Source organism: Talpa europaea, assembly GCF_964194135.1.
Source record: "Talpa europaea genome assembly, chromosome: 6".
NCBI lineage: Eukaryota > Metazoa > Chordata > Mammalia > Eulipotyphla > Talpidae > Talpa > Talpa europaea.
In genome coordinates this window covers 67,470,399-67,758,756 of record NC_140072.1, presented here as the reverse complement: position 1 = coordinate 67,758,756, position 288,358 = coordinate 67,470,399, and the positions used below count along the sequence as shown (strand labels likewise).

Below are 288,358 nucleotides of genomic sequence, written 5' to 3'. Positions count from 1 at the left end.
ACTGCCACAGACATTTAACATGAAGGCTTGCTATCTGTCTTTCAAATTGAGCATTAAACTCAGTCTTTTCTAACCCAGAATTATAGTGGCTCACTGACAACACAATCTTACTTAGGCAAACATAGTACTAAACACAGTAAAAGTCAAAAATGTCTAATTCCTCTTAGAACACACTGTTCTTCTAATTGATGGCAATTGAAAATCCCAAGTAAGATAGCATTAGAATTAGATTGTGCTAAACAATGAGTTGTTCTTCAAATCACTAAATCTTTAGAAAAAGTAAAGGGGGAAGGAGCGATGGAGGAAGGGAAGAGAAAGGGGAGGGAGAAAGTGAGGAAGAGAAGAAAGGAGGGAAGGAGAGAGGGAGAGAAAGGATTTTAGGTCAAGTTACTACTTGACCTGAAAATCCATGTCAGAAATTATTTATTTTTTTTTATTTTTTTTTTAATAGAGGCATGTTATTTATTTATTTATTTGTCTGTTTGTTTGTTTTGTTTTATACATGCACTGGGTACAGTCAGAAGCGCGGGAGGGTGAGAGAATTCACCAGAGCCAGAGCGGGGAGCAGAACAGGCAGAAGGACCGAAGTACACTGCTGAGGGGAGCAGCGGGCGGCAGGAGAGGTCTGCGCGCCATGTGGGACCCTCCTCTGGTGGCCGGGGAGCAGCCGGGGATCGAACTGGCGCTGCAGAGGCCGCGGGCAGCTTCGCAACCCAGCGCTCAACCGTTGCGCCACCGGGGAGGCCCGTCAGAAATTATTTAAACATTCTAAAAACTTATTTCTAGAAATCACATTGCACATTGGCCATTGGTTTTGCTTGTTGTCTTGGACCAGAGTCAATCAAAGAAGTAGCTGAAATATTAATTTGATCTGTGATTTGGAAAAATGTTTCTCAATAAAAATATTCAAAAGCCTGAGTGCTTCTCAGCTCTCAGATGAATTAAGATTTCACTCTGACATGTATTGAACCTCTCTCTGGGGATGCTTCTCTTTGCGGGGCTGAGATCACAGAGTTCATCCTTCTGGCACTGGTAGCTCTTTGATTTTGTCAGGGAGGCCTGCCACCAGAGCGCAATGCACAGCTATGTGAGGGTATGTCTCCCATGTTGCCTAATGAAAAGCTAGCCTAGAGAGGGGCTAGGTTGGAGGGTAAATTTCAAAGAGGGGAAAGGTCAGTTCTTGGTCTAAGTATGAAGAGCTTATGGAAGAAAGAAAACTTCGAAAATAAAGCATTAACATAAATTACTGAAAACAGACTTTCAAGTCACATAGAAAGAGATGAAGCAATTTACTGTGATAGAGGCTCCCCTTTTTCGAAGATGTATCCATCTTTGTCCTGTTTTTATTACTTCAGAAAGTTATCAGAAATGCAGATAGAGGATCCAATTTGAATTTCTTAAAGAAAAATTTATGGTATTGAAATTTAAAGAGATTCCACCTCTTTAAATCAGAAAGGTCATGGTTAGCTTTCTGGGAAGAAAATTAAATCTGTAACTTTCCCAGGAGAATAGCTTTTACTAATTTAGGGGGGGAAATAGTTAAGCTGATATAACATTATAACTGCATCAAAGAGATAAGGAATTGAGACAGTGTAATAACCTGTTAATTTAATAATCTGTAAGTAAATTAGTTTAAAATTATTTCCCAAAGTTTTTGGGGTGTCCAAAATATATTCATCTATATATGTCAAAGGAATAAAATAACTGGCCAGTTTCCATTTCTCATTGTAGACCCCCTGGAATACGTGATTGAAGGACATGTGTACTCACACAAACCCAGAAACAGAGACTCAGCTAAGAAGAAAATTAGTTCAGATCTTTACAGAGAAGAAATCAAGAGCAGTTGTTATCAAATATTTTGATCTCTAAACCTTTTGAACTTGTAAAAGTTACTGAAGACAACACAGACCTTTTGTTTATATGAATGACATATTTTAATATTCTCTATTTTAGAAATTAAACCTGAAAAAATTTCAATGTGCATTTATTACTTCATAACATAAATTACATAATACAATGTTAGTAACAATAATAAACTAATTGTATGTTAACATAAATAACATTTTTACCAAAATTCCCAATATTTTCCCAAACAGAAAAAATTGTGTGAAGAATGACATTATGTTACCCTTTTGTGAATCTCTTTTAGTATCTGACTTAATAAAGATTACTGAATACTCTGCGTCTGTATTCCATCTGTTGTGATATCTTAATTTTGATTAAAAATGTCAAGAAAATCTGGCCTCACACAGAAGTATAGAAAAGAGTAGACACATTTTTAATAACCTTTTCAGATAAATTTGGGTATTCTCTGTTGATATTGCAGTAAGATCTGACAGTAGTTTTTTGGTTTTTTTTTTTAAGATTTATTTATTCATTTATTCATTCAGACAAGCACTGGGTACAGTCAGAAGCGTGGGAGGGTGAGAGGATTCACCAGAGCCAGAGCGGGGAACAGAACAGTAAGATGGGCCGAGCTACACTGCTGAGGGGAGCAGTGGGCGGCAGGAGAGGTCTGCGCACCATGTAGGACCCTCACCCGGGAGCCAGGGCAGAGGTTGCGGCAGCTTCACAGCCCAGCGCTCAACCCTTGCGCCACCGGGGAAGCCCGATCTGACAGTAGTTTTGGAAGGGTTAGCTGCTATGTGGAATCTGAGACCATATAACTAACTTACTATACTCAGATACACTGAAATCCATTGCTCAATAAGAAACTGAAGGATTTCTGACACATAGATCATGCATTTGTCATAATAGCTTATGAGTCATGTAGATCTTCCATTTCAAAATACATTTTAAAAATCACATTCATTATTATCACCACAAATCTCAGTAAGAAATACTTATTGAGAAGCTATCAAGCTCATGGTAGTGGATAGTTTTCAGTTTTCATACACGTCTTTTGCTTGATTACTTAAATTTTATCTTTGGCAACAAATACCGTAAGTTATTTCCTTGAAGTGATAGTTTCACTCCATTTTTTATCAAGAAAATATTACCAAATATCCAAGTCTACATAATCATGGTTTGTCAGTAGTTCCTTCAAATAAAAGGATCTTCAAAAAAAAAAAGTCTAATTCCGCTTACCCCCAAATAACCACAAGACAGCAACTGCTTCTGCTTCTGCTCAAGACAGCAACTGTGTTGCAGTATGCTGCAAAATTGTGTTTTGAAAACTTCCTGTCTTGTCATGCAATAAGAAAAAGTTTCAAGCTTTGAGATTTAATAAAGTTATATGTTTCTTTTTCATCAAGAGTATACTATATGAAATTAACTTCTTTTTTCAAAAAAAAAAAAGTGAGTCCAGTTTTGTACTAATGCCTGGATTCAGTCTAAGGTGCCCACAGTTTTAACCCATAGTTTCTTTTGACCAGCAGTACAAATGCTAATGCAGAGAAAAAAAGCAAAGCTGTGCCATTACAAAATACTTTTACCTCAAAACCATGTGAAAGGAACTTGTGGACTCCTAGAAGTCCACAAAACTGATGACATAGAGAAAAGTTGGTCAAAGTTCAATGAACAAGCAAGTACCATGGGATGCTGAACTAAAGAATAGTGGCAAAAGCTTCTAAATTTCTAAACTGATAAGCATTTTACACTGATCATTTAAGAAGTGAATCTTTGGAACTATACATATCGATTAAATCCTGAAGGAAGTCAAACATGTGCAGCCAAACTTTTTTAAAGCTGTGTCTTGAGTTGAAATAACTGTAACCACAAATCTAAAACGAATTTAAGCCCAAAATACATACATAAAATCTCTGGACACTAGGAAAACTGACTTACCCTAAAAAGAGAGATTCTAAGCATTAGACAGAATGGGAAACAAACAAGTGATATGATTAAGATGACTAGGATGTCACCTGTTTCAACAAGAAAAGAAAGATAACTCCAAGTTTAAAAGAAAATAAATATAGACAAGAAAATCTAATCCAAATAAGAAGCATACTAAGTGAGGAAAGATTGAGTAGTGGATGGAAGAAGAGAGATTCCATTTTATAAAGGCAGAATATTTCTCTATTGAGATGCTCCAGGATTTTGACCTTGAATTTGTAGAGAAGGAAATATTTGCATAGTTACAATGATATCACTACTGCTACTGTTGATTCATTCTTACTATATATATGTATTCTTTCAGTTAATTATATATATAGTTTTTATGTATAATATGATTATAAATAGCTCATCCATCATGGTCCTTTTCTTGTTACTTTAGAAAACTCTCAGTTATATATATATTGCATATAATTTCTATTATACATACCATTTAATTATATATATGTCAGTTATAGATTATAATTAATTATCATTCATATAAAATAATTATGCATAATTAACTGAAAAACAAAATATACATTTCAATATGACTGCAGAACATGTAAATGTCGTTATAGGACATGGAGGGCAGAAGAGAAGAAGAGAAAATAGCAGAAACTCTAAGAATATCCTTAGCAATGAGGAGCCAGGAATACAGTTGAAAGTTAGTGGAATAAGAAACACAAGGATAGGGCCTCCCTAGTGGAGCAAGGGGTTAATTCTCAGCACTATGAAACTATCAGCAGCCACTGCAGCACAATTTCGATCCTCGGCCAGGGAGCTAACCTCACATGGCACAGCAGACCTCTCCTGTCTTGCCCTCTGCTCCCCTCAGCAGTGTGTTTCAGTCAGTCCACCTGTTCTGCTCCCCACTTTGTCTCTGGTGAATCCTCTCACCTCGCCACACCTCTGGCCTACACCCCAGGTCTTGCATGCATAAATAAATAAATCTTAAAAATAAATAAAATAAAAAGAAATACAAAGATACCATTAAGTATTTATGCAAAGTATTATTCAGCATCATAAAGTTAAAAATAAGATGATATTTAGACAATCATGCAATTATCACAAATTTGGTAAGGTAGGAGTAAGAGATGTTATGAATAAGCTAAATTTTCTTTGATAGTGTTATCAATATATAGAAGTTAGGGATATAAATTATATGATTTAAAACAACAATAAAATATTTTATAACTATTGTAGCAAAGAAACACAATGGTCAGACCAGAGGTCTGCATATTCAGAATGAAAGCTGACTGGAATACAGACTACATAGCAACACTTTTAAAAAAGAATTAAGGAAATAACAACTAGAAGAAATAAAGATAGAAGCAAGCAAAAAAGTGGATGGGATTGAGATGGGTGTCTGTTGCTTTTTATTAAAGTTTTTTGTGCTATTTTAATTTTTCTGTATGTATTTATTTGATGAAAAATAATATTAATATATAAAAGAGTATTTTCACCCTATTAGTAATTAGGACCATTAAAAATTGTGCTGTCATTTCTTTCTCTTTAACATTTATAAGAAATTGATGCTCAGTAGAAATAAATTCAATTAAATATGATTGTAACATTTCCTTGGTTTAGTAGCCGATTTTTAAAAAATGTTCTAATGTACCCTCATATATATCCTCAATAATGTGTAAAGGAATTACTTTGAGTTTTAATTTGGAAGATAATTCATAATTTTACTTATTTCTCATGATGACAGGGAGGTAATGGAAAACAACCTAAAACATATAGCTTATCTCTAGGGTGCATTCCTTTAAAAGTTATCAATGCTTTTAAACAGTAGGAGATTCTCCTTACCAAAATTAAAGATGATGTTGGGAATTTTATTTTACTTTTATGAATGGGCCCTGACGAACCATAACTTATATCTATGTGGCACAATTAACTGTCCTTCCTGTTCTTTAGATCACCACAGAGAACAGGAGGCTAACAATAATTACTAGAAGATGTATTTTGAGAACATTGCTTTACTTGAATTTATGACTAGTACAGTGAATCGCAGATATTGTTGGCTGTAAGAAATAAGTCTGTGAAAAATAGTCTCCCAAACAACAGAGATGCCCAGGCGAAGAATTATTTGATTGCTATACTAATTCATTCTGATAATATATGAAATCAGTAAGGGAAATTATGTAAGAAAAGTAATCAAAATGTAAAATTCGGGCCTCCCCTTGTGGCACAGATGGTTGAACACCGCACTGTGAAGCTGTCCACAGCCTCTGCAGCACAGGTTGATCCTGCTGGCCAGCAAGATAACCACATGGCGCAGCAGACCTCTCCTGTCTCACCGCTGCTCTCCTCAGCAGTGTATTTCAGTCAGCCTGCCTGTTCTGTTCCTTGCTCTGTCTCTGGTGAATCTTCTCATCCACCCGCACATTTGGCCTGTACCCCAGTTCTTGTATAAATAAATAAATCTTTTTTAAAAAAACATAAAATTCACTTGGAATTTTCATATATTTCAAGACCTAGAATTTAGTAGAATTGTGTATGTACACCTACAAATATGAGAACTTTAATTTTTTTTTAAAGATTTATTTATTTTAAACAAGCACTGGGTACAGTCAGAAGCGCAGGAGGGTGAGAGAATTCACCAGAGCCAGAACAGGGAACATAACAGGCAGACTGACGAAATACACTGCTGAGGGGAGCAGTGGGTGCGGCAGGAGAGGTCTGCGCGCCATGTGGGACCCTCGCAGGCAGCCAGGGATCGAATCTGGACTGCAGAGACTGTGGGCAGCTTTGCAGCCCAGCACTCAACTGCTGTACCACCAGGGGAGGCCCAATATGAGAACTTTTTAATATTATTGGACAGTTATGTTTCAGGCGTAGAGGTGTGGGAGATAAATTAATCAGGGTCCCAGAACATTTGGTTTAGTTTGAGGTAAGCCTGACCCAGCAGTTACAGCCCATTTAGCCAGCTCCTCCATCCTAAGTCAACTCCCTCACTCTACTTGATATATCATTATCTTTAGGTGGCATTTTGGATCTCCGGAGTGAAATACAATATTTGATCCCTATGGTGTTGTTTTTTGAGTATTTCAAATATTCATGTTGTAGTTTCTGCTTATGTTTATAATTTATGTTCAAAGGTCCTAAAGAAAGTAAATATACAAAGTATTTATACATAGTTTGGTCATACCCATCAGAAAATAGTGGGATTTTGACATGGATGCACACAAAGTAACTGTTACAAATGGAAAAAATGTCTTATTAAGTTGAGCAATATTAAATTATTCAAATCAAATAGCTCTGTGGTTATATACATGTCTACAATGGTCTAATAAATAGCAAAGACAGAAAGTTAATAATTCAAAACTTTGATTATGTTTAATGAGATGGGTGGACTTTTGAGGCTATAAAAATCATATTTTATACAAATATGTAAAGTATATAAATATGTAAAAAGTCTTAAAAAATAGTACCAGAGAGCCCTGTGTGTTATTTAGAATAATTTAAATCTTGTGTCATATTTTAAAACCATGAGTTGTAACAAACATCTGTAGGAAGATGCCAAAATTAGTCTTTAGAGTTAGTATAAGTTTATTCATTAAAACTACAAGGCTATATATGTCATTGATACTTACACATATTTTTTGTACCCATAATAAAAGCCATTATAAGCAGACTCCTTAAAGGTCTTAAGACATAATCAGATGAACCTGTAGTAAAACAATTTTAAATCACATTATTTCTACCTAAGATAGCAAATTTAATGCATTAGCTTTTATCCCATTCATTCAATTATCTATTCATCATTCATCTTATAAATATTTATTGAGCTCCCTGCTCTTACACAACTGTAGGGAAAGAAGAGACATTAAAGCATAGGGCCATAACACTGTGCGATAAGTGCTCTGGGTTATTTCCCAAGTTAGGCCACTCACAGAAACAAATAAGTTAATTACAAAAATTCCTTCAATAGTGTTAGTTCTGAAGTAACTAGGTTTAACAATAAAAAGTTGCCTACTGTAGGTTTCATTATACTATAAAAGAACTGGCAAGTGGAAAACTCAAGAATTATTATATTTACATTAAGGAAAATTAAGCAAAATGCCTATCTTCTTAACTTTATATTCATCTAATGGATCCCCATTTTTCATCTTTTCTCTTCAGTTAGTTATAGAAATTCTTGGAAGGCATTCTAATAGGTTCATTTTAATAGGAGAGGACAATCATACAGAAAATGACTAAATTATTCTCAGTTTAGGATTTCATATGTTTATTTATTTATTTATTTATTTATGCCTCAGGCTTTGGGGACATTAAAGCCATGTTATAAATCCTGGTCACTGCTTTTTCTAAAGAGCAAAAGCGAGAGTTTATTAGTATCTCAGTGGTTGCCTCAATAATGACAAAACAGTTGTTCATTACTGCTCATTAGTTTCATATTAGATTCATTTGCAATAGCAATACATCTTCTATTCATATTCAATTGCAAAACAACCAATATGATTTGACACCTGCTGTACCATAGAATTCATTAGATAGTAATAATATATACAGAAATTCAGAAGCTGGACTTCTATTTGCTTCTATGATGACTGTATAGCAAAAGGCCTCTGAAATAATCAGGCCAGAGTAAGATAAATATGCATAATAGTAGGTGATCAAGGTTTTCAAATACTGAATTCTGTTTCTCTATCTACAACAATGTTCTATATACAAAATGTAATATTTTATTGAGTGTCATCATTTCCACAGTAATGATGTGCTTCCCACCACAGATAAAATATTGAAGAACCACACTAAATTTTATAAAAAAGAAATCTAAGATAATTTTTAAACTCCAAGACAACTACATTATTTTTATGTATTTTATATGTTTGATACATCTATGCTTGAATCCATGGGGCAGAATCAGTTTTCAAAATGTACCTAATTATTACTTCTGATATGCAATTATATTTGATTACTTGAATTCCTTGTGGATATTGACAGGTTGTTACATGTAATAAAAAAGAGACCTTAAACTTATTCTTTTGTTTAGATCATATCACCTAGATCACCTAAATTCAATACACAAATTCAAATTGAAATGACTGCTCCTGCTTTCAGTAATATTTTAGAAGGAAAATATAATGTGTTTTTTTTTCAGATAGAATACATTGTTAACCTGTCATATTTCCATAGAAAATAAAGAAAAACTCTATTAACCAAGCCCTAAAAATAGGAGTCACAAGGAACTTTGCTTTGATTCAGTCCACAACCCTATTTGAGGTATCAACAATATTCTAGGAGTTGTGATGTCATCATCCCCCTACCTTTTAACAAAAATTTAGCATTTTATCACTTCCATCAGATTGAAAACTCAAAAGAATAACAATAATGGTTGAATTCCTAGCACACTGCACAACCTAGAACTGATGGAAACTCAATAAATATTTGTTGAATAAATTGATAAATGAGTTCTGGGAGAAATATAACAGAGAACAATAATGCCTGCCCCTTGATTGCACATAACTCTGGTGAAATCATCCTCAAGAATATTTATTTTAAAAAATAAAATCAGTAGCTATAATGTGTGAGAATAAGGTATGAAGACCACATTCGTTTTAAGAATAGAGATACGCAGATCAACCCAGATTAAAATTACATGGGAATATTTTTTGGTTGGATGGTTATACCTTTTTCCAGATTCTGAAATATTAACTGAATTTGAGCAGGTGGAAATTGGGGAGCAAATATTTTATACCAGGGAAAGGAACTGGACTAAGTGTAGAGTTAGAAATGAGCATAGACTAGAGACTATGTTGACGATTCACTGGCGTCTTGGTGGTAATTTTATGGGGTTACGCCTGAGAGGGGAATGAACGATGATGTAAAAAGTATATAAATGAAAAAAGTAATAATAAACAAAGAAGATAATTCTGTTTATTTGGTGGTGGGGGAGAAATGAGCATAGGAAATATTGATGGTTTCTACAATATAAAGTCTGGAACTAAAGTAATTTCACATACTCACTGACTCTTTTCAGACGTCAGATGCTGCTGCTTCAATTGTTGAAGCTTGCTTCATTTTTTAATCCCCAAATATACCTACTAGACTGACAAAATAGACTGTTTTCAAGCTGACCCATAGGAAGAGAACCTAGTCAGTCATGACGCTCTCTGCTCAGCAAGCAAACTCAATGCCATTAAATAAAATAGTGTTAGAAATTAAGTAATTTAGAGTTAAAAAATGGATTCTAATCATGGTATTTATATGTACAATACAATTTAGGTAAGTGAACTTAAATTCCCCAAGTATATTCTCCAAGAATAAAAGTTTATGTAGTCTTATAATTTTATTATAAATATATAAATACATATATGCACATTATAAAACAAGCTTCACAATAATCAAAGCCTTGAATAAATGTTACATCCTATAAGAGATAACATAATTGTTTTATAATAAAAAACAGGAAAACTTCCTGCCCTTATCAGTACAAAACTGCTTGGAAATTCAATTCTATGACAAAATACAGACTGTGTATAAATACAAGTTATATAACCTCTTGGACTAATGCTGTTTACTCTTTGGGTCTTTAGAGTAACATATTTGAAATCATACTTCAAAATATTTCTTATTTTTAAAATGTCTGTCTTCCCAACACCAGGATAATTCTTTTTATTTTTTTAAATGCATGCATATCTTTCAATATTCTCTGTTATTATCTACAGTATCAGTTCATTTCTAATATAGTTTCCACATTTAGAAAATAAAAAATTAAGATGCCCAGTTAAATTTGAATTTCAAACAAAAAGTAAATTTTAGTTTAAGTATAATTTACCAAAAACATAATAATGATCTTATGTTATAAATAATTCCCAGGTGTTACATGGGACATTCACTCTTACACTGAAAATTATTTGTTGTTTTTTGAAATTCAAAATGAATTAAGGGCCTCCCTGGTGGCACAAGGGGTTAAGCACTGCACCATGAAATAATTTGCAGCCTCTGCAGCATGAGTTCGATCATTGGCGGCCAGTGAGCAATCCACATGGTGCAACAGACCTCTCCTTTCCCACCCGCTGCTCCCCTCAACAGTGTATTTCAGTAGACCTGCCTGTTCTGCTCCCTGCTTTGTCTCTGGTGAATCCTCTCAACCCCACATCTCTGGCCTGCACCCCAGCTCTTTTATGCATAAATAAATAAATCTTTAAAAATGAACAAACAAAAAAAATAAATTGAATATCTTGTGTTCTGTCTGGCAATATGAGTCTGAAGCAGTGCATCATATTCTCAAAAGCAGTTGTTTCAGCAAGTTTCTTTTCTTCTCATCAAATACCAGAGTGTCTTGTTAGTCTATGATTTCAGCTATGGTTCTAATCCTGGCTGAATCAAGCAATTGGGATATGTGTATTTTTATTTATTCAAAATTGTTACATAATAAATTGTTCACTTTAATGTTTAGGTCATGTTACTGTGCCCTTTTTGTTGACTGGATTCTTATGGTTATTTATCTTTGCCCTGCTTAAACCAAATATAAAACATTTCTAATTCTAGACCTCCATTTTTCATGTGTGGGAAAATATTCTCTATTACTTCAAAGATGATAATTATACACATTTCTATGTTTAATAGTAAAATAATCAGCTCTGCTTTTTCTTCCTGTTGATGTTCAATCTCTCTTTTTCTTTGCTTTGCTCTCCTTTTCTTTTTCTGTTTCAGGCACAAACACACTCACACCCACAAATGCTTGTACATGTATACACATAAACAAACACATACTTCCTGACCCATGACATACCTGTGATATTATAAGTTTGTCACAGTTCCAGTCATGCTAGTTATTGAAGTCATAGAAGTATGAAGTTGCTATATATTATCTGAACATATTTTATGCATTGCATATTTTTTAATTTATTATTGTTTCAATTAAATATAGTGAATATATTTCATATAGGTTTTCCAATTGAACTCATTGCCAAAGGCTTTTTATTGGAATAGTAATTGACTATTTTCTAGCTTGCAAGTATAATGATTTTAACCCGGAAAACAAATCCAGGAATGGCCCGAAATGTGAGTGATATTTGAAATAAGAAAGATTGAACTTGAGTTTCACAAATATATCTTTGTCACTAAATGGCAACAAAATAGATCCTTGATTCATTCCTGAGAAGAATATCTAACAATTAACAACAGGGACCCTAAACCCAGAGATTCCCAAGTCTTGGAGCAAAATTGGACATCAGAGACCAACACAAACTGCATAGAGGAAATTCACACAATGAACAGTAAGTACGTGGAGGATATGCCTAGAAGCTGCAGTTTGATATGGGGTACACAACACAGACAGACTTCAAGGCGAGAAAATTTTCCTGGAATCCAACATAGACATGGATATTATATCTCCCTATAGAGAGTTCAGAACTGTTATAAAGAATTCAAAGAGATAGAAGAAAGCATACAAAGGCAAGTAAAAAAGATATAAGAGAACTCAGGAGAGATAATCAGAGATACAACAAAATTCAGAAAAGCATATGAATGAGCTCAAAGATAAAAATAATGGGCCTCCCCTGGTGGTGCAGGTAGTTGAGCGCAGCGCTGTGAAGCTGTCCGCGGCCTCTGCAGCACTGGTTCAATCCCGGCCGGCTGGCGAGGGTGCCCTCATGGCATAGCAGACCTCTCCTGTCTCGCCCACTGCTCCCCTCTGAGGCAGTGTATTTCGTCAGTCTGCCTATTCTGCTCCCCTTTCTGTTTCTGGTGAATCCTCTCACCCTCCCGTGCATCTGGCCTGTAGCCTGGTTTTTGTATAAATAAATAAATAAATTTTTAAAATAAAAATAAAAATAATGACCAAAAAATAGAAATAAAGCTTTAAATAAGAAAATAATAGAGATTCAGGACATAAAATGCTCAACAGATCAGATTTAAAAATCTTAGAAAGGGCCTCCCCTGGTGGCACAGCGGTTGAGCACCTGGCTGCTAAGTTGCCTGCAGCCTCCGCAGCGCCTTGTCGATCCCTGGCAGATGGTGAAGGTCCCACAAGGTGCGCAGACCTCTCCTGCCACGCCTGCTGCTCCCCTCAGCAATGTATTTCTTCAGTCTGCCTGTTCTGTTCCCTGGTCTGGCTCTGGTGAATTCTCTCACCCTCCCGTGCTTCTGACTGTTCCCAGTGCGTGTATAAATAAATGAATAAATCTTAAAAAAAAATTTTAAATCCATAAAAAAATTAAAATATTAGAGAAATACATAGAAGCAGAATAGATCAAATGGAAGATCAAGTCAGTGACTTCAAAATAGTAATGAACTGATAACCCAAGTGGAAGAAGAGAAATAAAATGTAAAAAGGAAAAAATAAATAAAGCAGCACACGGAGGACAATCCAACTACATTAGGAAAGGCACCTTCAGTAATGAGAATTCCATAAGGGGAAAATAAGAGGGGGGAACAGAAAGTTTATCCAAAGAAATAATACAAGAAAAGTATTATTTTCAACCAGAAAAAAAAAAAAACCCATTATGATAGAAATGTTCCCATATGTTTATTTTCAACATCTTTTCCTATTGTTGAGAGAGATTTCTTTCTACTCCTCTCAGTTCTTCTCAAGTTGGCCAAGCAATGGAATTAACATCGAATAGATGAGTTCGCAACAAGAACAATGTCAATAACATGCATATGGAGAATCTCCGTGAATGTAGATTCTAAAGTAATGTGGCAAAATGAGGGCACATATCCTGATCTAAGAAATGAGATAGGGATCTCAGACTTCAAACAGAAAAGAGGGAGACTCACATGATGAGAAAGTGTCTCATATGATAAAGACAAGATGCTCTAATTATGTTTGTCCTGCCATATGGATTGGGTTCTCAAATGATTATTTCCGGTAAAAATACTAGTTCTGAGTAATTCTCCTAATTTTCATTCATCTGGGTTGTGAAGGCAGTGGCAGAAGTTTCTCCTGTACCTGCAGGACCTCAATTGACCTTAGCTCAAAGCAATTCACATGCCAATATGACACTGGAAGACCTGTTCTACACATCTTGGGAAAGCCTGTTCATTACCATAAATTAATTCTAAAAGCCGTTAATTTCTCAGTTAATAAAAATCTCTTTCTTTCATGAAAGGTTTTTATTTTTTCTCTAATATATGCTAACTAGTAATACACTGACAGTCATTTTGTAACAGGTTGGTTCCCCAGGGAAAGGGGACCAACCATTTCCAGGTTCCCTGCCCCATCCTATAAAGGGTGGAGCTGAACAGGGAGGAGTAGAAGCTAGAAAGGAGCCTGGAGGAAGAAAAGAAGGATGGAGAGCCAGAAGAAGGTCTGGAGGAGGCACATGGAGCAGAGAGACATGTGAAAAAGTTACACTTGCTTCTTGGTCAGACTGGGTGGAACAGATGTGGGTGAGAGACACATGGGGAGGTTAACAATGGCAGCTTTTATCTTAATTTTTATTTTGCTCCTTTTGTCACAGACATGCTGTGCCCCTTCTGCCCCTTTCCTGTGAGTGACCACCAGGAGATGCCTTAGACTTGTGGCAGATTTTCAAGTCTCAGTGGGCCTGCTTCAGACCAACCCCATTTGGCTAGGCATTTACCTAAGGGGACGATGAGCAACTTTAGGTACTTGATTTGAAAACTATAGTCTTTGTCTTTGTTGCACACTAATTGTATTAAAGGTTGTAGGGGCAGGAACGGGCACTGAGCAGGTTTTCTGATCCAGCAGACCAGGTAAAGGAGGAGTCAGAGTCCTCAGTGGCTTTTGCAGGTCTTTTATTGGGATTTACCAGGCATATAGCAGTTAGGGGTGCTGGGGGGCCGGGAGGCTGGCAGTACGCCCAGCCCCCAGCAAATCCTCACTCTATCTGGGCTCTCTGGTGTTCTCTATGCTTCTCTTCTTCTCTCAGCTTCCGTTCTTTCTTGGCTTCTGCTGGCGTCCCCATGATGCCGCCTTTATAAACTCAGTTTCTCAGCCCAGGTGTACCCACTTCAGGTGCCCGCCATCAGGCGTGCATTCAGGACTTCAGGGTTCCCTCATCTATCCTGATGGCGGGAGGACAGAAAAGCCTGATACTTTTTCCTTACCCTACAGTCCACCCCCTCAGGGTTTTCTGCCACACAATCTACACAAGTCACATGCGTTTCTCTTGGCAATAGAACACTGTAGCCATGACCCACAAAAACAATATATATCACAATAGAACACTATACCAAAATACAACAGAACAAAATAATTCCAGGCAGGGCACCAACCTAGTGGCAAAAGACAATTATTGGCACCAGCAAATAACCCACCAAATCTGCTGCTGAAGGCACTGCTCATACAAGGGAGGGGAACCACTCACGGCATCTACTGTAACACACCAGGAGCCATCAGGCTTCCTGGCCTTCTCTGGCTATAGTCTCGGCTACAAGCCACACATCACATCCACCCCCAGGATGCACTCATTCTGGGATTGGCAATTCTATACTGTTGGGGGTAATCGCCAACCCTCAGGGTTTCTGTCTGCAGTCGCTCCAACACTTGGCTTTCATAGCCACCAATGCGACACGACGCAGACCCCTGCATTCAGGCCAACCCACTGCACAAGCACATGGGTCGGGGATCCTTGGATACAAACTCTACATTTGGCTTGGGCTCCACCCCAAGCCATATTCCCCACCCGTCCCCTAAGGATGGGTTTCTCAGCTCCTCACCCTCACTCGACAACAAGCAGGGCGTCACCCACAGGTGATTTTACGAGACTCACTGGCCCTCCTCAGCTTACTTAGTGCTTAGCAGCCACTCAGGGCTTCCCAAACTTAGCATTAATACCAATGTTTGCCTTCTCAGTTGGCTTTTCTCCTCTGCCTAGCTGCTGGGCATACACAGGCTGCATTTGGCCATCAAGGCCCACTGGCCACCCCCAGATTCCCATCTCCTGGGGTGTACAAACAATAGCATCCACCCCCAGGGTCCCAAAAATGTAGCAACCTGCCAAGTTTCCTCCACCTTCTGGCAGGATTGTCAGTCCAAGTTCATCAGTCCAAGTCCATTAGGCCTCTCCCTGCCATCAGCACTGGCGAGCTCCGAATCATGGTCCTCTCTTCCCTGACGATGCTTGCTGCCTCGGGGGTCATTGGCTGGTCCTCTCGGGCGTCTCCTCCTCCAAGCGTGGTCTTATCCCATAGCTCCTGGACCTTGTGCACCTTCTGTGCCACCATGGCGCCTCCAGCGCTGTGAGACTCAGTCTGCTACTCCTGAGGTCTTCGGAGGGCTCCATATCTGTCCGCATGGATCATCTTGCCAACTTACGCCAATTGTAGGGGCAGGAATGGCAACAGAGCAGGTTTTCTGATCCAGCAGACCAGGTAAAGGAGGAGTCAGAGTCCTCAATGGCTTTTGCAGGTCTTTTATTTATATTTACCAGGCATATGGCAGGCAGGGGTGCTGGGGGGTGGGGAGGCTGGCAGTCCTCACTCTATCTGGGCTCTCTGGTGTTCTCTCTGCTTCTCTTCTTCTCTCAGTTTCCATTCGTTCTTGGCTTCTGCTGGTGTCCCTGTGATGCCGCCTTTATAAACTCAGTCTCTCAGCCCAGGTGTACCCACTTCAGGTGCCCGCCATCAGGCATGCATTCAGGACCACAGGGTTCCCTCATCTATCCTGATGGCAGGAGGGCAGAAAAATCTGATTCTTTTTCCTTACCCTACAAATGTCCTTTCCATTAATGTTCTTACATACTAGAAGTATATCTGATGCGGCAGATGGTAGAACCTATTTAGAATGGGCAGGTTTGGGGGTCCTGGGGTGCCCTTCACCCTGCCCTGTAACATTTGTCTCCACAGACTATCTAGAACATTTGTCTTTTTTTTTTTTCTTTTAGTTCATTGTGCTTCTCTTCCCCACTTTGTTCTTTCCCTTCTACTCCGGTAGCCTACTTTGAGATTTCTGGGGTTTGTGATTGCTTTGACTTTATCTGACCCTTTATTTAGTTTCTCTATATGCCACATATAAGTTACACCATCTGGTATTTGTCTATCTCCTTCTCACTTATTTTGCTAAATATAATCTCCAGTTCCATACATGTTACTGCAAATGCCAAGCTGTAAAGGCAGAAATGGCACTGAGCAGGTTTTCTGATCCAGCAGACCAGGTAAAGGAGGAGTCCTAGAGCCCTCGGTGGGTTTTCAGGCTTTTATTTGGATTTACCAGGTACACGGCAGGCAGGGGTGCTTGGGGGCCAGGAGGCGGGCAGGCCTCCCAGCCCCCAGTAAGTCTTCACTCTATCTGGCTCTCCGGACTTCGCTGGTGGTCTCTGCTTCTCTTCTCCTCTCTTCCATTCGTTCTGCTTCTGCTTCTCTGCTTCTCTGTTTGTTCTTGTGACTCTGCCCTTAAAAGCCCAGTCTTAGCCCAGGTAAGGCCTATCTACATATGCCCACACCCTATTCCAGGTGCCCGCCATCAGGCATGCATTCAGGACCACAGTGTTCTGTCATCCATTCTAGTAGCAGGAGGGCAGAAAAGTCTGATTCTTTTTACCTTACCCTATACAATCATTTATCTTTTTTGATCATTGAGTAGTAATGTCTTGTATATCTATACCACATCCTTCTGATTCACTCATCTGTTCTGGGACACTTAGGTTGTTTCCATGTCTTAGCTATTGTAATTAGTGCTGCAGTGACCACAGGAGTGCATATATTCCTTTGAATTAGTGGTTTTGCATTCTACAGATAGATACCTAGAATGGTCATATTTTTAATATTTTGAGAAATTCCCATACATTTTTTTTTTCCATAAGGGCTAGACCAGTCTACATTCCCACCAATAGTGCAAGAGATTTCCTTTTTCTTCATTCCTTCATTTTGGAATGTTTGTCTTATACAAGAAAAACCTGCAGCCCATATTCGCCATTCTCATAAGTACTTTGTTGTGAGGTAAGCACTAATTTTTCACAGTTATTTCTCATCTCATGTAATGAAAATAAAATTCATGGTTTAGAAAAATGTAATCTGTGAATCAATCTGTTTACCTAATCCATGGTATAGGCACAAACACATAGTGAAGAAGCAAAACCTCCATTTAATAATCTCTGCAAGGGAAATCTATGTAGATTATGAGGATTTCCTCTGCAGTTGGGGAAGGAATAGGATAGGAACAAGGAAAGGGGGCTTCATATGACAAAAGTGGGGTGACTCATATTTGCTCTGCAAATACAGTTAGATTTATTCGATATTTCTATATCTGGGTAATACCCCCAATCTTCATTCTTTCTGGTACTTAAAGGAGTGACTAGTTTCTTTGATTAGAGGAAGGATAAGAGCTTCTCGTTAGTCCCCAGGCCCTTGATGATCCTCTGCTCAAAGCAACCCACATGACCCGGGTGGAATGAATAGGTCAGCTCTGGAAGTGTTGGGAAGGCCTCTTGTGAGCACCTTCTCTGGCAACCATAACAGCAAGGAGGTCAGCACATTGTGTTAAAAGCCAGCCATTAATATGATTGAACTTTCTCCAATGCATATCAATTTTTAAAAAATATATATTTCACAGCCCAGGGCTTTTGTTTTTGTTTTTGTTTTTTTTTTTTGGAGGGGAAAGTCAGAAAATACATTTAATCCACTCAATTTGCATTAATAGCAGCAACTTTCTGCTCACACAATTTCTGCCCTAGGGCAAGGGCAAAACTTCAACACTGTGGTTACTTCGGAATGAAAACCTGATTGGTCACAGACCCTGTTTTACATATATCATCCGATAAAACTGCTTTTATTTAGTAATATTAATGGCATTTTTGGAGAGTGGGGGTTCCTCCAATTCTTTCGAAATCTAAAATTCTACCTCCATTAATGAGGATTTCAACTGCCAGTCAAAAAGTATATCTAAGGCTGTTAGTTGAAATGATTCTTGAACTAGAATTTCTAGTAATGAGGTTTGTAAGCAATACCATTTCTATAGGGCCTCCCCTGGTGGCGCAGTGGTTGAGCACTGGGCTGCAAAGCTGCCTGCAGCCTCTGCAGTGCCGGTTCGATCCCAGGCTGCCAGCGAGGGTCCCACATGGCACGCAGACCTCTCCTGCCACACCCGCTGCTCCCCTTAGCAGTGTATTTCGTCAGTCTGCCTGTTGTGTTACCCGCTCTGGCTCTGGTGAATTCTCTCACCCTCCCACGCTTCTGACTGTACCCAGTGCTTATATAAATAAATAAATCTTTTTTAAAGATATCATTTCTATAATAAATCATATGAAGTCACAAAGAAATGCACACATTGCTTTTCCTCTTGATATATTTTTTTCCTTTCTTCTAATGGCACTTAAATTGCTAAAATGGTAAGAGATGTTTTCATGGTATTTACTGCTGACATTTATTTTTGGGGTCTTGTTAATAGACTGGGAGATCAAGACCAGTTCACTGAAATGAAATTGTAATAGTTGAAATCCAGGAATTCTAACTGTTATGCTGCAGATTTAAATTTGCAGTGTCCTTTACTATTACATAAGTTCTATAATTTGACTCTCGATATCATGATATGGAGAACAATATCTGGGTCTATCATTTTCCAACAATTCTCTGATACTAAGTATTCTGCAATTCAAATCTATTTTGACACTAACAACCTAGAGTTAGCTTCAGACTCCATAGGTATAAGGGCTCAATCCCACAAGACAAACCTTATTTAAGACACCTGTCACAACTCCTGGATCCCTGGGATACCTACACTTTTGCCCAACTTGTCTAAAAAGCAGGGGTTTTCTCCATAGGTTCAATAGTTCCTTGAATTGTTAGGGAGAAAAGAATGTCCTGAACAAGCTCCACAAATAGGTTCTATGGACTCCACCCCCACTCCAGACCAAAGAGATCCAAGACACCAAGAACTACAAATCCCATAATGCCATCATCACCGAAGGGAGGATTGCTGGGACTTGAGGGTAGAATTAAGCAGCCAGGTTTTATATAAAACCAGACATGTGGGCCCTGTGGATCTCTTGGTTTTCACCAGCTCTCAGTGTGCTATTGGGATTCTAGCTCAGCAGAAATGGTAGTACACATTCATGGATTTATCTCCCTCTCTTTCTCCCTGAGTTACTCATTTCTTCATTTCCCCTTATTTTGTAAGTAAACCCTTTATTAACCTTTTTGTGTGTTTCTGCAGTTGAGTATTAAGCCCCTTTAAGCACACGGGTGAGGACCCACAGTCAGGCAACCCATTTCATATGGGGGTTGCCCTGTAATGGAATGATTTATATAGATCAAGAAATCACTCTACTTAAGATTACCAGTTTATTATAAAGGACATGACTCAGAAATAAGCAAATGGATAAAATACAAAGGGCAAGGTATTATTGTAAGAGGGTGGTCCCCAGGAAAAGGGAGGTTCCAGGTTCCCTGCCCCACCCGGAGCAGGGAAGAAAAGAAACTGAAGAGGAGACTTGAGAAGGAAGGAAGAAGATTGGAGAGCTAGGAGAGCTGAAGGAGTCACATGGAGCAGAGAGAAATGTGAAGAAACTATGCTTGCTTCTTGGTCCTGGACTGGTTGAAAGAGATGTGGGTGAGAGACCCATGGGGAAGTTAACAATGGCAGTTTTCATCTTGATTTTGATTTTGCTTTTTTCTCCCAGACTTGTCTGGCTGTTTCTAACCCTTTTCTAAGGAGACAACCCTCTTACATTAGGAAAAAGGGGCAGAGGTCCATCCCCTCTCCAGGGGTGCTACCTTCCCACCCCAAACTCCCTGTATCTTTTTGTTCACAAGTTTTTTAAGGCTTCATCCCATGGACATGCTTAATTAAACATTAGTCTTTGATGATTAAAATAGATTTCCAGCCAGCCTCCTATTTCCAGAGGTTAAGGGATGGCACTAAATATTACTGTACAATGTTCTAGCATGCATGGCTATTACATATTCTGAAGGATCTTGTCTGGCTTCCACCAACGAACCCCCACACAATCTTTGAAAGAGCCAATAATAAGTTTTAAGAATTATGGATTGCACAATAGGAGAGGGGCAGCAACTGCCCTAAGCTACACTCATGACCTGAGAGTGCCCTGGTTTTATGGGGTTGGTTAACCCCCCAGGAGGTGGGGGGCAGCAGGGAGCACCATCATAGCATGCCTTAGTCTGGGCTACATGAGGACATGTGCACATGGGTTACATTTTTCTTCATATGTCACGTGTCTCATTAGCATCTTAACCACCATCTTAATCCACTCATGTACATGTTAGGGTGCTTATGAATTCTCCATCACTTTCTCCAGGTCCTCAGCCATCTGCATCTGTGTGGCCATCAAGTTTCAGCTGGCCCTGGAACCGTTCTCACTAATGATTCATTGGCTGGGGCTTTTTTGGAATTCTCAGTAACCTGGAGGTTCAGTAGGTCAGGCAACAATGTCTAGGTCCAAGGGGTCCTGTAACAAATAAAAACTCTCCAACATGTGTGGCCAGTCTTTCTCTTGAAACTATCTAAGGGAAATATTGACTCACCTACTAAGCATAATCTCATGGTTGGAAAGGGGTTTGTTGTTACAAATAACAAAATACACTCCAATGACTGCAGAAATCCCAAGGGTTTTAGGAATTTTGTGCCAGAATCCACGGACAAAATAAGTTTTCTTTTTTGAAAATTTATTTACTTATACAAGAACTGGGGTGCAGGCCAGATGCGTGGGAAGGTGAGAGGATTCACCAGAGCCAGAGCAGGGAACAGAAAAGGCAGACTGATGAAATACACTGCTGAGGGGAGCCGCGGGAGGGACAGGAGAGGTCTGCCAAACCATATGGGACCCTCGCCGGCCGACCAGGATCAAACGGCACTGCAGAGGCTGTGGACAGCTTCACAGCACTGCACTCAACTGCCTGCGCCACAAGGGGAGGCCCACAAAATAAATTTTTACTGTAAAGCACTGGGTAAATCATACTCACTAGACAAAGGCATTTAGTATATTATTTCTAAACAGTATGAAATATTTTAGCTACCATTATGTAGCCAGATATTTTTAGTGAGGAAAAAAATGCATTTCTTCCAGTGTGTTCTGAAGTTGCAAAAATGTTAAACATTCTAGCATGTGAAAATTCAAACAATGCAAAGTTTTGTGAATCATACCTAAGAGAAAGTAGGCTTATAGAGAAGAGTAATCTATCAGAAAAAAATCAAAATTTAATTTTAGCTGTATTCTATTATCTACTTCTAGACCAGACTCCATAATTACAATCTTTCAAACATGAGGGCATATATTAAATAAAAATATTTCAATGAAACCAGCAATTCATTAGTTTCAGTGTAAGGCAGACTGATCATTGCTACCAGTTAAGCTCAGATGTGCTCTTTACCCTCATTCTACATCAACAACTAAGGTCCACATTTATGTGAGCTGAACAATCAACTATTTTCAGACCAATTCTACTGGAATTCTATGCAGTATTACATTTCATTTTAATAGCACCTACTGGATGCTTATTATAAGCAAGGTAAAGTATTTTGGCTCTGGGAATTTAAAAAATGAATGTGGTCATGAGCTTTGCCTTCAAAAAACTTAACATTTAGATGGGAAATCTGATATTAACATGATATCAGATTAACATGATATCAGGAAGCAATGGAACACAAATGGTAACTCTGCTGCTTTCTTAGGGGGTCCTGCTGACATCTTGATTTTCATTCACTGAAACCCATTTCAGATTTCAAACCCACATCAAAGATGCATTTGTGCTGTTTTAAGTCACTAAATGTGTGGTAGTTTGTTACAGTAGCAATAGGACTTTAATATGGAAATGATATATGTATCTTTAATACTAATAATTACTATATTCAAAATTTGTAAATGTTGGCTTTTATTTCTATTCTAACATGAAGAGTAAAAAAAGGAAATTAATGAGTCTGTCTTGTAACATGAAAGACAGGACATATTTAATTTCTGCCATCATTTTTCAAACTCAAGTTTGTTTATTTGCCTTTGGTGAAATAACTCAACTCTTTAAATTCAACTAATTATCAACTAACTTTTTGTTGTTGTTGTCATCAGGCTGTGTAATGCTTATGATGGAGTCAAACGGACTTTGTTGTTATGCCTGTATTTCACCATTCCCTGACCATGTGACCGTGGACAAATTATATAGACTTACTGGTGTATTGTACTTACGTGTTGAATCAGGAGAGAATTCTAATGCTTGCATCATAATTATATATGAAATAAAATGATGTGTGGAAGATATTTGGTACTTAGTGATCACGCATTAAGTGTGAAACATTATCTTCCCTTTCAATAATTCTTTTTAGGGCCTCCCCTGGTGGCGCAAACTGTTGAGCACCACACTATGAAACTGTCCGCAGCCTCTGCAGCGCCGGTTCGATCCCGGCCAACCGGTGAGGGTCCCACATGGCGAGGCAGACCTCTCCTGTCTCGCCCACTGCTCCCCTCAGCAGTATATTTCGTCAGTCTACCTGTTCTGTTCCCCGCTCTGTCTCTGTGAATCCTCTCACCCTCCCGTGCATCTGGCCTGTACCCTGGTTCTTGTATAAATAAATAAATCTTTAAAAAAAATCTTTTTAACCTTTGCTTTAGGTATTTAAATCATATTATCATACATACTTAGGTATATGCAATATAAAATCCCTTCAAGCAGAATTTAGTGCTCGCTTTAACACTTTAGTTATTTATTTAATTTTTCTTGTCTGACAAAAATACTTCTGGGTAAAATTTTGAGAAAGAATATGGGGTGGTAAATAGTTTTGAGTCCTTACATAGCATGAGAAAGCATGTTGCTTTCAAATGTAGACCTTAGTAGCTTGGCTAGGTATAGAATTCTGGAATATTTTTCTGTTTGATGCTCTCAATCTCTGCTTCTGACATTCAGTTTTTAGAGAGAGCATTTTTCTATGAAAAACTTAATTATATTTTCCTTATTGCTAACTTTAAAAAATTAAGATTTTTTTATTCATTTAGATATAATTTTTCCAATATTTTCTTTGGTTTTTGTTTTTTTGTCTACTGTTTTTTCCTTTCCGTCCTCCCTTTTCTTCCCTTTGATTTCTTCATTAACTCAATAGTTGTTCAGTAATGTGTTCTTCAGTCTCCACTATGAGGAGAGGTTTTTTCCTGCTTTATTTTTGTAGTTGATTTCTGGTTTTATACCATTGTGGTAAGAAAAGATTCTAGCTGTGATTTCAGTCTTCATGAAGTTGGGATTAGAGATATGGTCCATCTACCTGGCTCACCTGAACACTATTATGCAAATCTCCTCATGGTTAGATCCACAACAAGCAGTTCTTCCCTTCATGGGTACAGATATCAACCCAAATTTCTACCTCAGCTAATGTCTCTCCCTACTCACCTTTTTTAAAAAAATATTTTATTTTATACAATTCTTACATCATTTTTCATTTTTACACAATGTATGCATTTTTATTTTGGTTATATTCCCCACACAATTGCACGCCCCCCCCTTATTTTGACCCTAGTCCTACCTCTCCCCACCCTTCCCCCCACCCCCATAGTGTGTCTCTGGTTTATAGTTTTTTGTTGATTTTGATTTTTACTTTCTATTGATTAGTCTTTTTCCTGGACCCTTATTTAGTTTTTCTAAATTCCTGCTATGAGTGAGACCATCTGGTATTTTTCTTTTTCTTTCTGGCTTATTTCGCTGAGCATGATCCCTTCCAGCTCCATCCATATTGCTGCAAATGGCATGAGTTTATCTTTTTTGATTGCTGAGTAATATTCCATTGTGTATATGTACCACATCTTCTTGATCCAGTCATCTATTTTTGGACATTTGGGTTGTTTCCATAGCTTAGCTATTGTAAATAGTGCTGCTATAAACATAGGGGTGCAGGTGCCCTTTGGAATTAATGTTTCTGTGTCATTTGGGTAAATAATTAGGAGTGGAATTGCTGGATCATATGGAAGCTCAATCTTTAGTAGGCCCAGAAATCTCCACACAGCTCTCCATAGTGGTTGGACCAGTTTGCACTCCCACTAGCAATGCAGGAGAGTTCCTTTTTCTCCACAACCTCACTAATATTTGTTGTTGCTAGGTTTTTTAAATATATGCTATTCTCACTGGCGTAAGATGGTATCTCATTGTAGTTTTGATTTGCATTTCCCTGATTACAAGTGATGTTGAACATTTTTTCATATGCCTGTTAGCCATTTGCATTTCCTCTTTGAAGAAGTTTCTTTTTAGCTCTTCTGCCCATTTTTTGACTGGATTATTTTCTTTGTTGAGTCTCATCAGCTCTTTGCAGATTTTTGTGATCAGCCCTTTATCATTAGTGTTGTATGCAAAAATTTTCTCCCAATCTGTGGGGTTTCTCTTTGTTTTTGTTATTGTCTCTTTTGCTGCACTGGAGCAAGGAAAGTTTGTTCAATAAATGGTGCTGGGAAAACTGGGTCACTACATGCAAAAGAATGAAGCTTCACTACTACCTCACACCATGCACAAAACCAACTCAAAATGAATTAAAAAACTAGTCATAAGACCTGAAACCATAAAATATATAGAAGGAAATATAGGCAAAACACTACATGACATGCACCTCAAAGAAATCTTTACAGACTGTTGGAGGACACCCCGCGTAGTGAGCAGAAGGGCCTTGACCCGAGTCCCTAAGGCATGTGAAAACACATGCGTCTCAGAGGAAAATCTCTGAGTGACAGGACTTGGTGTTAAAAGCCTGGAAGTGACCTGCGTGGAGTCAGGCTTCTACATGTCCACAGTCTGAGAATAACAAAATGGAGAGACCCTGCGCAGTGAGCAGAAGGGTCTTGACCAGAGTCCCTAAGGCATGTGAAAACATATGCGTCTCAGAGGAAAACCTCTGGGTGACAGGACTTGGTGTTGAGAGACTGGAAGTGACCTGCATTCATCTCCACAGTTTGAGAATAACAAAAATAATGAGCGAACTTCCCAGGCTCTGGCTAGGGGCAATAAGATTATGTGCATGAGAACTAATCACCTGGTACCCTACTGTCTGAAGTAAATAGATTATAGTAGGAAAATAGACTAATCACTCATACATGTTATCATTATATGGTATGCTTTGATGTTACACCTGCTGCAATTAAAATAGCATATAATGAGCACTAAGACAATAAAAGCTTTATTGCATGCTAGGCATGACAGTCCCCCATATCTGATTTCCTTCACCATCGTGTCCCAGGTCTCGGACTCACTAGAAGTCCACGATAGACACATCACCCAAAGCAGTTACAGTGAAGGCAAAGATAAACAGCTGGGCCTACTCACCTTTGTTGCCCATAGTTAAATTTTCTTAATGTCTCTTTTACTATGCAAAAGAACATGGTCTCCCATTTTCAGGAGATGTTCCAATTTCACCTTAAGTCACCAGATCTCCACTTCCAGACCTGCCTGGATTACCCTAGTTTATTCCCCAGAAATGAAGCAGGGAACTGCCTCTGATGCCATCTTCCCAAGCAGTCTCTCCTCTTTCCTTTTCTAGAAATAATTTTTTGGGTTTGTGAGTGATACTATCTCTACCACCTACAAATCTTTGATACATGGGAAACTCAGTTTCCTTACCTGTGAAACAGAGAGCATAACGATATTCATCTTACGGTATTCTTGTGAGTATAAAATCTGTTATTTAATGTAAAGAATTAAATCTCTGGCACATAATAAGTGGTCAACAAACATTTATTATGTTCAATATCATGTTGATCATCATGTTCTTATGATACTTCTAATTACAGATTATCATTGTGTTTAAATTTGGAACAGAGTTTTGCATCTACATGCAATTTTTTTTTTAATTTCTAAATTCCTGCATTTGTACAGATGCCATGTGTTCTAGACTCTTGTGGGAAATACGCACTAGGGAATTTTTTTAATTTTTCTCCTGTTTCTTGGAATAAGTCTGTTATGCTTTTCCCCAGAGGACATTTGCTTTAATTTCTCGTACTTACCCTCCCCTGAAATATTAAATATTTCTATTCAGGGCCTCCCTGGTGGCACAAGGGGTAAAGCACAGCCCTGTGAAGCTATCCGCAGCTTCTGCAGCACAAGTTCGATCCCTAGCCGTCCAAGGAGCTACACACATGGCACAGCAGACCTCTCCTGTCTTACCCACTGCTCCCCTCAGCAGTGTATTTCAGTCAGTCTGCCTGTTCTGCACCCCAATCTGTCTCTGGTGAATCCTCTCACCACGATACCTCTGGTCTATACCCCAGTTCTTGTATGCATAAATAAATAAATCTCTAAGGGTCCACCTGGTGGGGCAAGGGGTTAAGATTCAACCTATGAAGCTGCCCACAGCCACTGCAGCTCATTCGATCTCCGGCCAGGGAGCTACCCACAAGGTGCAGCAGACCTCTCCTGTCTGCCCTGTTGCTCCCCTAGGCAGTGTATTTCAGTCGATCCTCCTGTTCTGTTCCCCACTCTGTCTCTGGTGAATCCTCTGACCCCCCACACCTCTGGCCTGTACCCAGTTCTTGTATGCATAAATAAATAAATCTTAAATAAATAAATAAATCTTTAAAGTTAGAAATGAAACATGTAGAAGAACTGCAGACTGATCCTATATTAACTCTCCCTACTCTTAAAGTGTTTCACTTAGTACAGTTGAACAAACAGAAAAATTATCAGGTGAATAGAAATCTAATCAAAAGGAAAAAGAATAATTCTAAAAACTCTAATCAAAAGGAAAAAGAATAATTTCCATTTTCTATAACTTTATTTTGCTAGATTTATGGGTCCCATAAGGCTCTTAGTGAACTGAGCAAGAAATTCTGGGGAGGCAATCACATAACAGAAAATACTCTGCTTTGATAGGAGATTTTCTTTTCCAACTTTATAGAATAACCCAGTTAGCTAAGTACCTGTCTTCACCTTTTCTACCTGACTTGACTAATCTCACAGGTGGCCTGTGTGACATTGCCACTCAGTCATCTGTTCTGTGGTATCCTCTATTACTTGCCTTCCACTAACTACCCAGGAGACTCAATCCCCAGCTTCTTTTAGTATCTTGGATTTTGTTGGTTTTTTAAGTTTTATTTATTTATTTATACAAGCACTGGGTACAGTCAGAAGCTGAGGAGGGTGAGATAATTCACCAGAGCCAGAGCGGGAAACCCAACAGGCAGATTGACGAAATACACTGCTGAGGGGAGCAGTGGGCGCCGCAGGAGAGGTCTGCACGCCATGTGGGACCCACACCGGCGGCCAGGGTCGACTGGCACTGCACAGGCTGCGGGCAGCTTCGCATCCCAGAGCTCAACCGCTGCTACCAGGGAAGGCCCAGTATCTTCTGGATTTTGGAGAAGAGGGGTTAAGTTATCCTAGCCTCGGATTTCACAGATGGAATTTCTTTTTCACAAGAGCCTAATCAAAGACTCATTTTTATGACCAGTGATTTGATCCCATCTGCACTAGATTTTTGTATAGACCATTCTTTTTTTTTTAATAATAAATTTTATTTTTATATTCCCCATACAATTGCAACCCCCTTGTTTTGACCCCAATACCTCCCCTCCCACCCCCTACCCCCAATAGAGTGTCTCTGGTTCATAGTTTTTTGTTGATTTTGATTTTCACTTTCTTATAGTTATTCATTTTCCTGGTCCCTTATTTAAGTTTTCTAGATTCCTGCTATGAGTGAGACCATCCGATATTTTTCTTTTCCTTTCTGGCTTATTTCGCTGAGCATGATCCCTTCCAGCACCATCCATGTTGCTGCAAATTGCATGTGTTTATCTTTTTTGAATGCTGAGAAATATTCCATGGTATTTATGTACCACATCTTCTTGATCCAGTCATCTATCTTTGGACCTTTGGGTTGTATCCAAAGCTTAGCTATTGTAAATAGTGCTGCTATAAACATAGGGGTGCAGGTGCTCTTTGAAATTGATGTTTCTGTGTCCTTTGGGTAAATACCTAGGAGTGGAATTGCTGGATCATATGGAAGCTCAATCTTTAGTAGGTCCAGAAATCTCCACACAGCTCTCCATAGTGGTTGAACCAGTTTGCACTCCCACCAACAGTGCAGAAGAGTTCCTTTTTCTCCACACCCTCGCCAACATTTGTTGTTGCTAGTTTATTTAATATGTGCCATTCTCACTGGTGTAAGATGGTATCTCATGGTAGTTTTGATTTGCATTTCCCTGATTACAAGTGATGCTGAACATTTTTTCATATGCCTGTTGGCCATTTGCATTTTCTCTTCAGAGAAGTTTCTCTTTAGCTCTTCTGTCCATTTTTTGACTGTATTATTTTATTTGTTGTTGTTGAGTCTCATCAGCTCTTTGAAGATTTTTGTGATCAGTCCTTTATCATTAGTGTTGGGTGCAAAAATTATCTCCCAGTCGGTGGGGTTTCTCTTTGCTTTGGTTGTTGTCTCTTTTGCTGTGCAGAAGCTCTTTAATTTGATGTAGTCCCAGCTGTTTATCTTTGCCTTCACTATCACTGCTTTGGGTGATGTGTCTGTAAAGATATCTTTGATGTGCATATCACGTGGTGTTTCGCCTATATTTCCTTCTATGTATTTTATGGTTTCAGGTCTTATGTCTAGTTCTTTAATCCATTTTGAGTTGATTTTTGTGTATGGTGTGAGGTAGTGGTCAAGCTTCATTCTTTTGCATGTAGCGACCCAGTTTTCCCAGCACCGTTTATTGAACAAACTTTCTTTGCTCCAATGTATAGTCTTTGCTCCTTTGTCAAAGATTAGTTGACCATAAATCTGTGGGTTTATTTCTGCATTTTCTATTTGATTCCATTGGTCTGTATGTCTGTTCTTGTTCCAATACCATGCAGTTTTGATGATTATGGCTTTTGAAGTCTGGGAGTGTGATGCCTCCATTCCCTTCTTCTTTTTTCAGAAGAGCTTTGGCTATTCGGGGTTTTTGGTGATTCCATATGAATTCCATCAATAACTGTTCTATTTCTTTGAAGAATGACATTGAAATTTTGATTGGAATAGCATTGAATCTGTATATTGCTTTTGGTAGGATGGCCATTTTAATAATGTTTATTCTGCCAATCCATGAGCAGGGGATATCTTTTCATTTCTTTGTGTCTTCCTCTATTTCTTTTAACAGTGTTTTATAGTTTTCTTTGTGTAGGTCCTTTACCTCTTTTGTGAGATTTATTCCCAAATATTTGATTTTTTTTGTTTTGATAATAAAAGGGATGTTTTTTTTTATTTCTTCTTCTTCAGATTTATTGTTTGTGTATAGGAAGGCTACTGACTTTTGTGTGTTGATTTTGTATCCTGCCACTTTACTGAATTGATTGATGAGTTGAATTAGTTTTTCTGTGGAGTTTTTGGGGTTCTCTATGTATATTATCATATCATCTGCAAATAGTGATAGTTTGACTTCTTCTTTTCCTATTTGGATTCCTTGTATGTCTTTCTCTTGTCTTATTGATCTGCCTAGGACTTCCACTATTATATTGAAAAGCAGTGGTGAGAATGGATATCCTTGTCTTGTCCAGATCTTAATGGAATTGCTTTCAGCTTTTCACCATTGAGTATGATACTGGCTGTTCGTTTGTCATATATGGCCTTTATGATGTTGAGGTATGTTCCTTGTATCCCAAGAACTTCAAGGCTTTTATCACGAATGGGTGTTGCACTTTGTCGAAAGCTTTCTCAGCATCTATTGATATTATCATATGGTTTTTATATTTCTTTTTGTTGATGTGTTGGATAACATTGATTGATTTTCTGATGTTGAACCATCCTTGTGTCCCTGGCATGAATCCTACTTGGTTGTGGTGAATTATCTTATGGATACATTGTTGGATTCTGATAGCTAAAATTTTATTGAGGATTTTTGCGTCAGTGTTCATTAGGGAGATGGGCCTGTAGTTTTCCTTTTTTGTATTGTCCTTGTTCGGTTTTGGTATTAGCGTAATTTTGGCTTCATAGAACGTGTTTGGTATTGTCCCTTCCTTCTCTTTTTTTTTGAAGAGTTTGTGAAGGATAGGCACTAATTCGTCTCTGAATGTTTAGTAGAATTCATTTGTAAATCCATCAGGTCCTGGGTTTTTGTTTTTGGGGAGGTTTTTGATTACCATTTCAATTTCTCTGCTTGTAATTGGTCTGTTTAGGTGTTCTATTTCTTCTTAATCTAGCTTTGGGTGACTGTAGAGTTGTAGGAATTTGTCCATCTCCTCTAGATTGTTAAACTTGTTTACATATAACTGTTCATAGTAGTTACTGATTATTCTTTTGATTTCTGCTGTGTCCGTTGTGATTTCTCCTCTTTCATTTATGATCCTGTTTATTTGTACTTTCTCCCTTTTTTCCTTTGTGAGCCTGTCTAGGGGTTTGTCTATTTTATTGATTTTTTCGAAGAACCAGCTCTTGGTTTCATTGATCTTTTGGATTGTTTATTTAGTTTCAATTTCATTTATTTCTGCTTTGGTTTTCATTATTTCTTTTCTTTTACTGGTTTGGGGTTTTTTTGTTGTTCTTTTTCTAGATCTTTGAGCTTTGAGATTAGGTTGTTTCTTTGAGTTCTTTCTTGTTTCTTGATGTGAGCTTCTATTGCTATATATTTTCCTCTTATTACTGCTTTTGCTGCATCCCATGCATTTAGGATATTGGTGTCCTTCTTGTCATTCAATTCAAAGAATTTTTTAATTTCTTCTTTGATCTCCTCATTAGTCCAGTGGTCTTCCAGTAGTCTGGTTTTTAATCTCCATGAGGTAGGATAGTTCCTTGCCTTCTTTTTATGGTTTATTTCTAGTTTGATGCCTTCATGGTCAGAAAGGATGGTTGGTATGATTTCAATCTTGGTGTATCTGTTGATGTGTGTCTTGTGCCCCAGTATGTGATCGTTCCTGGAGAATGATCCATGTGCGCTTGAGAAATGTGTACTCTGTTTATTTGGGGTTTAGTGTTCTATAGATGTCTGTTAAGCCCAAATGCTCTAGGTCCTTATTTAGAGCTTTACTTTCTTTATTTATTTTTTTGTCTTTGATCTATCCATTGTTGATAGTGGTGTGTTGAAGTCTCCCACTACGTATGTGTTTTCTCTGATGTCTGTTTTCAGAGATGACAACAGTTGTCTGATATATTTTGGTGCTCCTTCGTTTGGTGAGTATATGTTAGTGAGTGTTATTTCTTCTTGAAGTATTGTCCCCTTGATCATAATGTAGTGACCGTTGGGGTCTCTTTTTATCTTTTTGAGTTTCAAATCTGTTTTATCTGATATAAGTATAGCTGTTCCTGCTTTCTTTTTTGGTCCATTTGCTTGTAGGATTGTTTTCCATCCTTTAACTTTGAGTCTATTTTTATCTTTTGTAGCTAAATGTGTTTCCTGGAGACAGCAAAAGGTTGGGTTTTGTTTCTTAATCCAGACTGCAACTCTGTGTCTTTTTATTGAAGAGTTTAGTCCATTTACATTTAGTGTTAATATTGATATGTTAGCATCTGTATTTGCCATTGTGCTTGTCTTTCCTTTGATTTTATTTATTTATTCTTTAAATAACATTTTTTTTGGCCTTCTTTCATTGTTATTCGTCCCTCTGAGGTTTTGGCTTTGGGATTCCTTGTAGTATTTTTTGGTGTAGGGGTTTAGTTGTAATGAAATTCCAGAGTTTCTGTTTGTCTGGGAATGTCCTTATTCTTTCTTCAGAGAGGAAGGAGAGCTTTGTGGGATAGAGTATTCTTGGTTGGCATCTGTTTTCTTGGAGTCTGTTGACTATGTCCCTCCACTCTCTCCTTGCCCGTAGTGTTTCTTTGGAGAAGTCTGATGTCAGCCTGATTGGTTTTCCTTTGAATGTTATCTATTTCTTCCCTCTTGTCAGCTTCATTATTTTTTCCTTTTCTTTTATTCGGGAGCTTTAATATTATGTGTCTTGCTGTACTTTTCCTTTCGTTGTGGAAGTTTGGTGTCCTTCTTGCTTCTTGTATATCAATTTTCAGCTCCTTCTTCACATTTGGGAAGTTCTCTTCAATTATCTCTTTGAATATTTTCTCTGTTCCTACGTCTCTCTCCTCTCCTTCTGGTGTTCCTATAACTCTTATATTTCCTTTCCCCATGGAGTCAGATAGTTCCCGGTGTCTTTTTTGCTCTTTTTCCTTTGTAATTCTCTTTCCTTTTCTGTTTTGGTTCTTTTTATTTCTGTGTCTTCAAGAGTACTTATTCGTTCTTCCATTTCATCTATTCTGCTTTCATTGCTTTTCCCAGAGTTCTTTAGTTCCTCCATTAATTCTGTGATATCCTGCATTTCTTTTGCTTCCCCCTTTAGGGACTCAATTTCATTCTTCTGATCATTGATTATTTTTCTCCTATCATTGTTTTCCTTTATGAGTTCTGTCACTTTTTTAATCATGGCAATTTTAAATTCTCTTTCTGGAAGTCTCAGAATTTCTTCCAAGTTATTGTTGTTGCAATCTGGGGGTGGTTTTCTTTTTTGTGGTGTGCTTTTTTCCTGAGGAGTTGTTAGTTTGCGTGTGGTTCTTCTACTCCCTGCTGTCTGTTTTCTAATTTGTCGTATGCATTGGGACACTGTGTTGCTGGGACTGGCCGGCATCTTGGGTGAACTTCTCCACTCCCCTCTGGCTCCTCTGGGAGCCATCTGTCGGTTTCAAGCAGTCTTTACTGAATAAAGTTCCCTGTTCCCTGTTCAAAAATGCTGATGTGGGGGCACACTCCCCTGTGCACCTGGTCTGCCCCAGCGGTGGGTTCCTGTTTTAGTTTGTTTTTTTCCTCCTCTCTGTTGGTCGGAGAGTGCCGACTTTGTGGGTGAGGGAGGGTAGCAGGGTTCTCAGCTTTCCTCCCTTCTGGTCCTCTTTTATGCCAACTTTCTTCTTCGGGTAGTTTGCTGGAGTTATCCATTTATATTCTGTGTCCCAGTTCTCACTGGGACCTGCCGCTTTTCCTCCCTATTAACTTTTTTTTAATGGGAGATCTTACTCTCAGCGTCTGTTCACCTCCATGTTGATCCGCCTCCCCTCTTTTTTTTTTTTTAAAGATTTATTTTTATTTATTTATACAAGCACTGGGTACAGTCAGAAGCGCGGGAGGGTGAGAGAATTCACCAGAGCCAGAGTGGGGAGCAGAGCAGGCAGAAGGATCGAAGTACACTGCTGAGGGGAGCAGCGGGAGGCAGGAGAGGTCTATGCGCCCTGTGGGACACGCCTCCAGTGGCCGGGGAGCAGCCAGGGATCGAACCAGCGCTGCAGAGGCTGCTGGCAGCTTCACAACCCAGCGCTCAACCGCTGCACCACCAGGGAGGCTCCTGACCATTCTTTAAGTAGGGACTGCTTAATAATCTTTTTTACTGCTATCCAGCACCGTTAACAATATTATTTTCATTCATCTTACCACTTTAATTGATTCTTTACAACTTGGGGAAAGAGTGCTAAATATATGCTCACACATTCTATCCTGAAATTCAAATCTTCTATTTTTCTTTTTCTTTTTTTTAATCGGAGATCCTTACTTCCCCGAAGCACTGACATTAGTAGGTAATAAACCCAGATTTGAAATATATGTTTATGTAATCATATCCTTGTAAGAGAACTTAGTTACCATATTTCTTGCTATTTGTAATGAAGTAATTCTATTGGATTTGTTTTTGAATTTCTGTTAGACAAATAAGCCAAATAATATGAATTTTAAGCTGCTGCTGTATGAAAATATTTATAGTGCATGTTGTATTGTAATAGATGTAAACAATAATAATTAAATAATAATCTTACTTGAATTTTAGAAAAATATATTTTTAAAAACAAGATCTTAAAAAAAAATTAAATTATGCCCAGTTCTTCAATAACAGCACATTTTTATTTGATCCTATTACCTCATTAATAATTCTAAAAGATTTCTATCTAACAAATAATATGTGTTTTGGTGTTTTTTCATTTATTTATTTTTTCCATTTATAAATATAACATAATATCATAATATTGAAATTATTCTTTTTAAAAATTGTAACACCCCTGCAGATATTCTAATATGTCTTCCAGACCACTTAAATATACAGTCTACTCCTCTTTAATTCCTCTGTATAAAATACTGAAGATTATGCATCTATTAAGACTTTGTGTTGTTTATTTTTATGGGGAGAGTACAGCCTGGCTATGAACCAAACTCTGTCTTTTCTCTTTAACTCTGCTCTGTATGATTTAGGAATAACTGACCACTTCCAAATATCAACACTGACATTTGGAACAACAGGTTCTGTGTGTGGTTTTCCCAATTATGTCTTTTAAGATATGCCCAAAACAGGTTAGTCGGAGATATTAAGACAATTTTGTTTGAATCTACAGTCATGTACCACTTAACAAAGAGGATACATTCTCAGAAATACTTTGGAGAGCTCCATGTCACATAAATGTCTTGGAGATGTGGCTCACAGCACTACAACTTTATGCTGGCTTCAGCATCACTAGGCAGTAGCAATTTTGGAACCACTGTCATAATAAGTGGTTGCTCTTGACTAAAATATCAGCACATGACTATATACTAAAGTATGAAATGAAAAATATATCAATTATTCAGTCAATCTCTTCCATTTGTACATCTGTTAATATTGATGCCAGTGGCCTTTTGTAATTAAACTTCCCCTCTTTTCTCCACCCCATCCAAAAATCACTGAATTACAATTATTAACTATATTTTTACTTTTCTGCTATGCACAGGACACAGCCAGCAACATTTTCCATACCTCTCTGTGATTTGATAGATGGCCACTGAAATCTACATCTTCATTTGATTTTATATCATTTTTCATCCTGGGCTATGTAATTGAAATAAATTCTTCAAATTCCAATGTTTATGACTTTTAAACAAATTTACTTCTTCTTTTTGTCTTAACCATCAAAACTGTTAATTCTTTGAACCCTCTTTAAGTTGCAAAATGTCCACTTGAAAACCTTAATCAGTCAAAAAGTTGGTAAATTATACCTTCATGCTATCCATATTGAGTACCCATTACTTCTGGACATAGCACATTAACTGACTCATTAGCTATTTCAAACCATATGGACTTGGGTTTGGGTGGGTCATTTTGATAATATCCTGAGGTGAGTTTCCTAATTATTGCAATTATGTGATCTCAATCATGAGGCCAGGCTCACAAAATAGTGTCAGTGCCTTTAGAATGAGTGTCAATGCACCCAGACAATGACTGAGATGAGCAACATGCTCTTTGGTTGTTATAAGTCCCTTGATACCCAAAAAGTAATTACTTGCAAAGTTCTGAGAAAATGCCAGAAACAGTCTGAGAACTGAGTGAGCATGGAATGTTACAGTGCTTAACAATCATGAATAGATTGCCCAGAGTTGAAAGTGGGAAAAATTGAATGTCTAAATGTCGAAACTATTTAGACATTTTTTTGTTAGGTAAATCTTGTGGACAATTAAAGCAGATTAAAAAAAAAAAAGAGTGAGAAAACTGCAAATGTAAAAATCCTGAGAAATTCTGTGGTGGCATTTCAAAATCAAATATGAAAGATTACACTTTCATATACCAGAGACGGGAGATAATTATATATTTTCCTTTAAATAACTGCAAGTTATTTGATGTGGTGATATATACATAAGACTTACCATTTTGACCATTTTAAAACTTTAAGTCTTTTCATACTGTTCTGCAACCCTCACCATAGTCCATATCCAGAACTTTTTCATTTTCAAACTGAAGCTCTGGGCCCATTAAGCAATAAATAACCATTCCCCCTCCTCTCTGCTTATGGCAATTACCATTCTACTTTGTGTCTCTATGAATGTGACTATGTCCCTTCTATAAGTAGAATCATACATTCTGTATCATTTTGTGACTAACCTATGTCACTTAGCATAGTATCTGCAAGCTTTATCTATGTTACAGCATGTGTACGACTTTCCCTTTTAAAATTGAATGACATACATATGTATGTATATTACCTATAATATATACTGGAATGTATATAATTTTGCTTCTCCATTCACCTGTCATTGGACACCTGGCTTGCCTTTTGGCTATTGTGAATAATGTTGGTGTAAACATGGACATACAAATAACTGTTCAAGTAAATCCCTGCTTTTAATTATGAAAGGTTTTTCTATAATAAATGTGCATTTTCAAAACCTACCCTCACATAGGTACTTATGAGTTGCCAACTAAATTTAAAATAAAAATGTTTGCATTAGAAAGACAAATTTATAATGAAACACAAGATATTCCCAAAGCTCACCACATTTGTTCACTTTTCTGGTTTCTTTGTGTAATAACCAAAGATATAGATTAGAAGTTAAACATTTCTGCCTCTAGGACTCCAGCATAGATATAAAAAGACTAGCACAGAGTTGCCAATGTGAGTCAGTTGGGGATAACATCTCAACACCTAACACAATAACAAAATCAGCACAGAAGCTCTGGTGAGGAGTAGCCATGCTCCGGTTGATATAAAAAATCAAATTATTGAAACATGGAGGTTTGTTGGAAAAAAGAAAGTCTATAATCCCAAAATCAATGCCAATGGCAGACAGATAACTAGCTGGTAAGAAATGCTTTCATCTCTTAAGAGACTGGAGATGAGGAGCAAGAAAAACAGTTTCTGAAATAAACATACACATAGACTGACATTGCAGCTGATGTAATGGATCTCAAGTTTGCCAGGCACCATTCCCTGGTGTGAATAGCTTGGCAGTGCAGGACAGATATTTCCAATTTAGACACTGAAATGACAAACTTAGAAAGCAGGATGACTCCAGGTTATCAAAAGCATGTGTGTGTGTGTGTGTGTGTGTGAGTGATTTTTGATAGAATAATTAAGTTAATGCCTTTGATAGAGTGAAATCTCAATTGGTAGTGGGAGTCTAAATTCAGTGGTTTTATAATGTTCAACAACCAGTCCATTGAGACGACACTTTCATTGACTTTAACACTTTTAAGTTTATTTTTGGTGGGAGACTCATGGCTGCCTTGATATTTTATTTTGGTATCTATTATCCTTTTTAATTTTTTTAAAGATTTATTTTATTTATTTATGCATACAAGTACTGGAGTGTAGGCAAGAGGTGTGTAGCGGGGGAGAGGATTCACCAGAGACAGAATGGGGAGCAGAACAAGAGGAGCTACTGAGATACACTGCTGAGGGGAGAATGGGCAAGCCAGAAGAGGTCTATTGTGCCACGTGGGTGAACTCCCTGGCAGAGGATAGGAACTCATGCTACATTGGCTGGAATAGCTTGGTAGCACTGAGACTTTAACCCCTGCACCACCAAGGAGTCCCTATTTATTCTCCTTCTAAAAGTGGACATGTGCAAATTTATTCTTAGCCAGCCTATCCACAGATCCCACCAACGCAAATCTATTACCTCTGGTATGAAGACCAAATGCCCTGAAGACTTTTTTCCCCCAAGGTTTTAATGTTCTCATAAAAATTAGCTCAAAATATTAAGCTTTTTATTATTATTAATTTAGGTTTCTATTTTTCATTGAGATAAAATTAGGATACTCCCTTCAGGTATTGCCACTGTAGTGTGCCCCCCAACAAAATCACCCATAGTTCACCACCATAGTCCATTGCGCTTCCTTCTTTCTTTCTTATTACCCTTCCACCACCCTCTCCCTTCTCCTCCTCTCTCTGGATGCTTCAGTTCTGTAGTCAGCTTTCAAGGGCTATTTTTTAAGCTTGTCTTTATACGACCCTTAGTTTGGTTTCTCTGTATTCCACATATTAATGACACCATCCAATAAATACTAAGCTCTTAAGGTGTCACCTAGTGTTCAATTAATGATGTATGCTAAGGAGGTTGCATTTTGTTAGTTAATGTGACAGATTTTATGAAAAGTACAATAACTTTTTGAACTAAGAATTATCTATAGAAATTCAATATGAAAGGAAACCAAATGCAAATGTGGGTGTTGGACTTTGCATTACCTGTTGGGGGTTGTCTTGTAGATAAATGCAGGAAGGCTGGTGGAAAGGCTTCTTCTGTCTGGGCAGAGAACACCTCAGATGGCTGCTCTTTAGTCAAGTCATCCTTGTCTTAATCACATGTTATATTGAAGATGGTGTAGAGTACAGTCAAACAGAGTACAACTGTAAATTTTGAAACTGCTGTTTCAAAACTGTGTGACTTTAGGCAAATTACTGGATTGCTTAGAGCCTCAGTTCCCTCCTTTGTAAAAAAGGGGCAATAATACACATTTCACAGTTTTGTATTTTTTAGTTATTATAATTTACCTATAAAACAATTAGAGTGAGTTCCAGAGGCATATTAATAGATCAGTATGTGGTGAGCCATTACTATTGCTATTGCTGGTTTCCTTGTTAACGCTTGTCCTCTTAACAAGAGTTTTAGAGAAAGCCCGAATTGAAGAACTGACACAGGAAGAAAATCATAGTTAATTTTTTTTTTTTTTTTGTGGGACCATGGCCGGCAGCCGGGGAACGAACCAGCACAGAGGCTGCGGGCAGCCTGGCAGCCCAGCGCTCAACCACTGTGCCACCAGGGAAGGCCCTAGTTAAATTTTTTAAATTAAAATACTTACCATATTTCAACCATTTCTGAGGTAAATGTCTTATGTATAACTTTATGTTCATTTCTCAGAGCTGCTCTGTGAATTTTGCTCATGTTTATCTTATTGCTTCACTTCAATCTGATGGACGGCCAAAACCAGTGGCATGAACCTCTTTTCCAGGGACACAATGAATCCTCTAGCTGGATTAAAGATGCCCTTCTATTTTGGAATGCTTTATTCTGTTGTGTATCTAGACTGGTTTGCTTGAGAGACATGCCAGTTGGACGGCTTTTATAGAAAAGGTGAGCTTCTGCTAGAGAAACTCAGAAACCTTTCCCTTGACCTTTGCAGATCACTGATTTCTGTATAGCTTTTCCAAGTAGTGCCTCCTCTATCTAAATTTTGCTCCCATATTCCTAATCCATCTTCTTCTAATTTATAAGTTGTTCAAAGCATTCATAAGTTTGTAATGGTTCCTGTGATTGCAGTATAGAGGAATACTCTTCATGCATTAAATAGAGTTCTATAAAACTAAGTATAAATTAAATAAAATGTGACTCTACTGGGGGATTTTAATACTTCAACTATTGCAAGCCTTTCCTCCTTTAATGTACTCTGTCTCACTTGTTCCATTACTTCATGGAAGTGTGCAAAGTGAAAGTTGCTTTGTACATTTTCCCTTCTGAGAGTATAATGGAAAATCCTTGAATTGCCGAGATTATTGGAATGTCTATTACTTAAGGTCACGTGTCACCAGTGAAACCAATGATGTTTATATGAAAGAGAAATAGGGCAATTTAATATCTATTTTATGCAAATAATTTCTGTAGTATGAAAACATTTTATCCATTTATCTGAGGAGAGCTGCTATGACTCCTGAAGACTACATTCCCACAATGCCCTTACATGAATATGAAACCATGAAAAATAGGCAGGTTCCCAAATAAATTGGAGCGAATGGATGGAGCTCATGAGCATTGGCATGTGCAGCATTTTAGACAAGTGGATGGTTCTATTTATTTTTTAGAATGTATTGACCTTGACTGTATGTAGTAAAAGACCATTTAATAGTTTTTCTTATCTGTTGATGGGCGAGAGGAATTCTTTGTTGACTGCTGAAAGGACATGAATCTACAAATTTGAATAAGATTAAGCTAATCTGTGGCTATATAGTTTTACCCTTTTATTTAAATAAAGTAATTATAAGTTAAATAATTGTGTCATTTTATGTGAACTAATGCTTCCCCTGCTTAATTGTCTAGCAGTTACATTCATTATATTCCAAACAGAAGGGCACTGATTCAGTGACTCAACAGATTAAGAAAACTTTCTTGGAGGTCAGCAAAATTCCAGTGTATGATCGAAAGGCAAACTGCTTCTCCATCCAACCCAAATTGCCTCTAAGGAAAAGCACCAGAAATGAGCACTGGTGAAGTCTTCTATCATGTGAGAACAGCTATGACTGATCACATAACCTCTAAAATGACTGAATATAAATCCAAAGGAGTAGAAATCTCTGAGACAGGAGACTGGGTCTCCCCCACTTTAAAAACTTATGAATTTATTTGGGTCACATATTAGTGGTAATGATGCAGGGAGGTGGTAGGAAAGATTGGAAAGGGGATGGTAGATTTATTAGCCATCTCTGGAAACAGGGGTTGCAGAGTTAAAGAAAATAGTCAATTATAGAGTTAGTCAACTATATAAATAAAAATTACTTTTTTGTACCTCTCAGTCAATGTATATAAATATTGACCCAAATACAGATAGAAATATTGACAGAACTTTCTTACAAGTGTTTCAACTAGAAAAATAATCCTGGCTCCATCTATAAGATTTATAGAAGTTTAAGTATCAACATGGGAAGGGGAGCAAAGGAAAGATAATAGGAATAGCTGCCTTAGTAAAGGGGGGAAAGTCTGTTCTGAACAGAAAGGTGCCTATATTTCTCTGTATTAGGCCAGTATTTTTTAAGAGAAATATTAAGAAAAATGGAGTATAACTTTGACAATTTTGGTAAAATGTGACCAATACAATATTCATCTAACTTGTAGTTAAAGAAGACATCATGGCTAGGACTTTTGAATGAAGAACTAGATAGTGCCTATCTATTATATACATAGTTTCTTTATACATATTTTTCTTTCTTTTTATATGTCTGTGCGTATATATACATATATATACATATATATACACTATTTTCTTTAACTCTGCAACCCCTATTTCCACAGATGGCTAATAAATCTACCATCCCCTTTGTGTGTGTGTGTGTGTGTGTATACACACACACACACACACACAAAGGGGCATAGTTTCTTGCAAATAGTAATCCAATAAAATAGTTTCTGGTTTCTTGAAACCCTTGACAGTTGCATTAGAACATTTGGCAATTTGATCTCTCTTGAAAAATACCCATAGACCTTTTGGAATATGAGCAATCTAATTGCAGTTTAGTTATCCAAAAATTCAAAAAAAGCCAGTTGAGAAGTCTATTCAATAAATTCCTTTAAAAGTCTAAAAACTGGGCCTCCATGTGGGGCAGCGGTTGAACGCTGGGCTGCAAAGCTGCCCGCAGCCTCCACAGCGCGGGTTAGATCCCCAGCCGCCAGCGAGGCATGACAGAACTCTCCCGCCACGTCCACTAATCCCCTCAGCAATGTATTTTGTTAGTATTGTATTTTGTTAGTCTGTTCTTCTCCCCGCTCTGGCTCTGGTGAATTCTCTCACCCTCCTGTGCTTCTGACTGTATCCAGTGCTTGTATAAATAAATAAATAAATAAATCTTTAAAAAAAAAGTCTAAAAACTGTTTGGAAACTGAATAGTTAGTAAACCAAATAGATTGAAAAAATAAAAGGCAAACCTTTAAGCAGGAAGTGATTATCATAATTTACATCTTCAATCTTCTTCCCCCTTCAGTATATTTTACCTATCTGGCCCATTTCCACTATTTTTCTCAATTTTAGATTAGTTTACTCCCAGCCTCCATTGTACTTAATCTCTCAGAAGTCTGTAATTTCCTCTCTGACTTGCATCAATTCTAGTAGAAACAAGGTTTGACTTTTTACAAAAGAAAATTTTGACTAACATGTAAGGAGAAAGCTAAATGATTCTATATTGACCAAATGTACATTTAATGAAAAGCTTGTCCTAAGGTTTTCATAGCTTGCAAGATCTTGTCTTATTTTCTTTTCTTGGCCACAATCTCTTATCATGATTACATAAAATTACACAGACTAATATATTAAAGTAGACATAGACTTCTCCTTAGGGGGTTTTGTTTATTTCTTGTTTATATATTTTTTTTATTTTTGCATAGAAGAACTGAGGTGTAGGCCAGAGCTATCTGTGGGTGGTGGTGAGAGGATTCACTAGATAGAGTGGGGAGCAGAATAGGCAGATTTACTGAAATACACTGCTGAGGGGAGCAGTGTGCAAGACAGGAGAGGTCTGCTATGCCATATGTGGGTTAGTTCCCTGACTGGGGATCAAATTCAGGCCTTCGTGGTGACAGCATTGAGACTTAACCCCTAAGCCACCAGGGAGGCCACCTATTTCTTTTTTTAATTTTGTATCAGATTTTGTATCCAAACTTCTGTGGTTCTGGGCCAAGATGAGCTCTTTATATACAGTTATGTTTGATTTAATTGCTATTTCCTTGAGTATCTAAATAAACAAGGAACATCCCTATCTGGCCTTTTTTAACAAACAAAAAAAAAAAAAGATTTATTTACTTATACAAGAGCCAGAGGTGCAGGAGGGTGAGAGGATTCACCAGAGACAGAGTGGGAAACAAAACAGGCAGACGACCAAAACCACTACTGAGGGGAGCAGTGGGTGAGACAGGAGAGGTCTTCCGTGCCATGTGGGTATCTCCCTGGCCAGCCCGGAACTGAACCCGGTCTGCAGAGGCTGCGGACAGCTTCACAGCATTGTGCTCAACCTGCTGCACCACTGGGGATGGCCCCTATCTGGCTTTTAACAATGCTTTCTGAGTTTCTGAAAGAAACATTCTATCCAGCACTTACATGATTGTCTGCCCTCTCTGAATATTATTTAAGCTCTAAAGACATTGGAGTTGAATGTTTTCCTGGATTCTGAATTTCTGTACTGTCTACTCTGCTGGAAGAATCTTCAGACAACAGTTATTCAGATAATTTCTACTAGTAAAATTTTAGTTTAGCCTCATAGTCAGGTTTTTAGCAGCTGGTCTTAGATATGATGCCAATTTCTTTTCCTGCTATGCCGAAGAACTCTTCTTCTTATAAAACTATTGCTGCATTTGAGATTGTTTGATGACTTCTTTACTTCTTATTAGCTTGTTATTTATATCAAGGTTTTGCTCAATGAACACACACAAGATATTACTTTCCTTGTATCTAATAACCTTAAGTTTATTACCTTAAGTTTATTAACTTCTTACATTCTTGCTGTAATTCTATGTTTTGGTATGGAGTAAAGTGAATCATGTTTTTATTTGGTCAGATTATATGTGAAATGTCAGTTAGATCCCTGCAGAATTATCAAGTTGAAAAATCATTATACAAGTTTGAAATTCATTGAATTTATCAAAGTTTGTGTGACAGATGGTGCATTTCAAAGGTGGCAGCAACAACCTCTTCCATCCCACATACTCTTACCTATTGTAATCTTGATAGCACATCCATCAAGAGTTCTTCTCTCCTTAAATATGGGCAGGTTTGAGACTAGCTTACAATCAATAAAATGGGGTAAACATAATGCACATAACTTTTGAGACTGGACAAGAAAAGGCAGTCCAATCCTGTCTTATTCCTCAGAATATACGTACTAATGCCTTAGAAATCACATTAGAAATCTCAGTGTCCTGAGGTTGATGTGCTATGAAGAAGCCAAGACATGGCCATTGACCTTGGTTTTCTAGTCCAAACATGTGCACAAGAAAACCTTCAGATGATTCCAGCCCTCAGGCTACAAATTACGCCCAATTTGCATATCTTCCAAGAAGCTATCCTCTCTGTGTCCTTTCCAAGCTCTTGACAGAGAATATGTGAGCATAAGATAGTTGTTCTATGCCACTAAGTTTGGAATATTTATTACTTCAAAGGCTAACTGAAACAACTTAGCATATGAATTTTGGATATTGCATTTAAAGCCTTGGAATGAGATAGAATGTAAGACATTCATTGTCTGCACCCTGAGTAGAGACTGAGAAGAGACAGATTAAGCAAATTAAATTATAGAGCTATAAGGAGCATCATCGAAATTAAGGAAGAGAATTTAAGTTGGAAATGCTATGCAGTTTTTGGCGACAAGAAAAATATATTTTTTAAAGGTTTATTTATTTATGCATACAAGAAAAGGGTACAGGCCAGAGGTGTGGGGGGCTGAGAGGATTCACCAGAGACAGAGTGGGGAACAGAAGAGGCAGATTGAAACACACTGCCGAGGGGAGCAGCGGGCGAGTCAGGAGAGGTCTGCTGTGCCATGTGGGTGTCTCCCTGGCCGGGGATTGAACTTGTGCTGCAGTGGCTGCAGATAGCTTCTTATGTTGCGTCTTAACCCCTTGCACCACCAGGAAGGCCCACAATAATATTGTTGTGAATTTTCTCCCTCTATCAGATTGGCCGACTTCAGAAGCAATAAAAATAAATAAATAAATAAATAAACCTTTGAAGCATGGAGGACTAATTAAAAAAAAAAAAACTATTAAAATTTTCAATTATATATAAAATAATTATTTACATTTGTGATCATTAATGTTGACCACCATGATTTACAGCTATAAATTCCATTTATGACAGTCCGAATGACAGTCTTTGCTTTTCAGCCTTTCAAGATCTAAGTAAAATGAAATGAATGTTCTTTCCTAAAATTTAAAGGATTTTCTGGGGCTTATATTCTCATGGATACATCTGGAATGCTGCTTCTTTATGTGCCATTTCTGATTTGAGCCACATCTGCTCAGATATAGAAGATAGCCTACAATTTCTTTAAATTGAAAAGAACAAAAGGATAACACAAGAGAAAATTAAATCATAGCAGCCAAACAACTTTGAATGAAATAGTAGGCATCATCATTCTTATTTTTTCTTTTTATCTTTAACCCCCTTCATCTCTTTCTCCTATCCCCCACCATGAATGACATTTTAGTTCTTGAACAGTCCTTTGCTGCCCCCACAACCATTACCTCCACTGTGACCTTTCCATTCAGCCTCCTGCTTCACACCATCTCCCTGGTTGATCTCTCTTCTACTTTGTATCTTGCTTCCTTCCCTCTTACCCTCAACTCTACAGAGCTCTTTCCCCTTCAAGGACCAGCAAATGAAATTCCCTTCCACAGGAAGTGGTGTGGTGATGAATAAAGAGAAAGAAACCCTGACTCATTTTAGTGTTCCCCCACCCCCAGCATTTTAGTTACTTCACTTAGGAAGGTTTCCTAGTATATGTTCTGACTTTTACATATTTTAATATATCTATATTTTTTAAATTTATTTATTTATGCATACAAGGTAAGCTGGGGTACAGGCCAGAGATGCAGGGTGTGAGAGGATCCACCAGAGATAGAGCAGGGAACAGAACAGGCAAACTGACAAAACACACAGCTGAGGGGAGCAACCGGCAAGACAGGAGAGGTCTGCTGTGCCATGTGGGTTTCTCCCTGGCCAGCCGGGGATAGAACTTGTGCTGCAGAGGCTGTGGATTGCTTCCTAGTGCGGTGCTTAACCCCTTGCGCCACTAGGGAGGCCCCAGTATATCTGTATTTTTGCCATCATGCCTCAGGCTACCTTTACTATGTTTAGCATTTTATTTACAACAGCATGGTTAACACTCATTTCCTTCTTTTAGAGAAGATCTTTGTGATACAGCTAGTGTTGTAGGTAAATAGATTCTCCCTGGTATTTTATTGATGTGTTCCCTTATTTTTAAGTTTACTACCTATCCTTTCTTTTGTATTCCAAAAAAAGTTATAAATTTATCTTCTTCATAACTAATTTTGCTTCTTCAGATGTAGCAAGTTAGATTGCTTGCAGATTTGAATTAAAATTTAAATTAAGTTATTTATCTCTTTGTTTTCAGTCCAGGATAATTTAATATTCTGGAATGTTTTGTGGTAGTCAAAATAATGACCTCCCACACCTAGTCCTTAGAAACTGTGAATATGTTACCTTTTGTGACAAAATGTACTTTGCAGATGTGATAATAAAAGATCTTGGGATTGGAAGACCATCCTGGATTATCTAAATAAGCACAATATAGTATTAGTTAAGGGGTATTATAAGCGGGATCAGGAGAGTCAGAGAGAAATAGTCAATGACTGCTGCCTTTGAAGACAGAGCATGGGACGCCAAGCCAAGGAATGCAGATAGCCTAGAGAAATTAGAAAAGTCAAGGATGGATTTTTCTCCACAACTTCCAGAACAAACACAACCCTACTGAAACTTTGATTTCAGGATTTCTAACCTCCAGACCTATAAGGAAACAATTTTTTATTATTTAAATCATAATTTTGTATAACTTGTTTAACAGCAGTAGGAAATTTAAAATGTTATCTTTAGTTTCATGGATTAAAAATGTGTTTAATTTCATTGTACATCTGAATCAAAAAATTTAGAATGTTTTTCTGTTTACTGTATTTTTACTGTATCTTTATTTATTTATTTATTTATTTTAAAGATTTATTTATTTATTTTACACAAGAATCGGGGTACAGGCCAGATGTGCGGGAGGGTGAGAGGATTCACCAGAGACAGAGCGGGGAGCAGAACAGGCAGTCCGATGAAATACACTGCTGAAAAAAGCAGCAGGCGAGACAGGAGAGGACCGCCGCGACATGTGGGACCCTCGCCTGCTGGCCGGGATCTAACAGGCGCTGCAGGGGCTGCAGCAGCTCCACAGCGGCGCTCAATCACGTGCACCACCAGAAGAGGCCCTGTATCTTTATTTTAGAAAGAATCAAGTTTTTGTTTTTCAAAGAAGCTGCTGTAGTGTAAATTGTGAGATTTTTCCTTAAGTGTGATAATTTTTCTTAGGTTGATCACCCATGGAGGGTTCTCTGTTCTTTTTGAATCTTGTTTTATTCCATAGAAGTGGACATGGCTGCTGTTAACCCAAAATGAGTTCCTACTACATCTCTCCCATATAGATCAAGTGATAAATGGAGAAAGTTACAATATAACAGTGTAACACTGATGTCTTCCCAAATCTGAAAATTTCTGCAATAACTCTTTCCTCTATCATAGAAATAAAATAACTCGAGCTCCCATCAAATTTAAGTGCAGAAAATGTAGTTGATTCTCAAATAATTTCTGAGGATTCCTAGTAAGTGTACACACATACACACACACGTACATATATGTGTGTATATATATATGTGCGTGTATATATGTTTATGAAGTACCTTTTTTTAGATCTGTGTTAACTTTTGACCCTCATCTGTGGTCACGGTAACTCTCCCACCACCAGAGCACCCATAGTCCTCCACTAGAGTTGCTTGCAAATTTTAAAACCACTTACCAATCTCTCATTATTAGAGAGAACGATTATTACTCAATAGCAATACATGTAGATAGTAGCATGTCATACCCTTGCTTGAATTCTTCAGTGGCTCATCATTTCACTTAGGAAAAAAGACAAAGTCCTTAAACTCTTAAACTCAGAGACTCCAGCATTTTTCTATCCTCTGCCTACTTCTCTAGGATCATCTGTTGCTACCATCTCTCACCATTTTCATATTGGAGCCTTAAACACACCAAGTTCCTTCCTACTGCAAGACCTTTGCATGTCATTTCTTCCATGAAATGTTCTTCATTGTCTCCTTCCACCTCCTTACAACTCTTTATGCTTCAGATCTGATTGCATCACTTCCTCAGAAGTCCCCCATGACTTTCCTGCCAGTTGAATAGCTCTTCCTGTTACATCTTTCAGTAGAATCCTACAAATTTTTTCAGTAATTTTTCAATGTCTGTCCCTTTCAAAAGTCTATGTATTTTAAGAAGGCCAAGACTATATCTTTTGTTGTATTCTATCTCTAGAATCAAGGTCAAGTAATATTTGAGAACGTGAATAAATTGGAATTGTTTCTGACTACTTTTTGGTGATTTCTTGCCATTAATTTCACCCTGTGTGGTGTTTTTTTTATAAAGATATATTTATTTATGCATACAAGAACTTGGGTACAGGCCTGCGGTATAGAGCGGTGAGAGGATTCACCAGAGACACAGTGGGAAATTGAACAGGCAGTTTGACTGAAATACAGGCAGATTGAAATACAGGCAGACTGACTGCTAAGGGGAGCAGCAGGTGAGTCAGGAGAGGTCTGCTGTGCCGTGTGGTTCACCTCCCTGGCCAGGGATCAAACTCGTGTTGCAGTGGCTGCAGATAGCTTCATAGGTTGCATCTTAACCCCTTGCCCTACCAGGGAGGCCCTCACCCTATGTTTTATTCCATCATTTTGCCTTAGCCTCATAGCATGAATACCACCTCTCAGTTTTGCTTTTCATTCCCCAAGTCAGTGTACAAGAAGGCTGACACAAGGTTGTAGAGTTTTATTTTTCTAATTTCATTTCTTCATTCATAATATTTATTGAGCAACTGTACTTTAGGTATTATTATAAATGCTTGCTGGTTCTCTCCTTGGTAGGGGACCAAGCTGCAATGTTGCCAACTCATTGTTCCATCAGGACTTGCAGTGCAGTTATTTGGTCCAAAATTTTTGTTCCATGTAGATGAGAATGTGCTTATAACAAAGGAATAGCTGGATGTCATCATTAACCCCACTACCTTAAAATTTCAGAATGTGGTGTTATTAAATGGTCAGTGTTTTCTCTGGTATTATGAGTATCATGATCTTTTAAAAGAGGATGTTTGATCTTGGTAGCCCATGCCTACCATCACTACAAGTCTATTTTTAGTACTTTTAACATAAATAACTCAAAGTTTCTTGTATATGGCCAGTATTTAGCTTTATTTTCTATTGCTAATGCAGAATTTTCCTTTTAAAAATCTTATATAGTACATCGCCATTGGAATTTGAGAGCAGTAAAGTCTGCTTATGTCATTATTTTGCCCAGAAGCATCCAGTGATTTCTTTACCAAACTATGGTCTTCTTTTTTTCTATCTTGTGAGTTGTCTACTTATTAGCTTATTTTTGTCATGGATAGGAACTTCATTCCAGGAAATTATTATGTATGTTAAAAACTCAACAGTGTCCATAAAGTATGAAATATCCTTTAATAGATTGTCCATATACCTTCACAGGAAGATTTCATGACTCTAGTAACATTTGTATTTCATAGTTGATTGAGTATCCTTGTGAAATGAGCAAGTACTGTTATGACTACTTCACACTGTTGATTCACTCCAATATATTGGCATTTGAATGCTCATCACCCCTATCAAATCAATTCAGCATTACTAACTTGACTTGTAGGGATAAGAATTTTCTAGCCTTCTCCTCCATAAGAAGAGAGGAAACTCCACGAGGTATGAAAGAATGCTAGAATTCCTCTATTTTGTAAGTGAATTCAAGTGGCATCAGATGAAAACCCAAGCGCATAATATGAAACACTAGGGTGAGGATAACACATAAAAATAAGTTTGCTGTGTAAAAACGCTATACTCAAAATAGAGCTGTTCTTTTGAACTGTATTATTGAAGAATAATCTGGAAGGAAGAACTTTTAACATTAGTTATAGCTGTTATCCATTAGAATGACTTCATAAGAGTGGCTTATAAATATTCTTTTAAACATTCTTGAACAGAGTAATTTTTCTCTTATATGTTTGAGATAGCTAAACAAAGTAGTCCTTTCCAAATTCACACCAGCACAATATATCATTAATTTTATCCAAGTGCTTCCTTAAGTGGTCCCAATTATATGATTTGTTTCATACTTTATATAGTTTGTAAACAGAAAATAGAATATAAGCAGCATCATATTTCATTTTCCACAAATAAAAGGGAATATATTTGATGTAGTAATATTTTAAATTCTCTATATTGAAACTTTAAACTCCAAAGTACCTATATACTACTGGGTATCTAATTATCTTCCCACAGGACTTTTATTTTTTAAACAAAGTTATTGAAATAGAGGGCATATAATTAATTTCATTTTCTAGAGATAACATACCTGGGTTTTTCTTTGTTTTCTGTAGTAAGTGAAACATTTCAGAGATCTAAAATAAAATATTAAATCTACCTTCACCTTTTTGGAATTTGAATGTTCATCACCCCTATCAAATCAATTCAGCATTACTAACTTGACTTCTAGGGGATAATAATTTTGTAGCTTTCTCCTCCATAAGAAGAGAGGAAACTCCACGAGGTATGAAAGAATGCTAGAATTCTTCTATTTTGTAAGTGAATTCAAGTGGCATCAGATGAAAACCCAGGCACATAATATGAAACACTAGGGTGTGGATAATACTCAGATGAAAATACTCCATATCTGAGCCAACCCATTTCAATCAGTATTAGATTGGTGTCTATCTTCCGCATCCTTTTCTATGATTATATCAATAAAATTAATATACAATTATGTATTTAGAAAGAATATGTGAAAATTATCCAAAACACTATATAATGAACTTAATCTATTATGAAATTATTAGACTCAAAAGAATATGGTATTGAGTGAAGAAATATACACCACTCTATATTCTACTATTTCTAGTAGCCAGTATTGGATCTTTCCACATAAGATATTTAACATCTAATTGATGACTATGAAAAGTGGTGGCTTTAGGGTTAGTTGAATGAGATGCCCAACAATGGACTGAAAAACTCAGGTTCTTCTCATCTTTCTCCTCAATTGTTCTTTTAAGTCAGTTTTATTTAGGCATAATTTACATATAATAACACTCTTACATTTTAGGTATGTAATGAGTTTTGACCAATGTATAACTTGTAATTATGATCGTATTCAAGAAATTAATATTTCTAGCACTCTAGAAAATTCTGCCAACCCCGTTATAATTAATCCCATTCCTACTCCCAACCCAGTCACTGGCAATTTCAATGGGATTATATAGTATGTACTCTTTTGTCACACACGAGCAAGTCCTGTTCAAGTTTCCAGAGTTCTCCATTGTCTATAATAATGTTATCAAATAGAGTTTTCTGTGATGATGTAAGTATTCTACAACCTGTTCTGTCCAGTAGTGTATGGATCGCTATGGCTATTGGGCAGTTGAAACATGACTCCTGAAACAAGTACTGAAGTTTCTAATTATGCTTAATTTTAATTAAATGAAATGTAAATGATTATAAGTGGTTTGTGGCTTCTGTACTGGACAGCACACCTCTACAACAAGTCTAAACTCCTTATCAAACCAAGTCCAAACTCCCTGTCAAGCATTTAATATCCATTCTAATTTTATCTCAGGCAACCTGAACTAAAATCTTGTAGAATATAAGAAGAAGAAGAAAAAAAAACCTGGAAGAGTGTGCTGCTACAGTCTCGCCCAATAGCATGGATTCCATGACACATGGGAACACTCTTTTTACCTTTCCTTGAATACATCATCAGATCTGTTCTATGACAGCATAGCTTCTGCTTAAAAATCATTCAACCAGTTCTTCTCCCTCCTTTTCCAGCTCATGTTCTTGACGATTGCAGGCAAGTTAGATGGGGAGAAAGAGGATGTAAAGTGTAAATATAGTCTTATGGTTAATTAACCTGTTTGATGCTTGTATTAGAATGGATGGGGAGGACTAACTCCTCTTTCTAGTAGCCCGTATTAGATCTTCCCACATTTAGGTGCTTTAGAGATCATTTGATACATACTTATTGCCAATTGTCTGGCAACAGGGCTCTACTAACTAATATCTCTGGAAAAAAAATTATGGAGCTTGTTGGCACACTGACAGATGACATTTTAATCTTTTGTATCCTTGTCTTTCATTTCTATGGACAATCAAGAATTATGTTCTTTGAACAAATAAATTCATACTTTGTAATGGTCTTATATGTAAAAATAGCAAAGGACATAGATAATTGGCTTGATTTTTATATCCTATAGGTTTGTGATTTCATTTATCTCACTATTATTCATTTCAAAATTTCTCTGTTAGTAACTGGTTACCTCTTTGGGGATTACACTTTTATGAGTGCAAATGACCTCCTGATTTTTATAAGACAAAAACTAGCCTTTCTTTGGCAGGTGAAATTTTTCCAGTGAATTGATCTCCTTTTTTCACATTAAATAACAAAGATTGGATTTTTCTAAATGTTTTGTCTATGCAACATCTTTAACACTTTAATTGATTTGAAATGATCTTGGCCTTGTAAAGTATGCTTACTAAATGGTTAGTTTTTTTGTTTTTTTCTATGAAACAGTGTAAGCATTTTATAGCACCTGGCTCTTTGAAAAGCAGAATTCATGCCATACCTACAAGTTGGCATACTGCCAAGAAAGTCTGTGTGTGTGTGTGTGTGTGTGTGTGTGTGTGTGTGTGTGCGCGCGCGCGCGCACACGGGAGCTCGCGTGTGTTTTGAATCATTCATAGCCTGTGAGATTTATCAAAATAGTGTTGTTTGAAAACCTTGTTTTTATTATTTTTTTCTTTCGATGACTTATATTTCAGTGCTTTCATGTCTAGATTCTCTCTTTTCTTTCATTTCTCATCATGTTCATTCAGAAGATGTTCTTTCACTAGTTCCAAAATTTGTATTTCTATATTCTGCCAGTTTTCATTTTGAAACATACACACAGCAATATGCTGTGAATCATAAAATTCTACATCAATTTCAACACAAAAAATCCTGCATATTCTCAATACAGGTTTACCTGCACTTCTATTCCTATTTTTATTTAGTATAAACTTATTAACATTTAAAATTCATTGGTGCTTGAAAAATTCCTATTTTTAGGAAAATTTTAGCTGCAAGAAATACAAAAAATTGTGCTAAGTAACTAAAAATAAGATATTTAGCATCCAATTGATGACTATGAAAAGTGGTGGCTTTAGGGTTAGTTGAATGAGATGCCCAACAATGGACTGAAAAACTCAGGTTCTTCTCATCTTTCTCCTCAATTGTTCTTTTAAGTCAGTTTTATTTAGGCATAATTTACATATAATAACACTCTTACATTTTAGGTATGTAATGAGTTTTGACCAATGTATAACTTGTAATTATGATCATATTCAAGAAATTAATATTTCTAGCACTCTAGAAAATTCTGCCAACCCCCTTATAATTAATCCCATTCCCACTCCCAACCCAGTCACTGGCAATTTCAATGGGATTATATAGTATGTACTCTTTTGTGTTTTTCCTTATACAGCATTATGCTTTTGAGGTGATTGCTTGTGTCAACATTCTGTTCCTTTTCACTGCTGAGTGATATTCAATTGTATAGGAGATATATTATTCACAACAATTTGTTTAACCATTCACTAGCTGACGGGAATCAGAGCTGTTTCTAATTTTTGATTTATGTAGGAAGATGTTATAAACATTGACATATAAGCCTCTGTGTAGATGCAGGTTTATATTTCTTTTGGGTAAATATCTAGGAATATGAATGCTAGGCCATATATAATTATATGTTTAACATTTTAAGAGCTTCGCTGTTTTTCAAAATGTCTGTAATATTTTGGATCCCCACCAGTAACAATAAGAGTTCTTATTGTTATGGAAAATTATTTTGCCAGGCTAGGAAGGACCAAATGGCACTCCAAGGACAACTGGGTACAGGTTTTATTATTATTACACTAGTGGGCACCAGAGATGAGAGAGTTCTCTCCTTCTAAGATCTGAGCCCTGAGCATACATGCTTCCTTTTATATTCAGTTATTTTAACATAGGTAAGTGGGTAGATTACATTTTGTCCTTCAGGTGGAGGAAGAGCAAAAGGGTAATAACACAATGGGGGGGAGGGGCACCAGAAGATAAAGAGTTGGCTTACTCTGCCATGCCCCCTCCTCCTGGAATGCAGCCTTGTTAGTGTAAAGACCAGCAATAAATCCATCAGACAAAAGGAGAACTTGCAAGTGATAAGGGAACACAAACTTGCTCATTGCACTTGGGTTGGAATGTTTATCTAATGGGACTTTTACTGTATTCATTTGTTTACTGGCTTTCCTTTTCATTATTACTCACATACTTTCCAAAACTTCCTATCTTAACAGCACCTTCTGAAGAGAAAAAGTTTTTAATTTTGATTAAGTCAATGTATTGATTTCTTCTTCTTTTAGATTTGTTTTATTTTTTGTACATTCTAATACACAAACTTGATGATCACAGAGATATACCAAATCAGAGATCATAAGAACTTTCTCCTGGTTTTTTTTTTTTTTTTCAAAACTTATGTTTTGAGCCTCCCTAGTGGCACAGGGGTTAAACACCGCACTATGAAGCAATCTGAAGCTTCTGCAGCAGGAGTTTGATCCCTGGACGGCCAGAGAGAAACCCACATGACCAGCAGGCCTCTCCTGTCTCACCCACTGCTCCCTTTAGCAATGTATTTCAGTAGATCTGCCTGTTCTGTTTCCCACTCTGTCTCTGGTGAATCCTCTCACCCACTGCATCTCTGGCCTGTACCCCAGCTCTTGTATGCATAAATAAATAAATCTTTTAAAAAATTTATGTTTTTTAGCTCTTGTATTTAAATTTGTCTGTGATCCATTTGTTTTCTCTCTCTCTCCCCCTCTCTCTCTTGCCTTCCTTTCTTTCTTTCTCTTTCTCTTACTTTCCTTTCTTATACATATGGATATGTAAAACAAGCCTCATTTGTTGAATGTTGTGTCATATTTGATGTATTAGATTGTACCTTGTCCCATCTTTATGGTCACAAACTGACTGCAGAAATTCTAGGCATCATACCCAGAATGATATCCAGAAGAGACCATCTCTTTATACAAGTGCCCCCAAAAAATCTGTATTTTTTTTAACCTCTTATGTACTTCATATGTAAATTAATCACTGGAAAGGGGGATGGGACCATCAAGATTTATTTATACATTTTACAAGAAATGTGTTTTCTCTATATATAACCCTAGCAGTTGGGAATATAGTAGATACCTAAGTGTCAATAGCACACGGTTGAAAAATGCTATTTTAGGTCAAAGTGAGGGCCAGTTGATATTTGGTGAAGTAGAATTAGACAAATATGTTTTGAGGAGAGAAATGATCTAGTTTAAGCATTTAAAAGATCACACAACAGTTGTGAATAGACTGGAGGAACAGAAGGGTGGAAAATAGGATAGTGTTTATTCAGGACAGACTTGATGGTCTGGACTAGGATGGTAGCAGTAGTGGAGTTGAGAAATAATAGATTCTGCATGTTTTCAAGGTTGAGCTAATATGACTTAAAAACTGCCAGAAACTCAATGCGTATGTCCCCTAAAATGTGGATATTGAAACTAGTCCTCAGTGTAATGGTATTTGAAGTTGGGGCCTTTAAGGAGTGATTTGTTCATGAACTTCCTAACCTTCAAAACTGTGAGCATAACATTATTGTTGTTTATACGGCACCTGGTCCTTGGTATTCTGACAATGACTAAGGCACTAAAAGTCTGGGTATATCGATCTAAAAGAGACTAGCCTTGTATGTTCCCTCACATACAAATAACTATGCTTTTGTGGCTGGTCCTGGAGTGGAATCTTCCCAAAGAAAGTAACTGGGGCAGTGGGTAGGAAATTGAACAAGTTTGGAATTGGAGAAAGAATGCCCATATGGATATTTGGATCGAAAACCAATAACAGCTGTTACATTATATCTTATGGAAATAAGAATGGACATTACCCCATTAGTGAATGGCTTTCTCAAGAGCACGATTATTCTACATTACAGACTGCTGAATTTCTTTTAAAATACTTTTATATCCACAGCACCGAGTGCTCTTTACTAAATGTCTTCTCATGCCATCCTTCATTCGGTAAGTTTGATAGATGTAGGAAGTCCTACGTCAGTCACTAGAGGGCTTTACTTATCCTTTCAGTATTTGTATCCCAAGGAATTACTGACTTCTTAGAAAGGATGCTGATGTATATTGTTTAATAACTGCTTTCTGAGCAATCGTTTTGTCTACTATAAAATATTATAAGCTCTTTATTATGTGTTAGAAAACTTAAGTATATTTCTCTTACTTAATTATCATAACTAATAACCAGAAAAAGATCCTTTCCTTGAGTAAACTCTACTCAGGCGCTCCCAGAAGCCTTGATTTTTGTACTTCCATAACCTCTCTATATATTGTCCTGTCTTTTTTTTTTTTTTTTTTAAGATTTATTTATTTATTTATTTATACAAGAACCAGGGTACAGACCAGATGCACGGTGGGGGGGGGTGGGGGGGTGGTGAGAGGATTCACCAGAGACAGAGCGGGGAGCAGAACAGGCAGACTGACAGAAATAGACTGCTGAGGGGAGCAGTGGGCGGGACAAGAGAGGTCTGCTCGCCATGTGGGACCCTCGCTAGCTGGCCAGGATTGAACTGGTGCTGCAGAGGCTGCAGACAGCTTCACAGCGCGGTGCTCAACCGCCGGCTCCACCAGGAGAGGCCCATATTGTCCTGTCTTAGTAAGAATTCTAAGTCAGTTTGGTCAGAACCCTCCATTCTTCATAACCGAAAATGGAGTTCCTCATACTCCAATGAGCGTTCTGATCACCCTAGAGTACCTTCAGCCAGACTGTTAGCTCTGTTTATCCGCCTTGTCCCTAGTGCTTCTTCTTAGTAATTCTGTATCCACTGCTTCTTTGCTATACTTTCCTGTCTTTCTTTGTATACAGAATTGAACTCAGCCTTTTCTCCTTTTGCAATAGTCTTTAATGAAGTCTTCCTTACCATCTTATAAGCGTCGGGATATTGTTTTTCTTTTCAAACCTTGTAGCTAGGATTATTTCCAGTTCACAGGCAAAAATAAAACGAAATTTTGTAAAGTACTTTAAGTCATGATAGGTATCCCTGACTTATTAGAAATCAGTTCATGCCAAAAACGCCCATGAAAACTTAAAAGCTGTGTTCCAAGCCTTCCTACTTCCAGCTTCCTACTCCAAGAGCCGGCCTAGCATAGCTGTAGGAGCCAACCGGGGTTGGTGTGTGAACCAAACTGATCTGAGGGTTCATCATCCAACTCTGTGGCCGAGGGGCTGGAGTAATGCAGTTCTCTGTTCCGAGTTAGCCCTCCTTTTCCCTCCGGCCCACCGCACCCCCAGCGCACCGCCTGGCAGTGGGAAGGAGACGCGCGAGGGCGGCCCGAGCCAGGCTCCACCCGGGCGGCGGCTCCACCCGGCTGCTTCTCCGCCCCGGGAGCGGCTCAGGGCGCGCCCGCCCCGCCCAGGTGCGGAGAAGTTAGTTGGCCCCGGGAGCGCGCCGGGGCGCCAGGCCCGCCTCCCCGCGGGACGGATTGGAGGCTCCGCCCGGCCCGAAACTGCTGGCGGGAGGCGTCGCGCGCGGCCTCGGCAGCTGGAGACGCGGAGGCCCGGCCCCCTCCCGCGTTCCGCGCCCGGGGGTCAGCACCGGCCCGCGCCTCAGCCCGCGTCTCCGCCTGGCCGGCCGGCCGGGGAAGGAGCTGCCGTCGGAGGGAGACGCCGGGGCCTCCAGGCCGCTTCCCGGCGCCCGGCGCGGGCGCGGCCCCCGCTTCCCGGGTTGGTGCTTCACTTTCCCCCAATCCCTGCTTCCATGCTGCTTCTATACTTTCCCCACCTCGGAGGGAGAAGCCGACACCCCTTCAGCTTGCGTTGGCCTGAAGCGCGGGGCCCAGCGGCTGCGCGGGGCGGGCGGGGTTTCGCTTCCTGCCGGCGGGCGAGCGCTGGGCGGGAAGTTGGTGGCCCCAGTTGGCGGGTAGCTCTGGCCGGCGCTTGCCGGGCGGCGGATGGGCGGCGAGGCCAGCACTCCCGCCGCGAGCCCGTTCTTGCTGCTGGTCAGACCCCAGGATACCGGTTTGTCCCGGGAAGCTTTTGTGGGGGCTTTTCATCGTAGTGCTGGGAAGGAAGGAGCCCAGAGGCAGAAGGGACGCCGCGTCAGGGACTGGCCTTGTGAGGAGGCTGAGCCTCCTTCTGGGAAACTGGACTCGGACTCTGCTCCCGGGGGTGAATTTCACAGCCAAGAGTTATCTTTCAAGTCTGAGGTTCTTTCAAGTCTGAAGTTCTATCAAGGACTTTACCCCCAAATTGTGTTTGTCCCCTTTATACTTATTTAGGGTGTGTGTCTTGCTGAAAAGTGGTCTTCGAAGATAATTAGGTTTTAAATCAGCAAATATGTGTTGGGCACCTGTATAAAACACTGGTCAAGGGAACCCACCCTTTTCCAGCTGTAGGTGGGGTTCACCATCTTCAATTCCTGGCTTCTCAACTGTGTTGGTCTCAGGCGAACAGGTTTCTTTCTGCTGTGTTCCTAGCCCCACCTGGGATGTTGCTGCTGTGTAAAAGAGAGCAGGGCACTGTGTTAAAGTGAATTGAAAACCAATAAAAGGAACAGAAACTTTCTCATTTGGAAGATGGGAAGATCATGCATTGAAAATTTAGCTGTGATTTCAAAAACGGTCATTGGTTTTAAAAAAGCTTTGTCATTATTTACAGGATCACATTACCTTCATCTTTAGTTTCAGGCATATATACTGCCATTTTACATAAGATTTTCTCTTTCAACTCGAAATCTCATTGTGAAATTCACTAATTTTATATAATTATTGTTAATTGATTAAACTTGTCTAAGCATGCTTTTGTTTGACAGCCCTGGAACTGCCCCATGGCTCAGTGCTCCAAGTTCTATATCCATGAAAATCCTGGACTCATTTAACAAATAATTACTGAGTGCCTGTTCTGTCAGTTGCTGTGCTTTATGGTGATGGTCCTAGTCACTGCCCATGTCTTCCCAATCCAAAGCTGTATTCTTGCCAGTGACTGAATACCCTCTCAGCTTTGACACTTAGCATTCCAATGAAAGAAGTATTTGTACATGAAATTTATTTTGTTTTTGGCCTTGGAAATTGTTAATTCCTTATTTCTTAAGATGTATTTTCCACAGTTTATAGGCATTTATAGACTCCCAGATGAATCTTGGAAATATTCAAAAACTTATACAGATTTGTTTTTGCTTTAAGCACTACCTCTTAGATTTCAGTCTTGTAATGTCTATGAATCTCAAATAGGGTATAATGTGTGGACTTTCCCAAACTGAATTGACTTTTTTTTTTTTTAATATTTATTTTATTTATACAAGAACCAGGGTACAGGCCAGATATGCGAGAGGGTGAGAGGATTCACCAAAGACAGAACGGGGAACAGAACAGGCAGACTGACTGAAATATACTGCTGAGGGGAACAGCGGGTGAGATAGGAGAGGTCTGCCGCACCATGTGGGTTGTTCCACGGGGATTGAACCTGCACTGCAGAGGCTGCGGACAGCTTCACAGTGCGGCGCTCAACTGTCTGCGCCACCAGGCAAGGCTTGAATTGACTTTATTTTTTTAATTAGACTTCATCAACATTTTATTTTTTATTTTTTTTAAAGATTTATTTATTGATGCAGCCAAGAACTGGGGTACAGGCCAGAAGTGCGGGTGGGTGAGAGGATTCACCAGAGACAGAGTGGGGAACAGAACAGGCAGACTGACTGAAATATACTGCTGAGGGGTGCAGCAGGCGAGACAAGAGAGGTCTACCGCATGTGAGTGAGTATCTCCTGGCCAGCCGGGATCAAAACCTGCACTGCAGAGGCTGGGAACAGCTTCACAATGCTGCGCTCAATTCTCTACACCACCAGGGAGGCCCCAAACTGAATTGACTTTTAAACCCTAAATTCTAGGAACCTCAGAAGACAGTTTGAGGAATGTGTTTAACTCAAAAACATTTTTGTTTTTTGATTACTTATCTCACTCTTTCTACCAACAGTAGTGATGCCACCAAGAAGGAATGGGAAATACAAGCTTCCTGTTCCACTTCCAGAAGGCAAGATTTTGGATGATATGGAAGGAAAACAGTGGATGCTGGGAAAGATGATTGGCTCTGGGGGATTTGGATTGGTATATCTAGGTAAAGTATAACTATAAATTACCAAATGTTTTTAACATATATGTGATTACTAATAATACTATGATTACTAATAATACTTTGAAAATGAAAGCTTTGAAATAAAATAGACTTTACAAATGTTCTTTATTAAATATGAAAATAGTTAATGTTTAAAGAAGGTTCAGGATATTACTGATCCTACTCCTTTTTTTTCTTAATAACTAAATAGTTTTTCTAAATAACTCTTAGAAGTCTTTTCAGAGGATAATTATACAGTTTGCCAGACAAAATATTAATGTCCCTTTTTGATAGTTTTCTGGAAGTATTCTTTCAGTAGCTCAGAAACTACAGCTTCTCATTTATGAATTTTAGTCATCAAGACATTAGGTTCTGATCATTTCTTAACTGGGCTTCACAGAGGAATTGAGCCTTAATACCACATGGCATCTACTGCATTACTCCAGTAATTCAAGAGTATATGTAGTTATGTGCCATTCTTGTGATAATTCAGAAAATAGACACTCAGACTTATTTTTTGTGGTCTTTGGTACAGGTGGGGAGCTCTGGTCCACTGTCCTGTAACACTACATCTAAAATTTAAAAATTACATTGACTTTCAAAGGATCGTCCAAGGCCACTGCAAGCCTGTAGTGGAATGATCAGACGGTGTCCATTATAAGACTAGATTTAATGAGTGACAAAAGATAAATATAAGATTAAAAAAAAAGTCCCCTGAAGGATTAGTACTCCTAAATGTATTGGCTGTTTTTGTAGGAGTAACAATGTGGTAAAAGACCAACAAAAACAATTATAAACCAGAGACATCTGCAGAGGAGGAAGAGGGAGAGGGATCAGAGGGAGCAAGGGAGGAAGGAGCACAGGGGACTGAAGTCATGATGCACAGGTGCTTTGGTGAAGGAACTTCCATGGGGACTACTCCTGAAGGAGGGGGAGGAAGCAAACATTGTTTAAAAATGAACAATGATGTAAAAAATATCTAAATGAAAAGAAAATTTAAAACAAAAAAACCTCCATTGGGGAAATCTTGGGTTCCTCATTAAACTTTTTGAACTGTAGCAGAGGAAAGACTTTCCCTCTACTCTTTTAGGTTAGATAGTTCAGTTATTAAAAAAACTGACAACAGGAATATTAATAGGAGAAAAGATATACACATTAATTTTTAATATGTGCATGGGATCATCACATGGAAAAAAGTGAATGCCCCAAAAAGTAGTGAGATTTGCGAGCTTATATATCTTCTTAATAAAGGAATAGGGATGAGAAAGTATAGGCTACTTAAATGAATTAAATGAATTTTAGAGAGAGGAAATGAATTTTAGGAAAGATAAATGATGTACCCTTAAAGAACAGATGGGGAATGTACTAGTTTGTGAGTAAGTTTGTCTGGGAGTGGTGTTCAACTTCTCATCTCTTCTGTCATAAAAGTCAGTCTTTCCTGGTTAATAACACTCCCCTAGAGGAGATTTATAAAAATTGAGGTTTTGCTAGCAGCAACAAATGTTGGCGAGGATGTGGAGAAAAAGGAATTCTCCTGCACTGCTGGTGGGAGTGCAAACTGGTCCAACCACTATGGAGAGCTGTGTGGAGATTTCTGGACCTGCTAAACATAGAGCTTCCATATGATCCAGCAATTCCTCTCCTAGGTATTTACCCAGAGGACACAGAAACATTAATTCCAAAGGGCACCTACACCCTTATGTTTATAGCAACACTATTTACGATAGCTAAGCTATGGAAACAACCCAAATGCCCCAAAATAGATGACTGGATTAAGACGATGTGGTATATATACACAGTGGAATATTACTCAACAATCAAAAAAGATAAACTCATGCCATTTGCAGCAATATGGATGGAGCTGGAAGGGATCATGCTCAGCAAAATAAGCCAGAAAGAAAAAGAAAAATACCGGATGGTCTCACTCATAGTAGGAATTTAGAAAACCTAAAAAAGGGACCAGGAAATAGACAATTTATAATAAAGTAAAAATCAAAATCAACAAGCAATTATAAACTATAGACACACTACACACTGTGGGGGGCCGGAGGAGGGAGTAGGATCAAAACACGGGGGTAGTAATTGTGTGGGGACTATAACCAAGATGAAAATGCATACATTATACAAAAATGAAAAATGATGTAAAAACATATAGAATTAAAAAAAAAAGAAGTATGTAGAAACAATTTAGGGCATTAAAGCATTTAAAACTCAAAAAAAAAAATAAATTGAGGTTTTGGGGGAGTATCTCTTTAGGCAAAAAAAAAAAAAAAAAAGTTCAGAGAAAACCTGTCCTTGCATTTATTGTTTTTCAAGTGCCTTCAACTCAAAATAATCTTTATGCCAAAGAGGCATATTTGAAGATGGCATATTCTGACTTTTCTGATAAAAGTAAGATTGTAGTTTTGAAGGAATGAATGAAATTTCAGACATATAGTAACTACTCATTAATCACCTCAGTGTCTAATGTAGTTGGAAAGATAACACACAGACATCATATTGGCTAAATAAAGAATACTTTTCCCATTTAAGAGGTTTGAACTTGCTTGGAAAATACTATGATTCTGTGTATGCTAGGTTGAGTAACAGCACAATTCAATGGAAATGCAGTAAGTTAATAATAAAAAGAAAAATCTGCCATATATATAATTTTAAAGTTTTTTTAGGTGCCACACCTAAAAAGTGTAAAATCAAATGGGTGAAAACCTTTCTCAATGATCTATACTATTTAATTCAACATATCTAAAATATCATTTCAATATTACCAATAATCTTAAAAATGAAATATTTTTAAAATCCAGGATGCATCTGGTCATATTCTAAGGGCTCAATACCTTCATATGGCTAGTGGCTATTGTGTTGTATGATGCAAATGAAGGCTCTCCGTGTACTTACAGAGAGTACAGATAATAGAATTAACTGTAGAATAAATGTTGGTTGATACTTGAGTTCCTGAGTTAATGAATCTCCATTATAGCAAAGAGTTGCAATCTGTAGTAAATAGTCATTACTCAGTCATAAAAGGAGTTGAATAGATTATTTTTGATGTGACTAAAATAGCCTTAGATATCACAACTTATTACACTTTTCATTTTTTAATGTTTGAATTATTTGAGCAGTTTCAAAGAGCTAGGGAGAAAATGCGATTACAATCTTACTCCTTTTTTTTTTTTTTTAAAGATTTATTTTATTTATATAAGAGCCAGGGTACAGGCCTGACACGTGGGAGTATGAGAGGATTCACCAGAGACAGTGGGGAGAGCAGGCAGATCTACTGAAATACACTGCTGAGGGGAGCAGCGGGCGAGACAGGAGAGGTCTGCTTCGCCATGTGGGTTGCTCCGAGGCCGGTGGGGTTCAAACGGGCACTGCAGAGGCTGCGAACAGCTTCACAGCGCTGCACTCAACCGCCTGCGCCACCAGGGAGGTCCACAATCTTACTCCTTTTTAAAGTATAGTTTAAGTGCATGTTTAAAATTAAGTATGTCTATATACATATACACAGATGTATATTTACATATAAGTTTACACATACTCACTACTTGTGTGGCTCCTGTTGTGAAAAGGAATTTACTTACTCAGGGATATGATTTTTTTTTTGTCTCTATTCAAATGCAGAAAAATCCTTGCCTCTTTCCCTCTAAGTGTGTGCCACATTTTTACTCTTTTTTTCATTGCCAAAACAATATTTGTTTTACAACAGCTTTCAAGGTTCCATATGTTAGGCAGTATCCCCTGCTATCTGAATTTCAGAACCTGGATACTGGGAGTATTAGCAAGTGCACATCATTGGTGAAAGACTTAAGGAAATGTTTAGCTATTTTGAGGAAAAGTCCCCATATTTCAGAATATGTAATAAAGCTGTGTGTTCCAAATGCCATGGTTCCACCAGAAGTAGAATTAATAAATAATAGAATCAGCTCTTTAGTGAAATTCCATCAGCAATGGCTTCATTTAATTTTGTTTTTGCTGATTATTTTCAAAGCTAGCTAAGCAAATCTGTGAATCTCATCATGATTTTGTGATTTGCCATGGTTCTCATCACTTTCTGTATATAATTGAAGAAGCAGGTCAATTCAAATTTTCTTTGTTACTTTTATTTCCAGTTACATTCTTTCCAGGTAGACTTTCTAGATGCACTATTTTAGTAGACACTGTGTCAGCATTTGTTGTCTAAGGCTGAGTAGAAACTAACCACTGTGTTTAACTCATTGTATACTACAGCAGTCCTCTAGCTTTGAGATCAATGGCCAAGGCCTTTCAATAATCAGTCACTTATAGTAAAGGGGATGGTGAGAGAAGTTTGGTGTTTGCTCTTGACTTGGAGAAATAATGTGCCTGTAGCATTAATAGAAATAGTTACGAGGGAAAAGAAAAGTCTGACTACAAGAACAAAGCCTAGGTTCTTTCTTTGTGTATGAAAAGGGAAGGGAAAAAGGAAGAAAGGAAGCTGGTTTGTGGATGGGGAAAACTGCTGTCTTTTTTAGTTTCAAGTAGGTGAAAAAGTTTTTAAAACTCAGGGAAGGAGAGAGAGCGCCAAGTGTTTGATTTCTACTCTAGGGCTACATGTAATACAGAGCCACGCAGACCACAGGAGAATCACGTGAATATGCATGTGAGCTTTGGTGTTAGGCAAATCTGGGTTCATTTCTGGCCTGACTGAGGCACTTAAAAATGGACTAACTTTCACCTACTCATAAGTCTTTGTTTCTGTCCTATATAATAGGAATAACAATAATTGTGAGAATTGAATGAGATAATGTATTTAAAGAACTTGGTAAGCACTTAAATTTTATTTATTTAAAATTTTCCTTTCTCAGTGATCATTGGCCTCTAGGCTTAGAGTCTGGTGTGACAGTGGATCAAGATAGAGACATAGATGTCTGCTGGAGGGATTTTCCACTTGATCCTGCCATGGGTCACAATAGACTGAGCTGCTAAAGGGGTAAAATAAGAACATAGAGAATGTCTGTGGAGACCATGACATTTTGCTCACTGACCTATATTGGTTTTTTCCTCTAAAATTGACAATAGTAGCCATGATGACATAGTGATAAGTTCCCATCTGAGCTGTGTCTTATCTGCTTCAGATGGGAGAGACTTTAGGCTTCAGAAGTTAGCCATATCCAGAAAAATAAAATTATAGGTAATAAACTTCAACCAAAGTCCATTAGAGGTTTATCAGATGAGTAAAATAGAAATGATTTATCTCTGGAAATTTAGGTTTTTGAGGTTGGACACAGTGATGACCATTTAGCATCATTGGAACATCAAGGCCAGAATAGATATTTAACAGCTACTTGCCTGAGAGAGATTCAGACTGAGGTTGGGATACTTAACCCAAGTAAGTTAGTTTTAGTCTTTTCCATAATTATAGATTATATAATTAAATTAGCTTTAATCCAGTCTGTAATCTTACAGATGGACCTTAATTATAAAGACAAGTTAACTATTGTAACATTATTTACAAGAATATTATTATATTGACAGTAAGTTGATAGCATTATGTTTTATAAAGAGAAACACATTACTATAAATAAAATTAACTGTGGTGAAGCCTTAAGATCCAACCATTTATCCAGGAATAAATGTTTAGATTCCATCCAGGTGACTGGCATACATTTTTTGGCTTACCCTTTCAAAGTCTCAAGTTTTTTGTTTTTTGTTTTCTTCTCTTTTTAGAAACAGAGAAGTTGGTTGGTGGGGGGAGGTGTAGAATGACTAAGAGTTCTAGAATTTATTAAAGTTTAACTTGTTCTACTGATGAGGAAATAAACATCTATTTATGAAGAAATACAAAAGATTATGAAGGGCCTCTCTGGTGGACTAGGGGTTAAGTCTCAGGGATATCAGTGGCCTGAGTTCCATCCCCAGCCAGCGAGCTAACCCACATATGACGCAGCAGACCTCTCCTGTCTCACCCGCTGCTCTCCTCAGCAGTGTATTTCAGTAAAATCCACATATTCTGCTCCCCATTCTGTCTCTGCTGAATCTTCTCACACCCCCGCACCTCTGACCTACACCCCGGTTCTTTGATGCAAAAATAAAAAGCAGATTATATAATCTGATGCATGTGTAACTTTTACTTTTTAGTCAGGTGTCATGGATTGATTTTTAAGGTATGAGCAGAGTGTTCAGAAGAGCCTAAAAAGAATGCTAACAACAAAGTGGAATTCTTGGAACTCATCTTGCTTCATTACATTGCTGTATTAAATGTTATTTTGGCAGTGTTTTATGGAGAAGACCTGTTATTATGCGACATTATGGTGTCATGACATTTGTCACTATGAAATTTTATAAATGATACTTTGGAGGCGAAGAGAATAAATATGAAAATAAGGATAACATACTAGAAACTATAGTATATATGATACATTAATTTCCAGATGTAGATGTAGATAGATAATAGGTGATTTAATCTGAAAGGGAGATGGGATCACTTGGAATTTTGTGAATTCATCTGTTGGACCCACAAATAAAACTCCGTAGAAGATGCACTTTAATGTTGTATGTGTCATTGTAGACTATTAATTTTGAATTTTTTTTTAAAGATTTATTTATTTTTACAAGCACTGGGTACAGTCAGAAGTGCGGGAGGGTGAGAGAATTCATCAGAGACAAAGCGGGGAGCAGAACAGGCAGACTGATGAAACACACTGCTGAAGGAAGCAGCGGGCGGCAGGAGAGGTCTGCGTGCCATGTGGGACCCTCGCCTCGCGGCCGGGGATCGAACTGGCACTTCAGGGGCTGCAGGCAGCTTCACAACCCAGCGCTCAACTGCTGCACCACCGGGGAGGCCCCATTAATTTTGAATTTTTAAAGAATGAGCAGTGTTCATTTATCTAGCATTTGAAAAATCTAAGTATTTACGAAAGCTTGGAGATCGTCTGTGACTTTGCCTTTGGTTGTCTTTTTCATTTTTTCCCCCAGTAGTCTGTCTTTAAAAATACATTATGTTGTGGTTCTTCATTTTCTACGTTTTATTCTCCAATTGTTTAGCTTAAATGGGGATTTACAAAAACTCTGATTTTCAGTGCACTTATTGCTGTCTTGTAACTATTTACAGTAGTCAAGGTGTTTTAATTTGAAACCTATTGCTATAAGGAAATTTATGAAATGAATTTACCTCTATAGCGACATAATAAAAGAATTCTCAGCTTTGAGAGCTTCTGGTTCCCTTATGAATTGGGGGTTTACTTTTGCTTCTGAAGTATTTTAGGGTTTTTTCCTTCAGATAAGAAGAGGAATAATTGGAGACCTTATGGCCCTTCTTCTAGGACACAGGAAAAAATATAAATAATATATATAAAATAATAAATATAAATATGTGTTATATAATAAATACATAAAATAAATGAGAAGAAAATGGAAAATGAGGACACTTTAAAGCTCTAAATGAGATGATTCACTAGAAATTAGCTATATTGGTAATGAAAATGTTTCCATGACTCACTCTTAATTATACAAAAATACCAATGGATTTTATAGTGCTTAGTACCTGGTTTTACAATTAGTACTTCTATAGAATGTGCCCTATAACTCCATTCCATGGACTAAGTGCATTATACAGTATTTTACGTGAAAGGTTATTTTAGGAAAAAAGTCAGAACACTCAGCAATTTTTCAAGATATTTGTGAAGATTTCCTGTTGCTTTTAAAATGAAGGCCTTAGTTAAGTGGACTTCTTTAACATGTCCAACATTAAACTTTAGGAAAGTGTACTTTGTTATACAAAGTATACTTGAAGAAAAATATTCTGTAGAAAGATATCCATTGAAGGCCAGAAACATCTACAGATGCAATGTGATCCTAAGCAATGAAGCATGTGGCCCTTCATTGGCATTATATGATAACAGGAGGGTCTTCTGGCAGAAGGACTGACTTTTGCTGCGTTCTGCATGCTGCCCCTCCAAACCCATCTTTGATTGGCACCTATGCCCTATTGAAACTGGCATCACACCTTCTAAACGGGCATAGTGCCAGGATAGCAGATGGGTATGGGCACAAGCATGCCAGAAACCCAGTATGTGCATCAAGTTTAAGTATCAGGGGCCCAAACTTACATCCAGGGATATAAAAACTGCAGTCTGTTGAGAGCTTTTTGTGCTTAAGGTTAAAGGACATGCCATTTCTACTCCAGCTTAGTGGCTGATTAATTTTGAAAGTCAAACAGGAGCTCCTGTGGCTGTGTCAGGCAAAATTCTATCTTTGGTGAATGAGAATTACTACTTCATGTAGGGAAGGGAGAGTATTGTAATGAAGTTTCCAGTGAGAGTTCCTATCCTGCAAGAGCCTCCAGCACTTAAGCAGCATGCATTCAGTGGAGATGAATATTTCTATTCTCCAGCAGTGCCAGGTGCAATCAAAGCCAGATCTTCAACCTGCTGCAATGAAGAACCCTAAATTTAGAAAGGGCAGGCAAAGTTTGGAAGAACTCCTTGGTGGCAGCTCTCACCATGCGCTGATGAGGCTTCACAAAAGTGTATAAAGGAGACGACGGAAAAATTCCAAGTTAAAAACCTTCAGAATACTTCAGCCTGAAAAAGAAAGATCTTTCCAAACCAAAGCAAAAAGTTTAGTCCTTTCTCCTCAGTGCAGAAACCCTTCTGAATTTTATATCAATAAAAACTTAGTTTACCAAAATGTTAGAACCATCTTAATGCCTAAGTTGGTAACAAAGCCTCCTATTCTAACATTTATTTCATTGCATGTCTATCATGTATATACACTTCACTTCTTGAATAATGGATATGGCATAAAATTGAGTTCTAAATATCATATTCCTTATGATCGTCTCACACCAACTACAGACTGGGCAAAAAAAAGGGGGGGGCATCAGTTTTGTGATCACTTTAATCGTATCCCCTAAATGCCCTTAAATTTATAGGAATGCCTCTAAGACCAGCTGTGGCCAAGAGGAGCTTTTCCTAATCACGTTATAGCCATTGCTTTTTCTTTTCCACTGTGTAAACTTTATCTATGGAACAGATTCCATGAGACCATTGTGAATACTTCAACGTATTCAAAACATATAACTGCCACAAATTAAACTACTAAAACTAAAGCTGGTGCATTGTAACTGCCAAGTAAAACTGGCACGTCCCTCTGTCAGACTGCAGGAGAGTATGCCATACAGTCCTCGGAAAACACAATTCATCCAGAAGCACTCTTGTCACTTGCTCTGATATTAAACCAGAGAAAGTGACATTAATTAAAGAAGTGACATGAGCCAACAAAGGCAATGAAATTCTAAGCTTGGCTCATATGCAGACCTTAAACCAACTTGCTGTGCTTAGGTATTGTGACCATTTAGAAGAGTAGTGTGGCTATTTCCTACCCTACCTTCCCATTCTGAGACATTTTCAGGCAACTAAAATTTCATATCCAGGGTGGAACTAGCCAGTTGGTACACTGGTAGGCATTGCAGAGTTTCCCAAAATAGTGTGATGGCATGTGATGCATTTACTGCACTTGGTAACTATATGAGATGAACAAAAACTAGAGGAAGAAGAGAGTTGGTTTGACAAAAAAGAAGCAAAAGCCAAACCAGGCTGAGTACCTAGATTTGGTAGACTAGAAGCTCGGCTTGTCTGTTGCTGGGATCATTTGCAAAAACAAATGGTGTCTCGTAGTCCTTATGAAAATTCTGACATGCTAAAGAGGAAAGCAGGAAGTATGCACAATTTTCCTCTCTTTGTTCCCATAATGTACTCTCTCCCAGTGCTTCTCTTATTTCGTGTGATTACTGTTTATATATAATACTATCACAATCATATACACTTTCCCAACTAGATATACACTCCTTGCAGATATTCTTTCAGAGTGCCTAAACAAGCTCTTTCATATGATAGTTTTAAAACAATGATTTGTTAAAAATAAAATTTCCCAGCAAGTAGGTTGTCAGAGATGGAAGTTCATGCTCTTGTACATTATAAGTGGGTGACTCATTACATGCTTTGATTTAGAGATGCTATTTTGTACATTTGGGAAACTTTCCGGGTAGAGTGGTATCTGTTCCTTCTCTTTTCAAGCATATTTTTGAAGTACAAGAAGTTATGTACTTACCATAGTTTGTAGGATTTATTGGGAATCTACTTTGCTAATGCATTGTTAAGGAGAGTATAAAAATGGACATTGTACTGATAAACAGTTTTATGTGTAGAATAAAGCAGTCTACTAAATAGCAGTTAACTAAAGTTAACCTAATAGCTAGTGTAAACTCCTGTGGAGAAATGGGTGGTTTCCCTGTTAAATAGATTAACTTTTAGGCATATAACATGCATCAGTCTACTTTTCAAAGACTATAAATACAACTGTAACAGCAAGTAGATTATTGGAATGTTTTTTAATCTAGATGAATGAACTCTGGTTAAGAGTTTTGTACAGAGTCAGAAGCTTTTGTCATGGTTTCCCGGTATAGGTATTTTATATTTGAAATAAGAAATTTTCTGTGTGTAATTAGTCATGAGGTTTAATGTACATTTTTCTGTCAGGCAGACAATGGCTTTAAAGAGACAGCAGTACTGTAAAGAAGGCCAAAGTTGACACACATACAGGCAAAACAGTGTAGGAAAAATCAACACATTTTGCAGAATCAATCCCTGAAAATGTGTCAGTGTTCAGGAGACAGTCTTTAATTTGCAATCCAAGTGAAAGAGTATTTAAATATGAGAGGCAGTATTATTGAACCCAGCATGCCTGCTACCACTTGTTTGACTAGCTCAGAATAGAACACTGAGAGGCAAGGGCTCAAAGTTAAATGAACATTTATACATTTTAAAATCAAATGAAAGATTCAGAGTATATTCATGAATTAAATTTTTTTCCAGAACCCTAAATTTAATCAGCTGGAATTACTTTTATAGTGTCATTCTATTTAACTTTTGGAAATGATGAATTTGCCTTTTAATAGGGATGCTGTATTTTATCATGAAGATGAAACAAACTGTCTTTTGTTAATTATTCCCCAGAGACACTGGCCATTTTTCTTTCCCGTGCTTAGTGTGGAGTAAAGGCAGCTTCCCGCAAATTTATTTCAAGCAAGAGCAATCTGAAGCTGCAACTTGTGAAAGAGGCATAGTTTCCATTGTAGGTGTTCTGAGTGACACCTAATGAAATTCTTAGAGGTAATGTTACCAAAACCTCACTGAAGAGGCCATGAACATAGAGCACAAAAAATTAAAAGAGAGTGAGTCTCCAGTAAAGAGTATTAGGGTGTGTGTGTGTGTGTGTGTGTGTGTGTGTGTGTGTGTGTGTGGCATGTGCTACCTGCTAGGGATAGTTCTTGAAATCTTTTTTAAGGAAATCCATTATCATCATCATCACATCATTTACTAAAATCTTTCAGGGACTGTGTGCCAAGCCATGTGCTAAATGCATTATATGCATTATTTAATCTTCCCAACAACTTCATACAGAAGATGTAGAGACCCAGGGAGGTTAAGTAATTTGCCTTCATGCCATAGTTTGAGCAATTGTCTCTGTCTACATTTGAATCCTGGTCTCTGCTCTATGGGTTGATGTCCTCCAACAAATGATACTATGAACTTATTGCTAGCCAGAAAAAATAGTGACAAATGATTATGATAAGCTCATTTATAAAATTACAGTGAAATATCTAATTGATAATAGTGATAACTAATTTAAGAAGTTGGTTAGTGATGATGCTGATAATGGTGTCATTTTCATTCAGACTGACAACTCAAGATGTAGAGTACTAGTTATATGTTTTTGAGTTCTAAAAATCTGTGAAAGAATATCTGATTTATATTACATATATGTAATGTTAAGAAACTAGAAAATATGTTAAAACATTCTATACCTTAGGTCAAACAATATTTTTATGGGAATAAGTGAGAAGAATCAACCAATGATACATACCAACTGATGAGAAAAATTTATATTTTTCTGCTTTTTAAAAAATTATTCTAGTTTATAGGGGGTTTATAAATTTGTTTGAATCTAGTAAACAGCAGGAAAATCAGAAGAGTTCTCTTTAAAAACCTGTGATCAATTTCAATAAACATCATGTAAAAATAGAAATTTTTACAAATGCTGAATTATTCTTGACCAGCAGTGTGTTTTGTCAGTCTGCCTGTTCTGTTCCCTGCTCTGGCTCTGGTGAATTCTCTCACCTTCCTGCGCTTCTGACTGTACCCAGTGCTTTTATAAATAAATAAATCTTAAAAAAAAAAAAAGAAAAATATTAAAAAAAAATAAATAAATTCCCTCAGAATACTATTGCATAGTAGTGGTGATTTATTTCATATCTATAGATGAGTTTATGAAAAAAATATTTTGTGAAAAAATTATGAGAGCAAAAGGGAGAGGAGGCTCTAATGGAGGATTACCGGGGCTTTGGTGGTGGGTGTGGTGAGGTAACATACAATTGTAGAGGTATAAACCTATACCCCTAAGATACATACTGTGATGTAAATCAAAATTACTTCAATAACTACAACTTTAAAAAATGTATTTTATGTAGATGCAAATCTTTAAGTATTAATGGAAAATAGCTTAGATATTGCAATGCTAGTTGTTATGCTAGAATACTTTTTTCTTTTGAGTACGTATATACATAATAAGAAAGTATGAACATACTACATTCAAATACATGTTTTGAGCACCTATGGTGATATGGGGTTACTTCATTTTCTGGAGAATGTGAAGAAAAGCTATTCATTATATACTTGATTTTCTTTCCGTTAAAAGATCACTATGTGTTACAACTGCATCTGCAGTGTCAAATGTGAGTATTACATTGGAGAATGGAGTATTAGTACAAATTATTGGAAGGATGGTAGAAGGAAAGGTAGTAAAAAACATTAAAAAATCCCAACACAAACACTTCAAGAAAAGTGAGATGACACCTGAGTGGAAAAATTCTATATTGTGGAGAAACAAACAAGGGCATAAAATAATGATACATTATTAATTTAAAAAAAAAGTGAGAAGAAAGGTAAATGTTGCTACGATGGAAAGGAGAAGAAAATTTGTATTGACTTCTCTAACATCAGAATTCCTATTCCAGCAGAAAGCCTTTGAACAAGTGTGAGTGAAATTAGTTTTATGCAGAAAGATGGCATTATGAAATTTCTATTTGGTAAAGAACTTTTTAATTCCTTCTGACCCTGAAAGTGTATGAGGAAATGGTGGTGAGAGATACTGAAACATGGATAGAAATTTTAAAGAAAGAATGGACTAAGTGTAGCGAAGAATTATTTGTACTATTAATGAGTAAGCAAAGCACATCTAAGTCATAGAAAAATGGCATAAAGACCATCTAGAAGAAAAAAACAGTTCAAATATCTTTTTATGTAATACATCTTTTTTTTTTAAAGATGTATCTATTTATTTATTTATACAAGCACTGGGTACAGTCAGAAGCGCGGGAGGGTGAGAGAATTCACCAGAGCCAGAGCAGGGAGCAGAGCAGGCAAAAGGACCGAAATACACTGCTGAGGGGAGCAGCGGGCGGCAGGAGGGGTCTGCGCGCTATGTGGGACCCACCTCTGGTGGCCGGGGAGCAGCTGGGGATCGAACCAGCGCTGCAGAGGCCGTGGGCAGCTTTGCAACCCAGTGCTCAACCGCTGCGCCACCGGGGAGGCCCATGTAATACATCTTTAGATAATAAGAACATGTGAAAATGTAGAGGCCTGCAAAATGGAGAGGGTACAAGAAATATTTAAATATTTACTCAATCTGAACCTCATTTAAGTGTGAATATAGCAAATTGTTTCAGCAAGTTAGGGTGGGGCTACCGTGGTTACATAATGGATTTTTCAACTTAGAATTGACAGTATCATTTCAGGAAGTGAGGTAAAGAACTACATCAGCTGTTAATTCACTGACTGAAAATAGATAGCTAAGAAAAATATGACTATCATTCTAGTATACAATCTAGTCAAATTGAATATCTTTTAAGTGACAGAAGGAAACACTTGAAGGTTTAGGAAATCTGAAGTTGTTTCATAATAGAGTACCACAAGAATGAAATAGACTTGAAGGTAAATAATTGAAAGAGACAAGATATAAATAATAATAAGATTTGATGATAGAGAGTAAGAACTGTTGAATAATACTGGGTTGTCAGAAAAGTCATAACCCATTTTTGCATTTTTGTTCATTTTTAGAAAGTACTGGAGTCATTCATAGCTTTGTTACTGCTAGTCATTTGACAACTGACAGTTCTATCTTCATTCTAAAAAAAAAAAGGCAACATGGTTGAGATTTGAAGATTTTGCAACAAGTTGAAGAATGAAAACCAACTGCATTTTTGCCATATTTTACTGTTTTACTTCCGTAAAGGGAAGAACATTTGTCAAGCTTGTGAAAAGTGGCATAAAGTTTGCGGTTACGATGCTCTATAGGAATATCTGTGCCAGTGATGGTTCACAAAATTCTGTGCTGGTGATTTTGATCTCAATAATGCTCCTTGGTCAAGGAGGTACACTAAGGTTGATGATGACAAAATAAAGGCATTGACTGAGTCAAACCCATGTTAAATGACATGAGCGATTGCAGAAACATTGAACATACATCATCAAAGAATTAACAACTACCTGAAAAAGCTGGGATACATAAGCAAACTTGATATTTGGTTTCCTCATGAACACAAAGAAGTTCATTTGACAGTGCATATAAACATCTACAATGTGCTCACTGAACATGAGGAAAATGGTCCTTTTTTGAAATGACCGATAGCTGCTGATGAAAAGGGGACTGTTTACAACAATGTGGTGCGCAAAAGGTCTTGTTCCCAGGGCCTCCCCTGGTGGCTCAGCGGTTGAGCGCTGGGCTGCGAGGCTGCCCACAGCCTCTGCAGTGCCGGTTGGTTCCCCTGCTGCCCGCGAGGGTCCCACCAAAAAAAAAAAAGGTCTTGTTCCCAATGTGATGGTTCGCCTCAAACTACATCGAAAGCAGACAGTCATCAGAAGAAGTCTATGCTCTCAGTGTGGTGGGATTTTAAAGGTATTGTGTTTTTCGACCTCCTACCAAGTAACCAAGCAATCCATTCAAAATGTGTATTGTTAGCAATTGGACAGTTTGAATGAACCCATCAACCAGACATGTCCAGAGCAGGTTAATCATAAAGGAGTTGTGTTTCATCATGACAGCACGAGACCACACACAAGTATGATCACCTGTCAAAAATTATTGGAGCTTGGATGGGATGTGTTGCCACATCCACCTTACTCAAGCCAGACCTTGGCCATCAGACTTCCACTTGTTTCACTCTTTTCAAAATCCCTTGTGTGCTAGAATGTTCACTTGAAATGGAGCTGTAAATCAGCACCTTGTTCAGTTTTGCATTGATAAAGACAGGTCCTTCTATGAACGAGGAATGATAAATATAACTCAAAGATGGCAATTCATCTTTATTCTTTTTTTTTTAAGATTTATTTATTTATTTATACAAGCACTGGGTACAGTCAGAAGCATGGGAGGGTGAGAGGATTCACCAGAGCCAGAGCAGGGAACAGAGCAGGCAGACTGACGAAATACACTGCTGAGGGGAGCAGCGGGTGGCAGGAGAGGTCTGCACGCCATGTGGGACCCTTACCTGGCAGCCGGGGATCGAACAGCTTCACAACCCAGTGCTCAACCGTTGCGCCACCAGGGAGGCCCCATCTTTATTCTTTATATAAAGAAATTACCTTTGGAAAACAGAAAAAATACATCATGACTTCAATAATTAGGGATCTTTGAAGTTAAGTTTGTAGAATTTTATAATGCATTTTATATTCCATTGTAGATTAATGAACTATGGTTAAGAATTAGAAGGTTAAAAGTTGAAAAAGTTGTTACATATCAACCCTCAAGCAAGCTTAGAAAACTTAGAATGAAGGTAGTAATAATAATGAAAACATCTGAATTAAGATATGTAAATGTTAATACTATTTGAGAAATAGAAAAATGAATTGAAAGCAATAACTTGTTTTAAAATATATACTGTGTATCACAGCTTATTGGTGTTTTTTTTTTTTTTTTGCATTTTCTGTCCCAGTTGTACTTTGTGTTTTAGTTTTCAGAAATAATTTTGTCACTAAGCATATTCTTTGCATTATTATGTACTTATATTTTTTGCTAGTAATATTACAACCTTAATATAGAGAAAAAGTGGACTTTATATGTTTATTTACATTTCTGTGACAGTAAGGAAGTTGTGAAAGAAGTGCAGGAGAATAACAATATTATAAGTTTACAGTGTTACACTACAGTTCCCGGTTACATTAGATAAAAATGGTCTGAAATCCTCTCAAAGGATACTACTGACAAAAAAATCTCATAATCATTTGCAGAAAGAGATAAAATTAAAATGATGAAACAGAAAGACTTAAAAAGAGTAAGATTTTTATGCACATGTAAACAAAGAGTGAAACATTAAGCAGAGTTTTTATTTGTGGTTAATATTTTCCATTCCATAGTGAAAATCATTGAGAGCTAAACAAGGGCGTTAATACAATGGTAAATATAATGCTAGAATTTAATATGGCCAGAATGCCACTTAAAAAGAAAGAAGAGAATATCTAGCAGACATGCAATAAGACATTATTATAAATTCTTAGTGGAGATACTATAACCAAACTCCAAAATGACAAATCATTAGTAATAGGTTTTCAAACTGGTCCCTTAAGGATTCCAGGTGTACAGGTGAAAAGGATAAGGATTCATTCCATGTTTCAGCCTGAATATTCCTATGTTAATCTATTCTACATATCTAGCTTCCAAGAAAGTGTTTGAAGATAATTGATTGTGCTACAATCATTAATCAGCTACAAAGTTAAATATGTAATTAGAAAGAAATAGCTTATTTTTGGAAGGGACTTGCCAGTCTTATAGAATAAGCTTTTTCTACCTAGCTATACATGAAATCATTTTAAAAATTAAAATGATGATTTGGTAAAAGTATAAATTTTATATGTAGTGGTCTTGGAATTCATTACTGGAAAGAAATACCAAAGTCAAGTTGCTTATTCTGTTTTACTTTTTATTACCTGCATTCTATTTCTAGTTCCTATACAAGTTATATTTGAAATTCACCTTCCTCTTGAAGCATGTTTTTTTTTTTTTTTTTTTGCATTTTCTGCCCGAGTTGTACTTTGTGTTTTAGTTTTCAGAAATAATTTTGTCACTAAGCATATTCTTTGCATTATTATGTACTTATATTTTTTGCTAGTAATATTACAACCTTAATATCGAGAAAAAGTTGACTTTATATGTTTATTTACATTTCTATGAATTTTCACACACCACCACAACCAAAACTGATTCACCATCCCTAAAATCTTCCTCATTTTATACCTTTGTAGTTTCATCCTTACTGGTGACTACTGATCTTTTCTCCATCACTACAGCTTTGTCTTTTTAAGAATTTACAGAATTCCTGTTAATGGAACCATGCAGTATGTAATCTTCTGAGATTGGATATTTTCACTTAGCATAAAATCTTTGATATTTAACTGAGTTCTGCATATCCTTGGTTCTTTTCTTCTGATTGTCAGATTTTATTAAATGGGTATGCCTGCTATTGAATGATATTTGGGTAGTGTGATTACTTCAACTTTGTTCTTTCCTGCCTTTCTGTATACATTTTATAATCAATTTATATAGAAAAAAATCTTGTTGATTTTAATTAATATTGAGGTAAATCTGTAGATTAATTTGAGGGAAATTGGCATTCTTACATGTTGACTATTTTACTTCATGTTTCTCTCCATTTCTTCAGTTCTTTACTTTCATAAGCATTTCATAGTTTTTAGCATATTTGTCTTGTATCATATTGTTAGGTGTGTGTGTATATATATATATATATATATATGCAGGTTTTTTTCCCATTTTTTAAATTTTTGGTGCTATTAAAAATACTGCTTTTGTAATTTTAGTTATCAGAATACAAAAATATATATTCTCTCTATATAGGAATCAGCATTTAGAAATAAATTTTTTTTGTGTGTTGCCCTAACATTCCATAATCTTGGTAAAATCACTTATGCTAAGATTTTTTTGGGGGGCGCAGATTCTTTGGGATTTTCTCTGTAGATAGTCATATCATTGGTAAATAAAGGGCACTTTATTTCTTCTTTCCAATCTGTATATATCTTTCATTTATTTTGTTATGACTCATTGCATTGGCTAGGACTTCCAGTACTTTGTTAAATAGGAATAGTGCAAATGGACACATTTGAGTTACCTCAGTTTTAAGGAGAAAGCATTTAGCCTCTCATCACATAGGATGATGTTAGCTATAGGTTTCTGATTGATTCTCTTTACTAAGTTGGGGAACTTCTCCCGTAGTAACTTTTAGAGTTCATACTGGGAATGAATATTGAATTTTAACAGTGCTTTTCTGCATCAGTTGATATGATTATGCACTTTTCTCTATATTCTTGCCGGTATTTATCTCCTATCCTTTTGATAATAGTCTTGCTAATAGTGTAGGGTGCTATCTCATTATAGTGATGATTTGTATTTTCCTGGTGAGCACCTTTTTGTGTACTTGTACCTATTGGTCTTTAGAAAAAGGTCTATTCTAAAGTCTTTTGTCCATTTTTAAATTGTGTTATTGAGTTGTGTCATTTCCCTGTATGTTTAGGATATTGGTGCTTATTAAATTAAGCACATTAACAGCTTCACAAAAATTGTTTTGGAAAGATTTTCTTCCGTTCCATAGATTGCCTCATTTTGTTGATGGTTTCCTTTGCTCTGCAGAGAAGTCTGTATGTTTGACAAGTCCCACTTAGTAGTTTTGCTTTTAATTGTCTTTGCTGTTTGGTATCACATTCAGAAATTTTCCTGGGCTTGATTTACATATTTTGACATTACATTACCAGATGTTTCAAGTTTATGTTTTGTCTTTCATAAAATCATTACTTTTATGATTCAGTTGGACAAAATTTAATATAATAAATTTATTTAATTTTGAAAATGGTTTTCCCACCTTCTTTCAACTAGTTTTGGCTAGTTTATTTCCTGCCATTTTAATTTGTTTCTCTGCATCGCTGGGTTTAAATTGTGTTTCACAAAGAGTGTACATTTATGTACTTGTTTACTTAAGAAGCTTATAGTTTTTCTTTAACTGGTGACCTTATTCTATTCAAATTTATTATAATTTTTAGCACAGTGTTTTTTTTTTTTTAAATTTATTAAGTATACTTTTTTTTTTTTTTAAAGATTTATTTATTTATTTATACAAGCACGGGGTACAGTCAGAAGCGCGGGAGGGTGAGAGAATTCACCAGAGCCAGAGTAGGGAGCAGAGCAGGCAGAAGGACGGAAGTGCACTGCTGAGGGGAGCAGCGGGCGGCAGGAGAGGTCTGCACGCCATGTGGGACCCTCCTCCAGTGGCCGGGGAGCAGCCGGGGATCGAACCGGCGCCGCAGAGGCCGCGGGCAACTTCACAACCCAGCGCTCAACCGCTGCGCCATCCGGGAGGCCCCAATTTTTAGCGCAGTGTTTTTTCCAAATGTCATTGATTATAATATCATTATATTAAGTATGTTGAGCCTCCATTATCTTCTTAAAACTTAATAATCTTCCTCTTGAATCTTTTTTGTGTTAATAAGGGCCTACTTTATGGCTAATACTTAAAACTCATAGAACACTCATTTGTCGCATTACATCTTTATAAACTTTTTTTTTTCACTAATAACAATTTATGGCCCTTGGTTAATTCATTTTTTTATTGATATGGCAAATTTTCTTTTCATTACCAAAATAGTGTAAATGACATACTTAGAGTGTAATAATAGCAGCTATATACATACTCATGAAGTGAAAACGAATGGACAGGTAGGACTGGCCTTGTGCCTGTGCAGGCAGTCATTGCATCCTACACGTTTGTGGTCGACAGCAGCTTTAGGCTCTCAAGAATTATGAGATGCAGTCCGATTTCAGAGATTTTAAAATATGAAAAAGTTTGCAGCTAAAAATTGATATATTCAATATTTACTGTTGTCTTTTTTCTATCTGCTGTCTTTTTGATCTTTTAAAACTTTCCTATGTTTTAGTAGGTTGTTTCCATTTTCTTTATTCTGATTTTGATTATGAATTTATTTTTTTTACTTTAGTGGTTACCCATTAACTTTCTTGATTTAACAAACTATAAGATAATCAATGTCTCAACTGTGGTGCAGCAGTTGAGCGCTGGGCTGCAAAGCTGCCTGCAACCTCTGCAGCGCCGGTTCGATCCCCGGCTGCCTGCGAGGGTCCCACATGGCGCACAGACCTCTCCTGCCACCCGCTGCTCCCCTCAGCAGTGTATTTCATCACTCTGCCTACACTGTTCCCCGCTCTGGCTCTGGTGAATTCTCTCACCCTCCCGTGCTTCTGACTGTACCTAGTGCTTGTATAAATAAAAAATAAATCTTTAAAAAAAAATAGACTTTATAGAATTTAAACTCTGGTCACTATAGTCCTGTCTTGCACATTATTTTTGTCTGTTTTCAGTGTAACTTTTCTAGACTTATAATTATTTTCTCTCAGCGTATGAAAGTGATATAATTCAGTTGTTTTTATTCCCTTGTTGCTATTGAGTAGTCTGTCATCACTTCCATCTTTTTATGTAATTTTCCATCACCTTGATTGGTAGTACTTTATCTTTAATCTGTGGTTTGACTATGGTAGACTGAACTACAGATTTACAAACTTTCTTACTGGAGACTTGTGATTTTTAAGTGAAACATTTATTTTTAAAGTGCCTGTTCTCCATTGTCTCATTTGCAAATTTTTGTTTGAAACTTGTTTCTCTGTCACATAGTACCTTGGTGTTTTATAGTCTCCTTGCCATACCTTACGTCTCTGTTGCTCTATGATGAATTCTGTATTTTCTCAGTGCTAATGTGATTCATTCATTCATTCTCTTTTTTAGCCTATTTCATCTACCACTTTGTCCATTCATTAAGTTTTAAGTAGCAATTATTATATATGTATTGCATATTTTACTATATAGGAAAGTGCATAACATAAAGTTTACCAGAAAATATAAGTCAAGAACTCAAAATCCCCATCCAGGTCAAGCCGTGTAATTATATAGCCCATTCTCCAGAGCTCCAGCACCTCTTCCCTTCTATGTAGCAGAAACCATACTGTTTGGGTTATTTATGGTTTTTTACTGTTTTTATTTCACTGTTTTTCATTACAGAATGTATATATGCAATCTAAACAAATAATTATGGATTCTGATTTATGTGCCAACTTTCAACGTTTTGTCTTTAAGATGTATGTATAGTGCTACAGTATCTATATTTCATTTATTTTCTTTGCTGTAATATATTTCATACTATAGCTATAATATACTTTGTTAAATATTCTATTGAGAAAATAGATGTTTGGGTGGTTAGCAATATTTGTCTTCTCCAAATTCAACTTAACTTCCTTTTTTGTGGTCACTAGCTCATAGATCTGATTCTTTTTTAGTTGCAGCCAGTTTATTCAGTTATTTTCATGGAACATTTCTCCTCATTTCTTATGTTGTTAACTTTGTGTCTGTTATTTTAAGCAGACATTTTATTTTTACAGTAGGTCTGAGTGTCTTGGGTTTATTTTTCCTTCTGGTTGTTGTCTTGCCCTGTTTTGCAATTTTGGATTGCTACCTCATTTTTAGCTCTACTTTATCACTAGGAATTCTAAACTTTCAGTGTGTCCCTTAAAGGAGATTTATTTCTTGCTTTTGCCAAGAACTATGAATTATTGCATTAGGACTTCCTGATAAAGTAAGTCTTGTAATACTTAAATATCAGAGGAAACTGTGTATTTCCTCATACTCAGGCTCAGGACAAGATTGCTTTTTTTCCCTCCATCTTCTTTTCTTTCTTTGGTGACGCTGGTTCCTGTCTGTCTATAGTCTCCCTCTCATTTGTTCTTCAATACTTCTTCCCCTCTCTCCTTGTTTCCCTGACTTCCTCCCTTTCTTCCCTTCTCCTTGCTCCCTATTTCTTTCTGTCTTTTTAAATACCCCACAATACTGAGGATGTAGCACTTTGTTTGCCATTTGTCTTTATCTGGTGATCTTCAAAGTTCTGAGTCTTGCAGGCCTGAGAACTATCCCTTTTCCCAGGAGAGCCTTGATTCTCTTTCCTTGGTTACCTGGACTGGGCAGCCTCTTTCAGGACTGCAGAATGCTCATGTACAGTTTCTGAATTTTAGATTTCTCTTTGTTTTTGACTCCCCCCACCTTTTTTTTAACCAGATGAACTTTGTATTTTTAAGAGGTTGCATTTATTTTGTTGAGTATCCTTGTTATTTTATAGAGGAAACATATTTTGGCTTCTCTGCTATACCAGTCTATTGACATTCTGTACCAGATTACATCATATTTCAGGTTTTTATTTTATTTTTTTTAAGATTTATTTATTTATTTATACAAGCACTGGGTACAGTCAGAGCACGGGAGGGTGAGAGAATTCACCAGAGCCAGAGCAGGGAACAGAACAGGCAAACGGATGAAGTACACTGTTGAGGGGAGCAGCGGGTGCGGCAGGAGAGGTCTGCGCGCCATGTGGGACCCTCGTCGGGGGCTGGGGATCGAACTGGCACTGCAGAGGCTGTGGGCGGCTTCACAGCCAATGGCTCAACTGCTGCACCACCAGGGAAGGCCCATATTTCAGGGTTTTAGAGTTGTTTCTGTTTGTTTTTTGGTGCCAGAATCAGAAACTCAAATGAATGAAAGCAAAAGGGGGATTTGTTGACTCTGTTCCTGAGAAATAGATGACTTTTCGGGATCAGTTATAGGTAGATTCAGTTCTTGAACAATATCACTTGAGCTTGCTCTCTCCCTGCATTAACCCTACTTTCCTCAGTGATGGGTATGTTTTTCTGACTTTATTTGCCATTTAACTAGGGAAAGCCATCACTGCAATTTCTAGGATTTAAGTATCCTTACAGTTTATGATCTGTCTTGTGTTATGTAGCATTTTAACATCAAATTCTAAGGAAAACTATTTTACATAATTATACCACTTTGCCCTTTTTGAACCTGTTATGTAGCCCGTGGGCTTATTTTTCCAGTTAGCCTGACTTGGTCCTGTGGTCAGCTCCGTCATAAAAGAGGATAGATATGATAGACAGCTGTACTGGCTCATGTAGATAGATAGTGGGAGGATTGGTTCCTTAGAGAGAATACTAGTTCCATTTCCCAATGAATAGAGAAGTGCTAGGAAGACAACTATTTTATGGGTTCACAATGCATTACTTAACAAGTCATCAGACCTCTTGTCAGAAATCTAACTGAAGATTTGAGACTAATAACTTTCAACGCTATCACTCTTTATGATTGGTTATTCTTTTCAGCCTCCCAATAGATTAATTACCTATTGCCTAACAAACTAGATCCATTTTCTTCCATCTTTAAGTTTTATCAGTTTCATTTTGTGAAATCTCTGGGATCTGCTCATTTTTCTTATATCTAACATTTATACTGTAATTCAAGATCTAGTTCACTCTTTTCTGATCTGTCAAAATGAAATCCTTACTATTCTGTCCTTATCTATTCTGGTTCCCCTTTACTCTCATCTCCATACTGTAGTGTAATGATCTATTCAGAATGCAAATCTAGTTATGTGTTTCCAATCCTACCTCAAACTTTTAAAGCCTTTCATTAGACAGATCACTATTAACCACATTTGCATCTAGCCCATTACTGTCTTTCCAGCTATTCTAGGTCAATCATCCCCTCTTGTATAGATTATACATTTTTACAGTGCCACCTACCTCTCCTTTTAACATTTATTATTAATTTGACATTAGCATGAGTAAATTTGATGAATGTCTGATTTTTCTACTAGATTATAAAAGCAGACACCATATATAGAGTACACATATAGCCATCAAATGATAAGTGTGGGATGTTTCAAGTTATATGCAAATATGTTATGTTCATGTGCTAATATAAGTAGGGAATAATTTGATGGGAAATTTTGGATTATAAAGTGGTATAGATATACTGATTGAAGGCAGCAAGGAGTAGGCCTTGGACTGGTTGGGTATCTTTTTTTTCCAGTGGCAACATAATGTTATTTACATCGTTGAAAACTCCTGTCTTCCTTCTATATCCTCCAACTTTTTATATTCTATTATGTTAAAGATTTGTATGCTGCCAGAACCACTTGCTTTTAGACAAGAAGTGGGGAGTTTATACCAACTTCTGTATCAAAAAAGACTGTTGCTGTCCCTAGTGGAGCCAGAGGTAGAGCCGGGCTACTAATCCCCAGGTTTGAACACCATACTTCTAAAGATTGTTTGACAAAAGGCAGGAGGAATGGCTTTCGTTACCTCTTCTTCTGTATACTAGCCCTTCTGTTTATACTTTTAGTTTTAGTCTTCCTTAGATATGTATAACCCATCTCTCCTGCAGTTCCTTTGGGACTACTGCATGTCTGGGTAAAATAAAATGACTTACATGAATAAAGATGAAAAATTTTTAATTGATATAAATAGATACAGTTTCTTTGATACTGTACAAAGGTTTGAGTTCACAATTTATACTACATATGAACTAAATGTAATAACTCTTGAACTTTCTAATAGCATTGCTGGTATCAAAATTTATGAAGAGTTGTGTATTAATTTATTCAACTGTGAAACTAGAATTTATACACTTTAGTATATTTTTTACAACTATAATGTGAATAGAGAAAAGTTGATAAAATTAGAAGATAAAAAAGAAAATGTTAGGAGTTGTGATAGAGAACAACACATTTGATAAATACAGGGACATTATTTATACCCAAGGAATTTAATCTTGTTCTCAATCTGGTAACTACTAATTTTCTATCACATGTAATACTAGTTCTGTAATTTTTCCCTTTTATATTCCTTTAAGCATCATCTTAACACAGCACAGTTACTAGCCTGTGGCTAAATAAATATTGATTAGGTGAATGAATGAAGAAAAGTGGGTGAAGAGTAAATAGATGAATGACAAAATTCTATACTTCACATTGTAGATATTTTACATATCAACTGCTCATCAAAATTAAAGAGTAATCTTAATGATTTACATAATGTAGAGGACAGGATTGATTTGAACATGAATTTTTAGAAGTTAGGTTTACTATATGTGAAATATAGTTTGCAAATAATATGAACTAACATAACTTGTAATTGAAATGAGATTATGAGATACATATTTTTAAATGTAGGAATCATTGTTAGAGTCAACAAAAGATGATTTTTAAACTTTTACTACCATTATAGCCTGATTCTGGAATTATGGCAAGTAAAAATTTTGAACTTTCTACTTAAAATGAATCAGTTTTCATTTCTGAATCTTTGTAGATTTTAATTAAGTAAGATTGAACCCCAGTGTATTTTACAATATATCTCTTGTTGGATTTAATGCTTTTGATATATATCTAGGGAATATTTCTCTTACCTTTGAATCAATGTATTTAATATCTGTTGTTTTGCATGTTTGAATACTTGAATATGATTCATGATAAAGAATGTGGATTATGGTGTCAGACAAATTTGAGTTCCTGAATCTAATCTGCTGCATCTCAGCAAATTATTCAATTTAGTGAGCAAATTATTTAAATCTTAGGAGGATCTTTTGTAAAATGCAAAAGATATCTATTATAAAATTTTCTTGCAAGGTTATAATAAACTAATATATGTAAAGTGCTTAGCACAGTGTCTGGGATTTGATAGTTATTTAGTAATTGGGAACTATTTTTTCTCCACTTGTTTTGTTCTGCAGCTTTCCCCACAAATAAACCAGACAAAGATGCAAGACATGTAATAAAAGTGGTAAGTATTGTTCTTTACTAAATATGTATTTCATAAATGTTTGACTTTTTTCTTTGATGCTTTGTTCTTTTTTATTTTTGTAAACTTAGTTTTCATAATTTTACTTATCAGTAGACCTAATGTTATATTTGTATATATTAAAGTGTAAATACTAGGAAACTTTATTTTTGATTGACATTTATATTTTGCATCATATCTAGCTAGCTGTCTTTTTCCCTTCCTTTCCTCCTCCTCCCCTGCTTTACATGGTAAGTTCCTTAAATACAGGAGTGGGGTTTTCTTTTTCTTATCCTGTGTCTAGTAAAATGAATGAAGTATAGTGGACACCTAGTTAAAGTTATCATGTATGAACCACCGGAGTGGTTTGCAGCATATCCTGCTTGATGTACATGTTGGCACACATTGAGTGTCTGCGTATGTGTGTCTACAAATCTCAGTGCTATTATGCACATCTTTCCATTAGAAGACATCTTTCATGTGTAAGTCAGTATGGTGATCATATTATATTATGTGAAAATTTAAAATGAGATTCTTTAAGTCTGTTTAATGCTTTGCAGAGAATTCTAGTGGAAATATAGTGCATGTGTTTTGTAAGAAATGATTCAACTACAATTATGTGTTATATATGTATACTCAGATTTTCAGTTGAAACACTACCTGCATTTTTTAAAGATTCTTTACTAGTAACATTATTCTTTTATAGGAATATCAAGAAAATGGCCCATTATTTTCAGAACTTAAATTTTATCAAAGAGCTGCAAAAAAAGACTGTGGTAAGTAAAATTAGCATACTTCCATATGTATGCCTGTTAAGGTGACTGTTAATATATTTGTCTTTCTGGCCTTCTGGAATATCCTTCTGTTAGAAATTTTATTGTAAAATGATAGTGTTTATAAGTTTAAAAAGCAAGATGAATGGTTTACAAATCTTTATATTACGTACATGACAGGTTGTATGTTTTAACTCAAAATTGTTTCTGCTTCACTTTACATAAAATATTTGGTTGTTGACATAAAAACTCTTTAAGAGTTTTCCAAGTGTAAAAGATACAGTGTAACTGTTTCTTTTACAAAACCCATTTGGATAGGAAGGATAAAAAGAAGATATTAAAACTGTGTATTGACATATCAACAAAATGAATGCTCAGAAAATGGATTGAGGTCAGGTGTATGGAAATGATTAAATGCTAAGATGATTTAGAGATAAGCTTAAAAAGTTAGAAATCTGAATGTTGGGATATTATTTGGAGCTGAATGTCAGATGTAAGAACTACCTGTTAAAGAATTTTACTGTGAAATGAATATGAGTAGAACTGAAGAATAAATGTTTTATAAATACTGTATGTGTAGATGAACTAAGTAAAACATTAAGGAATTAGGTGTGAGTAATGACTAATATAGTTAAGATTTTTACATTATGTTTAGGAAAAAGAATGATGAGTCTGGCCCCGATAATTAACTTTGCTTTTCTTATTAAAACCTCTTCACCATTAAAACTATAGTCTTTACTAACTGTTTAAACTATGTCACAGTGACAAATAGAATCCATTAAACTTGATTGTTTATCAGTAGAGCTGTCTTAAACATTAAGCATATGGTAGAAAAGTGAAAAATTAAATAAGCTGCCTGATGAATTAAGTGGATTTGTTTTTTTAATGCTAAATTTAATCAAAACAAGTTTTGTATAATATAATTCAGAGCAAAATTATTTTTCTGCCCATTTTTATTTTTTTATTTTTGCTACTATGGCTTTAGATTTTTAATTACTAGGTAAGAAAAAATCATCTTTCTACTGATCCTTTAGTAGTTAGTATATTATCTTTAGAAATTTAACTAACATCTGAAATAATTTTTTCCTGTGTAGAAACATTTGTGTATATATAAAGACTGACTACTTTTATTTTAGTAATAATTGACTGAATTTTAAATTTTTGTTTGTTTTTGTGTAAATTGTTGTGATAATAAATAAAGTGAACTTTTTAAAAAATCATTTAATTAAAATTTTTTTTTTTCTGGAGAGATCTAATTTCTTTTCTTTTTTTTTTTTTAAGATTTATATATTTAAGCATACAAGAGCTGGGGTACAGGCCAGAGATGTGGGGGGGTGAGAGGATCCATCAGAGACAGAGTGGGGAACAGAACAGGCAGATTGGCCAAAATACACTGCTGAGGGGAGCAGTGGGCAAGACAGGAGAGGTCTGCCTCGCCATGTGGGTTTCTCCCTGGCTGGCCGGGGATTGAACTTGTGCTGCAGAGGCTTCGTATTGCTTCATAGTGTGGTGCTTAACCCCTTGCGCTACCAGGGAGGCCTGAAAGATCTAATTTCTATTGAGGGTATTAGTGAAATAAATCTTAGCATCTGTGGAAAATACGAACTACTTTTCTAAAAAGCTTGCATCTTTTTCCTGTTAAATTTTCTTTGTAGTTAGAAGATGGATAGAACATAAACAACTTGATTATTTGGGAGTTCCGCTGTTTTATGGATCTGGTCTTACTGAATTTAAGGGAAGAAGGTAAATGGAATTATTATAATCAAATATTGTCTTGTAACTATTCCTTTTGTGGTCTATAAGCTATCAGTTGCTATATAAAAAATTACCCAAAGCATAGTGACTTAATAATAACAAATTAATGTTTTCTTAGTTTTTGTGAATCATGACTCTGTGGCAAGGTTTCCTGACTATTTCTAGCTTGGAACTTCTCACGAAGATGGAGTCAGGGTCTGCTGGGCTGAAGTTATTTCAAGACTCAACTGGGAAAGATGTGTTTTCACAGTCACTGATGGGGCTATAGGCAGGTTGAAGATAGGTTTCAAAATTCACTGATATAATTGTTAGAGGTCTCACTTCCTTATCACATGGGTCTCTCCCATCACATGCCTGAGTGTTATAAAGACATGGCAGCTTACTTTCCCTAGAGGGGAGGCAGGGTGAGAGGAAGGAGAGAAAGCGATTGAGGGTAGAACAAGATCTTACAAACAAGAACATGCATCCAAAAAGAAAATCAGTTGTTTATTTATAGTCTAATCATAGAAGTGATATCCCATCATTTTACTGTATTATCTTTGCTAGTAGCAAGTCACTACTTGAGAGGAAAATTAAGTTCTGTTTCTTAAGGAGAGGCACAATAATGAAATGGTAGAAGTGTCTTTAAAATATAAGGGACATTATTTTTATTTCTTAGATCATAAAATAGATTCTAAGGTTGGTGCTTTTGCTCAAACATTCTTAAGAGTGTTATAAATCAAAATAAAATGAACATTAATGGAATACTATTGCAAAAACTATGGTGCATAAAAGTGCACATACAATCAGGCTTTTGTAAGACAAAGTAAAAAATCCTTTGTTTGTGTGTGTACAAAAAATAAGGATTAATGTGGGTAAGTGAAAGGAAGAAAAGAAGGGGTGCAGAAGGGCCCATTAGAGAAGGAAGAATCGCTTTTTAAAAAGGCATGTTTATGAACAAAGTAAAAGATTTTATAAGGTCAAGAAACAAACGTGATCATTTCACAATGTATAGATAGTCATTACATTTACACCTGAAACCAATATAAGTTTACATATCAATTATTACACAATTTAAAAATACATGGAGCCAAAATGAAGAACTAAATTAAAAAAAAAAAGACCTTCTGTATAGACCAAAAATTTCTTCAGTACTATATAAGAAGGTGATGTAGTAAATTTAAACTCAGTACTATTTAATTGGAAAAACTATTCTCTTTTCATAATCTAAGACAGTGTGTGAATGATTTGGCACAGCATTCTTTTCTACTAGAAAACTTCCTGCAAACTAAGTGTAGTGTCTTTTTGCAAAGATAAAAGCAGTAAGATTATTAGTGCACATTCATTCTGTAGTGGTTCAGACTGCATCATACTTCATTGTTAGGTTGTGGATATTTTTCATTGTTTCAAATGTGTTAATAGTCTCAAGCATTACTATCTAAGATCTCTCAACATCTCCTTCTTATAGTTACAGATTTATGGTAATGGAAAGACTGGGAATAGATTTACAGAAGATCTCAGACCAGAATGGACCCTTTAAGAAGTCAACTGTCCTGCAGCTAGGTATCCGAATGGTAAGAATGAATGACTTATTTTACATACTCTGTTTTCAGATTATTTGCTTGCTGCAGTATACAAATCTTTGCCCTTTGTGAAATTATCAGAGAATGAAGAATTATTGCCCTAGAAATATCAGTTCTTGTAAATAGAGGCCACTTTGGTGAAATTGATAGCAGTGGGCTTTGTAAGTGACAGAATATGCTGTGTTTGGCAGTACAAACTCAATTAGGCATTGGTTCTAGGTTTGATTTTTTTCCCCTCACAGCTTTTTACATACCAGAATAAACTTGCTGTAAGAAAAACCTTTCTTTTATCAGTTGTATTTATAACAATGCAAACAATATCAAAATGTATTATTTTCCATTCTAGACATATGATGGTATGTTAGTGCTGTAAAGTTTTTATTACAAGTTTGGGGTGGTGGCAGTAATTAGTGTGCAATGAATAATGCATACTTTGCCAAATAAGAAGCAATGAAATCTTAATAGCACCCATGAAAACATTTAGTTTATACCACATATATCTCTTATCTTGTTTGTGTTTGATTTGCCTAAGTTCCATTTTGTTTTATCCATTTTAAATAGAATGAAACTTCATGCCAGGGATATGGCAGGTAGAACTCATTGCTGTTTCCAGTCTCCCATTTATCTACCTAGGAAGCCTGCAAATGTTTGTTAAGCTCCAGATATATGCAACATGTAAGCTTCAAGGACTTCAAAATGTAGCTAAGGAGTTTTCCATTACTATACAGAGGGAGAATGCCTTTCTTCGTGCTCATTGACATGGTGTTTTGGTTTGGTATCCCCCAAACTTGTTTTATAATAATCGCTTGGGTGAAGACTTGTTGAGTAGGCCTCTTGGTTATCTCACCATAGATCTCTGTTTTTTTTGGGTTTTTCCTCTTGCATAGCGTGATTTGGCCACGACACTCTCAAGAGCATAGGCACTAGGCATAGGCATTGTTGAATCTTGTTTTCTTTCCATCAGAGCTTCAATTAAAAGTACTTGATATTTGAGGATCAATTTATTCAACTTTTCCCCAGGATGAGCAATGAGTACATATGATATTTAGAATAAATAATGACATAATTGTGAAAAGCATCCCTTTGTCATTGATAATATGAAAAAAGTCCGCACTATGCTGTATTCAAAATGTTCGTGTTGATCATGATTTCCAAATAAATAGCAGTATAACCTTATCTGTTTCTTTTCACAGTTGGATGTATTGGAATTCATTCATGAAAATGAATATGTTCATGGTGATATAAAAGCAGCAAATCTACTTTTGGGTTACAAAAATCCAGATCAGGTAAATACAGTATTAAGCTCTTGTCTTCAGTAAATGTCCTCAAAGTATCATACTGAAACATTAAAAAACAAACTCCTAACACAAAAGAGCTTACAAATGAGACTTATCATGAATATTAAATTTGCCCTACCTTGTATATCTAATTTAAGTTTTACAATAAACTTACAAATAATTTGAATAAGGAAACAGAGACTCAGAGGGTTTAAATAATTTGTTAATGGAGATGTTGTTATGAAGTGGCTAAGCAAGAATTTGAACTTCTGAGCAGAGAGATAAAGAACCGTCAAAAGTCCAATGGTAAAAGTGATATATTTATGCACAGAAAAAATAAAAACCTGTCACATTAGTTCCTCTTCTAATGCATAAACCATTAAGTTGTAAACAGAGTAGAAATTTCTCTGTTGTTGGAAATATTTTCTGTTATTGTCCATTATGGTACCCATTTGCCACTTATTGGCTAATGAACATTGGAAATGTGGGTGGTATCACACTAAATGCTTGTGGGCCTGTGGAGCAACAGGAATGCTCATTCATTGCTGGTAAAAATGCAAAATGGTACAGTCATTGTGGAAGATAGTTTGGTTGTTTCTTGTAAAGCTATATATATATTTTTCCCAAGGAAATGTCTTATCTTTTTTTTTTCCCAAGGAAATGTTTTATCTTTTTTTTTTGAAATTAATTAATTTATTTATACAAGCACTGGGTACAGTCAGAAGCATGGGAGGGTGAGAGAATTCACCGGAGCCAGAGAGGGGAACAGAACAGGCAGACCGACGAAATACACTCCTGAGGGGAGCAGTGGGTGCGGCAGGAGAGGTCTGTGTGCCATGTGGGACCCTTGCTGGCAGCCGGGGATCGAACCAGCGCTGCAGAGGCTGCAGGCAGCTTCGCAGCCCAACTCTCAACCCCTGCGCCACCAGGGGAGGCCTCTAAAACTATATTCTTAAGATAACGATCTGGCATTCACATTCCTTGGTATTTACCCAAAGGAACTGAAAATACATATCCACACAAAAATCTACACAGAGGTGTTTATAGCAATTAAGATGCTTTTCAGTTAGTGAAAGGGTGAATAAACTGTAGTACACCCAGACTGCAGTATTACTCTGTGTTAAAGAGCCATCAACCCATGAAAAGATATGAAAGGATCTTAAATGCATAATACTGAGTGAAAAAAACCAATCTGGAGTGACTACACGTTGTATAATTAAAGATAGCTATATAACATTTTGGAAAAGGCAAAACCATGGAGATACTCAAAAGCTCAGTGATTACCAAGGGTAAAGCAGAGGCAGGAATAAATAGGTGGAACACAGAGGATTTTGAGGGAAAGTAGAACTGTTCAATGTGGTATTGCAGTAGTGGGTACATGTCACTATAAATTTGTCAAAACCCATAAAATGTGGAACACCAAAAGGGAACTCTAATGTAAATTACAGACTTTTGGTGATAATGATGTGTCAGTATAGGTTCATCCATTGAAACAAATACATTGTGGTGTGGGTTGCTGATAGTGGAGGGTGCTGTAGTTTTAGAGGGGGAAAATGAGCTTATGAAAATACACTATAATTTATACTCACTTATTCTCACTCCCGCCCCCCCCCCCCAGATTAATTAAAGTATAGTTGACAAATATTGCATTTATTTAGGTTGTATAGTGTGTTATTTTTTTAAGTGTACAAGTTGCTGATTTAATGTACATGTGCTTGGAGCAGTGATTACTATAATCAAATTCATCTGTCACCTCACATAGTTAACTTTTGTTTAGTGGTGAGAACACTTAAGATTTAGCAAATTTGAGGTATATAGCTTTACTGACTGTATTTATGTTGTAAATTAGATCCCCAGACACAGACCAGTCTTCCAACTAAAAGTTAAAAAGTTGACCAACATTACCCATTTCTGCCACCACCATCCCTTAGCCTGTGGCAACAACTGTTCCTTTCTCTGGATCTGTGTGTTCAACTTGTTTAAATTCTAAATATAAGTAAAATGATACAGTATTTTTATTTCTGTGTCTGGCTTATTTCTGTTAGTGTAATGTCCTCTGGGATCATTCATGTTGTCATATATGTCAGTATCTCTTTTTCATGACTGAATAGTAATTCCATTGCAGATGTTTTCCACATTTCTTTATCCACATTCTTTATCCATCGATGTAAACTGAGATTGTTAGTCCTTGTCTTGACTATTACGGACAAAACTAGTAAATGTGGAAGTGCAGATACCACTCTTCTGGATAATGATTTATTTTTCTTAGGATATATACACAAATGTGGGATTGTTGGATCACATGGTAGTTCTATTTTTAAGTTTTTTGAGGATCCTCCATACTATTTTCTAAAATGACTGTGCCAAATTACTTGCATCCTTGTTCAGCAGTGAACAAGGATTCCCTCTTCTGTAAACCCATATAAAAATTACTTTTTTTATAGTAGACATCCTAACAGGTATAAGTAAGGTGGCTTAGATTTTCATTCCCTGATGCTGAGTACCTTTCATATATACCTCTTGACCATTTGTTTGTGTTTAGAAAAAGACAGGCTTTTTGCCCACTTTTCAATTGGATTATTTGTTTTGTTGCTATTTTTAAAAAAGATTTTTTTATGGACCTCCCCCAGTGGTGCAGCGGTTGAGTGCTGGGCTGCGAAGCTGCCCGCAGCCTCTTCAGCGCTGGTTCGATCCCTGGCCGCTGGGTGAGGGTCCTACATGGCGCGCAGATCTCTCCTGCCATGCCCACTGCTCCCCTCAGCAGTGTATTTCGTCGGTCTGCCTGTTCTGTTCCCCGCTCTGCTCTGGTGAATTCTCTCACCCTCCCGCACTTCTGACTGTACCCAGTGCTTGTATAAATAAATCAATAAATAAATCTTTAAAAAAATATTTATTTATGCATACAAGAACTAGGGTACAGGCCAGAGGTGTGGGGGATGAGAGGATTCACCAGAGACAAAGTGGGGAACAGAACAGGCAGATTGACAAAATACACTACTGAGGGGACCAGTGGGTGAGTCAGGAGAGGTCTGCTGTGCCATGTGGGTAGCTCCCTGGCTGGGGATCAAACTCATGCTGCAGTGGCTGTGGATAGCTTCATAGGTTGCGTCTTAACCCCTTGCACCACAACGGAGGTCCTATTCTATTGCTATTGAATTGTGTGAGTTCTTAAATACTTTGGGTTTTAATCCATTATCAGTTACAAGACTTGCATTTTTTTTCTCCTATTTTATTGGTTGCCTTTTCATTTTGTTGATTCCTTTGTTGTTCAGAATTGTTTTAGTCTGGTATAATTTCGTATGTTTTGGTTTTGTTGCTTGTGTTTTTAGTGTCAGTTCCAAAAGGACTTTGCCAAGACCTGTGTCCTTACATTGGAAGAATTAGACTGTCCATACTACTGGAAGTAATCTAAAGATTCAGTATAATCCCTATAAAAATTTCAGTGGCATATTTCATAGAAATAGAGCAACTATCTTAAAATTTGTATGGAACCACAAAAGTCTTTGAATAACCAAAGGAGCTTCAAGAAAGAACTAAGCTGGAAGAGGCTACAAGCTTCCTGATTTCAAACTATATTTAAAGTAGTGAAAATAGTATGCTATTAGTATAAAAAGAGATCCATAGATATGTAGGAGACTGTAATAGACAGCAAGAAATAAATTTATGCCTGTATTACCAACTAATCTTTAAAAAGGCTGCTAAGAATATACTGTGTAAAAAGATAGTCTCTTTAATAAAAGGTGTTGGGAAATCGGATACCCATTTGAAAAGAATGACATTTCTTATTTTACACCAAACACAAAAATTAACTCAAAATCAATATGACTTATATGTAACTACAAAAAAAGGGGGAAAATCTTAATTTAGATTTAAATAACCACATGTGACTTGTAGCTACTGTATCAGGAGAGATTAAAAAAATTTAAATATCCTAAAACTGCCAGTTTGGTGATTCACGCCCCCAAGTTTGAGTGAAGAAATGGAAATGTTATCCCATTAGAAGACATTTTAAAAGCCTATTAAAATTTTGAAAAATATAATTAATATTTAACTAAACTCAGCGTGATGAAAGAGATTTTTAACTAAAAATGCAAGAGAAAATAATCTAAAAACACTGAGAAATTTCAAATTGCAAAATGTGTATTTAAAAAAAGTTTAAGTGAAAGGCAAATGAGAAGCTGGGAATATATTAATGACTAACTTTTGAGGATATATTGCAGGCTTTAAAAAATTTGGTAAAAAAGGTACCACTTTCTTAAAACGATGAATTAAAAGAATGGACAAAAGACAAAAGAAATGTAACTGTCAGAGATATGGACAAAAAAATATTCATCACTAAAAACTAAGATATGCAAATCATAATAGGGAGGGGCTATTTTTAAAGAACTTATCAAATTATAAAAGTCTAAAATAATCTCATTAAGGCTGATGAGGGAGAAGGCATTTGTAGAATGTCAGTGGGAATATAAATAAAATGGGAGTAGGAGAATAAATTAAGTTAATGGAAGGGCAATTTGACAATATACATTTAAAAACCTTTAAAAGTCTGCATACTTCTTTTTAAGGTTAGGTTTATTGAAGTGTAATTGACAAACAGTTAAATTCACCCTTTTAAATATACAATTTGATGTGTTTTGACATAAGCACATCATATAGGCATCACTACAGTGAACATACAGAGAATTTCTGTCATCTCCAAAGTTATTTTTCCTGTCTTCAGTCAGGCTGAAACTTCTCATGCCCCCAACCCCTGGTGGTGATTTCTTCCCCATAGTTTTTCCATATTTAGGACTGTCACAGAGACAGAATTATAGCATATACTCTCTTTGGTGTCTGACTCCCTTCACTTAACATAATGTTTTTTTTGTTGTTGTTGTTTATTTGTTTTTAAGATTTATTTAATTAATTTATTTATTTATACAAGCACTGGGTACAGAAGCGCAGGAGGGTGAGAGAATTCACCAGAGCCAGAGCGGGGAGCAGAGCAGGCAGAAGGACCGAAGTACACTGCTGAGGGGAGCAGCGGGTGGCAGGAGAGTCTGCATGCCATGTGGGACCCTCCTCCGGTGGCCAAGGAGCAGCCGGGGATCGAACCGGCGCTGCAGAGGCTGCGGGCAGCTTCACAACCCAGCGCTCAACTGCTGCGCCACCGGGGAGGCCCTTTACATAATGTTTTGAGACTTGTAGTTAGTAGGCCATTCCTCTTTAATGAGAAGTATTCCATTGAAAACATAATTTCCTTTTCTGTTAACCTGTTTTTGGATATTTGTGTTGATTGCCATAATTGCCAATTTATTGGCAATGTGAGTAAAGTTGCTACAAGCATTTATGTACAGATCTTTGTATAAATAAGTTTTATTTACTACTTCTGGGTAAATAGCTGTAAGTAGAATATCCAGATCATGTGAAGGTATATGTTTAATTTTAAAAAAAACAGCCAAACTGTTTTCAGAATAATTATACTGTTCCCACCAGCGATGTGTGATAATTGCATTTGCTCCATATATTGCCACCCACTTGGTTCCATTAATTTTTAGTTTTTTTTTTTTTTTCATTTAAATTTTAACCATGGGGCCTCCCTGGTGGCACAAGGTGCTAATAAGCACAGTACTGTGAAGCTCTCTGCAACCTCTGAGGCATGCGTTCAATCCCCAGCAGGCCAGGGAGCTACCCCCATGGTGCAGCAGACCTCTCCTGTCTCACCTGCTGCCCCCCACAGCAGTGTATTTCATTCAGTCTGCCTGTTCTATTCCCCACTTTGTCTCTGGTGATTCTTCTCACCCCCTGTACCTCTGGCCTATACCCCAGTTCTGTATGCATAAATCTTAAAAAAAATAAATTTTAACCATTGCGTTAGATATCAAGTCCTATCTGATAGTTTTCATGTGTATCCACCGCCTCTGATGACTAATGATGATGAGCACCTTTTACCTGTTTGCCACTCACTTTCTTTGGTGAATGTGCCCATTCTAATGTGGGGTTCTCTTCCTGAGTTGTAAGAGCTTTACATTTTGAGGATAGGTGCCTCCTGTCAGATACTCGTTTGCAGATATTATCAACCCTGTGGCTTATCTTTTCATTCTCTTTAGTAGCATCTATCCCCCCCAAAAAAGCAGAAAAAGCAGACCTTTTGGTCAGGTCTAATTTACATTTTTTTCTTTTATCATTTGCTTATTTTTTTTAAATAAAGCTTATTTGCTTTGTCATTTGTTTCTTATATTCCTGAGACTAAATTACTAATGTCTTCTCGGTTTCCTTCAGGAAGTTTTATGGAACTCTTACAGTCAGATTCCTGATCTCTTTTAAGTTAGTATTTGTATTGGTGATGAGTGTTAAGGTTTTTTGGTTTTCTGTTTATATGTGTATGTTCAGTTATTCCAGCACTATGTGTTGAAGTATATATATATATATCTATTTCCTGGTGAATTGCCTTGGTACCTTTTGTTAAAGTGGTTCACCATCTATGAATGGGTCTATTTCAGGATTCTCTTTGTTGCAGTATCATAGTCAGTGTCACACTCTCTTCAGAGTCTTGAAATTAAATTGTGAGTTCTTCAACTTTGTTCTTTTATGCAAAATTATTTTAGCTATTCTTACTGCTTTGTAATTCAGTGTATATTTTAGAATCTGCTTGTAAGTTTTATAATAATTTATAGATCTGCTAAGATTTTATGGGGATTATGTTGAATTATAGGTTAATATAAGAGAGTTGCTTTCTTAGCAGTGGTGAGTCTTCTGACTATGGTTCAATCTAATTACTGGGGAAAAAAATGACCTTTTCAACACTCATTTTTAATAACCCCAAAATTTTCAAATTTCCATTGTGATTGTTTTTTGTCCCTTCATTATTTTAAAGTATGTTGCTTAATTTCCAAATATTTAGAGGTTTTCAAATTTCTTTTGTTGATTCCAAACAATTTTGTTGAAGTCAAAAATTACTGTATATGATTTCAGTACTTTAAAATTTTTTGGAAATTAATTAATGCCCTAGTATGTGGACTAATTCGCTAAATATTTTATGAACCCTTGCATTCTGTTGTTTGTCTTGGGGTAAGAACATTTAAAAGTCTATAGGGTTGAGTTTTTTAAATTTTCTATATCCCTGGTGAGAGGAGTATGGAAACTTCAAATTGGTATTATAGATTTTCCCTCTGTCAGTTTTTGTTTCATGTGTATTGGAATTCTGTTATTGGTATATATGCTTAAGATTTTTATGTTTTATTTATGAATTATGTCTTACTATAAAATGTGAATTTTTTTCTGGTAATGTTTCTTGCTTGGAAATCTACTTTGTCTGATATTAAAATAGTCACACCATCTTTCTTCAGGTCAATGTATGCATTGAGCATCATTTCCATTCCTTACTTTAAATCTATTTTTGTCTGTACATTTAAGTTAAATTTCTTAGAGATATTATATTCATTTTGAAGTTTGTTTTAAAGCTTTGTTAAGACCTGTAGTTGCCCATACTCTATGGATAGTTTATTCCTATTTCTGTGCTGTGATTTCTGCTGAATTCCCTGAATTCCCTGTAAGGACTTTCTACTCTACCTGGTGAGAAATCAAATATTCCCTAACTCTCTGTGAAGAACCCTGGGAATTTTTCTTCTCCCCCTCCATTGGGCCTTTCCATAGCCCGCAGCCTTTATCCTTCGGATAAGATTCAAGGAGATTGCTATACAGATTTCTGGAGCTCTGCCCTCTCCCCTCTCCACTTGTAGCTCTTTCCTTTTCTGAACTCCTCTTTTGGAGCCTCTCTGAACTCATTCACCATCTCCTCAGCTAATTGCTTTCTGTAATTAGGATTTTCCTTCCTCCCCTTGTGTTTAGAGTTGTTAACAGCAAATTGCTGGAGCATCTGTATCTTTTTCCATTTTCTCAAGGATTAGTCTTGTGCTGCCTGTTTTTGGATATTTCCAAAAAACATCCGTATCTTTCATTTTTCCCAGTTGTCCTCTTGCAGCAATAGTGTAAATCCAACCTTTGTATTCCCTCATTGCCTAAAGCACAAAAGCCCCATTAAATTTTTTTTTCATGAATATTCTGCTCACCTCTTCTGCACATTTTCCTATCATTTTTGTGTTTTTTATTCCCTCCATTTGAATAGATCCTTAGCTAGGAATAATATTAAACCTTCATCAACTACACGTTTTGTAAACATTTTCTCCCAGTTCGCCTTTTGGCCTTTCATTATGCTTATGACGTTGTATTGCAATGTAGTAGAAGGTGATTCTTTTTATTTTTCATGTGGTCACACATCATGTTTTATAATTTATTAGCTGTTGAGTTATGTTTTATATGAAATATTGTATGGTTTCATTTTTTGTATATTTAATCTTATTCATTTAGTTTATTTTTTACATGACAAGAGGTGCAAACCCAATTTTGTATTTTTCTAAATGATTTTCCAACACTACTAAAAGTTTTTGCTTCATTGATATTAGATGCTATCTAAATTTCCATGGATACTTGAATTTACATCTATAGTTTTTATTGATTCCCACTGGTTTGTCTGAGTAATTATGCTTCAGTGGCGTATTATTGCAATCATTTTTGAGCCATTGTAATATATTTTAATATCTGGTAAGGTTGGTTGTGCCTCTTAACATTGGATTTTCAATTTTAGTCTAGTATTATTCAGTATATTCCTATTTAAGCATAATTTATATTTAAGCATAGAATATACATTCTATATACTTTTGTAGCTTCGTTTTTAAAAAATGCTTGGCATTTTCACTAGAATTTTGTTACATTTTTAAATTAATTTGGAAACACCTGACATCTTCATTATGTACACATATTCTGATCAACAGCAAGGAATGTTTTTGTGTTTTATCAGTTTTACATTTTTATCCTGTGGTGAATTTTGAACCTTCACTCACATTAGTTTTGCACCTTTATTGCTATGCTTTTTTATAAATAGTAAACCATCTTTGTTGGTATTCTAAGTGAAGTTTTACTCTGCCATTTTGTAACTGATAATTGTGTATATGAAAGTTGTTGATTCTGTGCATTCATTTTATATCCTAACTTATGAGTTTGTTGTTTGAGGTAGTTTTAGTAATGATTTTCTCGTGTTTTCTTAGGAAATTGTCATATATCTTATATATAGACATACAGTTTTTCTATTGATATTTTGTTCTAATGGTACCATACAGTATGTCCAGTGCGTGGTAAACAGTAGGTGAAGGCGTAGTCATCATTATTGCCTCTTCTTCAACTTAGTGGAAATGCCAGAGTATTTATTACCCCTTTAGAAGATATGCTGGCTGAAAGGACGCAGCAAGCGGGACTGTGAGTGGAAAGGAACTATTTCAGCCACCAGACCGAGTGAACGGGAGCTGTGGAAAACCCTGCAGGATCCGCCGCGGAGGTGAGCTCCAGGCACCATTAAAGAGAGCCCCGCCCCCCAGGAGAAGACCAGCACCAGCACACAGCCCCGGGCCGCCCGGTAAGCTTGTGCGAAAAGCAGCGCGCTGGAAAAGCAGACGCGGATTGGGATTGCGCGGAAAAGCAGCGCGGATCCCGCTGAAAAGCAGTGCAGTTGAAAAGCAAACGCGGATCCGGATCGGATCGCAGCTGCCCAGGTCCCCGCGCCTGCGACCTAGGCTTGCGGGGAGACGAGCGGAGGCCCTCCCTGAGTGAGCAGGAACCAGGCGCCCAGGCAGGGGAGCGGGATTCAAAAGGCGCCATTCCCGCGCCACTGATCTGGGCTACAGCCCGCGTCCTGGAACTGAGGGCTTTGGAACTGAGACCCGGGGCACGAAATTAGCGGCGTGGGTTCCCCACGACGGTGGGGCACAAGGCAGACACAGCACCCCAAAGCCGTTGAGGTGTACCCTACCATCCCCGCTCTGCTCCCTGTCCCACAGGGTGGAAAATCAGCTCCCCAAGGGCTCTAGGAGAGATCTCTGGCGCCACCTAGCAACTTGAAGCCAGAACAGGCTCCTGAAGGAGCTAGTGGCCAGCTGGGGAGTTAGCCCACACCGGGGCCCTTCCAAACAAGTAGTCTGAGCCCACAGGGAGAGCGAGCACCCACAGCCTGGGCAGACCAGGCGCGCAGAAGAGTGTGCCTGAGACCAGACGCGCAGGGAGTGTGTCCCACATCACCATTTTAGAACAGGGACATTTCTTCAGTAAAGACTACCTGCAGAAGGCTTCCTCAGGAGCCAGAGGTGAGCGGGGGAAGTTCGCCCATGCCAGACCCCCTCTGGCCTGCAGTCCAAGCCCAGAGGGGGAGCAGGAGCCCACCGCCGGGGCAGACCAGGCGCACAGGGGAGTGTGTCCCCACATCGGCATTTTAGAACAGGGACATTTCTCCAGTAAAGACTGCTTGAAACTGACAGATGACTCCTGGAGGAACCAGAGGGGAGCAGAGAAGCCCACCCAAGATGCCGGCCAGTCCCAACAACACAGTGTCCCAACGCATACGGCAAATTAGAAAACAGACAATAGGGAGGAGAAGAACCACACGCAACCTCGCAACTCTCCAGAGAAAAAGCACACCACAAAAAGAAAACCAGCCCCCAGATTGCAACGACAGTAACTTGGAAGAACTTCTGAGCCTTCCAGAAAGAGAATTTAAAATTGCCGTGATTAAAAAACTGACAGAAGTCATAAAGGAAAACAATGATAAGGGAAAAATAATCAACGATCAGAAGAATGAAATTGAGTCCCTAAAGAGGGAAGTAAAAGAAATGCAGGAGATCAAAGAATTAATGGAAGAACTAAAGAATTCTGGGAAAAGCAATGAAAGCAGAATTGATGAAATGGAAGAACGAATAAGTACTCTTGAAGACACAGAAATAAAAAGAACCAAAACAGAAAAGGAAAGAGAAGTACGAAGGAAAAAGAATGAAGAAAGACTTCGGGAACTATCTGACTCCATGAGGAAAGGAAATATAAGAGTTATAGGAATACCAGAAGGAGAGGAGAGAGAAGTAGGAACAGAGAAAATATTCAAAGAGATAATTGAAGAGAACTTCCCAAATGTGAAGAAGGAGCTGAAAATTGATATACAAGAAGCAAGAAGAACACCAAACTTCCACGACGAAAGGAAAAATACAGCAAGACACAGAATAGTAAAGCTCCCAAGAATCCAGGACAAGGAAAAAATAATGAAGCTGGCAAGAGGGAAAAAACAGATAACATTCAAAGGAAAGCCAATCAGGCTGACATCAGACTTCTCCGAAGAAACACTACGGGCAAGGAGAGAGTGGAGGGACATAGTCAACAGACTCCAAGAAAACAGATGCCAACCAAGAATACTCTATCCCGCAAAGCTCTCCTTCCTCTTTGAAGAAAGAATATGGACGTTCCCAGACAAACAGAAACTCCGGAATTTCATTGCAACTAAACCCCCACTCCAAAAAATAGTACAAGGAGTCCTAAAGCCAGAACCTCAGAGGGACGAATAACAATGAAAGAAGGCCAAAAAAAAAAAGTTATTAAAAGAATAAATAAATAAAATCAAAGGAAAGACAAACACAATGGCAAATACAGATGTTAACATATCAATATTAACTCTAAATGTAAATGGACTAAACACTTCAATAAAAAGACACAGAGTTACAGCCTGGATTAAGAAACAAAACCCAACCTTTTGCTGTCTCCAGGAAACACATTTAGCTACGAAAGATAAAAATAGGCTCAAAGTTAAAGGATGGAAAACAATCCTACAAGCAAATGGACCAAAAAAGAAAGCAGGAACAGCTATACTTATATCAGATAAAACAGATTTCAAACTCAAAAAGATAAAAAGAGACCCCTGCTCATGGATTGGAAGAATAAACATTATTAAAATGGCCATGCTTCCAAAAGCAATATACAGATTCAATGCTATTCCAATCAAAATTTCAATGTCATTCTTCAAAGAAATAGAGCAATTATTGATGAAATTCATATGGAATCACAAAAAACCCCGAATAGCCAAAGCTCTCCTGAAAAAAAAAGAAGGGAATGGAGGCATCACACTCCCAGAATTCAAACTATACTACAAAGCCATAATCATCAAAACTGCATGGTATTGGAACAAGAACAGACATACAGACCAATGGAATCGAATAGAAAATCCAGAAATAAACCCACAGATTTATGGTCAACTAATCTTTGACAAAGGAGCAAAGACTATGCATTGGAGCAAAGAAAGTTTGTTCAATAAATGGTGCTGGGAAAACTGGGTCGCTACATGCAAAAGAATGAAGCTTGACCACTACCTCACACCATACACAAAAATCAACTCAAAATGGATTAAAGAACTAGACAAAAGACCTGAAACCATAAAATATATAGAAGGAAATATAGGCGAAACACTCCGTGATATGCACATCAAAGACATCTTTACAGACACATCACCCAAAGTAGTGATAGTGAAGGCAAAGATAAACAGCTGGGACTACATCAAATTAAAGAGCTTCTGCACAGCAAAAGAGACAATAACAAAAACAAAGAGAAACCCCACCTACTGGGAGAACATTTTTGCACACAACACTAATGATAAAGGACTGATCACAAAAATCTGCAAAGAGCTGATGAGACTCAACAACAACAAAGAAAATAATCCAGTCAAAAAATGGGCAGAAGAGCTAAAAAGAAACTTCTCTGAAGAGGAAATGCAAATGGCCAACAGGCATATGAAAAAATGTTCAACATCACTTGTCATCAGGGAAATGCAAATCAAAACTACCATGAGATACCATCTTACACCAGTGAGAATGGCACATATTAAAAAAACTAGCAACAACAAATGTTGGCGAGGGTGTGGAGAAAAAGGAACTCTTCTGCACTGTTGGTGGGAGTGCAAACTGGTCCAACCACTATGGAGAGCTGTGTGGAGATTTCTGGACCCACTAAACACAGAGCTTCCATATGATCCAGCAATTCCACTCCTAGGTATTTACCCAAAGGCCACAGAAACATCAATTTCAAAGAGCACCTGCACCCCTATGTTTATAGCAGCACTATTTACAATAGCTAAGCTTTGGATACAACCCAAAGGTCCAAAGATAGATGACTGGATCAAGAAGATGTGGTACATATATACCATGGAATATTTCTCAGCATTCAAAAAAGATAAACACATGCAATTTGCAGCAACATGGATGGCGCTGGAAGGGATCATGCTCAGCGAAATAAGCCAGAAAGGAAAAGAAAAATACCGGATGGTCTCACTCATAGCAGGAATCTAGAAAACTTAAATAAGGGACCAGGAAAATGAATAACTATAAGAAAGTGAAAATCAAAATCAACAAAAAACTATGAACCAGAGACACTTTTAGGGGAGCGGGGGCGGGAGGGGAGGGATTGGGGTCAGAATGGGGGGTCTGCAATTGTATGGGGAATATAACAATAAAATTTATTATCTAATAAAAAAAAAAGAAGATATGCTGGCTGTAGGAGTATGGAGTGTCTTTGTATGTGTATATGTATGTGAGTGTATGTGTTTATAGTCATTTATGGAAGTAACCGTCAATTTCTGTGTTCTTGAATTTTGGGGTGCTGAATTTTGTCAACGATTTGCTTAGCATGTGTGGAAACATGTTTTTCTTAGATATTGCTATGCCTCCAACCTTACTTTTCAGGAAAAAATTTCCACTCTGTTATGGTGATGAATTATGTTTACTGCATTTTATGTAGCATGTTGACATTATTTTTAAGTGATTTTGTCAATTATTTTCTGGCTTTGTACTATTTTTGTCAGATTGAAATATCAACATTCTACTTTCTTCATTAAAATAATTTACTTCACTTTCTTTTTCAGAACTATTTCTCATTCATTGAGACCATAGTTTTTATGTGAAACAATGATTCTGTTGTTTTTCTGTGAGGTGGTGCCTTATGACTATTTTTTTGCTATAGAGATTAATTATTGAAGCTCTTTCATCTCTGGTTGGGTCAGTTTTTCATCTAGTTATCCATATGTCTAGGTTTTCAAATTTATGTCTTTTCTGTGTTATAATGTCTTAGATTTTCAGTGGTTGTTTCCTTCTAGATATTTTTTCCTTTGTTTTGATGAAGGTAGGTAGTGGTTTATCCACTTTTGTTAATTTGTCAGCAAACTTAGATTTTGATTTATTAATGAGATAAGTACTTTTCTATTTTCTCTAATTTTCTTTGATTTCTTTTCTTGTGCTTCTTTTAATTTTACCCTTTTTGCCCCTTGGCCTTCAACTTGGTATCTACTTCATTTATTTTCATATACATATATGTGTATATATTTTCTTTTATAAATGTTTAAGATTAAGTTTTGATATGTGGTGTCTTTATTATCTTTATTTTTTAGAAATTTGCATTTCTCCTTTACCAAAGAGTATTGCAGTTGAAGGTTTTAAAATTTTCATCTAGAAAAACATCTTTTACAAAAAAAGTTTGTTATTAAAGTCTAGAGTTATTGCAACTTAGGGTGTTTATTTTACTCTTTGGAAGGCATTGAACCTTTTATTGTGAATTAGAGTATCATTTTTGTCAGTCTCCCCTATTAGCTTGAGAAAAAGGTAGTCTCTGTTTTCAGACTGTAAAGGTTAATATTTGCACAAAAGACCTACCATGTTTGCTGTATTACTTACGTTATAGGTGTTAGTTTTTTTCTACTTGATCTGTTTTGTACCAAGAGCGGTATTTACGTTTATATTGGTATTTCTTCCCATCTCCTTGATTCTCTAGTAGATTCTATTTTATAAAGATCATTGTTATTGCTGTGCTCTTTGGTTAATATACATTGTTTATATTTGCTGTGTTTGTTTCTTAGGTGTTTTCTCCAGTCTTGTATTTGGGGGTACTTACTTATGAAGGTTATATTTTTGTAGTAGTGATTCCTTTATATTTATACCTTTTAAAGTGGCTGTTAGCTTACTGTTTTCATATTTAACCTTTTACCACTACTATGAAAATCTTTTGTGGTATTTTTTGACTTCCACATACCACTTTTTCACTATTAACGAGCTTATTTTATTTTACTGTTTCCCTTACCATTGTCATTTCAATTTTTTTTTAGCTGTACTCTTTTTCGGTGTCAGAGTACATGTCATTTGTGTATTTTTTTTATCCCCATCCTTGTTTAAGACTTAGTTATCCAGGGGCCTCCCTGGTGGCACAGGGGATCAAGACACAGCACTGCGAAACTATCCTCAGCCACTGCAGCATGAGTTCGATCCCTGGCCAGGGAGGTGACCCACATGGCATAGCAGACCTCTCCTGTGGTGCTCACTGCTAACCTCAGCAGTGTATTTCAGTAAATCTGCCTGTTCTGCTCTCCATTCTGTCTCTGGTGAATTCTCTTACCCCTTACATCTCTGGCCTGTACCCCAGCTCTTGTATGCATAAATAAATTAATCTTTAAAAAAAGTCTTAGTTATCCAGTTATCTTTTGACTGGATCAAAACTAATCTTCTAGTAGATTGCTCAAAAAGCACCCTACATACAGTATTCTCTTGCATCTGTAGAACATTTCCAGTGGCAGTGATGCTTGAGGGATATAGCTTGGATGGATTTAAAATATTTAGTTCAAGCTTTCTCTTATATTTCTTGAAAATGTTCATCTATTGTTGCCTCAGACAGCATGTTGCTTTTAAGAAGTCTGCTACCAGTTTAATACCCTCACATTGCATGTTTTTTGTTCTTTTTCCCTTGCTATCTGCAGGAATTTTTCTTTATTAAAAAAAAAGCTGATTGTTTTACCAAGGTACATTTTAGAGAAGATCCTTGTATATTGGGTTTTCCAGTAGCTGGAGGGCCTGTTCTGTATGTAGACTAGGCATTTTATGTTCAGAAAGTTTTCTTGGAATATATTTTTAAGTATTAGTCCCTTCATGTATGTTTTCATTTAGAACTAATGATGGGAACTTCAACAATGACTATTTAATGAAGAGGAAAAAGTAAGTGCAAAAAAAAAAAAACTATTAGAAATAGAAGAAATTGTCGAGTGATTTGACAAGAAACACAGATGAGTAAAGTTGACATTGTACAGCTTTTGTTAAAGCAGTAGTTAACAAGAATTGAAGTAAAAATGTGGTATAGTCAGAGGTACTGGATCAGAACAGCAGCCATCTTGGTTAAGGTGGAATGGAAAGGCCTTTGATAAAGGGATAATAGTCAATGTGATGTCCTAGATATCCTGTTGGGGGCACAATTGATGTTTTTGGCTATTTTAATTTTTTTTTGTTAAGATTTATTTATTTATTTATACAAGAACCTGGGTATAGACCAGATGTGCGGGAGGGTGAGAGGATTCACCAGAGACAGAGCGGGGAACAGAACAGGCAGACTGACTGAAATACACTGCTGAGGGGAGCCGCGGGCGCGGTAGGAGAGGTCTGCCACACCATGTGGGACCCTCGCCGGCTGGCCGGGGATCAAAGCAGCACTGCAGAGGCTGTGGACAGCTTCACAGAGCAGTGCTCAACTGCCTGCGCCACCAGGGGAGGCCCTTGGCTATTTTAATTTTTAGTCATTTTTATTTTTGGAAAAATTTTGTAAAATATTCTTCATAGTGGGACCCAGCAGTGTTTTTCTTAAAAATCAATCAGTCAGCCTCGTTGAGAGCCCCAATAGCTCATTGTAAATTACCTTGATTTTTATGTTAACCCTATTACCTTAATTGTACTTTTGCCATTTCTTGTTAACTCACTTGATGTTCTCATAATTTGGAATTTTGATGAATCTCAAAGTCTATACCCCTTACTTCTTTCTCTTGTCTTCAATGTTTTTATTGAAAGTTAAAAAATAAAAAATCCCAGCTCCATCTGTGGAAAAATCTCACTTTAAAAAAAAGCTAGAATTTCTTTTGTAGTTCTTTAATCATCTCTATTGATTAGCTTAGATCCCTAATCTTACATCCCTAATTTTTATTAATAATTCTGGTCTGTACTGCTATTCTCCTTTTCTGAATTCCTTTAACTTAATAATGTTTATTTTTAGCATATGGACACTCAAGTGTCACTTGTCTTAGTTTTCTTGAGTTCTGAACTACAATGAACTCATTGAGCCTTGTAGAGAGGTGTTCTTCTCTCTTCCTTCTTTTGTACTCCTCACAGCACATAGGTTATTGTTGCTCTGTAGTAACCCCTCAAGAAATATTTTATTGACCTTCCAGGAAGTGAGGCCAGCCTTGATAGCATATTTGGCACCTTATTTAGTGCTTAGCTCCTTCATCCCACCATGTTCCTGTGATTCTACCCCAAAGCTGCTTGCTAAGTTGAAGAGGCTGGCCCTCTCAGATCGAGAAAAATAGGTCTTCACATCAGTATCCAGAGTGATAAGTATGGTGTAGGAAACTGCGATGTTCTTGACTACTGGGTGTGGTCCTGGACGCAGTCATGAGACCAGGTTACAGTCTGGGCTGTAACACTGAGCAGAGTTGTAGCCTTCAGCATATCAGTTAATCTGTGTGGATTTTAACTTCTAGTCTATAAAATGTGGGACTTTGATGATCTCAAAAGTTCCTTCTAACTTAAAATTTCTGTCTCTATAAGCCTGTTTCGAAACACTTAATGCTTCCTGCAGAAAGTAATATTTCTTACAATGTGTCCAAAGTATCTTACTATTGTTGCATAGCTAAGGCATTAAGAACTTTACACTTAGAAAAAAAAAGTATTGATATAGGAGTAGGTTATTCACTATGCTTTCAGATTCCCTAGGATATCCGTAGGGTAGGGTCATAAGCCTCATTAAAGCTGCTTGTTCACTGTTTGCTACAGGGAATTTTAACAATCCATTTATCAATCAGAGTTACTTGTAAGGGAGAGTGTGAATATATGTTTGTAAGAATTTTATATGGTATGTGCACATAATGTAGATACCAATTAGAGATAGCATTTCCTTTGTTGAATGTATATAAAGTTTAGTTCCATTAACATACCTCTGTATTTCATGGTATCTCCAGAGTAGTGCTGCATGTCTTAGCTTGATGAAACCATACATAATATCACCGATGGTACAGCTTATAAGGCTAAAATATTTTGATGGCATGTGCTATATAATCAAATAACATGGTCATCTTATAGTCACTTTTAACATTCAATAATATGCAAGTTTTTTTCCCTCCCTTCCTAGTGAGGTTCTGCTGTATATTTTTACTTGAACAGTTCTTATGATTTTAGTATTTTAACTTCTGAAATTAATGTTATTAATATTAATAATTAATTTTAGAATTTAATTTTATTAATTTTAGAATTTAATATAAATTTAGAATTTAATTTAATATTAAATTTAGAATTAATGAGTTTGTAGTAACAGAATTGTTATTTCAATATATACTTTCACTGAACTTTTTGGCTCAATTTGTCATAGGATTTTTTTGAGGTTAAATAGCTTCTGTATTATGTTAAATAGCTTCTTTTGCAATTAAATAGCTTATGTTAAATAGACTAATCTAGTATTCATAGATTAGTCCTACAAACTTACTGTTTGGGGATTCTTTCACTATGATTTGTTATAAAAATAAAGTAAGCTGCAAATGTCATTTCCATATAACATTCTGTAATGTGTTAATACCACTCTATTTTACTACACTCCAATTTACTAAATTCTTTTAAAATTGTTAAGTAATCAAATGTGGCTTTGGTTCTTTTATCTTATTCTTATGTTCCTATTATCAAAATTTATTCTTAATATGGGTATAGTATGTCTGATTTTAAATCAGATTATGTCCATATAAGAAAAAAATTTTGTTTCAAAATACTATGCAAATGAAAGTTATATGACTATGAAATATTAGAATCTTATTGGAAGGTGGTGATGGATGGAAAATATTGAACAATATAATAATTATAATTTAGAAGTTATGGCCTCCATGTTTAAAATTATTTTGTGAAGCTTATTTTCCGGTGTGAGGCTAAGAGACAAGTTAGACCCTGTTAAGTATATAGTTGTACATCTAGGATGATACCCTGTTTTTAACTGTTAATTTAATTCCATTTAACCATGACTTAGTTTTAATATTAACATTTTAGAAATTGTTTTTTCTATATTGGGGCTGAAATTTTTTTAAGTAAATTATAGATATTATGACATTTTACTTCCAATTACTAAGTGTATATGCATTTCCAAAAAATAAAAATTCACCATATTATCACAAACCTGTTACCACACTGAACATAGTTAATAATTATCCCTTTATATCAGTTACAGGGTTCTGACAGTTTCCTCCTTCATTATCTTAAAATTCAGGGGGTGGAATGGGAATGCAGATAATTTCTATTCTACTTAAGTTCTCTTTTCCTTTTGCCTAAGTAGACAGCTCCTCTTTCTGTACATTGAGTAGCCTTGATCATGTGATCTTTTTGGTTCCTTTTAGCTCTCATAGCCTCTAACTTCCTGGGTAGACTTGCTGTTAACTACAAATAGGACTTAGGAAATTCCTGGTATAGAACTCCGTGAGCATGATTTTTTTTTTTTTTTTTTTTGTTAAACTTCCTTTAGGAGAGCAAGTTTCTAGCCTTATAACTAGGAAAACAGGGGTAGTGTCTGATCATTGGTGGGTATCCAGCACTGGCCAGAAAATGGGTGTTTTCAGCTGGCCCAGAAAATGGCATGTAATGCGCTATCAGTAAATAAATGATGAGTGAATAAGGAGTAATTGAATAGGTTAATGCACCAATTAATTGATTAATTAGTCATTCAGTGTTCAAGAAAACAGGGAAAGCCAACCAGTAGAATTGGATATAGTGTGGCAATTAAAACCATTTTACATCTTTAAATTCTTATTAGGAAATTTTGTCCACTGTGATAGGAGATTTTTACTACTTAATATAGCCATTTGGTATGTTTTCTTATAGACAGGGATTTGTGAGCATATTGACAAAGAAACTGAGAGTGAACACTATTATGGGTTGACTTGTTTCCTCTCAAAAGATGTTAAAATCCCAAAAGATGTTAAAATCCTAATCCCAGTACCTGTGAATTGACCTGATTTGGAAATAGGCTCCTTATATATGATCAAGTTCAAATGAGATTAGAGAAGGCCTGAATTCATATGATTGGTATTCTTATAAAGGAGAAAATTGGACATAGACATGCATAAAGAGAGGACAATGTGAAAAGACAGGGAAAATGCCTTCTGCAAGCCTAGAACACTTGACACTATCACATGCTGCGAGATAGGCATGGAACAGACTGTCTTTCAGCCTTCAGAAGGAACAAATCCCACCATCTTGATTCAGACTTCTAATCTCCAGAACTGTGAGACAATGCATTTCTTTTGTGATACCTTGTTATAGTAGCCCTGTGAAAATTAGTAGAGGTACCTAAACCTAATTCTTTGGGTGGAGGTTGAGACAGTAAATAGTCCAAATGATTTTATTTTTTTTTTTTCCAATTTTTTTTCTAAGATTTATTTATTAATTTATACAAGAACAGGGGTACAGGCCAGATGCGCGGGAGGGTGAGAGGATTCACCAGAGACAGAGTAGGGAACAGAACAGGCAGACTGACGAAATACACTGCTGAGGGGAGCAGCGGGTGAGACAGGAGAGGTCTGCCTTGCCATGTGGGACCTTTGCTGGCCGGCTGGGATCGAACCGGCACTGCAGAGGCTGCGGACAGCTTCACAGCACTGCGCTAAACTGCCTGCGCCACCAGGGGAGGCCCTCCAAATAATTTTAATAAAAATGTCAGCATAATATTCTATTCTGTGTAGGTTGCTAATACCTTGCCATGAATACCAGTTTATTTTGGTGATATGTGTGCCTTAAACACCAGGATAGGTGAAGGAAAAAAGAAAGGGAGGAAAGAAAGAAATATTCTCTTCTATTTTGCTTAGGCCACTCCAGACAGGCCAAATTGGTTAATGTTTCCAGCATGGCTTGTTCTTGCACAGACCTTTCAAGCAGTTAGTTCTTGAACATATTGGTGGGATGTCCATGCCCTTTGTTAATTTTGGAGTTAAATGTCCAAGTTGAAGATCTGTAAGAAACATACAAGGAAGAAGTTTACCTTCTATTATGGGCAAAAAGGTTTTGATAGAGGAAGTCTTTGATTACTTGCATGTATATGTTGAGGATTCAGTAGAATAATTTGAGTTTGATATCTGAAACTAGACTCCCTGAGTTTGAGTTCTTGCTCTGCCTCTTGTTAGCTCTATGTTCTTGACTCATTATTTTAGCTCTCTGTGCTTCCATTTCTGCATCTAAAAGTAAGGATAACAGTACCTCCTTCAAAGAGTTATGATAAGGAACAGTGGTTTTAAACATGTTAAAGGTTTATATCAAGACAGGCATATAGTCAGCTCAGTAAATAATGTAGAGAATAATATTATGTTTATATCAAAAGAACACCTTATATTGTTCTGCAAGAATTATTTAGATTTATGGAAAAAAAGAACATACTAGTTTTGGTTAGATGTTAAAATATTGTGTTAGATTTAATAAGTGTAGTTCTCAGGTATGTAGTTTGATGACAGCCATCTCTCAAGTTGTAAGAATAGAACATTCTGGCTCTGTTTTCACATTTTAGGAAAATATATGCACTGTAAATATAGATGGTCCATTGAACAAATCTGTTCTCCCCAAGAATACAGTTATACCTTTCCAAGAATCTGCCTCATACATTGCCCCAAGAATATATATACCTTTTACTACTCTTGAAATATCCGTGTTTGACTATCATGTAATCCATACATGTTTGTTGGTGTGTATTGAGGCCATTGGTTATATTATTTCTATTTCTGAAGGTCAGATGCCCACATGACCAAAGAATTGTTTATGTCCAAAGTATTTGTGCTTCCTGAATCACAAAGGACAATACATAGAATTTTTTTAAGTCAGCATGAGAAAATAAAATTTCTGAATCAACTTAATGACTTGTATAAATTGGGTAGATGAAGAGAAACCCCTGCTAAGGACTATTTAAAAACCTGGAATCCCACGGGACTATGCATGGAATCCCAAGGGACTAGACATTATTGTTTGCAATGTCAAAAAATTGTTTTTCAAATGAATAGAATTTGCAGTTGACATAGAATAGTCTTCTCAATTTTGGATAACTATATTTTATACAAATACAGCTTATACATGGTGAACTTTTTTATGTAATAGCAGTGAGAATCAAAATATATATCAAGTAACATTTTGTGAATATCTGCTGTTTACAGATTTATCAAATTGTGATAGTACTTGCTAACATATTGACAAGTTTTAATTTCAGTTTTGATGTAGACAAAGAGGAAAACCATAAACTGCATGCAATTCTTATTATTCTTTTCCACTGACACAAATTTAACTTATTTTGTTATATTTGTGTGCTTAGGTATCATATTGGAAATTAGAAAGAATGGCATTTATAGGTTCTTTTGAATTCTTGAGAACTTGTGTCAAGAGGACATATTAGAACTAGGCTGTAATTAGAATGGTTTTCTTTTGTATGATGAAGGCATTTTTAATAAAGAAGCAACAGCTTAGCCAATGTTTGAGAGAATTTCCCCCTAGAGTCTAGAGAGCATTTTGTGTTGTAGTACTATTTGATCAAATAGTCATTCACATTTGCTGAAAGAACCAGGTTGGAATAGAAAAGCAGGTCACTGTGTTAAATGCTAGTACCATTTAGAATATAGTTAAATATTTGTCAGTATTCATCAGTATTTTGTTGTGACACTTGCTATGGCAACATTTAAGGGAGTTATATAAACTTTGGATTGATGGAGCAGTAGATGGATTAAAGAGATATTAAGAGGGGCAATGTTTCTACTGTTTCTCCTGTGATGATATGGGTGTGTCTTTCATTTTTTTTAAAGATTTATTTATTTATTTATTTATACAATCACTGGGGTACAGTCAGAAGCGTGGGAGGGTAAGAGGACTCACCAGAGCCAGAGCAGGGAGCAGAACAGGCAGACTGACGAAGTACACTACTAAGGGGAGCAGTGGGCAGCAGGAGAGGCCTGTGCACCATGTGGGACCCTCGCCCGGCGGCGGGGGATCGAACTGGCGCTCCAGAGGCCGCGGGCAGCCTCACAACCCAGTGCTCAACGGCTGCGCTGCCAGGGAGGCCCTGTTTTTCAGTTTTAATGAATATTAAATATTTGAAGGATCAAATATCAGATTTGAATGAATCGGTAATAATAAGGGAAAATAAACACGATGTATAAAGCATTAAAAAAAGAAAAACACAGTTTGTATCCATCAGAAAATAGAAACTGTATCCTTTTACAGCTCACAAAAGATAAGGTCAAACTATAATTTTGAAAACCTTATCTTTATTATTGATATCATGTTAGAAAAGTAAACTGGTATTTTTTTTTTTTTTTGTAAGTTGCATTATTTTGTCCAGGCTGAATAGTGGCAATGCACATGTATTATTCGGAGCATTTTATTATTGGCAAAAGCTAGGTAAGGAAGTTGAAGAGAAGTAACAAAACCTACTATATCACAAAGAAATTAAAAAGCACAGATTCATAGTGGTTGGACACCCCACCGTTTGGGAGAAAATTTTTGCACACAAACTAATGATAAAGGACTGATCACAAAAATCTACAAAGAACTGATGAGACTCAACAAAAACAAAATAAATAATCCAGTTAAAAAATGGGCAGAAGAGCTAAAAAGAAACTTCTATAAAGAGGAAATGCAAATGGCCAACAGGCATATGAAAAAAATGTTCAACATCACTTGTAATCAGGGAAATCAAAACTACAATGAGATACCATCTTACACCAGTGAGAATGGCACATATTAAAAAAAACTAGCAACAAACAAATGTTGGCAAGGATGTGGAGACTAATTATAATAAAGTAAAAATCAAAATCAACAAGCAGCTATAAACCAGAGACACACTACGAGTGGGGAGAGGAGGGAGTAGGATCAAAAGGGGGGGTGGGAATAGTATGGGACTATAAACCAAGATGAAAATGCATACATTGTACAAAAATGAAAAATGATGTAAAAAAATATATAAAATTAAAAAAAAAGAAAATACAAGCACAGATTCATACCAAAAGAGTAGTGTCTGTGAGGCTATGTATAGTTTTTTTAATAGATATGAATGGGTTTTGTGAATATAAATATGCTGCTTATTCACTCCATGCTTCATTCCGCTTTTGGCATATGATGATTCTCATTTGTTTTAAGATTTATTTATTTATTTGTTTGTTTGTTCGTTTGTTTGTTTATTTATTTATATAAGCACTGGGTACAGTCAAAAGCTTGGGAGGGTGAGAGAATTCACCAGAGCCAGAGCAGGTAGAGCAGAGCAGAGCAGACAGACTGACGAAGTACACTGTTAAGGGGAGCAGCTGGTGGCAGGAGAGGTCTGCATGCCTTGTGGGACCCTCACCCAGCGGCTGGGGAGTGAACCGGCACTGCAGAGGCTGCGGGCAGCTTCGCAACCCAGCGCTCAACCTCTGCACCACCAGGGAAGCCCTGGTGATTCTCATTTGTCAGTAAGCATTTAGTTTTTGTGGAGATTTTCATATTACAGTATCTTGTTGATAGAATAGGAAAATATTATGTCCTATTCAAATCAGAGAAATGTTGGCTTTATAAGAGCCTTTAAAGTCACTGATTATGTTAATGTGATCTTCCTAGAATTTAAAAGTGTCTTCTAAATTGCCCTTTTAAAAAAATCAGGAATAAGGACTGTCTCCTTCTGTAGTATTACTTTCATCTCTCTGATTATGAGAGCAGAGCCTAACAAACAACTCTACTTTCTACAACAAGGTGTGCTAATTAAAAGGATTTAATTGTTTATAATAGTCTAAATTACAATGGGGATTTAGATTGTACAAAAGGAAAAATTTCAGTTCTTGAAAAGTGAATCCCATTTTGGGGGCTGTTATACATCTTTAATGTGAATCTGCAAAGCAAAGGAAACTAGTATTGTAATTTAATCAGTGGTAACATCTCTTAAGCCAATAACAGTTGTTCACATTAGCATCTTCTTTCTTTTCCAGCTCCAGCATTTCTTGTACCCCTTTTCCAGCTGACATTTTTCTTTTGATCATAGCTACATCATATTAAGTATTGAGAAATACTTCCATTAGAACCAGTGTGGCTACTTGGTACTAAGATTTACTGGTTGACAGGGAAGCAGAAAGCCACCAGATTTGACTCTTGATGGGACAGCCCTTCACTTCCTCCATCTACTGTAAGACTGTCATCCCTGCATAAACTGAGAGAAGCAGGAACAGGTTGGATAAGGTTGGTAAGCCACCAGTTTGCTTTCACTACAAAAAATGAATGTATCGTTTTCTTTCCAAATCTTTCTCCTGTTTTCCTTTTCTCTACTTATTGGAGACTCACTTAGCCAGCCGGTCACACACCATTCTGTAAAATCATGTTCATCCATTTTCTTGGCTTATGTGTTTCCGAGAACGTCTCTACTCCCAGCACATTCTAACCTAGACCCTGGTTTTCCTTCTGTGTTATTTCTTCCAAACTGTGTCCACTTGTGGAACTTGTAGATATTTTATAAAGCTCAATTCAAATGTTTGTTTTTCTGAGGCCCCCTGTTAGAAATAGCCCACCCCTGCTCTAAAATATCACTAAATTTAAATCTATTATATTTTGGTCACAGTGCCTGTTACTTTCGTACCTGTAGGTATGCTTTTGTAATCTTCCTTCCCTATATGCAGGACACAAAGAAAAATTTCAACCTTCTGGGCAGAGTGATTTAGGTTCAAGTCTTAACTTTGCCTGCTACTTTAAGTTTATGTGTTTTGCATAGAGCAGCCAACCTTAGTCATTCTCAAGATATCTTAAAATAAATTCCTCTTAGACACATAAAGGTTAAACAGTTTGACTTCTTTAAAGCACTTAATGTTTTCACATAGCAAATATTTAATAAATAGACATTCATTTATCTTTTTTTCAAATGTATGATTATCAGTACTTTATTATGGTTGACATTCAGGTATCTGTTGTAAAGAATTTATTTCAATTTGCCCCGTTATTTATTTTTTTTAAGGTCATTTCCCTCCTAGTGTTCTTTTTTTTAAAAAAGATTTATTTATTTATTATTTATACAAGCACTGGGTACAGTCAGAAGCGTGGGAGGGTGAGAGAATTCACCAGAGCCAGATCGGGGAGCAGAGCAGGCAGAAAGACCAAAGTACATTGCTGAGGGGAGCACTGGGCTGCAGGAGAGGTCTGCACACCATGTAGGACCCTCCTCCGGTGGCCGGGGTGCAGCCAGGGATCGAACCGGCGCTGCAGAGGCTGCGGGCAGCTTCGCAACCCAGCGCTCAACCGCTGCGTCCCCGGGGAGGCCCAATTTGCCCAGTTATTACTATCAAATTTATTTGATATTTATTTATGTGCAGAAGGTCTTAGAGTAGTTGGTATCATGGATGCAAGTATATATATCTATATCTATATCTATCTCTATCTATCTATCTATCTATCTATCTATCTATCTATCTATCTATCTACTATCTATATATATATATATAACATTATCCCTTCTCACCATGCTCTAAAAACTTATACCCTTTAAATATAAACCAAAGAACAAATTAATGAAAAACCAGTTAAATTTGTACATTTAAAATAGTAAATTTATATGGACAAAAGTGAAAATCCAGTAAGTTGTGATTAAAGTATATATATCAGAATTGGTTTCTCAGAATAGTAATCCTGAGAGTATAGAAGTATGAATTACAGAAGCCTGGTAGGAATAAAGAAGAGCACTTGGGGTGGGATATCCCTGGAGGGATGCAGATTGAAGACAGTGGCGCCTGCTAAACAATTCACTGTGAAGAAGAGTTATCCTGTGGTCCTCTTTAGTTGTTAATTCCACCAATCCCTTTGGAAAAATGAAGCTGTAGAAGACCCTACAAGTATCAGGAGCAAAATTTTAGAATTGGCATATTTGGGGGCAAATCTGGTGAGGTAAAATAGAAAGGTGATTTTTTTTTTAAATAAATTTTATTTTTATATTCCCCATACAATTGCAATCCCCTTATTTTGACCCCAATCCCTCCCCTCCCCGCCCTCCACCGTCCATAGAGTGTCTCTGGTTCATAGTTTTTTGTTGATTTAGATTTTCACTTTCTTATAGTTACTCATTTTCCTGGTCCCTTATTTAAGTTTTCTAGATACCTGCTATGAGTGAGACCATCTGGTATTTTTCTCTTTCTTTCTGGCTTATTTCGCTGAGCATGATCCCTTCCAGTGCCATCCATGTTGCTGCAAATTGCATGTGTTTATCTTTTTTGAATGCTGAGTAATATTCCATGGTATATATGTACCACATCTTCTTGATACAGTCATCTATTTTTGGGCATTTGGGCTGTTTCCAAAGCTTAGCTATTGTAAACAGTGCTGCTATAAACATAGGGGTGCAGGTATTCTTTGGAATTAATGTTTCTGTGTCCTTTGGGTAAATACCTAGGAGTGGAATTGCTGGATCATATGGAAGCTCTATATTTAGCAGGTCCAGAAATCTCCACACTGCTCTCCATAGTGGTTGGACCAGTTTGCACTCCCACCAACAGTGCAGGAGAGTTCGTTTTTCTCCACACCCTCGCAACATTTGTTGTTGCTACCTGTTTTAAAATGTGCCATTCTCACTGGTGTAAGATGGTATCTCATGGTAGTTTTGATTTGCATTTCCCTGATTACAAGTGATGTTGAACATTTTTTCATATGCCTGTTGGCCATTAGCATTTCCTCTTCAGAGAAGTTTCTTTTTAGCTCTTCTGCCCATTTTTTGACTGGATTATTTTCTTTGTTGTTGTTGAGTCTCACCAGCTCTTTGCAGATTTTTGTGATCAGTCCTTTATCATTAGTGTTGTGTGCAAAAATGTTCTCCCAGTTGGTGGGGTTTCTCTTTGTTTTTGTTATTGTCTCTTTTGCTGTGCAGAAGTTCTTTAAATTGATGTAGTCCCAGCTGTTTATCTTTGCCTTCACTATCACTGCTTTGTGTGATGTGTCTGTAAAGATGTCTTTGATGTGCATATCACGTAGTGTTTCGCCTATATTACCTTCTATGTATTTTATGGTTTCAGGTCTTATGTCTAGTTCTTTAATCCATTTTGAGTTGATTTTTGTGTATGGTGTGAGGTAGTGGTCAAGCTTCATTCTTTTGCATGTAGCAACCCAGTTTTCCCAGCACCGTTTATTGAACAAACTTTCTTTGCTCCAATGCAGTCTTTGTTCCTTTGTCAAAGATTAGTTGACCATAAATCTGTGGGTTTATTTCTGCATTTTCTATTCAATTCCATAGGTCTGTATGTCTGTTCTTGTTCCAATACCATGCAGTTTTGATGATTATGGCTTTGTAGTATAGTTTGAGGTCTGGGAGTGTGATGCCTCCATTCCCTTCTTTTTCTTTCAGGAGCGCTTTGGCTATTCGGAGGTTTTGGTGATTCCATATGAATTTCATCAATAATTGATTTCTATTTCTTTGAAGAATGACATTGAAATTTTTATCACAATAGCATTGAATCTGTATATTGCTTTTGGTAGGATGGCCATTTTAATAATGTTTATTCTTCCAATCCATGAGCAGGGGATGTCTTTCCATTTCTTTGTGTCTTCTTCTATTTCTTTTAACAGTGTTTTAGAGTTTTCTTTGTATAGGACCTTTACCTCTTTTGTTAGATTTATTCCCAAGTATTTGATTTTTTTAGTTTTGATAATAAAAGGGTTGTTTTTTTTTTTTATTTCTACTTCTTCAGATTTATTGTTTGTGTATAGGAAGACTACGGACTTTTGCGTGTTGATTTTGTATCCTGCCACTTTACTGAACTGATTGATGAGTTGAATTAGTTTTTCTGTGGAGTTTTTGGGGTTCTCTGTGTATATTATCAAATCATCTGCAAATAGTGACAATTTGACTTCTTCTTTTCCTATTTGGATTCCTTGTATGTCTTTCTCTTGTCTTATTGATCTGCCTAGGATGTCCAGTGTTATATTGAAAAGCAGTGGGGAGAGTGGACATCCTTGTCTTGTTCCAGATCTTGATGCAAATGCTTTCAGCTTTTCACCACTGAGGATGATACTGGCTGTTGGCTTGTCATAGATGGCCTTTATGATGTTGAGGTATGTTCCTTGTATCCCAAGAATTTCAAGGGCTTTTATCATGAATGGGTGTTGCACTTTGTCGAAAGCTTTCTCAGCATCTATAGATATTATCATATGGTTTTTATATTTCTTTTTGTTGATGTGTTGGATAACGTTGATTGATTTTCGGATGTTGAACCATCCTTGTGTCCCTGGCATGAATCCTACTTGGTCGTGGTGAATTATCTTATGGATACATTGTTGGATTCTGATAGCTAAAATTTTATTGAGGATATTTGCATCAGTGTTCTTTAGGGAGATTGGCCTGTAGTTTTCCTTTTTTTTCTTGTCCTTTTTTGGTTTTGGTATTAGTGTAATGTTGGCTTCATAGAACATGTTTGGTATTGTCCCTTCCTTCTCAGTTTTTTGGAAGAGTTTGTGAAGGATAGGCACTAATTCGTCTCTGAATGTTTGGTAGAATTCATTTGTAAATCCATCAGTTCCTGGGCTTTTGTTTTTGGGGAAGTTTTTGGTTACCATTTCAATTTCGCTGCTTGTAATTGGTCTGTTTAGGTGTTCTTTTTCTTCTTTCTCTAGCTTTGGGTGACTGTGAGTTGTAGGAATTTGTCCGTCTCCTCTAGATTGTTGAACTTGTTTCCATGTAACTGTTCATAGTAGTTACTGATTATTCTTTTGATTTCTGCTGTGTCCGTTGTGATTTCTCCTCTTTCATTGATGATCCTGTTTATTTGTGCTTTCTCCCTTTTTTCCTTTGTAAGCCTGACTAGGGGTTTGTCTATTTTATTGATTTTTTCGAAGAACCACCTCTTGGTTTCATTGATATTTTGGATTGTTTATTTAGTTTCAATTTCATTTATTTCTACTTTGGTTTATTATTTCTTTTCTTCTACTTGTTTTGGGTTTTTTTGTTGTTCTTTGTCTAGATATTTGAGCTTCGAGATTAGGTTGTTTCTTTGAGTTCTTCCTTGTTTCTTGATGTGAGCCTGTATTGCTATATGTTTTCCTCTTATTACTGCTTTTGCTGCATCCCATACATTTAGGAAATTGGTGTCCTCCTTGTCATTCAATTCAAAGAATTTTTTAATTTCTTTTTTAATCTCCTCATTAGTCCAGTGGTCTTCCAGTAGTGTGGTTTTCAATCTCCATGAGGTAGGAGAGTTCCTTGTCTTCTTTTTATGGTTTATTTCTAGTTTTATGCCTTCATGGTCAGAAAAGATGGTTGGTATGATTTCAATCTTGGTATCTGTTGATGTTTGTCTTGTGTCCCAGTATGTGATCGTTCCTGGAGAATGATGCATGTGTGCTTGAGAAAAATGTGTATTCCGTTTTTTTGGGGTTTAGTGTTCTATAGATGTCTGTTAAGCCCCAGCGCTCTAGGTCCTTATTTAGAGCTTTAGTGGCTTTACTTATTTTTTGTCTCATTGATCTATCCATTGTTGATAGTGTTGAAGTCTCCCACTATGTATGTGTTTTCTTTGATGTCTGTTTTCAGAGATGACAATAATTGTGTGATATATTTTGGTGCTCCTTCATTTGGTGAGTATATGTTAATGAGTGTTATTTCTTCTTGAAGTATTGTCCCCTTGATCATAATGTAGTGACCATTGGGGTCTCTTTTTATCTTTTTGAGTTTCAAATCTGTTTTATCTGATATAAGTATAGCTGTTCCTGCTTTCTTTTTTGGTCCATTTGCTTGTAGGATTGTTTTCCATCCTTTAACTTTGAGCCTATTTTTATCTTTTGTAGCTAAATGTGTTTCCTGGAGACAGCAAAAGGTTTGGTTTTGTTTCTTAATCCAGCCTACGACTCTGTGTCTTTTTATTGAAGAGTTTAGTTCATTTACATTTAGAGTTAATATTGATATGTTAGCATCTGTATTTGCCATTGTGTTTGTCTTTCCTTTGATTTTATTTATTTATTCTTTTAATGACTTTTTTTTTCCCTTCTTTCGTTATTATTCATCCCTCTAGGTTCTGGCTTTAGGACTCCTTGTAGTATTTTTTGCAGTGGGGGTTTAGTTGTAATGAAATTCCAGAGTTTCTGTTTGTCTGGGAAGGTCCTTATTCCTTCTTCATAGAGGAAGGAGAGCTTTGTGGGATAGGGTATTCTTGTTTGGCATCTGTTTTCTTGGAGTCTGTTGTCTATGTCCCTCCACTCTCTCCTTGCCCGTAGTGTTTCTTCGGAGAAGTTTGATTTCAGCCTGATTGGTTTTCCTTTGAATGTTATCTGTTTCTTCCCTCTTGCCAGCTTCATTATTTTTTCCTTGTCCTGGATTCTTGGGAGCTTTAAAATTATGTGTCTTGCTGTATTTTTCCTTTCGTCGTGGAAATTTGGTTTTCTTCTTGCTTCTTGTATATCAATTTTCAGCTCCTTCTTTGCATTTGGGAAGTTCTCTTCAATTATCTCCTGGAATATTTTCTCTGTTCCTACATCTCTCTCCTCTCCTTCTGGAATTCCTATAACTCTTATATTTCCTTTCCTCATGGAGTCAGATAGTTCCCGAAGTCTTTCTTCGTTCTTTTTCCTTCGTACTTCTCTTTCGTTTTCTGTTTTGGTTCTTTTTATTTCTGTGTCTTCAAGAGTGCTTATTCGTTCTTCAATTTCATCTATTCTGCTTTCCTTGCTTTTCCCAGAGTTCTGTAGTGCCTCCATTAATTCTTTGCTCTTCTGCATTTCTCTTACTTCCCTCTTTAGGGACTCAATTTCATTCTTCTGATCGTTGATTATTTTTCCCTTATCGTTGTTTTCCTTTATGACTTCTCTTATTTTTTTAATCACGGCAATTTTAAATTCTCTTTCTGGAAGGCTCAGAAGTTCTTCCAAGTTACTGTCGTTGCTTTCTGGGGGGTGGTTTTCTTTTTGTGGTGTGCTTTTTTCCTGAGGAGTTGCTAGGTTGTTGTGGTTCTTCTACTCCCTACTGCTATTTTCTAATTTGCCATATGCATTGGGAGACTGTGTTGCTGGGACTGGCCGGCATCTTGGGTGAACTTATCCACTCCCCTCTGGCTCCTCCAGGAGCCATCTGCTGGTTTCAGACAGTCTTTACTGAAGAAATGTCCCTGTTCTAAAATGGCGATATGGTACGCACTCCCTGTGCCCCTGGTCTGTCCTGGCGGTGGGTTCCTGCTCCCCCTCTGGACTGGGACTGCAGGCCAGAAGGGGCCTGGCATGGGCGAACTTCCCCGCTCACCTCTGGCTCCTCAGTGAGCCTTCTGCTGGTTTCTGGCAGTCTTTCCTGAAGAAATGTCCCTGTTCTAAAATGGCGATGCGGGATGCACTCCCTGCGTGCCCGGTCTCGGGCACACTCTTCTGTGCACCCGATCTGCCCCAGCCCTGGGTGCCCACTCCCCCTCTGGGCTCGGACTTCTGGTCAGAAGGGGCCTGGTGTGGGCGAACTTCCCAGCTCACCACTGGCTCCTTTGGGAGCCTTCTGCTGGTTTCACGCAGTCTTTTCTGAAGAAAGGTCCTTGTTTATGGGGTGTTGGTGATTTTTTTTTCTGGTCGCTAGGTGGTGCCAGAGATCTCTCCTAGTGTCCTCGGGGAGCTTTTTTTTTTTCACCTCGTGAGATGGGGACAGAGTGGGAGTGGTGGGGAAAGCCTCAACGGCTTTGAGGTACAGTGTGTGCCTTGTGCCCCACCGTCGTGGGGAACCCACGCCCCGAATTTCATGCCCCGGGTCTCATTTCCAAAGCCCTTTGGTCCAGGACGCGGGCTGTAGCCCAGTTCTGTGTCCACAGAAATGGTGCCTTTTGCACCCCGCTCCTGTGTCTGGGCATCTGGTTTCTGATTACTCAGTGAGGGACATTCACCTCAGTGAGGGCCCCTGCACGTCTCCCCGCAAGCCTAGGTCGCAGGCTTTTGGGACCTGGGTAGCCGAGATCTGCATTTGCCTCAAGTGCGCAGCTTTTTTGCACAAGCTTACTTGCTGGCATAAGCTTACTGGCTGGCCTGGGGCTGTGTGTAGGTCTTTGGGAGCCTTTGTTTTTCTCTAATGGCGCCTGGAGCAGTTCACTTATCTCCGCAGGGAATCCTGCAGGGTTCTCCACAGCTCCAGTTCACAGGGTATGGTGGCTGAAATAGTTCCTTTCCACTCACAGTCCTGCTTGATGAGTAGTTTGTTCTTGTTGGTTGTTTTAGTTTATTTTTTGTTTGTTATTTCCTCCTTCTTGTTGGTTGGAGGGTGCCGACTTTGTGGGTGGGGGAGGGTAGCAAGGTTCTGAGCTTTCCGCCCTTCTAGTCCTCTTTTATGGCAACTTTCTTCTTCGGGTAGTTTGCTGGAGTCATCGGTTTATCTTCCGTGTTAACTTCTTTTTTAATGGGAGATCTTACTCGCAGCGTTTCCTCGCTGCCATGTTGATCCGCCGAGCTCAAGAAGGTGATTTTGATAAAGGGCTGCTTAGTATAAGAAAGTTATATTTTTTATGGTCATCAGAGGCTAATTTGTTTTTCATCTTCAGTGGTTTACCACTTTTAATCAAGACTGTGATTTACTGAAGACTGTACCAAATCCACTTCTCACAGACAGATGATGACTAGGTCAGGAGTGCAAGGAATTTTATGGCAGAAGAGAGTATGATACCTCTGAGGGAATAATAGAAGCTGGATTGGGCTAGTTTCTAGAGTGATATTAATTTGTGACCCCTTAGGAAAGGAATGGAGACAAGAAAGATTGGGCATAAAAAGCTCAGACTCTGATACAGTTATGAAAAACATCTCAACCAAATCATCAGGGACTACCAGAGTAAAGAGTGCCCGTTAGGTGCATTTCTCATTGGGTAAATGGCCCATATAACATCCCCACCATGATCATTCATTGGCAGGGTTTGCCCAAGAACAATGTGGCCTTGACTCCCATGCTGTGGTGGTTCCTAATAGCCCTGACACTGGAGATTGTCAACCTAATGCACTCCTTACAAGTGAAGGGCAGTTCTTGCTTCATGAGATTACATTTCAGTGGCTGCCACACTACTTTTTTTTTTTTTAAGATTTATTTGTTTATTTATACAAGCATTGGGTACAGTCAGAAGTGCGGGACGGTGAGAGAATTCACCAGAGCCAGAGTGGGGAACAGAACAGGCAGACTGATGAAATACACTGCTGAGGGGAGCAGCGGGCACTGCAGGAGAGATCTGTTGCGCCATGTGGGACCCTCGCTGGCGGCTGGGGATTGAACCTGGGCTGCAGAGGCTGCCAGCACTCAACTGCTGCATCACCAGGGGAGGCCCAGCCACACTACTTTTTCAGTAAAATATTAAAATTGAAAATCATGAAATAATTACTTTACTAGGTGTTTTGGGGGTACTGAGAAAGTTACTGAAAAAAGAAAATCCTTTATAGAGTCTGAATTTAGTGTTGGGTGACTTACATTATTTGAGTGTGAGATTTATCACTTTTTTCACAGTTAAATATGGATAATGACACCTATTTTTCCTATCTACCTCACAAAGGTGTAAAAAAAAAAAAAGTACCACATGTCCAAGAAAGGTGAGAAGAAAATGAGTATCATGTGGAAATGTGAGTGGCAATACCCTGTGTCTGGGATTAAAGTGAATGAAAATAGGCAAGGCTGTTCTTTACAGATGGAGAAATGAAATGGTGACTAAATTCAGAAAAGTTACATAAAAATAAAGTCATTTAAAATGCATTAGGGAGCTAGATATTTAAATATTCCTATGGCTTGTCTCATTACAATGAAGATAATCACCCACTACCTGATCTTGGTGAGCATGTGTTTCCTTCTCTAGTCTAAAACCAGGGATATTATCCATAGTTACACTTACAGGGAAATTTTAATAATATTAAAAAAAAAAAACTGGAGCCAAGTTTTACTTTATATTAGGGGAAGGCAAGTTTTTCTGTAAGGATTCCAATAGTAAGTATCTTTGGCTTTTCGAACTTCTGCAGGGCTCATGTGGGTCTCTATTATACATTCTTTTTCTTCCACCCCCCTGCCTTTTTTTAACAGTCCTGTAAGAAACATAAAAAAAATCTTAGCTTGAGGACATACAAAATGAGAAACTATATTGCAAACCCTTCTCTAGATTGAATTCTATTTAAATTTGTTTTTTGACTTGAACAAAATTTCAAAAGTGGATGGAACCTAAATTCTAAATTGTGTTTTTTTAAAAAAGAAAGTGAACTTTGACATCCTATTGGAATGGTTTGAGTACTCCTTCCATCCTTTACACACAGCTCTGTGACTTGGGCAAATTATTTAAGTAGTGGGATACTCAACTTCCTCATATGTAAAATGAGACCAATGATGCCAGGCTGGGTGATTGCCTGGATTTAAAGAAAAAATTATGAAAAATACTTTGCCTAGAGATTATCACATAATAAAATCTCAAGAAATATTACTTCTGTTCCTCCCTTCTTTTATAACACTTCTCAGTCCTTTTTCTCTTTGAATTGTTCTAGCAAAATTCTGAACAAAATAATGTATTTGTACTACATTATCTTGGTAGAAAATCTCATTTGAACTAATTTGAGTCAATTTATCCACATTTTGATTGCTTGGGAAATTATTGACTTCCTCTTATGTCAAGTCACTTCCTATCAAGTGTACTTACTCCAAAATTTCTTCAATAGTGTACCACAATTTATATTTATATTGTAAAGACATAATGATAGATGCCAGTGGGAAAAGTTTTATGAGAATAAATTTTAGAAGATTTATTCAAATTTCATAGAATAGACATACATATTACATATATAGTAGTATTTTTTAGTAGCCTTCATGATAATTTGAATTCTATGCACAACTTTCATTAAGACCACCCATTTTGCACCCATTATCAGAGCACCTAATATGTAAAGCTTATAAACAGATCTGAAGGGAGAAATAGACAGCAATATAATAATAGTAGGGGACTTCAGTACCACTTTCAATAATGGGTAGAACAATCAGAGAAAATTAATGAGGAAACACTGGACTTTTAGTATACCAGATAAACCTTACAGATATATATATATAAAACATTCCATCTAATACACATAATACACATTCTTCTCATGCACACATATAAAATTCTTAAGATCATATGTTACACCATAGAACAAGTCTAAAATTTAAGAAGATTGAAATCATATCTGCAGTCTTTTCCAGCTACCATGACATGAAATTATAAATAAATTACATGAGGGGTGCTGAAAAATTCATAAATGGTGGCGATTAATATGAACAATGGGTAAAAGAAAATACCAAAAAAAATTAAAAATCTAATAAAAAAGTACCTTGAGACAACTAAAACTGAAGCACATTGTATTTATGGTTATAAATACCTACATTAAGAAATAAGAAAGCCATTAGCAACCTAACTGTATAACTCAAATAACAACAAAAAAAAAATCACTGTAAGTGCAAATTCAGTAGTAGGAAACTTGATATTATATATTCTTTCTCTGCCCATTTGAGAGGCAAATATTGCCAGTTTTAAAATCCTGGATTATCTTTTTCAAGGACCTTGGAAATGTTCATGGACTGACATGGGAGTCATTCTTTCAAAATGCAATTATTAAGAAAGATTGTGTTCCCCTCCCCTTCCCTCCCTCTGCCATCCCCAGTCTCTGAGAATGGGAAGGAACCTAGATGACTGTAGTCACAATCACAAGCCTTCCCATAACATCCTCCAGTATTTTTTCATTAGCTCAATTCCAGCACTTAAAAACTTACCTACCTTTTCTTTCAATGGTGTTGAATTCAGTCTTTTTATCCTATAATAATAATTTCTGTACCCTAGTGCAATATACCCTTGAATAAAGTCTTCCTTCTCAAGTTTAATTTGTGTAAGTTTAACTTGTCCAGTGCAGTTTCCCTTTGACAGTGACCAAGAGTGAAAACCCTAAAGTCAGAACTACAGAATCCGGGCTCCATTTTACTCTACAAGTATATAACCTCACTAAGCTTCCTTTTACTTATGAGTAAAATGGAGAAAAGATACCTATCTACAGGATATCTGTGAGCATGGCATGAGTTACTGTCTGGTGCATATTAAGTACACTGTGAATTTCAATTCTTATTTTTTGGCTAGAAAAGCTTCTTATTAGCTAGCTTATTAAAAAATGAAAATAGTAAGCTTATATTTAAAATACATTTGTTTGCTGAGTTACCAATTTGTACATAGTGAGGTTACCTATTTTGCAAAATGAAGCCTATTTAATTTTTGAAATGAAGACAAAAGGCATCATAAATAGACATAGCAGGCAACCGGTTCAGTGTCAGATGTATATTTGATCCTGGGGCAGAGATACCAGTTACTTATGAGACCATGTTGAGAAATAGCATGTGGGTAAGAGAGACAAACGGAAATATCATGTTTTCAGACATTTTAGCAAACTATGTTCTCCAACAAATGAAGAAAACTCTTAAGAAAGCTCTTAATATCTCCTATTTAAATTATATAAAAAATACTTATATTAAAAGTTTACCAATTTTAGGGCCTCCCCTGGTGGCGTGGGCAATTGAGTGCAGCGCTGTGAAGCTGTCCGCAGCCTCTGCAGCGCTGATCCTGGCCGGCCGGCTGGCAAGTATCCCACATAGTGCGATAGATGCTCCCCTCAGCAGTGTATTTCAGTCAGTCTGCCTGTTCTGTTCCCTGCTCTGTCTCTGGTGAATCTCTCACCCTCCTGCGCATCTGGCCTGTACCCCGGTTCCTATGTAAATGAATAAATAAATCTTTAAAAAAAAAAATTTAACCAATTTTCTTTTAATAGACACTATGCTTTAAAATATAAATTGTAATATAACACTTATCAAAGCTACATCCTAAAATGTCTCATATCCTAAATTTTAAAGAAATACATGTGAAACAATACATTTTAAAATATGAAACAGCTTTTGTAGGGGGAGCATGCTAACATATAGTTTGGAATGGCTGTATTCTGACTACATGTCAGAACAAATGTCTACACATAATAAATCCCTGTTCGGTGTATGCTACATCTGTGAAACTACTTCTCCCCACTTCTTTCTCTCTCCAAAAGCAATCTGAGAAAAATTCATGTGAATTGCTATCTGACTTTTCACAATATATATTCTGTTTAAAGACCCTGCTTACAATTCTGACTGACTTATAAAGATGACAGTGATATGGATCAGGTCTGAAAGTCCAAAAGTACCTCTTTTTGTTCCATTCTTAAATGTAGACAAAATAATATTTAAGAGTCATTACCTCTTACAATCTGTTCACTGTTTTTATACTTCCTATTAATGGAGACTCCTAAAGCCTGAGGTTTATATTTTTAGGTTGTTTGCTCTTACCTCCCCTTTCTCCTTGCAGCATTTTTTTTTTTAAGATTTATTTATTTTCGGGCCTCCCCAATGGCGCAGCGGTTGAGCGCTGGGTTGCGAAGCTGCCCGCGGCCTCTGCGGCGCCGTTTCGATCCCCGGCTGCTCCCCGGTCACCGGAGGAGGATCCCACATGGTGCGCAGACCTCTCCTGCCACCCGCTGCTCCCCTCAGCAGTGTACTTCGCTCCTTCTGCCTGCTCTGCTCCCCACTCTGGCTCTGGTGAATTCTCTCACCCTCCCGCGCTTCTGACTGTACCCAGTGCATGTATAAACAAAACAAACAAACAAATAAAATAAATAAATAAATAAATAAATAAAAACATGCCTCTATAAAAAAAACTATTAAAAAAATAAATAAATAAAATTAAAAAAAAGATTTATTTATTTTCATACAAGAACCAGGGTACAGGCCAGATGCACGGGAGGGTGAGAGGATTCACCGGAGACAGAGCTGGGAACAGAACAGGCAGACTGATGAATTATGCTGCTGAGAAGAGCAGCAGGCGAGACAGGAGACAGGATTCTCACTGGTCGGACGGGATCGAACCCGCGCTGCAGAGGCTATGGCTAGCTACACAGTGTGGTGCTCAACCGCCTGCGCCACCAGGGAGGCCCTCTGCTTGCAATAGTTTTAAGTTCAAGGGAGGGGTTTTACAGGAAAAGACAGTGTCATAAGCTGTTTAAATACAGATAAAAAAGACCACGTATTGTGGTTTATGATGTCTAGATGCCCACCTGGAGGGAAGGGAATTTTGAAGCAAGAATTCTGCTGTAAAAAGAGTAAAAAAATCTTTGTCAACTCCAAAAGAATATATGCATATGATGAGGTAAGGATTTAAGTTGGAGAAACTTAGTTGTTATGGTCCCCAGTTGTGTATGTTTTATCCTAAGGCACCATTTGGTTTAATGAAATGTAGATCGGAGGCTGTTCTTAACCTATCAGTTTCTTAAGACTTAATTATAAAGGTTATGTTTTTAGAGGACACAAGCATTATTCATTTGTCTGTTCATGTCTTCTAGGTTTTTCTTGCAGATTATGGGCTTTCCTACAGATATTGTCCCAATGGGAACCACAAACAGTATCAAGAAAATCCTAGGAAAGGCCATAATGGGACATTAGAGTTTACCAGCTTGGATGCCCACAGGGGAGTAGGTAGGTTTCTCTATTCTTATTTTTATTTCAGAAAAATTGATTAAAGAGTAACTAGGCTTCATGAAATGACCTCTGCATAGTCAGTTTGAAAGTGAGAATTTTGGTGAGGTTTTTACCAGACGAAATGGATAACAGTACACCAGTGAATATCTTCTCTAGCAGGGGAAGGAGATGTAGACTGTGTCAAATAAAAAAAGGAGCAAAAGGGCATCAACTAAGTATAACTTGATGCTCATTTTGAGCAGTTAATTATTACTCTGTGTAGGTTAAACTTGGAGGTCAGCAACTGAATTTTTATGCTGTAGTGAATATCACTAATTTGATAAAGGTACACATGTGAACAATTATTCTTGTTTTTAATTGTGCCCTTCTCAGAGCTTTTGAAGATACCATCTCTCAACAAAAAAGGAAATATTTTTTGAAACTATAAAGTGTTAACTTGTGGAAATCTCTCCTAGTTGCCTTTCATATATCTTACTTACTTAAACTCACTTTGATGGTATTGGAAACACATTTGCAGGTAAATTACATACATAGTCCTTTTATTGGATATTGATTGTACTGCCTTGCATTCCAAGGCAGACTTAATTCAACAATTCCCTAATTAGTTAAAGTCATAACCTATGTCTTGTATTCATTTACCATTAATTAAACCTTAGCTGTTTATTACACTGCAGTCCAAATCCAATAGCCAACCCAGAAAGCCATGGAAAAGGAAGTGGGAGGTCAATATTGAAAATATATGGTGCAGAGTCCCACTGATGGTTGCTTTGTTCACAATCAATATGGTCAATGCAACTGTACTTTCTTAGTTGCTCTGTCAGCAAGACAAAAAGTCAATTCTAATGTTATGCTAGTGAAAAAATGGCGATTATTGAAAAAGTTTGGCTTTCAAAATAATATTCTTTGTAAACTTTGTTTATAAAAGTATGTTCAAATATGTTAAATCATGCAAATAATTTTAAACAGCTTTTAAAGGACCACATTTTTATTAAAAGACAATTAGACGTTTGCACTTGTTAATAACTGTTGAACTGTTACCCTAAACTGATACTTTCTAACAGGTTTTAGTTGGTGCAAACAAGTGTATATTATTGCCTTTTCTATTAAAAGGACCATTGACCATGTAATGTAGGAGATCGTGATCATTTTCCAGAGCAATTAAAACCCACACTAGTTTAAGGTAGGCCAGTGCAAAAGGGAAACAAAGTCTGTCGGTTGAGTGTCTTCTCTCAGGAAGAATCATGGGTTAAATTTGGTGTGATAGGAATTAAAAGAAAATTATACATTATACATTATACATTACTTTTGAAGGATAGTTTGGTAAGAAAAGTAATGATCATTTAGAAACTTAGTAATATTGTATAATTTTTTACCATTTACATTGTTGATAAATCAGTGATCATTTAAAGATATAAATGGGAAACAACTTTAACTAAGAAATGTTAAGAGTCAGATGTTCAGGTAATGGTTTTCTTTTTTCAATTTAAAGTTCTTTCACTCTCAGTAAGTTTTGTTCTTCACTTTCTACAGATTTATTAGTGTAAAGAACTTTTAGAAACCCCACATTACTTTTTTGATAGTGGTATGACTGGAAATTCATATTATAGATTCTTAAGCAGTGCTCCAGTTATCTTAATAATGATATTAACTTATGGTTCCACACTTCAAATATTAACTCTAATACTGATCTGCTCTAGTTTTGATTATTAAAATAGCTAAGTAATCTTTGTGGTTCTGGAATGGGAAGTAGAGATCGTTATATGTTGGTCTGGTGAGTGTTTGTTTGGACTTGGATAATTCTGAAGGTTTAATTCCCCAAAGGTTAAAGCTGTGTTTTCATTGTCCTAACTTTATGGAAATGCTGAACACACACCTTTTTTCTATAGAACATCTAAGTTTTTTTTCTCCGTGAATACTTGTGGATCAGTTGGGTAGATTTTTCAATGCTAGGTCTTTGAGGAGAAGATTGAATTAAGTAATGATTTGGTAGAAAGATTATACCTACCTGGGAGTATTATTCAATGGAAAACCTAACTACTTGATTTTGGTACTTGAAGGAAAGTTATATACTGTCATGAATATTCATTTTTATCATAGGTTTCACAGGATTCCTACAAACTGTAGATTCCATTACTGCACTTAAAATAGCACTTAAACAAATACCTATGCATATTTATATCTACATATAGATATACATACATCCATGTACATAAACATGCACACATGCATTTGTGTTCACATGCATACATATACAGATACATGTACACATAAATATTTTTGCCAAAATGTTAATATACAGTTTTAGTGTGGTATATAAAATGAAAGACTTGATATCTTCAAATGATTGTGTACTATTCATTTCTAATGTTTTGCATTTGATCTTCCAAAATAAAACATTTTATTTTAGGATATTAGAAGTGAAATAATCATTTAGTCATATCTAGAAACCAAAATAAACAGGGTCATAAATCCTGTGAGTAAATGTAGGTCAGTTTCATAGATATTCATGTGTTTACTTTCCGTACAGTCACTAGTTAATCTCAGAAAAATCTTTTCTATGGTAGTCCAGCTATGAGATCAAATACATACTGGGAAAGATAATGCAAAGGAAAACATAAAGAGCAAAGCAAGTTATCACTGTGAAATAGAACCTCTAGTTGTCAGTACATTTGCTCTATGACAGGTATATCTGTGTTTGGTCAGGCACCAGGAAACGTTCAGGACTCAATGTAAAACGGACTTATAAATTAGCCACTTAACAGAGGCTGTTAACCTGATCAGACTGTCTGGTTTCTGCTATTTGTTGTAGTGGTTTTTCAGAAACCAAAGCTAATGTTTATTTTCTGTGGTTTTTTATAATTAAGGAACTTGGGTAAGGTGCCACAAACATTTTCTAGTTCAACGTCATATGAAAGGATAGTAACTTGTATTGTTACAAACTAAAAAGCGTGAGTAAAGATATATAGATATGGATGGACAGATGCACAGATGGATGAATGAATAACTATTCCTGGAACTATCATACATCTTTATATCTGTATGTTTTTTAAAAATTGCAGTTATTCTTCCAAACTCAATTCTCTTGTGTGACCTAAAGGTATTTTCTGAGTAGCTGAAGTGTTTCATTAGTGTAAAACTAGAGTAATATATGTTGGGCTTATTTCTTCGATATTAATTTTTTGTTCTTCATAAAAGCTAGCATGTATAAACATTGACATCTTTTGGGCTTGTTGCCTGATAATTACAGAGAATTATATCTGTGTCAAATATGCTATTTTAAAATTTGTTACATTCTTAGTAATGTTAAAAAGCAATATTTGGATCAATGTGTGGTATGGATTTTTGTAGATTTTTCTACTCACTGAGGCATGCAGTCAATACCTAATTTCTCTGGAGATATACAGCATTTAACATATTGAGCTTTTTTAAATACTTCAGACCTATGCATTGAGTGTATAATACCTGTTTTAATTTGACATCATTGATGACCATAAAATATATCTGAATTGCATTTTAAATGTCCATTTGTTTATGTAATATATTCAGTATAAGGGAGAGGGATACATTACATACTTTTCTTATTTTTGCCAATTGCTTTGGCATATGAAATCCAAATTGTGTTATTTCTTGCATGGTTTCATTTCACTGTAATCTAGCACTCCAACTTTCAGACTATGTGAAATAAACTGAAAACATGTTTTTATGTTACCAAACTTGTGGAAATGACATGGCTTACACATTAATAATTTTCTTAAACATTATTTTAAAAAAGGATATCCGTTTTTTCAGTTATAATATTAAGGTAAACCAAGTTATTGACAAGCTCTGTATACTCTTGATTTCTATTTTTAAGTAAATTTGACTTCTATAAATAGTCTTTGGTTGTTGTAATAATAAACAATAATGAAGACCGTATTTCTCCATATTATATAAACCAGTTTTGACATTTAGTTATAAATTTTAATGACTTGATGTAAGTCTTGAACTATTTGGTTGCTTAAAAATACGATGCCTTCTTTGTTGACTAACTTTTCCCAAGCCTCATACAATAGTGTTTCACAAAAATTTAAAACTTTGAATTTAAGAAATAGGGAGACCTAAGTTTAATATTTTATTTAAAATGCATTCTACTTTCCCAGTATCATTTTGGAAAATGCAGTGGCCACCATAAAATTTTCTAGGTTTTTTATACATTTGAATTGACAGAAAAACTGAATAACGCATATAATAAAGATTAAAAAGTAAGAATGTTACCAAACAATACAAATAAACTTTAAATTTGTTCTGCACATAGTCACCATTTCTTTCATTTGATGAGCATTTTGTCATTCCTGAGCATATAAACTAATATTTTGGACTTTTAAATGAACCCTGTCTGCAAAAGTTTTCAAGTTCATTATTTCCTGTGTTGTGAGAAATAAAATAAACAAAACCACTTTAGGTAGATAGGTATCTATTTTTGATTAGCTTTTTTTAAAAGATTTATTTATGCATACAAGAACTGGGGTACAAGCCATAGGTGCGGTGGCGGGGGGTGGGGGTGAGAGGATTCACCAGACACGGAGTAGGGGGGCTGGCCAGGGATCAAACTCATGCTGCAGAGGCTGTGGATAGCTTCATAGTGCTGTGTTTAGCCCCTTTGGCCACCAGGAAGGCTCTATTTTTGATTAGCATTTACACTTTTTTCTCCTTATTCCTCTTTCATTCCATTTGGTGTTTTGCACCCAGGTAAATTTACCCTCATTTGTCTTTAGAATAAGCAGTTCTTGAAGCTAACTTCTCTATTGTTCTCATATCAGTTTGATTTACATCTGTCACTTTATGAATTAAATGTTTTAGCTAGATCCCTTTTTCATCACAATGAAGAAGTTTGAAAGAAAGTCTCTTGAAAGTATAGTTGCTTGAAAAGAGTCTTAGTACATTGGCTAAGTAATTATGAGACTGAGCATGTCTTTGGATTCTGAAAGACTTGAATTTCAACTAAGAGTGACAGTTTTTGCTCTGTGATAATGAAGAAGTTATTTAACCTTTCTGAGCCTCTACTTGCTTATTTTTAACAGATTAATAATATTTGTAGTATTATTAGGATGATTAAATGAGATTATATAAAAGCAGCTAGAGTGCCTGGCATAATAGCAGCTCTATAAATTACATCAATTGCTTTTATTTTAACTAAGCTTTCTAGTGTCAGCTGTTTCTGGAATCTGTTTTCTAGTGGAATAGAATTCAAATCTCTACCTATGCCTTTTTGTAATTGCTGCTGAGCAGTTGAGAGACTTGCAACAAAATCATTTATATGCTCCAATTAATAAACATAAAAATTAGGTGCTAAGTTACCAATATATTTGCCAGTGTATTTTAAACATCTCTCTGTATTAATTACATACACATATATAGATACCAATATTGTCGCATAGAATATTTAATGAATTTAATAGTTCAAAATTACTTTTGTTTATCCAGTAGATGGAAACAACAGTCATCAGTAGTGTCTGAGATTTTAAAGTCATTAAATCACATCAAATTTTTCAATTTGTTTCTCTGGAAGGGACTTTCAAACAGAAGTGTGTACTTTACTTTCATTTCACTCTTCAGTGGTAGGAAAGAGGGATAATAAGATTTTTTTCTTAACATTATAGGCATTTTTGTAGAACTTAGTAAATACAGTGGTAAAGAAGCTCACCTAACTATAGTTATTAATGTATATGTGTAGTAAAAGAAACTAAGTAAAAGACTGAAAAATGTGGTAATGTATTTTAATTAGTTAACAAACTGTAACAGTGAGGTATAAAGTTAATTCCCCAAGGGCTATTTCAAATGAAGACCAGTTTATGAAAGATTGACTTCTGAAGTCTAACTGACTTATCGTTGCTTACAGCTTCTTGTCAATTAATCAGTTGGGGTGGGAGGGTGGTACGGCTAGGAAGGTGCATTCCATTTTAATCCTGATTGTTTTTCATCAAAAGGCCTCTTGTGTGTGTGTAGCCTATGTCTTCCAAATAGGTGCCAGAATGTCATTTTTTGAAAATTAGAGGTGGTGAGTTTTTTTTAAGTGGTGGTAATAAGGAATTGCCATAATGGACAAGGGACTTGGGAACGCATCTGTACAAATGGAACCATTCCATTATTAATGGGAGATTTATTATTGAAGAAATCACTACAAAACAGCGTGTAGAGATTGTGTTTTTATTTTAATAGGAGAGCCAAGTCTTGCATTAGGACACTGTTGAAGCTTGTGCAGAAAGTAAACGACACCCATGGGACTGTAGCATTCTGCTAGATTGAAGAGCTTTAATAATCCAATACTTTAATAGCAGTTAAGACAGAATATGTGTAAGAGTTTATATTGTCTTTTGCTTTTATAATAACATATATGGCAATCAAAAGTAGTTATGATGTGCTAGGAGCATTGTTCTTAGATGACTTTTTAAATGATTAAACTAAGTTTACTGAGTAACTTTTCAGATTTTAATGAAAGGTAATGAAGCAGGATACCTGTTTATAGCAGGTTTAACAGTCATGCATTACACATAAGAGATAATACATCCCTTCAGAGGCGAACATTCAAGGAAAGCTAAAATTATAAATATCCACCTATTTTATAACAGGAATGGCATAAAAATGACTTTTGGTTTTTTTTAATATTTTAATCACTTCAGTTATTTGCTAATTAGTTATATTTGTGTTTCTTGGATTTTATTACCCATCTTTTGAAATGAGGCACTTTATTTATAAAATTATAATGAAATTAGTTACAGCATTTAATAGTTGGTATGAATGATTTAAATGGTCTAAAAATGTTGTTCTACTGTATTTTTATTTTTTAACAAAAAGGCATTTTGTATTAAATTCTAAAAGCCTTTGGCTTCAAAAATCTACTCCTTACCATATCCGCCTCACCGCAATGCATATGATTCCCGTACCTTTATCTTTCCTCTTCAGGATATAGGACTAGAATTTAAGCTTCTAAAAATAACATTGGTAAAATTTTAAAACCATGTACCCTAAACAGACATTTTATCCTATACTTTCATGCAATTGAAAAATGTTGAGGCAGACCGTGTTTTAATACTGCACACTAGATGGCAGTTTTGTCATATTCTTCCAACTTCAAATTCTGCTGGTGTGAGTAGAACAGGAAAGGCCATCAATGTTTAGTCTGCACTCAAAGGGTCTCTGCATGACCAATGCAGACCCCATGGACTTCCTGGAACATATGTTAGCAATTTAACTGCAGACATTTATTTCTTTGTTTTACTGCTTGGCTCTTTGAGAAAGTGTTGGTGCCAGGTTATGGGTTGTCTGGATCATGTCAGAGGCCATGGAGATCAAGTTCATGTGACAGGCCAGACTAAGGAAGGATGAAGTTGGAGGAGGTAAGGAAACTGACCCTTACTTTCAACAGCAACAAGTCACTGCATGTCTGTGGACTGGAGCCAAGTCCTGGGGGTTTAAGTTTTACTCCAGCTGAACAAACAAAACACGTTGCCCATTTGGCTTTTTCATATTTCATCAATAGCAGTTCATTCAACAATTTCTGTTTCTCGAAACTTGCTTATCCATCATCTTTTTCTCTTAATATTTACTCCTATAGCCCTGTCCAGACGAAGTGACCTTGAAATCCTTGGCTACTGCATGCTGCGGTGGTTATGTGGGAAGCTACCCTGGGAACGGAACCTGGACGACCCTGTGGCTGTGCAGACTGCTAAAACAAAGTACAGATTTTCATGTATTCCATCATGTACTGCAACAGGTCTGAAGGGATACATTAAAGGGAGCTAGTCCCAGAGAGGATTTCCATTCACCCAAACATGATAACCAAAGTGAATTTCTTTAATTTGAAAAATATTTTTTAAAAACCCTCAAACAGCTAACAGACATAAAAATCAATTAAGGTAGCACCTATGAAATCTCTCCTGCATGAGTGGTAATGCAAAATGTAAAGTGAAATATTTGTTCCCTTACATAGTGTTTTCCAGAGGCTTAGGTTCTAAGTGGTGATATTTTCAAGGAATAGTATTTCTAAAGTAGCATTGTAAAAGTATTGGGAGGTAGCCTGAGCTTGGTGTGATTTATTCTGTGTAAAGCAACAATGTGAAATAGGAATAGGACTTATATTTTTCCAGTAAGAGCAGCATACCTCGTTCTTAATCCTATGTCATGAAGGGAGTATGGTTTGTTTCTTAAGGAAAAGAAGAATTTATATGAGATATTATATAAGAGATAATCTTTCAGCCACATAAACATTTTTAATATTTCACTTTCATTTCTTAGCAACTAGATTCTGTTGCTGAAAATTAGGTCAGACTAAGAACAGAGTGTGCTACTATTTTACTATTTTCTCATTGATCAAACTTAAAAAAATTCTGTTGCATGTAGCACAGAATAGTCAGTTTTTCATTATATACCAAGACAAACTCAGAATTAGTTATCCACAGATTTAATATCACAATTGGAAAAAGCAACTATGTTTTAAGTAGGGCAAGTCACAACAGAAGTTCACTAAAGAGGAAGCTGATCCATAGAAATCAATCTTCGAATTAAGTGTGGCATCAGTTCTTAACAGAAAAGCTAGCCTACAAACTCCGAATAATAAAAATTACATTTGTAAATACTGATGTATATTTCTGCATTTGGAGTCTTTATCATCCTAACCTCTTACCAACAACTAACACATTTAAGTCAGTAACAGTACTATTTAATCAGTTACTTATTGCAGTGATTGATGTGTCCATATTAACCCTCATATAACTGACATTTTTCAAATTATGGGTCAAGTCAAAGCTCAGTAATGGACATACATATGCAGTATCCAATTCCAGCTCAGATTACCTAATTTTAATTATGTAGTTTATTTATTTAAAAGATTGGCACCTTAATGTATGTGTATGTTTTCTTTTAATAAGATGTGATTTGTTTTTGTGTTTTACTGATATGCATATACAGGTACTTTCACTGTGTGTGTCTACAATGAATATGCTACCTAAGTACATTTAAGTATTATAAGAGTAGCATGTAAAAATAATAAAATATAATGGCATAAACATAACCTCCACTAACATTTTGTGAACGCTTATATATGTTAGTATCTTCATTTTGATTAGATTCCTAATATAAACATATAGACCGGTAAAGCTGATATTATAATATCTAATTTATAATTCAGAGACATTTTAAAACTTCTTATAGTATAAATACATAATCATAATTTATTCAACTTGCTGAGAAGGCATAACACTGAATTTCCCCATGAGGGCATGCTTACATATTCAACCATAATACTATATCTCCCTTATGCCCTTTATTTTCCTGACACAGGGTGATATTAGATCTGTGCATTTGTTATTACAGTTTTGCCTGTGTCTTAGTTGTGAGTCAAGCACTCATATCGGTAATTTTAGTTGAATGTTTATGCATTTGTGGCTGAAGCTACTTAAAAGAGATGTACTTAATCAGTCTGAAACACTGGAAAGAAGAAGAAAAATTATTTTTTTAATTTTTATTCTTGGTTACTTCTTGTTAACTTATTTAGTCATGGGACCTAAAACACTGGCCAGTGAAGAATATGTTCACACAAATAATTACATAATTTACCCCACCCCAGTGGTAAATGCTTGATGAAAAAATACCCTAACAATCAAGATACAACTATTTTAATGAAATTTTTCTTATTTTTTTAAGAGAAAAATGAGATATTCTTGCTATTGCAGTTCTGCATGTACAAACTTTGAATTAGAGCATCTATATTGTAATTCTGCATTGTTTAGTTTCTAGATGATTGATAGGATCTTCCCCAACCTCCATTTAACCCTCTTTTTTTCCCCTCCATTTAACCTTCTTACCCATTACATTCAGGTGAGTGAAGAAAGTATTGAAAGTCACAATATTTACGATCCACCAACATGGAATTCAAGTTTTGTTTTCTTCTCATCAGAATAATCACAGACTTTAAAACAAATTGATTGTGTATTACTCTATTTTGTTTTAGTTTATTGGATGAACTTCCCGAGTCAGTTCTTAAATGGGCTCCTTCTGGAAGCAGTTGCTGTAAGTTTTAAATGATAACTTCAACGTTCTCCTGTTCTCCTGTTCTGATTAAAAGGTCGCCACATTTGTCACTTTTGTTTTACAGATTTTGCTTAATGTACCCACTCCCATTGCCAGGGGTGGGAGGAAATTCCTTAGGGCCACAGATGGGCTGCTAGGGAGGAGAATGTTTCAATCTTCTTTGACATTAGAATACACCATCACCACAAGGAATTATTTAGGCAGTTCTGGCCTCTACTGACAGTTTTAAAAAAACTGTATCTCATATTTCTACAGTTGACCTTTACTGTTTTTGTTTCCTTTTATATTAGTGAAAGACTACTTTCAATCAGTGATTGAAAAATCTCAATCATTATATACTTGAAAGCTATTTAGACCAGGGTTACATATCATCTGACTGAATATTTAGCAAAATTATTTTGGATTGGCAAAAGTGTATAACCTTGAGATTTAGAATTATGTTTAATTTAATGGTTTTCTCTTTCAAGTTAGTATAGAAGGTTTTGGAATTCTAGAAGTGACAGTATAATCAGTATAAAATAGTCAATTTGGAATTACCCAAGTACCTGTCATTTTGCATATCCATGCATAGCACATTATTTTGAGCTCCGTAACAACTGAGTTAGAGTGTCTTCTAGAAAAGAACCTCTCTCCTTCTATCAGGACTGCTTTTTCTCAGATAAGCAGAGTGAATCTTCTTCTCTACTTACGTTGGGCAGAGTTAGCCTTCAGGTCATATAGTATCAGTTTCAGTACAAGGGTTGAAAAGTAGTTAGATTATCTTAAACTTACATTTATAGCCCTCTGTTGACAAGACTTTCACTTTCATAGGAAATGGGGCACAAAGTAGTCCTGTTTTCCACTTCTGTTTCCCAAGTTCCAAAGGTTTGTCCCAATGTAAGTCTTTTCCTTCCTACTTTGTAGCATCTTTTTTCCTGATGGAGGGGGAAAGCCCAAGAGTGTTTTTATTTGGGGGATGGCTTAAAGATGATACGTTCTTGGTTTTTTTGTAAGTGTACTAAGTAACTTGGTCAGAAATGCCAATGATCATTTTTGGCTAATATCAGCATGTTTACCAAGTCAGTTTTTGGTTTTGTTTTGTTATTCAGTAGGAGCAAGAAAAAAAGATGGGGGCTTTCTGTGTGTTTGTGTGTGTGTGGCGAGGGGCAGGGGGTGGCTACAGAAAAGGTAAACTATTTGGTTTAGGTGTAGAAAAGAAAGTCCAGATGACCTGAGTTGTGCAAGGTAAATGCATGTGGGCCAGTATATATTCTGTGGTACTTCTATTGCTAAAGATAAGATATGAATGATAGAAGAAATGAAGGGTCCTTTTTTTCAGCACAGACTACTTATTTGAGTCTATACTATTTTTTATTAAAAGCAGGTTTCTAATACAAAACATTGAAACTTTAATATTAACTGGAGACCTCTTAAGTTAGTAGGCTGTGCTTAGGAGAATGAGTATTCAAGAATGAAAATTAAGCCAATTTATAAGAGGTTTATGACTAAGATATATTGTGAAATAAAACAGCCAAGAAGTTTGCAGCATGCTTGTCCAACTCTGTGTATAATAGTTATAAAAGTTTCTATTTCTTGAAATGAGAGTAATGATACTTAATATTTCATTAGCTTAAAAAGCAGATGATTTGAGAATATCAAAATTTTGTAATACTCAAAGCATTTTATTTTACAGCTCTGGAAATATTCTAGTAAATTAAAACATGTACTTAATATAATAAATCCAGATCTTGAAAGGCTAACATTTAAACCAGTACTACATCACAATAGTCTAACTCCAGGTTTATAATAATAAATTTATGATGGAAATGGCTCTTTTCTTTTTTGCCCTCTCCTGTCTCACTGGTTCCTCATGTTTTTCAAACTCCAGACCCAAGAAGCCTTTGCAGCACAGCTGCTATCAGTTGGTGGAGTGCCAGAAGTCTTCCATTGTCTCCTAATATTGATTTGTGGAAAGTCTTCCCAATATATTCAACTCCTTCCATTTGGGATATTTTGGTTAATGGAATTGTAATGTATACCAAACTTAGCTTACTGATCTTGAAAGAGCCAAAGAACAACAGAATATTTATATTAAAATAATAGCAAATATAATTTAATCTTTTTTCTTTTTGATCATTCCTTCAGGAATTTGATGTCCCAAGGGCTCTTATGGAAAACTGTTATAAATGTGATGAGACTACAGCACTGGCTAGTTAATAGAGATGTGGCTGATTTAGTACTATATAATAGAATTTATTATATTGTATACTGTAGAGAGGAAAAATGGAGGTTACATAATTACCACAGTATCCAAAAAACAAAAAACCCTGGAGCCAAGGGTTTTCATTTTAACCCATTGGCCTCATGCTCTTAGAAAAGCACTAAGGACAATGTGTAAAACAGTCACTGTCTGATTCCATGGGCATAAGAGAGGATGACTATTTCTTCTGGAATTTTCCATGTAGAGGGTGAAACCAAGTGCCTCTGCAGTTCCTGACACTCATGGAGGTAGGCCTGGAGGGGGAGTGAAGGATTAGGAAGTCTCTTCTACCAACCCAGGAAGATTCCTAGATTTTCCCACAATGAGATAAATGACTTAAGAGAAAGTAAGAAATATTTGTGCCTGGGTCAATAATAAGTTTTTAAAAGGGAAAGATTTATAAAAACCAGTATGTGGAGTTCCTAAACATCTCTGAACAAATGAAAACATGCCAGTCTTTAGACAGGATGTGTAGATAGGTTATCATCATAATGAATCACCTGAAATAAAAATGCAAAACTACATTTACTTTAGGGTAGTTATGTTTCTGACTATTGGTTACTAGTTCTTATATTTAAAAGCTTATTGGTGGTGAGGGAAATAGGACTGCTCTAGTTCTAGAGAAGAGATTACAAAAGAAAAAAAAAATACAAGGTAGCAATATCTTGTCCTGCTCTCTATCAGGAAGACTATGCCAGGAGCGTAACTGGGTTAGCAAAATTAGGAGAACTTGATGGAGGATCCGTTGAATTTGAAAGTCTAGCATGCTAAAGTGTAATTCAAGGTCATTTCTACAGATAGTATTAAAATTTCAAAATCAAAGCCTTTAATTAAAATTTGCATTTTTTCCCTTAAAGTAGGGAAGTTTGTAATAAGTAACATGTACTTTAACTGAATTCGAACCTGCAACTTAAGTATGAAATGTCTGTTTTATTAATCGTGTAATTCTTAGTAGTTGTGCATAAGAAACTAAAATCACTAAATTTTAAAAATTGCTTTCTCTTTAATAAGATTAGTGTATTTAAGACTATCAACAAAGATAAAGAAAAAATACCACTTTCTTCCATCTTGTGAAATCACTGTAGGTCATTGTATATTGTCAGTTTGGATAACATTTTAAAAGTATTTTTCATTAAATTGTTCATTCTTAGTTTCCATGGAATGTGTGTGTGTATGTGTGTGTATGCATGTGTAAGAGAGAAAGAACAGAGTTGAAGATGCTGAAGTCTTGGCAACTCTTGCCAACATGAATAACATGTTAAAAAAATTAATAATTCGCAGGTGAAATAGCCCAGTATTTGATGCATGCTCATAATTTAGCATATGATGAAAAGCCAGACTATCAGATGCTTAAGAAAATTCTGAACCCCAATGGAATATCTTTAGGACCCTTGGAGTTTTCAACTAGCAGAAGGAGTATAAATGTGCATACTCCCAACCATCAGAACGTAAGTAATGCGTTCCCTGGGGTCCTATGGTGACCTGCTGTGAAGATTTCCTAACAAATGAAATTTTAGGTCTCAAAGTACATCTGACAGCTGAGTTTCTTGGTTTTTTTTTTACATCTAATTCCTATTTCCCCTTAATCAGTTCCAAAAAATTGCGTTGAAAGTTCTTTTAACATACTGTCTTTTAGGAAAAATAGGATGTATGGTCCATTTTGTCCTGTCAGAGAAATAACAGGCTCTCTGACTTTGTGGAGAATACCTAGGGCAAGAGGAAGAGCTATCTGCTTTATTTATGAGAATCTTCTTTTGTTGCTTTTCTTCAGATTTTCTTTAGTTATTTCCCTCTAATTTTGCTTACCAGTTTGGCCTTAATTTGATGCTGATAATAACATTCCTAGATTTAATCTGAATATGTGTATGTGCCGATGTTTAAATGCATAGAAACAATTCTTTGAAAAAGTTATCTTTTAAAGTTGTGCCTTATCTGCTCTGCTGTTTTTCAATTAACTCCTTCACATCATCTTAAAAAAACTTATAACTGAAAACATTTTCTAAGAGGGTGGAGGAAACCCAGGACTGCACAATATTTCTAGACAGGTAACTAAATGTCCATTTCTTCCTTGATGCTATCCATGTACCAAAAAGTGGGGAGGCTTTTTTTTCCGTGATGTGTATACAGTAAGGAAGGGTCAGAATGCCATTCATTTTTAATATTTCTTATGAACTTTGGATCATCACAAGTGTTCATGAGCCAAGAATGCAGGATGCAAACTAATGTGACTGATAGGCTGCGAGATGAATGGTGAGTCAAGTATCAGTGCACAGATGGTTCTGATTTGCTGAATTTTGTAGCTGCTGCAACTGAAGACATAAAATATCCTTCTAGTCATAAATTAGCTCTTTGGAAGCAAAACCTTGGCACCAGAGCTTTACAACCTTCAATTAGTAGGGAAAGAAGTATTTGAATGACTGTGGTATTGACATCTGTAGGCCTGCATAGTAATCATTCCTAATAGAAGAGAATATCTGTTTGAGGAGGTTTTGCATGGCTAATTAACTACCAGTGAGAATATGTAATTTTTTCATGATCTCCTGATTGTCACCTTTCTCTCATGATACAATTACATTTTATTGTAGCAAGTGCCTCACAAACCAATTGTCAGCACTATTTACGTATTGCAGAAGGCAGAACAAAAGTTCATGTTTAATAAAAAGCCACTGGATTTTGATCTTGGTAATTACTGAGACTTATTTTAACAGTTTTATTGACTTTTGTGTTTTTATCACTTTTTCAACAAAACAAAGAGCCATTTCCTTGACATAGTGTTTTCCTTACAATAATGGTCACCACTTAATCTACACTAATTTAAGTTGATTTTTTTTCCTTTTTTGTAGTTTTTTAATTTCATAAACTTAATTGAAATATAAAAGAAACCATTTTGAAACCTGATAGCTGTAGCCTGATATAAAATTCTAATTATTACCCACCAGAATTTTCAGTTTCATCAAATTCAAATGATGTTTTTCTGAAACCATTTTATATGCAGAGAATAGAATATAAAACATTTTTTCCAGTGAGCTGCCATGAAAAACATTGTATCATTCCCTTTTGATTAAAGTACTTTATGATTAAAAAGAAAATACTAGAATAATATACATTCCTAAGACCTTGGTTAAATTCTTTTGACAATGTGATCAGCTTCAGTGTATCGAGAGTAAGATGATTTGGGAATATATTTCACAGCAGATCAATATTTTACTCGCCAGTGGCTTTATTTCTGTAGTATTTTGAGTACACAAATAGATTTAATAATTATAGTGTGAAATATGACTTCTCCATATTGACTAAATCTTATTTTTTTATATTCAATTAAGTAAAGTACCTTTATTTTTTTAAATTTTGAAGTTTACAGATTTTGTCATCTAAAAACCAAACTTGAAAGCATTCCAAGCCAAAGTGTTATAAACTGAAATGGACTTTGGTCCCCTGAGTAAATATATGATAGTTTCTACAATTAAATGCTTCCCCATAACAAAAACATCTTAAGTTCAGAATGTATATCAACCACATGACTCCAAATTTCTTTTCAGCCACAGTCATTACTAACTAAAAACATTTGTGACTATGCATTCGATCACTCTAGCTATTTAACATATAAGTAAATAAATTTTGGACTTCTTCTTTTAGGGCTGAGATACTTAAAAAGGAGTCAGTGGACCTGAAAAAGTATATAAGATAAATAAAATGCTACTATGATTCAGGATTCAAAGGAAAATTATGATATTTACTTTTTTAAAAAACAATGTCATTTCCCAGTATAAGCAGTTGTGCTTTTTAAATTTAGTTTAACAAAAATATGGTTTTGGTTAGGTATTAGAAAATAGCACATCACCCTAAGAATCTCAGCATACTTACAGCATTTTCTTGGAAAAGAAAAATGAGGTATTTTTCCTACACTGGGTTTTATTAGGCATCATAAATTGTTCCCTGTAAACTGAGCCTTCTTCTTGAAATCCTCGAAACTGTTACTGTAGTTAAAATGGAAATGAATTTTTGTCAAGATAGTGGAAACATTGATATTTTTCCTGAAACGCAAGTTTTTTGGGGGTTTTGCCTCAATCAAAATGATGGTATGTATAGCTGAAATCACTCTTTAGTAATTCTGACAGCTCCTGAGGTAGCACAGTCAAATTAGAAGAATCTATCATCAGGGCTACCCAGTCTATTTATGCCATCTGCTGGGATTTAATGTCCAGAATTCACTGAAGGAAACCATGTTTTTTGTAAGAACGATTATTGAGGTGAGCTAACACTCTAGAATTCCCAGATGAGAATGCTAAAGCGAAGATGGAAGACCTGAATTATTGAAGTTCCCAATTCAACTCTTGAATAAGCTGTTTCATCACTTTATCAATATCTCCCCTCCCTATGATGATACCTGAATTTATATTGTAATAGTATAGACTGGTATGCAGAGGAATGGTTGTAAGTCAGCACTAAAGTGTTGAAGCGCTAAAGTTCCTCCATTTCATACAGGAAACATTTGTTCCTTCACTCACCCAAATCTATGGTTCTCATAGCAAATGAAGTGAATATATTATTATTGATAGTAGTAATTTTTGCATTGAACTTCAAAGTTCAGAAGGTAGTTATACATAGCTAGCTTAGTAGTTTGGGAATTGAACGGTAGAAATAAAGAACCCTTGAGTGATTAAGAAAACCATTCCAATTTTCAGATTACTGAAAGGCTTTGCTATCCTTTGAAAAGCTGGGATCTGGGAGGAAGGGTGAATAAAAAATGGTGTTGTGACGACTTGACCTAACCACAAAACACGAGTATATTTTAAAGCAAAGGAGCGAACATACTTGGCATTAGAAGCTGAAAATTGAGAGACTACCAATTAAGGCTCTGCTTGCTCAGCCAATGTAATTCATTCTCTATTTTGGCACTGGCTACTCCATTATTTCCCCTTTTTCTGTTCCTATCTTCTGCCCTTTTATTTAACCCATGATAAAAGGTGATGGCACTTTCAGCTGTTGTAAACATGAAGCTGCTGAGCAAATACTTCACATAAGGATCTTCATTGTGGCTTTTAATCTTCCAACTGTATTTTGGGATCTGCCTTTCCATTACTGTGTCTACTTCAAAATTATTGAGAGTCCATCATTCCCCAGATAAACACCATGGTGTGAAAAAGAAACCTTAAAGATAGCAAGCTTGTTGTGGAACATAATCTCTGATACTGGTACACAGTATTGGACGGCATGAACTGTTACTCAACTGCCCAAAGGTTAAATTGCCAAAAAGTAGGAGACATCATAAGCTACTTCTAGGTTCACATTAATTAGTCTCACTTCATTGATAGAAAACTGCCTAAAATTCTAATTAATAAGAATTTAAACTAAGAAGATATACTGGATCTACTCCCAGCAAAGGTTAATAATGAATTCATGTGGTTTTAAAATGTGACAGTTTTCTGTAAAAATGTCTTTTCAATAAACAAGTATCTGTAGAGATAATTTCTAAAGAGTACATACAGTGACACTAATTTTAATTGGTCTTGTCCTGTTGATGAGAAAGGATCTGGATCTTGCCAACTACAGTTTTTCTATAATAATCCTTGTTAGTTTCCTGTTTATTTCTTTCCTTTTTTCAATGTTTGGCAAGTTTAGAATTTTCAGTAATCGAAACATTATGTTTTGAAGTGTCAAAAGTTTTCATTATACATTATTACTTATGCTTTATCAACAGGTTGATTTGCAAAAGGTTGCAGCAAAACAAGTCAATCAGATGCAAAATAGGTTAAAAGAAAAAAAACCCCACAGTGAAAGAAGTGCTGAGTCCTGTGCAACTTGGAGAGAAGTGCAAAATAAGAAGCTGATTGGATCATTTGACAGTGAAGTAGCTCAGGTGAGAGGTTTTTTGTTGTGTGTGTTTTTTTTTTTTTAATCCCCTTAATGTTACATTAGAATATGCCCTTTGGGAATGCAGACATTTTATTTTCTCGTGAAGGCCAAGGTTGTATGGTTTTGTTAAATGAGAAGGGACAGAGAATATAGTTGATAAAATCAAAGCAACCGACACCGGTTATCATAGACAGTGAGCACATTTGTGTACAGATCTGATTTCTTTCTTAGCCTAAGAATGTAATGAAGTGCACTTAAATTTTTTATGCCATCTATGATCCATTAGGGACTCTTAACATAGTCCATACTTTCACGTTGGTTTCTACAGTCTAACCTTTATAATCAAATGTAAGTGAAGTGTTTCCCTGTCAATATGGTTGTATTTTAAAAGGATGCATTTTTTGTATCATTTGATCATCTGATTGGATAGTGACTCACTTTAAGTAGATAACTCACTGAAGTAACAGCAGAGTCCTTCCTAATTTAACCTTTTTTGACAAGAAGCATACATTTGTATCTGCAGTGAAAAAAATTTTTTCAAAATGGCCAACATATAATTCATACATCATTTTCCCTACATGCTTTGAAGTAGTTTATAGTGAAAACAGCATAATTTAATGCCTCGATTTTCTTTCTCCCAATCATCTCCCCTCCTGCCCCCCACACCCCAATATTGTTAGACCAAGCAGCTGGGATGTTAATCACTAAACTGAGCATTGAATTTGGCTCTGAACTTCTTGGCAACCAAAGCAAAAATTAGAAGCGTACTAGTTAGGCATTTCTCATCCAACCAGCAAGCATCTAAGTTCATCCAGAAGAAGAAATGTGTTTTTAGTACTAATAGGACTCTCTTGCATCCAATCTGTTTTAAAAACGGTAGTTACCATTGTATTTTTAAGATTGATATAAAGGAACCTACTGTGAATGATCACATTTTATACCTATCATTGTAAGATTAAAAGTATCTGTTGCTGGTAAAATATAGAGATCTTTGGGTGCTCTTCTTCAGTGTGTACTGTGTACCAGAATCAGCTGTTTTCAGGTAGTAAATAGTGGGCATCAGTGTACACGCTCCAGAGTGGCAATGCAGTGTGTGGGTGGGTATCTGTGTGTGATCAATTTTTAAATTTTTATTTGCCTAACACAAAGTTACAAAATTATTTCAAGGGATGTGTGTGTGTGTGTGTGTGTGTGTGTATAGCTTTTATGTTTGGGTCTGTAAGCCATTTCAAATCAATTTTTGTCTATGGCATAGGTAGGTGTTCAGGTTCATTCTTCTCCATAAGGAAAACCAATTGTCTCAGCACCATTTGTTAAAAAGGATTTTCCCTTTTCCTGATGATCTTTTAGAACCTTTTTTTTAAAGTTAGTTCAATGTGTAAGTGTGGGCTTATTTTTGAAATCTCTTCTATCAATCTACCCTTAAACTAACACCACACTATAATTAATTACAGTAGCTTTTACACCAAATTCTGAAATTAGATAGTGCAAGTGCTTCAACCATTTCTTTAAGAATGCCTTGGCCTTTTAAGTTCTAGTCCCCTCCATAAAATCAGCTTGTCAATTTCTTTTTTTTTTTTTTAAAGATTGATTGATTGATTGATTGATTGATTGATTTATACAAGCACTGGGTACAGTCAGAAGTGCGGGAGGGTGAGAAAATTCACCAGAGGAGCAGAGCAGGCAGAAGGACCAAAGTACACTGCTGAGGGGAGCAGCGGGCGGCAGGAGAGGTCTGCGTGCCATGTGGGACCCTCCTCTGGTAGCCGGGGAGCAGCCGGGGATCGAACCAGCGCTGCAGAGGCTGCGGGCAGCTTCGCAACCCAGCGCTCAACCGCTGCGCCACCAGGGAAGCCCCAGCTTGTCAATTTCTAATAAAAAGCAGAATGGGATTTTTGAATGGGACTACACTAAATCTAAAGGTCAGTTTAGTATGAACTGACATCACATTATGAGCCTGAATGCATGAATCTGGTACTCCTTTCCCTTTATGTGATATTCCTTAATTTCTCGCAACAATACTTAGTAGTAGTCAGTGTAGATATCTTACACATCTCCCATTAAAATTACCTCTAAAAATTTTGTTTTTTGATACCACTGTAAATGTCATTTACATTTTTTTCATATTCCATTTGTGTTCTAAATATATAGAAATAAGATTTTGAATACTGACCTTGTGTCTTGGGACCTTAAATTCACTTACTAGTTTTGTTGTTATATTGTTAGGATTTTCTACAATCGGTCATGTTTTCTGTGAAGAGAGATTTCTTTACTTCTTCCTTTCCAACATGTATGCCTTTCATTTATATTTTTTCTTGCCTTATTACACACCTGCCATGATCTCTAATTTTATATTGCACCCTTGCTTTATTTATTCCAGATCTTAAAAGGCTGGAAATTTTATTGTCTGGGGAAATTTTGTTGTCTCTGTAGCTTGTTCAAAGTTGAAGTCATGAATGGGTATTAAATGTGTTTTGGGGATCTATTGAGATGATCTTGTGATTATTCTCCTGTACTAATATAATGAATTACACTGATTTGTGAATGTTACCTTTTTATTTCTGGAATAAATCCCACTTAGACATGATATCCTCAGACTGAATTCTATTTGTTATTATTCCATTGGATTTCCATATAAACTTTGGTAAAATATAATTGATCTCTAATTTCCCTATCTTGTGATATCCTCATGTGGTTTTGTTTTCAGGTGGTATGAGTTGGAAGTGCTCATACTTTAGAAAATGTTTTAGTAAGATTTGTCTTTCATAGGTGTTTGACAAACTTAGCAATAAAACCATCCAGATCTAGAGTTTTGTTGTAAGAGTATTTTTTAATTACGAATTTACTTTCTATGAAAGATATATTGATCATTAGATTTTCCTCATCTTGTATTTATTTGTATCTTTCAAGGAATATATCCATCTCTTAATTAATCAAATATTTCAGTCCATATCCATGTCCTGTTTCTATTTGACTCCTGTTTTACATTTAATGAAAAAGAAGTATTAAAATCTCCAACTGTAATTATGTATTCACTTATTTCTCCCTTTATCTAAGTTTTTGCTGCCTGAATTTTGTTGCTCTGTTATTAGGTGCATATACCGCAATGTGCCGTGAATTCATATACCTTAAGAACCTTACACAAATAACAGTTTCATTTATCACCCATTCTTTGGGCTGTTGTGATACATTTTACTTTTACGTTTGTCCTTAATTCCATAATACATTATTGTGCTTTTAAAAGTCAGTTTTCTTTTAGAGAAATTGCGGATAAAATCTTGAATACCTAGTATTTACTGTTATTGGATTTCCTCAGACCTTCCACAGACCTGAGTTTACATTTGGTATCATTTACCTTCAAACTAAAGAAATTCCTTTAACATGAATTGTAGTTTAGATTCCTGGAGAACAGGAATCTCCAGGTCTCTCTTAAAATCTTTATCTCATCTTTACCTTCTTTTGGTGTGGGGAGAATTAGAACTATATTTTACATCTGAAATTTTTTAGCATGTTATTTTGAATTAACTGTAGACTCAGAAGTTTCAAAATTAGTGCAGAAAATTCTCATGTACCTGTTACTCTACTTCCCCCAACTGAAATAACTTATTAGCCATAGTGTAATTTTCAAGATCAGGAACTAATGTTGGTATATTTCTTTTTTTAAAAAAAAAAATATTTATTGGGCCTCCCCTGGTGGCGCAGTGGTTGAGCGCTGGGCTGCGAGGCTGCCCGCAGCCTCTGCAGCACCGGTCCGTTCCCCGTGCACCGGTGAGGGTCCCACACATACACCAAAAAAAAGCTAAAAAATAAAATTCAGCATCTATTCAGAATAAAAAAAAATTATTTATTTATACAAGAATCAGGGTACATGCCAGATTTGCGGGAGGGGGAGAGGGTTCACCAGAGCCAGAGTGGGGAGCACATCAGGCAGACTGACGAAATACACTGATGAAATACACTGCCGAGGGGAGCAGAGGGTGAGACAGGAGAGGTCTGCCACACCATGTGGGAGCCTCGCTGGCTGGCCGGGATCAAACCGGTGCTGCAGGGGCTGTGGACAGCTTCACAGTGCGGCGCTCAACTGCCTGCGCCACCAGGGGAGGCCCCTAATGTTGGTATATTTCTATAAAATATAGACTTCTTTGGTCACCAGTATTTAAATACACATTACAATGTGTGTTCTTATGAAATTTTATTACATGTACAGAAAAACCATTATAATCATCCTATAGAACTGTTCCATGAGCACAAAGAAACTCCCTCATGTACTTTCATTGTGATAGCTCCCCCAGTCCTAAAATCAGGGAAGCATTAGCATTGCTATAATATTGTCATTTTAATCATATCATAGAAATCAAAGTATACAATACATAACTTGGTTTTTTTTAAAGATTATTTGTGCATACAAGAAATGGGGTACAGGCCAGAGGTGTAGGGGTAGCGAGAAGATTCATCAGAGACAGAGTGGAGAACAGAACAGGCGGATCTCTTGAACTACACTGCAGAATGCAAGACAGGAGAGGTCTGCTGCACCATGTGGGTCTCTCCCTGGTCTGGGATCGAACTCGTGCTGCAGTACTTGCAGATAGCTTCATAGGACTGATGCTTAACCCCTTGCACCACCAGGAAGGCCCCAATACATAACTTGTTGAAACTGGCTTATTTCATTCACCCCTGCACCCCTTAGATCTAAATTTTACATGTTTCAGTAGTTCATTCCTTTTATTGCTACATACTATTCTCTGTATGAATGTAGTATTGAACATGAATTGATCCCAGGTTTTCATTTACTACATTAAGTGTCGGATTTTGGTATATGTTCTTGATCAAGTCGAGGAAGCTCTCCTCTATTTTTTTTTTTTAGTATATGTGCTGCCGAAGCGAGCACAGCTCTCCTCTATTTTTAATGTATTGAAATTGTGTGTCATTGATGAATATTGAATTTTGTTAAATGCTTTTTCAATTAATATGTTCCTGTCATTTTTTTACTTTTATGCTGCTTACCATGGTGAATAACACTGATTAGTATTTGAAAACCGAACTTGTTTTATAATTCCTCAAAACCACTCCACTTGGTCATGCTGTCTTCTTTACACGTTGCTAAATTCAATTTGCTAGATTTTTGTGATGGACTTTTGTATCTTTTTTTTTTTTTTTAAAGATTTATCTTTGTGTATTTATGCAAGCACTGGGTACAGTCAGAAGCGCAGGAGGGTGAGAGAATTCACCAGAGCCAGAGCGGGGAGGAGAACAGGCAGATGGACCGAAGTACACTGCTGAGGGGAGCAGCGGGCGGCAGGAGAGGTCTGCGCGCCATGTGGGACCCTCCTTCGGTGGCCAGGAAGCAGCTGGGGATCAAACCGCCGCTGCAGAGGCCGCGGGCAGCTTCGCAACCCAGCGCTCAACCGCTGCGCCACCGGGGAGGCCCTAGGTCTATTCATTTTTCTTAATTGTACTCTTTTTGCTATCAGTATAATGCTAGCCTCATAAAAATTATTTGAGAAGTCATCCTTCTTCTAATTTCTAGAAGAGAATGAGTAGAATTTTGTTTCTTTTTAAAATGTTTTAGAGAATACCCCAGTGACAACATATGAACCTGGAGATTTCCTTTTTAACTATGAACTCAATTTCTTTACTAACACTATGCAGTTATCAATTTCAAGAGTGGGCAAACTTTCTGTAAAAAGCCAGATAATAGTTTAGTTTTGCAGTTCATATGCTTGGTTACAACTATTCAGTGCTGCATGGTCAAGCAAAAACATCATACACAATACATACACAAATGCATAGAGCTGAGTTTCAATCAAATTTCATTTACGGGATTGGAATTTGAATTCCATACAAATTTCAAGTGTCACAAAATATTTTTCTAGCCATTTAGAAATATAAAACTCATTTCTAGTTGCTATACTCTACAGACAGCTAGAGTCTGTACTACCTTTGTCCCACAGTTTAGCAATTTCTAATCTACTTCATTTTGAGTTAGGGAATTTTTGTAATCTTTGTTCTCTGGGAATTGGTCCATTTCATCTAATTAGTCATATTTGGATGTGTATAATTACTCATATTATTCCCCTATTTATAGCCTTTAAATGTCTGTTGAGTGCTGTAGTTTTTATTTCCAGATATTTTTTCCTCTTCTTTCATCAAATTTATCAGTTTTATTGGTCTTTTCCCAAACCAGATTTTGTTTGATTTTTCTATTGTCAATTTCATTGATTTCTGCTCTTTATTTACTTTGTTCTGCTACGGACTTATTTCCTCTTTCTCTAATTTCTTGAGGTGGAAACAATCATTGAATTGAAACTTCTTTTCTAATATAGGTAGTCAGTATTATATTTCCCCTCCAGCACTGTATTAATGGCAGCCCACATATTTTAATGTTACATTTTCATTCAGTTCAATAGAGTTTCTTGTCTCTTTAAACCATTCACAAGTGTTTCTTTAATTTTCAAATGTTTAGAGACTTTCCTATTCTTTTGGCTTTATTATAGTTTATTTTCCTTTTTCTAGTTAGATGGAAGTTTAGTCTATTGATTTGAATGCTTCATTGTAATATAAGCATTGTTTAGTTTAACTGTATCCCATACATCCTTATTTTTTAATTTTGTTTAGTTCAAGATACTTTATACCTTCCCTTGAGATTTCTTTTCATGCCTTATGAAGTGTGTTGCTTAGTTTACAGGTATTTGAAGAGTTTTCTATTATCTTTGTTGTTGATTTTGAATTTATATTACTGTCTAAGACCATACTTTGTATAAATTTGTTTTTAATTTGTTTAGGTTTGTTTTATGAACCAGGATATGGCCTGTTCTAGAGAATGTTCTAATTACAATCAAAAAGAGTCATTTTTCCTCTTGTTTAGGGTAGAGTGCTCTTAAATATCAGCTTCCATTGGCTTTCTTTTTTATCTTTGCTGATTTTCTCTCTGATATTTAATCAGTGAGGACAGGATTTCTGGCTAGGAAGATGTGAGATGCTGCCTCTTTGCTGTCATTTGCATAATGCACAGCAGTGATGTTAAGTGATCTCCCTATAGTGGTTGAGGCCACAGGGAAGTAGGGAGTCATTTGGTTTTGGCTTAATGATCATGTAGGGCTCACCGGACAATCTCTAAGTGTGTGGTGGGAGGAAAAAGAGGCATTGCTTCTTCCTGGGTTAATGCAGGGAAGATTAGCCTAGCTGTGGCCTAATACCTGGTCAGGAAGCAGCATAATGCCAACTCAGTGGTGCAAGTTAAGAATGGTTGACGTGGGCCTCCCTGGTGGCGTAAGGGGTTAACATGCAACCTATGAAGCTGTCCACAGCTTCTGCAGCATGAGTTTGATCCCGCGGCCAGCCAGGGCCCACATGGCACAGCAGACCTCTCCTGATTCGCCTGCCACTCCCCTCAGCAGTGTACTTCGGTCTATCTGCCTGTTCTGTCCCCCATTTTGTCTCTGGTGAATTCTCTCACCCTCCACACCTCTGGCCTGTACCCCAGCTCTTGTATGCATAAATAAATCTTTAAAAAAAAAAAAAAACAAAACAAAGAATGGTTGACGAGTCTGTCTCATAATTTCCATTACATCCAGCAGAGACAAGTGCTGCTTTGTTAGTTTGCAGGGGCAGGACAGGTGTGTGTGATGCTTTTTAGTACAGGGTGGTAATGCTTAAAAGAAACTGTTAACACAGCACCTCATGGGAAGTTGAAGAGGGGAGGAGGTTGATGAGCTGCTTTCATGTTGTCCACGTGGAGTAGGTATAAAGCAAGAGATTTACTCTATAGAACTGCCTTTCTCTGGTCCCCTGTTCATAGAGACAGCACACTTTTCTTGGACCTGTTTTTATCTGTACATGTTGTTTACAGATCGTAAACTTTTCTATGACCCATGCTGAGGTACGTAAGAGGCACCAAAACACTGGGGTTTGGGGGTTTGTGGCTATGTCACTCCTTTTGTCCTTAAGTTCCTGTCCAGTCAGCCTTCTATAACTTTCATACTATTCTGATAGTGCCAGTTTTTTTCAATTTTTATTAACAGGGAGAAAAGTGTAGAATGCACTTGCTCTGTCTTGTCTGGAACTAGATCCCACCACCTTCACATACTTCAAAGACTTAATTGGGTATGAAAATTTTCTTTTACAACTTTCACCCTTTCTTTTTGAGTATATGAACTTTTTGTTAAGAAGTTGGTGGTGACAGCAGAAACCAAAAGAATAATCAGAAACTACTATGAACAGTTATATGCAAACAAGCTCAATAATCTAGAAGAGATGGACCAATTCCTACAACTCTATAATCACCCAAAGCTAGATAAAGAAGAAATAGAACACCTAAACAGACCAATTACAAGCAGTAAAACTGAAATGGTAATCAAAAACAAAGCCCAGGACCAGATGGATTTACAAATGATTTCTACCAAACATTCAGAAACGAATTAATGCCTGTCCTTCACAAACTCTTTCAAAAATTGAGAAGGAAGGGATAATACCAGACTTGTTCTATGAAGCCAACATTACATTAATACCAAAACTGAACAAGGACAACAACAATAAAAAGAAAACTACAGGCCAATCTCTCTAATGAACGCTGATATAAAAATCCTCAATAAAATTTTAGCTATCAGAATTCAACAATGTATCCATAAGATAATTCACCACGATCAAGTAAGATTTATTCCAGGGACACAAGGATGGTTCAACATCCGAAAATCAATCAATGTAATCCAACACATCAACAAAAAGAAATATAAAAAACATATAATATCAATAGATGCCAATTAAGATCTGGAACAAGACAAGGATGTCCACTCTCACCACTGCTTTTCAATGTAATACCGGAAGTCCTAGCCAGAGCAATAAGACAAGAGAAAGACATGCAAGAAATCCAAATAGGCAAGGCAGAAGTCAAACTATCACTATTCGCAGATGATATGATAATATACATAGAGAACCCCAAAAACTCCACAGAAAAACTAATTAATCAATCATTTTAGTAAAGTGACAGGATACAAAATCAACACAAAAATCAGTAGCCTTCCTATACATAAACAATAAATCTGAAGAAGAAATCAAGAAAACCATCCCTTTTATTATTGAAACAAAAAAATCAAATACTTGGGAATAAATCTAACAAAAGAGGCAAAGTACCTATACAAAGAAAACTATAAAATTGTTAGAAGAAATAGAAGACACAAAGAAATGGAAAGACATCCCCTACTCATGGATTGGAAGAATTAACATTATCAAAATGGCCATCCTACCAAAAGCAATTTATAGATTCAATGCTATTCCAATAAAAATTTCAGTGACATTCTTCAAAGAAATAGAACAAATATTGGGCCTCCCCTGGTGGTGCAGGCAGTTGAGCGCTGTGCTGTGAAGCTGTCCGCAGCCTCTGCAGCACCCGTTCAATCCCAGCTGGCTGGCCAGGGTCCCACATAGCGCGGCAGACCTCTCCTATCTCGCCCGCTGCTCAACTCAGCAGTGAACTAATCTTTGACAAAGGAGAGAAGAATATGCAATGGTTCAAAGCAAGTTTGTTCAATAAATGGTGCTGGGAAAACTAGGTTGCTACATGCAAAAGAATGAAGCTTGACCACTACCTCACACCATGCACAAAAACCAACTCAAAATGGATTAAAGAACTAGACATAAAACCTGAAACCATAAAATATATAGAAGGAAATATAGGTGAAACACTACATGACATGCCACCTCAAAGACATCTTTACAGACATATCACCCAAAGCAGTGATAGTGAAGGCAAAGATAAACAGCTGAAACTTCATTAAATTAAAGAGCTTCTGTACAGCAAGAGGCAATAACAAAAACAAAGAGAAACCCCACTGACTGGGAGAAAATTTTTGCACCCAACACTAATGATAAAGGGCTAATCATAAAAATCTACAGAGCTGATGAGACTCAACAAAGAAAATAATCCAATCAAAAAAGGGCAGGGGGCTCCCTGGTGGCACAGGTGGTTGAGCGCAGCGCTGTGAAGCTGTCTGCAGCCTCTGCAGTGCTGGTTCAATCCCCACCAGCCTCGGAGCAACCCACATGGCAAGCAGACCTCTCCTGTCCTGCCCTCTGCTCCCCTCAGTAGTGTATTTCATCAGTCTGCCTGTTCTGTTCCCTGCTCTGTCTCTGGTGAATCCTCTCACCCTCCCACGCATGTGGACTGTACCCCGGCTCTTGTATAAATAAAATAAATCTTTAAAAAAGTGCAGGAGAGCTAAAACGAAACTTCTCCAAAGAGAAAATGCAAATGGCCAACAGGCATATGAAAAAATGTACAACATCACTTGTAATCAGGGAAATGCAAATCAAAACTACAATGAGATACCATCTTACACCAGTGAGAATGGCACATATTAAAAAAACTAGCAACAACAAATGTTGGCAAGGATGTGGAGAAAAAGGAACTCTCTTACGCTGCTGGTGGGAGTGCAAAATGGAAAGCTGTGTGGAGTTTCCTCAACCTACTAAACACAGAGCTTCCATATGATCCAGCAATTCCACTCCTAGGTATTTACTCAAAGGACACCGAAACATTCATTCAAAAGGGCACCTGCACCCCTATGTTTATAGCAGCACTATTTATAATAGCTAAGCTATGGAAACAACCTAAATGCCCAAAAATAGACTGGATCAAAAAGATGTGGTGCATGTACACAATGGAATATTACTCAGCAATCAAAAAGGATAAACTCATGTAATTTGCAGCAACATGGATGGAGCTGGAAGGGATCATGCGCAGTGAAATAAGCCAGAAAGAAAAAGAAAAATACCGGATGGTCTCACTCATCACAGGAATTTAGAAAACCTAAATAAGGTACCAGGAAATAGACTAATTATAATAAAGAAAAATCAAAATCAACAAGCAGCTATAAACCAGAGACACACTAAGGGGGGTGGGGGGTAGGGAGAGAAGAGGAGGGATCAGGGCCAAAATAAGTGGAATGGGTATTGTACGGGGAATATAACCAAAATGAAAATGCATACACTATGCAAAAATGAAAAATGATATAAGAATTATATACAATAAATAAAATATATTTAAAAAGGCATTAAATCACACATGAATACCGTATTCACTTAAAAACATTCAGTTTTGTTCTGGCAGCAGTTCATTTATTTGTGTTTCAACTTGATCATGTCCTGATTTGTTTCTGCTTTTTGGGACTGTTCTTAAGTAAATATTTTAAACTGTAGCCTTTCTGGGGCCTATTTTCCTCTCAAGAATCAGTCTTGTTTTCTGATGAGTTGTTTCATATAAATTTTTTAACTTTTTGGCTTTGTATTTACTTCAGGGACTTTGAACTGTAGGAATGAAGTCTTACTCATGATCAGAACTAATGGGTTGTCAGAAAGGTCATGATGTGTTGTTTTTCAAGCAAAAATGCGTCATGACTTTTCCAGCAACATAATAGATGGGGGTATTAACAGTTCTCATTGCTTCCTAATTTATTCTAAAGTGCATTCAAGGCTAGCTGATGCTCCCAATGCAGGATTTGTCGACAGCATTACTACTGGTCTTGGGATGAGTTATCTCCCAAGCTAATATCCAAGTAAAGACAACTGGTAGTTAAATCCTTTATGATGGCTTCCCCATTTGGTAACATTTGTCGCTGCTTAAAGAGAGGCTGGGTATGTAGATTACAGAGTAAATGATCCTACCTTGAAATTTTAGTAATTTGACTTCTGTTCATACATAGGTGGGGATGTCATTCCCTTCCACATGTAATTTATACAAAGTTGTAAGTAAATGCTGCTTAAGTTAGCTTACCAATCTCTCAGTCTCAGGAATAAACTGTTTGATGGTATGTATTTTTCTTTGTGAAAGATATATATAAAGTGAGTGAACTTTTAAACTGAAGTTACTTTACACTATAACATGCAAGTTTCCAGTGTACATCAGTAAATAGCAACAGCTCTGTGCTACATTAAGTATACTACTCAAAGTTGAATTCCATCCTTCACTATACAAATTCTCCTTTTATCTGATTTACCCAGCCCCTTCTCCCTTCCACTTACATGACTGATAGCCCAAACGTTTTTGTTTATTTAATCTGTTTCTCCACATGCCACATTTGAATGAAATCCTACAGTATTTGTTTTCCTCATCTGTCATTTAAGTCATCAGTTGTTTCCCTGCTGATTTTCTCCCCACCTATGGCCTTTTAAGCGGGCTGACCAGCCTGCTGTCTCCAAGAGATCCTCAGCATTCCTTCTAATGCAGTCTGTATTGGGCTCTGAGGTGGAGGAGGTGCTTAGCCTTACCACCATGCTAAAGGATTCTAAGTAATGTCCTATGCTAGGTATCTTTTAGTTGTTTCTGTCATGAGTGAATCAAAGGATAGGCTCTGTTGCCAGCTTGTAGACAATTTTCAAGACATCGTGTCTGATAGTCTTAAACTCTGTATCCTGAAAGTGATTTGAGTGGTAGGAGGAAGACTACTGTGTCTCATAGATTCAACAACAAGTTCTTTGACACAAGCCTTTTCACTGCATGACTAATTGGACAAAAGACACTTTTGCCATTAAAAAAAGTCTCTATTTTTCATAATTTTATTTAAACAGTGAAAAGCAGAAAATATTTTAATATATTGAAAATGTTATTTGCCAGAATTGCTATGACTCTATACACACAATTCTGACAAATAACATTTTGAAGTGTTTTATTCATAGTATTTTACATTGCACTTCTCCCTTCATTGAGAGTTATCAATTTTCGAATGCCAGGATGCATAATACTAAGCCCAGTTATGGGCTTTAGAATTGTGACATGGTAACACACAGCAGTGTAGAGGACTTCCCCAACACATGTCCACAGATAGATGTTCAAACTTCTTTGGGAAATGTGGTTTCAACTCTGAACTTTTGGGGCCCTCTGCCTCTTTGTCAACCAGTTAATTTTACCTTATAGCAAAACTGCCTTATGGCCAGCTAACTATGCAATGCAAATGATTATGGCAAAGAACTTAAGGTGAAACTACCTGGAATTATTCTGTTTCTGCTTCACTTTGATGATGTGGCCTTTACTCACCTGTAGTATTTATCAAGTAACTTAGAAAAAAAACACATTTATAAAATAAGGCAGAAATTTTTCAGAATAGCTATTCCTTCAACTTCTCTTCAGCTGATGTTATTCTAAGTAGTTCATAGTATATTGCCTTGTAATTTACTTCATAAATGGCACAAGGAGAGGGCATTTCAGGTCACCAATGTGAAGCAGAACTCAACTGAAAGTTGAGAACAAGAAACTAATTCTTGGGGTTTTATCAGTTACCTACATAGTGCCAAAACGTCCACCCTTCAGGCACTTTTCTGGTTGTGTAAAGACTAAAAATCACTAAATTGTAACTATCTTAATTCCTGTAAAATTAATGCCAGTTTTTTGTCTTGCCAAGAAAATTGTTTTCATAGTCTCTTAAAAAGGTTATTTAAGGGCCTCCCCTGGTGGGCCAACCCCTGCAGGCGGTTGAGCGCAGTGCTGTGAAGCTGTCCACAGCCTCTACAGCGCCAGTTGGATCCTAGCCGGCCTGCAAGGGTCCCACATGGCGCAGCAGACCTCTCCTGTCTCACCCACTGCTCCCCTCAGCAGTGTATTTCAGTCAATCTGCCTGTTCTGTTCCCCGCTCTGTCTCTGGTGAATCCTCTCACCCTCCCGCGCATCTGGCTGTACCCAGGTTCTTATATAAATAAATAAGTCTTAAACAAAAAAAAGTTATTTAAGAGATGGACAACTTACTGGATTTGGTTATTTTAAGTATTATTAACTTCGACTTAAATATCTTTACTGCAACGGGTTCTAACTCTTAATTTTATATTTTCTCATAGAAAATCATAAGGAAGAGACAAAAATATTGTCAGTTTCAAGAATTTTCAAATGAAGCAAAAAGCACTACACAAAATTCCAGCTGCACACAATGCCTAAATTCATCTTATGAATCTCATCAAGACTTTATCATCAGTCCACGCCAATTGCACAAGTCAAGCTCTCCATTTTGGGACACATACACTTCCACAACTGCTATGGAGGCCAGAGAGTTAGAAAGTTCTACAGGATTTGGGCTTAACATTTCCCAGTTTACTCTTAGTGAAGAGACAAAGGCTGAAGTGTATCCTTATGGTGTCATCATTCTTTGTCTTTTGATATTAATATGTCTTGCTCTGTATTTTCTCTGAAGACAAAATTATTTTGATAATTTTTAAAGTTTCTGTTCTGCCACAGAAGTAGTACGTTCTTTTTTCAGGGTTTCCTTCCAGACATTTTCAAAGTAATTGGCTGGGGAAAAAAGAGAATAAATTTTAAAAAAGTTTGAAGACATTTTTAAAAAATTTCTTTAAAAACAAATGGAATCATGATACAGTTTGGAAAATACTCTTCTGAAGTTTCAGATCACTTAGGTTAACAAAATGTTGAGAAGGACAACAGAAACAGAAAAATCAGTGTTTTAAAACTTTTAGATAAGGTAATAATATACTGTTTGATCATACTGTTTAGATATTCATCTTCTAGAACACATTATTAAAAGCTGGATACATTTTATGAAACGTGATTAGTAATTTGCTTACCTTACTGCAATATGGACATTCACCAAATAAGATGTTGAAACTCTGTCTACTGGTCAGTAGTCCTCTCAACCACTGAAAATTTTAAAAAGATAAAAGAAGCCATAGCAATACAATTACAATTGAGATACTACAAATATTTCCTTTCTACTTTTATTCCATTAGATTTAATTTTTTAATTTTTCTATGTAACACTAAGCTGAACCTTTCCTGACTCAGTGAGGGGAAACCAGTATGGATTTGAAGTCTACACTAATGCCAATGGTTTATAACAAAACCCTGAAACTGATGCACACAAGTCCAGGGAGTTCACAGACCCTATCTAAATCCATTAATTATGAATTAAGAACTATTGCTGTGAAAGATACCACAGACTTGAAAATTTAGGTTTTAATCACCAACCGTGAGTTAAATCTCAAACATTACAAGCATTAGCAGTCTATTTTTAAGGTTTAAGTGAATCTTCATTATTGCAAAACATATGTTCACTTAAGTATACCTTTATAATAAGTCATGCTATTTTACTATTTTATATAAGGTAAACTGACATCTCTACCTAAGCTCTCCATTGTTAAAATACAGATAGCACCAACTATCATCGCTGAAGCACTATACAAATGCAGTGTGGTTTATATACAGATGAACATTCAATTATGTCAACTGTGCCCTAAGATGAATGCTATATAAGCCAAATGATTAAAGAAATGAAGACTTCACATATATTAAATAGTAAATAAAACACTGAGTACTGAGAAATTTAGATCACAAAGTGCATTCTTCTCAATATCAAAAATAGAATTATTACAATAAATCTAGCTTGAAAAGTAATAGGTATACTCCATATACTAGTTACCTTCCACCTTACTGGTATCCCACTCCCACTTCAGACTACAAAGTTTGCATGTGGTTATAGCAGATGTTTACTGAAAGAGTCCAATGTACATCAATTTATTATGCATCAATAGAGCAGTCCATGAATATAGTCTAGACACATTAGAACATTTCTGTATTCATTAGTAACCACGATGAAGCAAATAAACATCTGTGATGAAACGGGAAAGGCCTTAATGGCTAAGGGATCACTACTGACTAAAAAAGATTCTGTATTCACATGCAGACTTCCTTTGTTGTATTAGTTCAAACAAGTCTTGCTGTTATTTTTATACCATTTTTTTACCTCATATAAACATATTTGATGGAAAGGCTGTCCACACTGGGGATTATCACACACTTGATCAGGAATGGTACCTTCAAATTGATAGGCATAACAAATTCCACAATCCATAGAAAAATCCTTAAAGAAAAATACAAGCACGTGTGTTTAAGACATATAATGACAAAAAAAAAAAAAACAAAAACCTATTGCACAGACACTATTAAATAATTATAGTCTTTACAAAGGATACTGCTATACTATAGAAAAATAAAACCACATCTTCACTATTTAACAACCTATGAAAGTTATTTTTAAAAAAGTACTTCCCTTTTCACACCATTTTGGCTCACAGGGTATTTAGGTGAAAATTTTCCACTATTGTACATCAGTATAATGCCTAATAGTATGCAAAGATAGGAACTGATGTTTGTTTAAGATTATTTCACTTTAAAATTCTGTAAATGTAAAAACATCCCCACTTTAGTCGTCTAAAACCTTAGCAGTTTTTTCAAAATTCAATGCTATTTATTATTTTGGGTATGCGGTAGGTGTCTAATTTTGAAAAACTGAACTTCCACTCTTCACATACACTGTATGAAGCTAACTAGAATTGTATTTCAGTTATCTACACTCCAATAATATACAAAATCCAAACGTCATTAGCTACTTTGGGCATTTCCCCTTATTTGTAATAATAAGGTTGTCATTTATCTCTTTACTGCTACTAAGGCCATGAAAAAAGTACACTTATAACCACCAATCAGAGGTTAACAAGTTCTTTGATGCAACTCTTGCCTGTGTTTCAAAAGTCTGTTAAAATTTTCCTCCAGTTCCCTGCTTCATTTTCCTTTCGTGCCTAAAATAACACTTAACTTTCATTATGCAATGCAGGTTTGAATTATCAAAGCACTGATACAACTTACAGATTTTTCCAGGACAGCACGAGCTGGAAAATCAATTTCTAAAACATCTTTCAAATTTTGTAACAGACTATTTTCTGGATCCCTGAAAGCATGTAAAAGATTTTTTTTCTGTTATTAAACCTGTAAAGTCATAGAAAAGTAACAATTCTATTGCAAAGATACCTACCACAAATGTATATTTCTGCTTAGCTTAATTCCCAGGGGTTTTACCACTTTAAAAAGAAAAAAGAGTTTAATTAAACTTAATAAAAGTTTAACAATTTAAACAGGGTTTGCATTGGCACATAATTTTTTTTTTTCATTGAGACTCAATGGACTTAAAACAAGTGTAGGTGTACTACTAATGATTATCACAATAAGTTAAAATCCATCACTATAAATAGTTATAATGTTCTTACGAGAACTACTAAGATCTACTCTCAGCAACTTTTAAATATACAATATAAATTGTTAGCTATAAAGTTTCTTAAATACTTGATCAGAAAGCCTAACTCACAAAGTACAAAATGAGACATTTTCATTTAAAGTAATTACCATCAATATGTTAATACTTTAGGATATTTTAACAGCAGTAGCCATGAATTGTATGATTCTATCAAAAACATTGAAATCTGAGGTGTAATAATACCATGGTCAGCTCCAAGAAAGCAACACTCAGGAAGCATAGTAGGATGCCTGGGATCTACCTCTATGTTTATTGACGCATTAGTCCCTAAAATAAAAAATTAGAATTTTTAGAAGTAGAACATTTTGTCAAAAAACAAAGGAGTATCTCTTTAGGTACATATTGTATCCCAAAGAAAGGTTAAGCAAGTATTTTATAGGTTTTTGTAAAGACAAATATATGATCAGACAGCATAAGTTTAAAAACGAAAAAGACAATCCTTAAGATAATACAATTAACTTAGATTAGAGTTCTGGTCAGAATTCTATTAGTTTCAATTAAAAATTATCACAAATCAGAAGTTTAAGAAATGATCTTAATTTTTGTGAATTTCTTGAAACAGTTTTATACTATGGTAAATAAAAAAGACTAAAAATAAACATGCTTAAGATTCAAGCTGTATAAACGTATTTCTGATTTTTTTTGTTCTATGTGAAGCTTTCCCCTATAAATTAACAAGTTTAATTTTTAATAAGGTATAAACTATTAAATTGATAACAACTAACATACTTTGTAAAATCTAAGAAAGAGCTATTTTCACTTGGTACTAGATTCTTTTATAAAATTTAACTGTTCTGGACTATAATGCAAATTTCAGAAATTCTACTAGTGAAGATACACTGTATATTTGACAGGCAATTTGGATTTCATTTTTATGGCAAAAATATCTTGCTAATTCTATACACTATAAGCCCCCTCTCCTTTTTTTGACAGTTGGTAACAGTATAAACACAATTTTTGCAGATCTGGCTAAAAAAGATAATCAAGAAAATAGAATGACTGCAAGCCATCCAATGAGAAAAGCAAAATATAAAATGCTAATGGATAATTTTGTTAGTATACTCTTTACCATAACACAAATTAGATTTTAATCTTTAGCAATATGATATACAAATGACTTAAAATACTTTCACTTAACAATGGCCGTATTAATATTTTAATTAACTTGCTGAAAACTTGATCCTCAAAAAGGCACAGCTGTCTGAAGTGTCTGAAGGGAAAAAAAAGGGCTAAAAGGTAAACAGTAAATAAAAGCTAGGTTGTTTATGCTGAACAATGAGAAATGTAAACACATACTTAGCCATAATCTGATAAAAATAATTGTTTTAATGGGGCACTGAAATTAATTACACTTTGAAGGAAATACTGTTTAAATCTACTTGTTCACAAATATACCATAATTTAGTTAATTATTTCAAACTAAATACTGTAAAACTTTTTCAAAATGGGTCAGTAACAACACTTTTGTAGAACTGCTGCACAACTATATTTTTTCTCATAATAACACGTCACTTCTTTGCCCCCAGATAACCTATTTTGCATGGGTAGAAAATATGAACACTGCTCACTAATTTAGATATGATTCACCTCAAAATTAAAATATACTTTGGAATACAAGCCTTCCAACAGCTTACTTATTTGGCTAGAACAAAATGCAGAAAAAGGTGAAATTTTTTTTGTGTCTTAATTGTTTTATAACTACAATATTTAGTGTAAAGTACAAACATTTAGAATCTTACTTTATTAATATATACCTGTCAATGCTTAATGGCATGCATTAGTCACTTCAGGTTCTTTCATCCTCTATATTTGTGTCAGAAAAATACTCCCAGATATGTTTATAATAATGTTTTCTAGTTTCAAGAATGAAAACATTATTTCTAACATCATTTTCTCCCTAATTTAAGTTTTGAAAAACCTGCTTCACCATTTTTGTGCCAATTAAAAGGTAGCTACTATTTCTGAATATTATTTCCAGTGAATCACTGCCTGTTCAAACATCTCAGTGCTTTTATTTACCTTTAAGTACTTAGTAACAAGTCAGAGTTCATCCCAAAAAGTTTTAGTGGTTAACTTCATGCAAAAAGATCTCAATGTCATGTTTACATTCATTTCTTATGTAACACAAAGTAGAAAACACTGCCAATAAAAAAATACCTCACTCCTTTTTCCTTACCCAATGCAATTCTGCGTGCTATGGCACTCCGTGTAGGTTTTTCTGGCTCAAGAACCCAAGTCTTCTCATCAATTTCATCCATAACATCCCAGAATGGCTTCAGTGATTCCAATGTTGCCAAAAACTGGCTATGAATGGTTATTAGAGAGCTCTATCAAAAGATGAAAGCTGAGTAAGTTGTTATCACACAATATCAACAGGATAATTTTCCCCTTTATTTAGAAATTTTAAGCTGTTTCACCCCAATGTTTACTGCAACACTATTTACAACAGGTAAAACTTGGAAACAATCCTAATGCCCAAAAATAGATGACTGGATCAAGATGTGGCATATATAAACAATGGAATATTATTCAGCAATCAAAAAAGATAAACTCATGCCATTTGCAGCAACATGGAAGGAGCTGGAAGGAATTATGCTCAGTGAAATAAGCCAGAAGGAAAAAGAAAAAAATCAGATGTTCTCACTTATAGCAGGAATATAGGAGAACCAAATAAGACATTAGTGTAAAAAAATAACAACAGTGCAAAACACAACAAAGCAAAAACAATTATAAACAAAGCAAAGGCAATTATAAATCAGAGATATACTGTAGGGGAGGAAGAGGGAGAGGGATCCGAGGGAGGGAGGAGCACAGGGAACTGCGGTGATGGTGCAGGGGTGCATTGGTGAGGGAAACTCTATGGGGACTACACCTGTGGGGGTGGGGAGAAGCAAACAGTTTAAAAATGAACAATGTAAAAAAATTAAAAATTAATAAAAAAAATAAAAAACATTACTCGGTTAAAAAAAAAAATTTAAGCTGTTTCATTTCAACTATGCTCCCTGCTTCACATCTCTTCCCTGCATTAACATTGAAGAATGCTTTTATCACTACACTGTACCTTACTGAGATTTTTTGAAACCATACTTGGTTTATGTGTACTATATATATTTTTGTATATGGATCTCCAGTTTTACCAATATCATTTGCTGAAGTGACTTTTGCCTAATTCATTTATACCCAATGAAAGGTTAGTCAAAAATGTCAAAGTTTTCAAAGTGACATCTTTCATTTCTCTTAGCAATATTTAGGTTTTCTAGATTCCTGTTATGAGTGAGACCATCCACTATTTTTCTTTTTCTTTCTGGCTTATTTCGCTGAACATAATCCCTTCCAGCTCCATACATGTTGCTGCAAATTGCATATGTTTATCTTTTTTGAATGCTGAGTAATATTCCACTGTATATATGTACCATATCTTCTTGATCCAGTCATCTATTTTTGGGTATTTGGGTTGTTTCCAAAGCTTAGCTATTGTAAATTATGCTGCTATAAACATAGGGGTGCAGGTGCTCTTTGGAATTATTGTTTCTGTGTCCTTTGGATAAATACCTAGGAGTGGAATGGCTGGATCATATGGAAGCTCTATCTTTAGTAGGTTGAGGAATCTCCACACAGCTCTCCATAGTGGTTGGACCAGTTTGCACTCCCACCAGCAGTGCAGGCGAGTTACTTTTTCTCCACAACCTCACCAACATTTGTTGTTGCTAGTTTTTTTAATATGTGCCATTCTCACTGGTGTGAGATGGTATCTCACTGTAGTTTTGATTTGCATTTCCCTGATTGCAAGTGATGTTGAACATTTTTTCATATGTCTGGTGGCCATTTGCATTTCCTCTTTGGAGAAGTTTCTTTTTAGCTCTTCTGCCCATTTTTTGACTGGATTATTTTCTTTGTTTTGTTGAGTCTCATCAGCTCTTCGTAGATTTTTGTGCTCAGTCCTTTATCATTAGTGTTGGGTGCAAAAATGCTCTGCCATTTGGTGGGGTTTCTCTTTGTTTTTGTTATTGTCTCTTTTGCTGTTCAGAAGCTCTTTAATTTGATGTAGTCCCAGTTGTTTATCTTTGCCTTCAACATCACTGCTTTGGGTGATGCATCTGTAAAGATGTCTTTGAGGTGCATGTCATGTAGTGTTTCGATTTATTCCTTCTATATATTTTATGGTCAGGTCTTATGTCTAGTTCTTTAATCCATTTTGAGTTGGTTTTTATGCATGGTATGAGGTAGCAGTCAAGCTTCATTCTTTTGCATGTAGCGACCCAGTTTTCCCAGCACCATTTATTGAACAAACTTTCTTTACTCCAGTACATTTTCTTTGCTCCTTTGTCAAAGATTAGTTGACCAGGGATCTGTGGGTTTATTTCTGGGTTTTCTATTTGGTTCCATTGGTCCATGTGTCTGTTCTGGTTACAATACCATGCAGTTTTGATTATTATAGCTTTGTAGTATAGTTTGAAATCTGGGAGAGTGATGCCTACATTCCCTCCTCTTTTTTTTTTCCAGGAGGGTTTTGACTATTCGGGGTTTTTGGTGGCTCCATATTTCATCAATATTTTTTCTATTTCTTTGAAGAATGACATTGAAATTTTAATTGGAATAGCATTGAATCTGTAGATTCCTTTTGGTAGGATGGCCATTTTGATAATGTTAATTCTTCCGATCCATGAGCAGGGGCTGTCTTTCCATTTCTTTGTGTCATCTTCTATTTCTTTTAACAGTGTTTTATAGTTTTCTTTGTATAGGTCCTTTACTTCTTTCATTAGGTTTATTCCCAAGTATTTGATATTTTTTTGTTTCAATAATAAAAGGAATGGTTTTCTTGATTTCTTCTTCTTCAGATTTATTGTTTGAGTATAGATAGGAAGGCTACTGATTTTTGTGTGTTGATTATGTATCCTGCCACTTTACTAAACTGATTGATTAATTAGTTTTTCTGTGGCATTTTTAGGGTTCTCTATGTATATTATCTTACCGTCCGCAAATAGTGATAATTTGACTTCTTCCTTGCCTATTTGGATTCCTTGTATGTCTTTCTCTTGTCTTACTGCTCTGGCTGGGACTTCCAGTATCATATTGAAAAGCAATGGTGAGAGTGGACATCCTTATCTTGTTCCAGATCTTAATGGGAATGCTTTCAGCTTTTCACCATTGAGAATGATACTGGCTGTTGGCTTGTCATAGATGGCCTTTATGATGTTGAGGTATGTTCCTTGTATCCCGAGAATTTCAAGGGCCTTTATCATAAATGGGTGTTGTACTTCCTCGAAAGCTTTCTCAGCATCAATGGATATTATCATATGGTTTTTATATTTCTTTTTGTTGATGTGCTGGATTACATTGATTGATTTTCAGATGTTGAACCATCCTTGTGTCCCTGGAATAAATCCAACTTGGTCATGGTGAATTATGTTATGGATGCATTGTTGGATTCTGTTAGCAAGGATTTTGTTGAGGGTTTTTGCATCAGTGTTCATTAGGGGGACTGGCCTGTAATTTTCTTTTTTTGTGCTGTCTTTGTTTGGTTTTGGTATTAGCGTAATGTTGGCTTCGTAGAACGTATTTGGTAGTATTCCTTTTCAATTTTTTGAAAGGGTTTGTGTAGGACAGGCACTAATTCACTGCTGAACGTTTTGTAGAATTCATTTGTGAAGCCATCTGGGCCTGGGCTTTTGTTTTTGGGGAGTGCTCTGATTACTGCTTCAATTTCACTGCTTGTAATAGGTGTGTTTAGTTTTATTTTTTCCTTTGTCCAGCTTTGGATGATTATATCGTTCTAGGAATTTGTCCATCTCTTCTAGGTTGTTAAATTTGTTTGTGTATAAGTGTTCATAGTAATCTCTTATTATTCTTTTGATTTCTACTGAGTCTGTTGTGATTTCTCCTCTTTCATTCATAATCCTATTTATACGTGTTTTCTCCCATTTTTTCTTTGTGAGCCTTGCTAAGAGGTTTGTCTATTTTGTTAATTTCTTCAAAGAACCAACTTTTGGTTTCATTGATCTTTTGGATTGTTTTTTTAATTTCTAATTCATTTATTTCTGCATTGATTTTTTATTATTTCCTTTCTTCTACTGGGTTTAGTGTTTTTTTTGTTGTTCTTTTTCTAGTTCTTTGAGATGTGAGATTAGGTTGTTTCTTTGAGTTCTTGTTTGTTGATGTGAGCCTGTATTGCTATATGTTTTCCTCTTATTACTGCTTTTGCTGCATCCCATACATTCTGGAGAGTGGTGTCCTCCTTATCATTCAACTCAAAGTATTTTTTAATTTCTTCTTTGATCTCCTCATTAGTCCAGTGGTCTCCAGTAGTGTGGATTTCAATCTCCATGAAGTGGGAAGGTTCCTTGTTTTCTATTCATGATTTATTTCTAGTTTGATGCCTTTATGATCGGAGAAGGTAGTTGGAATGATTTTGATTTTCATGTATCTGTTCATGTTTGTCTTGTGGCCCAATTATGTGATCGATTCTGGAGAATGAGCCATGTGCACTTGAGAAAAATGTGTACTGGGATTTTTTGGGGTGCAGTGTCCTATAGATTGTTAAGTCCATGAGTTCTATGTCTTTATTTAGGGCTCTAGTGTCTTTGTTTATTTTTTTGTCTTGTTGATCTGTCCATTGGTGAGAGTGGGGTGTTGAAGTCTCCCACTATATATGTATTTTCTTTAGTATATGTTTTCAGAGATGATAATAACTGTCTAATATATTTTGGTACCCCTTCATTTGGTGAGTATATGTTGATGAGTGTTATATCTTCCTGATGTACTGTCCCCTTGATCATAATGTGGTGTCCATCTATGTCTCTTTTTACTTTTTTTAATTTGAAGTCAATTTCATCTGATATAAGTATGGCTGTTCCTGCCTTCTTTTTTGGTCCATTTGCTTGTAGGATTGTTTTCCAACATTTTACTTTCCGTCTGTGTTTATCTTTTGTGGTTAAATGTGTTTCCTGGAGACAGAAGGTTGGATTTTGTTTTTCAATCCAGCCTGATACTGTGTCTTTTTACTGATAAGTTTAATCCATTTACATTTAGAGTTAATATTGATATGTTGGCATCTGTGTTTGCTATTTTGTTTGTCTTTTTTGTGATTTTATTCCTTGCTTTATTCTGTTCTTCTTGTTCATTCCTCTGTTGGTTTTGGCTTTAGGACTTCTTAAAGAATTTTTTGGAGTGGGGGTTTAGTTGTAATGAATTTCTGGAGTTTCTGTTTGTCTGAGAAGGTCCATATTTTTTCTTCATAAAGGAAGGAGAGCTTTGCAGGATAAAGTATTCTTGGTTGGCATTTGCTGTCTTGAAGTTTGCTGAATATGTTACTCCATTCTCTTCTTGCCCATAATGTTTCTTCAGAGAAGTCAGAAGTTAACCTGATTGGTTTTCCCTTATAAGTTATCTGTTTCTTCCCCCTTGCCAGTTTCATTATTTTTTTCCTTGTCTTGGACTCTTGCAAGCTCTACTATTAAGTGTCTTGCCATAGTTTTCTTTTCATTATGGTATTTGGGAGTTCTTTGTGCTTCCTGTATGTCTATATTCATCTCCTTTATCATGCTTGGGAAGTTTTCTTCAGTTATCTCCTTGAATAATTTCTCAGTTCCTTTGTCTCTCTCCTCACCTTCTGGAATGCCTATAACTCTTACATTTCCTCTCTTCATGGAGTCTGATAATTGTCTAAGAGTCTCCTCATACTGCTTCATTTGCACTTCTCTCCCTTTTCTCTTTTGGCTCTTTTTATTTCTGTATCTTCGATAGTACTGATCTGTTCTTCCATTTCATTGATCCTGTTTTCATTGCTTTTCCCAGAGTGCTTTATCTCTTCTAGTAATCTTTTTATCTCCTGTGTTTCTTTTTTTTTCCTTTCTTAAGGTCTCAGTTTCATTCTTCAGTTCAGTGATTATTTGTCTCAAATCATTTTTTCCTTTTAGTTTTCTTTCTGCTTTTTAATCAGGATGATTATTAATTCTCTATCTGATGGGCCGAGAAGTTCTTCCATGTCATCGTTGAGCTCTGGTGACTGTGTTTCTTTTTGTCGTGTGTCTTCCTGCTGGCTTGCTTAGTTATTTATATTTTTTCTTCTCCTTGTTGTTTGCTTTCAAATTAGTTCTATGCGTTGGGGCGTTGTGCCACCAGTGTTGGCAGGCATCTCTTCGGAGTGCTCCTTTAGGGGTGTTGGAAGCTGTTTACCAGACTGAGACCAGCACTAGTAGGCCAAAACTCCACCAGGATGTTGATGCTGTGTTGCTGGGCTCTGTCCCTTAAACAGTTCCCTCCCTCTGTTATTTACTCAGTTCCAACAGGGAATTTGCTAGTTGCTGATTTAGTTCTGGTCACGAGGTGGCGCCAGAGACCATACTTGCTGACCTGTGCTTTTTCCCAGTGGTTCTCTGAGTAGCGGAGGTGGGTGCGGAGGGGAGCACCTCAACACAGGGGCTCTTATTCAAGCCAGGTGCTGTGTCTGTCCTGTGTTCACCAGGTGTTGTACCCACAGCTGTTTGTATCCCACGCCTTGAAGTCTGCACTCTAGGTCTCAGTTCCAGGGCTATCAGATCCAAAACGCTGGCTGTCACCCTGTGCAGTGCCTGCTGCTATGGCGCTTCCCATGCCACAGATCCTGTGCCTAGCTCTCAGTTCCAGGACAGGGTCTTGCTGCATGCCTTATTTCCCTCCTTACCCCCCCCCCCCCCCCCCCCGTTTACATGGCCCACCCTCTCTCAGCGCCTGAGGGTGTTTTTGTGATCCCTGGTTTCCAACTATAGGGTGTTGATGATTTTTTTTCCTGGTCACTAGGTGGCGCCAGATATCTTTCCTAGTGTCCTTCAGGAACTATTTTTAACCCTGTGGGTCCAGGGAAACAGAGTGGGAGTGGGGTGGAGAGCCTCAACGGCGTGGGGGTGCTGTGTCTTCCTTGTGCCACACAGTCATGTGGATCCCACGCCCCGAATTTCGTGCCCCGGGTCTCAGTTCCAAAGCCCTCAGGTCCAGGACGCAGGCTGTAGCCCAGTTCAGCGTCCGCAGAAATGGCACCTTTTGCACCCCGCTCCTGTGTCTAGGCACCTGGTTTCTGATTACTCAGTGAGGGACATTCACCTCAATGAGGGCCCCTGCGCGTCTCCCCTCAAGCCTAGGTTGCAGGCACCAGGCCCTGAGCAGCCCCGATCCACATCTGTTTTTCTTTTTCTTTTTCTTTTTTTTTTTTTATAGAGGCATGTTTTTATTTATTTATTTGTTTGTATGTTTGTTTGTTTTGTTTATACATGCACTGGGTACAGTCAGAAGCGCGGGAGGGTGAGAGAATTCACCAGAGCCAGAGCAGGGAGCAGAGCAGGCAGAAGGACCGAAGTACACTGCTGAGGGGAGCAGCGGGCGGCAGGAGAGGTCTGCGCGCCATGTGGGACCCTCCTCTGGTGGCCGGAGAGCAGCCGGGGATCGAACCGGCGCCGCAGAGGCCGCGGGTGGCTTCGCAACCCAGTGCTCAACCGCTGCGCCACCGGGGAGGCCCCACATATGTTTTTCAAGCGCACCACTTTTCCATACAAGCTTACTGGCTGGCCTTGGGCTATTTATAGGTCTCCTGGGAGTCTTTATTTTTCTCCAATGGCGCCTGGAGCTGTTCGCTCACCTCCGCAGTGAATCCTGCACGGTTCTCCACAGTTCCAGTTCACAGGGTGCAGTGGCTGAAATAGTTCCTTTCCACTCACAGTCCCGCTTGATGTGTAGTTTGTTCTTGTTGGTTGTTTCAATTTTTTTTTTCCCTTCCTTTCTGTTGGTCAGAGAGTGCTGACTTTGTGGGTGGGGAAGGGTAGCAGGGTTCTGAGCTTTCCTTCCTTCTAGTCCGCTTTTATGGCAATTTTCTTCTTCGGGCAGTTTGCCAGAGTTGCCCGTTTATCTTCCATGTCCCAGTTCTCTCAGGGACCTGCCGCTTTTCCTCCCTATTAACTTTTTTTTTATGGGAGGTCTTACTCGCAGCCATGTTGATGACATCTCTCTCATAAATCAAGAATTCAAATATTAATGAAGCAACATTGAAATAAAAATACAAAGTGTTAGTGAGGCTATAAAGAAACCTGAACTCTCATACTGTTGGAGGACAAGTCAGATGACACAAGATTTGAAAAGATTTGGCCATTTCTTTAGAAATTATACATCCCTACCTTATGACCAGTATTTCCACTCCAAGAGATGGGAAAAGATAAGTCCATAAAAGATTTATATAAGGACATTCTCAGTAGTTTTAAGAGTAAAGTACAGATAACAGTTCAGATTTCCAGTAATAAGAAAATGGATAAACAAATCCCAGTCTATGAATACAATGGAATACTACTGATACATGTCAAAAAACAGGTGAATTTCCAAAACAAAAGAGTGGGAAGAAGAGCACAAGAGACTATGTTGACAGTTCATGGGTGACTTGGTGGTGGGAATTTTATGGGGACTACACCTGAAAGGAGAAATCAACCACTGTACAAAAATGAACAACAATGTGAATATATATACAAATAATTAAAAACAAAACAGGTGAATTTCAAAAATATGCTGGATGAAATTAGTGTACAGAGAGTACATACTGTATGCTTCTATGTCTAAGAAGTCTAGAACAGGCATAACTGAGGTTTTGGTAGGGGAAAAAAATGGATTCTGAGAAGAGAAGGGAAAATTACATGGTCAAGTCATGCTTCTTGAGTATGGACTACACAAGTATATTCACTCATGGAAACTTGCAATACACCTAGGATTTATGTTTTATTGTTTCCAAATTTTACAACAAAGTTTAACTGCTATTTCTATAATAGTAAAACTTCAAAGCAAGAGAAAGGGGTAAGCAAAGCCTTAGAACATGGTGAGAAAATAGTGTGTACTGAATAGGGGTAACTTTTCACCAGAGTTTGTTTTCCTTCAATGATCTCTTACAGCAGTTCCAGTATTAATTACTACTTTATTACAAAACTCATTGAAGAAGTGAGAATCTTGTTATGAAGGTCTTATAGGATCACCTGCTCTGAATTCATTGCAGAATAATCAAGAGTGGTTTTGTTATCGGCTGAGACAACTTTGCCTCAATGCTTTATAGGTTCCTAGTTAGTGTGGTTTTTAAAAATACTGACAATTTTTATTCTTTGTATTATTCCATATTTCTTACAATGTCATATAACATAATCAAATAGAAATAAGGGATTGTTTAGCCACACTTCAATTACATGATATACAGTGAAAAATACACTACATTTAATTTAGTGAAACACCTCTTTTCACCATATCAGCACTATACTAGGATCTCTGACACAAAGATAAAAACGTTGCATAGAGGTCAAGGGTCTAATCTTAATGGTGACAAAATATTTCTCTTCACTAAGACATATTCAGCCTCTCCAAGTTTTAACAATGCATCTATAAATGTGGGTGTATGAATAGAAAACTTCTAAGGTGACTTCTAGCTCTTAAGATATATATATATATGCTTGAAAATCTAAAAAGCAGTTAATGCTATCTCCTTAAAAGTACCTATATTCCTTCCAAGATGCCAACTATTATGGTGGACTATCATTTACCTCCAACTCTTGTTTATAAGCAGACTTTATGAAATTATAAATATATATCCATTAAACATAAATTGATATGCTCATATATGCAATCATTTCCTCTTTAACCAAAAGAACTTTCATATCAGAATCAAAATATTTGGGTTACATTTTATAACCCCAAGTATTTATTTTTTTAAATTTTATTTATTCATTTATACAAGCACTGGGTACAGTCAGAAGCACGGGAGGATGAGAGAATTCACCAGAGCCAGAGTGGGGAGAAGAACAGGCAGACTGACGAAGTACACTGCTGAGAGGAGCAGCAGGTGAGACAGGAGAGGTCTGCAGTGCCATGTGGGACCCTCGCTGGTGGCTGGGGATCAAACCAGGCACTGCAGAGGCTGCAGGCAGCTTTGCAGCCCAGCGCTCAACCGCTGCGCCACCAGGGAGACCCAACCCCAAGTATTTAAAGGAAAAGTCAAGGATGACTTATTTTCTTTAAAAATTTGGCCTCTCAAAACTGGAGTTTTTGAGTGTTTGGAACTACAAATTCCTAGAATGAATAGCAAAGCAATTATATAGCTTAAATGTGATGAGGAGCCAAAAATTATATCTAGAACACTGAGACTGGTGAATTTACTAATAAAAGAAAAAACATTCTTTTTATACATACACATAATACTATGATTAAAGAAAATGAAATGCAGGAAATGAAATAAGGAAAAAACTGGAGAAGACAAAAGAAATTGGCAGGGAAAAATGAACTCAAACACACAAAAGACTTAGTGTGCCAAAAGCAACAAACGATCTTAAAAAGAAAATAATACCAGAAACCAAGATAATGATTCAGAAATCTCTCACCTTCTCTCACCCAAGCCTTGCTGGGGGGGAGAGGGGAATTGGAAGGGGAAGGATAGAGGGGGAAAGAGGGGGAGAGAGGAGTGGGGAGGCGAGGGTAGAGAGAGAGAGAGACAGAGAGACAGAGACAGAGACTATATATGAGAATATCCTGAGAAAGTCAGGAAATACAATACAAGGTGAGAAGAGTATACTCTACATTCCATTCTATCCACACACAGATATGCAGCAAGGGCCCATGCTGAAGGCACAACATCTCTATCATTTTATTTTATCTTTCTATTGGTCTGTCTACTTTTATGTAGGGCAAAGACTAAACAACATAAATTGGAAAATGACCCCTATAACATTACACACACAGGGAGCACAAGCGCTAGGATTAACGGAGATTCCCTCATAGAGAGTTTTCTTCCTGTGTGAAAACCAAAGGCCAGATGAATAAAAAGAATATATTAATCTCAAGGGGGAAAAAAAAAACCTAGGAAAAAAACAGACATGAACTAAAAACAGCAGGTATAAAGATATTAAGAGGTACATTAGGCTCATCTGAGGCAATTAATGAAATTCTTAGCACTGAAATCATAATACTTAGACTGTTCTATAAAGCTTCTCAGTAAAAAAAAAAAAAATCTGTACATGGGATCTGTTGATTTCACTGAAAAATTCTGGACAAGCAAAGCAGAAAAGATTTCTGAACAGTCTGTTCAGTGATAGATTTGGCATTTAAAACTTGAGATAATTAACCTTAATAAACTAGTCTAGTTCAAGGTCACCAAATCATTGTTAGGGGGAAAAGGCAGTCCCAAAGCAAATTCCATACAGGCTTTGTGGACTCCAGCCCCACCCCAGGTCAAAGCCAAAGACACTGGGAACTCCAAATTCCATCACCACCAAAGGGAAGGTGGCTGGGACCTGAGGGTGGGGTTAAGCAGCCAGGTGGATACAAAAGGCAGACACGTGGGCTTTGGGGGGCTCTCCATTTTTGGGCTCTCGGCCAGCTCGGAGCGTCCGGCCAGCTCTGAGAGTGACTTTGGGTTTCCAGGTCGTCGGATCGGGTAGGACGCATTAAAGACTTTATTTCCCTATTTTCTCCCTGAGTTGTACATTTTCCTTATTTCCTTTCCTCTTGTAAATAAACCTTTTATTAACCCTTTTGCATGTGTCTGTAGTAGAGTATTCATAAGTCTCTTTAAAGCGCGCGGGTGAGGACCCAAAGCCAGGAACCCGTTTAATATTGGGGCTGCTCTATAACAGCTTAAAAGCGCGCGGGTGAGGACCCACAGCCAGGAACCCGTTTAATATCGGGGCTGCTCTATAACAGCTTGGCGCCCAACGTGGGGCTCGAACCCACGACCCTGAGATTAAGAGTCTCCTGCTCTACCGACTGAGCTAGCCGGGCGCTCCGAGCTGGCCGAGAGCCCAAAAATGGAGAGCCCCCCAAAGCCCATGTGTCTGCCTTTTGTATCCACCTGGCTGCTTAACCCCACCCTCAGGTCCCAGCCACCTTCCCTTTGGTGGTGATGGGATTTGGAGTTCCCAGTGTCTTTGGCTTTGACCTGGGGTGGGGGTGGAGTCCACAAAGCCTGTATGGAATTTGCTTTGGGACCGCCTTTTCCCCCTAACATCATGACCTTACAAAAATAAATGGCTTATTCTATTTCCCAACTAGATTTGTAAGTTGAAGGATGCTTAGTCTCTTTTGGCAATGCTTACCAATTTTTACGAATGAAAGGTGTACTGAATTAAGTATCCTGATACTCAAGCAGGGGAAAGTATAGGTTGGTGATTATTGTCCATGATTAACGTATAAACAAACCATTGGGAAACTAGGTTACATAATTATTCTAAAAATCTTAAAAAGTGTTACATTTTCTTATGAAGCATAGTTAATAAATAGGAAGGTAGGTGAAGACCTTTAGTTCCACAGCTAGACAATGTACCTTTAGTGAAGGAAATCAGAACTGATTTCCAGCATCATTATCCACGGATAAATTGTTTATAGGTTTAAGTCCAAACTTTTTTCAAAAGTTGGTAGTATGTTCAGAAACAATTTTTATTTTACAGTCTACAAAGAAACTACATAAAAATACAAGCTGAGAAGTTAGTGCCTACATTGTTATATAACTAAATATATAAATAAAAATTTTCAATTGGTGGCTGATAAGTAAAAGGAAGCTGTTGCAACTGTGAAGATTACACTTTTTTAAGGGCAAGGAAATCAGCTGAGAAAAGACTAGTGCAGTCTTTGATTTATAAATTGATTTTAAAGGCAGCCTGTCAAGTTATACTACTTGCTAGAAGGTCACATACAGTTGCCTAGGTTTTGTTCAATCTTGAAAAAACACGTCAAACAAGCAAAAAGCAAACAACGGAATTTTTTTAAGATCTTAAATTTCTGGGTACAGGAATGACTGGGTACAGGAATCTGTCCTACATCATTCTTATCTGTAGCTAAGACAATGAGCTATATGCAATGATAATTTGAGCTTCCCACCTCCCCCAGAATGCAAAGCCTCAGACAATGGCTTTTTTGCATAGAGATTACTGGAAGTGATAGCAGAGGATGCAAATAGGAAATATAAGGAGTAAAACAGAGGACAAAGTCAAAATAAGGGTCTGCTTTCAAGCTGGTCACTGTGGTCAGTAGTGGCTCTGTGAGAAGTTGAAGAGTGAGCTTGTTGCATTTATTCACTTGGTTTCCATGCCCTACTTATTCTAAAGGGGATTAATTCTCTTACATTCCTAGATTTGCATATATAGGTATAAATAGTTGCTTCTATAGGAATCCTTGTCCTACAGAATTCTAGAAGTGCCCAGAATATATATTCTGCCTATTTTGTGTTTTCATATCAAGCTTTGAGAGCTTTTGGTAGATTATAAATTTAAGTTCACTGTCAGGCATACAATTTGCAAATATTTTCTGCTAGTTTGTGGCTTGTCTTTTCATGCTCTCAACAGCATCTTGAAAGAGCAAAAATTTTTAATTTTGATTAAGTATAATTTATAAATTGATTTTAGTGCTGTAATAAGAAATCTTTGCCTATCCCAAAGTCACAAATGTTTTACCTAATTTTTCCCAAAGTTTTAGAGTTTTACAATAAGTTTATGACCTATTTTGAGTTAATTTTTGTATATGGATCAAAGCTCCTTTTTACACACAGTAAATTGTTTCAGCTCCATTTATTAAAATTACTTGTCCTTTCTCCACTGAAATGTCTTTTTACCTATGCTGCAATATGTATGGGTTTATTTCTAAATATTTTATTCCAGTGATCTCTTTGTTGAGTTTTATGATTATACATTGCTTGGATAAAGGTATGTATATGAGTCAGGTGGTATTAGTCCTCCAATCTTGTTTCTCTTTCCCACAGTTATTTTGACTATTTTAGGTTTTGTGCACTCCAAAATGAATTTCAGAACTATTTTATCAGTTTATTAAAAAAGTCAAAATCTTGGTATTTGTCTGGCTTACATCGAACAGATAGCTCAATTTGGAGAGTGAATAATGAACCTCTCTCCATTTATTTAAAATTCTTTATTCAGGGGCTTCCTTGGTGGTACAAGGGGTTAAGCACCGCACTATGAAGCAATCCGCAGCCTCTGCTCCCAGCCAGCCAGGGAGCAATCCACATGGTGCAGCAGACCTCTCCTAACTTGCCCGCTGCTTCCCTCAGCTGTGTATTTCAGTCGATCTGCCTGTTCTGTTTCCCACTTTGTCTCTGGTGAATCCTCTCACCCCCCACATCTCTGGTCTATATCCCAGCTCTTGTATGCATAAATAAACAAATCTTTAAAAAAATATTCTTTATTCAAAAAATTTACAGATATTTCACCAAAGAAGACAGAGATGCCAAATGAACACAAGAGAAATATTCAACATCACTTGGTCATTAAGGAAATGCAAACGGAAATCACAATGAGTTACCATTATATACACCCACTAAAAAGGCTAAAATGAAAGAGTCTGATAATGCCAAATGTATGGATACAGGATACAGCAAAAATGTAGAAAAAGATGAACTCCCAAACACTGATGTTGGGAATTAAGACATGGCGCCTCCATTTTGGAAACTATTCTCCAGCTTCTTAAAAAGTTAAATATGTACCTCCTTAATGATCCAACCATTATATTCCTATATATTTGCAAACAGAAATGAAAGCAAATATTCATATGATGACATGCAAATAATGGTCTTGAAAGTTCTACTTAAGAGTCCAATCTTTAAAACAACCCTATGTCCATCAACACATAAATGGGCAATATGCTGTACATCCATACAATGGGTTCAGCAATAAAACTATTGTTGTATAACTATTGATATTACAGGAAAGAAACCTGACACAGAATTATACATAATTTTAGAATACAAACCAAGTAGTTGTCTGGTACCAAGAGAGGGACAAGGACAAAGGGGAAGGAGAAAACTTAGCTGTGATGAAATTATTATCTTATTGTGGGAATGTCATAGGTATAAACTTATCTGTTTAAAACTCACCAAGCTGCACACAAATATACCTCATTAAAGGTGGTTTTAAAAAAAAAAAAACACTCATTGTGATTTCTGGACAATAACAATCCTATGTAGCACTATGTTCACTGCAGTGGCTTTCTCAATAATTTGGGGATAAAAAAATTACAAGAGCAACATTTCTAACAGTAAGGACAATGGAAGAGAAGTAACTGTTCATAAATCCACCATTTAGAAAATGAAATTTTATCACTTTCATGTGTATATATAACGGAGAAAAGAGAGGAAAAAAGATATATATGGAAACGAAGATGTTAGCTATTCCTCCATAACTGTTATTAAATTATGTTAAACTAGGAAAGCACTTAAGCAGAAAAGTGTGAACACTGCCAATCTCAAAATGTAACGCTTATTATCTTTAAAAGCATTTTGTTACTTTCATAATACCTGAAGTGATATAATAATGTCAGTCACTTAACCAGATCTTAGACTATAATATCTTCATCTTAAGTACTATTATTTCCAGTATTTTAATAATTTTCTCACAGTCCCGGAATGTGATCTTTTGTGCTCTGATGACACTTAAATTAATAGCATAATTTTCTAGCACTTGCAACAGATGCTTTCCTTTCTGATTTTTTTTTTGTACTTTCCCATAATACTTGCAGATAAATCCTCTAATAATCATTTTTTGTCTCTATCTCTGAGGGATTCAAGACACTTCAACAGAATAAGGAAATATCAAGATGAAACTTTATAAAGAAATTTAATTTTAATATCAAAAGCAGTATATCCAATCAGATATATTTAAAGAGATGATAAATCTCTTAAATATTCAATTCATTTGATCATATTTGCAAGCTTCACTGATGTTCTCAACTCTTCCTGAGGTACCTCTATAATAAAATCTATTTAATCAAATGCTATTATTCTATGTCAAGCAATTCATAGAGACTGTATCACCTCTTCTTAAAATTTATTTTGACATTATATAACTGACCAGTAATGATTTAAAAGATTTACTAGGACTTTTAAGTCATGTGAAGACAGTATCTGCCACAGGGGCAAATGAAGCAAATTCACTTCATGTATAGCTATTACAGAATAACTATTGCAAATCTGTTTAAAAAAATTAAAAGAAAGAACTGGTTAAAAATAAGGAGGTGATTTCAATTTTGTCCTTAGCTATCCTGTATCATACACCATGAACATAAAAATAAAGCCAAATTGGAGTGCATTTTGGGTAGGTCACCGAATGGGCTGCACCAAGAATCCCTCCTCCCCACCTAGACAACAAATGCATTGACCAGAATCTGTCTGATTTGACTATTCTGGAACTCTGGAATCTACTGAAATCTTGGAACTTTCCTCAATTTCAGTCCTTAGGAGGGCAAGTGCAATCCATAACCCAGCCCCTGCTCTATGACAAGCAGCCCTGCTTACATTCTAAGAGAAGACTAAATACAGTTTGTAGGAGCCAAAGTGGGCACAAAGTGCCTGCTTCTCATCTCAGAGGGGTGGTCATAAAGGTAACTAGCCACTGCTGTTGTACTTCCCAACAATGTTGCTAGCCCCTCTCCCTCCCACTGAAGTGCCTGCCAGGCTTTTTACTTCCCTCTGTTTTTCTCCTATTTTCTTTTTGGGACCCAACTATTAAAGACTAGACCATTCAAAAGCAGCTGCCAAATGGGAAATCTGGAAGTCACTAAGTATACACAGGAAAAAGGTAAAGGCTCAAAAAAGACCCAAAAAGACCTTAAATTTATATCTCAGGCTGATTGCTGGCACTGAGACAGCATACAGCAAATGAAAAAAAAAAATGCAATATACATGGATACATACATAATTTTGTGACATAAACAACTCAAAGTGTAGTTATAGAGTAAGGCAAAGATTACATACATTATTGAACTTAAACTAGTAAAATTAAAACTAGTGTTACAGCCATAGTATGTTAAATATAAATCTTGTGGCAGCTATAGAGAAAACAGCTATAAAATCCACACATAAGGAAAGTAATTCAAACATGTCAGTATAAAAATCAACAGAAAACAGTAATGAAAGGAAATAAGGGACAAAATAACAGTAACACATATAGAAAACAGTGGTAAATGACAAAAATAAGTTCCTCCTTATCAATAAAAGCTTTAAATGTAAATAAATTAAATTCTCCAATCAAAAGACAAAGATGGGCAGGATGATAAAAACATGATCCAAACATACACTCATATGCTGTTTATAAAAAATGCACTTTAGGATCCACAGACACAAAGAAATTCAAAGTGAAAGGATGATAAAAGATATTCCATACATACAAACAATATTCCATACAAACAATATTCCATACAAACAAAAAGATATGTCATACAAACAATAACCAAAAAAGAGCAGGAGAATGTACACTAAAGTTAGACAAAATAAAGCTTAAAGCTATTAAGTTATAAGAGAAAGACTACTATCTGCTAATAAAAGGTTCAAAACAGCACAAAGATACTCCACGCAAAAGCATTTATGCAGCTAATAACACACCAGCAAAATCTAAACACAAAAATTAACAGAACTGAAGGGACAAACTGTACTACAATAACAGAGGGAGAATCAATTACCTCATTCTCAATAATGGATAGAATGACCACATAAAGATAAGGAAACAGAACTAGAATGACACAAAAAAAACAACTAAATGTAAAAGACATAAAACAATCTATTCAGGGCCTCCCCGGTGGTGCAGCGGTTGAGCGCTGGGTTGCGAAGCTGCCCGCGGCCTCTGTGGCGCCGGTTCGATCCCCGGCTGCTCCCCGGCCACCGGAGGAGGGTCCCACATGGCGCGCAGACCTCTCCTGCCGCCCGCTGCTCCCCTCAGCAGTGTACTTAGGTCCTTCTGCCTGCTCTGCTCCCCGCTCTGGCTCTGGTGAATTCTCTCACCCTCCCGCGCTTCTGACTGTACCCAGTGCATGTATAAAACAAAAACAAAACAAAACAAACAAATAAAGAAAGAAAGAAAAACATGCCTCTATAAAAAAAAAAAAAAAAAAAAAACCAATCTATTCAATCTATTCAGCAACAGTAGAATATATATTCTTCCCAAGTACACAAAGAACATTTTCCATCACACGGTCATATATTAAGTCTCAATAGATTTAAAAGACAGATATCACACAGAGCATCATACATAGTCTGAATTAACAAAAACACAAAGTGGTGGAAATTAAACAGCCTACTCCTAACAACCAATGGATCAAAGAAGAAATCACAAGAAAATTAGAAAATAGACAGGAAATTAGACAAATGAAAATGAAAACACAGCATACAAAAACTTACAAAACAGTATTCTGGATTCTCTTTGGACTGCATAAATCTTTTGACTTTCACAAAAACTTTTAAAAAGAGAATTTAAGAGGAATCTTAAAGCTATAAACACATAACATTAAAAATCAAAAAAGATCTCACATTGAAAACCTTATGTTGTAACTTAAGGAACTAGGTGAATAAATAACTCCACATTTAACAGAAAGAAGAAAATAATATTAGAGAAAATATACAAAATTATGATAGAAAAATAAATGAAAACACAGATTGGTTGGCTCTTTGAAAGAGCAACAAAATTGACAAAATTAACCTAAGAAAAGGACTCAAATTACCAGAAACATATATGAAAGAAGGGAAATTGCTACCCATTCTACAAAAATAAAAAGAATTATAGCGAATTATAAGTATACATCAAAATTGATATGTAGAGGAAATGAACAAATTCCCATAAACACAAAACTTTTCAAGCCTAACTTACCAAAAACAGAGAAAATCTGAATTACCCATAACTACTAATAAAATTGGATCAGGAATCAAAAATCTCCCAAGAAAGAAAAACTGAGTTTGATAGCTTCACTGGTCTGTATGCAGTAAGTCTTCCATTTAAAGACTTAACATCATCCCTCCCTAAATTTTCCAAATAACCAGACAACTTCCTAACTCATTCATTGAGGCCATCTTTTACCCTGATATTGAAGCCGAAAGAAAATTAAGACCCAATCTCTTATGAATACTGACACAAAAATCTTCAAGAAAATACTAGCAAACCAAATTTAGAAGCATATTAAAAAGATTATATGCAAAGTGAGATTTATTCTTGAAATGCAAAGATTGGTCAATATATGCAAATTAATAAATATAGTACATCCCAATAACAGAATAAAGAGGGAAAAAAACACATGATGCAGGAAAGAATTTGAGAAAATTTAATGCTCTTTTATGATAAAAACACATAACAAGCTAACACAGAATGAAATTACAACATAACAAAACAGATAACATAGAAATCCACTGCAAATATATTCAATTATGAAAAACAAAATTTTTCTTCTTAGCTTGGGTACAAGAGAATACCCACTTTTACCACATAAATTTATCATATTACTACTATAAGTTCTAGTGAGGTTGATTAGACAAGAAAAAGAAAGAAAAAACATCCAAATTGAAAAGGAAGAAGTAAAAATTATGTTTGCACATAGATACAATTGCATAGGTGAAAAACCCTAATCATTCTCTCAAAATGTTATACAAAATTAATTCAACAAATTAATATAAAGTCACAGAATACAAAATAAGACACAAAAATTAGTTACCTTTCTGTACACCAACAATGAAAAATCCAAAAAGGAAATCAAGGAAATGATTACATTTACAATAGTATCAAACACAATACCTATGATTTTTTTTAAAGATTTATTTATTTATACAAGAACCAAGGTACAGGCCAGATACGCGGGAGGGTGAGAGGATTCACCAGAGACAGAATGGGGAACAGAACAGGCCGAATGATGAAATACACTGCTGAGGGGAGCAGCGGGCGAGACAGGAGAGGTCTGTTGCGCCATGTGGGAACTTCACTGGCCAGCCGGGATCGAACCAGCGCTGCAGAGGCTGCGGACAGCTTCATAGCACAGAGCTCAACCACCTGTGCCACCAGGGAAGGCCCTTCCTATGAATTTTACCATGAAAGTTAAACTAAAATGAAAAGACTAAAAGACAAGAATGAAAGAAAACTAAAACTACTGAAATAAATTCAAAAAGATATAAATTAGTGTCAGCCCATGTTCACGAACTTTAAGACATTATTGTTAAGATGTCAATACCACACAGTTATCCTACAGATTCAAAACAATCCTTATCAAAATTCCAATTTTTTTTGGTAGAAATAAAAAATCCCATCCCAAAATATATATGAAATCTCAAGAGACTAAGCCACAAAAAACTTGAAACAGAGCAAAGCTGGAGGAACAAAGTAGTAAGATCAAAATGGAAATCTCAATTTCTAATTTCAAAACTTACTACAAAACTACAGTAATCAAAACAGTATAGTAATACAGACAGAATTATTATACAAAGACCAACAAACTAATATCTAGAGATCCTAGAAATAAAAACCTTGTCAGTGATCTTTGACAAGGATGCCAAAACCATTCAATGGGGGAAAGACAGACTGTTCACATGGAAAAGAATAAAGTTGGACCCTTATTTGGCTATGTGTGTGTGTGTGTGTGTATGTGTATATAATATACAAAAATGGCTCAAAGACCTAAGTACAAGAGCTAGAAGTATATAAACACTTAAATGAAAACAGAGCAAAAGGTTCACAGCACTGGGTTTGGCAATGATTTCTTGGATATGACAATAAAGGCAGAAGAACAGTAGAAAAAAATATATATAAATAGGACTTTATAAAGACTCAAATTTTGTACATCAAAAGATTATATTGGGCCTCCCTGGTGGCACAACGATTGAGAGCTGGGTTGCGAAGCTGCCCACAGCCTCTGCAGCGTTGGTTCGCTCCCCAGCAGCCGGGCGAGGGTCCCACATGGTGCGACAGACCTCTCCTGCCACCCGCTGCTCCCCTCAGCAGTGTATATCTTCACTCTGCCTGTTCTGCTCCCACTCTGGCTCTGGTGAATTCTCTCACCCTCCCGTGCTTCTGACTGTACCCAGTGCTTGTATAAATAAATAAATAAATCTTTTTTTTTTTTTAAAGATTGTATCAACAGAGGAATAAGGCATATGTGCAAGTCCTGCACTGAATAAGGGATTAGTATCTACAATATGTAGATATATCCTGAAACTCAACACACATACACACAAACACCAAGAAACCTAATTCAAAACTAAGCAAAGGAACTGAATGGACATTTCTCCAAAGAAGATATACAAAGGTCAGCAGTGTATACATGAAAAGGTTCTCAACATCACTTAGCATGAAACGTGTATCAGAGATGAGTATCCATTTCCCCAGGCACTTAAGAAAACGCACACAATGAGATACTACCTTACACACATTAGAATGGCTACTGTCAAAAAGCCAGAAAGGTACAAATGTTGGTAAGGATGTGGAGAAACTGGAACTCTTTGTACTGTTGGTGGGAATATAAAATGATGCAGCTACTGTGATATATGGCAGTGCCTCAAAATATTAAACACATAACTACCATATGATGTAACCATTCTACTTTGTGGTATATACCCAGAAGAATCAAAAGTGGGAACTCAAGGATATATTTGTATACCCACTCTTATAGCTGTAGTATTCACGAATAGCTAAAACATAGAAACAACTCAAGTGTGCATCAATAGATGAATAAACAAAATATGCCACAGAATATTTTCAGTCTTAAAAAGGAAAGAAATTCTGACAGATGCTGTAATGTGTGAACCCTGAGGACATTATATGAAGTGAAATAAATCAGTCAAAAAAAGACAAATACTGTATGATTCAACTTTTATAAGATCCTTAGAATAGTCAAAAGCCTACAAATTGAATAGCTACAGTAGCTACAGTCTGAGACAAGGAGGGAGTGGGGAGTTATTGTTTAATGAGTATTAAGTTTCAGTTTTACAAGATGAAAAGAAATCTGGAGATGGATGATGGTGATGACAGCACATTATAAATTTACTACTACTGAACCTTACATTCAAAAATGGGGTGAGATGGTAAATTTATGTTATATATACTTTACTACTATTTTAAAAAAGAACATGAAATGTTAAGAATGCCAGAATAGGACTTACATGTGGTGGCAGTCTGACCTCTGACTGACAAACTCCTGTTGTTGTCTATTATTTCTTTCTCTCGCAGATGTTAACTCTGAAAAATAATCCCTGTATATTGTTGTTTAAAACCCTAATGTTTGGTTTAAATACATTTCTAATATGCTGTGTTATTGTTTTAAACTATAAAGGCTTACATATGAGAGAGCGCGAGCCAGTGAGAAAGAAAGAGAGAGAGAGAGAGAGAGAGAGAGAGAGAGAGAGACAGACCAGTTAATATAAAACAAACTCTCTAGCTTTTGGTTCCAGTTAGTTGATACAAAAAAGGTGCTACTCCCCTTCACAATAAAGGTTAGCTAAAAACAACAAAATAAGGAAATAAATGGCGACAAGGATCTTAACTTCTGATCTTAATTTAAGACTAGTAGTGGATAGATTAGCAGTGTCCTGCTGGCTGCCAATGTCATGCTCACAGTCAGAGCCAGGGAATGACCTTCTAGCAGTGATGTCATTCTATCAAAAACAAAACCACCAAAGGGGAAGTGGGGCGAAACACCATCTCATTGCCTCTGTTATATACCTAATTTCTGCTTTTGTTCCAAAATCTCTGGTTTTGCTTCATTGTATCAATCTATTAAATTGCTTTGGTAATATTTACCTACAATTTTAGCACCAAAAAAGAGTAAACACACTTCAAAATGGAAGTATTAATATCAGTGATTCTAGCAGATCATATTCAAAGTAATACTTCTTTCATATCTGAGTTATTTCTATCTTCACTCTACTGGATATTCACTCTTATCTGGGCAACTATTTTTCTAAAAATGACTTAAAACACATACACACACATATATAAAACATATGCACTAGGTACACCAATGTCCATGTATTTCAAACTAGCCTTTGTATTAAAAATGTTCAAACAGGTATCAATTTACCACACAGGCTCCTTAATAGGATCAGAACATGAGGTAGAGAATGGTAATAAAAAATACTTCTGTTGGGCCTCCCCGGTGGCGCAGCGGTTGAGCGCTGGGTTGCGAAGCTGCCCGCAGCTTCTGCAGCGCCGGTTCGATGCCCAGCTGCTCCCTGGCCCCTGAGGAGGGTCCCACATGGCCTGCAGATGTCTCCTGCCGCCCGTTGCTCCCCTCAGCAGTGTGCTTTGGTCCTTCTGCCTGCTCTGCTCCCCGCTCTGGCTCTGGTAGATTCTCTCACCCTCCCGCACTTCTGACTATACCCAGTGCTTGTATAAATAAATAAAAATCAATCTTGAAAAAAAAATAATAACTTGCAGCTCTCTTAAAAAAAAATAAATAAATACTTGTGTTGGGCCTCCCCAGTGGCGCAGCGGTTGAGCGCTGGGTTGTGAAGCTGCCCACAGCCTCTGCAGCGCCAGTTCGATCCCCAGCTGCCAGTTCGATCCCCATGTGGGGCTAGGGCCCCACATGGCTTGCAGACCTCTCCTGCCGCCCGCTGCTCCCCTCAGCAGTGAACTTTGGTCCTTGTGCCTATTCTGCTCCCCACTCTGGCTCTGGTGAATTCTCTCACCCTCCCACACTTCTGACTGTACCTAGTGCTTGCATAAATAAATAAATAAATCTTTAAAAAAAAAACTTCTGTTAACATAATTTGCTTCACTTATATTAGCTAAAATCTTTATTATCCAAAAGTATTTAAATTAAATCACAATATTAAGAAGCTATTTGAAGATTGATATTTATATATTTTCATTTACTTGGGACAATTGCAATATGAGCATATTCTACTGATTTACTCCAGAATATAGTTAGTCCAAGTACTAACAATATATTAACCAGTGGAACTGTAAAACCAAACAATATTTCTCTCCACTCCCTTTTTCTGAAGTATAGAATGTGCATACTAGTCATCCATCTCAACCACATAGCCTGGTGAGGTTGACAGTCATTTTTCATTAATCATCCCTATTTCATTTTGAACATCAGAAAACTTAATTATTGTTGCACAGACATGGAAATATTGCCTTTAAAGTATATGTAGTTCAACACACATAGAAATATAGTAACAATTTATTGTTATATATAGATGTGGATATGTATACTACACAAATATAAAACATATTATATATGGAATAATCATTTCTTTGTCCATATTGTCTTGCTATTTTTAAGACTTCCAATTCATAAACTGTAATGACTTTGTAAATTTGTATAGCACTTTACAATTCAAAAGGATTTCCATATGTAGTATCTCATTTTATTTTTACATGCCATCTATAACCAAACTAAGTATTATTTCCCTTTATTGGAGTTATATAATTTATACAAGGCCATGCAATGGGTAAGAACAGAGTCAGGATTTGGCCCATACATTCACTACGAGTTCCCTTTTTACTACGTTACAGTGATCCAGCAGAATTAACTAAGAAGTCTACCATGAAGGTCCTAAACAAAGTCAGATTTATTAACATGAGCAAGTAAATCACTTATTATAAGTTATCTCGATATTGAAGGGATCTCATAAAAAAAGCCTGTTACATATGACTTGTCTATCTGAGTCTTTAAATTGACAAAAAAAAATAGCATTCCATAAAAATATGTCAGATACAATGCACAGATTTAAGTCTTCTATAAATCTTAAACTGACAATTTTAGAAATCAACTGCAATTACAATGATATAATAATTCTTCCTTAATCTGGCAAATAACTGGCTGAGATCAAAGTCATATATCCAACTGACCACTAAACAGATTTACTTATATATACCATCACACCTCAAACTCCAAACTGAATTTAACTCTTCTTCTGCATTCCATCTCTTGGTTGTATGAGAACCCACCAAGTGACACACACCAGAAGCACTAAGAAGAACCCATGAGAGCTCATGCACAATCACCAAGTTTTATCACAATAATATGTGAAGATTCATAAACAATCTCCCTTCTACTTTCCCTGCAACCATTAACCTAAAATAGACCCTAATACTCTTGCATGGCTAGGTATACAAGTCTCTACATTTCCTTTACTATATTCCTGCCATCCTTATTTAGACTCTTCCACTGCACTGAAAGTGATATATCTAGCATTAAAAAAACTAAGTTTTTCAGAAAACTAATGAAGATAACAGTTTTTTCAGAAAACTAATGCAGACAGCAGTCTTGAAAGAGTAGGGGGGAAGGTCATGCTGGGAGAAAAATGTCATACTGGAGACTTCTAACACATCTTCTCATTAAGAAGTTTGAGAACTAAGTAAACAAACAACAGATATAAATCATGAATTTCATAAATTTATTAGATCAGAGAATCTTCTTCACCTTAACCTTACTAACAGTTAAAACCAAAACAAAAAATCACTTCGGGAAATGCTATTAAAATATAATATTCTAATAATGGCACAATGTTTCCTTATAACTGTATCATTTTGAGTATAAAGCCCAAGAACATCAGAATTCATATAGCACACCCTGCCTAATTCTAGGAAAAAAATCCAATTTTAATCTCTAACTCTGACCAAAAATCATCAAATGATGTGCAATTTATGCATTATCTCCTACAATGTCATGCCTTTGTTCTTTCTACCTTATCATAAAGTTCTTATACACTAAACACATTTTATTAAAATTATCTTTCATAACTTTCAATACCACTCTTTTTGACCACTCTTTCAGACCAAATTCTCCTGACCTACCCCAAGGTACGGGAAGCTGTCTCATTCACCTTAACATCCCCAGGATCCAGCTCCATGTTCCAAAAACAGTAGGCAACAAACATACCATTTAAACTGTTTTCCGCTGAACAATGCTGCTTCTTGCTTTTAAATGTTGCTGCTTGTTTTTCAGCTTATGTACTTTTTCAAGATATATATTAAGAAAAGAAAGATATGACCATGACAACTATACAATTCCATCTCATAAAGCACTAAAAAAATAGAACAAATACCCAAGTATACCTTTATGAGTCAGCTCTCTTACCTTACCGAAGTCCAAAACACCCTAACCTTCCACACTAATCCCTCTAAACTAAAGTAAGAGCTACACATTTAGTCCTATATGAAAAGGTCCAAAACTTAGCAAGCTTGCATAAATACACACATCAAAGTTTATTCCCTCCCAAAAACTCATTAAAATGATAGTTTTTTTTTCCTTTAAGGCGTAATTTCACAAAAACAGAGAGAACATGAAAAGTAACAAATTCAAAATACTGGAAATAACAAAAGCAAAGAGATTGCCTTTACAATCAGAAATGCAAACTCCTAAAAATATCAAGAAATGGAAGCCAGCAATATGTCAGATTCAAAACAGTATATATTCATGTGCGTATGTGTAAATGCACACACACATGTATATCTATGTACTGAGAGATATAAAATATATCATTACCTAACTGGATTAATTTAAGAATACAAGATTGCTTTAAAATTAGGGAATCAGGGCCTCCCCGGTGGCGCAGCGGTTGAGCGCTGGGTTGCGAAGCTGCCCGCGGCCTCTGCGGCACCAGTTCGATCCCCGGCTGCTCCCTGGCCACCGGAGGAGGGTCCCACATGGCGCGCAGACCTCTCCTGCCGCCCGCTGCTCCCCTCAGCAGTGTACCTCGGTCCTTCTGCCTGCTCTGCTCCCTGCTCTGGCTCTGGTGAATTCTCTCACCCTCCCGCGCTTCTGACTGTACCCAGTGCTTGTATAAACAAAAACAAACAAACAAACAAACAAATAAATAAAAACATGCCTCTAAAAAAAAAATAAAAATAAAATTAGGGAATCAAATAACATAATTCACCACATTAATGGATTAATGGAAAGACACCATTTGGTCATCTTAATATACAAAAGAATTGGTAAAACTCAAATTTCATTTATAACAAAACTCATAGAAAATTAGAAATAGAAATAAATTCCATTATTACTGATAAAAGAGATCAGTACAAATAATACACATAGCAAAAATCTACCTAATGATGAAAATTTGTTTTTCTTTTGAAATCAAGAAAAATGAAAGACTACTTATATTTCCTACATATATTTTACTCTGTATTAGAGAGCGTAGCAAGAGCACTGAGATGCCCTCCAAACAATTAAAATAAAGGTGTAAAGATGGAAAAAGAGAAAATAAAATTGTCATGTACAAATGATAATATATTCACAAAAAATCCAAATGAATAATCTCATAATTAGTTAAGAGATTTTAACAAAGACAATGAATACAAATAATTTTCAAATTACTTTGTACACATCAGCACTAAATAAAACTTCTTAAAAATATGACTACTACATACAACTAAAAAGGGTGAACAATCTAAAAAAAAAATAACTAAGATAAACACTTTTTGCTTCTCAGTTCCAAATCCACCATAATTACTGCTCTATGATATTCAAGTTTATCCTGTAAGCACATCTCTTTCACAACTGACATGCTGTTTATCCCTGTCAGTATAATGTCATAAGGTTAACTGTTTCAAATTCATGCAATGGCTTCTGCCCAACAGTCTTGGTGCACAAGTAACTCAGAGGACTGTTTGTATTTTGCTTGCTCAGTGACTAGTAGGCCCAAGTTTGATCATTTCCAAGAAAGCTGACCAATCAACTATTGAAAAAGACCTCAAGATACTGACATTTGGGGTACCCTATATGTGACCTAATCTGATGAATCTACAATGAAGCTACATTTGACAAGCCCCCACACATGCACTCAGCTTTTTATGACGATAATGACCAATTTATAAAATAGATATACTTAATATCCTCCTAGGGAAAAAAGGCAACTCAAGTAAACAGAAGCTGATACTCACAGAGGGAAAAATAAAAAAAAAAAAAATTAGCATCTTTCTGGACAAAATAAGATACATCTATGAAAATTTTCTTAGAAATTAACATGATGGGGCCTCCCTGGTGGCGCAGGCAGTTGAGCGCAGCACTGTGTAGCTGTCCACAGCCTCTGCAGCGCCGGTTCGATCCCCACTGGCCTCAGAGCAACCCACATGGCGAAACAGACCTCTCCTGTCTCGCCCGCTGCTCCCCTCAGCAGTGTATTTCGTCAGTCTGCCTGTTCTGTTCCCCACTCTGTCTCTGGTGAATCCTCTCAGCCTCCCGTGAATCTGGCCTGTACCCTGGCTCTTGTATAAATAAATCTTTTCAAAAAAAAATAATAAATAATAAATTAACATGATGGAAGTTCAAAAGAAAAACCAACAGGAAGGTAGGTCGTGTTGATAAAATTTCTCAGAAAAACAAAGCAAACAGAAAACCCGATATATGATGACTAAAAGAACATTTAGACTACTGATGCAAAATTGGGTGTTGAATCAGTTTTAAGTACATAGAAAACTAAGGAAGTGAATAAGACAACTGTTAACTCTAGGAATAACCCAAATCAGGGAGAAAGAAAAAAAATCATAATTAACTGCACTGCTTATCTCTGAATAAGATACATGTACATTCACAACAATGTAAATAATGAACACTGACATTATCACAATCACACTATAACTACCTATGGCTAACAGAAGTTAAAAAATATGCATCTGTAGAGTGGGGAAGGTAGAGGAAAAGTGAAAAACTGAACAGATATATCTAAAACAAACATTATAAATATGAAATAAAAGGAATATAATTATCAAAAAATGTAGTAATATAAATTATAACACCAAAAGGATATGCTAACAAGAGTGGCTGACCATGGAAAAGGAGAAAGAAGTAGGTAAAAGTCTAGGAAATGTTTTATATAGATGAAAACAAACCAAAAAAAGGCTTGTACTCCTAACTTTAAATTATGTTCATGTCTAACTTTAATACATTTAAAATTTGTAAATTTAGTATTTCAAAAATTAAGTTTAAGTTTGCCCATATTCTGATGATAAACAAGAAAATATAAATCTTTGATCACATTAAGAACAGCAATAAATCTTTTTAAACTGTACAATAAAAATTATAAAACATTGTTAAGAAAAATAGAAGACAACACAAAGAAAAGGAAAGACATTCCCTGTGAATTAACATTGTTAAAATGGCCATCTTATCCAAAGAAATATACAGATCCACTGCAATCACTATCAAAGATTCAATGGCATTCTTCAAAGAAACAGAAAAATTATTACTGAAATTATATGGAACCACAAATGTCCCTGAATAGAAAAAGCAACACTGATTTAAAAAAAAAAAAAGAGGACTTTAAGCTAGACTAGAAAGCTATAGTAATCACAACAGTAGGATATTGGAATAAAAATAGACACACAGACCAATGGAATAGACTTGAGCTCTGAAAATGAACCCACATTTATATGAACATTTAATCAATGACAAAGGAGCTAAGAGTATACATTGGATAAAGGAAAATCTCTTCAACAAATGATACTGGGAAAACTAGATAGTATCACGCAAAAGAATAAAACTAGATCACTAGCTCATACCACACACAAGAATCAATTCAAAAGGGGCTAAAGACATAAAAGTAAGACTGGACAAAGGGTTAGAAAAAGACAAACTCACAAACTAGTCCTTGAAAGAGGACTATAGAACTGAGACATGGGGTGGGGGGGGGTAACAGGGGTGATTAGAGGGGAGCAAGCACAAAGTAGGGAGGGTGCACAACAGATTATAGTGGTGGACTATAGGTGCCTTGGTGGTGGCAGTGCGATGGTAACAGCATTGGAAGGCGGAATCCTACACTTGCAAATTACATTAATATGAACCAACATTATCGCAATTAAAAAAAAAGACCAGAAACTGTAAAATACATAGAAGGAAACTTAGGCAAACATTTTTTTTCTTTTTTTTTGGTGAATAATACGGTAGTTATTAATGGCCCTTCTCATCTGTAAGGGCAATGGAAAGTAGTGTGTTGCCCATTTTATTTATTTTTATTTTATATATTTTTTACATCATTTTTCATTTTTGCACAATGTATGCATTTTCATCTTGGTTATAGTACCCATACAATTCTACCCCTCCCCTTATTTTGACCCTAATCCCTCCCCCCCCTCCCCACCCCCAGAGAGTGTCTCTGGTTTATAGCTGCTTGTGTTAATTTTGATTTTTTTCTTTATTATAATTAGCCCTTTTCCTGGTCCCTTATTTTGGTTTTCTAAATTCCTGCTATGAGTGAGACCATCAGGTATTTTTCTTTTTCTTTCTGACTTATTTCGCTGAGCATGATCCCTTCTAGCTCCATCCATGTTGCTGCAAACTGCATGTGTTTATCTTTTTTGATTGTTGAGTAATATTCCATTGTGTATATGTACCACATCTTCTTGATCCAGTCATCTATTTTGGGGCATTTGGATTGTTTCCATGGCTAAGCTACTGTAAATAGTGATGCTATAAACATAGGGGTGCAGGTGCCCTTTTGAATTAATGATTCTGTGTCCTTTGGGTAAATACCTAGGAGTGGAATTGCTGGATCATATGGAAGCTCCATCTTCAGCAGGTTTAGGAATCTCCACACAGCTTTCCATAGTGGTTGGACCATTCTGCACTCCCACCAGCAGTGCAGGAGAATTCCTTTTTCTCCACATCCTCGCCAACATTTGTTGAAGCTATTTTTTTTTTAATATGTGCCATTCTCACTGGTGTGAGATGGTATCTCATTGTAGTTTTGATTTGTATTTCCCTGATTACAAGTGATGCTGAACATTTTTTAATATGCCTGTTGGCCATTTGCATTTCCTCTTTGGAGAAGTTGCCTAAGCTCTTCTTCGGCAAAACATTTCAAGACACAGGCATAGTGATTTATTTGGGGATTTGACACCAATTCCCTTGGGCAAGGGAAACAAAAAATAAATGGAACTACATTAAACTAAAAAGTGAAAGAAACACAATTAAAACAAAAACACACCCTACAAAATGGGAGAAAATAGTTGTACATTAAACATATGACAAGGAGTTTATTTTCAAGATCTACAAAGAACTCACACATCCCAACAAAGAGAAAACAACCCAATCAAAAATGGGACAAACACCTAATCGTTTCTCCAAAGACCAACAGCCAACAGGCACATAAAATTGCTCACCATCACTTATTATCAGGAAAACGTAAATCAAAACCACAAGGAGACAACATCTCAAACCTGTGAGAATGGCCTATATCAAAATGTCCAGAAACAACAAATGTTGGCAAGGATACGGAGAAGGAATTCTTAAACCCTGTTGTGTATAAGAGTGGTCCAGCTCCTATGGAAAACAGTGTGTAGGTTTCCAAATTATTAAAAATAGATCTATCGTATGATCCAGCAATTCTACTCCTACATATCTACCTGAAAAATGTAATCACACTAATTTGAAGGGATATCTGTACTCCTATGTTCACTGCAGCACTATTTACAATAGCCAAGATATATAAAACAACCCATACAGTGCCCAAGGACAGATGGGAAAATATAGTATATATATACAGCGGAATAGGAATACCACTCAGCTATAAAGAAAAAAGAAAAGGTGAAATTTTGCATTTGCAACAGACAACACGGATATAACCAGAGGGGGTAATGTTAAGTGAAATAAACCAGAAGACATACAAATACTGGATGGTTTCATTCATATGTGGAATATAGAGGAAACAAAACAAGTGTCAGACGAAACCAAACCAAAATCAAACTCTAGTAACCTGACTGTAAAATTGAGGTTACTAATGGAGTAGGAGTGTTGCAAGTAAAGGTGAGAGAGGGCACAATGAACTATGGTAGAGACTTCTGGGGGCCTCAATAGTGGTTATGCTGTGGCACATACACCTCTTCAGATGTATGTGTATGTATTTCTGAATAATAGGCCGTGTTGTTAACCAATAATAGGCCGTGTTGTTAACCAATACTACCTTAATAATAAAAAAGGTAAGGTGATACACAATAAAACAAAAGCTAGAATTTGCTGCCCCCAAAATAAGGGAAGAAATTCAACCAAAATGTGCCCTATGTGGATTAAGAAACTGACTTACATGAAAGGCCTAAATAAAGATAACACTAAATAAAGATGACATGGAGAAATGTAAGCCCAATTATAACTAAAAACTAAATTATCCTAATAATTACCTGGGATAATAAACACACAGCATTATTGTAAAAAATGAAATAGTTTAAGTAACAAGCACAGTTTCGAAACTATTATTCTATGAGAACCCAATTCTAAATGAAGGTATTAAAGGTGATTTTGTATTTTCTTAATTCTGTTTATTTGTATTTTCTCTCTATAAAAATAAAACAGGGAACTTTTAAAATAAATGATGCTATAGAAAAATAAAAAAGGAAGTAGTTGGTTACTGAGTCCATCTGGTCACATTAATATTTCTTCCATCATAACACATTATTCCAAAGACTTGAGTTTCTTTGTTTTGATCTCTTTGATATCTTTTTATCCATACCATTGTATCACCAATAAGACTGTCAAGAAGGCAAAAGTATATTTAATAAATCAATATAAAAGTGACCAAAAACCCAGTACTGTGAGTTCTCCACCAGAGAGAGCAAAGAGAAATCCATTAAGATTGGGAAGATAGGGCCTCCCTGGTGGCACAGTAGGTTGAGCATCGCACTGCTAAGCTGTCCGAGCCTCTGCAGTGCGGGTTTGACCCCCGCCAGCCGGCCAGAATCCCACATGGTGAAGCAGACCTCTCCTGTCTCACCTGCTGCTCCCCATAGCCTGTATTTCATCGGGCTGCCTGTTCTGTTCCCCACTCTGTCTCTGGTGAATCCTCTCACCCTCCCAAGCACCTGGCCTGTACCCCGGTTCTTATATAAATAAATAAATCTTTTAAAAAAAAATATTGGTGGGCCTCCCCTGGGGGCACAGCAGTTGTGCGGGCTGTGAAGCAGCCCGCAGCCTCTGCAGCACCGGTTTGATCCCCAGCCACCAGCGAGGGTCCCACATGGAGGGCAGACCTCTCCTGCCATGTCTGCTGCTCCCCTCAGCAGTGTATTTCATCAGTATGCCTGCTCTGTTCCCTGGTGAATTCTCTGGCTCTGGTGAATTCTCTCACCCTCCCACGCTTCTGACTGTACCCAGTGCTTGTATAAATAAATCTAAAAAAAAAAAAGATTGGGAAGATAATTCATTAAAGTCCATTAAGGTCAAGAAAAGAACATCTACATCATCCTTGCAGTGGCTGTTGAGGGGTTCCCCCAGCATTCTCTTTGCTTTAAACCAAAAATATTTTTCTTAACATCTCTGTCAAAGAGAGAAAGTTCATGATTTCCATACATATATGAACTGAAGCAAAGAGCAATCATGTGACTTGTTTGAAATTTACAATTAAGTCAGTGGCTGAACTGTAAACAGAACCAGGATAACCAACTGCTAGTCTGCTGCTCTAACTAATGGATCCTGCTCCCTGCTATGTAATAGGACTATTTCCTTTAATTACAAATTTTTCATTCACCATCAGATTATCAGCCAGAGGCTTTATCATTTGTTCTTGCACTCATGCCATGACTCCAAGAATATGAAATTTCTATGACAAAAAAATATAAAGACCATTGATTATTACATAATACCAATTCTAAAAATCCCAAGTGCTGTAGCAAGAATATGCCACCAAGTCTGCACGTAACAGCATATTAATGGGTAGAATTGCAATTTTAACATGCACATGGAGCTGGTCAGTGACCTGGAGAAAATTGATTCTGTTTTTATACAATCACTAATATCAAAGCACTTAATATCTTACCTTAGTGCATTCTAAAGCCTCTTTTGTCAAAAGTATTCCCATATATGACCTGCCTGTATGTGAAAGTCCAAAAGGTAGCAGATTGTTAAAGATACATTTTGGAGTATTTGTGATGTTGGGAAGCAGAATAAGATTAAAATCATGAGGTGCTATTACATTACTGGGTAAACAAAGTAAATTTCTGAAAAGAGGTGTGCAGTCACTTGTCTTTGAGAAGCACTTTGTATTTCTTTGGCACATATCACAGCATCAGTAGTAGCAGCAGCCTTGCCCTTGGTACTGATTTCTTACTACTCTAAATGTCTCCTCTGAGCCAGAATACACTGGCTGTTGCTGATCATGCTGTGAGACACCTGCACTGGCTACTAGGCTTGTCATGACGCACAAAACCCTACCATCTTCAGCTTGACATTGTGCAAGTTATAATTATTCATCCAAATGAATATGTCAGAGCAGCAGCAGCAGACCTCTCATCAGAGCAAAAGAAAAATACATCAAAACATTATCAACCCAGCAGGAAGACAGGGACCATAAGGAAAATTACCCATTTTTAATATGGATGCCACAAAGCCATGTCTATTATTTTACAGAAAGAAAAGAAAATAAAGATCTTCCAAGTTAAAGTCCAGAAAAACAGAATCTAAAGAGGAAATGTACAAACGCAGACAAGGAATTTTTTTTTTTAAATCAATTATCTGGAACCTGTTTACAATCTCTAAAATATAACTTTGGAATTAGACTGCAATAGTACCATTTATGTTGCCTGAAACTACAACTGTTTAAAAACTGTTAAAAAAAATAACTCTCACAAGCAGAATTATTTCCAATAAGTCAATGAAAAAAAGATCATACAAAGCAAAGAGGTCTGATATTCCTTAATACTGCCAACACTCTTATACTGTCTAAAAGACTCAAAGTTCTTACTGCTGGAAAGATCACCAAGATGTTTATGATGTACAGCTAGACTCTAAACAATAATAGTTCTTGAAACTTTGTAAATTTTAATAGCATGTGCAAAAGAACAAATCATGTGTAAACACACATTTCTATCTCAAATATTTAAATATATACAAGTGTTACTTTTAGAAGAGATAGTATCTTTTTAGAACAAGATATGGCAGATTTTTGTTCCTTTCTTTGTTGTATCATTTTTATTGAAGTAGCATTGGTTACAACACTGTATATCATTTAGGGATTTCGGTTCTGACCTCTTCAGATTTATGTTATTCCACCTCAGCTACCACCAAAAACACCAATAATCCCTCCACCAAAATCCACTATGTCCCCACACACTTTGCTCAAGATTTTCTTATTCCAAACACAAAAACTAGAAATTACAAAGAAGAGATTGCTAAATGTGATCACACTTAAACTTCTGACTGAAAAATATAAACGAAGTTTAAAGAGATAACACAAGATACTTATATCCCATATAACCAAGAATTATTATTACAAATAAATAAGGAATTTTTATAATAAAATTTAAATAAGCAAAGATTATAAACACAACATGATTATCAATTCTTTGTATGAATTAAGGTCAGACTAAACTAAGACTCAGCCTCAGAAAGGATTGGGGAAAGTGGGGATTACCATGTACTGCTAGGTAGAAGTATAAACTTATATAACCATTTGGCAAGGCAATGTGACAATGCTGAGTAAATCTCAAAGAGATGCATTTCCTACAATCCATAAAGAAAGAGAGAACTGAAGCAAATGTGACAAAATATTAACATCTGTCAAACTGACCTGTGGGTAAAAAGGTATTCATATTTTTATCTGTATTTTGCTAAAAAATTTAGCATATCCTATAATTTAAAAAGAGAATTTATGTGATTCCTATTACTACTATTTAATTTTGTTTTCTTGAAACCCATACAAAACAGAAAAATTGTTGTAGAACCCAATTAAATCTAAAACCTGAAAGTGAATTACTATTATAAACAATTATTCCATGTTTATGTGTAAGGCATTGAGCTGGTATTAAGTACAGATTTAAATTTAAAATTTAAAAGAAATTGCCCTCAAAGTTCTTCCAGGCTACTGGAGTTTAAAACTGATTTGCTTAATGACAGAATAAGAAGGGAAATGCCAAATGTTTGTGTGCTTGTGTTTGTGTGGGTGGGGGTGGGGGTGGAGATGCAAACTTTTTCACAGATTCAAGTCTGGGGATAATTTGTATGGTTATCTACATGCAAACCAAGACACTCATCAAAAATATATTATTTGGCTTTAATTTGACCAACATTATAATTTAGAAATGGCCTCTCTAGAAAGAGGAATACAATCTAGGTAGAATGTTATCTCATAATCTCACATAAAACATGAAGCTCACTGAGCCAAAGAGAAAATACATATTCAAAAAACAGAAAGTTATAGTATGTATATTACATGTAATTCCAATTCCTTTAAAATAATCAATAGTTGTTTTTATATAACACATCAGAATATCAAAAGTAAATCAAAGGTTTTTCTTTTCCTATATTTTGTTGTTTTTTCAATTGCCACTGAAAAGATACTTTGTTTTTACAAAAAATAGTTTTGTATAATTACATGTATAATTAAATGCCATCTGAGTTTTCACAAAGATTATGTTAGTCCTATAAATTTTTTCCTTGAATTAACTTGAAATACAAGTGCTTTACCTTATGTATTTGTGATTTAAAATATTAAGCATAAATTCACACTTGAACCTAACAAAATTTCCTAACAAAAATATGAGTAGCATCTATTTAGAGAATATTTGTGAAATGTCACTAGGAATTTTTCTGTGTATGAGAATAAAAATATTCTCTCCATTTTGCTTCAACTGTCACAATTTATTTGTTGAAAAAGAACCATACCTACCACCATTAGATTTTTCTTTGAACCTTATCACCATTCTGCCAAACCTTTAAGAATTATACACACATGTTGAGAATCATACCACCTTATGTCTATAGAATATTACAGTTTATGATGCACTTCTGAATATACTACCACGTTAAGTATCATTAATATATTGAGAAATTAAATTCACAGGAGCAGGAGAAACCATCTCCTCTATTCTTCACACAGTTATGAATGTTTCAAAGCATCAAAACTGTTACTGTTAAAAGTTTTAGCAATAAAAAAAAATTTCATCCAATTTTCCATTTACTGATCACTGCCTGATAAAGTGTTCTTCAGGATTTTAATTTAAAGGAACTTCTGTAAACAGATTCTTCCTATTGATCTAAAATGTAGCATAAATATCTAGAGGCTGAATGGTGTGTGTAGGAAAAAAAAAGGCCATTCATTAGTAAAAACACTCTAGAAGGCATGTCTATAACTAAAAAAAAAACAAAACAAAAAAGACCTCTAAATTATAATGACAACCTATAAACAGAATATGCATTTTAGCTACTTAAAATAAATTTAAGAATTTACCTGTGGTGTCCAGGAAACAGAAAATGGAATAGGAAAATCCACAAAACAATCTGGTGGTTCTGTAGGGTACTATAACAAAAAAAAGTAGACAATTTTTGCTTTTGTGACAATTTCAAATAAGGTGTTTTTGAAAAACTGAATAGGAAAAGTATTATAAATACAAAAGTGTTACATTTTAAATGTTTTATTCTATTATTACAGAGACATTGAGTTGAGTCTTACTCAAGTTATACTCAGGAGGTATAAAGTTTGATGGGTTGAGGGTACCAAAGCAATCAGTTTGGATAAAGAGTATTAAAGTCAGTGTTAGGTCAGTTGCTAAGGTGATTTGAGGAGTGAGGAGTGAACCACAGTGGATCTGTGGTTAAAATATCAATTAATTGTGTTTAAAATATCAAACTAATTAATATTTAATTTCCTTTCAGTCTAAAATTTAATCTTAACAGTCTCAACCACTATATTTAGAGAAGGGGTATCTGTTAAAAGAATCAAGAAATGCACAAATATGAAAACAATATGAAACCTCCATGGATCAAAAATGGAATATACAGTTCACTACTGAGTTGCATCTCCCACTAATTCTGACGGCAAACAAGACCTACTCTATAACCTAAATAAATCATCAGTATAAGTAAGAATATGAAGTTAATGAAATGTTTCCTGTATTTAGAGTGGATAAAGAAAGTTAAGTATCTTTACTTGCTTCTATACTTTGGAAATCATTAAATACACAATGATCATGTTAAGAGAATTTAATTCTACAGTCAAGTGGGACGCAGTGTACTAAATGGTAAGTATGCAAACAGTTCAACAAAAAAGCAGACTATAATAAACAAAATCCTTCATACATAAATGAATCCACCATATAATTTCTAAAATTATATATTTCAAGTATATTTTATATATCATTATGAAAATACATAAATATATATGTAATAAATTAAAACAACCTACAAGAAGGAAGTTTTATTGTACATGTTTTAAATTATAAGCCTATATTTATGTGTTATATGCACATTTAAGATCAATTTTGCTTATATATAATAAACTTTTTATATATAACTGCATAGACCCTAAAAAGTATAAATGTATATATACTTCTGGATAATTTGACATGAATTGGAAGGAGGCATCTTAGATACTGATTTTCAGAATCGTGTACTGTAATGCTAACTACAACAATGGAAACTAAATACATCATGACTTTACCAATATTCCGATAACTTTTGATTGTAAGTTCTTCAGTACATATAAAACCACCAGAAATTGCCACAAGTTTTACTTTAGAAGTCTAACTGACATTAACAAAAAAAACTCTTCATATAAAGGAATATTTAAAAAAGCATAGTAATTAATTTTAATTATAGTTTTTCAAATCTCACTTGAAACACTGAAATCAAATTAATAACTATGAACAATTACACTTAAATTGTAACATAGATACTATTATAAAATATCAAGTATTTTTTGTGATTCAGAATTTTTTTTAGACTCTAGCATATACTGTTCTAAGGAAAACTTAAACCAATCTGTTCTGTGACTGTACCATCTAAGCAGTGAAGTTTCCCCCAAGTAAATATACACAAATTGCAAATTACAAAAATGGCCATCGGAGACAGAGTACTCAGTCTCTGATTCACATCTGTGATTTGTTTCAGTTCTGATCTTGGTCAAAGGCACAGTCCTAGGCTATTTCTTTTTTAAAGAAAAGATTAATTCCACCCCACAGTTCAGGATATACTACATTTGTGCGCGCGCGCATGTGTGTGTATTGATTAAAAAAAAAAAAAAGGAAAATTCAACTGTTCCATTTATTTTAATAATTCCATATATCCCAAATATTTATTTTTTTAATTAAATTATCAACAGGATGTGCCTCATAAAAATTTGTAATGTTTTCTTTGTAAGTTTTTGAAGACAATATGGAGTGGCAAAATTGGGAGAGTAGGTATTCAAGAATAAAACAAATACATTTCTTCACTACATAGCAAAAACATGAAATATTTATGTATTTATGAAAATAAACCTATTCTAAGGTTTGTTTAAAACAATGAGCTTGTCACTTTAAAATTTATTTTGCATTAAGATTTGGATTGTGAACTCTTAACATATAGTTGTAGCTATCACTATAATTAACTGATAGTCTATGACGCATATATTCCTAAAAAAAAAAAAAAAAATTACCAAATCTAAAAGACAACTTTGGTCTCTATGAAAACTGAACTAAATGGACAAATAAAGACTCTAATAAATTATAACTCAAAGCTTTCTCTTCTCTCTTGCCAGGGCATCTATGAAAGTGCTTCACAGCTATCAATGCTGCAAAAACTGACACTTGAAAATATTCTCCAGAGAAATGTTAACAATGTCACTTTATCTAATTGAAAAGTATAAGAAAAAGCAGAAGAATGGACCATGTGTGGTTACATCCTCACTCTCAATACAACTAATAATGTCTCTAACCGGAATTAATAAAAAAATCTTTTAGGTGTAGTAATAGGCAGTAAAGACTTAAAGCATTATTCTTAGCAAATAGAAAAGCTTGTTAAAACGAGGCTAATTTAAAAAAAAAATCGGGACAGGATGTATTAAAAAATCTCATTTTGGTCTTCACAGAAGCAAAGTAACTCTTATCAATGTATTAGATATAAACAAATAAAGCTTTGAAGGAAATGACAGAACCATTGCCACTGGCAATATGTGACCTTTGGAAGGATAAAGGCAGATTTCACCTTGATCTTAAACAAGCACACCTTTAAAAATTAAAAGGAAAATGATCTTTTGCATTTTAACAAAAATATCCATGTAACATCTTTTACAAATAAGACTTCTATTCCAATAAATTTTTTCAGTACTTATCACAAGTCTTAAAATCCTACCTAAACATTCTGTATGTACAAAAAAAAGAGAAAAACTCATTTCTCAACTTGTCTGATATAGAGGCACTGTAAGATAACAACTTTTCTGTGTCACCCAGTACAGCTTTATATATTAATTTTCTCTTGTGGAAAGCTTAAATGCCAGACACATTTTTAAAAAGGACAAACACAATTGATCTTTTCATCACTGCAATCTTCTGAAATAGAATTGATTGATGACTCCTCCAAACAATAAAAAGAAAAGCTAGATGTCCTGGTTTTTTTCAAATTCTAATGTTTCCCTAGTGGTTACTAAATAAATGATTAATATGCTGAACTTGCTTACTCTACTTATTTCTCACAATTCAAAACCTTGAACTAAAAAGTAAAGACAAAACAGTTATGTTTTGTGCTAATAAAATCAGTATGTAGTTCTAGATGATCAACTTGTAGGGCTCCATAAATAGAGCCATAACCATTACAAATTCTTAAAACACAGAAGTTAAAAAAAATTTAGAAAAACAATAAAATGATGTATATGTTGGTCTATTTGGGGGTAGGGGATCAGAGAAAAAGAACTACAAAGGTAATTCATACTAAAAGTTGAAGGTGAAAACTTCAGTAGAACTTTACTTGGGATGGTGGCAAACTTCCAAGTCTTTTCTATACAGGATATTACAAAAATAACAATATGTTTTGAAGCTGCTCAATCTTATTTGTAGCTTTTATTATGAAGAATATATTTTGGTCAAATTGAAATTGAAACAGTGACATGTCCTTATATGTAGGCTTTTAAAAACCTGGTAAATCAATTCTTTGATGCTTTCCAAAATGAATTTTTAGCACTTCTTTACATAAAAACTTTGAGTACATTTCTCAAAGTATTTTCTGACCACAATAACAGTTTAATAACACATACCTTTGCCTTCAACTTGAGAGTGATGAGATGCTGTCTACCAGTAGCATCTTCGGCTGTTAATTTGATGGTACTGAAGCAAGTATCCACATACACAAGTCTGGTGAACAGAAGGAAATAAAAAATGATCACACTGGGGAGGGCAGTGTGGGGAAAGGAGAGGTTGGAGAATGACAGTATTTAAAATGAAATTATTTGCTATATTCCTATTAATCCATTACAAAAATTAATCAGAGGAATTTCTGCATGCCAGCCCTTTATGATGTTATAGATTTACTGCCATTAATACACCAGCCTAGTGCTTAATGCAGTCATAGATCTCTGGATTATTTACAATGTGTGTCAAGGCTCATGCTGTGGTCAGTGAGCACTATGTTTCAGTTTTTCATCACTAGAACCTTTGGCATACACAGCATGTTCCTGTCAGCCTCTACTTATGTACACATTAAACTTCCTGTCAAACTCTTTGATCCATTTCTGTAGTTTCATACAGTATGAGACTTTTATTCTTCCTTTATTTGTTTTTCTCCTCAATGAACTTCTCCTTTATTATCAATAATGTTATTGTACAAAAATCTGACTGGTATTAGTTCCTACACTCAAATTGATCCTCTAAGGAAAATGCTGTGTATAAGCACAGGTACAGCCTAGTCTTCTAACAATAAATTTTCTTGTTGAGCAATATATAGCTTCTGACACTTAACCTGGGCATGTATTAAAGATGACTAATATTTTAAACAGATAGCACATGCACAATTGCTTGGGCTTTAAGTTGCTCTAAATGCATGAATTTTCTACAGTGGAAACCAATACTCTTTGAAATAGATCATTCTGTAAAAATACGGTCCACTGCCTGGCATAAGCTACTGCCAAAAAGATTCAAATTTAGCAGTATATTTACTAGTGAATTGGGCATGAGGATATTTTTTAACATTATTATAATACTATTCTTTTGTAAAGATAAAAAGTAGCCTAAGATTGTTCAATTAATCACCAGAATGAGAGTATAACCACTAGAGTTCAGAGACTAACATTAGCCTCAACCTTGGGAACATGTTTTTAAAGTTACCATATGCATTATAGTCACTGGTCAGATATAATGGTGAAATGGGTACATTTCAAGAAATGCTGGGCAATAAAGGTGTGGAACACTAACAAAACATAGATATAAATCTGAATGAGATATGTATCTTCCAAGGTAAAACAATCTGTCAGCAGAAAAAAATTTTTATTGTAATGATCAATAAAAAGTCTAGGGCATTTGAACAGTGAAAATTAAAATTTATCATTTACATAAAAATAGCAACAATTTTATATATAATTATTTTTCTTTCAGTTATATCTGCAAATGTTTCAAATCCCCAACTTCCCCACCCCCACCAAAAAACATGAGACTTTATCAAGTTTTATCAATATGACTTCGAGATTCAGATATATGGGCATCTGACTCTGAAAAAATCAACCATCATGAACCACAATATTGAAATGAGCATATGCATTTATATCCTCTCTTACTATAAAAAGGGAATTTAAAAAGGGTATAAATAAAACCAATTGCAAATAAAAAGAGCATCAATAAAACAAGTTTCCCACTAATTTTATAAAAATGCAAAGTGCTTAGAAGAGTACTGGCTGACAAAATAGAGAACAAATGGTACAAAGTGGGACATGGTTGGCAAAAGAAAAAGAAAGCCAGTAGACTAGAGTGTATAACTTATATACTGAAAGAAATTCAGGGAATTATTTTAACATATATAAGACACCAAAGAGAGAAGAGGAAATTTTAAATTAAATTATAAATAGTAATATTATGCTAAATATTGTAATAGCAGGGCCTCCCCTGGTGGCGCAGCAGTTGAGCGCTGGGCTGCGAAGCTGCCTGCAGCTTCTGCAGCGCCGGTTCGATCCCCGGCCGCCAGCAAGAGTCCCACATGGCGCGACACACCGCTCCTGCTGCACCCGCTGCTCCCCTCAGCAGTGTATTTTTGTCTGTCTGCCTATTCTGTTCCCTGCTCTGGCTCTGGTGAATCCTCTCACCCTCCGGCACTTCTGACTGTACCCAGTGCTTGTATAAATAAATAAATAAATCTTAAAAAAAAATTGTAATAGCTATGCCTAACTTTTCAGTGAAAAATACTTGCATTCATAAAATATTAAACTGCTTACTAATTACAATTTTTAGAATACAACAATAAAAAAGCTAAAAGACTTAATTATAGTTATACAAACTAATGTAAATACATCTGGCCCTTGCAATTTGATAGGAGATGACAAGAACTGAGCTGTAGAAAGGGGAAAGATACAAGAAGCGAAAAATAGGATCACTAAAATTTGTAATTGCTAATTTGAGAATAAGAGACACTATAGATACCGAAGAGATGAAAGAAGTTTAAAAATTGTTTAAGATTATAGAAACATAAAAAAAGTGAAGAATGGAGAGAGAGGGTAGTACACAAGCTAAATCTTTTTTATTATAGTAATCAACATGCAATTCCTAAAATTGATAAAACAAACAATATTTACTATAGGCATATTATGTAGAAATATGGAAGTTATAAATACGAGCATTTCAGAGTGTGTCTCAAAGAATAAGACTGAGAATAGAAAATGTGGAAAAAGCCTGCTGCTATTTATTATAAGTCCTAAATAGTTTATAATGTGATGAATGGTTATAAATGTGAGTAACACAGAGAGAACCATGAGGGATGGGACGAAAGAAGGAACAACGAAATCACCAACTAGTGCTGTTCATACTTCACATTATCATCAAAATGTTTTAAATCATATAGAAAAAAAAGTTCTAGTCTTTTGTTTGCAATCATACAAATAAAAGATTATCATCTTTCCACAAAGTTTAGGACACAGAGGTCATACACTGAGAAAAATAAAAGTTATGCTCAAACTATGGAGTCAAAATGATAATACGGCTAATTTTGGTACACTTTAAGAACTGAAATACTAATAACAAAAATAACACATTTTTACGTTAATCTCAGCATGGTCAATGAAAATTAGACATTTTATCCACGGTGATTTGGAAGAGAAGGGAAAAAGCTTATTGTGATTATGAACACTTGAGTACACTTGACCTAGACAGCCAGTTGTCCTCAAGTGTTTACTATCATTTTTTTCTTTTGGTAATAAGTCCTTACCACCCCAGCACCCAAATAAATCATGTTTTAGCAGTGTACTCTCCACCCAGCTAAGAACCCTTTCTAGTCACACGAGTACCAGCAAATCACTAAATTTTGATGAAGCAGAAGTGATATATGGATCTTTTGTATCATTTATGACAAAACTGTGCCTTCCTATCTCATTCTCCCTTTCTATTGATTAATATAAACAATGAATTTTTAATTTATTTTAAATACAAATGTCAGCAGCATGTGTGGCTGGTAACTGCACAGCCACAATGGTTGGGTTCTTGGATGATCAGTATTTCTGAATAATCTTGCAGAACAGAGCTATCACCTTCCGCCTGCCTGAAAATGCTAAATGAGAAATGAGTAAAATCTATCTTGTTTGAAACATTGAGGATTTGGGTACCCTTAATAACAACTTAGCACCATGGTCCACTCTCTAACACTGTTCTCATTCTTTTCCTCAAGGAACTTCTTGATTTAGATATAACTGATTTGTGTTGGTTTCAGAATATAACAGGTTTAGACAGTTGCATATATTGCAAAACACAAATTAGCTTTTTTATGAAGAATATGAAGTTTTATACTTCTATGTATGTGCTAATGCTCTATATATGAACACAGAGAACATGTTTTCAGACAAGTTTACATTTATTGATTCCATGCAAGTTTTAAACTACATGCAAATTCTGTTTAGATAATATAAATATATTACCAATTTAAAATAACAATTTTTCTACTATTAATTTGTAGCTATTCAATGATTTGGATATATGTATATCCTATTTATAAAGGTAATTTAGTATGAAAGTCATATTTATTGACATCTAGGTTTTTATGTATTACACGAAAAAATTACTACGACCATTATCATAATTAAGTAACAATGCTGTACAGCTCAGATTCAGTCCTGACATTTTTAAATGAATGAGTATCTTAACAGCTTTATACCCACTTGCCGCAAGGAATATTTGACACTCAAAACATGCCTCTTTTTAAAACTTATTATTAAGCATCATTAGTTTCATTTGAAAGACAAAGGAAATGTGGCTCAGAGAGGTTATGTTATATGCCCAAGTTTACACTGCTGATAAACCAGAATTAAAGTCCTGATATAGTTATGAAATTAATTTAATATAAACAAGTATCTCCATTACATCCAATATGTCATGTAATTCTCTGAAATGCACTGAGAAAAACAGAAAATATCATTAATGGATTACGGTCATTACCCAAAAAATGAACTTAATAAAAAAATCTGAATTAATAAGTATATTGATAATCTTTCAGCAGCATAACACATTTTAGCAAAACTCAGATATTTCTCAAGACAAATTTGAAGGTTTAAGTAGCTGAATTCTATCATTTTAATTAATAATATGCTGTCTAACAAAAGACAGAACCATCAGATTACTTCCCTGTGGTAAGCTATTAAATTTCTGAACTACGTAGAATCATATGATTATTAAAATAAACATCAGATATCCTATAAACAAGGTGGCTTGGTATTTTTTTAAAAAAACTGAAATACTTCTGAAACTGAAAGGGCTCAGGATAAAAGGGATAAATCAGTTCTATCTGTCCCAGGTAAAGTGAGATATAGACCAGTCAACCTACAAATCAAAAACATTCAGTATTTTCAACTCCAGTACATTCTTAATACCAACAAAAAATTCTATTAAATTCCAGGAACTGTTTAATTCATGTTGTTTTAATGTGTCATATGTTAACACAAGCAGAAGTTAACTCATCAAGATATTTTTCTGAATCACTCACCTTTATGAATCAGTTTTAATACCCAAAATAACCCACAACCCACATACCCATCTTCGTCTTATACTTTGGAAGTTGTTTTTATAGAATTGAAACAAATACAGAAATTACAACAATGCAAACAAACTTAAGGTCCACTACATATTCTTAATGTCACCACTATAAAAAAAGAATACTAATAAAGGGGAAAAATGAAAAATTTCACAATTATATCTTAAATATTTCTCTTTCATTCTAACTTAACTTTTTATACTTATAGTTGATTAGAAATGTCAACTATGTAATTTAAAACACAGCAAAGTCTTCATATTACCTTTAAAAAATAAGATTATTCTTTTATCAGATTTTATTATTGCACTGACAAAACTGTAAGCTTATTATTTATTTAGAGTGTGAGAAAAATACAAACATGTTGAGATGGTCTAGGAATCAAAGATTGTGAAAAATTATTTAAATCAATCTATCATGCAAATTACTGTCTATGTCACTGTAAAAGACATTTGGAATTATGAAGCTAGTCAGTCGCTTAGGCAGGGAGAGATTCTAGTATGGGAAAGATTCTAGCGATTCTAGTATGGGAACAGCACAGTTCACGTGTCAATGTTACCATTCTAAGGCTCCTGAAATCCACTTTTTTCAATATGTCAAAGTGTACCAGACTCTGTGGGTTAGGACTTCCTAATTTTCCATTATAACAGCCTTAACAAGAGCTTGGTAACTGACTCAAAAAGAATAAATGAAAAGAATCAAGATGTGTTCCAGCCCACATACCTGGAGAAATGTCTGGAACCAAAGCAAGCTGTTAGCGTAGAACTTTGGTAGGGTTGTTAGGTTAGGTTTGCGGGGGGGGGGGGGGGGTTGGGGGGGGTAAGATAGAGGGAATTAAGGATGATGGTTTGCAATATAAAAAAATTTAGAAAGTGATAAATAGCTAAAAATGGCTAATTTTTATGAAGGTTGGAAAGGAAGAAATGAAGAGACATGCACATTTAAGAAAAATCTGAGATAATTAAAAGAAATGAGGGAGCCTAAAACGGTCATAAAAATCAAGAAAAGATTTTTTTAAAAAGGAAAAGTTGGTTACTAACATCAAATAATAGAAAAGTCAAGAACAAAGACCTCTGAACTTGTCAAAAGGACATAAAATGGCAACCTTCATAAACACCATTTCAGGAAAGATGTCAGAATGAAAGACAGGCTGCAAACGATTGAGCCAATATGATTTTTTTATATTTAATACCACTCATTCTGTGAAGGATTTAAGGCTATTTACAAGAATCAAAACAACAAAATTCCCAGCACAAAAGAAAAGCAGTAGGAGAACAAATGCAAGGACAAGACTAAAACACAGAAACATAAGTCCCACATCCTGCATGGGTTTAAAAAGTAGGGAAAAAACTAAATTTCTAAGGAAACAAGTAAAAGAGAGTACATATTAAACTTTAGGATTCATATTCCCCATGAATGAAAAGTCAGATATTCAGAAGTAATATGAGTTTTTCAACATATGAAATGGAGAAAATTTTTTCATGACTTCTCATAAAGACAGTATTGTATTATAAAATGAAAGATATCCTAAACATAAAATACCAAATGCATTGCATAGGGCTGTTTCAGATGACATCCATAAATGCATGATATCCTGAAGAGCAAGCATGTGGCAGATGAAAATAATGCCATTCTGTTCTACGTGCAAGATAAAATTTAGACGTAATAAAATAAAGCAATTATACAGACTTAAGCAGTCCTTACTACACAATCTTATCTGGACTCATTATTTTAGTAGTTTTCATCAGCTAAAACTTGAAATCATAATTGTTAGTAAGAACCAGAGTACAAATGCTTAGGATTCTGAAGTACATGTCTACAACTTTGATTATTAACTAGAGAGACAGTAAGATTAAGAATTATAAAAACTTCAGATTAACTTAAGTACATATCTGCAAGAATGGCCAACCCAACCCTACATAGAGGTACACCATATACAATCATATTCAGCAGGGAAAAAAAAGACACAAATTGATCCATGGAAGAGAAGAACTAGTGTTCTAAATAAAAAAAGCTTAAAAGGAATATAGAAAGAAGCAGGAGACATAAACAAAAGAATACTTTTCTTTCTCTAATAATCACAATGAATTTTTATAGTTTATGTCTCTAGTTTTTCTTCAGCTATCAGGTTATGATGTAAAAGTTATTAAATGGCATATATTCTGCGCTTAATGTATGTTCCTTGTTTTCTTTCAAATGGCTATTTGATTTTCTGGTTCTTTTTAGTTTAGCTATTAAAAGACTGAACTGCAGAAAATAGCTTTAAAAATGACATGCAAATTACTAATATTTTAAATAACTTCAGATATGTAGAATGAATACAAAAATAGTACTGATAGTGATTATTAAGTGATAAAGAACTAAAATGGCATATCTTTATTCCTGCTTCAGTTCAGAGTGCAAAATATATAATACACCTAATCATAAAAAGTGATTTTTCTAAATATCTGCACTAAGAGGGGAACTAAATTCAGCAACTGAGTATCAAGCAAACCACCACAGATTTTTCCAGGGTGCATAGAGAGTCTTAACTACCTACATACCAAACCACTAAATTTAACTTTCCATATGCATCCTTCAGAGAACACTACATGAATCCTTCAAGCTAACTAACTAATCAAATTATAAAAGTACTTAAAACTTTATATATTTTGGGCTCCCTGGTGGCGCAGCGGGTTGAGCGCAGTGCTATGAAGCTGTCTGCAGCCTCTGCAGCGCCAGTTTGATTCCCAGCCAACCACAGAGATTCCCACATGGCACAGGAGACCTCTCCTGTCGCACCCACTGCAACCCTCAGCAGTATATTTCCGTCCTTCTGTCTGTTCTGCTCCCTACTCTGTCTCTAGTGAATTCTCTCACCCTCCTGCACCTCTGGCCTGTACCACAGTGCTTGTAAAAATAAATCAATCTTTGGGGGAAAAAAAAAAAACTTTATATATTTTGAAATTTAGAAAGACCAAACTATATGTTAACTAAAAATAATTGTGTATATATGTATATACAGTCAAAAATACTACAAAATTGACAATCTTAATTTCAAGTGTTTAAGCAAAAGTTTTCAAACACAGATATTTTATTCATTTCCTTGACTTGTTAAAGAAATCCAGACACTATTTGAATAAAGCCCACACATCAGGTAAGTGAGAAAATACATAGAAACAGACAGGAAAGACTGAGACACAATCTTACCATATAGGCCACCCCCAGCAAAACGCACTTCTGAAAAGGAAAGGGTTTGATCCATACTTCTAAGTACCCTCACTTTTAAGGTTGCTACCTGAGAAATGGGCCTCAAATCACCTACCTCTCAGAACCAACAGGGCTTGTGTTGCTTACATGGACTACAGAAAATGAAAAAGGGGCTCTTAAAAGGGCATATAAGCACTCCATTACTATCCCTCCCAGACTTAGTTCAATGGCAACTTAGTTCAATGGGCACCACCCATCTCCCAGTTTGGCTACATACTTTCTTATTTGCTGCCAGCGGATCTGATTCTAGATAGCCGTTTCTAGGAGCTGAGACATGCTAGGCAGCCAAAAGAAACGGGCATTTCCCCAAGCGCACCACCAACAAAAACAAGCCTCTAGCTTCTCCCTGGAGTGAATTTATCCACACTTCACCACCCAAACTTTTGTGGATTCTACTCAAGACACAGCGCTGATAACCAATAGGGCTCAAAGTCCCACAGGTCATATTAAATTTAAAAAATTTCCAGACAAGGGCCTCCCCGCTGGCGCAGCGGTTGAGCGCTGGGTTGCGAAGCTGCCCGCGGCCTCTGCGGCGCCGGTTTGATCCCCGGCTGCTCCCCGGCCATTGGAGGAGGGTCCCACATGGCGCGCAGACCTCTCCTGCCGCCCGCTGCTCCCCTCAGCAGTGTACTTCGGTCCTTCTGCCTGCTCTGCTCCCCGCTCTGGCTCTGGTGAATTCTCTCACCCTCCCACGCTTCTGACTGTACCCAGTGCTTGTATAAATAAATAAATAAAAATTAATCTTAAAAAAATATATATAAAAAAAAATTTCCAGGCAAGCATGCAAGCACTTTTGACAGCTATCTCCCAAGGATAAAATTATTTATGAATTCAAATGAAGACAGATTAAAGCAAACAAACAAATACTAAAGAGGTGAGACAAATAGAAAACATCTAACAGGTATAAAACTAAACATTGGATAATGTCAGAGAAAATGGTCAAATTCTTAAAATGCTCCCTTCCATGGTAACAATAAGAAGTAGATCCAAAAACTATAGAAAAAAGGGCAAATGTGTGAGGCAACAGGTGTGGCAATTAACTCATTTGTGGGACACCTTAAACAATGTATATGTTACGAAATCATCCATGCTGTACATTTTGAATATATTACAATGTTTTGTCAATTATCACTCAAGAAAATAAAAATGTATGTTCAGTACATGAAAGTTACTTCTTCCAAATTACTTAACATTTTACCTTATAGACCAACTCCCTTAATGATAATATCCCCTTAATTCATAGCCACAATAAGGATCAGATACACTCATTATAAGGACACACCATGACTAAACAGGGGTAAAATATAGTTTAAACTGCAAATATATTGAAAATAGGTAAAATAAGGCATTTCTAAAACATATTTTAAATCAGACATACTTATCCCAACCAAGAGTTCCTATCTCTTCAATAAGACTTGAGTAGAACTGGGGAGGAGGAGACGGTATACAAAGCTCTTGTTTGTTCTTTAAAACAGTTTCCTATTTAAAAGAAAACCTTGAATTAACTGTGGAATGCTAGACAATGAATTGTTAGTACCATATAACAAAACAAAATTTCATCATCTTTGTGTCTGACTAAATTATCTACTATTTTTATAAATACCCAGTTAAATCATTCCTTTTCTAATTAAAAAAAAAAAAAAAGACATGAAATGTTGAAGGATTGCAGTAAAGGACATTCAAAAATGTCAATTATTTATGCCATGTAAAGACCATATGCTAATACTCTCCTAGATTATTATGCCAATCAGAAATGGGAAAAAAAAAAAAGGAAAAAAAGGAAAAAAAAAACCAATCCTCAGGGCCTACCTATCTTTCTCCTATGGATAGAAGGTTTGATAGAAAGAAACATGTACTTTTGAAGAAAAGCCTGAACTCAAGTACACTGCCTAGACTGATATATTAATAAATACCATCATTTATATACCATTACCAACAAAGGCCCTTCATTATCACAATAACTACTTACCTGCCAATTTCTTTCACTGACTTAAATTCTGTATTACTCCCCAACTAAGTCAGTCAAACATCCTGCCATCTATATGGCTTAGATCACAGTTTCCTTTCTCTGCCAGGCCATCCTAAGGTGTCTTTAAGATGGTTTGGATTCCAGTCAACAAAACTAGCATTTACATTTTTACAAGCAATACAATCATCATTAGAATTGCTGAGGCTGAAAATTAAACACTTACTTCAAAGGTGCTAACCTAACAAATATAGTATTTGAAAAGTAAAAAAAAAAAAAAAAAAAAATGCCTACAGATTATCAAAAGATACACAGTTAGGAAATTTTATAGAAAGAAATCAGATAAAATATATAACAAACATAATTGTAATTAGTATAAAGATTATAAATGTCTCTGGCAAATGTAACCCTAATAAGGTATACATTTTATTCATTTAAGTGTATATTTTAATCTATTAGTCCTTATATGCTTCCTAAAACAGGATAGGATACTATAAATTAATACTAAAACAACAGATTTATAAAACATTATTTCAAAATTAGGATGGGCCATTATTGAATGTAGTTATGAATCTACTTTAAGAATTTTAAAAAAAGGGCCTTCCCGGTGGCGCAGAGGTTGAGCGCTGGGTTGCAAAGCTGCCTGCAGCCTCTGCAGCGCTGGTTTGATACCTGGCCACCAGGCGAGGGGCCCACATGGCACGCAGACCTCTCCTGCCGCCCGCTGCTCCCCTCAGCAGTGTACTTCATCAGTCTGCCTGTTCTGCTCCCGGCTCTGGTGAATTCTCTCACCCTCCCGCGCTTCTGATGGTACCCAGTGCTTGTATAAATAAATAAATAAATCTTTGGGGGGAAAAAGGATTAAAAAAAAAAACTATGAAAGGTTCGTAAAACCTAGATAATGCCAATATGAATTTAAATAGAAGCTCCAAGAAGACAAGTAGTATACTGCCTTTTTTGTAAACTACAATGTAAACTATCAGCAGCCTAATTGGTCCATAGAAATAAATTTATATTAAGGCAATATAAATTTTACTAAATTTGTTACTAAAAAAAAAAAAAATCACTCCTCTATCTATACACTGTATTTCTTTTGAAATTTCTATTTTTATTAAAAAATGTTAATTTCTGTTACCCACAAATATTGAAAATAAAAACAAACATCCATATAAGTAAAATGTATTTTAACTCTTTTATCTAAGGTCAAATCACCTATATTCTAAAACCATAACAAGAAAAAAGCCAAGGCAGAGAAGCAAAGCATCTTTCTACAGGAGGAGGACAAATCCACAGTAGAAATAGGCTTTACAAACAGAGGTTTGAAATACTGACTTTTGCATTTCCTAGATTTAATTCTTAAGTGTTTAATGCCTCAGCTCTAAAAGAAGAATTAAATCACCTACTGAGAAAATTCTTTTAAAATAAAGGCCACTATTAATTTATTATTTACTAAACTGCTACATGCCTAACTACTAGGAAACTTACAAAATTTCCTGAAGAAGTTGAATAACTACTGATTTTATCTGGGCATCATTCTTAATACTTCCATTAGAGATTATATTTTATGAACTCTATTAGTGACAACAGAACAAATTAATTCTTACACTATCCTAAAAGTGCCATATCATCAACTCTATCCATAGTTTCTTTAAAAAGTTGAAATATCTACTTTTACTCAAAAATGCAAAGCAACTATACTAAATAGAATGTTGTGAATTGGATCAACCTCATACTTCATTTTAGTTTCAAACGAATAAATGTTACATCAAAATTAAATGACCAATAGAGATGCGCTTAACAACCTAATAAAGATAATTTCAGTAATAAGAGCTTAATGAGACACAGTATATACATTTTACTCTGGTTCCCTTATTCTATCTATTTCAAAGCTTATTAAAATGATAAAAATATAAACTTTTTAAATATTTTCCAATATTAAGAGGGTATAAACCAAAATATGCTTTTCCCCCTTACCTCTTTTGTAAGGTTATTATATTTTGGAACTTTAACGAAATTTAAAATCAAGTTTGACAATCCTTTGTATTTAGAGTTTGAAATTCATAAATCAAAATTTAAACTTTAGAAAGTGATTTTAAATTCTTTATTTTAATCCAAACTTTATCAAAGCCCTATATATCAGTAAGTTGTGAAATTAAAAAGGGATTCAGGGGCCTCCCCGGTGGCGCAGCGGTTGAGCGCTGGGTTGTGAAGCTGCCCGCAGCCTCTGCAGCGCCCTTTCGATCCCTGGCTGCTCCCCAGCCACTGGAGGAGGGTCCCACATGGCGCGCAGACCTCTCGTGCCGCCCACTGCTCCCCTCAGCAGTGTGCTTCAGTCCTTCTGCCTGTTCTGTTCCCCGCTCTGGTGAATTCTCTCACCCTCCCGCACTTCTGACTGAACTCAGTGCTTGTATGTATAAATAAATAAATAAATCTTAAAAAAAAATTTAAAAAATTGAATAGTTTCAAAAAAAAAATTAAAAAAAAAGGGGGGATTCAGAACAACTCCAGCAACTAAACTTTCAATGTGTAATAGCTGCTTCTAAGAATAAAAGCTTGCAAAAGAGTCACAAGGAAATATCAAACTGCTTTCTGTTGTTAGCTGCAATATATCAGCATTCTAATTTTGTAAAACAAATATAGAGAGGTAGGAAAAGCATTAAGTAAAATGTAATAGGTAAACATAATAAAAATTGTTAATACTAAAAACCAAGATTTTTCTGAGTAAGAGATATATGTATAAAACTCAAAGAATTAAAGTTGTTATCATGCCAAATTTGAATTAGAAATACCAGTATGGACTCATGATTATTCTCTTTCTAAAATGTATTTTTTTCCTAGCTTTTTTCACTGAAACGTACTAGACCAGCAATGAGCACTAAAGTTTTTCAATCTTTGACATCCAAATACATTTCCTACTAAATCATGGCTAGTCAAGGAATAACTGATTATACTTCTGGGAGAGGATGACTAAATGAACCTGGGACAACTGGTATCAGAAAGCAAAGCTTGGGTTATGTTAAAAAAAAAAAAAAAAAATCAGGAGCCAACATGGAGGGATTTACACTGACCAAAAATGGGACAAGTTAAGCACCAAAATAATGACTGCAATGGATTAAAGTTAACCAAATATATAAAAACCCATGAACTCATAAGAATACAAAAATGTTATTAGTTCCCTTTGACAATTACTAGGCACTAACTCATTATTCTTAAAGTGGATATTTTTGAAAAAGTGAAAAGAAACAAGCACTCCTCTTTTCTCCCCAATATTAGCTATACATCAAAGAACTAAATAATTGTTATGGGAAGTTCTCTATAGATGATTTTCAGTAAGTAACTGTAGAGGATGAAATGAAAAATCATCATTTATAACCCCTAATAAAATTGTGGATGTAGGGCAATGACCATTATTGGATGCTAAATCATTAGATGATAGACTGATGGGAAAATTTTTATTAGGTGAATCTAAACTTATTAGTCAATCTTTACTAAAACAAACTACCAGACACTATGTGCCTCCTGAAGCAATGTAAGCAGTAGAAAACACATGGCAAATGAACCCTACTCTGTTGAGATCTCTAGATCTAATTTTCAGATTACCAAAAAGCAGAAAAATATTAAAGCTATTATAGTTAATGCCTACTCCAGAATTTGGGAAATTTTATAAGATACTAATCTAGTTTATTCAACAAGCAGATGGCATAAAAAATGGTGAGTTATGTTAAAAAAAAAAACAAAAAACAAAACCCTGGTGGTGCAGGAGTCTCAGGGCTATCAGGTTATCACCAGTCACTGCAGCATTACTTAGATCCCAGGCCGAAGAGGTAACCCACATGGCACAGCAGACCTCACCTGTCTGGCCTGCTGCTCCCTTCAGCAGTGTATTTCACTAGATCCACCTGTTCTGCTCCCCACTCTGTCTCTGCTGAATCATCTCACCCTCCACATCTCTGGCCTACACCCCAATTCTTGTAAGCATAAATAAATAAATCTTTAAAAAAAAGGTGGGTGGCTGTGGGGGTTGAGAGAAGATGAGGTGCTGCAATAAAGAGATTTAACAGACATACTGAGACTAAGTATCGTGTGTGTGTTGTGTGTATACTGATACAAAGCAGCTACAAGGAACCATCATTAACTCTGTTATGGTTGTAAGTATATAAATACAACCATAAAACACTTAACTATTACAGATATACACTGGCATATATAGAGAGGAATGGATACAACATCCTTTAAAATACTTCAGTCCCTTTCTCCTAAATGACTTGGGAAAGAAAGATAATTAGAAGTTAGTTAGGTCCCGGGCCTGGGGATATTTACTATCGCTTGCCCTCTAATATTAAAAATTTACATAATAAACATTTGATTATCACAAGATAATCAAATGTTTGCATAATTGATCTGATGAATAATCACTTACTATATCTAATTTTTACTGCAGATAACTATTTTTGCACATTATGAAGCCTAACAAGTTTTTCAGAGATCTATAGTAGTAAACAAAATTACACCCTATATTATATCTTTAAAAAATGATTACCTAATCTCCTCACATGTTAAATTCTGACAGACAAGGAGTGCATTTTACTTCTTCAGCAGTTACCCAAGACTAGTGCAAAGTGCACCCAGTTTATGATACAATCAAATTGTTCCCTACATACACTTCTCATGGAGTTCAAGAAAAGTAACAACCACATTTACACACACAATAACATAATACATTAAATGACTGGGAGTTAAGAAGTTTAAAATTCTAATCATGTTAGTTTTTAAAGGAAACACAGAAAAAAACAAGACACAGAATATGGTAGCAGTGTTAGAACATAAGTTCTTACCAAAATCATCTTCAACTCCATCATAAAGCTCACAAGATCAGGAGAATGCTGCATTCTCTAAATCAAAACATTTCCAATTAATTTCACCTGTACAATGAAAATTGCATACACTACAAGCAAATAAATATAGGTCCATGTGAAAATGAATATTAGCTATATCTTTATCTTAAAAATGTAAGAATTTGAAGTACTGATCATAGTTACTATTATTTCCATCAATTTCATTCTGAAAGAGTAATAAAAGCCCTCAAAATATTTTGGTGATAGTGAACTGTGTAAGAATGTCATTGAAAACTTCACATACTCCTTTCTCCCTTCAATACTGTTTACTGACACTTTAGAAAAATCAAGTAAACCACATTCTATTTTTTTAAAGGTGATATGGCAGTTATGGGAGTAAAAAGAATATAAAGTACAAAAAAAGACAAACCTACATAATTAAAAAAAAATCTAGTTAGAGCAACAAACTAATAACTATCAATAATACCATCTATTTTAATTTTTCTCCTTTCCTTAATGACTATTATTGTTGTTTTGTCCTTTCATGACTAAACTGTATTAAATCAAAAGAAGTCAATCTTTCAATAAATAAAACCATTATAATAAAATGTCAAAATAGAGTATATTCTAAAGTCGAATGTGTATTTAAAGAGTTATGGTTCTATTTCCTAGGAATCAATTCCTAAAATAACTACAGAATCAAATAAAGCAAAGAAAATTTTCAAGTTTAAAAATATTATATTTGCGCCTTCCCAGTGGCTCAGCGGGTTGAATGCAGCGCTGTGAGACTGTCCACAGCCTCTGTAGCGCCAGTTCAATTCCCAGCTGGCCAGGGAGATACCCACATGGTATGGCAGACCTTTCCTGTCTAGCCCACTGCTCCCCTCAGCAGTTTTTGGTCCGTCTGCCTGTTCTGCTCCACACTCTGGCTCTAGTGAATTCTCTCACCCTCCTGCACCTCTGGCCTGTACCCCAGCTCTTGTATAAATAAATAGAACTTTAAAAAATTATATTTGTAACATTTTGTGATGTACTGCACTAATACCAGGTAGTTATGAATATGCTCACACTTCAGACATAATTCACAACTTGGGCACATGGCTATAGAACAAATTTTTGACTTTCTCTTCTTTACACAGTACTTCTACTCCCCCCCTCTTACTTTACTATAGATGAGTAATAAAAAAGGTTTGCAAATATATCCAGATTCTAAACCTAGCCAAATACCTGTGTAAGTAAACTGTATTGAAATGTAACCATCATCATTCATTAACTTCTTGTCATAGTGGCTGACGTGCTATAATGGCACAGTGGAGCAGTTAGGAGAGAAACTTAAGGCCCACAAAGTCTATAAAATTGACTATCTGGGCCGTCACAGAAAAATATTACCGACACCCCACCCCACATTTACTAGAATTAAAAAATGATACAGGAAAATAGTAATAGTCACCTGAACTTAAAAATAAAGACAAACTGACATTGGGTTCTATACAACTAAACAGGAGATTAGTAAACTGGAACTTTTTCTAGGAACCCTCTTGGTGACCTAGTAGAAAAAAAAGTTTAGACCTTATTATTATAACTAGCCTTTATTAAGTTTTTAAAGCGATTTAAGGGCCTCCCTGGTGGTGCAGGGGTTAAAATCAGTGCTATCAAGCTATTGGCAGCCATTGCAGTATAAGTTGAATCCCCAGCCAGGGAACTAACCCACATGGCACAACAGACCGCTCCTGACTTGCCCGCTGCTCCCCTCAGCAGTGTATTTCAGTAGATCTACCTGTACTGCATTCCACGCTGTATCTGGTGAATCCTCTCCCCCCCACCACCCCTTACCTCTGGTCTATACCCCACTTTCTATATGCACAAATAAAAAATAAATTTTTTAAAAAAATAAAGCTATTTAAATATCTCCATAGATTCATTTCTTAAACTTCAGAATAAAAATGCAAATAAGGGTAAGGAACAGGGAGGGGTGGTGGGGAGAAAACAGAGAAATAATCTAAACATCTCCTTAAAAAAGCTGCTGTAATTATACTGCCAGCAATGGCAGTCTATACAAATCAAGTAGTTTATCTCCTGTACTTCCTTGTGGTTTAGTAATACTTTATGTAAGAGTGACTGTGGTTGTCAGTTAGCATAGATAATAACCTGCCTTTAAATAGAAAAAAATGCCAAAATCAGAAAAAACATACAAGTGAAAAAATATGAAAAGAAATGTAGTTCCACCTACATTTATTTTTCTACAAGGGACATTTCATTATTTTTGACTGTTTTCAGTAACAGTGATATTCTTCTGTAAGTTTCTCTAAACTTTAGAGGAATTTTCAGGTAGAGGAGCCTAAACACTAAGGCTGAGTGGAGATTGGTGGTGGGTGAAATGTATGAAGGTGATCAAAGGTTCAATTCCCAGTTATAAAATTAAAAAAAAAAAAAACAAAGAGTAATCCTGCTTATATCTCACCTATGCTGCTTTTACTCTCATTATATACATATATCTATACATGATTTGAACCATTTCTAGTACATCTTTTCTGTTGTAATGTAGAATTACAATCCCATTTTTGCAACCTTTATTCTTCAAGTCCTAAATGGGCCCTGGGATTTTGTTGTACCACTACTATCCAAGCTCAGCAGGAAAAACACCTGAAAAGTGAAAGATACGTAAATAGTGTAAGCATATGAAGACTCTAATGTCTCCAGGATGGAAATTAGTTTCAACAAAAATGCTTCCTAGAGATCTGTTGAGGATTCTGAGACCTGAACATTTTATATAATATATGAATCTTTAAAATACTTGACAGAGATGAAGCCTACAAAATTCAGCAACTATTAAGCCAGTTTGTTACAACAATCTACAAAGCAGGTCTTTAAAACAGAGTAATTTGGTAATATCTAGCTTAAAACATAAACCTTTTAAAGAATTTACCTGTTGTACTATTTGATGGTATCCATTAAGTACTGTTTTCAGCTGCCAACTACACAGTAATCTAAAATTTTAATGGAACAAATTAAGTTCAGAATTAAAAGGAAAGATTTATTTGTATGCTAATACAAACATGCACACAGAGAAGAATGACATAAACATAGTTCTAACAAGTTAATAAAATCTTTACCACTGAAAGTATTAATCTCTTCTTCAAACTGTCAGTATTAACTTTACTCCAAAATATAAATAACAGCAATCAGTAAATGCCATACAAGCAGTATATCTTTTTGTAACTTTAACATATGCAAAGTAAAGTTTTCTATTGAACTAGATTCTTCTCCAAAGTAGGTTAAATAAAACTAACAGGTTTTTTTTATCGCTTCTCAGCCTTTTGGCTAAGATCAAGTGTAACACTAACAGTTTTAATCATAATATACAGAACATGTATTTTCTTCTTCCTTTTATGGCCAACCTTAGTCGTCTTCTAAATTCCTTTTTATTTACCATTCCTTTAAATGTTGGCATGCCATCAAGGCTCTGTCCCTGGCTTTCTCATTTCATCTGATATCTGCAGCCACTGGCAAGTCTACCCATTCTCATAATCTCAGATTCCATGCCTATTGTAACTTCCTTATAGACCTCCATTTGAAGTCTTACACTCGAGTTCCACACCAATAAACTACTACCTACTAAACATCTCCTCTAGATATGCCACACCCAATACGTCTTAAAACAATTTATCTTCTACTTCTCCACCTAAGACCTCTTCTGTAGCTTAATGATCTGAGTCAGAAACTTGGACAGTATCCTCCCTCGCCCTATTCCTCTTGTCTGCCCACTTCTAACCACTCATAATATCCTGTCAAATCTACTTTTAAATGTCTCTGGATTCTTTTTCCACTCTACTCTCAGAGATATTTGGGAATAGAAATGAGATTTGGGGAACTGTAGGTATTTCCAGTCTCATTTGTTGACATCCCTTGACAGACATCTGTGCCCACAGCCCAAATAGATTCCTAATTTATACCAGAAATAAACTCAGAGTGTAGGTCCTTCCCTATAATACCACAGAATCAACATCAAGTCAGAAAAGAACATTCCAACTATTTTGTATTCTCCTTTATATTTCAGTTCAGTACTTGCTAGTGATGTTTACATAATCACCGCTCACTACTTTAAGTGAAACAAAAATAGAGAATTAAGGTGTTACCTTTGAGTAGCACCTCAGTATCAGTAAAAAACATTTACAAATGCCATAGTGATTTGCAAAAAACAAAAATATTTCTGGCTAATAAGACTTTTAGACAAATTCTAATAATCACAACCTGTTTATTACAGATTAAATGTCTGCACATCCCCACCAGACACATTTAATATAACAAAACACCACATCACCTTGCATTCTTCAACTGCAAATCTTCAGGCAACAATATTTTAAGGTGGAAATCTCTGCCCTATGGAAAAAATTGAAAATATTCACTCAAATTTTCATGTTTCACTAAATGCTAAATACAGAATCACATAAAAATCACATAGAAAGTGGCCTCCCTGGTGGCGCAGCGGTTGAGCACTAGGTTGCAGAGCTGCCCACACCTCTGCAGCGCCTGTGTGAATCCTGGCCGCGAGGCGAGGGTCCCACATGGCGCGCAGACCTCTCCTGCCGCCCCCTGCCCCCTGCCCCCCTCGGCAGTGTACTTCAGTGCTTCTGCCAGTTCTGCTCTCCACTCTGGCTCTGGTGAATTCTCTCTCCCTCCTGCGCTTCTGACTGTACCCAGCACTTGTATAAATAAATAAATAAATCTTTAAAAAAAAAGGAGATAAAAACTGTCTTTAAAAAAAAAAAAATCACATAGAAAGGCACTATTTTCCCTTTTTTTGTAAGTATTACCCTTATCTAAATGTCAAAATATAAGCAACAGAATATTGTATTTGAGGGAAAATGACTAAAATTTCTATCAAAAAGTTTGTGACTGTTCGAAAATGAAGACTAAGAACTTTGTGTTTAAAAACAAATTCACAAAACACAAGAAATTCTAAGAAATTATTAATCTAGACATTTAGAAAAAATGTGTATGATATTTCTTGGGAAATTTATGAAAAAGGAAATGTCTTCTAAATGTTTTCCACATGGAAGAAAAAAATCAAAAGCAATAAATACATTATAAGCTTCGTGTTTTCAATTTTCTAAATTTTAATAACATGAAAATTTACAAAGCCTAAATAAATGCACCTCAGAAATATTTCCCTAATCATAATCAGAGCATGTTTATTTTTCCCACATTATCAGGCCTTTACTAAATGAAGCAACTAGCATATTAAGTTACTCATTTTAATTTAAATATTCACTAGTTCTGCATATGAACACACCAAGTTTTACTCAAGAATCTGAAAAAATATATTCAGTTTTACTTTCTTGACAAAGTGAATGGGTAAACAGCTTAAACTTTGTACCTTAAATAGGATAATACACATGAAATTTGAGCAAAGGTAAGCAGAAAAAGACAAACAGAAATATAATCTTTTACTCCAACAGTACAAAATGAAAAGAGTAATAAAATTCTCGAAAAACAATTACCACGAGAATTTTAGCACAGTATCCCTCAAAGCAGTTTCAAAAATAGAGGAACACAATTAAATGTACCCCATAACCTTTACTTTCATGGTAATATTACAGTTCTGACTTTCATTACATTTAAATGTCCTTTAAAAAAATGAAACAAAATGTACTACTGACCTTTTCAAAAGGTCAAGTAACAATAATTCACTATTTCATTAAAGCACTAAAAGGTATTATGTAGTAACTTTAACCTAACTTCATAGACATCCCACACATAAGTGTAAGAACAATCTGGAATTCAAAACTTACATGAATAGTAAAACTACCAATCTGTTATCTGAAAGAATAAAATTCCAAAGTCCCTTATTTGCAAATTCAGCCATTTAAAAAGGTTAAATGCCATGTCACATGCCATAATACTTTTCTGATTTAAGAAAATGTCCAAAAATTAGCTCTTTTTAGTTAAAGCATATTAAAAAATGTTAATTGCTCTCAAGAAGCAGATTTATCCAGGCTTGCAGGGAACAAAAGTACTGACAGTTGCCCACATCTGAACATCTGAATCACTTCAGACATCTCCCCCCAAAACTATATTGGTCAATATTAAAAACAAATAGAACCACAAAATTCCATGTCTTCAGCCAAATCAGAAGACAGAGAACATTGTGAACTTCAAATTACCTATTAGAAATAAAATATAAACTACCTTCCAGGAGAGCTCACTGTAAGATTCCCACAGCGAGTCCTTTTAGAAAGTTGGTGGGGAAGGGTGTCAGAAACCAGTGCATGGAAGAGAAGAGGGGAAGGGATTGGGCTAAGCACAAATACAATAAGATGTTCTGGTAGATAAGAGCAAAGCTCTATAGACTATAGGCAAGGGACTCAACTGATTACAAGTCAAGGTGGCAGTCTTAGAATAGAAATTTAGATCTACAAGGTAAGTAATGCAGACAGAGATGTCCTTTGGAAGCTGGAGTCCAAAGGAAAAGCAATGAAAGTGGGAAACCTAGGATCTTATATTACAGAAAAAATAACATTCAACTCCTACCACAGCATTACTCAAAGAAATCATCCATTAAATACACTACACTTTGTTTCACTATCAAAAGACAGTATTCATGAACCGGGAATTTTATAAACTATTGCAAAGCGCAAACTTTTCACAAATACAAGGATACTGTCATCATTAATGCCAAGCTACAAGACAACAGAGTAAGAGAATCAAAACATTTCAAGCAATGACAACCCCCATGCAAACAAACAAAATAAAACACAAGATAAAAGTAAATTACAATTATGAATTATATATCATTAAGTAAATAATTGTACCCAGATTGAGAAACTAAGAACAGGAACTGGAGGAAAGAAAGACAAAATACTATTAAAATGGAAGAATAAATAGGTGCTCAAGGCAGACTAAAAAAAATAAAGCAGCAAGGAAAACACAAGAAAGTTACCAAATGAGAAAATGATTTTAAAAAGATATCAGACGAAAGTACTTGAAGTGGAAAATAGGCCAAAAAAAAAAAAAGTTCAATACAAAAATAACTGGAGACCCTTAGAAAGAAAACAAAATAGTGGAAAAGAATGTTTAAAATTATAATCAAGTTTATGTTCTGGAAATTCACATACTGAAAAAGACACACAGATGAGAAAAGTGACTCATATGACATACTCTCATATATCTTAGTGCATGGACTTTTAAAATAAGGGGAAAGTTCATAGTCTTAAGAAAAATGATCAAATAACTTATATAGGAAACAGTATGATTAATCATGAGATTTCTCAAAGCAAAATTAAAAAAAAAAAAACAACAACATAATAAAACTTTAAAGAAACTGAAAGGGAACTTCCGTGTCTACCCACGACAGAAATAGGATTTACATTCCTATATTAACTTTTCAAAAAGGACAAAATAGGGCCTCCCCTGGTGGTGCAGCGGTTGAGCGCTGGGCTGCAAAGCTGCCCGCAGCCTCTGCAGCACTGGTTGGATCCCAGGCCACTGGCAAGGGTCCTACATGGCGCGACAGATCTCATCTGTCGCGCCCATTGCTCCCCTCAGCAGTGTATTTCACCAAGTCTGCCTGTTCTGCTCCCCACTCTGGCTCTGGTGAATTCTCTCACCTTCCCACGCTTCTGACTGTACCCAGTGCTTGTATAAATAAATAAATAAATAAATCTTTAAAAAAAAAAAAAACCTAAAACTTTAAAAAAATAAAATAAAAAAGGACCAAATATTTGAAACGATGATTTTTCAGAGATCAAATAATGGGCAGTGCAGGACAGTGACCCTTGAAAGATAAACAAATGAGAAAATCCTTGTTATTGTCCAGCTTTACTGCCAGGAAAATTTTCAGGGCAGCAGGAATGGAGAACCAAATATTATAGTTCTAACTTTCTCCCTGATTTGAGAAGACAGGATGAGTTACAGGAGACCAAGCCATATAGAATTCACAAATCATAGTGCCAAATAGAAGTTCAAGGAGAAGAAAGAACTACACAGAAAGTACACCTAGAGCAGTTTAAAGGGTTCCTCACAAAGTCTACAGTTCAGTACCTACTGGTCCATGGAGCTGCGAAAACCACCCAAGACAGGGGAACCATGAGAATGGAGCACACGAAACAATGTTCAAACTCACACAATGTAAGGAGTAGTATTATTGCCAACAACCACAGCAATTGTATAGAGAATTCTAAAAAGTGCTGCCTAGTGGAGACAAATTGGTCTAGGCTAACGCTCTGGTTCTGCCTAACAAATTTTAAAAGCAACCATAGAAAAAGTCAAACTATTTCCAAGTAATTTAACTGCATTTCAGAACAAATCTCAAAAATACTTATGAGATTATAAAAGAGCACACAAAGTTAAAATATACAATGTATGGTACACAATCAAAATATACCAGGTATGCAGAAAAGCAAGAAAATAAGATTCATAATAATAAAAAAAAAAACAAATGCAAAAAAGGCAGATGACAAAACTGCTTTTAAAAGGTGAGTTATAAATATATTGCATATATTCAAGAAGGTAGAGGAAAGCACGAGTATAGTAAATACACATAAGATAGAAAGACCCAAAATGAAAAGATGAACAGCAACAGCTGAAGTGAAATATATGCTAGATGATTTTACAGCAGATAAAGCCTTGCAAAAGATGATGTTAGTGTGCCTTATGGCAAAGAAACAGAAAATTCAAAAATAAAAAAAAAAGACTAAAAAATATACACATATACAAACAGACTATCAGTGATCTATGGAACAATTTAAAGTGTCCTAAATGCACTCCCCAATGTGGGGGAGGGAGGAAGGGAGATTTTGAAGAAATGGCTGCAGTTATTTCCAAATTAAATGAAAATATACACTTACTATAAAAAAAAAAAAACCTCCACAGTGTGGAGGAAAAACATTAAAAGCATCTTCCAAAAAAGCCCACATACTTAAAAGAGGAATAAAGATAAGGAATAGCAATTTATCATGCATGGGGTGTAATTCCAGATAGTGAAAAAACACTTTTAAAGTACCAAAAGAAAAATGTCAATCTAGAATTTTATAACCAGTGAAATTATCTTTCAAAAGCCCAAGTAAAGTTTTTTCTGACTTAAAATAACTGAAATAATTCATCAGAAGTCATGCACTATGAGAAATTAAAATAAAGGAAGAACTTCAGGAAAAAAGTAATTGAAATGAAATACGGATACACAACAAAGAATAAAAGAAACAGTAAATATATAGGTAAATATAAAAGACCTTTCTTCTTATTTTTAAATATCCTTTTAAATAACTGTGCCAAATTGGAACAATTTGAGGAACATAATACAACAGTATTGACTATAATCCAATAAACTAAATATCTGTAAGTCCATACTGATATAAATAACTCAATTAACAAGTGAGGGAGTTAATCTCCCATACAGCTCATACAGAAAAATTCCACATAACTTATTCCATCTTAAAGGAGGAATAACGTAACTCTCCACTCATTAGTGCTTAGTAGGGGCTGCTCATAGTGACTTTCTTCCAAAGAGAACAATAAGCAAAATGTAGAAGGGGGCGGGGAGGATTGGGAGTAACTTTAAAGAGAAACTTGAAAAATGCTACTTCAGCTAAGTGATCAAGGTCAACATCAACTGTCATAAATCACATTAATAGTATATACCCTTGATTTGATATAATAAAACGGTACTTACACTCCAATGTAATCTTCAAAAACCCCTAACACCAGTCTAATCACTGAGAAACACATCAATTTCAAGGACACTAGTATCCTACACTAAGCTCGACTAATCTTCCTCAAAAAGAGTGTAATTTCGCAATCATAAAGTTAAGAATATAAAAAAAAAAAGGGAAAAGTGTGAAAAGCCATCACAGCCCGGAAAAAGCCTTAAAAAACATGGCAATGTAATATCTTGATTATAATTCTGAGTAGAAAAAAGACATTGGGTAAAAACTAAGTAGATCTGAATAACGTTCATAATAATAGTTAACAGATATACCATACTAATGTTTATAATAATAGCTAACAGATGTACCATACTAATATAACAGGAGAAACTCTTTTAATGGCAAAGGAGATATAATACCATAATTTTGTACAAAAAATTCAATAAATATATATAACTAAAACTGTTTTTATTTTTTTTTAATTTATTTATTTACACATACAAGAGCTAGAGTATAGGCCAGAGATGCAGGGGGTTGCAGGGTGAATGAAAGGATTTATCAGAGACAGATTGGGGAGCAGAACAGGCAGATTATTGAAATACACTGCAGTGGGGAGCAGTGGGAGAGACAAGAGAGGTCTGCTGTGCCATGTGGGCTAGCTACTTAGCCATGGATTGAACTAGGGCTGCAGACAGCTTCATAGTTCTTAGACTTAACCACTTGCACCACCAGTTCTTGCACCACTGTTCTTAAAAAAATAAGTCTATCAATAAAGAGAGCAAACTATTTTTTTAATTACAGTGTATTGTAAGGGATATAAGAAATAAAAATAAAATATGTGACAACAATAGCACAAAAGCCAGGAGACTAGGCATGGAAGTAACACTCTTACACTAAGGGAAGCAGTATACTTGAAAGCAGATCATAAGTTAAAGAAGCATTTGTACAACACTACAAAAGAGTGAGGAAAATGATATAGCTGATAAAACCATAATGCATAGAAACTGGAATCCTAATATTACTTCAAGCTAGAGCGTAAGAGCTGTAAGATGTAGTTTTTTAAAAAAGAACTATTCATTTATGCTTACAAGAGCTGGGGTAAAGGCTAGAGTTGTGTGTGTGGGGGGGGGGGGGGTGAGTGGATTCACCAGAGACAGAGTGGGGAGCAGAACAGGCAGATCCACTGAAATACACTAATGAGGGGAGCAGCCGGTGAGACCAGAGAGGTCTACTGCACCATGTAGGTCACCTCCCTGGCTGGGGATCAAACTCATGCTGCAGTGGCTGTGGATAGCTTCATAGGTTGCATCTGAACCCTTGCACCACCAGGGAGGCCCAGGTATAAGATATATACACTACAAATATTGGAGCAACTACTTAGGAGGGGAAAGCAGCTAATAAGCCACAGCAGAGAAGAAATGCAATTATAAAAGAACTCAATGTAAAATGCAGAAAACTCTGAAAGAGGTATTTTTAAAAGAACATGAGACAAATAGGGAAAAAAAAATTAGATATTAGGTCTTAACCCAAATATATCAATACTCATAATAACTGCAAATGACCTTAAAACCCTCGTGTAAAAGGTAATAACTGGTAGGTTAAACAAAGCTTAACACACTATATTAATATCATAACACACAAATTTAAGGACAAAAATTATTACTGTGGATTAAAAAGGTCATTTCAAGTCATAATGGAGTCAGCACATCAAAATTACTTCACAATACAGTGCATGTAATAACAAAAGAACTTCAAAATATATAAAGCAAAAATTGATATGATATAAATTGTTATAAAGTAAAAATTGAAAAATCAACAATTACAGCTGGATATTTCACACCCTCTTTAAATAATAAAATATGTAGACAAAATCCGTGAGGATATAAAATACTTCAATAGCAACATGAACCTATGTGACCTAAATGACATTTTTAGAACACTCCACCCAACAACATTAATATATGTCCTTTTCAATTATACACAAAACATTTGCCAGATAGGCCAGTATTTGTAATATAAAGAATTATATCAAATTATGTTCTGCAACAAAATTTTAAATCTTCAACCAAAAAAAATCTGAAAACCCTCAAATATTTAGAAACATATCACTTTTCTAAGTAACCAATAGGTCAGAGAAAAAAATTAACAAGTATTTTGGGCCTCCCTGGTGGCGCAGGGGTTAAGATGCAATCTTGAAGCAATCTGCAGCCACTGCAGCAGGAGTTCGACTCCCTGCCAGCCAGGGAGAAACCCACATGGCAGGACAGACCTCTGGTGTCTCGCCCGCTGCTCCCCTCAGCAATGTACTTTGGTCTGTCTTCCTGCTCTGTTTCCCACTCTGTCCCTGGTGAATCCTCTCACCCCGCATCTCTGGCCCCTTCCCCCATTCTTGTATATAAATAAATAAATCTTAAAAAAAAAAAAAATTAACAAGTATTTTAAACTGAAAAAAAAAAAAAACAGATTCTTCTGTGATACAGCGAAAGAAGTGCTTGAAGGAAAATTTGTAGTATTATAAAAGAAAGATCTCATTATCAATAATATAATCATAATCAATAACCTATCATAATCAATAAACTATCAGTCACTTCTGAATTCCTGAACCACAGAAATGGTGAAATAAATGTTTCTTTATTTTTTTCGGTCACTAAAGGTTTGTAGTAATTATACAACAAATGATATTATAGTATGATTATGGAATATATAAACATTTAAAGGATAAAGAAATGTTAGAACTAACTTTTAAGCCAGTAAATTAAAAAAAGATGTATGAAATGAGTTGAAGGAACAAACTACCAAAGCTCAAACAAGAGGAAAGGAATAACCTAATAATGGAGAAAATACCTCTTAAATCACACATGGAACAATCACCAAAAAAAAGGATCAATATGTCCCAGCAGTTTTTACAAACAACATTGTCTAATCACAATGCAACAAAACTAAGAACAAAAATAAAAATAAAAAAGACTTTCCACCAGAGAATCTTTTAAAACTTCCATTAAGTAATTCCCAGGTACAAAGAAACTTAAATTACATAACTTTAATAAGTGATGGAAAAACACTACATACCAGCATCTATAGGATACTTTTAAAACAGTGTTAACAGAAAAATACAACACCTTAAAAATTTAATAAAAATGTGTTCTCACTGTCTAATTCTGGGACAACTTAAGCACCAAAATAAATAAGGGAAATAGTAATTCTAAGTCACTGAATAAATTGTGCTGGGTTCCAAGACACATTTGCAGTACGGGTTTGTGAACTTTCCCACACTGTAGGGGCAGTAAGGCCACAGAACAGGCTCTCAATGATCCAAGCAGATGGATGGAGAGTCCTGGAGCCCTCGGTGGCTTTTTCAGGGCTTTTATTAAGATTTTACCAGGTACACGGTAGGCAGGGGTGCCTAGAGGCTGGTAGGCCTCCTAGCCCCCGGGGCATCTTCACTCTTCCTGGGCTCTCCAGCATTCTCTCTCTCTTGCTGGTTCTGTTCTCTGCTCCCTTCTCTTTCATTCTTCTCTCACTTGTTCTCCTGGTGTCCCCGTGACACCACCTTTATAGGCTCAGTTCAGGTGTACCCACCTACATATGCCCACACCCCACTCCAGGTGCCCACTGTAGGGTAAGGAAAAATGTCAGGCTTTTCTGCTCTCCCGCCATCAGGATAGATGATGGATTCTTGAGGTCCTGAATGCATGCCTGATGGCGGGCACCTGGAGTAGGGTGTGGGCATATGTAGATGGGATTCACCTGGGCTAAGACTGGGCTTACAAGGGCGGCGTCACGGAGACGCCAGCAGAGTAAGACCAAACGGAAGAACCAGGAGAAGCAGAACAAAGCAGAGAACTATGAGAAGCAGAACCACGAGAGCAGCAGAGAACAAGATCACCAGAGAATGCTGGAGAGCCCAGATAGAGTGAAGGCTTGCTGGGGGCTGGGAGGGTCAAAGCCCCCCACCCCCGCACCCCTGCCTGTGGTGTACCTGGTAAATCCCAATAAAAGCTTGCAAAAGCCATGGAGGGCTCCAGGACTCTCTCCTCCTTTACCCGGTCTGCTTGTATCATGGAAAACCTGCACTATGCCCATTCCTGCCCTTACACTAAAGAACTGTTACAGAATAAAGGAGAGGGGCACCCCAGAACTCCCAAACCTGCCCACTCTAAATAGGTTCTGCCACCCACCACATCAAGACAAAACATGAGACCTTTAATAAAAAGAAACTTTAACGCAATCAGTGTGCAACAAAGAAGGGGATGAATACGGTTTCCAAATCAAGCACCCAAAGTTACCCATCCCTTCATGGGTAAATGTCCAGCCAAAGAGGGTTGGCCCAAAGCAGGGCCACTTAGGCCCAAAAGCCTGCTACAAGGCATATTCCAGAGGGGACCCATAGAAAAGGATCAGAAACAGCCAGACAAGTCTGCGAGAAAAAGAGCAAAACCAAAATAAAAGATAAAAGCTGCCATTGTTAACCTCCACCTGGGTCTCTCACCCACATGTTTCAATCAGTCCAAAGCAGAGAAGCTAGTGCAGCTTCTTCATGTCTCTCAGCTTCATGTGCCTCTTTCAGGTTCCCTTCTGGCTCTCCATCCTTTCCTTCCTTCTTTCTACAGTCTCCTCTCCAGCTTCTTCTCATCCCTGCTCAGCTCTACCCTCCCTTGGCTGGGGAAGGGAACCTGGAACCTCCCCTTTTCCTAGGTATCACCCTGTTACAGAACTACTCCTTATAAAAGAGACACGACAACTAAATTCAAGAGCTTACACCAGAATGGGAGGAGATATAAAATGTACCATTAACATTAACAAAATTTGAGTACATATTCCAGATTAGATAACGGTATTATACCATGATTAAATTTCCTGATTTTGATGATGGTATCATAGTTATGCTGTAGTGTGTTCTTGTTCTCCTAAAATATACACTTAAGGATTTAGGACAAAAGGACACTATGCCTGCAACTTAATCTCAAACTGTTCAAGAAAATAACCTATATATACATCCAACTACATGTACATACTCAGAATGATAAATCAAATGGGGCAAATATAAAATGATGACTATGGTTAAAAAGTATAATCATTTATAAACTTCATACAACCTTGCTATTGTAACTGAAATCATACACAAGACAAATATAGACAAATATCAGCTCCACCAAACAAAAGAAAGCTAAGGTGTTTAGGTTATGATTTTAAAACCCTGTTTAAAGCAGGTACAAAATTAGAATTGTAGCTACAGCAAGGATGTTAAGAAAATCATGATTTTCTTAGTCTCAAGCTGATGTCTTCACATGTTTTCTCAGAGGCTTTAGCAGACAAGTATATGATACTTTGTAAAATGACTAAAATGAGATGTATATAACAGGCCTTTGGGGGGGGGCAAAATTTAGTAAAATTACTATCTCTTCATTTCTAAACACTGAAAGTGAATCATTTTCAATTGGATAATTCAAAATCCAATTGGAGGCGGAAAAGAGAGATTAACTTTATTCCAGAACTAACAATGATTTTTAACCTCTGCTTTCTGTGATGGTCACAAATGAGTTTGAAAGCAAATGAAATTCATCTATGACCTTTCTTTAATCACATGGCATCAAAAGATCCACATCTAATAAGCTTAGCAGTAGGTAAGTTTCACCTACCAAAAGAATGTAGTAAGTCACTCAATATTTTTGATAAACTGTATACTGAGGAAACTCCCAAAATACATGGTAATTCCTCGGATTGGGTCTCTATCCTCACAGAGTATGTGTGTTGGTGGTGGAAGCGGCAAGATATTGAATGGTTAGGGAGCAAAAAGTCCATACTCAAAATTCCAACCTAAGGTCCCTTGGTGCACAGCGGAGAAGAGAAAACGTTGTAAGAGGAAACAGCCCGAGTTTAAGGGAGCCTGTTGCAATCATGGACAAGTAGTAACAACCTTTCCACCTTCCCATGCCTGATTTACTCAACTATAAAATGTAGTTTTCTTTTTAAAATTTCTATCTCAAAAGGCTGAGGTCTCCAGTGAGACTGACTTGAAAATCCCACACGTCTTACTATTTGTAATAAACAGGCGCGACCACTTGGAATCAGCACAGATAATTAAACGTTAAGATTTTCCACACTTTATCACGACTAGACTTGATCAGTTACCAGGGACTTGGTGGAGAACCAAAAGGAGGCTTCCCTTCAAAATGTTCTTCCTAAAAACACTGTAATTCGCAGGAATGTCACTGCACCGACTTTCGTGGAGGTGAGGGGGAAGGGGTGCTCGAATCACGGTAGTCAAAAAATAAATAAAAACACAAAATAAAAAAAACAAGGTGACACGTGGGCAGAAGGGAACGAGGAGGGGGGAGGAAGCGGGAGCTGGGGGGCTGGTCCCCCGCGCCCCGACCCCAGCCACAGGCTCCCGGCCCGCACGCCGGCCCACCGCCTCCCGTGGGCGCCGCCGTCCCCGGCGTGGGGCCCGGGGGAGGTTCCGGCAGGAGGTTCCGGCCCGCAGCGCTCAGACCCGCGTCCGCCGGCGTCCGGCGCGCCGCCCTCTCAAAAGCCGTCGGTGGGAGCGCCGATCCACTCCCGCCGTAGACTCTCAGCGGGGAGTTGGTCCGCGCAAGGGTGGCGCTCCTAGCGAAAGAGCAACAACTGGCCGGATACCTGAGCCGAAATGAATCCTTCGTACACTGTTTTCGCCCTGTTCTGGGGCAGAAGCAGCGGGAACAGGCGCAACAGGCTGCCCTCCGCCTCCTCCATGGCGCGCCCGCGCGGGAGCCGCCGGCGGCGTCGCCGGGCCGCACATGCGCAGTCACGCCTGCGCCCGGGCAGCCCGGACGCGAAAGCCCTGCGACGGCCGGAAAACTCTTAGCTGTGCTGCGGGCGGATATGAAGGTCTGGGGATCGTGAGTGATGGCTCAGAGGATGAAGGATGAAGAAAGAAAAATTAAAAAGACCTTTTATTTTGAAAATTTGCCTAAGATTAGGCAACCCCATTTCACTCAAAGATATTAAACGGAAAGTAAAAGTGAATCCAAAAAAGGAGAGAAAATGCATAAAGCCTTCAGTTTTACTCTGGGAAACTGAAGCTGGCTAATGAAAAAGGAACACTTTCAATCTTACCAGTTTTCAATTAATAGTTTCTGATACTGCTTTCCACCATCAAAATCATATTAAAATATCTCAATACACAGATGCCCAGGATATATGCATGACTAGTGGTTCTCAAAGCATGGCCCTTGAATCAGCAGCATCAACAGTCTGAGAACATTCACTTCACATCTATTGAATTTCTTAATTATGGGAGATGGGCTCAGCAATTTATATATTAACAAGCATGTGTGCAATAAATCTGTTTTCAAAAGCGATGCTGATGCCAGTTAGAGTTCGGAGGCCATTGCCCTAGACTTTCTGTATTTTCACACCTGATTCTATTGTACAATCAGTTGAAAGTCATTGAACTCACTAAGTAAATAATTATTCAGACAGGTTTTACACTTCCAAACTCAGATGATTTAAGGCTTAGAAAATATTCGCTAAATGAATAAACATAGTTTATTAACATCTAACCATTTAAGGCCTTAATCCAAAGAGAGCAACTTTGTTTTAATATTGTAGTAAAAAGCTAAAAGATTAACACCAATTTTTTCTGATAGAAGAGCGATAATAGCTCACCCAGAGGTTCTTTTGAACCAGTCTTAAAGCACATTGGCCATCCCCATATGCAGAAAGCCTGGGAAATACAGTTTTTCTATTAACATATGGCCTAGAATTCTGTTTTTAAGAATAAGGAGAGAATGGTGAAAATAGGCCACTTTCCATTTCTGCAACAGGATGAAATGTACAAACTCCACCCCATGCAACCACAGGAAAAGACTTGAACTTTACTGGCATAGCAGTATTGATGAAATGCTTACTCAAGAACACAAATTTTTAAAGATCCATTATAAATATGTATATTTTTCCAAGATACTGCAATTTGTTTGCTTGTATTTTCTACTTTTTCAAGAGAATTTTTGCCTCAAAGAGTACTACAATTAATTTATATTTTGTTAATTCACTGAAGTGAACACCACCTAAAAAAAGGAGTAGAAATAAGATGAATGGGTAACATTATAAGAAACAATAAAGAACCAATTTAACATTTATGTGTCGCTACACAGTAATAAAAAATGCTATAAATGAATAAAGAAGCCATGAAATTACAAGTATATTTTTTTATCCTACAATATCCTTTAGCTGTGAAAAATAAATGTTATGATTGTGGTTTATGCCATTCCTTTAAAGAGTTTTTTGTTGGGATAGGATTTGATAAAATGGCAATTTGGTTTCTATTTAATGTGGCTTGTTTCTTTCAATAGACAAAATAAAGCAAGTAAAGTAACAATATTTTTAATGTGAAAATGGTTGATGTTACAAAATTTTGAGAAATAACTAAATTAACAAAAGTAAATTAAAATTTACTATAAAATCCAGAACTAATCATGCACTTATTTACAGTCACTTTAAAATAATGAAAACAGTTCAACTATCTTTATTAAAATAAAACAACAAAACAAACAACATTCTAGTCTTCAAAATCCTAGATATATTATTTTGTCAACAATTAATAAAATAGTACACATCTAGCTGGACAATAGATGCTCTCAGAAGATGATATAGGAAAGTTCTGAGCAATTATTACAGCACGACATGAAGTTCATATTCATTTTAGAGTGAGCAGCAACAAAGAGTTGAAGCAAAGCGTCTTTACACAAGATTTTATTATTTTGTTTAAGAGTTTCCTCAAATCCACTAGATGATCACATCATGAACTAACAACCTTACAAATCCAGGAATAGATATTTCCCTTTTTTAAAAAAAAAAAACAATTTTTTTTTAAAAGATTTATTTATACAAGCACTGGGTACAGTCAGAAGCCCGGGAGGGTGAGAGAATTCACGAGAGCCACAGTGGGGAGCAGAGCAGGCAGAAGGACCGAAGTACACTCCTGAGGGAGGGGAGCAGCGGGCGGCAGGAGAGGTCTGCGTGCCATGTGGGACTCTCCTCCGGTGGCTGGGGAGCAGCCGGGGATCAAACCGGCGCTGCAGAGGCTGCAGGCAGCTTCTCAACCCAGCGCTCAACCACTACGCACCGGGGAGGCCCGATATTTCCCTTTAATAGCTGCTTGTCATTCAGAAATGACTATATAGCATTTCAAAATTCAAGATAATTTTATACACGTACACATATAGTTATTTCAAAATGACAAAAACATTAAAAGTAATTAGACAAAATTAGCAGAACATTAAACATTTATTCAAAATCTTCTCAAGTATATAAAAGTATTTTTGTAAAATAGTTATAGTCTTCAGTAGGTTACCTGATTTTCTAAAAAAAGAAAAAAGAAAAAAAAGGCACAAAGAAAAATATGTGGAAGAAAAAAGGCACAGAGGAAAAGATATCACATGTCAAGGTTGACTGGTCATAGTGTCATAGCTGGGACACAACATCAAAATATGGCTAAGATAAAAGAAGAAATCATAGATGTTTATAGAACTAATATTTAATCACTAGACATATATTAACATAAATATAATATAGATATAGTTCTATGTTACTGATTTGGTATAAATAGTAATAATAGTATAAGCATTATTTTGTACATTTTAAATTTGTTCAATTTACTGAAAAACAGTTTCTTACTTTATCTTAGCATGCATGATTTGGTAGAGTCACTTCCTCAACTGCTCTGAAACTCTGAAAAACATATAAATTCAGAAGAATATCATAATTGAATAACTTCATTTTATAAACAAACACAGTCATCCAACAAAAGTAAAGCCTCACAGGCAATCCTTCTCCCAATATATTCTTAGCTATGCTTTATTTAGCTAAATTTCAACTAAATTTTGACTAATTTTATTCAAATACAACTTTATATACCATAGAGAATATACTGAACTAAAACACCCCGTCTTTAGATCATCCTAAATTAAGCAATACCCATTTCAGATGATATTGGACAAGGGTGAGTTTGGAGCAATATGTGGTGTAGAACCAGAGGCCAGAGAACAATGAATTTCCTCACAATGAATGGGATCAAAACCAAACCAAGATACATTTTCTGTTGCCAAGGCAAGAGTTCCTTATAATCCCTAACCCGTAGGATTCCCTAACCTCTATGAATATAATAACTGTTCTATATCTTCCACTATTCCCTTTGCCAAATGTGTAAGCTCATTGTATTTATCATGTCCTGGTTTCACTGTTGTATTTTTCATCTGTATATGTGTTTATATGTGTCTGTGGTGGGAAGGGGTATTGGGTATTAAATCCGGATTTTAATAGAGAGAATGTGCATCGCTGGAGATCCTGAAACTCGGATGAATAAATGCAGTGACAGATGAAGGACTGGGTTGTCCACTTTGGGAAGCCAGGAAGTATGTTTTATGTGTGAGTAAAGGAAGCATAGTTGGTAATCAGAAAATAAACTGGACACTGCTATATGCTCACCAAACACAATTCCCCTTTCTCCTGGATCCATAAGTAAACATTTCCAGGCTCTTGCAATTTGATCTGGCCAAATGATGGAATTATACCCAATAGAATGTGAGTGGCTTATTAAAACTCTGTGCTGGATTCAACATTCTGTTTTCCCATACAACGGCTTGAATCAAAGGATCAAGTTTTTCATGTCTTGAGGAAAGGTGGATCACAATTAGAAAGAAAAGGGCCTCCCTGGTGGCGCAAGGGGTTAAGCACAGCACTGTAAAGCTATCCACAGCCTCTGTAGCACGAGTTCCATCAACCCCTCGGCAGTGGATTTCAGTAGATCCACCTGTTCTGCCTCCCACTCTGTCTCTGGTGAATCCTCTCACCCCTACCCCCACACCTCTGGCCTGTACCACAGCTTTTGTATGCATAAATAAATAAATAAGATAAATATTCTTTAAAAATTAAAATGAAAAACTTTTTTAAATTAAAAAGGTAATATTTTAACTTTTAAAAGATTTTTTTATAAGTTAAAACTTTTTTTGAATTAAAAAAAAATTTTACATCATTGTTCATTTTTAAATTGTATTTTCTTGGCCCCCACCGGAGGTGTATTCCCCATAGAATTTCCTTCAGCAATGCACCTTTGTTCCATTACCATAGTCCCCTGTGCTCCTCCCTCCCTCCCTAAGATCCCTCTCCCTCCTTCTCCCCTGCAGAATGTCTCTGATTTATAATTGTCTGTTTTTGTTTTGTTGTGTTTTGTATTGTTATTATTTTCTTACATTGATGTCTTACTTGGTTCCCCTATATTCCTGCTATAAGTGAAACCATCCAATATTTTTCTTTTATTCTGACTTATTTCACTGAGCATAATTTCTTCTAGCTCCATCCACATTGCTGTGAATGGCTTGAGTTTATCTTTTTTTATTGATGAATAGCATTCCACTGTGTATATGCACCACATCTTCTTGATCCAGTCATCTATTTTTGGGCATTTGGGTTGTTTCCAGGTTTTACCTATTGTATATAGTATATAGTGTTGCAATAAACATAGGGCTACAGTTGTTCTTTTGAATCAATGTTATGTGTCCTTTGGGTAGCTCCCTAGGGGTGGAATTGCTGGGTCCATATGATAGCTCCATTTTTAGTAGACTGAGGAATCTCCACATAGCTTTCCATAGTGGTTGGACTAGTTTGCACTCCCACCTTTTTATTTACCACATTCCTCGCCAACATTTGTTGTTGCTAGTTTTTGTGATATATGCCATTCTTACTGGTGTAAGATGGTATCTCAACGTGGTTTTGATTTGCGTTTCTCTGATTATAAGAATGTTGAACATTTTTTCATATGCCTGTTGGCCATTTGCATTTCCTCTATAAAAACGTAAAAGTTAAAACTTCTTAAGACTTAAAAGTTTTCAAGCTTTTGGGCCTCCCTGATGGCGCAGGTGGTTAAGTGCAGGGCTGTGAAGCTGTCCACAGCCTCTGCAGTGCCGGTTCAATGCCCGCCGGCCGCGGAGCAATCCACATGGCACGGCACACCTTTCCTGTCTCACCCACTGCTCCCCTCAGCAGTGTATTTCAGTCATTCTGCATGTTCTGTTCCTTGCTCTGTCTCTGGTGAATCCTCTCACCCTCCCGCACATCTGGGCTGTACCTGGTTCTTGTATAAATAAAATAAATACTTAAAAAAAAGTTTCCAAGCCTTTGAGGAAAATGCATTTCATTTATTTTATTAAAAATTTATTTTATTTATTTATGCATAGAAGAACTGGGGTGTAGGCCAGAGGTTCAGGAAGTGAGAGGATGATGCCCTAGAAACAGTGGGGAGCAGATCAGGGGGGTTTACTGAAATACACTGCTGAGGGAAACAGCAGGCGAGAAAGGAGAGATCTGCTAAGCCAACTGTAAGCTCCCTGGCTGGGGATTGAACTCAGCCCTCAGCAGTGATAGGGTGATAGGCTCTGAGACTTAACCCCTATTCCACCAAGGAGGACCCTGAGGAAAATGTGTTTTAAACTGATTTTTTTACACTGCTATTTTTAAATCCATCAAATAGCAGTTACAATGGATAATTCCAATCAACCAACTTGCACTGTCTTTGAAATCTGGAAAAACACTTTTGTGTCAAAAGTAAATTCATTCGTCCTGTGACATAATCAAACAATTTTTCTTGTGCCTCAGATGTGTTTGGTTCATTATCAAAATATTTTGAAAGCTGATTTATTTTGCTGTTCTAATGATTGTAAAGATTATTTTGCAGATTTGTACAAAGCATTAACATCCGAGCAACTTAATGGCCTGAAAATATGACTATATACCTGATATAACCAGTAATTCCTCTATCTCAGATCTTTCTAATGAACTATTTCATGAAAGGAAAAAATATAGCAACTCAAATGGTCTACTGACCATATGTAGAGGTTTTGACTACTTATGTCTTCAATAATCTCAGTCACCAATTAATACATATCTGAAATTGTTTTGTCATTAAGTCAAAATGTATCTTTTCCCCTCAATTTAATAATGGTCGTTAAAACAAACACAATTTATCCAAAGTGGAACTCTGTTGGTAGTATTTACCCATTGACTATCAATCCTTCACTTTAACTTTATCATTGTCATGAATGCTGTGCTATGCTGCCTGAATTCCCAGCTAGGACTGAGTGACATTCCCCACTTGCTGAGGCTAACCATTATCAACTCTCAGTTTCCATCCCTTCCTATGAGAAGCAAGGAACAATTGGCCCAAATCATGACCTGACCCCAGGGTAGTACTTATTCAATGATTGCTAATGCAGGGATATAACAGCCTCACCCTCTCTTCACAGTGAGGGAGGTGCTGAAGGGTTTTCTTCACCTCAGAGCTCCTTGTGTAATGAGCTGAGGCCTGGTGCCTGAATTATAGTCTCACTCCTCCTTCCAGCCAGGCCTGCTTCCTCTCACTCCTCCACAGATATTGATCCCCAAAGAACTCCCAATAAATTTCCTCCTAATAAACTTTCTTCTCAGAGTCTCCTTCATAGGGAAAACAACCTGTAGTAATCACCAATAAACATGTACAAAACTTTGAATAAGCATGTACAGAAGAGGGGCTACTATTGTTGAGAAACAACTTAATGATTCATATATAAATATCATAAAAACACATAGGATGAGTAAATATTATGATTTATATTCAATAGCTAGAATAATTTACTAAATTTGATTATTCATTTGCAAAAATGTCAAAACCCATTCAGATATGTTATATCAGTTGGGCTTTCCAGTAGTTCTGTGAGATGGCTAGGGCAACAATTGCTATCCAGATTTCACAGCTTTGTAAACTGAGGCTTGGCAAGAAATGATTTCTTGATTCCAGGCAGAAGTTTTTTTCATGTTCTCTTCATTGCTCATAACACTACTGCTTATTCACAATTGCTATAAAATTCCATCTCAGATAGTTTATTATATTCCACAACTTAAGAATATGCAGTAAGGGCCTCCCCGGTGGCGCAGCGGTTGAGCGCTGGGTTGCGAAGCTGCCCGCAGCCTCTGCGGCGCCCATTCAATCCCCTGCTGCTCCCCGGCCACCAGAGGAGGGTCCCACATGGCGCAGACCTCTCCTGACGCCCGCTGCTCCCCTCAGCAGTGTACTTCGGTCCTTCTGCCTGCTCTGCTCCCCGCTCTGGCTCTGGTGAATTCTCTCACCCTCCCGCGCTTCTGACTGTACCCAGTGCCCAGTGCATGTATAAACACACAAACAAACAAATAAATAAATAAAAACATGCCTCTATAAAAAAATTTTTAAAAAATATGCAATAACTTCCTAGTCATATTGGCACCATGACATTCAACTACATAACTGTATTTTGGTTTTTCCAAGATCTTACCCCCAAGCCCCATAGCTCACACATGCATTGTATCACATTCTTTTCATTTGTGCTTTCAACATCTATTAGGCACCTGCTATAAGTGAAAAATAAAATTTCTTTCTTGACAACTCACTATGTGCCAGGCACTATAGTAAATGCTTTTCATTCATTGTATAATTGAATCTCTGTATTGGTGTTAGGTTGTTTTTTTTTTTTTTTCATTTTCATTATATAGTTAAGGAAACTGAGGTTTAAGGGATTTATATGATTTTCCCAAGCCTATGAAACAATATGTGACAATACCAGTACCCAACCTCACATTGATTTAATTCCAAAATCTATGCTCTCCACATCTATACTAGGCCTTTATGATAAATGAAGATGCTAAAGAGATGAATGAGGTGTGGCTCCCACTTTCAAAGATTTACTGTTTAGTACTAGAAGACACTATAACGTTTGATTATATTTTCATGGCAGCTTTATTGATGTATAATTCTTAAAATTCACCCATTTAAATTGTGCAATTCCATACAAACTAGCAATTCCTACTCATTTCCCTGACTCCCAAACCTAGTACTAGGCAACCACAAATCTACTTTCTCTCTTCACAAATTTGCCTATTCTGGACATTGTATATAGATAAAATCATATAATGAGTGGTCTTCTGTAAGTGATTTCTTTCACTTGACCTAATGTTTTCAAGGTTTTTCCACGTAGTAGCTTCTATTAGTATTTTAACTATGGCTGAAGATTTTTCCATTATGTAGATAGTCCACATTTTTTTCATTTACATGATCATCAACGGATAGATTCTTGGTGTGTCCACTTTCTGACTATTAAGAAGATTGCTGCTCTGAACATCCATGCATATGATTTTATGTAGATCTATGTTTTCATTTCTCTCTGGTATATTGCTGAGTCATGTGGTAAATCTAGAGAGATCTAACTTTTTTAAGGCCTGTCAACCTATTTTCCAAAATGCCACATTCCATTGTCACCAGCAGTGTAGGAGAGCTCTGATTTCTCCACATTCTTATCATATTCCTAGTCGATTATAGCCATCTTAGTGAATATGAAGTTGTATCTCATTGTGGCTTATTTACATGCCCCCGAAGGCTAATGATGTTGAACATTTTTTTTCTTGTGCTTATTAACCATCTGTAAATCTTCTTTTCACTTTGTAATTCCCAGTGTGGGACTTCTACAGTACAAGCAAACTGGGGTGAAAGTAACCAGGGATCCCTGAATTCTGGCTCATGCAGTGTCTAGGGTATACACTCCAATGGTGGGGCTGGATGGATCAAATGATCTTGTGAATTCTCTACTGTACTTGCCAGGACTTAGCCTTTGCAAGCTGGAGCTATGAGGCTATGATATATTGGTCACCTACTCCTCCCAATGGGATATCATTTCCCTTGACTGTTATCTGAGGGGAATAAGAGCCCCACATTGCTGGCAAAACCCCATCCAAAGTGGAGCTTCCATCATGCTGAATTGGAAAGCTGGGACAGAGAGAGCATGTTATGACTCAAGCAAAACATTCACTTTTCTTACCAATATATTAGTAGATTTTGCACTAAAAAGGAATAGAGTTATTTTTTTCTTTGTCATATCCTCTTAGGACAATTTCCAGAGATATTAGATATTAATGGTTTTTCTTTTAGAGTTTCCACCTGTGATTTCACTTGCTGTGATTTTTTCACTAGGGAATGGTTTCCTCCTGCCTCCTTCCCAAAAGTGGAACTCTCACTTGATTACATATTTGATGTAAGCAGTTAAGGGAAGAGGGTCATAGGAGTAAAAAAAAAAATGAATTTAAGTCCAGATTCTGACATATAACATATAACTTTGAGAGTCTGACCTATAACTTTGGGCGAGTTACATTAACATCTCCATACCCTGTTCATACCTATAAAACACAGACTAACAAAAATACCCACTTGTTCTGAGGCTTAATAAGTTAACAAGTTATTTAATAAGTTATTTAATAACTTTGGCTTAGCACAAAGTTCTCAATAGAGGTTAGCTATTAGTAGCAAAAATAATGTTAATAATTACTGCTATCATCAGGCTACCACCAAAAATCAAATTTGTTAATTTTTTTCTCACTTTCTTTCATAGTGAGAGAGATTTCCATAGAGAATAAGTTATTCTGATGCCCTAAAGTTAGTTTCTCCATCCCAAAAAGAAGTGTGTAGCTTCTCTGGAAACCCATCAGGTAAGCTGAGCCAAAAACAGTCTGGTACATGTAATGTCCTGGAAAAAGTATGTATAAATTGAATTTTTTTCCAAGAGTCATTTTTTAGTGACAACTACCCCACCTCAGACTGTATGGTTGTCCAAGTACAGTAAATCAAGGTTATGAGAAGCAGACATCTGAACCAACTGTACTTCTGGGGTTGCCAAGGGAGGTGTTTTGTGTCCTGTGGCCTTGGAAAAACCAAGACTTAACTGAGACTCTGGGAATCCATCATATGCACACTGACAGAATTCATCTCTGATAGAGACATCTTATTCAAAGATCTGTAGCAGCCTGAGAAAAGAATTGTGTCAAGAGTAGATACTTCTACCCTAAAACAGAGGTTTTCTACTGGGGGCAATTTTAACTACCAGGGGATATTAGCAATCCTAGGAGACATTTTGGTTGTTACAATTTGGCATCTAGTAGGTGGAAGCCAGCTGTTACTAAATATCCTCCAATACATAAGACAGCCTCCTTCAACATAATTTTTTTCCAGACCAACGTGTCAAACATGCCCAGGTTGAAAACCTTAGTTCTATAGGGCTGTGCAGTAAGACTCTTCAGCAGCCAGACTCAGTTCCCAGACTTGCTCACTAGAATCATCAGACTCTATATTCTCCTTGTGTGTATGTTACCCAGAGTTGATTTCGTTGAATTCTGCTAGCAAACAATTCTAATTTCTCAGTGATTGAGTATATATATATATATATATATATATATATATATATATATTTCTTGCTCATGCTACCTCCAACACAGGTTGAAATGCTCATCACCTAGGGATTCAGGTTGATGATTCCATTTCAACACCTGCTTTCACAACCTATGCTGAGAGGAGAGGGAAAGATAACTTAAAGAAGTGTTTAAAAAATGTATTGTCTTTAGCTCATTCCTAAAATATGGATTAGGTATTCAACAACTGACACAAACTTTCCTATAAAGAAGTGGAATAAAAGTTACAGAAATGTTAAACACTTAGGAATGTAGTAGAAACTGGCCTGAAGTGCTAAACTGATCTGAAAGTTGCCTGCAGCAAGTGAAACACGTCATTTCTCCTTGCATTTTGTTGGCCAAAGTAAATGAAATGGCTACTCTTTCTTTAAGGGAACATATAAGTACATACTCACTATTTGCTTAGAAGGAGAGCCCAGATATTGTTTTAATAACTCTATCACAGATTGAATCTCCTTTTGATTGTCCTTTTTGGATTGTATAAGACTCTAGAACCATGGATATTTGGGGGAGGGAGCAAATGTGTAGTATTGGTTTCCTAGTCTGACATTTGGGGTCTACTCCAGGTAATTAATTGGAAAGAAGATGATCTGTTTCTACTAAGTTTCTAGAGCAGTGCATTAAGGCTACACACATTTACTACTGCAGGGGCAGAAGAATGGTGATGGATTCCATCTTGCTGGGGTCAGGAAGTGTTTAAAAAATGTATTGTCTTTAGCTCATTCCTAAAATATGGATTAGGTATTCAACAACTGACACAAACTTTTCTATAAAGAAGTGGAATAAAAGTTACAGAAATATTAAACACTTAGGAATGTAGTGGAAACTGGCCTGAAGTACTAATAGGTAAGGGATGGGGAATGGGAAGATGTGAGGCTGAGAGGTTTGAAAGAAACTGGTCAAAATGGGTCTCAAATAATGACAATAGATATTTGGTCTTTGTAGAGCTATTAAAGACCTGTAATCTAAGAAGTGGTCTGGTAGATTTAACATTTAGAATAATTTCTCAGAGAACTCTGTGAGATACCAATCAGAAGAGGCAATAAGATCAAATAGATGATCCCATAGTTCAGGGAAGATGGTGAGGAAAATGTTATGAGGAGATCCTATCTGTCAGTCCACTTTGATATTTTATTCTTTTTTTAAGATTTATTTATTTTTATGCAAGAAGCAGGGTACAGGCCAGATGTGCAGGAGGGTGAGAAGATTCACCAGAGATGGAGAGGGGAACAGAACAGGCAGACCAAAACTGAATTGCACTGCTGAGGGGAGCAGCGGGCGAGACAGGAGAGGTCTGTCCCACCATGTGGGTATTTCCACAGCTGGCGGGGATCGAACCGGCACTGCAGAGGTTGCAGAAATCTTCACAATGCAGTGCTCAACCACCTGCACCACCAGGGAGACCCTCAGTCCACTTTTGAATCTTACTCTTCATCTGGTTGTAACAGGGGGACCCCATAACTCACTACAGAATCCTCTTCTCCATCATCCTTTCCCATTAGGATCCATCTAATCTATGGATATTAAATGTCAGTCAAATCCTGTTGATTTCTAAATTTATTTTTCTCACCCCACCCTTCAGAATTGCATTTCTAGCTACCACGTGATATGTCCACTTTAGATGTCTAATTCTCATCTCACTTTGTAACTTTTATTAAAAAATAAACATTAATAGATGCTTACAGCATTGTTGGAAAAGTTACGGTAAATGAATACTCACAGGATACAAAATTACCAAATTTATAGTGATAAAATCAGGCTATCAATACTAGACACCCCATTAGATAAAAGCCAAATATCCGTACACTATGTGTCATCTGATGTGTTGCAATATGAAATGTAGCACCAAAAATGTTTGACATGTATCTAAGCAAGTTTTTAGAGGTAACTGCCAGTTTACTAGTAAAACGTGGATAGAGGAACAAGGTACATTTTAATAAGAGAAAGTCAAGAATCCCATAGGAAAACTGAGTCAATTTCTTCATCTGGTCAGTGACACAAGCTCCGCACGACCCCCACCCCCACCACAGCAGGAGGAAAAGGGCTGTTTTAGTTTAAAAAGAAACTTAGTAAGCATTACACTTAAAAGCAATTAAAAGAAAAACTTTGAATACCGATTTGAAAAAACCAATTTTGCAAGCATGTACTGTGGCCCTAAGAAAGCGAAACTTCTAGTCTGGTGAAGTCTTGATAATGTTACACAAATCCAAGACGAGGAATTTTGAAAAGTATTTAGTACATAACATGTTAAAATATAAGTACTTAAGAAACTTTTGTGTAGAAATGATCAGTGAACAGTGGTTCTCAATTAAAGCCAGTTTTAAACCCCAGAGAACATTTGGCAGTATCTGGAGACATTTTGGTTTGACAAAGGATAGACAGTAGGATGCTACTAGAATCTGCAGGGCTGATAGTAGAATGTACCTGAACATCTTATAATGCACAAGACAGCCACCTACAACAAAAATGATCCAGTCCAAAATATCAGTAGTGCTGAGGTTAAGAAACCACACAACAAGCAAATAAATGTAAACACAAAGAAAGTAGGGACCATAGTTGATTTGTTTACTTTGACACTGACCCAGTTCCCTGGCACATGGTAAGTGTAAATATTTGATAATCCTTTTTATGTTACATATGCATCCATGCATCCAGATTCTTGGAAAACTGGGGGGAGAGGCAGAATGAGATATTGTTTTGGAGCCTGAAGCTCAGAAGGCATATTTAAGAAGGATTTACAAATGCTAATATCGTCCAATAAGTGGTAATAGAAAACTTGCCAATGAATGAGAACTCCATCAGCAGTGGTCCTTAAACATCACTGTGGATCACAATCATTTGGATAGTGTTGAGGAAATACAGAAGCGTGATGGCACACAAATCCAACCCCAGATATTTGGATTTAAATGTCTATGAGTGGGGAGGGTGACAAGCATCATATTAAAAAAAAATCCTTTTATTCTTTTACCCTGCACCCAGTATTGAAAATCTAAGATTTTTTCTGAACACCAATTACTGTATTGATTAAGATGTAGTCATTCACAAAACATACTGCACTGTGGTAGCTCAAGCTTACTTTTAAAAGTTTTTCTGCATTTGCTGAAGCAAACAGGAACCCACTGCCAGGCTCTTTTGGTAAAATAAAAGGCTGAAAAGTTTTTGGTAAAACACAGAGGAAAGAATTTAAAGACTGGGAGATAAGAAGCAGATGAAGTGAATCATGCCTCTCCAGTATACCCTGCCAGAACACTGAAGACTCCTCTACCTCACAATAAAAATAGAGCAAAAAGGGAATACCAAAATATTTAAAAGTGCTTTGCTGGCTCATTTTTTTTTTTTTTCTGGGATGGGAATGGTTGTGGAAGGAGCTACAAAATAAAAATGGTATTCCTGATCTCAGCGGGGATGTGAGAAGCCAGCGGAGACCTGGCCCAGGTGACGGCTGTTAGCAGTCTGAAGCAAAGTGGGTATTGTTTTAATACCAGATGCTACACTCAGGGATCAGGGACTGGCTTCAGTAGCAGAAATTTCTGGCTGTGGTTAATTAATCATGGGGTCCCCAGGAATGTAATAGACAGACAGCCAATTAAGGTGTGTCTTATTTAACCAAAGCTATTCTAGGTCTGGTGAACAGAGGCCTCAATGGAGTCAATGTGCTAGAGGATTTTGGGTTCGCAGACCCAGCATCACACAATGAAGGGGAGACTAGAACCTAAGAGGAAAGATCTGCTGTAACACTACGCAGGCATACTGTGAACCTTCTGCCTTGTCTTTTCTAATGGGGCTGGCAGTCGTTAACCTGAATACTTTTGCATTGAGAAAAGGGAAATACTTAAACTAGGGAAATATTGGATACTGGCTCGAAGTTATCATTGATTCCTGGGGGCGTTTTATTCCACTACAGTCAGTTGGTTAGACTTGGAGATCATTATGGAACCTTGGTAATAAATGGAGTTCTGTCCCGAGTTTATTTTATGGTAGGCAGAATGGACTCCCAGAACTATGTTGGGGTCATTTCTCCCAGATCTTTAGTGGATTGTTGGAAAGGATATTTTAGGAAACTGGAAGAAACCCACATAATTTCCTACATACTCCTGTAAAGTAAGGACTATTACTTTAGGGAGGGCCTACAGAGGCCATTTGGCACCTCCATCCCTGCCCAAATAGGGAACAAACAGGAGCACCAGAATTGGAACTGACTTCTTAAAAGGTGTATAGACTTGGTAATTAATTTAATAGTTTGGTTTTTGCGATTACATGATCCATGAAGAATAACAGGAGGTTGTTGGAAACAAAATCAGTTGAGACTCCAGCCGTGACTGCTATTGTAGATTTTTCTCCCTGCTATAATAATTTAATGTCTCTCTTAGCACTGTGATATAGTTATTGATCTTGCCAAAACATTTTTAAATCCATTTAGGGCTTATAGGCATAGCCAGACATTTGCCTTCACTGACCAGAAGCACCAATAAATCTTGATTGTCATGCCTCAGGGGTACATCTACTGGGAGTCTGACCATGTTACCACTTTGATCTAAGTGATACATCACTTTGATCTAATGCCCACAAAACATCATGCCGATAGGACATGAAGATCAAAAAATGGAAATAATCCAGGATGGCTTCACAAGTCCTATGTGTGCCTGTGAAATTCTGTAAAATTAAAGTGCTCCAAGACTGACAGTAAAGGGCCTGGTTGTTTCAGGTTCTGTGACATTCCAGGGTGTGCCTTTCAAAATGGCAATCTAAATTTTGAATGCAGCATATTTGTATGTCTTACTCTGACCATTAACCAGATGATCCAAATTTTATCTGTGTATTAATGGGGTCCAGTCATAAAAGAAAGCTTAGCACCAAGTCTAGGGTTTCAGTGCAGAAACCATCAACTGGTCCTTTTGACCAGGAAGCTGCCTTGAAGTTTGAACTTCTTAGAAGACTGGGCTATTGAGTAAAGACTTGCTGACTCTGGGTATGAGAGACACAGATAAGGATCCTCAAATCTGAGCAAAGACTTGAAAAGGAAAATGACTAGATATGAGCTGTGGAGAACACTCAGCATGGGGTTCCACTGGGCTCATGTTGCCAAGAATGAACCATGTTACAGTTGTGACATTGTGATGCCCACTAATTTAATAACTGATCAGGTCTGCATCCCTATGCCTTCTGCAAACTGTCAAATTTGTTTCAATTCACATCTGTAACCAACAGGGAGTTTCCTATGAAGAACTGACTGAGGAGGTAAACATCAGTTTTACATCCTGATTAAGTCATGGAGCTAATGGAACTTCTTATTTTAAAGATGGCTACTCCACACAATTTGCCTGTAAGAAAATTGCTGGCTTACAGGACAATGAAGAATAGAAGTCACATTAATAGATAGAATTTGTTCTTTACATGTTAGACACTTCCCATAGAAGAATTTATGGTCTGAGGTCAGGACATCTATGGATTTCTGGGTCTGAGCTAATGCAGAGATTTTCTAGTAATTGGAAGGAACAGGATTGAAGAATTGGTAAAAAGCAAACATACTGTATGGGGGAATATTTTAAAATAGCCCCAGAACCTGGAAATAATTGTGCTTTAGCAGATGACACACAGTGGAGAAGAACCGCCATAATAATCAGGTGGACAGGATGAACTTCTGGTTCAGTATTTGATCAATTATCTCATCAACAATGTGGTGTTGGGGTGGGAGATCTGTGGAAGGCGATTAGATGAGAAAAAATTGAAAATGGAAGAAGACAATGCTAAAGACATAAGGCATGAAAGATTTTTGCCCAATGGCTCCAAAAACCCAGATGAAGCCAAAGATAATGAATTTGTAGCAGCAACATAAGAAGGTCTGAGTTTTTTTACAACATACTGAATGTAAGAACAGAAACCCTGTATCTGAGGGCTTCCCAATGGCTATTACGTGAACTGTTTGCAGGAGTAGTTAGATAGTGAATAAGGGAATTATTTCTTTATCAGAGAAAATTCTGTATTCTGAGAGTGGTAACCTTTCAAAAATATTGTACAGAGGTAATAGTTTGACATGAAAGTTAAGACTATAATGAAAAGGTACAAAAGGAACTAATGGCAGAACAGGACTAAGTCACATTAGAAAGATAGTTCACATTTGGCCATGTTTGTTCGAGTCACTAATAACCACTGCACAAGCTTGGCTACAAAGCTTGTTCCTCTGATTTCTGAAATTGGTCTTATCCTGGGGTGTGGGGATGGTAGAATAATGTCATTGAGCTTTCTGGCCACAGAGTGGTTACAGTGATAAACCATAGGGTCTATGTTGAATTGAGAAAGAAGTCATAGCTGCTGAACGGAAAGAAAGGGAATAAAAAGACTAAAGGAGTGAATGGGTCAAAAGTGGTATATCTTGTAACCCACCATCATTCTGGTCATTAGTATTTTCTCTACCCATCCTGTAATTGAGATTTTCCATGTTGTTTCCCTACTCTACTCACTGGGAATTCTCACCACCACCGCCACCCCCCCCCCACCCCCGACCTGCCAATTCACCAAACTTTTTCAAAACCTGATACAAAAGTCATCTCCAAAAATTGCTTTTTTAGCTACCCTAAATACACCTAAATTTTAATCCACCTTTTATCTATACTTTGATTTTGTGCTATATGAAGACTGCTTTATCATACTTTGTACTTATTGATATTTCTCTGAAAGCATTTTCACTTTTTTTCTGTACATGTTTTATTTTCCTAGCCAAAAACTTAAAAATTGCTACTGCTATATATTTTCTTTTATGCTCTGACATGGTGACATTGCCAAGGAGTCTGTTGATATAATAGAGATATTTAAAATGTTTAATTTGATTTGAATCATATAATAGGTTTGTCATTGTTCAATCCAAGATTTTACTGATAAATGTAAATTTTGTATTTTTATTGGTGATGAAAATTAAAAGTTTGTTTTTCCTTTTGTATTTCTGGTTTTCTGAACCATAAACTGAATCATAATGTCAAAGGCATTTTTCCAGAAGGCCTAAGTATTGAAATTTAAAACCCATATTGGAACCTATAAAGGTAACTTCAGAATGCTTTAAGTTGGAATTCAGCAGAGGAACATAAAAAAATATATAAGTAAGATTATAGTAGGGGAGTAATCTTTTTTTTTGAGATGATTTTATCCATAATTAAAAATTATATAGAAAAATCAAGAAATTGTTCCTAAAGATAATATAAATTAATCCAAGTTGCAGATGGGATAGTTCTTGCACCTTATATTGTTTTATTCTTTTAAAATCAACATTGCTAGATAATTTAGTACCAGCATTTTTCACGAGGTTCTCTTACAAACTGAACTCTTAAGGTAAAGTAGATTTCACTCGGGTCAGTGCTGATGGCCACAGAAAATATTTCCCCTGCAAAAAACATATAGTTTACTCCATTCAGAAAAGATTTTGGCAGGCCATGAGTAGGGGGAGGAATGGCCACAGTGCAGGTTTTCTGATCCCATGCAGACCGGGTAAAGGAGGAGTCAGAGTCCTCAGTGGTTTTGCAGGTTTTTTTATTGGGGTTCACCAGGCATATGGCAGGCAGGGGCGCTGGGGGGCCAGGAGGCTGGCAGTCCTCCCAGCCCCCAGCAGATCCTCACTATCTGGGCTCTCTGGCCTTCTCGGCTTCTCTTTGGCTTCTTGGCTTCTCTTTCGGCTTTCTACTGCTGCTGCTGGCGTCCCCCGATGCCTCCCCTAAAAGCCCAGTCTCAGCCCAGGTGAATCCCATCTACCTATGCCCACACCCTATTCCAGGTTCCCGCCATCAGCCATGCATTCAGGACCTCAAGGATCCATTATCTATGCTGATGGAGGGAGGGCAGAAAAGCCTGACATTTTTTACCTTACCCTACACCATGATAAACCCTGATTTTTTTTAAACAACTTTCAAAATAACATGCTATTTGCTTTAGGTTTAGATATCCTAAGGGATATGTCAAAATTCTGAGTCTTACGTTTAAAAAACTTGTGCAATGGCAACACATGGATCTGAAAATGATCTGTCATTCAAGAAACATGCATTTTCAGTAGTTCCAAATAAGATCATTTAGGTCTGATATAGAATAAAGTGTTCAAAAAAGAATTATTTCAAAAACAAAAAGTATTATTTAATATAGTTTAAGTGTCCAGTTATAGACTGTGGGCTGGGTTGTATAGAAGGATCTTTATATTAAGGGCAATATTGAGCAAGACAGGCAATTCTCTTGATTTTATTTTTTTGTTGTCGTTCTTTGAGTCTATACATGAGTGAGATACCAGGAAAGAAATCACAAGGCCCAGGTTAAGCTATGATCTACTTTATATTTTATATATGATATATATGATACATATACAATATATATGATATATACCATGTATGTTATATATGGCATACATGCTATTTATGATATAATATATGATCTATGTGGTATATGTTATATGCTATATATGCTATATGTGCTATGTTATATGTTATATGTATATTATATATGTTGTGTGTGTTATATGTTATATATGTAATATCACATAAAATATATATATTTCATAGATTGATTTTTATGACATGGTTTGGTAATTATTATGATCTTGTTATCACGGATTCTAGAATGAGACTAACAAAGCACTGTAAAGAGACCATCGACCAAAGTTTAGAAACATTTTCATTGTTTGGTTTCTATTAAAGTTGACTTTTATATCACATTGTAGCTATTTAAGTTTGAAGTTTTTAGTATAGAAATTCAGGATAAATTGCTTCAGGTTGTGACTTTATGTTATTAGTATAGATTTTTTTTTATTTTTTTATTTAACCTTTAAGAAATATCGGAAAGAACATTTCTAATCTCACCTACTAGCAATAGACCTTCTTTAATTGCTGTGCCTTTTACTTTACAAGGGCAATTTATATCTACGTTGAAGTTAATTTCTGTTAACACATAAAATGTTTAGGTATGAAATCCAGTGAAATTATTTATTGACACACAATCTGATTATAGTAACTATTAAACAAAAAAAATCAGGGAACCAGACTATATCATGTTATAAATACATGGTATATTATCATAAGATAGGTAATAAATCTGATTCCCTATATAAAATTATTCCTTTCACAGTATAATCATATCTCATACATACGTTCCTCATGTATGATTACAAAAATTCCTTAAAGTGGGAACATACATGTCTTTCTAGCCCCTGAATCAAATGATTATACATTAGCTATGTTGTGCAATATTAGTAATTAAGGAAATAACTTTTTAATAAATTTATGAATGAATGTCACAGATTTCCAGATTATCTGAATAGCATGATAAGAGTGACTTTCTGAACTCTACAAAACATGAATTTTACTGAGCAGTGCCCTATTTTTATCTGCATAGTAACTGCTGTTAACATTTTTCAGGTTCCACAAGAAAATTCTGCCAATTTTAGAGAGGGTAATTATATTGAGCCTAGTTAATTTTTGTTTAATGCACTTCCACAGGTACATCACTGTATGAAAAAAAAAGACAAAAATTCCTAAACCTTAATACAGTTCACTTGGTGTTATCACAGGAGATATGTAATAGCCTCATTAGGAAGTTAGCAAAAAAGTCTCCTAACTGATGGCTGCTTTCACCCTTGCTTTTCTATTACCAACTCAGAAGCCTCTAAGATCCTTTTAAAATGGAAATCACATAATGTCACCATGCTGCTTAAATTCTACCAATTGCTCTCCTTTTCAATCAAGTAAAAGCAAAAATCCTCATAATATACAAACCCTACAGGATTTCCTCCCACTCCTTTTCCTTTCTGATCCCACTCCCTTCTAAGCCCCTTAACTTGTTTTATTTTTACTTTGAGATTTGCTATCTTCTAATAATTGTAAACATAACCTGTTTATTTTGCTTATTGCATGCTCTGCCCCACAAGAGTTTCTATAGACTTTATACAACAGGATTTTTTTCTGTTTTATATTCTGCCATATCTGGAGATTTTAGAACAGTTCCTGAACAAAACAGGAACTCAAATAAATATATTTTTTTAAAGATTTATTTATTTATGCATACAAGAGCTGGGGTATAGGCCAGAGGTGTGGGGGGTGAGAGGATTCACCAGAAACAGAGTAGGGAACAGAATAGGCAGAGTGACCAAAGTGCACTGCAGAGGGGAGCAAAGGGCGAGTCAGGAGAGGTCTGCTGCACCATGTGGATTGCTCCCTGGCCAGGTGGGGATCAAACTCATGCTGCAGAGACTGCGGACAGCTTCATAGGTTGCATTTTAAGCCCTTGCACCACTGGGGAGGTCCTCAAATAAATACTTGTTGAGTGAATGGTCACATATACAAATTTTGCTTTAATGTTATCAGTTTTGGGTCATGTCAGAATCTTAAAGTTACTAATGAAAATATTAAAAATCTACATAATCTGATATAAATGTGTAACTATTTTTAAGTGATATACATTTACAAGTGAAACATATGTGATAAAAATGAGTATTGCAATTTCCCTACAAATTTGTAATCTACTGAGACCTTGAATGGATCAAATCTGCAACAATTCTGAGCTGGGTCAGTGGCCCTCTGATAAGAGAAGAAAGTTGGGTCCCTCTTCACACTGCTCCAGAATGAAGTTGGAGTGAAATTGGTCTGACTACATGATAAGTTGCCTCCAGCTCCACATAAATATGAATTTGAAAAATAATTTAAAAATTAATTTAGTTTGGTAAATCATGTATAGCTCTAACAGTTACTAATTTTACACATCACTTATGGTGGAGAAAGCTATATGAAAGTGATCTCAACTTGAGAACCTCATTATTTGAAGACTAAGATATTCCCTAGTTTGTCTTTTCTTGAGTCATGGGTGATAGGTTGGAGCAAAGTCAGTCATTAATCAGAAATAGTCATGAAGTATTCTTAGAGAATATTGGTGATATGCCAACTGTACTAATTTGGTAAGTTAGTACTACCAAGTTACTGTTCTTGGTTACTCAACCATTCCAGACTCTGCCATTGTTCAGATTTACAAATAAGTCCTGGTCACTTGCACTTCTATTTACATAATATGTCAGACACCAGTGAAATTCACCCATTGCTATAGATGGGGCTCTCATAGAGCAATGGTGTAGGGGAAGGAATTTTTGATTCCTATAGCAAAATCAAGTATGTGATCACTGGAATACTAAAGATCAAATTAATCTCATCCAATTCTACTTTATCTCTAGCACCAGGTACATTCACTTATTCATTCTTTAAAAAAAAAAAAAAAGATTTATTTATTTATTTATTTATTTATTTATTTATTTATTTATGCAAGCACTGGGTACAGTCAGAAGCGCAGGAGGGTGAGAGAATTCACCAGAGCCAGAGCAGGGAACAGAACAGGCAGACTGACAAAGAAATACACTGCTGAGGGGAGCAGCTGGCATGGCAGGAGAGGTCTGCGCGCCCTGTGGGACCCTCATCCAGCGGCTGGGGATCAAACTGGTGCTGCAGAGGCTGCGGGCAGCTTTGCAGCCCAGCGCTCAACCGCTGCACCACCAGGGGAGGCCCCATTCATTCTTTCTACACTTTATTTCTTGGTTCTAAATATTTATTGACTGCAGCCACTGCAGCGTGAGTTCTATCCCTGGCCAGGGAGTGGACCCACCTGGCGCAGAAGACCTCTCCTGTCTTGCCTGCTGCTCACCTCAGCAGTGTATTTCAGTGGATCTGCTTGTTCTGCTCCTCACTCTCCCATTCTGTCTCTGGTGAATCTTCTCACCCCCTGGATCTCTGGCCTACATTCCAGCTCTTGTATGCATAAATATATAAATTTTTAAAAAAACAAAATATTTATTGAGAACCTGCTTATATAAGGCAACACTGGACTTACAGTACTGAACAAGAACCAACATAGTTCTTGACAGGATGGAGCTTACATCTAACGGGAAGGGGAGATATAGCATACCATAATTAATTATAACATCAATTACAAAAGAGAAGGAGAAATTGATAACCAAGCACCCTAGATCTGCATAGATATAAAGTTTCATAGGAAGAGATTGATTTGTGAGATGAAGGATGGATAGTAATTATTAGGCAAAAGAGAAGAGGATAATATCTATAGAGGTGCCAATCTGAGGTAGAAGGTATGTGGTACTGTCAATAAATTGGAATATAAAGAATAAGAGTGTAAAGATAGATAAAAGAACTTTGATGTGTGAGGCAGGAAACAGAATCTAAAGTGTCTTGAAATTAATTAAAGAATTTTAATTTTCTCATAAGCATAATAGGAAGTATTTATGGGATTTTGAGCAGGTGACTGATATGATTAGACATGATCATAACATGGTTTTTAGGGGAAAAATAACATATGGTATAACATTGTTTGATATATGGCTGTGGTACTGGCAATAGGAGAACAAGGTGAAGGCATAAGATAAGAGTTATATAACAGCTTTCTAACTTTTCATTGGACCATTGGGTGTCTCTAATGATAATCTGAAACGTGCTTTCTTAAGGTTATATTTCAGTGCTTTTCATAAAATGGGTAGGGAAAGACCAAATGAGAGGCTATTAAAGTAACAGGGTAAGATAGGCTGATGCTTGGATTGGGTTGGTGGTTTTTGAGATGGGCAGAATAGAAGAATGGGACAAAAATTAGAATCAATAAGTCTTGCTGATCAATTGGTTATGAAATAATATGGGTATACTTGGAAGCATAGTTGAGCTCATCAACAGAGAAAGAACTGGTTTATAATGGAAAATGGTGAGTTTAGTATTGAACATATTGTGAATAAGATACCAGCGAGACATTCAAGTGGAATGCAAAACTGAACACTAAATGTGTGGTTTAAAGCACGGAGGAAAAAGATCTGCAATATAAATGAGAATAGTTGCTATCTATATGCAAACTATTCTCATAGTTTGAAGCCATCAGAATGGACAATGGGTGGAATCCAGACAATATATTGAGTAAGGAAAGAAGGTGCCTTGAAGAACTCAAACATTTCAAGGCTGGAGAGAAGAAAAAAAAAAAAAAGGGCTTTCAAAAGATAATGAAAATAAATTATCAGGTTGACAGGATGAAAACCAGTTCACATCAGCCAACTTGTTGAATGGCTGTATAAAGGAGAGTTCTAAGGAGATAGAGCTAGTTTCTTCACTCTTTACCAGAACAAAATGGCTCCAGTGAGTGCCCCTGGCATAAGGTAAACTATGTCTCCTGGGTGCATCCATCCTTAGCCGTAGAATCCAATACACTGTCCCTACCCCCAAAGACTTGTCCTCAATACCCGCATATTTGAGCTTGATTTTTTTTTTTTTTGTGGGACCCTCCTTGGCAGCCCGGGAAAGAACCAGTACTGCAGAGGCTGTGGACAGCCCAGCGCTCAGCCGCGGCGCCACCAGGGGAGGCCCCACATATTTGATCTTTCATTTGGCTGGCTCATGCAGTCTGTTGTCCAGGAAGATAAGCATTGATAGTAATAAATGGGCCTTAGTTAGCATACCCTCTGCAACACCTAAGTCAGGCTGCATGCTTTAAGCATTCTAGCATCTTATCAGGAAGGAAGCAAAGTAATGGGAAATGCCATCCTAAGCTAGGTCCTATACTGACAAGGCATGAAAGTCAATTCCTTCTGTTGGGGAAACAGTATACCCTGAATGAACTCCATCCACTGAAGAGATCCCAGGCAGAGGATTATAAATCCCATCATGCCATAAATCTGCCAGGACTCATGACTTCTTGAACGAGGGATTGCTAGGAACTAAGGTGGAGTTAAGCAGCCACACTTGGCATATAAGCAAATACATATGGGCCTGTGCGCTCGGTTTTTTCCCCTGCCTTTAGTGTACTTTTGAGTCCCAAGTCAGATAGTGTTACCAGTAGGGTGCATTCACCAATTAATCTTTCTTTCTTTCCCTGGGTTCCCACTCTACCTTTCTCTTTGCAAATAAACCTTTTGCTGGAGTCCAGCTCCGGTGAACAGGATTGAGAGAGAAATCATACTGAGTTGTGGAAATTACCAAAAAATGACAGACAAAAAATAGAGTTTAAGTGGGAGCCAGGGGATGCAAGGCCTTTTATTCATGCTCAAGCGTCCCGAGCACCCAATGCAACTTGTTTTTATTGATACAAGCAGCTCCCCCTACCCCATCTTAGGTTAGTTACTAGACAATGAAGCATTCTCTTAGCATTTAGTCTTGTCCGGGCACACATTCACCGCCAAGGTTCTGTGCCGTCAGGTCATTCTGTTTCTTTTTGTAATCTAGTTTGTCCCCCAGACAGAGCTTCACATACACAAGAAAGAACATCCCAACCTGTTCATGGGGCAGTCCTCTGACCACGGCTGATCAGTTTTTTAGCCATGACCTTGATGTTGTACTTGTCTCAGCACTGCATGCCTTCAGGGTCTCCAACAAACTTTTATTAACCTTTCCATGTGTGCCTGTAATTGGGTCTTATTCTAAGTTTTTTTAAGTGCATGGGTAGGACTCACATCCAGGCCATCTCATTTCCTTCCCTACCTTAAAAATGTTACATGGGAAGAAGAAAGTTGCCATAAACGAGGACTAGAAGGGAGGAAAGCGCAGAACCCTGCTCCCCTCCCCGACCCACAAAGTCGGCACTCTCTGACCAACAGAGAGGAGGAAAAAAACAAACTAAAACGACCAACAAGAACAAACTACGCATCAAGTGGGACTGTGAGTGGAAAGGAACTATTTCAGCCACCACACCCCGTGACCTGGAGCTGTGGAGAACCCTGCAGGATTCGCCGTGGCGGTGAGCGAACGGCTCTGGGCGCCATTAGAGAACAACAGAGACTGCTGAAGACCTGCACACAGCCCAGGGCCGGCCGGTAAGCTTGAGTGGAAAAGCGGTGCGCTTGAAAAGCAAATGCGGATCACGGCTGCCCAGGTACCCGCGCCTGCGACCTAGGCTTGCGGGGAGATGCGCGGGGGCCCTCACTGAGGTGAAAGTCCCTCACTGAGTAATCAGAAACCAGGCGCCCAGACAAGGGAGTGGGGTGCAAAAGGCGCCATTCCTGCGGCCACTGAACTGGGCTACAGCCCGCATCCTGGACCTGAAGGCTTTGGAACTGAGACCTGGGGCACGAAATTCAGGGTGTGGGTCCTCCACGTCGGTGGGGCACAAGGCAGACACAGCACCCCAAAGCCTTTGAGGTTTTCCCTACCATTCCCACTCTGTTCCCTGTCCCACCGTGTGAAAAAAAGAGCTCCCCAAGAACAATAGGAGAGATCTCTGGTGCCACCTAGCTTGAAACCGGCATAAGGCTCCTGGAGGAGCCCGTGGCCAGCTGGGAAGTTAGCCCAACCCAGACCCCTTCAGACCAGCAGTCTGAGCCCACAGGGGGAACGGGCACCCAAGGCCGGAGCAGACCGGGCACGCAGAAGAGTGTGCCTGAGACCAGACACGCAGGGAGTGCGTCCCGCATCTCCATTTTAGAACAGGGACATTTCTTCAGTAAAGACTGCCTGCAGAAGGCTCCCTCAGGAGCCAGAGGTGAGCGGGGAAGCTTGCCCACACCAGGCCCCATCTGGCCTGCAGTCCAAACCCAGAGGGGGAGCGGGAACCCACCGCCAGGGCAGACCAGGTGCACAGGGGAGTGTGTCCCCACATCGGCATTTTAGAACAGGGACCTTTCTTCAGTAAAGACTGCTTGAAAACGACACATGGCTCCTGGAGGAGCCAGAAGGAGCTGAGAAGCTCACCCAAGATGCCGGCAGGTCCCAACAACACAGTGTCCCAATGCATACGACAAATGAGAAAACAGACAGTAGGGAGTAGAAGAACCACACGCAACCTACAACTCCTCAGGAAAAAAGCACACCACAAAAAGAAAACCACCCCCCAGATTACAACGACAGTAACTTGGAAGAACTTCTGAGCCTTCCAGAAAGGGAATTTAAAATTGCTGTGATTGAAAAAATGACAGAACTCATAAAGGAAAACAATGATCAGAAGAATGAAATTGAGTCCCTAAAGAGGGAAGCAAAAGAAACGCAGGAGATCAAAGAAATAATGGAGGAACTAAAGAACTCTGGGAAAAGCAATGGGAAAAGCAGAATAGATGAAATGGAAGAACGAATAAGTACTCTTGAAGACAAAGAAATAAAAAGAACCAAAACAGAAAAGGAAAGAGAAGTACAAAGGGAAAAGACTGAAGAAAGGCTTCGGGAACCATCTGACTCCATGAGGAAAGGAAATATAAGAGTTATGGGAATTCCAGAAGGAGAGGAGAGAGATGTAGGAACAGAGAAAATATTCAAAGAGATAATAGAAGAGAACTTCCCAAATGTGAAGAAGGAGCTGAAAATTGATATACAAGAAGCAAGAAGAACACCAAACTTCCACGATGAAAGGACAAATACAGCAAGACACATAATAGTAAAGCTCCCAAGAATCCAGGACAAGGAAAAAATAATGAAGCTGACAAGAGGGAAGAAACAGATAACATTCAAAGGAAAACCAAACAGGCTGACATCAGACTTCTCTGAAGAAACACTACAGACAAGGAGAGAGTGGAGGGACATAGTCAAAGACTCCAAGAAAACAGATGCCAACCAAGAATACTCTATCCTGCAAAGCTCTCCTTCCACTATGAAGAAAGACTAAGGACCTTCCCAGACACACAGAAACTCTGGAATTTCATTACGACTATACCCCCACTGCAAAAAATACTACAAGAAATCCTAAAGCCAGAACCTCAGAGGGACGAATAACAACGAAAGAAGGGTAAAAAAAAAAAAAAGTTATTTTATTTTATTTTTTTTAATTTTTAATTTTTTGTTGACCAATTTAATTGAAATTGCTCACAAATAATTTAAAAATTGTGAAATAACTGCAATCTTCAAATTTTAGTTGCTATTATTGCTATAAAATCTTGAAGTACAATGTGATTGCTCATATTAAAAGAATAAATAAATAAATCAAAGGAAAGACAAACACAATGGCAAATACAGATGCTAACATATCAATATTAACTCTAAATGTAAATGGACTAAACTCTTCAATAAAAAGACACAGAGTTGCAGCCTGGATTAAGAAACAAAACCCAACCTTTTGCTGTCTCCAGGAAACACATTTAGCTACAAAAGATAAAAAAAGGCTCAAAGTTAAAGGATGGAAAACAATCCTACAAGCAAATGGACCAAAAAAGAAAGCAGGAACAGCTATACTTATATCAGATAAAACAGATTTCAAACTCAAAAAGATAAAAAGAGACCCCAATGGTCACTACATTATGATCAAGGGGACAATACTTCAAGAAGAAATAACACTCATTAACATATACTCACCAAACGAAGGAGCACCAAAATATATCAGACAACTGTTGTCCTCTCTGAAAACAGACATCAGAGAAAACACATACGTAGTGGGAGACTTCAACACACCACTATCAACAATGGATAGATCAACAAGACAAAAAATAAGTAAAGAAACCAAAGCTCTAAATAAGGACCTAGAGCAATTGGGCTTAACAGACATCTATAGAACACTAAACCCCCAAAAAACAGAGTACACATTTTTCTCAAGCGCACACGGATCATTCTCCAGGATCGATCACATACTTGGGCACAAGACAAACATCAACAGATACAACAAAATTGAAATCATACCAACCATCTTTTCTGACCATGAAGGGGGATCATGAAGGCATCAAACTAGAAATAAACCATAAAAAGAAGGCAAGGAACTCTCCTACCTCATGGAGATTAAAAACCACACTACTGGAAGACCACTGGACTAATGAGGAGATCAAAGAAGTAATTAAAAAATTCTTTGAATTGAATGACAAGGAGGACACCAATATCCTAAATGTATGGGATGCACCAAAAGCAGTAATAAGAGGAAAATATATAGCAATAGAAGCTCACATCAAGAAACAAGAAAGAACTCAAAGAAACAACCTAATCTCGAAGCTCAGAGATCTAGAAAAAGAACAACAAAAAAACCCCAAAACCAGTAGAAGAAAAGAAATAATGAAAACCAAAGCAGAAATAAATGAAATTGAAACTAAATAAACAATCCAAAAGATCAATGAAACCAAGAGCTGGTTCTTTGAAAAAAATAAATAAAATAGACAAACCCCTAGCCAGGCTCACAAAGGAAAAAAGGGAGAAAGCACAAATAAACAGGATCATTAATGAAAGAGGAGAAATCACAACAGACACAGCAGAAATCAAAAGAATAATCCGTAACTACTATGAACAGTTATATGGAAACAAGTTCAACAATCTAGAGGAGATGGACAAATTCCTAAAACTCTACAATCATCCAAAGCTAGATAAAGAAGAAATAGAACACATAAACAGACTAATTACAAGCAGCAAAATTGAAATGGTAATAAAAAACCTCCCCCAAAACAAAAGCCCAGGGCCTGATGGATTTACAAATGAATTCTACTAAACATTCAGAGACGAATTAGTGCCTATCCTTCACAAACTCTTCCAAAAAATTGAGAAGGAAGGGACATTACCAAACACGTTCTATGAAGCCAACATTACGCTAATACCAAAACCGAACAAGGACAAGACAAAAAAGGAAAACTACAGGCCAATCTCCCTAATGAACACTGATGCAAAAATCCTCAATAAAATTTTAGCTATCAGAATCCAACAATGTATCCATAAGATAATTCACCACAACCAAGTAGGATTCATTCCAGGGACACAAGGATGGTTCAACATCAGAAAATCAATCAACGTTATCCAACACATCAACAAAAAGAAATATAAAACCATATGATAATATCAATAGATGTTGATAAAGCTTTCGACAAAGTGCAACACCCATTCATGATAAAAGCCCTTGAAATTCTTGGGATACAAGGGACATACCTCAACATCATAAAGGCCATATATGACAAGCCAACAGCCAGTATCATTCTCAATGGTGAAAAGCTGAAAGCAATTCCATTAAGATCTGGAACAAGGCAAGGATGACCACTCTCCCCACTGCTTTTCAATATAATACTGGAAGTCCTAGCCAGAGCAATAAGACAAGAGAAAGACAATAAGAGCAATAAGACAAGAATCCAAATAGGAAAAGAAGAAGTCAAACTATCACTATTTGCAGATGATATGATGATATACATAGAGAACCCCAAAAACTCCACAGAAAAACTAATTCAACTCATCAATCAGTTCAGTAAAGTGGCAGGATACAAAATCAACACGCAAAAGTCAGTAGCCTTCCTATATACAAACAATAAATCTGAAGAAGAAGAAATTAAAAAAACCCATCCCTTTTATTATCAAAACAAAAAAAATCAAATATTTGGGAATAAATCTAACAAAAGAGGTAAAGGACCTATACAAAGAAAACTATAAAACACTGCTAAAAGAAATAGAAGAAGACACAAAGAAATGGAAAGACATCCCCTGCTCATGGATTGGAAGAATGAACATTATTAAAATGGCCATCCTACCAAAAGCAATATACAGATTCAATGCTATTCCAATCAAAATTTCAATGTCATTCTTCAAAGAAATAGAACAATTATTGATGAAATTCATATGGAATCACCAAAAATCCCAAATAGCTAAAGCTTTCCTGAAAAAAAAAGAAGGGACTGGAGGCATCACACTCCCAAACTTCAAACTATACTACAAAGCCATAATCATCAAAACTGCATGGTATTGGAATAAGAACAGACACACAGACCAATGGAATCGAATAGAAAATCCAGAAATAAACACACAGATTTATGGTCAACTAATCTTTGACAAAGGAGCAAAGAATATGCAATGGAGCAAAGAAAGTTTGTTCAATAAATGGTGCTGGGAAAACTGGGTCGCTACATGCAAAAGAATGAAGCTTGACCACTACCTCATACCATAGACAAAAATCAACTCAAAAATAAATTAAAGAACTAGACATAAGACCTGAAACCATAAAATACATAGAAGGAAATATAGGTGAAACACTACGTGATATGCACATCAAAGACCTCTTTACAGACATATCACCCAAAGCAGTGATAGTGAAGGCAAAGATAAACAGCTGGGACAACATCAAATTAAAGAGCTTCTGCACAGCAAAAGAGACAACAACAAAAACAAAGAGAAACCCCACCAACTGGGAGAACATTTTTGCACACAACACTAATGGATAAAGGACTGATCACAAAAATCTGCAAAGAGCTGATGAGACTCAACAACAACAAAGAAAATAATCCAGTCAAAAAATGGGCAGAAGAGCTAAAAAGAAACTTCTCTGAAGAGGAAATGCAAATGGCCAACAAGCATATAAAAAATGTTCAACATCACTTGTAATCAGGGAAATGCAAATCAAAACTACCATGAGATACCATCTTACACCAGTGAGAATGGCACATATTAAAAAAACTAGCAACAACAAATTTTGTCAAAGGTGTGGAGGAAAAGGAACTCTTCTGCACTGTTATTGGGAGTGCGAACTCGTCCAACCACCATGGAGAGCTGTGTGGAGATTTCTTGACCTACTAAACATAGAGCTTCCACATGATCCAACAATTCCACTCCTAGGTATTTACCCAAAGGACACAGAAACATCAATTCCAAAGAACACCTTCACCCCTTGTTTATAGCAGCACTATTTGCAATAGCTAAGCTTTGGAAACAGCCCAAATGCCCCCAAAATAGATGACTGGATCAAGAAGATGTGGTACTTATATACCATGGAATATTACTCAGCATTCAAAAAAGATAAACACATGCAATTTGCGGCAACATGGATGGCGCTGGAAGGGATCATGCTCAGCGAAATAAGCCAGAAAGAAAAAGAAAAATACCGGATGCTCTCACTCATAGCAGGAATCTAGAAAACTTAAATAAGGGACCAGGAAAATGAATAACTATAAGAAAGTGAAAATCAAAATCAACACAAAGCTATGAACCAGAGACAATTTTTGGGGGGTGGGGGGCTGGCAGGGAGGGATTGGGGTCAGAATGGGGGGGTTGCAATTGTATGGGGAATATAAAAATATAATTTATTATTTAAAAAATAATAAAAATGTTACAAGTTCTACACTCAGGGGTGGGGTGGAAAGAGTGCAAAGGTGGGGTGGGGAAGGAGTAGTCATATCTAGAGCGCTTAGATGTGATAATCTCAAATAGTACTTCTCAAGTTTTAATGTGTATGTGAATTATCTGGGGATCTTATTAAGAAGAGATTTCAATATTTAGTACATCTGACTGGGATTCTTTTCTTTGAGCAACTTCCAACCTGTGAGAAGGGTGCTGCCTACAATTTTAGTAGCCAGGGTTTGTATTATATTTGTAAACTAGAAAGCTGGAAAATAAAATAGCCACCAAAATAGCTAAAGCAGAAACTGATCAAGAGAGACATGAGTGGCTATGTCAAGTCCAGGTCTGATCTCTGATCTCAAGTCTTTCAACAAAGGGTATGGATGACAGTGCCCAGGCACTATATATAAAGCTGGTTACCTAAAAGGCTCTGTCACTATGGGCTTAATGCTTCTTAGATGCCTTTCAATGTCCTGGATCTTCAAATTCCAGGACAGTTTGAATCATAATACATTCTTAAACACTGCTACAAAGCAAAATTTCCATGGATCAACAACATCTTTGGCCATGATTTCACTTGGGAATATAGAGAATATACCTGGGCGTAAAGGCAATGACAACATATTTATAGTAAGAATTGAATCTACTTAATTTTTGAAAGTTCTATTTTAGAAGGTATATATTATGTGGCAAGTAATTATTCCTTTTGTGTTTGAGGGAGTCTAGAAGAGTTGTATTTGGATCAGAATTACATTTTAAAATAAAATAACACAACCCTACATCTATACAACCTCTGTCTTCTGTAAAGTATGTTTGAAGTAAAAGAAAAAGCTGAAAAAATATGGCATAAGGGGAGGCAGACAAAAAAAGACCTAGAAAATATATAATATAAAAAGAAGTAGATAAGGAAAATTAAAAGGAGGAGTTTTACAGGGGAAAAACAATTTCATTTTATTGTAAAGACCTAAATGAATAAAAGAAGACTTTGAATGTGAAGATGATTAAAAAGACAAAATCATTAGCTAAAGATATTTACAAGTTTAGACTCTTTCATTTTGATTGTAATTTTAATTAGCTGGACACTTGGGGGGAAGAAAATGAAAGCCTACATCATCTACTTACTCTTTAAATTGCATTCCACCTTAATTTTCTGCTCTTCAGTTCTTAATTTTCTCTATTTTTGTTCTAAGTAATCCGGTTATCAGGCTAAAGTGATTTTCCCTCAGCCAGGTTTAGCATTCAGTGTTTGAATCCGTGAACCAAAAGTTCACCTCATTGCTTTAGTTTTTATTCTTTCAATAGCAAAACTCTCTACAGGTAACTTTTTTTCAGTCCTTTGTCTATACAGCAGGGTGCTTTGTACACCCATGACAGTTAGATGACTAATAACAAAGACTTCTATTTTTAAAATAATTATGCTCTATTTACACAGTTTTTCACAAAATTTACTCATAAAATTTAGAAGGCAGCAAAGCTGTAAAAATCTGTAGTCTTACTGTTCATTAAAACCATTTTTCTGTTTGCAAGCAAGTTGCTTGTTTCTGTGTGTCTGATAAAATAGGAAACAAAAATTCAGTATTAATCAAGTATAGAATTTATGTCTGTGAGAGTAAAATTTTAAAAAATAACATTGATATAAAACAAAACACATCTGTTTAGAATGACTTACTTTAGAAAGGGTTTATCTTCAATATACTATCTGGCTTTTTAGTAGACTATTTATTTTCATTTGTTAAAGAAAACAAAATTAGCATAGCTAACCATGTATTATGTGTCTCTCAATTTGCCCTGTCTTCCAAAAGAAATTCACTCAAATAATGTGAATTAACAATGTTGGAGTGCCTTGAGGTCTGAGGATGAAAGGCACTATTTAAGTTGTGACAATTATTATTATTATTCTGCCACAGATAAAGAGTAACAATCGGCTTTTAAAACCATTGTGGACAATTTCATTTAGCTTCCCCATACCTCAGAAACGATCATAGCATAGACTTCTCAATCCATGATATATACTCAAATGAGGAAAGCACATATAGAGTGATAGGTAGTATACAATTAATTATCCTAGTAATTAATTGCCCCAAAATAGCACTGACTGCCAGTCACAGACATCCAGAGTGGTATAGTTTAAGAGATAGTTAAAAAAAAAGCCTAGTTGCAAATCACCAGTTGTCTCTAAAATGCCAATATTTAATATGAACCTCCTTAACACTTTCCTCAGGTTAAAATAAAATTATTCCTTGGGAGGAATGATTCTTTGTACCTCATTATTGTTGTACCATTTTAATGAGAATAAGTTCGGTATACCTTCGAGATACAAAGTTTAGAAAGAGAGTGAGTAAGAGAAAGGAAAAAAGAGGTCAAAATGAGAAGATGGAGGAGCTGTTAAGGGTGAAGAATGTGCCCAAAATGAAATAGAAGAGCACAAGAGATCAAGTTCCTGATTTTGCCCAAGAATATGATAATTAACAATTACAGTTATTAGAAAGTGTTATCAAGGAATGCTATATGGTGCTTTTAGCTCTTATCTGGGAGTCTTAAAATAAGATACATTGTACTTTTTCTGGCATGGTCTATCAATGCTACTGAATATAAATGATGACATTGATTAATTGTTCTATCTGGGGTAAATGTCTCTTTGAAATGCATACTTGAAAGGTCTTCTTTAATGCACTATTGGAATGATGTAGCAATTTGTTTACAATATGGATATGCTACAAAAGCACTGACGTTTTATTCCAATATTTCTTGTCTTGCTCATTTTGTCTAAGAGTTACTGCAAAGAGTCTTCAGACTCTTCCATCAAAATCAACTGGATTATTTTCTAAGTACATGAATCCCTGAGGACCCATCCTCCTTAGGGCTAAATAATCCCAATGTATTACTCTGTATATACCTACTAAGATAAGAGAGGGATATATTAGGAGATAGAGTGGCAAAACTTGGGCATCTCCAATTACTAGTCAGAATGAGGGGTATCCCCAGGACCCACAACTTTTGCATACTCTAAATAGGTCCTGTCATTTGCCACATAAAAACAAACATACTCTTAGCGCATAAGACCTTCAATAGAAGATAACTTTAATAGAATTAGTGTGCAATAGAAAGAAGAGAAAAAAATAGTTTCCAATTAAACACCAAAAGTTACCCAGTCCCTCGTGGGTAAATATATAGCCAAACAAGATTGATCCAAAGTGGGGCCACTGAGGCCCACAATCTTGCCACAAGTCTAAGTTACCTTCTTGTGGGGAACCATAGCAAGGGGGCAGAAGGGGCCAGGCAGGTCTGGAAGGAAAAGAACAAAATAAAAGTACAAGTCAAAATAAAGGCTGCCATTGTTAACCTTCCCATGGTGATCTCACCCATATCTCTTCTAAGTGTCTCATCCCCATGTGCCCCAAATCCCTAGTGCAAATCCCAAGGCCAAGAAGCAAGCATGACTGCTTCTTGTTTACATATCTCTCTGTTCCATGGGCCTCAAGTCTTCTTACTCTGAGTTCTTTTTAGTTTACCCCCACCCCAGCTCCATCTTCCCTTGGGTGGGACAGGGAAACTGGAACTGCCCATTTTTATGGGGATTATACTATTACACAATTAGGTGACATTTGTCATCTGATGATATTCCCCACCAGGTGCATTCCTTAACCTGGGTTAGATGTATACAGTTTCATAGCTCACCCCCACCACTTCTACCTTAATACTTAGCAACACTGTATTTAATGATTTGTTTAGTTGGAGGGCCCTCTTTAGACTCTCAATCTGAAAATAAGGGTTTCTTCTTTACTCTTTAATCTCCAGACTCTAGTCCAGTTCCTAGAACATGTTAATTGCTCAAATAATATTTGTTAGACAAAAAAAAGAGTAAATTTCATAAAGATAACTGGTTGAGTAAATTAAGTACAATTTTAAAAAATAAAAGAACTTCACCTTATCAGCAAAATAAGACAGAGAAATAATAATAATAATATTAACTGGGGCCTCCCTGGTGGCGCAAGGGGTTAAGCACAGCACTGTGAAGCTATCCATAGCCTCTGCAGCACAAGTTCGATCCCCGGCTGGCCAGGGAGCTACCCATATGGCACAGCAGACCTCTCCTGACTTACCCGCTGCTCCCCTCAACAGTGTATTTCAGTAGATCTGCCTGTTCTGCTCCCTACTCTATCTGGTGAGTCCTCTCAATCCCCTGCACCTCTGGCCTGTACCCCAGTTCTTGTATGCATACATAGATAAATCTTTAAAAATAATAATAATAATATTAACTAACTAACATTAGGGAGCAAAGGATCCCTATGGTTTCTTCTAGGTTGGCAAAAAATTAAGCAAGCATCAGAAAGACTGATACTAGAAAAAGTATAAAAAAAGGTTAATAATAACATGTACACCTCCAGTATATGTGGGAGAGACGCAGCATGGCTTGCCCGCATGGAGTCACTTGCCCTCATGGATTAAGAAGCAATTTTAAATAACTTGGCTAAGGTGGAAGGACTTTGAGTGGAAGAAAGGAAGTTCAGTTAGAAAGGTTAGGGGAAGGAACAGTAGACAAATTGTGCAGATTAACATTTGCCTTCTCCATTGAAAAGAGACAAGGAGATTAGAATTTCCCATTTTATGCCTTTATAGAAGTTTATAGGTAAATATTAATTTCAAAAACAAATTCTACCTTTCCTTCAGACCATCCTATGAAATGAACTTATTGTCAAAAAGATATATTTTGGGTTGACAGATATTTGCTCCTTTATGCAATGATTAAGTGATTATTAAATTACTGCTATTTGTCAGATACTTCTAAATACTTTATTTTTTTAATAGTTTTATTTTTTAAAGATTTATTTATTTATTTATACAAGCACTAGGTACAGTCAGAAGCACAGGAGGGTGAGAGAATTCACCAGAGCCAGAGCGGGGAACAGAGCAGGCAGACTGACGAAATACACTACTGTGGGGAGCAGTGGGCGGCAGGAGAGGTCTGCACGCCATGTGGGACCCTCCAGGCAGCCGGGGATCCAACCGGCGCTGCAGAGGCTGCTGGCAGTTTTGCAGCCCAGCGCTCAACCACTGCGCCACCAAGGGAGGCCCAGGTCTAAATACTTTAAATGTAGTATTTAACTCATAGAATCCTATAAATATGCTACTATAAATATACTACCTATAAATATAAACATACATATACTACCTATAAATATACTATAAAAATACTACTGTTAGGGGGAAGTGATGTCTTGAGTTAATCCTATACAGGCTTTGTGGACTCCACCCCCACTCCAGACTAAAGTCATCAAGACTCTGGGAAAGACAAATCCCATCACCACCAAGGGAGGGTGGCTGGGACCTGAGGGTGGAGTTGGGCAGCCAGGTTGGATATAAAAAACCAAACACGTGGGCCTTGGGCTCGCTCTCTGGCTTGCGATTGCTCGCCTCCTGGCTTCACCGCTCCTGGCTGGCGGCCAACTCTGGGAGCACCATTTTGGGATTCCTGATCGGCGGATCGGGTAGGACTCATTTAAAACTTTGTCTCCCACTTTTCTCCCAGAGCTGTACATTTCCTCATTTCCCCTTCCCTTGTAAATAAACCTTTTATTAACCTTTCACGTGTGCCTGCAGTAGAGCATTGATAAGTCCTTTTAAGCGCGCGGGTGAGGACCCACAGTCAGGCACCCCGTTTTGTATCGGGGTTGCTCTACAACACTACCACTATTATTAGTGTATTTTATGGTGGGAATGTTCAGTAACTTATTCAAAATCATACCTCTAGTAAAATCTATGACTGGAACCAAGGCATTAGGGACTCCAGAACCCAGGCTCTAAACTGTTACTCTATGTAATGTTTGCAATTGTAAAGGGACAATGCTAGGGGATTGAAAATGGGGAACTTCCAACAATAAACAATACATGTTTTTCTCAATTATTTGTTCTCTCCTTTTTCTTTGAAATTTGAGAGAGAGAGTGAGGAGATTTGGGGAGAGGAGGGATTACATGGAGGAAAGGAAGGGAGAATGACCAAAGGGAGGGAGGAAAAGGGGTGAGGTGGCAGGTAGGGAAACAATACAGCAGATTTTTGACCCACATTTGATTTGGTTTGGGACAAGCAACAGTGAATAAAAGACTCAAACCAGTGCTTAACCTACATGCTTTTTATTTTTAACCTTTCTTGGAGTATTAAAAATTTGATAATCATTCTTTATTAGAAAAAGAAACCACTCATTTGAAAATAATTTGAAAAAAGTTTTTTTCCTGCTGTCAAAATAATCAAAATAATTACTTAGATCTTTAAGACATTTAATCTCATGCTACCAACATTAATATTACCACCAGAATGTTTATCTATATTGCAAAATTACCAGATGATGTGACATAAAATAGTGTATTCATTTTAACTGGTTATCATAAAACCTTAGAAAAATTTAGGTTTATCAAGTCTCTAAATAAAAATACAAAAAATATAAGGTTTGGGCCCAGCACGCTTCCACTGCACCACTCTGCTATCTACAAAATATATAAGGTAAAAAGAAAGAGATAGTCTTGCTAGAGAAAAGGGTTGAGGTATAGGATGAAACATATTGAATCCTAGGGCAAGTTAGGGATAATTAGGCAGGCTCAAGGGCAATGCAGGGACTTCAGGAGAGTTGAGGAAGGCTCCAGAGATAAGGGCCACAAATTCCAAAGGGGACTAATCAAACACTCCAGGACTTAATGACATTAGGGTCTTTATGACCTTAGGGTCAACGAGACAGTCCAAATAGAGGGAAATGAAGAAAAAATGATAAGGGCTGGGACACAGAGACTTAGTTCTGGGCACGGAGACATTTAGGCAGTGAGTGAGACCCCTGAAAACTAACCAGTCACAAAGAGACTGGTGGAGCTTTAGAACAATTAGGGGGAAAAGGTATATATTCCCTGAGACACGACTCCACTTGGGTTTCCTTGCCCCTCCCTAGCCTGGTTCCATCAGCCTGGGAGTCCCACTTTATTTCTGTTCCTTTTCTCCTCAATAAACTTTTTCTTTCTCTAAACAAACCTGCCTCTTCTCGCTTGCTTGCCTGAGCATCTGCAAAGTTCCTGCTGCGGCTTCGTGAGACACCAACCTGTGGTGGTCTAGTGGCTGGAACTCTGTGCTGCCACCACAGCCTGGGATCATTCTTGGCTGGGAGACTAGGCCTGAAAACCTACAATTCCTGTATCAATATCAACGGCATATGAAATGTCATTACTTTGCAAAGAAATAAAAGAATAACAAGTTTAGAAAATAAACTATCAAATTACATTTTTTTTTAAGAGGGGCAGTTAAAATGTTGATGAACAAATATAAAATGATGACTCAGGGGCACTAAAAATACAGAATGTGTGGGGTTCTACTAGATAATACAATAAGTACTGGGAATTTCACTTTATAACCCATTGTGATTAAACAGAATACTGCTGAAAATGCAGATGTGATACTACCATAGTAAAACCAGCCTTTTAAAAGATGCTTCTAATTAAATCATGAAATATCAAAAAGAAAACATTGGAGAAACCATTTTGAAGATTTTATTAATGATGCATCCATGGAGAAGGCTTTACCAGCAAATGATAATTCTAGCACACAAAATGATAGATAAGCACTTCCCTCCTTAAAAAGTTCTTTGAGGGTGAAAATTTTTTGTAATATAAACAACTTTTGATACAGTTAAATTCTAATAATGAGGAACTTTCATATTTGCCTTAATTAATCCTTATCTATGCATGACTTAAATGTATTAATTTCCACTATTTCTCATTATTCTAAACAGAAGATTTGTTTTAGTATTCAAGTAGTTTTTTTCGTGTATTCAAAGGGCAATGACTTTACCAAAAACTGGTATCAAAGCATCAAGTGTAAATTATTCGATTGTAGAAACTATTGTTAAATGTTTTCTGAGAAAACCCAGGGAAGATCTAATTCAGGATTGAACTATGAAATATATAAGTGATTTCTGAAGCTGATACAGGGATACAAGGGGAATCATCCAATACCCCTCTGGGTTTTTCTAGGTTGGCAAATATTCAAACAAGATCAGACAGATTCAAAAGAATAAAAGTCAAAACAGGAGAGGTCTGCTGTTCTCCACTGTGTCCCTAGTGAATCCTCTAACCCTCTGCACCTCTGGTCAGCACCCCAGCTCTTCTATGCAAAAATAAATAAATAAAATCTTTTTTTTTTTTTTAAAGCGAGCGACAGAAAGCAATAGAGAAGTTTAATAATACCTATACCTCTTTTATACCTGGGAGACATCCAGTAAGACTGAGTAACTCACGCATGTGGCTTCAGATGTCATCTTTTCTTTTTATTTTTTTAAGGATTTATTTATTTTTATACAAGAGCTGGGGTACAGGCCAGATGCACAGGAGGGTGAACAGGCAGACTGAAGGAATACATTGCTGAGGGGAGCAGCGGGTGAGACAGTAGAGGTCTGTTTCGCCATGTGGGATTCTTGCTGGATGGCCAGGATCGAACCCACGCTGCAGAGGCTGCAGACAGCTTCACAGTGCTACGCTCAACCACCTGAGCCACCAGGGAGGCCTTTCAGATGTCATCTTAAAAAACTTACAAACCCAAATGACACAGAAACATTAATTCCAAAGGGCACCCGCGCCCCTATGTTTATAGCAGCACTATTTACAATAGCTAAGCTATGGAAACAACCCAAATGTCCAAAATAGATGACTGGATCAAGAAGATGTGGTCCATATACACAATCGAATATTACTCAGCAATCAAAAAAGATAAACACATGCAATTTGCAGCAACATGGATGGAGCTAGAAGCGATCATGCTCAACAAAATAAGTCAGAAAGAAAAAGAAAAATACCAGATGGTCTCACTCACAGCAGGAATTTAGAAAACCTAAATAAGGGACCAGGAAGAAGATTAATTAATACAAAGTAAAAATCAAAATCAACAAGCAACTATAAATCAGAGACACACTACGGGGGTTCGGAGGCAGGGAGAGGAAAGATTAGGGTCAAAATAAGGGGGGGGTGCAATTATATGGGGAATATAACCAAAATGAAAGCACATATATTGTGCAAAAAATGAAAAATGATGTAAGAATTATATAAAATAAAATATTAAAAAACATGGAAAAAAGCTGACAAACACTTTAGGGGGAAGAAAAGGAAGTTCAATTAGGCTGTTTATCATTAGACAAAGGATGCAGATTTGAGTTATCTTTCTCCTTGAAAAAGAGATACTTTAACTCTCCTGCAAGATGCCCTTACAAGGAATATATGTAAATATCAAAAACCATCTCCACCCAGCCTTCAGAGCCCCTCCTATAAAATTAGATTTGCCAAAAAGATATATTGGGGAAAGCAGACTTCTTCCCCTTCCAGTGACAAGTAAATTTCTTGTTTTAAACACTATTACCTTCTCCTTCACCTGGGGATTGCTCACTGTCCTCCAAAACTCAGCCTAAGATTCACCGTAACTGTGAAACTTCCTAATTCCATTTTTTTTTTTTTGTTATGGTGGGATCTCGTATCAATCTGTAGACAGCCTGCTCTTTACAAAAGTATAACCCCTATCTGCAATTATAAAATCTAAAAAGCTCTGAAAAACAAAAGACTTTGTTTGATGCACATTTATTTTAGGGCAAGACCTGACCTCTGAGTTTCTCTGGGGAAATAGTTATATGTTTGTTGATTATGAGGGTGCTTTTCCAGACCACACTAGGCATGATACACAGCACATGCACAAAACGACTTTTCTGAAATCTGAATTCTTTTGAAGCACATGTGGCTCCAAGGGGTTTGGGTTAGCAACTGTGAATTTATATTATAGTCATTGGTTAATTATCTGAGAAGTTTTGACCACAGATCATGTTTTATTTACCTTTGTAGGGTGATCCTGTTTTACGCTGTTTGACCCTGCAATAGGGTCAAGAGTATACTAGATATTAAAATATGCTTCTTTTTTTTTTTTTAAGATTTATTTATTTATTCATTTATACAAGAACCAGGACACAGACTAGATGCGCGGGAGGGTGAAAGGACTCACCAGAGGCAGAATGGGGAACAGAACTGGCAGAGTGACGAAATACACTGCTGAGGGTAGCAGCGGGCGAGGCAGGAGAGGTCTGCTGCACTTTGTGGGACCCTCACTGGCCGGTAGGGTTGATTGGAACCTGTGCTGCAGAGGTTGTGGACAGCTTCACAGTGCGGGGCTCAACTGCTTGCGCCACCAGGGTAGGCCCTAAAATATGCTTCTTAAATGAATGAATGAACAGTACTCAGATATTCTCTGATCAATAATAAAAAAGTTAAAAACATTTCATTTCAGTGGAAAATTTTCCCAAATCAATTTAGACTGCTCCCTACCAAAATGATGTCATTAAAATGTTAACTTTCAAATGTTTTAATGCATACCTTTTAACTAATTCTTGCAATGTTCCTAACTACCCATTGGATTAAAACCAAAAGTCTTTGGTGTGTGTTGAAACTTACCTGTTGTAGGTAAAGATCTCTTATTATATAATCTCTTTGGTTTGATAAAATCATTCCAGTGATCTATCTTTCCCTAATCTATGAGGTTCTCTCCCACCTAATTTATATACTTGACCAAAACTATGGGGTTCATTACCTGAATTATTTTCTCTCCAATCTCTTCAACCACTGTTCACTCAGTAACATATTACCCTACCCAAGCTGACAGACACTTTCTCTGCTACACTTGGGATGCTGAGAAGAGTGAGAGAAAACATCCCGGACCAATCCAGATTGGCACTGTTGGTTTCCAATCTTGGTTTCTAATCTTGGGACTGTTACAGAGTCTAATCTCCATAAAAAGGGGAAGTTTCATGTTCCCTGCCCCACCTAATGAAGAGTAGAGCTGAGTGGGGGGGAGAAGCTAAGAAGACTTGTACTTTCGTCCCAGCTTTGGACTTGCACCAGGGACTTAGAGGATATGAAAGGAGACAGAGTAGAGATACTTGGAAATGACATGGGCTAGAGACCCATGCAGAGGCTGACAACATCAGCCTTTACCTTGATTTGCACTTTGATTTTGTGCCTTTCATCTCGGACTCACCTAGACTCTTCTGCACCTTTCTTATGGTTCCACACTAGAAGGTGCCCTAGACTTGTGGCTAGATTTTGGGCCTTAGTGGCCCTGCATTGGGCCAACCCAGTCTGGCTATGAATTTACCCATGAGGGTATGGATAACTTTTGCTGTTTAATTGGAAACTATTATCCTTTCTTCTCTTCTCTCTCTATGCACACTAACCTATTAAAGTTCTTTCACACTAAGAGTATGCAGCAGATGGCAGAACTTCTTTAGACGTGCATGTGTGGGGTCTCTGGTACCCCTCATTCTGACAACTAACAGATTCTCAATGTCATTCCACAAGCTAGAAATTGTATCCTGTTAGCTCTCTCTTCCATTTGAACTCAGCAGTGACTCTTCAACATCTTACCATAATCTTCGACTTCCTTACTCAAATAATAAGCTTGCCTCCTATTTCACAGAAAAATTAACCTATGGGATCTGATACTATTTCCAGGTAGATGGTGTCAGAATTGAGTAATTTTGGAGCACACTTAATTGGCGTGCACTAGAGAGTCAACTGGTATGCGTAACCCCCCACATATTTGGTGGCTGGAAGTACTGAGTAGAGAGAGGAAATAGAGTATGCCCTTTCATATAAAAATGATGATGTATCAAAACACAATCTGAAGTTATAGCTCCTCTGTTAAACCTTTCAGGTTTCTTTATCAAGAAGTTAAAGCATCGAAGCCTAGTATGTCATACCTGGTAGTCATTCCTCTGTCTCCCCAGCTTCATCTCCAACCACTTCCAGCTTAATGGTTAAGCTTTAGGAACTCCAAGCTGCTTTTAGTTTTCATGCATGCCATATTATTTTATGCTCTGCATACCTGTTTATTCTTTTTCTTTACCGGAAATACTATTCTAACTTTTCATACTCTGTTTAGTTCTTATTCAGCTTTCAAAACTCATCCCAGGTGCTGTTTCTTCAAGGACCGGCTTTCAATAACCAGTAATTACGAAAAGAAAAACCAAAACAAGTCACCTCCAAGGGTAGACTCTGCAAAGGAAATGTGGGTGAGATTTTAGGTGTCCTCATTGTTTCAAGGAAATTTCAGAGATATAGCCTGAATAGCAAGGACTCACTCAAGAACAGCTATTTTTAATATTTTATTCTCCTAAATATTATTGTGATAATAAATTTGGGCACTGAGTTGTTTCAACATTTTGAATTAATTGCTTGTCTCTTTCACCTAGATAGAAACAACAACAACAAAAAAAATAGGACAAATGATTGTTTTTATGCCTTTTTTTAATGTACACATGGCCAAATTATTTTCAAGGAGTTGTACAAATGTATAAACTTCCACACACAGTTTTTCTAAATCCTTTCCAGCATTGAGTATTTTAATAAAAACTTTATTTTTATTTTGTAGATAGTGAAGGAAGAAGGGCATTATTTTGTGTGTGTGTGTGTTGATCAACTTAATTCTCATATTTGTGAAGCTGTTGGCCATGTATTTGTTTACTACTGTTTGTTTAGCTATCCTATTTTTATTTCCATCCGTATTTCTTGTTCTCTGACTCACCCTCCTCTTTTAACATCTTCTGTTCATACTTTATGGGTACAGTATTTCCTGTGGCATTTTCTTGAGGTATTATTAGAGATAGTTTTTTCTTAATTTATTTCCTTGAACCTGAATTCAGTTTTTCCTTTGATGGTCATTTTTGTTGAGACATTGTAATCATTCTCTGTCATATTAAAGGCTTTACTCACTGCCAAGTGATTCTTTTTTCCTATTTATGTCTAAGAATGTGACAATAAAGATAAATAACTATGTGTTTCTTTGTGCATGAACAAGCAACATGCTTCACGTTAGGGTGAATAGGGTGGAAGCCAGTCACCATGCTGGGAGATGCTAAGTAAGCAAAGAAGACTGGTGTGGGGCAGTGTGATAGCACTCCTGGATTCTCCCCCAGAGAGTTGGCTCATTTTCTCTGGGAAAGGAAACTCATTCTGTTTCATTTGTCAAATGGGCAATCAATGCTTGACTTCTGGGGACTCTGTATGTATATATGTGCATGTGTATGTGCAAAAAAGAAGGGAGTGATGCAGGTTGGAGAGAAAAAAATGAATGAGTTCACTGTATACCATCTACGAACCCCTTTCTTTTCAGACTCATGGCCCAGTCTGATGTATCAGTGTCCAACTGAGGGGTTCAGTGGGTCACATCAGTCAGCCCTCTCCACATGTCCTGGGCCCCTGCTCCCTCTTGACTCTGTCACCACTCATCACTCCTCCATTCACCGACCATGTTGCAAAAATTGGTTGGACTTTCTCATCCTTAATCTCTTTTTTGTGATATTTATCAAATTTTCTATTTTGAATAATGCTATCCAAAATAATTTTGTCCCTAAAATTGAGGTCTTTGTCTCTTTCATTTGTTTAGGTAAAAGTTTTCTAAACTAAAATTACATTAACATTTACATGATACAAATATTTCCTTACTGTCATTTTACTTTGGTTTATTTTTTGGTGTCTTAGTAGTGAACTTAATGTAGTATATACAGACACTGATTTATAATGATGCACAACCAAAATTTATATGTTATAATTCAGTTACTTTAATGACAGGTTTTTTTTTAAGTTTTAAATGTATATTTAGTCATGTCTCAGTCTTTGCTATGTTCTATTGCATCCATATTTGAAAAATTCTACTTACTTCAGATATTTATTACTAGTAAATTATGTGTTCCTTGCATTTTGAGTGCTTTATTTTCAATGACATTTCATTCCTTTAATATCCAGTTTGATGTATAGCAAATTTTCAAGCTTGTTGGTCTTTTTTTTTTGAAAAATCTTTTTTCAAACAAAATCTTGCATGGGAATTTGATTTATAAAAATGAGAAAGTAGAGTCTCCCCTGGTGGTGCTGTGTTTGAGTGCTGGGCTGCGAAGCTGCCCGCAGCCTCTGCAGCGCCAGTTTGATCCCCGGCCGCCGGCGAGGGTCCCACATGGCGCGTGGAGACCTCTCCTGCCGCACCCACTGCTCCCCTCAGCAGTGTATTTGGTCAGTCTGCCTGTTCTGTTCCCTGCTTTGGCTCTGGTGAATTCACTCACCCTCCTGCTCTTCTGACTGTACCCAGTGCTTGTATAGATAAATAAATAAATCTTTAAATAAAATAAAAATAAAAATGAGAAAGTAAAATGGTTTAGGTAAATTTGTGTTGAGTGAGCAAGTCAGTTCACTCAATTCCATCTCTCTCTCCAGCTTTCTTTCATACCTGGTCTTATATTTGAGAGTATCCTTAATTTTTGAGAAGTGATTTCAAAGCACTGGTATATTTTATGAAGTGAATCTCAAAATTAATCCTATTCCTGAGTTGCTCACTGCAATCCAAAATCTAGTTCTTAGTAAGGCTTTTCTTCCCCATTGAATTGTGACTCTTATGATACACTGATTGATTACACATAATAAATACTCTTTTTCTGTTCCATTGACCTATTTTTACACTAGAACTCCACTGTTTTAGCAAATATAGAATTATGTTTTCATTTACAGTAAGATTGATAACCATCCCACTACACTTGTTTTAACCAAGAATTTTTAAGCGATACTTTTGCCTATGTATTATTCCAGAGGATTCTGAGAAGTTATATTACTTTGCCACCGTATAATTTTCAGTATATTAGATTTCTGAGCTATTATTTTTTGTTTTGATTCTTTAAGATATTATTCATTTTAGGGAAATTATCCTGACTTGGAATGATAGCACAATGTTAAAAATATCTCCTGCTCATCTCTCTTTGGTTCTGTAATAGCTTTTCCCTTAAATATCCTGTCATTTTGGCTCTGCTATTTAGCTTTTACTGTCAGTCCCCACATGATTATTGCCCTGGTAGGCCAAAATGCATCTGAGGGGGCAGTTCACAGAGTGCTCAGGAGAATGCAATCAGCAGCAAAAGTCCAGGAACAAGAACACTTGATGAGGATAGAATGACACTGCCAAGGGCTCTGGTAGATGCCAAGGATGTCAAAACAAAAAGGGGCTCCATGCCAGATAGTCAAAGAGGAAGCCAGGGGATAAATGAGGGGTTAGAGATAGGGAAGTGCTGAGCACAAGAGTACATAGTCTGGCCTGAGAACTGGGTCTCTGTTGTAAGAGAATATTGAGGACAGGAAGTGTGAGTGGCTTCAGAAGTGTGAGTGGCTTCAGAAGTGTGAGGCAGTACCAAAAAGCTAATAGCACGATACCAGCAAGATATTACCTCTGCTTGTATTCAAGAAACAGAACCTTGTTGAGAAAAGAAGGGCCTAGCTATTTTCTCACTTGAATTTGGATAATTTTATTTCTCTTCTATAGGAAAAAAACTTTTAAATTATCACTTTTAAGTGAATTTTATAAATTATACTTTGAAATTAACACTGCCATTTTCATTTCCATTTGTTTGAGTTTGTTTTATCTAAGCCCTGTTTTTATTTTGTTTGGCCTGTCTGTATTATTTTGTTTAGACCATATCTGTTAGAATCAAAAAATTGTTGGATTAAGAAAAAAACAACAACTTGGGAGTCTGTTTTTCAGTTGAATGAAACAATTCACATCACTGGCTGTACATTGAGGCTGTGTGCTCCTTTCCTAGGAGGCAGTTATTGCTCAATCTCTGAGCGTCTCAAGTGTGAGCAGAGTGGGTATGTCCTCTCCATCCTCCCTCTTTCCCCGTATTCTGGCCAGACATCAATGCCTGGAGTGACATTTGAAAATGAAAATGGCAGCACCCCTGTCAGCTAATTCCCTGAATGACCAGGTGCAGCAACCCCCACAGCCTATACAATTCATGTTCACGTTGGATGCTATTGTAAGCAAAAACTGTACTTTGATTGTGTAAAAGCACTGAAATCTTAGCAATTATTATAATAGCTAGTGTTACCTAAACTTGCTAGTTTGTTTACCTCTTCTATTCTTATGTTTCCTTTTCTTCTTTTAAAAAAGATTTATTTTTATTTATTTATGCATACAAGAACTGGGATTAGGTCAGAGGTTGGGAGGGTGTGGTGAGGGGATTCACTAGAGACAGTGGGGAGCAGAACAGGCAGATCTACTGAAATACACTGCTGAGGGGAACAGCAGGCCAAATAGGAGAGGTCTGCTGTGCCATGTGGGTTAGATCCCTGGCCTGGAATTGAACTCGTGCCACAGTGGCTGGTGATAGTGCTGAGACATTAACCCCTGTGCCAGGGAGGCCCTGCTCTTTATTCTTCAATTGTTGTTTATTGACAAAAGTGTGCCTGTGATAAGTATGCATTCTGTGTTTTGCTATATACCTCAATGAATTGTGAAGTTAACATCTTCTTTTAAAATATTTTATCCACCTTAAAGCAAAGTCTATAATTTTCTTATTAGTAAAAATAAAATAATAGCTGTTGACTCATTTTCTCTTTTTTTTTTTTTTTAAGGAAAGACAAGTAACTTGTCTTTGAATTCCTAGAAAGGAAATGACCTTCCTTCCTTCCTTCCTTCCTTCCTTCCTTCCTTCCTTCCTTCCTTCCTTCCTTCCTTCCTTCCTTCCTTCCTTCCTTCCTTCCTTCCTTCCTTCCTTCCTTCCTTCCTTCCTTCCTTCCTTCCTTCCTTCCTTCCTTCCTCTCTCTCTCTCTCTCTCTCTCTCTTTCTTTCTTTCTCTCTTTCTCGCTCTTTCTCTCTTTCTCGCTCTTTCTCTCGCTCTCCCTCTCTCCCTTCCTCCCTTCCTTCCTTATTTATTTATGCATACAAGAGCTGGGGTACAGGCCAGAGGTGTAGGGGGTGAGAGGATTCACTAGAGACAGAGTGGGGAGCAGAACAGGCAGATTGACTGAAACACACTGCCGAGGAGAGCAGCGGGTGAGTCAGGAGAGGTCTGCTGCACCATGTGGGTTGCTCCCT

The 288,358-nt window shown here is 36.5% G+C and overlaps 2 protein-coding genes across 2 annotated transcripts; one reads left to right on the top strand and one right to left on the bottom strand.

Annotated features, from left to right (window-relative positions):
• Window positions 1–59,978: 59,978 nt before the first annotated feature.
• Window positions 59,979–162,946, top strand: VRK2 (VRK serine/threonine kinase 2; the record flags this gene model as incomplete). The annotated part of the gene is made up of 12 exons (XM_084235135.1): window positions 59,979–60,114; window positions 85,808–85,857; window positions 86,561–86,630; window positions 88,283–88,370; window positions 89,830–89,935; window positions 91,138–91,230; window positions 130,479–130,611; window positions 138,209–138,329; window positions 140,603–140,661; window positions 144,203–144,369; window positions 148,623–148,781; window positions 162,599–162,946. The coding sequence occupies 12 exons, from the start codon at window positions 59,979–59,981 to the stop codon at window positions 162,944–162,946; spliced, it is 1,530 nt and encodes a 509-aa protein (XP_084091261.1).
• Window positions 162,947–163,010: 64 nt separating this feature from the next.
• Window positions 163,011–239,917, bottom strand: FANCL (FA complementation group L; the record flags this gene model as incomplete). The annotated part of the gene is made up of 14 exons (XM_084234344.1): window positions 163,011–163,046; window positions 163,337–163,408; window positions 164,511–164,627; window positions 165,413–165,494; window positions 165,579–165,624; window positions 166,041–166,124; window positions 168,034–168,184; window positions 204,760–204,828; window positions 208,537–208,633; window positions 218,122–218,222; window positions 223,545–223,601; window positions 226,471–226,531; window positions 227,866–227,924; window positions 239,822–239,917. 14 exons carry the CDS (start codon window positions 239,915–239,917, stop codon window positions 163,011–163,013), a joined length of 1,128 nt encoding a protein of 375 aa, XP_084090470.1.
• Window positions 239,918–288,358: the final 48,441 nt, after the last annotated feature.